The sequence below is a fragment of the Megachile rotundata genome, chromosome 15 (assembly GCF_050947335.1).
Source record: "Megachile rotundata isolate GNS110a chromosome 15, iyMegRotu1, whole genome shotgun sequence".
Taxonomy (NCBI): domain Eukaryota; kingdom Metazoa; phylum Arthropoda; class Insecta; order Hymenoptera; family Megachilidae; genus Megachile; species Megachile rotundata.
Window position 1 is genome coordinate 71,807 of NC_134997.1, and position 288,358 is coordinate 360,164.

Below are 288,358 nucleotides of genomic sequence, written 5' to 3' on the forward strand. Positions count from 1 at the left end.
TTGTGTGATCGTGATTGTGGGATTGTGACTGTGTGATTGTGTGGTTGTGGTTGTGTGATTGTGATTGTGTGATCGCGATTGTGTGATTGTGATTGTGTGATCGTGATTGTGTGACCGTGATTGTGTGATCGTGATTGTGTGATCGTGATAGTGTACTCGTGATTGTGTGATTGTGATTGTGTGATTGTGATTGTGTGATTGTGATTGTGTGATTGTGATTGTGTGGTCGTGATTGTGTGATAGTGGCTGTGTGATTGTGATTGTGTGATTGTGATTGTGTGATGGTGATTGTGTGATCGTGATTGTGTGATCGTGATTGTGTGATCGTGATTGTGTGATCGTGATTGTGTGATCGTGATTGTGTGATCGTGATTGTGTGATCGTGATTGTGTGGTCGTGATTGTGTGACCGTGATTGTGTGATCGTGATAGTGTGATCGTGATTGTGTGATCGTGATTGTGTGGTCGTGATTGTGTGGTCGTGATTGTGTGATTGTGATTGTGTGATCGTGATTGTGGGATCGTGACTGTGGGATCGTGATTGTGTGATTGTGATTGTGGGATTGTGACGGTGTGATTGTGTGATCGTGATTGTGTGATCGTGATTGTGTGATCGTGATTGTGGGATTGTGACTGTGTGATTGTGTGGTTGTGGTTGTGTGATTGTGATTGTGTGACTGTGATTGTGTGATTGTGATTGTGGGATTGTGATTGCTATTGTGTGATTGAGACTGTGTGGTCGTGATTGTGTGATCGTGATTGCGGGATTGTGATTGTGTGATCGTGATTGTGTGATCGTGACAGTGTACTCGTGATTGTGTGATTGTGATTGTGTGATTGTGATTGTGTGGTCGTGATTGTGTGATTGTGAATGTGTGATTGTGATTGTGTGATTGTGATTGTTTGATTGTGATTGTGTGATTGTGATTGTGTGATTGTGATTGCGTGATGGTGATTGTGTGATCGTGATTGTGTGATCGTGATTGTGTGATCGTAATTGTGTGATCGTGATTGTGTGATCGTGATTGTGTGATCGTGATTGTGTGATCGTGATTGTGTGATCGTGATTGTGTGATCGTGATTGTGTGATCGTGATTGTGTGATCGTGATTGGGTCATCGTGATTGGGTGATCGTGATTGGGTGATCGTGATTGGGTGATCGTGATAGTGTGATCGTGATTGTGTGATCGTGATTGTGTGATCGTGATTGTGTGGTCGTGATTGTGTGGTCGTGATTGTGTGGTCGTGATTGTGTGATTGTGATTGTGTGATCGTGATTGTGGGATCGTGACTGTGGGATCGTGATTGTGTGATTGTGATTGTGTGATTGTGATTGTGTGATTGTGATGGTGTGGTTGTGATTGTGTGATTGTGATTGCATGATTGTGATTGTGTGATTGCGATTGTGTGATCGTGACTGTGTGGTCGTGATTGTGTGATTGTGATTGTGGGATTGTGACTGTGGGATTGTGTGGTTGTGGTTGTGCGATTGTAATTGTGTGGCTGTGATTGTGTGATTGTGATTGCGATTGTGTGATTGTGACTGTGTGGTCGTGATTGTGTGATCGTGATTGTGGGATTGTGACTGTGTGATTGTGTGATCGTGATTGTGCGATAGTGATTGTGTGATCGTGATTGTGTGATCGTGATTGTGTGATCGTGATTGTGTCATCGTGATTGGGTCATCGTGATTGGGTGATCGTGATTGGGTGATCGTGATTGGGTGATCGTGATTGTGGGATTGTGACTGTGCGATTGTGTGATTGTGATTGTGTGACTGTGATTGTGTGATTGTGATTGTGTGACTGTGATTGTGTGATCGTGATAGTGTGATCGTGATAGTGTGATCGTGATAGTGTGATCGTGATTGTGTGATCGTGACTGTGTGGTCGTGATTGTGTGATCGTGATTGTGGGATTGTGACTGTGTGATTGTGTGGTTGTGGTTATGTGATTGTGATTGTGTGACTGTGATTGTGTGATTGTGATTGCGATTGTGTGATTGTGACTGTGTGGTCGTGATTGTGTGATCGTGATTGTGGGATTGTGACTGTGTGATTGTGTGATCGTGATTGTGTGATCGCGATTGCGTGATCGCGATTGCGTGATCGCGATTGTGTGATTGTGATTGTGATTGTGATTGTGTGATTGTGTGATCGTGATTGTGTGATCGTGATTGTGTGACCGTGATTGTGTGACCGTGATTAGGTGATCGTGATTGGGCGATCGTGATTGGGTGATCGTGATTGGGTGATCGTTATTGTGGGATTGTGACTGTGCGATTGTGTGATTGTGATTGTGTGATTGTGATCGTGTGATTGTGATCGTGTGATCGTGATTGGGTGATCGTGATTTGGTGATCGTGATTGGGTGATCGTGATTGGGCGATCGTGATTGGATGATCGTGATTGGGTGATCGTGATTGGGTGATCGTGATTGTGGGATTGTGACTGTGTGATTGTGTGATTGTGATTGTGTGACTGTGATTGTGTGATTGTGATTGTGGGATTGTGATTGTGTGATTGTGATTGTGTGATCGTGACTGTGATTGTGTGATTGTGATTGTGATTGTGATTGTGATTGTGATTGTGATTGTGTGACTGTGTGATTGTGATTGTGTGACTGTGATTGTGTGACCGTGATTGTGTGATCGTGATAGTGTGATCGTGATTGTGTGATCGTGATTGTGTGGTCGTGATTGTGTACCCGTGATTGTGTGATTGCGATTGTGTGATCGTGATTGTGGGATCGTGACTGTGGGATCGTGATTGTGTGATTGTGATTGTGGGATTGTGACGGTGTGATTGTGTGATCGTGATTGTGTGATCGTGATTGTGGGATTGTGACTGTGTGATTGTGTGGTTGTGGTTGTGTGATTGTGATTGTGTGACTGTGATTGTGTGATTGTGATTGTGGGATTGTGATTGCTATTGTGTGATTGTGACTGTGTGGTCGTGATTGTGTGATCGTGATTGTGGGATTGTGACTGTGTGATTGTGTGGTTGTGGTTGTGTGATTGTGATTGTGTGATCGCGATTGTGTGATTGTGATTGTGTGATCGTGATTGTGTGACCGTGATTGTGTGATCGTGATTGTGTGATCGTGATAGTGTACTCGTGATTGTGTGATTGTGATTGTGTGATTGTGATTGTGTGATTGTGATTGTGTGATTGTGATTGTGTGATTGTGATTGTGTGATTGTGATTGTGTGGTCGTGATTGTGTGATAGTGGCTGTGTGATTGTGATTGTGTGATTGTGATTGTGTGATCGTGATTGTGTGATCGTGATTGTGTGATCGTGATTGTGTGATCGTGATTGTGTGATCGTGATTGTGTGATCGTGATTGTGTGATCGTGATTGTGTGATCGTGATTGTGTGATCGTGATTGTGTGATCGTGATTGTGTGATCGTGATTGTGTGATCGTGATAGTGTGATCGTGATTGTGTGATCGTGATTGTGTGATCGTGATTGTGTGGTCGTGATTGTGTGGTCGTGATTGTGTGATTGTGATTGTGTGATCGTGATTGTAGGATAGTGACTGTGGGATCGTGATTGTGTGATTGTGATTGTGTGATTGTGATTGTGTGATTGTGATTGTGTGATTGTGATTGTGTGATTGTGATTGTGTGGTTGTGATTGTGTGATTGTGATTGTATGATTGTGATTGTGTGATTGCGATTGTGTGATCGTGACTGTGTGGTCGTGATTGTGTGATCGTGATTGTGGGATTGTGACTGTGTGATTGTGTGGTTGTGGTTGTGTGATTGTGATTGTGTGATCGTGATTGTGTGATCGTGATTGTGTGGTCGTGATTGTGTGGTCGTGATTGTGTGATTGTGATTGTGTGATCGTGATTGTGGGATCGTGACTGTGGGATCGTGATTGTGTGATTGTGATTGTGTGATTGTGATTGTGTGATTGTGTTTGTGTGATTGTGATTGTGTGATTGTGATTGTGTGATTGTGATCGTGTGATTGTGATCGTGTGATCGTGATTGGGTGACCGTGATTGGGTGATCGTGATTGGGTGATCGTGATTTGGTGATCGTGATTGGGTGATCGTGATTGGGTGGTCGTGATTGGGTGATCGTGATTGGGTGATCGTGATTGTGGGATTGTGACTGTGTGATTGTGTGATTGTGATTGTGTGACTGTGATTGTGTGATTGTGATTGTGGGATTGTGATTGTGTGATTGTGATTGTGTGATCGTGACTGTGATCGTGTGATTGTGATTGTGATTGTGATTGTGATTGTGATTGTGATTGTGATTGTGTGACTGTGTGATTGTGATTGTGTAACTGTGATTGTGTGATCGTGATAGTGTGATCGTGATAGTGTGATCGTGATAGTGTGATCGTGATTGTGTGGTCGTGATTGTGTGGTCGTGATTGTGTGGTCGTGATTGTGTGATCGTGATTGTGTGATCGTGATTGTGTGATCGTGATTGTGGGATCGTGACTGTGGGATCGTGATTGTGTGATTGTGATTGTGTGATTGTGATTGTGTGATTGTGATGGTGTGGTTGTGATTGTGTGATTGTGATTGCATGATTGTGATTGTGATTGCGATTGTGTGATTGTGACTGTGTGGTCGTGATTGTGTGATCGTGATTGTGGGATTGTGACTGTGTGATTGTGTGATCGTGATTGTGTGATCGTGATTGTGTGATCGTGATTGTGTGATCGTGATTGTGTGATCGTGATTGGGTGATCGTGTTTGGGTGATCGTGATAGTGTGATCGTGATTGTGTGATCGTGATTGTGTGATCGTGATTGTGTGGTCGTGATTGTGTGGTCGTGATTGTGTGGTCGTGATTGTGTGATTGTGATTGTGTGATCGTGATTGTGGGATCGTGACTGTGGGATCGTGATTGTGTGATTGTGATTGTGTGATTGTGATTGTGTGATTGTGATGGTGTGGTTGTGATTGTGTGATTGTGATTGCATGATTGTGATTGTGTGATTGCGATTGTGTGATCGTGACTGTGTGGTCGTGATTCTGTGATTGTGATTGTGGGATTGTGACTGTGGGATTGTGTGGTTGTGGTTGTGCGATTGTAATTGTGTGACTGTGATTGTGTGATTGTGATTGCGATTGTGTGATTGTGACTGTGTGGTCGTGATTGTGTGATCGTGATTGTGGTATTGTGACTGTGTGATTGTGTGATCGTGATTGTGTGATAGTGATTGTGTGATCGTGATTGTGTGATCGTGATTGTGTGATCGTGATTGTGTGATCGTGATTGGGTGATCGTGATTGGGTGATCGTGATTGGGTGATCGTGATTGGGTGATCGTGATTGGGTGATCGTGATTGTGGGATTGTGACTGTGCGATTGTGTGATTGTGATTGTGTGACTGTGATTGTGTGATTGTGATTGTGTGATTGTGATTGTGTGATTGTGATTGTGTGATTGTGATTGTGTGATTGTGATTGTGTGATTGTGATCGTGCGATTGTGATCGTGTGATTGTGATTGGGTGACCGTGATTGGGTGATCGTGATTGGGTGATCGTGATTTGGTGATCGTGATTGGGTGATCGTGATTGGGTGGTCGTGATTGGGTGATCGTGATTGTGGGATTGTGACTGTGTGATTGTGTGATTGTGATTGTGTGACTGTGATTCTGTGATTGTGATTGTGGGATTGTGATTGTGTGATTGTGATTGTGTGATCGTGACTGTGATCGTGTGATTGTGATTGTGATTGTGATTGTGATTGTGATTGTGATTGTGATTGTGATTGTGTGACTGTGTGATTGTGATTGTGTGACTGTGATTGTGTGATCGTGATAGTGTGATCGTGATAGTGTGATCGTGATAGTGTGATCGTGATAGTGTGATCGTGATTGTGTGATCGTGACTGTGTGGTCGTGATTGTGTGATCGTGATTGTGGGATTGTGACTGTGTGATTGTGTGGTTGTGGTTATGTGATTGTGATTGTGTGACTGTGATTGTGTGATTGTGATTGCGATTGTGTGATTGTGACTGTGTGGTCGTGATTGTGTGATCGTGATTGTGGGATTGTGACTGTGTGATTGTGTGATCGTGATTGTGTGATCGCGATTGCGTGATCGCGATTGCGTGATCGCGATTGCGTGATCGCGATTGTGTGATTGTGATTGTGATTGTGATTGTGTGATTGTGTGATCGTGATTGTGTGATCGTGATTGTGTGACCGTGATTGTGTGACCGTGATTGTGTGACCGTGATTAGGTGATCGTGATTGGGCGATCGTGATTGGATGATCGTGATTGGGTGATCGTGATTGTGGGATTGTGACTGTGTGATTGTGTGATTGTGATTGTGTGACTGTGATTGTGTGATTGTGATTGTGGGACTGTGATTGTGTGATTGTGATCGTGTGATCGTGACTGTGATTGTGTGATTGTGATTGTGATTGTGATTGTGATTGTGATTGTGATTGTGATTGTGATTGTGATTGTGATTGTGTGACTGTGTGATTGTGATTGTGTGACTGTGATTGTGTGACCGTGATTGTGTGATCGTGATAGTGTGATCGTGATTGTGTGATCGTGATTGTGTGGTCGTGATTGTGTGGTCGTGATTGTGTGATTGTGATTGTGTGATCGTGATTGTGGGATCGTGACTGTGGGATCGTGATTGTGTGATTGTGATTGTGGGATTGTGACGGTGTGATTGTGTGATCGTGATGGTGTGATCGTGATTGTGTGATCGTGATTGTGGGATTGTGACTGTGATTGTGTGGTTGTGGTTGTGTGATTGTGATTGTGTGACTGTGATTGTGTGATTGTGATTGTGGGATTGTGATTGCTATTGTGTGATTGTGACTGTGTGGTCGTGATTGTGTGAACGTGATTGTGGGATTGTGACTGTGTGATTGTGTGGTTGTGGTTGTGTGATTGTGATTGTGTGATCGTGATTGTGTGATTGTGATTGTGTGATTGTGATTGTGTGGTTGTGATTGTGTGATTGTAATTGTATGATTGTGATTGTGTGATTGCGATTGTGTGATCGTGACTGTGTGGTCGTGATTGTGTGATCGTGATTGTGGGATTGTGACTGTGTGATTGTGTGGTTGTGGTTGTGTGATTGTGATTGTGTGATCGTGATTGTGTGATCGTGATTGTGTGGTCGTGATTGTGTGGTCGTGATTGTGTGATTGTGATTGTGTGATCGTGATTGTGGGATCGTGACTGTGGGATCGTGATTGTGTGATTGTGATTGTGTGATTGTGATTGTGTGATTGTGTTTGTGTGATTGTGATTGTGTGATTGTGATTGTGTGATTGTGTGATTGTGATTGTGTGATTGTGATTGTGTGATTGTGATCGTGTGATCGTGATTGGGTGACCGTGATTGGGTGATCGTGATTGGGTGATCGTGATTTGGTGATCGTGATTGGTTGATCGTGATTGGGTGGTCGTGATTGGGTGACCGTGATTGGGTGATCGTGATTGTGGGATTGTGACTGTGTGATTGTGTGATTGTGATTGTGTGACTGTGATTGTGTGATTGTGCTTGTGGGATTGTGATTGAGTGATTGTGATTGTGTGATCGTGACTGTGATCGTGTGATTGTGATTGTGATTGTGATTGTGATTGTGATTGTGATTGTGTGACTGTGTGATTGTGATTGTGTGAGTGTGATTGTGTGATCGTGATAGTGTGATCGTGATAGTGTGATCGTGATAGTGTGATCGTGATTGTGTGATCGTGACTGTGTGGTCGTGATTGTGTGATCGTGATTGTGGGATTGTGACTGTGTGATTGTGTGGTTGTGGTTATGTGATTGTGATTGTGTGACTGTGATTGTGTGATTGTGATTGCGATTGTGTGATTGTGACTGTGTGGTCGTGATTGTGTGATCGTGATTGTGGGAATGTGACTGTGTGATTGTGTGATCGTGATTGTGTGATCGTGATTGTGTGGTCGTGATTGTGTGGTCGTGATTGCGATTGTGTGATTGTGACTGTGTGGTCGTGATTGTGTGATCGTGATTGTGGGATTGTGACTGTGTGATTGTGTGATCGTGATTGTGTGATCGCGATTGCGTGATCGCGATTGCGTGATCGCGATTGTGTGATTGTGATTGTGATTGTGATTGTGTGATTGTGTGATCGTGATTGTGTGATCGTGATTGTGTGACCGTGATTGTGTGACCGTGATTAGGTGATCGTGATTGGGCGATCGTGATTGGGTGATCGTGATTGGGTGATCGTTATTGTGGGATTGTGACTGTGCGATTGTGTGATTGTGATTGTGTGATTGTGATCGTGTGATTGTGATCGTGTGATCGTGATTGGGTGATCGTGATTTGGTGATCGTGATTGGGTGATCGTGATTGGGCGATCGTGATTGGATGATCGTGATTGGGTGATCGTGATTGGGTGATCGTGATTGTGGGATTGTGACTGTGTGATTGTGTGATTGTGATTGTGTGACTGTGATTGTGTGATTGTGATTGTGGGATTGTGATTGTGTGATTGTGATTGTGTGATCGTGACTGTGATTGTGTGATTGTGATTGTGATTGTGATTGTGATTGTGATTGTGATTGTGATTGTGATTGTGATTGTGTGACTGTGTGATTGTGATTGTGTGACTGTGATTGTGTGACCGTGATTGTGTGATCGTGATAGTGTGATCGTGATTGTGTGATCGTGATTGTGTGGTCGTGATTGTGTACCCGTGATTGTGTGATTGCGATTGTGTGATCGTGATTGTGGGATCGTGACTGTGGGATCGTGATTGTGTGATTGTGATTGTGGGATTGTGACGGTGTGATTGTGTGATCGTGATTGTGTGATCGTGATTGTGGGATTGTGACTGTGTGATTGTGTGGTTGTGGTTGTGTGATTGTGATTGTGTGACTGTGATTGTGTGATTGTGATTGTGGGATTGTGATTGCTATTGTGTGATTGTGACTGTGTGGTCGTGATTGTGTGATCGTGATTGTGGGATTGTGACTGTGTGATTGTGTGGTTGTGGTTGTGTGATTGTGATTGTGTGATCGCGATTGTGTGATTGTGATTGTGTGATCGTGATTGTGTGACCGTGATTGTGTGATCGTGATTGTGTGATCGTGATAGTGTACTCGTGATTGTGTGATTGTGATTGTGTGATTGTGATTGTGTGATTGTGATTGTGTGATTGTGATTGTGTGATTGTGATTGTGTGGTCGTGATTGTGTGATAGTGGCTGTGTGATTGTGATTGTGTGATTGTGATTGTGTGATCGTGATTGTGTGATCGTGATTGTGTGATCGTGATTGTGTGATCGTGATTGTGTGATCGTGATTGTGTGATCGTGATTGTGTGATCGTGATTGTGTGATCGTGATTGTGTGATCGTGATTGTGTGATCGTGATTGTGTGATCGTGATTGTGTGATCGTGATAGTGTGATCGTGATTGTGTGATCGTGATTGTGTGATCGTGATTGTGTGGTCGTGATTGTGTGGTCGTGATTGTGTGATTGTGATTGTGTGATCGTGATTGTAGGATAGTGACTGTGGGATCGTGATTGTGTGATTGTGATTGTGTGATTGTGATTGTGTGATTGTGATTGTGTGATTGTGATTGTGTGATTGTGATTGTGTGGTTGTGATTGTGTGATTGTGATTGTATGATTGTGATTGTGTGATTGCGATTGTGTGATCGTGACTGTGTGGTCGTGATTGTGTGATCGTGATTGTGGGATTGTGACTGTGTGATTGTGTGGTTGTGGTTGTGTGATTGTGATTGTGTGATCGTGATTGTGTGATCGTGATTGTGTGGTCGTGATTGTGTGGTCGTGATTGTGTGATTGTGATTGTGTGATCGTGATTGTGGGATCGTGACTGTGGGATCGTGATTGTGTGATTGTGATTGTGTGATTGTGATTGTGTGATTGTGTTTGTGTGATTGTGATTGTGTGATTGTGATTGTGTGATTGTGTGATTGTGATTGTGTGATTGTGATTGTGTGATTGTGATCGTGTGATTGTGATCGTGTGATCGTGATTGGGTGACCGTGATTGGGTGATCGTGATTGGGTGATCGTGATTTGGTGATCGTGATTGGGTGATCGTGATTGGGTGGTCGTGATTGGGTGATCGTGATTGGGTGATCGTGATTGTGGGATTGTGACTGTGTGATTGTGTGATTGTGATTGTGTGACTGTGATTGTGTGATTGTGATTGTGGGATTGTGATTGTGTGATTGTGATTGTGTGATCGTGACTGTGATCGTGTGATTGTGATTGTGATTGTGATTGTGATTGTGATTGTGATTGTGATTGTGTGACTGTGTGATTGTGATTGTGTAACTGTGATTGTGTGATCGTGATAGTGTGATCGTGATAGTGTGATCGTGATAGTGTGATCGTGATTGTGTGGTCGTGATTGTGTGGTCGTGATTGTGTGGTCGTGATTGTGTGATCGTGATTGTGTGATCGTGATTGTGTGATCGTGATTGTGGGATCGTGACTGTGGGATCGTGATTGTGTGATTGTGATTGTGTGATTGTGATTGTGTGATTGTGATGGTGTGGTTGTGATTGTGTGATTGTGATTGCATGATTGTGATTGTGATTGCGATTGTGTGATTGTGACTGTGTGGTCGTGATTGTGTGATCGTGATTGTGGGATTGTGACTGTGTGATTGTGTGATCGTGATTGTGTGATCGTGATTGTGTGATCGTGATTGTGTGATCGTGATTGTGTGATCGTGATTGGGTGATCGTGTTTGGGTGATCGTGATAGTGTGATCGTGATTGTGTGATCGTGATTGTGTGATCGTGATTGTGTGGTCGTGATTGTGTGGTCGTGATTGTGTGGTCGTGATTGTGTGATTGTGATTGTGTGATCGTGATTGTGGGATCGTGACTGTGGGATCGTGATTGTGTGATTGTGATTGTGTGATTGTGATTGTGTGATTGTGATGGTGTGGTTGTGATTGTGTGATTGTGATTGCATGATTGTGATTGTGTGATTGCGATTGTGTGATCGTGACTGTGTGGTCGTGATTCTGTGATTGTGATTGTGGGATTGTGACTGTGGGATTGTGTGGTTGTGGTTGTGCGATTGTAATTGTGTGACTGTGATTGTGTGATTGTGATTGCGATTGTGTGATTGTGACTGTGTGGTCGTGATTGTGTGATCGTGATTGTGGTATTGTGACTGTGTGATTGTGTGATCGTGATTGTGTGATAGTGATTGTGTGATCGTGATTGTGTGATCGTGATTGTGTGATCGTGATTGTGTGATCGTGATTGGGTGATCGTGATTGGGTGATCGTGATTGGGTGATCGTGATTGGGTGATCGTGATTGGGTGATCGTGATTGTGGGATTGTGACTGTGCGATTGTGTGATTGTGATTGTGTGACTGTGATTGTGTGATTGTGATTGTGTGATTGTGATTGTGTGATTGTGATTGTGTGATTGTGATTGTGTGATTGTGATTGTGTGATTGTGATCGTGCGATTGTGATCGTGTGATTGTGATTGGGTGACCGTGATTGGGTGATCGTGATTGGGTGATCGTGATTTGGTGATCGTGATTGGGTGATCGTGATTGGGTGGTCGTGATTGGGTGATCGTGATTGGGTGATCGTGATTGTGGGATTGTGACTGTGTGATTGTGTGATTGTGATTGTGTGACTGTGATTCTGTGATTGTGATTGTGGGATTGTGATTGTGTGATTGTGATTGTGTGATCGTGACTGTGATCGTGTGATTGTGATTGTGATTGTGATTGTGATTGTGATTGTGATTGTGATTGTGATTGTGTGACTGTGTGATTGTGATTGTGTGACTGTGATTGTGTGATCGTGATAGTGTGATCGTGATAGTGTGATCGTGATAGTGTGATCGTGATAGTGTGATCGTGATTGTGTGATCGTGACTGTGTGGTCGTGATTGTGTGATCGTGATTGTGGGATTGTGACTGTGTGATTGTGTGGTTGTGGTTATGTGATTGTGATTGTGTGACTGTGATTGTGTGATTGTGATTGCGATTGTGTGATTGTGACTGTGTGGTCGTGATTGTGTGATCGTGATTGTGGGATTGTGACTGTGTGATTGTGTGATCGTGATTGTGTGATCGCGATTGCGTGATCGCGATTGCGTGATCGCGATTGCGTGATCGCGATTGTGTGATTGTGATTGTGATTGTGATTGTGTGATTGTGTGATCGTGATTGTGTGATCGTGATTGTGTGACCGTGATTGTGTGACCGTGATTGTGTGACCGTGATTAGGTGATCGTGATTGGGCGATCGTGATTGGATGATCGTGATTGGGTGATCGTGATTGTGGGATTGTGACTGTGTGATTGTGTGATTGTGATTGTGTGACTGTGATTGTGTGATTGTGATTGTGGGACTGTGATTGTGTGATTGTGATCGTGTGATCGTGACTGTGATTGTGTGATTGTGATTGTGATTGTGATTGTGATTGTGATTGTGATTGTGATTGTGATTGTGATTGTGATTGTGTGACTGTGTGATTGTGATTGTGTGACTGTGATTGTGTGACCGTGATTGTGTGATCGTGATAGTGTGATCGTGATTGTGTGATCGTGATTGTGTGGTCGTGATTGTGTGGTCGTGATTGTGTGATTGTGATTGTGTGATCGTGATTGTGGGATCGTGACTGTGGGATCGTGATTGTGTGATTGTGATTGTGGGATTGTGACGGTGTGATTGTGTGATCGTGATGGTGTGATCGTGATTGTGTGATCGTGATTGTGGGATTGTGACTGTGATTGTGTGGTTGTGGTTGTGTGATTGTGATTGTGTGACTGTGATTGTGTGATTGTGATTGTGGGATTGTGATTGCTATTGTGTGATTGTGACTGTGTGGTCGTGATTGTGTGAACGTGATTGTGGGATTGTGACTGTGTGATTGTGTGGTTGTGGTTGTGTGATTGTGATTGTGTGATCGTGATTGTGTGATAGTGATTGTGTGATTGTGATTGTGTGGTTGTGATTGTGTGATTGTAATTGTATGATTGTGATTGTGTGATTGCGATTGTGTGATCGTGACTGTGTGGTCGTGATTGTGTGATCGTGATTGTGGGATTGTGACTGTGTGATTGTGTGGTTGTGGTTGTGTGATTGTGATTGTGTGATCGTGATTGTGTGATCGTGATTGTGTGGTCGTGATTGTGTGGTCGTGATTGTGTGATTGTGATTGTGTGATCGTGATTGTGGGATCGTGACTGTGGGATCGTGATTGTGTGATTGTGATTGTGTGATTGTGATTGTGTGATTGTGTTTGTGTGATTGTGATTGTGTGATTGTGATTGTGTGATTGTGTGATTGTGTGATTGTGATTGTGTGATTGTGATTGTGTGATTGTGATCGTGTGATCGTGATTGGGTGACCGTGATTGGGTGATCGTGATTGGGTGATCGTGATTTGGTGATCGTGATTGGTTGATCGTGATTGGGTGGTCGTGATTGGGTGACCGTGATTGGGTGATCGTGATTGTGGGATTGTGACTGTGTGATTGTGTGATTGTGATTGTGTGACTGTGATTGTGTGATTGTGCTTGTGGGATTGTGATTGAGTGATTGTGATTGTGTGATCGTGACTGTGATCGTGTGATTGTGATTGTGATTGTGATTGTGATTGTGATTGTGATTGTGTGACTGTGTGATTGTGATTGTGTGAGTGTGATTGTGTGATCGTGATAGTGTGATCGTGATAGTGTGATCGTGATAGTGTGATCGTGATTGTGTGATCGTGACTGTGTGGTCGTGATTGTGTGATCGTGATTGTGGGATTGTGACTGTGTGATTGTGTGGTTGTGGTTATGTGATTGTGATTGTGTGACTGTGATTGTGTGATTGTGATTGCGATTGTGTGATTGTGACTGTGTGGTCGTGATTGTGTGATCGTGATTGTGGGAATGTGACTGTGTGATTGTGTGATCGTGATTGTGTGATCGTGATTGTGTGGTCGTGATTGTGTGGTCGTGATTGTGTGATTGTGATTGTGTGATCGTGATTGTGGGATCGTGACTGTGGGATCGTGATTGTGTGATTGTGATTGTGGGATTGTGACGGTGTGATTGTGTGATCGTGATTGGGTGATCGTGATTGGGTGATCGTTATTGTGGGATTGTGACTGTGCGATTGTGTGATTGTGATTGTGTGATTGTGATCGTGTGATTGTGATCGTGTGATCGTGATTGGGTGATCGTGATTTGGTGATCGTGATTGGGTGATCGTGATTGGGCGATCGTGATTGGATGATCGTGATTGGGTGATCGTGATTGGGTGATCGTGATTGTGGGATTGTGACTGTGTGATTGTGTGATTGTGATTGTGTGACTGTGATTGTGTCATTGTGATTGTGGGATTGTGATTGTGTGATTGTGATTGTGTGATCGTGACTGTGATTGTGTGATTGTGATTGTGATTGTGATTGTGATTGTGATTGTGATTGTGTGACTGTGTGATTGTGATTGTGTGACTGTGATTGTGTGACCGTGATTGTGTGATCGTGATAGTGTGATCGTGATTGTGTGATCGTGATTGTGTGGTCGTGATTGTGTACCCGTGATTGTGTGATTGCGATTGTGTGATCGTGATTGTGGGATCGTGACTGTGGGATCGTGATTGTGTGATTGTGATTGTGGGATTGTGACGGTGTGATTGTGTGATCGTGATTGTGTGATCGTGATTGTGGGATTGTGACTGTGTGATTGTGTGGTTGTGGTTGTGTGATTGTGATTGTGTGACTGTGATTGTGTGATTGTGATTGTGGGATTGTGATTGCTATTGTGTGATTGTGACTGTGTGGTCGTGATTGTGTGATCGTGATTGTGGGATTGTGACTGTGTGATTGTGTGGTTGTGGTTGTGTGATTGTGATTGTGTGATCGCGATTGTGTGATTGTGATTGTGTGATCGTGATTGTGTGACCGTGATTGTGTGATCGTGATTGTGTGATCGTGATAGTGTACTCGTGATTGTGTGATTGTGATTGTGTGATTGTGATTGTGTGATTGTGATTGTGTGATTGTGATTGTGTGATTGTGATTGTGTGGTCGTGATTGTGTGATAGTGGCTGTGTGATTGTGATTGTGTGATTGTGATTGTGTGATTGTGATTGTGTGATCGTGATTGTGTGATCGTGATTGTGTGATCGTGATTGTGTGATCGTGATTGTGTGATCGTGATTGTGTGATCGTGATTGTGTGATCGTGATTGTGTGATCGTGATTGTGTGATCGTGATTGTGTGATCGTGATTGTGTGATCGTGATAGTGTGATCGTGATTGTGTGATCGTGATTGTGTGATCGTGATTGTGTGGTCGTGATTGTGTGGTCGTGATTGTGTGATTGTGATTGTGTGATCGTGATTGTAGGATAGTGACTGTGGGATCGTGATTGTGTGATTGTGATTGTGTGATTGTGATTGTGTGATTGTGATTGTGTGATTGTGATTGTGTGATTGTGATTGTGTGGTTGTGATTGTGTGATTGTGATTGTATGATTGTGATTGTGTGATTGCGATTGTGTGATCGTGACTGTGTGGTCGTGATTGTGTGATCGTGATTGTGGGATTGTGACTGTGTGATTGTGTGGTTGTGGTTGTGTGATTGTGATTGTGTGATCGTGATTGTGTGATCGTGATTGTGTGGTCGTGATTGTGTGGTCGTGATTGTGTGATTGTGATTGTGTGATCGTGATTGTGGGATCGTGACTGTGGGATCGTGATTGTGTGATTGTGATTGTGTGATTGTGATTGTGTGATTGTGTTTGTGTGATTGTGATTGTGTGATTGTGATTGTGTGATTGTGTGATTGTGATTGTGTGATTGTGATTGTGTGATTGTGATCGTGTGATTGTGATCGTGTGATCGTGATTGGGTGACCGTGATTGGGTGATCGTGATTGGGTGATCGTGATTTGGTGATCGTGATTGGGTGATCGTGATTGGGTGGTCGTGATTGGGTGATCGTGATTGGGTGATCGTGATTGTGGGATTGTGACTGTGTGATTGTGTGATTGTGATTGTGTGACTGTGATTGTGTGATTGTGATTGTGGGATTGTGATTGTGTGATTGTGATTGTGTGATCGTGACTGTGATCGTGTGATTGTGATTGTGATTGTGATTGTGATTGTGATTGTGATTGTGATTGTGTGACTGTGTGATTGTGATTGTGTAACTGTGATTGTGTGATCGTGATAGTGTGATCGTGATAGTGTGATCGTGATAGTGTGATCGTGATTGTGTGATCGTGACTGTGTGGTCGTGATTGTGTGATCGTGATTGTGTGATCGTGATTGTGTGATCGTGATTGTGTGGTCGCGATTGTGTGGTCGTGATTGTGTGGTCGTGATTGTGTGATCGTGATTGTGTGGTCGTGATTGTGTGGTCGTGATTGTGTGGTCGTGATTGTGTGATTGTGATTGTGTGATCGTGATTGTGGGATCGTGACTGTGGGATCGTGATTGTGTGATTGTGATTGTGTGATTGTGATTGTGTGATTGTGATTGTGTGACTGTGATTGTGTGATTGTGATTGTGGGATTGTGATTGTGTGATTGTGATCGTGTGATCGTGACTGTGATTGTGTGATTGTGATTGTGATTGTGATTGTGATTGTGATTGTGATTGTGATTGTGATTGTGATTGTGATTGTGATTGTGATTGTGATTGTGTGACTGTGTGATTGTGATTGTGTGACTGTGATTGTGTGACCGTGATTGTGTGATCGTGATAGTGTGATCGTGATTGTGTGATCGTGATTGTGTGGTCGTGATTGTGTGGTCGTGATTGTGTGATTGTGATTGTGTGATCGTGATTGTGGGATCGTGACTGTGGGATCGTGATTGTGTGATTGTGATTGTGGGATTGTGACGGTGTGATTGTGTGATCGTGATGGTGTGATCGTGATTGTGTGATCGTGATTGTGGGATTGTGACTGTGATTGTGTGGTTGTGGTTGTGTGATTGTGATTGTGTGACTGTGATTGTGTGATTGTGATTGTGGGATTGTGATTGCTATTGTGTGATTGTGACTGTGTGGTCGTGATTGTGTGAACGTGATTGTGGGATTGTGACTGTGTGATTGTGTGGTTGTGGTTGTGTGATTGTGATTGTGTGATCGTGATTGTGTGATTGTGATTGTGTGATCGTGATAGTGTGATCGTGATTGTGTGATCGTGATTGTGTGATCGTGATTGTGTGGTCGTGATTGTGTGGTCGTGATTGTGTGATTGTGATTGTGTGATCGTGATTGTGGGATAGTGACTGTGGGATCGTCATTGTGTGATTGTGATTGTGTGATTGTGATTGTGTGATTGTGATTGTGTGATTGTGATTGTGTGATTGTGATTGTGTGATTGTGATTGTGTGGTTGTGATTGTGTGATCGTGATTGTGTGATTGTGATTGTGTGATCGTGATTGTGTGATTGTGATTGTGGGATCGTGATTGTGTGATTGTGATTGTGTGATTGTGATTGTGTGATTGTGTTTGTGTGATTGTGATTGTGTGATTGTGATTGTGTGATTGTGTGATTGTGATTGTGTGATTGTGATCGTGTGATTGTGATCGTGTGATCGTGATTGGGTGACCGTGATTAGGTGATCGTGATTGGGTGATCGTGATTTGGTGATCGTGATTGGGTGATCGTGATTGGGTGGTCGTGATTGGGTGATCGTGATTGGGTGATCGTGATTGTGGGATTGTGACTGTGTGATTGTGTGATTGTGTGATTGTGATTGTGTGACTGTGATTGTGTGATTGTGATTGTGGGATTGTGATTGTGTGATTGTGATTGTGTGATCGTGACTGTGATCGTGTGATTGTGATTGTGATTGTGATTGTGATTGTGATTGTGATTGTGATTGTGATTGTGTGACTGTGTGATTGTGATTGTGTAACTGTGATTGTGTGATCGTGATAGTGTGATCGTGATAGTGTGATCGTGATAGTGTGATCGTGATTGTGTGATCGTGACTGTGTGGTCGTGATTGTGTGATCGTGATTGTGTGATCGTGATTGTGTGATCGTGATTGTGTGGTCGTGATTGTGTGGTCGTGATTGTGTGGTCGTGATTGTGTGATCGTGATTGTGTGGTCGTGATTGTGTGGTCGTGATTGTGTGGTCGTTATTGTGTGATTGTGATTGTGTGATCGTGATTGTGGGATCGTGACTGTGGGATCGTGATTGTGTGATTGTGATTGTGTGATTGTGATTGTGTGATTGTGATGGTGTGGTTGTGATTGTGTGATTGTGATTGCATGATTGTGATTGTGATTGCGATTGTGTGATTGTGACTGTGTGGTCGTGATTGTGTGATCGTGATTGTGGGATTGTGACTGTGTGATTGTGTGATCGTGATTGTGTGATCGTGATTGTGTGATCGTGATTGTGTGATCGTGATTGTGTGATCGTGATTGTGTGATCGTGATTGTGTGGTCGTGATTGTGTGGTCGTGATTGTGTGGTCGTGATTGTGTGATTGTGATTGTGTGATCGTGATTGTGGGATCGTGACTGTGGGATCGTGATTGTGTGATTGTGATTGTGTGATTGTGATCGTGTGATTGTGATCGTGTGATCGTGATTGGGTGACCGTGATTAGGTGATCGTGATTGGGTGATCGTGATTTGGTGATCGTGATTGGGTGATCGTGATTGGGTGGTCGTGATTGGGTGATCGTGATTGGGTGATCGTGATTGTGGGATTGTGACTGTGTGATTGTGTGATTGTGTGATTGTGATTGTGTGACTGTGATTGTGTGATTGTGATTGTGGGATTGTGATTGTGTGATTGTGATTGTGTGATCGTGACTGTGATCGTGTGATTGTGATTGTGATTGTGATTGTGATTGTGATTGTGATTGTGATTGTGTGACTGTGTGATTGTGATTGTGTAACTGTGATTGTGTGATCGTGATAGTGTGATCGTGATAGTGTGATCGTGATAGTGTGATCGTGATTGTGTGATCGTGACTGTGTGGTCGTGATTGTGTGATCGTGATTGTGTGATCGTGATTGTGTGATCGTGATTGTGTGGTCGTGATTGTGTGGTCGTGATTGTGTGGTCGTGATTGTGTGATCGTGATTGTGTGGTCGTGATTGTGTGGTCGTGATTGTGTGGTCGTTATTGTGTGATTGTGATTGTGTGATCGTGATTGTGGGATCGTGACTGTGGGATCGTGATTGTGTGATTGTGATTGTGTGATTGTGATTGTGTGATTGTGATGGTGTGGTTGTGATTGTGTGATTGTGATTGCATGATTGTGATTGTGATTGCGATTGTGTGATTGTGACTGTGTGGTCGTGATTGTGTGATCGTGATTGTGGGATTGTGACTGTGTGATTGTGTGATCGTGATTGTGTGATCGTGATTGTGTGATCGTGATTGTGTGATCGTGATTGTGTGATCGTGATTGTGTGATCGTGATTGTGTGGTCGTGATTGTGTGGTCGTGATTGTGTGGTCGTGATTGTGTGATTGTGATTGTGTGATCGTGATTGTGGGATCGTGACTGTGGGATCGTGATTGTGTGATTGTGATTGTGTGATTGTGATTGTGTGATTGTGATTGTGTGATTGTGATGGTGTGGTTGTGATTGTGTGATTGTGATTGTGTGATTGTGATTGTGTGATTGTGATTGTGTGATTGTGATTGTGTGATTGTGATTGTGTGATTGTGATTGTGTGATTGTGATTGTGTGACTGTGATTGTGTGATTGTGATTGTGTGATTGTGATTGTGTGGTTGTGATTGTGTGATTGTGATTGTATGATTGTGATTGTGTGATTGCGATTGTGTGATCGTGACTGTGTGGTCGTGATTGTGTGATCGTGATTGTGGGATTGTGACTGTGTGATTGTGTGGTTGTGGTTGTGTGATTGTGATTGTGTGATCGTGATTGTGTGATCGTGATTGTGTGGTCGTGATTGTGTGATTGTGATTGTGTGATCGTGATTGTGGGATCGTGACTGTGGGATCGTGATTGTGTGATTGTGATTGTGGGATTGTGACGGTGTGATTGTGCGATCGTGATGGTGTGATCGTGATTGTGTGATCGTGATTGTGTGATCGTGATTGTGGGATCGTGACTGTGGGATCGTGATTGTGTGATTGTGATTGTGTGATTGTGATTGTGTGATTGTGTTTGTGTGATTGTGATTGTGTGATTGTGATTGTGTGATTGTGTGATTGTGATTGTGTGATTGTGATCGTGTGATTGTGATCGTGTGATCGTGATTGGGTGACCGTGATTGGGTGATCGTGATTGGGTGATCGTGATTTGGTGATCGTGATTGGGTGATCGTGATTGGGTGGTCGTGATTGGGTGATCGTGATTGGGTGATCGTGATTGTGGGATTGTGACTGTGTGATTGTGTGATTGTGTGATTGTGATTGTGTGACTGTGATTGTGTGATTGTGATTGTGGGATTGTGATTGTGTGATTGTGATTGTGTGATCGTGACTGTGATCGTGTGATTGTGATTGTGATTGTGATTGTGATTGTGATTGTGATTGTGATTGTGTGACTGTGTGATTGTGATTGTGTAACTGTGATTGTGTGATCGTGATAGTGTGATCGTGATAGTGTGATCGTGATAGTGTGATCGTGATTGTGTGATCGTGACTGTGTGGTCGTGATTGTGTGATCGTGATTGTGTGATCGTGATTGTGTGATCGTGATTGTGTGGTCGTGATTGTGTGGTCGTGATTGTGTGGTCGTGATTGTGTGATCGTGATTGTGTGGTCGTGATTGTGTGGTCGTGATTGTGTGGTCGTGATTGTGTGATTGTGATTGTGTGATCGTGATTGTGGGATCGTGACTGTGGGATCGTGATTGTGTGATTGTGATTGTGTGATTGTGATTGTGTGATTGTGATGGTGTGGTTGTGATTGTGTGATTGTGATTGCATGATTGTGATTGTGATTGCGATTGTGTGATTGTGACTGTGTGGTCGTGATTGTGTGATCGTGATTGTGGGATTGTGACTGTGTGATTGTGTGATCGTGATTGTGTGATCGTGATTGTGTGATCGTGATTGTGTGATCGTGATTGTGTGATCGTGATTGTGTGATCGTGATTGTGTGGTCGTGATTGTGTGGTCGTGATTGTGTGGTCGTGATTGTGTGATTGTGATTGTGTGATCGTGATTGTGGGATCGTGACTGTGGGATCGTGATTGTGTGATTGTGATTGTGTGATTGTGATTGTGTGATTGTGATTGTGTGATTGTGATGGTGTGGTTGTGATTGTGTGATTGTGATTGCATGATTGTGATTGTGTGATTGCGATTGTGTGATCGTGACTGTGTGGTCGTGATTCTGTGATTGTGATTGTGGGATTGTGACTGTGGGATTGTGTGGTTGTGGTTGTGCGATTGTAATTGTGTGACTGTGATTGTGTGATTGTGATTGCGATTGTGTGATTGTGACTGTGTGGTAGTGATTGTGTGATCGTGATTGTGGGATTGTGACTGTGTGATTGTGTGATCGTGATTGTGTGATAGTGATTGTGTGATCGTGATTGTGTGATCGTGATTGTGTGATCGTGATTGTGTGATCGTGATTGGGTGATCGTGATTGGGTGATCGTGATTGGGTGATCGTGATTGGGTGATCGTGATTGTGGGATTGTGACTGTGCGATTGTGTGATTGTGATTGTGTGACTGTGATTGTGTGATTGTGATTGTGTGATTGTGATTGTGTGATTGTGATTGTGTGATTGTGATTGTGTGATTGTGATTGTGTGATTGTGATCGTGTGATTGTGATCGTGTGATCGTGATTGGGTGACCGTGATTGGGTGATCGTGATTGGGTGATCGTGATTTGGTGATCGTGATTGGGTGATCGTGATTGGGTGGTCGTGATTGGGTGATCGTGATTGGGTGATCGTGATTGTGGGATTGTGACTGTGTGATTGTGTGATTGTGATTGTGTGACTGTGATTGTGTGATTGTGATTGTGGGATTGTGATTGTGTGATTGTGATTGTGTGATCGTGACTGTGATCGTGTGATTGTGATTGTGATTGTGATTGTGATTGTGATTGTGATTGTGATTGTGATTGTGTGACTGTGTGATTGTGATTGTGTGACTGTGATTGTGTGATCGTGATAGTGTGATCGTGATAGTGTGATCGTGATAGTGTGATCGTGATTGTGTGATCGTGACTGTGTGGTCGTGATTGTGTGATCGTGATTGTGGGATTGTGACTGTGTGATTGTGTGGTTGTGGTTATGTGATTGTGATTGTGTGACTGTGATTGTGTGATTGTGATTGCGATTGTGTGATTGTGACTGTGTGGTCGTGATTGTGTGATCGTGATTGTGGGATTGTGACTGTGTGATTGTGTGATCGTGATTGTGTGATCGCGATTGCGTGATCGCGATTGCGTGATCGCGATTGCGTGATCGCGATTGCGTGATCGCGATTGTGTGATTGTGATTGTGATTGTGATTGTGTGATTGTGTGATCGTGATTGTGTGATCGTGATTGTGTGACCGTGATTGTGTGACCGTGATTGTGTGACCGTGATTAGGTGATCGTGATTGGGCGATCGTGATTGGATGATCGTGATTGGGTGATCGTGATTGGGTGATCGTGATTGTGGGATTGTGACTGTGTGATTGTGTGATTGTGATTGTGTGACTGTGATTGTGTGATTGTGATTGTGGGATTGTGATTGTGTGATTGTGATCGTGTGATCGTGACTGTGATTGTGTGATTGTGATTGTGATTGTGATTGTGATTGTGATTGTGATTGTGATTGTGATTGTGATTGTGATTGTGTGACTGTGTGATTGTGATTGTGTGACTGTGATTGTGTGACCGTGATTGTGTGATCGTGATAGTGTGATCGTGATTGTGTGATCGTGATTGTGTGGTCGTGATTGTGTGGTCGTGATTGTGTGATTGTGATTGTGTGATCGTGATTGTGGGATCGTGACTGTGGGATCGTGATTGTGTGATTGTGATTGTGGGATTGTGACGGTGTGATTGTGTGATCGTGATGGTGTGATCGTGATTGTGTGATCGTGATTGTGGGATTGTGACTGTGATTGTGTGGTTGTGGTTGTGTGATTGTGATTGTGTGACTGTGATTGTGTGATTGTGATTGTGGGATTGTGATTGCTATTGTGTGATTGTGACTGTGTGGTCGTGATTGTGTGAACGTGATTGTGGGATTGTGACTGTGTGATTGTGTGGTTGTGGTTGTGTGATTGTGATTGTGTGATCGTGATTGTGTGATTGTGATTGTGTGATCGTGATAGTGTGATCGTGATTGTGTGATCGTGATTGTGTGATCGTGATTGTGTGGTCGTGATTGTGTGGTCGTGATTGTGTGATTGTGATTGTGTGATCGTGATTGTGGGATAGTGACTGTGGGATCGTCATTGTGTGATTGTGATTGTGTGATTGTGATTGTGTGATTGTGATTGTGTGGTTGTGATTGTGTGATTGTAATTGTGTGATTGTGATTGTGTGATTGCGATTGTGTGATCGTGACTGTGTGGTCGTGATTGTGTGATCGTGATTGTGGGATTGTGACTGTGTGATTGTGTGGTTGTGGTTGTGTGATTGTGATTGTGTGATCGTGATTGTGTGATCGTGATTGTGTGGTCGTGATTGTGTGGTCGTGATTGTGTGATTGTGATTGTGTGATCGTGATTGTGGGATCGTGACTGTGGGATCGTGATTGTGTGATTGTGATTGTGTGATTGTGATTGTGTGATTGTGTTTGTGTGATTGTGATTGTGTGATTGTGATTGTGTGATTGTGTGATTGTGTGATTGTGTGATTGTGATTGTGTGATTGTGATCGTGTGATTGTGATCGTGTGATCGTGATTGGGTGACCGTGATTGGGTGATCGTGATTGGGTGATCGTGATTTGGTGATCGTGATTGGGTGATCGTGATTGGGTGGTCGTGATTGGGTGATCGTGATTGGGTGATCGTGATTGTGGGATTGTGACTGTGTGATTGTGTGATTGTGATTGTGTGACTGTGATTGTGTGATTGTGCTTGTGGGATTGTGATTGAGTGATTGTGATTGTGTGATCGTGACTGTGATCGTGTGATTGTGATTGTGATTGTGATTGTGATTGTGATTGTGATTGTGATTGTGTGACTGTGTGATTGTGATTGTGTGAGTGTGATTGTGTGATCGTGATAGTGTGATCGTGATAGTGTGATCGTGATAGTGTGATCGTGATTGTGTGATCGTGACTGTGTGGTCGTGATTGTGTGATCGTGATTGTGGGATTGTGACTGTGTGATTGTGTGGTTGTGGTTATGTGATTGTGATTGTGTGACTGTGATTGTGTGATTGTGATTGCGATTGTGTGATTGTGACTGTGTGGTCGTGATTGTGTGATCGTGATTGTGGGAATGTGACTGTGTGATTGTGTGATCGTGATTGTGTGATCGTGATTGTGTGGTCGTGATTGTGTGACCGTGATTGTGTGATCGTGATAGTGTGATCGTGATTGTGTGATCGTGATTGTGTGGTCGTGATTGTGTGGTCGTGATTGTGTGATTGTGATTGTGTGATCGTGATTGTGGGATCGTGACTGTGGGATCGTGATTGTGTGATTGTGATTGTGGGATTGTGACGGTGTGATTGTGTGATCGTGATTGTGTGATCGTGATTGTGTGATCGTGATTGTGGGATTGTGACTGTGTGATTGTGTGGTTGTGGTTGTGTGATTGTGATTGTGTGACTGTGATTGTGTGATTGTGATTGTGTGATTGTGATTGTGGGATTGTGATTGCTATTGCGTGATTGAGACTGTGTGGTCGTGATTGTGTGATCGTGATTGCGGGATTGTTATTGTGTGATCGTGATTGTGTGATCGTGACAGTGTACTCGTGATTGTGTGATTGTGATTGTGTGATTGTGATTGTGTGGTCGTGATTGTGTGATTGTGAATGTGTGATTGTGATTGTGTGATTGTGATTGTTTGATTGTGATTGTGTGATTGTGATTGTGTGATCGTGATTGTGTGATCGTGATTGTGTGATCGTGATTGTGTGATCGTGATTGTGTGATCGTGATAGTGTGATCGTGATTGTGTGATCGTGATTGTGTGATCGTGATTGTGTGGTCGTGATTGTGTGGTCGTGATTGTGTGGTCGTGATTGTGTGGTCGTGATTGTGTGATTGTGATTGTGTGGTCGTGATTGTGTGGTCGTGATTGTGTGGTCGTGATTGTGTGATTGTGATTGTGTGATCGTGATTGTGGGATCGTGACTGTGGGATCGTGATTGTGTGATTGTGATTGTGTGATTGTGATTGTGTGATTGTGATGGTGTGGTTGTGATTGTGTGATTGTGATTGCATGATTGTGATTGTGATTGCGATTGTGTGATTGTGACTGTGTGGTCGTGATTGTGTGATCGTGATTGTGGGATTGTGACTGTGTGATTGTGTGATCGTGATTGTGTGATCGTGATTGTGTGATCGTGATTGTGTGATCGTGATTGTGTGATCGTGATTGGGTGATCGTGATTGGGTGATCGTGATTGGGTGATCGTGATTGGGTGATCGTGATTGTGGGATGGTGACTGTGCGATTGTGTGATTGTGATTGTGTGATTGTGATTGTGTGATTGTGATTGTGTGATTGTGATTGTGTGATTGTGATTGTGTGATTGTGATTGTGTGATTGTGATTGTGTGATTGTGATTGTGTGATTGTGATTGTGTGATTGTGATTGTGTGATTGTGATTGTGTGTTTGTGATTGTGTGATTGTGATTGTGTGATTGTGATTGTGTGATTGTGATTGTGTGATTGTGATTGTGTGATTGTGATTGTGTGATCGTGATTGTGTGATTCTGATTGTGTGATTGTGATTGTGTGATCGTGATTGTGTGATCGTGATTGTGTGATCGTGATAGTGTAGTCGTGATTTTGTGATCGTGATTGTGTGGTCGTGATTGTGTGGTCGTGATTGTGTGATTGTGATTTTGTGATGGTGACTGTGTGATTGTGATTGTGTGATTGTGATTGTGTGGTTGTGATTGTGTGATCGTGATTGTGTGATCGTGATTGTGTGGTCGTGATTGTGTGACCGTGATTGTGTGATCGTGATAGTGTGATCGTGATTGTGTGATCGTGATTGTGTGGTCGTGATTGTGTGGTCGTGATTGTGTGATTGTGATTGTGTCATCGTGATTGTGGGATCGTGACTGTGGGATCGTGATTGTGTGATTGTGATTGTGGGATTGTGACGGTGTGATTTTGTGATCGTGATTGTGTGATCGTGATTGTGTGATCGTGATTGTGGGATTGTGACTGTGTGATTGTGTGGTTGTGGTTGTGTGATTGTGATTGTGTGACTGTGATTGTGTGATTGTGATTGTGTGATTGTGATTGTGTGATTGTGATTGTGTGATCGTGATTGTGTGATTCTGATTGTGTGATTGTGATTGTGTGATCGTGATTGTGGGATCGTGACTGTGGGATCGTGATTGTGTGATTGTGATTGTGGGATTGTGACGGTGTGATTTTGTGATCGTGATTGTGTGATCGTGATTGTGTGATCGTGATTGTGGGATTGTGACTGTGTGATTGTGTGGTTGTGGTTGTGTGATTGTGATTGTGTGACTGTGATTGTGTGATTGTGATTGTGGGATTGTGATTGCTATTGTGTGATTGAGACTGTGTGGTCGTGATTGTGTGATCGTGAATGTGGTATTGTGATTGTGTGATCGTGATTGTGTGATCGTGACAGTGTACTCGTGATTGTGTGATTGTGATTGTGTGATAGTGATTGTGTGGTCGTGATTGTGTGATTGTGATTGTGTGATTGTGATTGTGTGATTGTGATTGTGTGATTGTGATTGTGTGATTGTGATTGTGTGATTGTGATTGCATGATTGTGATTGTGTGATTGCGATTGTGTGATCGTGACTGTGTGGTCGTGATTGTGTGATTGTGATTGTGGGATTGTGACTGTGGGATTGTGTGGTTGTGGTTGTGCGATTGTAATTGTGTGACTGTGATTGTGTGATTGTGATTGCGATTGTGTGATTGTGACTGTGTGGTCGTGATTGTGTGATCGTGATTGTGGGATTGTGACTGTGTGATTGTGTGGTTGTGGTTATGCGATTGTGATTGTGTGACTGTGATTGTGTGATTGTGATTGCGATTGTGTGATTGTGACTGTGTGGTCGTAATTGTGTGATCGTGATTGTGGGATTGTGATTGTGTGATTGTGTGATCGTGATTGTGTGATCGCGATTGCGTGATCGCGATTGCGTGATCGCGATTGCGTGATCGCGATTGTGTGATTGTGATTGTGATTGTGATTGTGTGATTGTGTGATCGTGATTGTGTGATCGTGATTGTGTGATCGTGATTGTGTGACCGTGATTGTGTGACCGTGATTAGGTGATCGTGATTGTGCGATCGTGATTGGGTGATCGTGATTGGGTGATCGTTATTGTGGGATTGTGACTGTGCGATTGTGTGATTGTGATTGTGTGATTGTGATCGTGTGATTGTGATCGTGTGATCGTGATTGGGTGATCGTGATTTGGTGATCGTGATTGGGTGATCGTGATTGGGCGATCGTGATTGGATGATCGTGATTGGGTGATCGTGATTGGGTGATCGTGATTGTGGGATTGTGATTGTGTGATCGTGATTGTGTGATCGTGATTGTGTGATCGTGATTGTGTGATCGTGATTGTGTGATCGTGATTGTGTGATCGTGATTGTGTGATCGTGATAGTGTGATCGTGATTGTGTGATCGTGATTGTGTGATCGTGATTGTGTGGTCGTGATTGTGTGGTCGTGATTGTGTGGTCGTGATTGCGTGATTGTGATTGTGTGATCGTGATTGTGGGATCGTGACTGTGGGATCGTGATTGTGTGATTGTGATTGTGTGATTGTGATTGTGTGATTGTGATGGTGTGGTTGTGATTGTGTGATTGTGATTGCATGATTGTGATTGTGATTGCGATTGTGTGATTGTGACTGTGTGGTCGTGATTGTGTGATCGTGATTGTGGGATTGTGACTGTGTGATTGTGTGATCGTGATTGTGTGATCGTGATTGTGTGATCGTGATTGTGTGATCGTGATTGTGTGATCGTGATTGGGTGATCGTGATTGGGTGATCGTGATTGGGTGATCGTGATTGTGGGATGGTGACTGTGCGATTGTGTGATTGTGATTGTGTGACTGTGATTGTGTGATTGTGATTGTGGGATTGTGATTGTGTGATTGTGATTGTGTGATCGTGACTGTGATTGTGTGATTGTGATTGTGATTGTGATTGTGATTGTGATTGTGATTGTGATTGTGATTGTGATTCTGATTGTGATTGTGATTGTGATTGTGTGACTGTGTGATTGTGATTGTGTGACTGTGATTTTGCGATCGTGATAGTGTGATAGTGATCGTGTGATTGCGATCGTGTGATTGCGATCGTGTGATTGCGATCGTGTGATTGCGATTGTGTGATTGCGTTTGTGTGATTGCGATTGTGTGATTGTGATTGTGCGATTGTGATTGTGGGATTGTGGTTGTGTGATTGTTTGATTGTGTGATTGCGATTGTGTGATTGCGATTGTGTGATTGCGATTGTGTGATTGCGATTGTTTGATTGTGTGATTGCGATTGTGTGATTGCGATTGTGTGATTGCGTTTGTTTGATTGCGATTGTGTGATTGTGTGATTGTGATTGTGTGATTGTGATTGTGTGATTGTGATTGTGTGATTGTGATTGTGATTGTGTGATTGTGATTGTGTGATTGTGATTGTGTGATTGTGATTGTGTGATTGTGATTGTGTGATTGTGATTGTGTGATTGTGATTGTGTGATTGTGATTGTGTGATTGTGATTGTGTGATTGTGATTGTGTGATTGTGTTTGTGTGATTGTGATTGTGTGATTGTGATTGTGTGATTGTGTGATTGTGTGATTGTGTGATTGTGATTGTGTGATTGTGATCGTGTGATTGTGATCGTGTGATCGTGATTGGGTGACCGTGATTGGGTGATCGTGATTGGGTGATCGTGATTTGGTGATCGTGATTGGGTGATCGTGATTGGGTGGTCGTGATTGGGTGATCGTGATTGGGTGATCGTGATTGTGGGATTGTGACAGTGTGATTGTGCGATTGTGATTGTGTGACTGTGATTGTGTGATTGTGATTGTGGGATTGTGATTGTGTGATTGTGATTGTGTAATCGTGACTGTGATCGTGTGATTGTGATTGTGATTGTGATTGTGATTGTGATTGTGATTGTGATTGTGATTGTGATTGTGATTGTGTGACTGTGTGATTGTGGTTGTGTGACTGTGATTGTGTGATCGTGATAGTGTGATCGTGATAGTGTGATCGTGATAGTGTGATCGTGATAGTGTGATCGCGATAGTGTGATCGTGATTGTGTGATCGTGAATGTGTGGTCGTGATTGTGTGATCGTGATTGTGGGATTGTGACTGTGTGATTGTGTGGTTGTGGTTATGTGATTGTGATTGTGTGACTGTGATTGTGTGATTGTGATTGCGATTGTGTGATTGTGACTGTGTGGTCGTGATTGTGTGATCGTGATTGTGGGATTGTGACTGTGTGATTGTGTGATCGTGATTGTGTGATCGTGATTGTGTGATCGCGATTGCGTGATCGCGATTGCGTGATCGCGATTGCGTGATCGCGATTGCGTGATCGCGATTGTGTGATTGTGATTGTGATTGTGATTGTGATTGTTTGATTGTGTGATCGTGATTGTGTGATCGTGATTGTGTGACCGTGATTGTGTGACCGTGATTAGGTGATCGTGATTGGGTGATCGTGATTGGGTGATCGTGATTGGGTGACCGTGATTGGGTGATCGTGATTGGGTGATCGTGATTGGGTGATCGTGATTGGGTGATCGTGATTGTGGGATTGTGACTGTGCGATTGTGTGATTGTGATTGTGTGACTGTGATTGTGTGATTGTGATTGTGGGATTGTGATCGTGTGATTGTGATTGTGTGATCGTGACTGTGATTGTGGGATTGTGATTGTGACTGTGATTGTGATTGTGATTGTGATTGTGATTGTGATTGTGATTGTGATTGTGATTGTGATTGTGATTGTGATTGTGATTGTGATTGTGATTGTGATTGTGATTGTGATTGTGATTGTGTGACTGTGTGATTGTGATTGTGTGACTGTGATTGTGTGATCGTGATAGTGTGATCGTGAAAGTGTGATCGTGATTGTGTGATCGTGACTGTGTGGTCGTGATTGTGTGATCGTGATTGTGGGATTGTGACTGTGTGATTGTGTGGTTGTGGTTGTGTGATTGTGATTGTGTGACTGTGATTGTGTGATTGTGTGATCGTGACTGTGTGATAGTGATTGTGTGATCGTGATTGTGTGATCGTGATTGTGTGATCGTGATTGTGTGATCGTGATTGTGTGATCGTGATTGGGTGATCGTGATTGGGTGATCGTGATTGGGTGATCGTGATTGGGTGATCGTGATTGTGGGATTGTGACTGTGCGATTGTGTGATTGTGATGGTGTGACTGTGATTGTGTGATTGTGATTGTGGGATTGTGATTGTGATTGTGATTGTGATTGTGATTGTGATTGTGTGATTGTGATTGTGTGACTGTGATTGTGCGATCGTGATAGTGCGATCGTGATAGTGTGATTGTGATCGTGTGATTGCGATCGTGTGATTGTGATCGTGTGATAGCGATCGTGTGATTGCGATCGTGTGATTGCGATCGTGTGATTGCGATTGTGTGATTGCGTTTGTGTGATTGCGATTGTGTGATTGTGATTGTGCGATTGTGATTTTGGGATTGTGGTTGTGTGATTGTTTGATTGTGTGATTGCCATTGTGTGATTGCGATTGTGTGATTGCGATTGTGTGATTGCGATTGTGTGATTGCGATTGTGTGATTGCGATTGTGTGATTGCGATTGTGTGATTGCGATTGTGTGATTGCGATTGTGTGATTGCGTTTGTGTGATTGCGATTGTGTGATTGCGATTGTTTGATTGCGATTGTTTGATTGTGTGATTGTGATTGTGTGATTGTGATTGTGTGATTGTGATTGTGTGATTGTGATTGTGTGATCGTGATTGGGTGACCGTGATTGGGTGATCGTGATTGGGTGATCGTGATTTGGTGATCGTGATTGGGTGATCGTGATTGGGTGGTCGTGATTGGGTGATCGTGATTGGGTGATCGTGATTGTAGGATTGTGACTGTGTGATTGTGTGATTGTGATTGTGTGATCGTGATTGTGTGATCGTGATTGGGTGACCGTGATTGGGTGATCGTGATTGGGTGATCGTGATTTGGTGATCGTGATTGGGTGATCGTGATTGGGTGGTCGTGATTGGGTGATCGTGATTGGGTGATCGTGATTGTGGGATTGTGACTGTGTGATTGTGTGATTGTGTGATTGTGATTGTGTGACTGTGATTGTGTGATCGTGATAGTGTGATCGTGATAGTGTGATCGTGATTGTGTGATCGTGACTGTGTGGTCGTGATTGTGTGATCGTGATTGTGGGATTGTGACTGTGTGATTGTGTGGTTGTGGTTATGTGATTGTGATTGTGTGATTCTGATTGCGATTGTGTGATTGTGACTGTGTGGTCGTGATTGTGTGATCGTGATTGTGGGATTGTGACTGTGTGATTGTGTGATCGTGATTGTGTGATCGCGATTGTGTGATCGTGATTGTGTGATCGTGATTGTGTGATCGTCATTGGGTGACCATGATTGGGTGATCGTGATTGGGTGATCGTGATTTGGTGATCGTGATTGGGTGATTGTGATGGTGTGGTTGTGATTGTGTGATTGTGATTGCATGATTGTGATTGTGTGATTGCGATTGTGTGATCGTGACTGTGTGGTCGTGATTGTGTGATTGTGATTGTGGGATTGTGACTGTGGGATTGTGTGGTTGTGGTTGTGCGATTGTAATTGTGTGACTGTGATTGTGTGATTGTGATTGCGATTGTGTAATTGTGACTGTGTGGTCGTGATTGTGTGATCGTGATTGTGTGATCGTGATTGTGTGATCGTGATTGTGTGATCGTGATTGTGTGATCGTCATTGGGTGATCGTGATTGGGTGATCGTGATTGGGTGATCGTGATTGGGTGATCGTGATTGTGGGATTGTGACTGTGCGATTGTGTGATTGTGATTGTGTGACTGTGATTGTGTGATTGTGATTGTGTGATTGTGATTGTGTGATTGTGATTGTGTGATTGTGATTGTGTGATTGTGATTGTGATTGTGATTGTGTGATTGTGATTGTGTGATCGTGATTGTGTGATCGTGATTGTGTGATCGTGATTGTGTGATCGTGATTGTGTGATAGTGATTGTGTGATCGTGATTGTGTGGTCGAGATTGTGTGGTCGTGATTGTGTGGTCGTGATTGCGTGATTGTGATTGTGTGATCGTGATTGTGGGATCGTGACTGTGGGATCGTGATTGTGTGATTGTGATTGTGTGATTGTGATTGTGTGATTGTGATTGTGTGATTGTGATGGTGTGGTTGTGATTGTGTGATTGTGATTGCATGATTGTGATTGTGATTGCGATTGTGTGATTGTGACTGTGTGGTCGTGATTGTGTGATCGTGATTGTGGGATTGTGACTGTGTGATTGTGTGATCGTGATTGTGTGATCGTGATTGTGTGATCGTGATTGTGTGATCGTGATTGTGTGATCGTGATTGGGTGATCGTGATTGGGTGATCGTGATTGGGTGATCGTGATTGTGGGATGGTGACTGTGCGATTGTGTGATTGTGATTGTGTGACTGTGATTGTGTGATTGTGATTGTGGGATTGTGATTGTGTGATTGTGATTGTGTGATCGTGACTGTGATTGTGTGATTGTGATTGTGATTGTGATTGTGATTGTGATTGTGATTGTGATTGTGATTCTGATTGTGATTGTGATTGTGATTGTGTGACTGTGTGATTGTGATTGTGTGACTGTGATTTTGCGATCGTGATAGTGTGAAAGTGATCGTGTGATTGCGATCGTGTGATTGCGATCGTGTGATTGCGATCGTGTGATTGCGATTGTGTGATTGCGTTTGTGTGATTGCGATTGTGTGATTGTGATTGTGCGATTGTGATTGTGGGATTGTGGTTGTGTGATTGTTTGATTGTGTGATTGCGATTGTGTGATTGCGATTGTGTGATTGCGATTGTGTGATTGCGATTGTTTGATTGTGTGATTGCGATTGTGTGATTGCGATTGTGTGATTGCGTTTGTTTGATTGCGATTGTGTGATTGTGTGATTGTGATTGTGTGATTGTGATTGTGTGATTGTGATTGTGTGATTGTGATTGTGATTGTGATTGTGTGATTGTGATTGTGTGATTGTGATTGTGTGATTGTGATTGTGTGATTGTGATTGTGTGATTGTGATTGTGTGATTGTGATTGTGTGATTGTGATTGTGTGATTGTGATTGTGTGATTGTGATTGTGTGATTGTGATTGTGTGATTGTGTTTGTGTGATTGTGATTGTGTGATTGTGATTGTGTGATTGTGTGATTGTGTGATTGTGTGATTGTGTGATTGTGTGATTGTGATTGTGTGATTGTGATCGTGTGATTGTGATCGTGTGATCGTGATTGGGTGACCGTGATTGGGTGATCGTGATTGGGTGATCGTGATTTGGTGATCGTGATTGGGTGATCGTGATTGGGTGGTCGTGATTGGGTGATCGTGATTGGGTGATCGTGATTGTGGGATTGCGACAGTGTGATTGTGCGATTGTGATTGTGTGACTGTGATTGTGTGATTGTGATTGTGGGATTGTGATTGTGTGATTGTGATTGTGTAATCGTGACTGTGATCGTGTGATTGTGATTGTGATTGTGATTGTGATTGTGATTGTGATTGTGATTGTGATTGTGATTGTGATTGTGATTGTGATTGTGTGACTGTGTGATTGTGATTGTGTGACTGTGATTGTGTGATCGTGATAGTGTGATCGTGATAGTGTGATCGTGATAGTGTGATCGTGATAGTGTGATCGTGATTGTGTGATCGTGAATGTGTGGTCGTGATTGTGTGATCGTGATTGTGGGATTGTGACTGTGTGATTGTGTGGTTGTGGTTATGTGATTGTGATTGTGTGACTGTGATTGTGTGATTGTGATTGCGATTGTGTGATTGTGACTGTGTGGTCGTGATTGTGTGATCGTGATTGTGGGATTGTGACTGTGTGATTGTGTGATCGTGATTGTGTGATCGTGATTGTGTGATCGCGATTGCGTGATCGCGATTGCGTGATCGCGATTGCGTGATCGCGATTGCGTGATCGCGATTGTGTGATTGTGATTGTGATTGTGATTGTGATTGTTTGATTGTGTGATCGTGATTGTGTGATCGTGATTGTGTGACCGTGATTGTGTGACCGTGATTAGGTGATCGTGATTGGGTGATCGTGATTGGGTGATCGTGATTGGGTGACCGTGATTGGGTGATCGTGATTGGGTGATCGTGATTGGGTGATCGTGATTGGGTGATCGTGATTGTGGGATTGTGACTGTGCGATTGTGTGATTGTGATTGTGTGACTGTGATTGTGTGATTGTGATTGTGGGATTGTGATCGTGTGATTGTGATTGTGTGATCGTGACTGTGATTGTGGGATTGTGATTGTGATTGTGATTGTGATTGTGATTGTGATTGTGATTGTGATTGTGATTGTGATTGTGATTGTGATTGTGATTGTGATTGTGATTGTGATTGTGATTGTGATTGTGATTGTGATTGTGATTGTGATTGTGATTGTGTGACTGTGTGATTGTGATTGTGTGACTGTGATTGTGTGATCGTGATAGTGTGATCGTGAAAGTGTGATCGTGATTGTGTGATCGTGACTGTGTGGTCGTGATTGTGTGATCGTGATTGTGGGATTGTGACTGTGTGATTGTGTGGTTGTGGTTGTGTGATTGTGATTGTGTGACTGTGATTGTGTGATTGTGTGATCGTGACTGTGTGATAGTGATTGTGTGATCGTGATTGTGTGATCGTGATTGTGTGATCGTGATTGTGTGATCGTGATTGTGTGATCGTGATTGGGTGATCGTGATTGGGTGATCGTGATTGGGTGATCGTGATTGGGTGATCGTGATTGTGGGATTGTGACTGTGCGATTGTGTGATTGTGATGGTGTGACTGTGATTGTGCGATTGTGATTGTGGGATTGTGATTGTGTGATTGTGATTGTGTGATCGTGACTGTGATATTGTGATTGTGATTGTGATTGTGATTGTGATTGTGATTGTGATTGTGTGATTGTGATTGTGTGACTGTGATTGTGCGATCGTGATAGTGCGATCGTGATAGTGTGATTGTGATCGTGTGATTGCGATCGTGTGATTGTGATCGTGTGATAGCGATCGTGTGATTGCGATCGTGTGATTGCGATCGTGTGATTGCGATTGTGTGATTGCGTTTGTGTGATTGCGATTGTGTGATTGTGATTGTGCGATTGTGATTTTGGGATTGTGGTTGTGTGATTGTTTGATTGTGTGATTGCCATTGTGTGATTGCGATTGTGTGATTGCGATTGTGTGATTGCGATTGTGTGATTGCGATTGTGTGATTGCGATTGTGTGATTGCAATTGTGTGATTGCGATTGTGTGATTGCGATTGTGTGATTGCGATTGTGTGATTGCGTTTGTGTGATTGCGATTGTGTGATTGCGATTGTTTGATTGCGATTGTTTGATTGTGTGATTGTGATTGTGTGATTGTGATTGTGTGATTGCGATTGTGTGATTGTGATTGTGTGATTGTGATTGTGTGATCGTGATTGGGTGACCGTGATTGGGTGATCGTGATTGGGTGATCGTGATTTGGTGATCGTGATTGGGTGATCGTGATTGGGTGGTCGTGATTGGGTGATCGTGATTGGGTGATCGTGATTGTGGGATTGTGACTGTGTGATTGTGTGATTGTGATTGTGTGATCGTGATTGTGTGATCGTGATTGGGTGACCGTGATTGGGTGATCGTGATTGGGTGATCGTGATTTGGTGATCGTGATTGGGTGATCGTGATTGGGTGGTCGTGATTGGGTGATCGTGATTGGGTGATCGTGATTGTGGGATTGTGACTGTGTGATTGTGTGATTGTGTGATTGTGATTGTGTGACTGTGATTGTGTGATCGTGATAGTGTGATCGTGATAGTGTGATCGTGATTGTGTGATCGTGACTGTGTGGTCGTGATTGTGTGATCGTGATTGTGGGATTGTGACTGTGTGATTGTGTGGTTGTGGTTATGTGATTGTGATTGTGTGATTCTGATTGCGATTGTGTGATTGTGACTGTGTGGTCGTGATTGTGTGATCGTGATTGTGGGATTGTGACTGTGTGATTGTGTGATCGTGATTGTGTGATCGCGATTGTGTGATCGTGATTGTGTGATCGTGATTGTGTGATCGTCATTGGGTGACCATGATTGGGTGATCGTGATTGGGTGATCGTGATTTGGTGATCGTGATTGGGTGATTGTGATGGTGTGGTTGTGATTGTGTGATTGTGATTGCATGATTGTGATTGTGTGATTGCGATTGTGTGATCGTGACTGTGTGGTCGTGATTGTGTGATTGTGATTGTGGGATTGTGACTGTGGGATTGTGTGGTTGTGGTTGTGCGATTGTAATTGTGTGACTGTGATTGTGTGATTGTGATTGCGATTGTGTAATTGTGACTGTGTGGTCGTGATTGTGTGATCGTGATTGTGTGATCGTGATTGTGTGATCGTGATTGTGTGATCGTGATTGTGTGATCGTCATTGGGTGATCGTGATTGGGTGATCGTGATTGGGTGATCGTGATTGGGTGATCGTGATTGTGGGATTGTGACTGTGCGATTGTGTGATTGTGATTGTGTGACTGTGATTGTGTGATTGTGATTGTGTGATTGTGATTGTGTGATTGTGATTGTGTGATTGTGATTGTGTGATTGTGATTGTGATTGTGATTGTGTGATTGTGATTGTGTGATCGTGATTGTGTGATCGTGATTGTGTGATCGTGATTGTGTGATCGTGATTGTGTGATAGTGATTGTGTGATCGTGATTGTGTGATCGTGATTGTGTGATCGTGATTGTGTGATCGTGATAGTGTGATCGTGATTGTGTGATCGTGATTGTGTGATCGTGATTGTGTGGTCGTGATTGTGTGGTCGTGATTGTGTGGTCGTGATTGTGTGATTGTGATTGTGTGATCGTGATTGTGGGATCGTGACTGTGGGATCGTGAATGTGTGATTGTGATTGTGTGATTGTGATTGTGTGATTGTGATGGTGTGGTCGTGATTGTGTGATTGTGATTGCATGATTGTGATTGTGTGATCGTGACTGTGTGGTCGCGATTGTGTGATTGTGATTGTGGGATTGTGACTGTGGGATTGTGTGGTTGTGGTTGTGCGATTGTAATTGTGTGACTGTGATTGTGTGATTGTGATTGCGATTGTGTGATTGTGACTGTGTGGTCGTGATTGTGTGATTGGGTGATCGTGATTGTGTGATCGTGATTGTGTGATCGTGATTGTGTGATCGTGATTGTGTGATCGTGATTGTGTGATCGTGATTGTGTGATTGTGATTGTGGGATTGTGATTGTGTGATTGTGATTGTGTGATCGTGACTGTGATCGTGTGATTGTGATTGTGATTGTGATTGTGATTGTGATTGTGATTGTGATTGTGATTGTGATTGTGATTGTGATTGTGTGACTGTGATTGTGTGATCGTGATAGTGTGATCGTGATAGTGTGATCGTGATAGTGTGATCGTGATTGTGTGATCGTGACTGTGTGGTCGTGATTGGGTGATCGTGATTGGGTGATCGTGATTGGGTGATCGTGATTGGGTGATCGTGATTGTGGGATTGTGACTGTGCGATTGTGTGATTGTGATTGTGTGACTGTGATTGTGTGATTGTGATTGTGTGATTGTGATTGTGTGATTTTGATTGTGTGATTGTGATTGTGTGATTGTGATCGTGTGATTGTGATCGTGTGATCGTGATTGGGTGACCATGATTGGGTGATCGTGATTGGGTGATCGTGATTTGGTGATCGTGATTGGGTGATCGTGATTGGGTGGTCGTGATTGGGTGATCGTGATTGGGTGATCGTGATTGTGGGATTGTGACTGTGTGATTGTGTGATTGTGATTGTGTGACTGTGATTGTGTGATTGTGATTGTGGGATTGTGATTGTGTGATTGTGATTGTGTGATCGTGACTGTGATCGTGTGATTGTGATTGTGATTGTGATTGTGATTGTGATTGTGATTGTGATTGTGATTGTGATTGTGATTGTGTGACTGTGATTGTGTGATCGTGATAGTGTGATCGTGATAGTGTGATCGTGATAGTGTGATCGTGATTGTGTGATCGTGACTGTGTGGTCGTGATTGTGTGATCGTGATTGTGGGATTGTGACTGTGTGATTGTGTGGTTGTGGTTATGTGATTGTGATTGTGTGACTGTGATTGTGTGATTGTGATTGCGATTGTGTGATTGTGACTGTGTGGTCGTGATTGTGTGATCGTGATTGTGGGATTGTGACTGTGTGATTGTGTGATCGTGATTGTGTGATCGCGATTGCGTGATCGCGATTGCGTGATCGCGATTGCGTGATTGTGATTGTGATTGTGATTGTGTGATTGTGTGATCGTGATTGTGTGATCGTGACTGTATGACCGTGATTGTGTGACCGTGATTAGGTGATCGTGATTGGGCGATCGTGATTGGGTGATCGTGATTGGGTGATCGTTATTGTGGGATTGTGACTGTGCGATTGTGTGATTGTGGTTGTGTGATTGTGATTGTGTGACTGTGATTGTGTGATTGTGATTGTGGGATTGTGATTGCTATTGTGTGATTGTGACTGTGTGGTCGTGATTGTGTGATCGTGATTGTGGGATTGTGACTGTGTGATTGTGTGGTTGTGGTTGTGTGATTGTGATTGTGTGATCGTGATTGTGTGATTGTGATTGTGTGATCGTGATTGTGTGATCGTGATTGTGTGATCGTGATTGTGTGATCGTGATAGTGTACTCGTGATTGTGTGATTGTGATTGTGTGATTGTGATTGTGTGATTGTGATTGTGTGATTGTGATTGTGTGGTCGTGATTGTGTGATAGTGATTGTGTGATTGTGATTGTGTGTTTGTGATTGTGTGATTGTGATTGTGTGATTGTGATTGTGTGATTGTGATTGTGTGATTGTGATTGTGTGATTGTGATTGTGTGATTGTGATTGTGTGATTGTGATTGTGTGATTGTGATTGTGTGATTGTGATTGTGTGATTGTGATTGTGTGATTGTGATTGTGTGATTGTGATTGTGTGATTGTGATTGTGTGATTGTGATTGTGTGATTGTGATTGTGTGATTGTGATTGTGTGATTGTGATTGTGTGATTGTGTTTGTGTGATTGTGATTGTGTGATTGTGATTGTGTGATTGTGTGATTGTGTGATTGTGATTGTGTGATTGTGATCGTGTGATTGTGATCGTGTGACCGTGATTGGGTGACCGTGATTGGGTGATCGTGATTGGGTGATCGTGATTTGGTGATCGTGATTGGGTGATCGTGATTGGGTGGTCGTGATTGGGTGATCGTGATTGGGTGATCGTGATTGTGGGATTGTGACTGTGTGATTGTGTGATTGTGATTGTGTGATCGTGATTGTGTGATCGTGATTGTGTGATCGTGATTGTGTGATCGTGATTGTGTGATCGTGATTGTGTGATCGTGATTGGGTGATCGTGATTGGGTGATCGTGATTGGGTGATCGTGATTGGGTGATCGTGATTGTGGGATTGTGACTGTGCGATTGTGTGATTGTGATTGTGTGACTGTGATTGTGTGATTGTGATTGTGTGATTGTGATTGTGTGATTGTGATTGTGTGATTGTGATTGTGTGATTGTGATCGTGTGATTGTGATCATGTGATCGTGATTGGGTGACCGTGATTGGGTGATCGTGATTGGGTGATCGTGATTTGGTGATCGTGATTGGGTGATCGTGATTGTGGGATTGTGACTGTGTGATTGTGTGATTGTGATTGTGTGACTGTGATTGTGTGATTGTGATTGTGGGATTGTGATTGTGTGTTTGTGATTGTGTGATCGTGACTGTGATCGTGTGATTGTGATTGTGATTGTGATTGTGATTGTGATTGTGATTGTGATTGTGATTGTGATTGTGATTGTGATTGTGTGACTGTGTGATTGTGATTGTGTGACTGTGATTGTGTGATCGTGATTGTGTGATCGTGATAGTGTGATCGTGATAGTGTGATCGTGATTGTGTGATCGTGACTGTGTGGTCGTGATTGTGTGGTCGTGATTGTGGGATTGTGACTGTGTGATTGTGTGGTTGTGGTTATGCGATTGTGATTGTGTGACTGTGATTGTGTGATTGTGATTGCGATTGTGTGATTGTGACTGTGTGGTCGTGATTGTGTGATCGTGATTGTGGGATTGTGATTGTGTGATTGTGTGATCGTGATTGTGTGATCGCGATTGCGTGATCGCGATTGCGTGATCGCGATTGCGTGATCGCGATTGTGTGATTGTGATTGTGATTGTGATTGTGTGATTGTGTGATCGTGATTGTGTGATCGTGATTGTGTGATCGTGATTGTGTGACCGTGATTGTGTGACCGTGATTAGGTGATCGTGATTGTGCGATCGTGATTGGGTGATCGTGATTGGGTGATCGTTATTGTGGGATTGTGACTGTGCGATTGTGTGATTGTGATTGTGTGATTGTGATCGTGTGATTGTGATCGTGTGATCGTGATTGGGTGATCGTGATTTGGTGATCGTGATTGGGTGATCGTGATTGGGCGATCGTGATTGGATGATCGTGATTGGGTGATCGTGATTGGGTGATCGTGATTGTGGGATTGTGATTGTGTGATCGTGATTGTGTGATCGCGATTGTGTGATCGTGATTGTGTGATCGTGATTGTGTGATCGTGATTTTGTGATCGTGATAGTGTGATCGTGATTGTGTGATCGTGATTGTGTGATCGTGATTGTGTGGTCGTGATTGTGTGGTCGTGATTGTGTGGTCGTGATTGCGTGATTGTGATTGTGTGATCGTGATTGTGGGATCGTGACTGTGGGATCGTGATTGTGTGATTGTGATTGTGTGATTGTGATTGTGTGATTGTGATGGTGTGGTTGTGATTGTGTGATTGTGATTGCATGATTGTGATTGTGATTGCGATTGTGTGATTGTGACTGTGTGGTCGTGATTGTGTGATCGTGATTGTGGGATTGTGACTGTGTGATTGTGTGATCGTGATTGTGTGATCGTGATTGTGTGATCGTGATTGTGTGATCGTGATTGTGTGATCGTGATTGTGTGATCGTGACTGTGTGGTCGTGATTGTGTGATCGTGATTGTGGGATTGTGACTGTGTGATTGTGTGATCGTGATTGTGTGATTGTGATTGTGTGACTGTGATTGTGTGATTGTGATTGTGGGATCGTGACTGTGATTGTGTGATTGTGATTGTGATTGTGATTGTGATTGTGATTGTGATTGTGATTGTGATTCTGATTGTGATTGTGATTGTGATTGTGTGACTGTGTGATTGTGATTGTGTGACTGTGATTTTGCGATCGTGATAGTGTGATAGTGATCGTGTGATTGCGATCGTGTGATTGCGATCGTGTGATTGCGATCGTGTGATTGCGATCGTGTGATTGCGTTTGTGTGATTGCGATTGTGTGATTGTGATAGTGCGATTGTGATTGTGGGATTGTGGTTGTGTGATTGTTTGATTGTGTGATTGCGATTGTGTGATTGCGATTGTGTGATTGCGATTGTGTGATTGCGATTGTTTGATTGTGTGATTGCGATTGTGTGATTGCGATTGTGTGATTGCGTTTGTTTGATTGCGATTGTGTGATTGTGTGATTGTGATTGTGTGATTGTGATTGTGTGATTGTGATTGTGATTGTGTGATTGTGATTGTGTGATTGTGATTGTGTGATTGTGATTGTGTGATTGTGATTGTGTGATTGTGATTGTGTGATTGTGATTGTGTGATTGTGATTGTGTGATTGTGTTTGTGTGATTGTGATTGTGTGATTGTGATTGTGTGATTGTGTGATTGTGTGATTGTGATTGTGTGATTGTGATCGTGTGATTGTGATCGTGTGACCGTGATTGGGTGACCGTGATTGGGTGATCGTGATTGGGTGATCGTGATTTGGTGATCGTGATTGGGTGATCGTGATTGGGTGGTCGTGATTGGGTGATCGTGATTGGGTGATCGTGATTGTGGGATTGTGACTGTGTGATTGTGTGATTGTGATTGTGTGATCGTGATTGTGTGATCGTGATTGTGTGATCGTGATTGTGTGATCGTGATTGTGTGATCGTGATTGTGTGATCGTGATTGGGTGATCGTGATTGGGTGATCGTGATTGGGTGATCGTGATTGGGTGATCGTGATTGTGGGATTGTGACTGTGCGATTGTGTGATTGTGATTGTGTGACTGTGGTTGTGTGATTGTGATTGTGTGATTGTGATTGTGTGATTGTGATTGTGTGATTGTGATTGTGTGATTGTGATCGTGTGATTGTGATCATGTGATCGTGATTGGGTGACCGTGATTGGGTGATCGTGATTGGGTGATCGTGATTTGGTGATCGTGATTGGGTGATCGTGATTGTGGGATTGTGACTGTGTGATTGTGTGATTGTGATTGTGTGACTGTGATTGTGTGATTGTGATTGTGGGATTGTGATTGTGTGTTTGTGATTGTGTGATCGTGACTGTGATCGTGTGATTGTGATTGTGATTGTGATTGTGATTGTGATTGTGATTGTGATTGTGATTGTGATTGTGTGACTGTGTGATTGTGATTGTGTGACTGTGATTGTGTGATCGTGATTGTGTGATCGTGATAGTGTGATCGTGATAGTGTGATCGTGATTGTGTGATCGTGACTGTGTGGTCGTGATTGTGTGGTCGTGATTGTGGGATTGTGACTGTGTGATTGTGTGGTTGTGGTTATGCGATTGTGATTGTGTGACTGTGATTGTGTGATTGTGATTGCGATTGTGTGATTGTGACTGTGTGGTCGTGATTGTGTGATCGTGATTGTGGGATTGTGATTGTGTGATTGTGTGATCGTGATTGTGTGATCGTGATTGTGTGACCGTGATTGTGTGACCGTGATTAGGTGATCGTGATTGTGCGATCGTGATTGGGTGATCGTGATTGGGTGATCGTTATTGTGGGATTGTGACTGTGCGATTGTGTGATTGTGATTGTGATTGTGATTGTGATTGTGATTGTGATTGTGATTGTGATTCTGATTGTGATTGTGATTGTGATTGTGTGACTGTGTGATTGTGATTGTGTGACTGTGATTTTGCGATCGTGATAGTGTGATAGTGATCGTGTGATTGCGATCGTGTGATTGCGATCGTGTGATTGCGATCGTGTGATTGCGTTTGTGTGATTGCGATTGTGTGATTGTGATAGTGCGATTGTGATTGTGGGATTGTGGTTGTGTGATTGTTTGATTGTGTGATTGCGATTGTGTGATTGCGATTGTGTGATTGCGATTGTGTGATTGCGATTGTTTGATTGTGTGATTGCGATTGTGTGATTGCGATTGTGTGATTGCGTTTGTTTGATTGCGATTGTGTGATTGTGTGATTGTGATTGTGTGATTGTGATTGTGTGATTGTGATTGTGATTGTGTGATTGTGATTGTGTGATTGTGATTGTGTGATTGTGATTGTGTGATTGTGATTGTGTGATTGTGATTGTGTGATTGTGATTGTGTGATTGCGATTGTGTGTTTGTGATTGTGTGATTGTGATTGTGTGATTGTGATTGTGTGATTGTGATTGTGTGATTGTGATTGTGTGATTGTGATTGTGTGATTGTGATTGTGTGATTGTGATTGTGTGATTGTGATTGTGTGATTGTGATTGTGTGATTGTGATTGTGTGATTGTGATTGTGTGATTGTGATTGTGTGATTGTGATTGTGTGATTGTGATTGTGTGATTGTGATTGTGTGATTGTGATTGTGTGATTGTGTTTGTGTGATTGTGATTGTGTGATTGTGATTGTGTGATTGTGTGATTGTGTGATTGTGTGATTGTGATTGTGTGATTGTGATCGTGTGATTGTGATCGTGTGATCGTGATTGGGTGACCGTGATTGGGTGATCGTGATTGGGTGATCGTGATTTGGTGATCGTGATTGGGTGATCGTGATTGGGTGGTCGTGATTGGGTGATAGTGATTGGGTGATCGTGATTGTGGGATTGTGACAGTGTGATTGTGTGATTGTGATTGTGTGACTGTGATTGTGTGATTGTGATTGTGGTATTGTGATTGTGTGATTGTGATTGTGTAATCGTGACTGTGATCGTGTGATTGTGATTGTGATTGTGATTGTGATTGTGATTGTGATTGTGATTGTGATTGTGATTGTGATTGTGATTGTGTGACTGTGTGATTGTGATTGTGTGACTGTGATTGTGTGATCGTGATAGTGTGATCGTGATAGTGTGATCGTGATAGTGTGATCGTGATAGTGTGATCGTGATTGTGTGATCGTGAATGTGTGGTCGTGATTGTGTGATCGTGATTGTGGGATTGTGACTGTGTGATTGTGTGATTGTGATTGTGATTGTGATTGTGATTGTGATTGTGATTGTGATTGTGATTGTGATTGTGATTGTGATTGTGATTGTGTGACTGTGTGATTGTGATTGTGTGACTGTGATTGTGTGATCGTGATAGTGTGATCGTGAAAGTGTGATCGTGATTGTGTGATCGTGACTGTGTGGTCGTGATTGTGTGATCGTGATTGTGGGATTGTGACTGTGTGATTGTGTGGTTGTGGTTGTGTGATTGTGATTGTGTGACTGTGATTGTGTGATTGTGTGATCGTGACTGTGTGATAGTGATTGTGTGATCGTGATTGTGTGATCGTGATTGTGTGATCGTGATTGTGTGATCGTGATTGGGTGATCGTGATTGGGTGATCGTGATTGGGTGATCGTGATTGGGTGATCGTGATTGTGGGATTGTGACTGTGCGATTGTGTGATTGTGATGGTGTGACTGTGATTGTCTGATTGTGATTGTGGGATTGTGATTGTGTGATTGTGATTGTGTGATCGTGACTGTGATATTGTGATTGTGATTGTGATTGTGATTGTGATTGTGATTGTGATTGTGATTGTGATTGTGTGATTGTGATTGTGTGACTGTGATTGTGCGATCGTGATAGTGCGATCGTGATAGTGTGATTGTGATCGTGTGATTGCGATCGTGTGATTGTGATCGTGTGATTGCGATCGTGTGATTGCGATCGTGTGATTGCGATCGTGTGATTGCGATTGTGTGATTGCGTTTGTGTGATTGCGATTGTGTGATTGTGATTGTGCGATTGTGATTTTGGGATTGTGGTTGTGTGATTGTTTGATTGTGTGATTGCCATTGTGTGATTGCGATTGTGTGATTGCGATTGTGTGATTGCGATTGTGTGATTGCGATTGTGTGATTGCGATTGTGTGATTGCAATTGTGTGATTGCGATTGTGTGATTGCGATTGTGTGATTGCTATTGTGTGATTGCGTTTGTGTGATTGCGATTGTGTGATTGCGATTGTTTGATTGCGATTGTTTGATTGTGTGATTGTGATTGTGTGATTGTGATTGTGTGATTGTGATTGTGTGATTGTGATTGTGTGATCGTGATTGGGTGACCGTGATTGGGTGATCGTGATTGGGTGATCGTGATTTGGTGATCGTGATTGGGTGATCGTGATTGGGTGGTCGTGATTGGGTGATCGTGATTGGGTGATCGTGATTGTGGGATTGTGACTGTGTGATTGTGTGATTGTGATTGTGTGATCGTGATTGTGTGATCGTGATTGGGTGACCGTGATTGGGTGATCGTGATTGGGTGATCGTGATTTGGTGATCGTGATTGGGTGATCGTGATTGGGTGGTCGTGATTGGGTGATCGTGATTGGGTGATCGTGATTGTGGGATTGTGACTGTGTGATTGTGTGATTGTGTGATTGTGATTGTGTGACCGTGATTGTGTGATCGTGATAGTGTGATCGTGATAGTGTGATCGTGATTGTGTGATCGTGACTGTGTGGTCGTGATTGTGTGATCGTGATTGTGGGATTGTGACTGTGTGATTGTGTGGTTGTGGTTATGTGATTGTGATTGTGTGATTCTGATTGCGATTGTGTGATTGTGACTGTGTGGTCGTGATTGTGTGATCGTGATTGTGGGATTGTGACTGTGTGATTGTGTGATCGTGATTGTGTGATCGCGATTGCGTGATCGCGATTGCGTGATCGCGATTGCGTGATCGCGATTGTGTGATTGTGTTTGTGATTGTGATTGTGATTGTGTGATTGTGTGATCGTGATTGTGTGATCGTGATTGTGGGATTGTGACTGTGTGATTGTGTGGTTGTGGTTGTTGTTGTGTGATTGTGATTGTGTGATCGTGATTGTGTGATTGTGATTGTGTGATTGTGATTGTGTGATCGTGATTGTGGGATCGTGACTGTGGGATCGTGATTGTGTGATTGTGATTGTGTGATTGTGATGGTGTGGTTGTGATTGTGTGATTGTGATTGCATGATTGTGATTGTGTGATTGCGATTGTGTGATCGTGACTGTGTGGTCGTGATTGTGTGATTGTGATTGTGGGATTGTGACTGTGGGATTGTGTGGTTGTGGTTGTGCGATTGTAATTGTGTGACTGTGATTGTGTGATTGTGATTGCGATTGTGTAATTGTGACTGTGTGGTCGTGATTGTGTGATCGTGATTGTGTGATCGTGATTGTGTGATCGTGATTGTGTGATCGTGATTGTGTGATCGTCATTGGGTGATCGTGATTGGGTGATCGTGATTGGGTGATCGTGATTGGGTGATCGTGATTGTGGGATTGTGACTGTGCGATTGTGTGATTGTGATTGTGTGACTGTGATTGTGTGATTGTGATTGTGTGATTGTGATTGTGTGATTGTGATTGTGTGATTGTGATTGTGTGATTGTGATTGTGATTGTGATTGTGTGATTGTGATTGTGTGATCGTGATTGTGTGATCGTGATTGTGTGATCGTGATTGTGTGATCGTGATTGTGTGATCGTGATTGTGTGATCGTGATTGTGTGATCGTGATTGTGTGATCGTGATTGTGTGATCGTGATTGTGTGATCGTGATAGTGTGATCGTGATTGTGTGATCGTGATTGTGTGATCGTGATTGTGTGGTCGTGATTGTGTGGTCGTGATTGTGTGGTCGTGATTGTGTGATTGTGATTGTGTGATCGTGATTGTGGGATCGTGACTGTGGGATCGCGATTGTGTGATTGTGATTGTGTGATTGTGATTGTGTGATTGTGATGGTGTGGTCGTGATTGTGTGATTGTGATTGCATGATTGTGATTGTGTGATCGTGACTGTGTGGTCGCGATTGTGTGATTGTGATTGTGGGATTGTGACTGTGGGATTGTGTGGTTGTGGTTGTGCGATTGTAATTGTGTGACTGTGATTGTGTGATTGTGATTGCGATTGTGTGATTGTGACTGTGTGGTCGTGATTGTGTGATTGTGTGATCGTGATTGTGTGATCGTGATTGTGTGATCGTGATTGTGTGATCGTGATTGTGTGATCGTGATTGTGTGATCGTGATTGTGTGATCGTGATTGTGTGATCGTGATTGGGTGATCGTGATTGGGTGATCGTGATTGGGTGATCGTGATTGGGTGATCGTGATTGTGGGATTGTGACTGTGCGATTGTGTGATTGTGATTGTGTGACTGTGATTGTGTGATTGTGATTGTGGGATTGTGATTGTGTGATTGTGATTGTGTGATCGTGACTGTGATCGTGTGATTGTGATTGTGATTGTGATTGTGATTGTGATTGTGATTGTGATTGTGTGACTGTGATTGTGTGATCGTGATAGTGTGATCGTGATAGTGTGATCGTGATAGTGTGATCGTGATTGTGTGATCGTGACTGTGTGGTCGTGATTGTGTGATCGTGATTGTGGGATTGTGACTGTGTGATTGTGTGGTTGTGGTTATGTGATTGTGATTGTGTGACTGTGATTGTGTGATTGTGATTGCGATTGTGTGATTGTGACTGTGTGGTCGTGATTGTGTGATCGTGATTGTGGGATTGTGACTGTGTGATTGTGTGATCGTGATTGTGTGATCGCGATTGCGTGATCGCGATTGCGTGATCGCGATTGTGTGATTGTGATTGTGATTGTGATTGTGTGATTGTGTGATCGTGATTGTGTGATCGTGACTGTATGACCGTGATTGTGTGACCGTGATTAGGTGATCGTGATTGGGCGATCGTGATTGGGTGATCGTGATTGGGTGATCGTTATTGTGGGATTGTGACTGTGCGATTGTGTGATTGTGATTGTGTGATTGTGATCGTGTGATTGTGATCGTGTGATCGTGATTGGGTGATCGTGATTTGGTGATCGTGATTGGGTGATCGTGATTGGGTGATCGTGATTGGATGATCGTGATTGGGTGATCGTGATTGTGGGATCGTGACTGTGGGATCGTGATTGTGTGATTGTGATTGTGGGATTGTGACGGTGTGATTGTGTGATCGTGATTGTGTGATCGTGATTGTGTGATCGTGATTGTGGGATTGTGACTGTGTGATTGTGTGGTTGTGGTTGTGTGATTGTGATTGTGTGACTGTGATTGTGTGATTGTGATTGTGGGATTGTGATTGCTATTGTGTGATTGTGACTGTGTGGTCGTGATTGTGTGATCGTGATTGTGGGATTGTGACTGTGTGATTGTGTGGTTGTGGTTGTGTGATTGTGATTGTGTGATCGTGATTGTGTGATTGTGATTGTGTGATCGTGATTGTGTGATCGTGATTGTGTGATCGTGATTGTGTGATCGTGATAGTGTACTCGTGATTGTGTGATTGTGATTGTGTGATTGTGATTGTGTGATTGTGGTTGTGTGATTGTGATTGTGTGGTCGTGATTGTGTGATAGTGATTGTGTGATTGTGATTGTGTGTTTGTGATTGTGTGATTGTGATTGTGTGATTGTGATTGTGTGATTGTGATTGTGTGATTGTGATTGTGTGATTGTGATTGTGTGATTGTGATTGTGTGATTGTGATTGTGTGATTGTGATTGTGTGATTGTGATTGTGTGATTGTGATTGTGTGATTGTGATTGTGTGATTGTGATTGTGTGATTGTGATTGTGTGATTGTGATTGTGTGATTGTGATTGTGTGATTGTGATTGTGTGATTGTGATTGTGTGATTGTGATTGTGTGATTGTGTTTGTGTGATTGTGATTGTGTGATTGTGATTGTGTGATTGTGTGATTGTGTGATTGTGATTGTGTGATTGTGATCGTGTGATTGTGATCGTGTGACCGTGATTGGGTGACCGTGATTGGGTGATCGTGATTGGGTGATCGTGATTTGGTGATCGTGATTGGGTGATCGTGATTGGGTGGTCGTGATTGGGTGATCGTGATTGGGTGATCGTGATTGTGGGATTGTGACTGTGTGATTGTGTGATTGTGATTGTGTGACTGTGATTGTGTGATTGTGATTGTGGGATTGTGATTGTGTGATTGTGATTGTGTGATCGTGACTGTGATCGTGTGATTGTGATTGTGATTGTGATTGTGATTGTGATTGTGATTGTGATTGTGATTGTGATTGTGATTGTGATTGTGATTGTGATTGTGATTGTGATTGTGATTGTGATTGTGATTGTGATTGTGATTGTGATTGTGTGACTGTGTGATTGTGATTGTGTGACTGTGATTGTGTGATCGTGATAGTGTGATCGTGATAGTGTGATCGTGATAGTGTGATCGTGATAGTGTGATCGTGATTGTGTGATCGTGATTGTGTGGTCGTGATTGTGTGGTCGTGATTGGATGATCGTGATTGGGTGATCGTGATTGGGTGATCGTGATTGTGGGATTGTGACTGTGTGATTGTGTGATTGTGATTGTGTGACTGTGATTGTGGGATTGTGATCGTGTGATTGTGATTGTGTGATCGTGACTGTGATTGTGGGATTGTGATTGTGACTGTGATTGTGATTGTGATTGTGATTGTGATTGTGATTGTGATTGTGATTGTGATTGTGATTGTGATTGTGATTGTGATTGTGATTGTGATTGTGATTGTGATTGTGATTGTGATTGTGATTGTGATTGTGATTGTGATTGTGTGACTGTGTGATTGTGATTGTGTGACTGTGATTGTGTGATCGTGATAGTCTGATCGTGAAAGTGTGATCGTGATTGTGTGATCGTGACTGTGTGGTCGTGATTGTGTGATCGTGATTGTGGGATTGTGACTGTGTGATTGTGTGGTTGTGGTTGTGTGATTGTGATTGTGTGACTGTGATTGTGTGATTGTGTGATCGTGACTGTGTGATAGTGATTGTGTGATCGTGATTGTGTGATCGTGATTGTGTGATCGTGATTGTGTGATCGTGATTGTGTGATCGTGATTGGGTGATCGTGATTGGGTGATCGTGATTGGGTGATCGTGATTGGGTGATCGTGATTGTGGGATTGTGACTGTGCGATTGTGTGATTGTGATGGTGTGACTGTGATTGTGTGATTGTGATTGTGGGATTGTGATTGTGTGATTGTGATTGTGTGATCGTGACTGTGATATTGTGATTGTGATTGTGATTGTGATTGTGATTGTGATTGTGGTTGTGTGATTGTGATTGTGTGACTGTGATTGTGCGATCGTGATAGTGCGATCGTGATAGTGTGATTGTGATCGTGTGATTGCGATCGTGTGATTGTGATCGTGTGATAGCGATCGTGTGATTGCGATCGTGTGATTGCGATCGTGTGATTGCGATTGTGTGATTGCGTTTGTGTGATTGCGATTGTGTGATTGTGATTGTGCGATTGTGATTTTGGGATTGTGGTTGTGTGATTGTTTGATTGTGTGATTGCCATTGTGTGATTGCGATTGTGTGATTGCGATTGTGTGATTGCGATTGTGTGATTGTGATTGTGTGATTGTGATTGTGTGATTGTGTTTGTGTGATTGTGATTGTGTGATTGTGATTGTGTGATTGTGTGATTGTGTGATTGTGTGATTGTGATTGTGTGATTGTGATCGTGTGATTGTGATCGTGTGATCGTGATTGGGTGACCGTGATTGGGTGATCGTGATTGGGTGATCGTGATTTGGTGATCGTGATTGGGTGATCGTGATTGGGTGGTCGTGATTGGGTGATAGTGATTGGGTGATCGTGATTGTGGGATTGTGACAGTGTGATTGTGTGATTGTGATTGTGTGACTGTGATTGTGTGATTGTGATTGTGGTATTGTGATTGTGTGATTGTGATTGTGTAATCGTGACTGTGATCGTGTGATTGTGATTGTGATTGTGATTGTGATTGTGATTGTGATTGTGATTGTGATTGTGATTGTGATTGTGTGACTGTGTGATTGTGATTGTGTGACTGTGATTGTGTGATCGTGATAGTGTGATCGTGATAGTGTGATCGTGATAGTGTGATCGTGATAGTGTGATCGTGATTGTGTGATCGTGAATGTGTGGTCGTGATTGTGTGATCGTGATTGTGGGATTGTGACTGTGTGATTGTGTGATTGTGATTGTGATTGTGATTGTGATTGTGATTGTGATTGTGATTGTGATTGTGATTGTGATTGTGATTGTGATTGTGATTGTGTGACTGTGTGATTGTGATTGTGTGACTGTGATTGTGTGATCGTGATAGTGTGATCGTGAAAGTGTGATCGTGATTGTGTGATCGTGACTGTGTGGTCGTGATTGTGTGATCGTGATTGTGGGATTGTGACTGTGTGATTGTGTGGTTGTGGTTGTGTGATTGTGATTGTGTGACTGTGATTGTGTGATTGTGTGATCGTGACTGTGTGATAGTGATTGTGTGATCGTGATTGTGTGATCGTGATTGTGTGATCGTGATTGTGTGATCGTGATTGGGTGATCGTGATTGGGTGATCGTGATTGGGTGATCGTGATTGGGTGATCGTGATTGTGGGATTGTGACTGTGCGATTGTGTGATTGTGATGGTGTGACTGTGATTGTCTGATTGTGATTGTGGGATTGTGATTGTGTGATTGTGATTGTGTGATCGTGACTGTGATATTGTGATTGTGATTGTGATTGTGATTGTGATTGTGATTGTGATTGTGATTGTGTGATTGTGATTGTGTGACTGTGATTGTGCGATCGTGATAGTGCGATCGTGATAGTGTGATTGTGATCGTGTGATTGCGATCGTGTGATTGTGATCGTGTGATTGCGATCGTGTGATTGCGATCGTGTGATTGCGATCGTGTGATTGCGATTGTGTGATTGCGTTTGTGTGATTGCGATTGTGTGATTGTGATTGTGCGATTGTGATTTTGGGATTGTGGTTGTGTGATTGTTTGATTGTGTGATTGCCATTCTGTGATTGCGATTGTGTGATTGCGATTGTGTGATTGCGATTGTGTGATTGCGATTGTGTGATTGCGATTGTGTGATTGCAATTGTGTGATTGCGATTGTGTGATTGCGATTGTGTGATTGCTATTGTGTGATTGCGTTTGTGTGATTGCGATTGTGTGATTGCGATTGTTTGATTGCGATTGTTTGATTGTGTGATTGTGATTGTGTGATTGTGATTGTGTGATTGTGATTGTGTGATTGTGATTGTGTGATCGTGATTGGGTGACCGTGATTGGGTGATCGTGATTGGGTGATCGTGATTTGGTGATCGTGATTGGGTGATCGTGATTGGGTGGTCGTGATTGGGTGATCGTGATTGGGTGATCGTGATTGTGGGATTGTGACTGTGTGATTGTGTGATTGTGATTGTGTGATCGTGATTGTGTGATCGTGATTGGGTGACCGTGATTGGGTGATCGTGATTGGGTGATCGTGATTTGGTGATCGTGATTGGGTGATCGTGATTGGGTGGTCGTGATTGGGTGATCGTGATTGGGTGATCGTGATTGTGGGATTGTGACTGTGTGATTGTGTGATTGTGTGATTGTGATTGTGTGACCGTGATTGTGTGATCGTGATAGTGTGATCGTGATAGTGTGATCGTGATTGTGTGATCGTGACTGTGTGGTCGTGATTGTGTGATCGTGATTGTGGGATTGTGACTGTGTGATTGTGTGGTTGTGGTTATGTGATTGTGATTGTGTGATTCTGATTGCGATTGTGTGATTGTGACTGTGTGGTCGTGATTGTGTGATCGTGATTGTGGGATTGTGACTGTGTGATTGTGTGATCGTGATTGTGTGATCGCGATTGCGTGATCGCGATTGCGTGATCGCGATTGCGTGATCGCGATTGTGTGATTGTGTTTGTGATTGTGATTGTGATTGTGTGATTGTGTGATCGTGATTGTGTGATCGTGATTGTGGGATTGTGACTGTGTGATTGTGTGGTTGTGGTTGTTGTTGTGTGATTGTGATTGTGTGATCGTGATTGTGTGATTGTGATTGTGTGATTGTGATTGTGTGATCGTGATTGTGGGATCGTGACTGTGGGATCGTGATTGTGTGATTGTGATTGTGTGATTGTGATGGTGTGGTTGTGATTGTGTGATTGTGATTGCATGATTGTGATTGTGTGATTGCGATTGTGTGATCGTGACTGTGTGGTCGTGATTGTGTGATTGTGATTGTGGGATTGTGACTGTGGGATTGTGTGGTTGTGGTTGTGCGATTGTAATTGTGTGACTGTGATTGTGTGATTGTGATTGCGATTGTGTAATTGTGACTGTGTGGTCGTGATTGTGTGATCGTGATTGTGTGATCGTGATTGTGTGATCGTGATTGTGTGATCGTGATTGTGTGATCGTCATTGGGTGATCGTGATTGGGTGATCGTGATTGGGTGATCGTGATTGGGTGATCGTGATTGTGGGATTGTGACTGTGCGATTGTGTGATTGTGATTGTGTGACTGTGATTGTGTGATTGTGATTGTGTGATTGTGATTGTGTGATTGTGATTGTGTGATTGTGATTGTGTGATTGTGATTGTGATTGTGATTGTGTGATTGTGATTGTGTGATCGTGATTGTGTGATCGTGATTGTGTGATCGTGATTGTGTGATCGTGATTGTGTGATCGTGATTGTGTGATCGTGATTGTGTGATCGTGATTGTGTGATCGTGATTGTGTGATCGTGATTGTGTGATCGTGATAGTGTGATCGTGATTGTGTGATCGTGATTGTGTGATCGTGATTGTGTGGTCGTGATTGTGTGGTCGTGATTGTGTGGTCGTGATTGTGTGATTGTGATTGTGTGATCGTGATTGTGGGATCGTGACTGTGGGATCGCGATTGTGTGATTGTGATTGTGTGATTGTGATTGTGTGATTGTGATGGTGTGGTCGTGATTGTGTGATTGTGATTGCATGATTGTGATTGTGTGATCGTGACTGTGTGGTCGCGATTGTGTGATTGTGATTGTGGGATTGTGACTGTGGGATTGTGTGGTTGTGGTTGTGCGATTGTAATTGTGTGACTGTGATTGTGTGATTGTGATTGCGATTGTGTGATTGTGACTGTGTGGTCGTGATTGTGTGATTGTGTGATCGTGATTGTGTGATCGTGATTGTGTGATCGTGATTGTGTGATCGTGATTGTGTGATCGTGATTGTGTGATCGTGATTGTGTGATCGTGATTGTGTGATCGTGATTGGGTGATCGTGATTGGGTGATCGTGATTGGGTGATCGTGATTGGGTGATCGTGATTGTGGGATTGTGACTGTGCGATTGTGTGATTGTGATTGTGTGACTGTGATTGTGTGATTGTGATTGTGTGATTGTGATTGTGTGATTTTGATTGTGTGATTGTGATTGTGTGATTGTGATCGTGTGATTGTGATCGTGTGATCGTGATTGGGTGACCATGATTGGGTGATCGTGATTGGGTGATCGTGATTTGGTGATCGTGATTGGGTGATCGTGATTGGGTGGTCGTGATTGGGTGATCGTGATTGGGTGATCGTGATTGTGGGATTGTGACTGTGTGATTGTGTGATTGTGATTGTGTGACTGTGATTGTGTGATTGTGATTGTGGGATTGTGATTGTGTGATTGTGATTGTGTGATCGTGACTGTGATCGTGTGATTGTGATTGTGATTGTGATTGTGATTGTGATTGTGATTGTGATTGTGTGACTGTGATTGTGTGATCGTGATAGTGTGATCGTGATAGTGTGATCGTGATAGTGTGATCGTGATTGTGTGATCGTGACTGTGTGGTCGTGATTGTGTGATCGTGATTGTGGGATTGTGACTGTGTGATTGTGTGGTTGTGGTTATGTGATTGTGATTGTGTGACTGTGATTGTGTGATTGTGATTGCGATTGTGTGATTGTGACTGTGTGGTCGTGATTGTGTGATCGTGATTGTGGGATTGTGACTGTGTGATTGTGTGATCGTGATTGTGTGATCGCGATTGCGTGATCGCGATTGCGTGATTGCGATTGTGTGATTGTGATTGTGATTGTGATTGTGTGATTGTGTGATCGTGATTGTGTGATCGTGACTGTATGACCGTGATTGTGTGACCGTGATTAGGTGATCGTGATTGGGCGATCGTGATTGGGTGATCGTGATTGGGTGATCGTTATTGTGGGATTGTGACTGTGCGATTGTGTGATTGTGATTGTGTGATTGTGATCGTGTGATTGTGATCGTGTGATCGTGATTGGGTGATCGTGATTTGGTGATCGTGATTGGGTGATCGTGATTGGGTGATCGTGATTGGATGATCGTGATTGGGTGATCGTGATTGTGGGATCGTGACTGTGGGATCGTGATTGTGTGATTGTGATTGTGGGATTGTGACGGTGTGATTGTGTGATCGTGATTGTGTGATCGTGATTGTGTGATCGTGATTGTGGGATTGTGACTGTGTGATTGTGTGGTTGTGGTTGTGTGATTGTGATTGTGTGACTGTGATTGTGTGATTGTGATTGTGGGATTGTGATTGCTATTGTGTGATTGTGACTGTGTGGTCGTGATTGTGTGATCGTGATTGTGGGATTGTGACTGTGTGATTGTGTGGTTGTGGTTGTGTGATTGTGATTGTGTGATCGTGATTGTGTGATTGTGATTGTGTGATCGTGATTGTGTGATCGTGATTGTGTGATCGTGATTGTGTGATCGTGATAGTGTACTCGTGATTGTGTGATTGTGATTGTGTGATTGTGATTGTGTGATTGTGGTTGTGTGATTGTGATTGTGTGGTCGTGATTGTGTGATAGTGATTGTGTGATTGTGATTGTGTGTTTGTGATTGTGTGATTGTGATTGTGTGATTGTGATTGTGTGATTGTGATTGTGTGATTGTGATTGTGTGATTGTGATTGTGTGATTGTGATTGTGTGATTGTGATTGTGTGATTGTGATTGTGTGATTGTGATTGTGTGATTGTGATTGTGTGATTGTGATTGTGTGATTGTGATTGTGTGATTGTGATTGTGTGATTGTGATTGTGTGATTGTGATTGTGTGATTGTGATTGTGTGATTGTGATTGTGTGATTGTGATTGTGTGATTGTGATTGTGTGATTGTGATTGTGTGATTGTGTTTGTGTGATTGTGATTGTGTGATTGTGATTGTGTGATTGTGTGATTGTGTGATTGTGATTGTGTGATTGTGATCGTGTGATTGTGATCGTGTGACCGTGATTGGGTGACCGTGATTGGGTGATCGTGATTGGGTGATCGTGATTTGGAGATCGTGATTGGGTGATCGTGATTGGGTGGTCGTGATTGGGTGATCGTGATTGGGTGATCGTGATTGTGGGATTGTGATTGTGTGATCGTGATTGGGTGGTCGTGATTGTGTGGTCGTGATTGGATGATCGTGATTGGGTGATCGTGATTGTGGGATTGTGACTGTGTGATTGTGTGATTGTGATTGTGTGACTGTGATTGTGGGATTGTGATCGTGTGACTGTGATTGTGGGATTGTGATCGTGTGATTGTGATTGTGTGATCGTGACTGTGATTGTGGGATTGTGATTGTGACTGTGATTGTGATTGTGATTGTGATTGTGATTGTGATTGTGATTGTGATTGTGATTGTGATTGTGATTGTGATTGTGATTGTGATTGTGATTGTGATTGTGATTGTGATTGTGATTGTGATTGTGATTGTGATTGTGATTGTGTGACTGTGTGATTGTGATTGTGTGACTGTGATTGTGTGATCGTGATAGTCTGATCGTGAAAGTGTGATCGTGATTGTGTGATCGTGACTGTGTGGTCGTGATTGTGTGATCGTGATTGTGGGATTGTGACTGTGTGATTGTGTGGTTGTGGTTGTGTGATTGTGATTGTGTGACTGTGATTGTGTGATTGTGTGATCGTGACTGTGTGATAGTGATTGTGTGATCGTGATTGTGTGATCGTGATTGTGTGATCGTGATTGTGTGATCGTGATTGTGTGATCGTGATTGGGTGATCGTGATTGGGTGATCGTGATTGGGTGATCGTGATTGGGTGATCGTGATTGTGGGATTGTGACTGTGCGATTGTGTGATTGTGATGGTGTGACTGTGATTGTGTGATTGTGATTGTGGGATTGTGATTGTGTGATTGTGATTGTGTGATCGTGACTGTGATATTGTGATTGTGATTGTGATTGTGATTGTGATTGTGATTGTGGTTGTGTGATTGTGATTGTGTGACTGTGATTGTGCGATCGTGATAGTGCGATCGTGATAGTGTGATTGTGATCGTGTGATTGCGATCGTGTGATTGTGATCGTGTGATAGCGATCGTGTGATTGCGATCGTGTGATTGCGATCGTGTGATTGCGATTGTGTGATTGCGTTTGTGTGATTGCGATTGTGTGATTGTGATTGTGCGATTGTGATTTTGGGATTGTGGTTGTGTGATTGTTTGATTGTGTGATTGCCATTGTGTGATTGCGATTGTGTGATTGCGATTGTGTGATTGCGATTGTGTGATTGCGATTGTGTGATTGCGATTGTGTGATTGCAATTGTGTGATTGCGATTGTGTGATTGCGATTGTGTGATTGCGATTGTGTGATTGCGTTTGTGTGATTGCGATTGTGTGATTGCGATTGTTTGATTGCGATTGTTTGATTGTGTGATTGTGATTGTGTGATTGTGATTGTGTGATTGTGATTGTGTGATTGTGATTGTGTGATTGTGATTGTGTGATTGTGATTGTGTGATCGTGATTGGGTGACCGTGATTGGGTGATCGTGATTGGGTGATCGTGATTTGGTGATCGTGATTGGGTGATCGTGATTGGGTGGTCGTGATTGGGTGATCGTGATTGGGTGATCGTGATTGTGGGATTGTGACTGTGTGATTGTGTGATTGTGATTGTGTGATCGTGATTGTGTGATCGTGATTGGGTGACCGTGATTGGGTGATCGTGATTGGGTGATCGTGATTTGGTGATCGTGATTGGGTGATCGTGATTGGGTGGTCGTGATTGGGTGATCGTGATTGGGTGATCGTGATTGTGGGATTGTGACTGTGTGATTGTGTGATTGTGTGATTGTGATTGTGTGACTGTGATTGTGTGATCGTGATAGTGTGATCGTGATAGTGTGATCGTGATTGTGTGATCGTGACTGTGTGGTCGTGATTGTGTGATCGTGATTGTGGGATTGTGACTGTGTGATTGTGTGGTTGTGGTTATGTGATTGTGATTGTGTGATTCTGATTGCGATTGTGTGATTGTGACTGTGTGGTCGTGATTGTGTGATCGTGATTGTGGGATTGTGACTGTGTGATTGTGTGATCGTGATTGTGTGATCGCGATTGTGTGATCGTGATTGTGTGATCGTGATTGTGTGATCGTCATTGGGTGACCATGATTGGGTGATCGTGATTGGGTGATCGTGATTTGGTGATCGTGATTGGGTGATTGTGATGGTGTGGTTGTGATTGTGTGATTGTGATTGCATGATTGTGATTGTGTGATTGCGATTGTGTGATCGTGACTGTGTGGTCGTGATTGTGTGATTGTGATTGTGGGATTGTGACTGTGGGATTGTGTGGTTGTGGTTGTGCGATTGTAATTGTGTGACTGTGATTGTGTGATTGTGATTGCGATTGTGTAATTGTGACTGTGTGGTCGTGATTGTGTGATCGTGATTGTGTGATCGTGATTGTGTGATCGTGATTGTGTGATCGTGATTGTGTGATCGTCATTGGGTGATCGTGATTGGGTGATCGTGATTGGGTGATCGTGATTGGGTGATCGTGATTGTGGGATTGTGACTGTGCGATTGTGTGATTGTGATTGTGTGACTGTGATTGTGTGATTGTGATTGTGTGATTGTGATTGTGTGATTGTGATTGTGATTGTGATTGTGTGATTGTGATTGTGTGATCGTGATTGTGTGATCGTGATTGTGTGATCGTGATTGTGTGATCGTGATTGTGTGATAGTGATTGTGTGATCGTGATTGTGTGATCGTGATTGTGTGATCGTGATTGTGTGATCGTGATAGTGTGATCGTGATTGTGTGATCGTGATTGTGTGATCGTGATTGTGTGGTCGTGATTGTGTGGTCGTGATTGTGTGGTCGTGATTGTGTGATTGTGATTGTGTGATCGTGATTGTGGGATCGTGACTGTGGGATCGTGAATGTGTGATTGTGATTGTGTGATTGTGATTGTGTGATTGTGATGGTGTGGTCGTGATTGTGTGATTGTGATTGCATGATTGTGATTGTGTGATCGTGACTGTGTGGTCGCGATTGTGTGATTGTGATTGTGGGATTGTGACTGTGGGATTGTGTGGTTGTGGTTGTGCGATTGTAATTGTGTGACTGTGATTGTGTGATTGTGATTGCGATTGTGTGATTGTGACTGTGTGGTCGTGATTGTGTGATTGTGTGATCGTGATTGTGTGATCGTGATTGTGTGATCGTGATTGTGTGATCGTGATTGTGTGATCGTGATTGTGTGATCGTGATTGTGTGATCGTGATTGTGTGATCGTGATTGGGTGATCGTGATTGGGTGATCGTGATTGGGTGATCGTGATTGGGTGATCGTGATTGTGGGATTGTGACTGTGCGATTGTGTGATTGTGATTGTGTGACTGTGATTGTGTGATTGTGATTGTGTGATTGTGATTGTGTGATTTTGATTGTGTGATTGTGATTGTGTGATTGTGATCGTGTGATTGTGATCGTGTGATCGTGATTGGGTGACCATGATTGGGTGATCGTGATTGGGTGATCGTGATTTGGTGATCGTGATTGGGTGATCGTGATTGGGTGGTCGTGATTGGGTGATCGTGATTGGGTGATCGTGATTGTGGGATTGTGACTGTGTGATTGTGTGATTGTGATTGTGTGACTGTGATTGTGTGATTGTGATTGTGGGATTGTGATTGTGTGATTGTGATTGTGTGATTGCGATTGTTTGATTGCGATTGTTTGATTGTGTGATTGTGATTGTGTGATTGTGATTGTGTGATTGTGATTGTGTGATTGTGATTGTGTGATTGTGATTGTGTGATCGTGATTGGGTGACCGTGATTGGGTGATCGTGATTGGGTGATCGTGATTTGGTGATCGTGATTGGGTGATCGTGATTGGGTGGTCGTGATTGGGTGATCGTGATTGGGTGATCGTGATTGTGGGATTGTGACTGTGTGATTGTGTGATTGTGATTGTGTGATCGTGATTGTGTGATCGTGATTGGGTGACCGTGATTGGGTGATCGTGATTGGGTGATCGTGATTTGGTGATCGTGATTGGGTGATCGTGATTGGGTGGTCGTGATTGGGTGATCGTGATTGGGTGATCGTGATTGTGGGATTGTGACTGTGTGATTGTGTGATTGTGTGATTGTGATTGTGTGACTGTGATTGTGTGATCGTGATAGTGTGATCGTGATAGTGTGATCGTGATTGTGTGATCGTGACTGTGTGGTCGTGATTGTGTGATCGTGATTGTGGGATTGTGACTGTGTGATTGCGTGGTTGTGGTTATGTGATTGTGATTGTGTGATTCTGATTGCGATTGTGTGATTGTGACTGTGTGGTCGTGATTGTGTGATCGTGATTGTGGGATTGTGACTGTGTGATTGTGTGATCGTGATTGTGTGATCGCGATTGTGTGATCGTGATTGTGTGATCGTGATTGTGTGATCGTCATTGGGTGACCATGATTGGGTGATCGTGATTGGGTGATCGTGATTTGGTGATCGTGATTGGGTGATTGTGATGGTGTGGTTGTGATTGTGTGATTGTGATTGCATGATTGTGATTGTGTGATTGCGATTGTGTGATCGTGACTGTGTGGTCGTGATTGTGTGATTGTGATTGTGGGATTGTGACTGTGGGATTGTGTGGTTGTGGTTGTGCGATTGTAATTGTGTGACTGTGATTGTGTGATTGTGATTGCGATTGTGTAATTGTGACTGTGTGGTCGTGATTGTGTGATCGTGATTGTGTGATCGTGATTGTGTGATCGTGATTGTGTGATCGTGATTGTGTGATCGTCATTGGGTGATCGTGATTGGGTGATCGTGATTGGGTGATCGTGATTGGGTGATCGTGATTGTGGGATTTTGACTGTGCGATTGTGTGATTGTGATTGTGTGACTGTGATTGTGTGATTGTGATTGTGTGATTGTGATTGTGTGATTGTGATTGTGTGATTGTGATTGTGTGATTGTGATTGTGATTGTGATTGTGTGATTGTGATTGTGTGATCGTGATTGTGTGATCGTGATTGTGTGATCGTGATTGTGTGATCGTGATTGTGTGATAGTGATTGTGTGATCGTGATTGTGTGATCGTGATTGTGTGATCGTGATTGTGTGATCGTGATAGTGTGATCGTGATTGTGTGATCGTGATTGTGTGATCGTGATTGTGTGGTCGTGATTGTGTGGTCGTGATTGTGTGGTCGTGATTGTGTGATTGTGATTGTGTGATCGTGATTGTGGGATCGTGACTGTGGGATCGTGAATGTGTGATTGTGATTGTGTGATTGTGATTGTGTGATTGTGATGGTGTGGTCGTGATTGTGTGATTGTGATTGCATGATTGTGATTGTGTGATCGTGACTGTGTGGTCGCGATTGTGTGATTGTGATTGTGGGATTGTGACTGTGGGATTGTGTGGTTGTGGTTGTGCGATTGTAATTGTGTGACTGTGATTGTGTGATTGTGATTGCGATTGTGTGATTGTGACTGTGTGGTCGTGATTGTGTGATTGTGTGATCGTGATTGTGTGATCGTGATTGTGTGATCGTGATTGTGTGATCGTGATTGTGTGATCGTGATTGTGTGATCGTGATTGTGTGATCGTGATTGGGTGATCGTGATTGGGTGATCGTGATTGGGTGATCGTGATTGGGTGATCGTGATTGTGGGATTGTGACTGTGCGATTGTGTGATTGTGATTGTGTGACTGTGATTGTGTGATTGTGATTGTGTGATTGTGATTGTGTGATTTTGATTGTGTGATTGTGATTGTGTGATTGTGATCGTGTGATTGTGATCGTGTGATCGTGATTGGGTGACCATGATTGGGTGATCGTGATTGGGTGATCGTGATTTGGTGATCGTGATTGGGTGATCGTGATTGGGTGGTCGTGATTGGGTGATCGTGATTGGGTGATCGTGATTGTGGGATTGTGACTGTGTGATTGTGTGATTGTGATTGTGTGACTGTGATTGTGTGATTGTGATTGTGGGATTGTGATTGTGTGATTGTGATTGTGTGATCGTGACTGTGATCGTGTGATTGTGATTGTGATTGTGATTGTGATTGTGATTGTGATTGTGATTGTGATTGTGATTGTGATTGTGATTGTGTGACTGTGATTGTGTGATCGTGATAGTGTGATCGTGATAGTGTGATCGTGATAGTGTGATCGTGATTGTGTGATCGTGACTGTGTGGTCGTGATTGTGTGATCGTGATTGTGGGATTGTGACTGTGTGATTGTGTGGTTGTGGTTATGTGATTGTGATTGTGTGACTGTGATTGTGTGATTGTGATTGCGATTGTGTGATTGTGACTGTGTGGTCGTGATTGTGTGATCGTGATTGTGGGATTGTGACTGTGTGATTGTGTGATCGTGATTGTGTGATCGCGATTGCGTGATCGCGATTGCGTGATCGCGATTGTGTGATTGTGATTGTGATTGTGATTGTGTGATTGTGTGATCGTGATTGTGTGATCGTGATTGTGTGATCGTGACTGTATGACCGTGATTGTGTGACCGTGATTAGGTGATCGTGATTGGGCGATCGTGATTGGGTGATCGTGATTGGGTGATCGTTATTGTGGGATTGTGACTGTGCGATTGTGTGATTGTGGTTGTGTGATTGTGATTGTGTGACTGTGATTGTGTGATTGTGATTGTGGGATTGTGATTGCTATTGTGTGATTGTGACTGTGTGGTCGTGATTGTGTGATCGTGATTGTGGGATTGTGACTGTGTGATTGTGTGGTTGTGGTTGTGTGATTGTGATTGTGTGATCGTGATTGTGTGATTGTGATTGTGTGATCGTGATTGTGTGATCGTGATTGTGTGATCGTGATTGTGTGATCGTGATAGTGTACTCGTGATTGTGTGATTGTGATTGTGTGATTGTGATTGTGTGATTGTGATTGTGTGATTGTGATTGTGTGGTCGTGATTGTGTGATAGTGATTGTGTGATTGTGATTGTGTGTTTGTGATTGTGTGATTGTGATTGTGTGATTGTGATTGTGTGATTGTGATTGTGTGATTGTGATTGTGTGATTGTGATTGTGTGATTGTGATTGTGTGATTGTGATTGTGTGATTGTGATTGTGTGATTGTGTGATTGTGTGATTGTGATTGTGTGATTGTGATTGTGTGATTGTGATTGTGTGATTGTGTGATTGTGTGATTGTGATTGTGTGATTGTGATCGTGTGATTGTGATCGTGTGACCGTGATTGGGTGACCGTGATTGGGTGATCGTGATTGGGTGATCGTGATTTGGTGATCGTGATTGGGTGATCGTGATTGGGTGGTCGTGATTGGGTGATCGTGATTGGGTGATCGTGATTGTGGGATTGTGACTGTGTGATTGTGTGATTGTGATTGTGTGATCGTGATTGTGTGATCGTGATTGTGTGATCGTGATTGTGTGATCGTGATTGTGTGATCGTGATTGTGTGATCGTGATTGGGTGATCGTGATTGGGTGATCGTGATTGGGTGATCGTGATTGGGTGATCGTGATTGTGGGATTGTGACTGTGCGATTGTGTGATTGTGATTGTGTGACTGTGATTGTGTGATTGTGATTGTGTGATTGTGATTGTGTGATTGTGATTGTGTGATTGTGATTGTGTGATTGTGATCGTGTGATTGTGATCATGTGATCGTGATTGGGTGACCGTGATTGGGTGATCGTGATTGGTTGATCGTGATTTGGTGATCGTGATTGGGTGATCGTGATTGTGGGATTGTGACTGTGTGATTGTGTGATTGTGATTGTGTGACTGTGATTGTGTGATTGTGATTGTGGGATTGTGATTGTGTGTTTGTGATTGTGTGATCGTGACTGTGATCGTGTGATTGTGATTGTGATTGTGATTGTGATTGTGATTGTGATTGTGATTGTGATTGTGATTGTGATTGTGTGACTGTGTGATTGTGATTGTGTGACTGTGATTGTGTGATCGTGATTGTGTGATCGTGATAGTGTGATCGTGATAGTGTGATCGTGATTGTGTGATCGTGACTGTGTGGTCGTGATTGTGTGGTCGTGATTGTGGGATTGTGACTGTGTGATTGTGTGGTTGTGGTTATGCGATTGTGATTGTGTGACTGTGATTGTGTGATTGTGATTGCGATTGTGTGATTGTGACTGTGTGGTCGTGATTGTGTGATCGTGATTGTGGGATTGTGATTGTGTGATTGTGTGATCGTGATTGTGTGATCGCGATTGCGTGATCGCGATTGCGTGATCGCGATTGCGTGATCGCGATTGTGTGATTGTGATTGTGATTGTGATTGTGTGATTGTGTGATCGTGATTGTGTGATCGTGATTGTGTGATCGTGATTGTGTGACCGTGATTGTGTGACCGTGATTAGGTGATCGTGATTGTGCGATCGTGATTGGGTGATCGTGATTGGGTGATCGTTATTGTGGGATTGTGACTGTGCGATTGTGTGATTGTGATTGTGTGATTGTGATCGTGTGATTGTGATCGTGTGATCGTGATTGGGTGATCGTGATTTGGTGATCGTGATTGGGTGATCGTGATTGGGCGATCGTGATTGGATGATCGTGATTGGGTGATCGTGATTGGGTGATCGTGATTGTGGGATTGTGATTGTGTGATCGTGATTGTGTGATCGCGATTGTGTGATCGTGATTGTGTGATCGTGATTGTGTGATCGTGATTTTGTGATCGTGATAGTGTGATCGTGATTGTGTGATCGTGATTGTGTGATCGTGATTGTGTGGTCGTGATTGTGTGGTCGTGATTGTGTGGTCGTGATTGCGTGATTGTGATTGTGTGATCGTGATTGTGGGATCGTGACTGTGGGATCGTGATTGTGTGATTGTGATTGTGTGATTGTGATTGTGTGATTGTGATGGTGTGGTTGTGATTGTGTGATTGTGATTGCATGATTGTGATTGTGATTGCGATTGTGTGATTGTGACTGTGTGGTCGTGATTGTGTGATCGTGATTGTGGGATTGTGACTGTGTGATTGTGTGATCGTGATTGTGTGATCGTGATTGTGTGATCGTGATTGTGTGATCGTGATTGTGTGATCGTGATTGTGTGATCGTGATTGGGTGATCGTGATTGGGTGATCGTGATTGGGTGATCGTGATTGTGGGATGGTGACTGTGCGATTGTGTGATTGTGATTGTGTGACTGTGATTGTGTGATTGTGATTGTGGGATTGTGATTGTGTGATTGTGATTGTGTGATCGTGACTGTGATTGTGTGATTGTGATTGTGATTGTGATTGTGATTGTGATTGTGATTGTGATTGTGATTCTGATTGTGATTGTGATTGTGATTGTGTGACTGTGTGATTGTGATTGTGTGACTGTGATTTTGCGATCGTGATAGTGTGATAGTGATCGTGTGATTGCGATCGTGTGATTGCGATCGTGTGATTGCGATCGTGTGATTGCGATCGTGTGATTGCGTTTGTGTGATTGCGATTGTGTGATTGTGATAGTGCGTTTGTGATTGTGGGATTGTGGTTGTGTGATTGTTTGATTGTGTGACTGCGATTGTGTGATTGCGATTGTGTGATTGCGATTGTGTGATTGCGATTGTTTGATTGTGTGATTGCGATTGTGTGATTGCGATTGTGTGATTGCGTTTGTTTGATTGCGATTGTGTGATTGTGTGATTGTGATTGTGTGATTGTGATTGTGTGATTGTGATTGTGATTGTGTGATTGTGATTGTGTGATTGTGATTGTGTGATTGTGATTGTGTGATTGTGATTGTGTGATTGTGATTGTGTGATTGTGATTGTGTGATTGTGATTGTGTGATTGTGATTGTGTGATTGTGTTTGTGTGATTGTGATTGTGTGATTATGATTGTGTGATTGTGTGATTGTGTGATTGTGATTGTGTGATTGTGATCGTGTGATTGTGATCGTGTGACCGTGATTGGGTGACCGTGATTGGGTGATCGTGATTGGGTGATCGTGATTTGGTGATCGTGATTGGGTGATCGTGATTGGGTGGTCGTGATTGGGTGATCGTGATTGGGTGATCGTGATTGTGGGATTGTGACTGTGTGATTGTGTGATTGTGATTGTGTGATCGTGATTGTGTGATCGTGATTGTGTGATCGTGATTGTGTGATCGTGATTGTGTGATCGTGATTGTGTGATCGTGATTGGGTGATCGTGATTGGGTGATCGTGATTGGGTGATCGTGATTGGGTGATCGTGATTGTGGGATTGTGACTGTGCGATTGTGTGATTGTGATTGTGTGACTGTGATTGTGTGATTGTGATTGTGTGATTGTGATTGTGTGATTGTGATTGTGTGATTGTGATTGTGTGATTGTGATCGTGTGATTGTGATCATGTGATCGTGATTGGGTGACCGTGATTGGGTGATCGTGATTGGGTGATCGTGATTTGGTGATCGTGATTGGGTGATCGTGATTGTGGGATTGTGACTGTGTGATTGTGTGATTGTGATTGTGTGACTGTGATTGTGTGATTGTGATTGTGGGATTGTGATTGTGTGTTTGTGATTGTGTGATCGTGACTGTGATCGTGTGATTGTGATTGTGATTGTGATTGTGATTGTGATTGTGATTGTGATTGTGATTGTGATTGTGTGACTGTGTGATTGTGATTGTGTGACTGTGATTGTGTGATCGTGATTGTGTGATCGTGATAGTGTGATCGTGATAGTGTGATCGTGATTGTGTGATCGTGACTGTGTGGTCGTGATTGTGTGGTCGTGATTGTGGGATTGTGACTGTGTGATTGTGTGGTTGTGGTTATGCGATTGTGATTGTGTGACTGTGATTGTGTGATTGTGATTGCGATTGTGTGATTGTGACTGTGTGGTCGTGATTGTGTGATCGTGATTGTGGGATTGTGATTGTGTGATTGTGTGATCGTGATTGTGTGATCGCGATTGCGTGATCGCGATTGCGTGATCGCGATTGCGTGATCGCGATTGTGTGATTGTGATTGTGATTGTGATTGTGTGATTGTGTGATCGTGATTGTGTGATCGTGATTGTGTGATCGTGATTGTGTGACCGTGATTGTGTGACCGTGATTAGGTGATCGTGATTGTGCGATCGTGATTGGGTGATCGTGATTGGGTGATCGTTATTGTGGGATTGTGACTGTGCGATTGTGTGATTGTGATTGTGTGATTGTGATCGTGTGATTGTGATCGTGTGATCGTGATTGGGTGATCGTGATTTGGTGATCGTGATTGGGTGATCGTGATTGGGCGATCGTGATTGGATGATCGTGATTGGGTGATCGTGATTGGGTGATCGTGATTGTGGGATTGTGATTGTGTGATCGTGATTGTGTGATCGCGATTGTGTGATCGTGATTGTGTGATCGTGATTGTGTGATCGTGATTGTGTGATCGTGATAGTGTGATCGTGATTGTGTGATCGTGATTGTGTGATCGTGATTGTGTGGTCGTGATTGTGTGGTCGTGATTGTGTGGTCGTGATTGCGTGATTGTGATTGTGTGATCGTGATTGTGGGATCGTGACTGTGGGATCGTGATTGTGTGATTGTGATTGTGTGATTGTGATTGTGTGATTGTGATGGTGTGGTTGTGATTGTGTGATTGTGATTGCATGATTGTGATTGTGATTGCGATTGTGTGATTGTGACTGTGTGGTCGTGATTGTGTGATCGTGATTGTGGGATTGTGACTGTGTGATTGTGTGATCGTGATTGTGTGATCGTGATTGTGTGATCGTGATTGTGTGATCGTGATTGTGTGATCGTGATTGTGTGATCGTGATTGGGTGATCGTGATTGGGTGATCGTGATTGGGTGATCGTGATTGTGGGATGGTGACTGTGCGATTGTGTGATTGTGATTGTGTGACTGTGATTGTGTGATTGTGATTGTGGGATTGTGATTGTGTGATTGTGATTGTGTGATCGTGACTGTGATTGTGTGATTGTGATTGTGATTGTGATTGTGATTGTGATTGTGATTGTGATTGTGATTGTGATTGTGATTCTGATTGTGATTGTGATTGTGATTGTGTGACTGTGTGATTGTGATTGTGTGACTGTGATTTTGCGATCGTGATAGTGTGATAGTGATCGTGTGATTGCGATCGTGTGATTGCGATCGTGTGATTGCGATCGTGTGATTGCGTTTGTGTGATTGCGATTGTGTGATTGTGATAGTGCGATTGTGATTGTGGGATTGTGGTTGTGTGATTGTTTGATTGTGTGATTGCGATTGTGTGATTGCGATTGTGTGATTGCGATTGTGTGATTGCGATTGTTTGATTGTGTGATTGCGATTGTGTGATTGCGATTGTGTGATTGCGTTTGTTTGATTGCGATTGTGTGATTGTGTGATTGTGATTGTGTGATTGTGATTGTGTGATTGTGATTGTGATTGTGTGATTGTGATTGTGTGATTGTGATTGTGTGATTGTGATTGTGTGATTGTGATTGTGTGATTGTGATTGTGTGATTGTGATTGTGTGATTGTGATTGTGTGATTGTGATTGTGTGATTGTGATTGTGTGATTGTGATTGTGTGATTGTGATTGTGTGTTTGTGATTGTGTGATTGTGATTGTGTGATTGTGATTGTGTGATTGTGATTGTGTGATTGTGATTGTGTGATTGTGATTGTGTGATTGTGATTGTGTGATTGTGATTGTGTGATTGTGATTGTGTGATTGTGATTGTGTGATTGTGATTGTGTGATTGTGATTGTGTGATTGTGATTGTGTGATTGTGATTGTGTGATTGTGATTGTGTGATTGTGATTGTGTGATTGTGATTGTGTGATTGTGTTTGTGTGATTGTGATTGTGTGATTGTGATTGTGTGATTGTGTGATTGTGTGATTGTGTGATTGTGATTGTGTGATTGTGATCGTGTGATTGTGATCGTGTGATCGTGATTGGGTGACCGTGATTGGGTGATCGTGATTGGGTGACCGTGATTTGGTGATCGTGATTGGGTGATCGTGATTGGGTGGTCGTGATTGGGTGATAGTGATTGGGTGATCGTGATTGTGGGATTGTGACAGTGTGATTGTGTGATTGTGATTGTGTGACTGTGATTGTGTGATTGTGATTGTGGGATTGTGATTGTGTGATTGTGATTGTGTAATCGTGACTGTGATCGTGTGATTGTGATTGTGATTGTGATTGTGATTGTGATTGTGATTGTGATTGTGATTGTGATTGTGATTGTGATTGTGATTGTGATTGTGTGACTGTGTGATTGTGATTTTGTGACTGTGATTGTGTGATCGTGATAGTGTGATCGTGATAGTGTGATCGTGATAGTGTGATCGTGATAGTGTGATCGTGATTGTGTGATCGTGAATGTGTGGTCGTGATTGTGTGATCGTGATTGTGGGATTGTGACTGTGTGATTGTGTGATTGTGATTGTGATTGTGATTGTGATTGTGATTGTGATTGTGATTGTGATTGTGATTGTGATTGTGATTGTGATTGTGTGACTGTGTGATTGTGATTGTGTGACTGTGATTGTGTGATCGTGATAGTGTGATCGTGAAAGTGTGATCGTGATTGTGTGATCGTGACTGTGTGGTCGTGATTGTGTGATCGTGATTGTGGGATTGTGACTGTGTGATTGTGTGGTTGTGGTTGTGTGATTGTGATTGTGTGACTGTGATTGTGTGATTGTGTGATCGTGACTGTGTGATAGTGATTGTGTGATCGTGATTGTGTGATCGTGATTGTGTGATCGTGATTGTGTGATCGTGATTGGGTGATCGTGATTGGGTGATCGTGATTGGGTGATCGTGATTGGGTGATCGTGATTGTGGGATTGTGACTGTGCGATTGTGTGATTGTGATGGTGTGACTGTGATTGTCTGATTGTGATTGTGGGATTGTGATTGTGTGATTGTGATTGTGTGATCGTGACTGTGATATTGTGATTGTGATTGTGATTGTGATTGTGATTGTGATTGTGATTGTGATTGTGATTGTGATTGTGTGATTGTGATTGTGTGACTGTGATTGTGCGATCGTGATAGTGCGATCGTGATAGTGTGATTGTGATCGTGTGATTGCGATCGTGTGATTGTGATCGTGTGATTGCGATCGTGTGATTGCGATCGTGTGATTGCGATCGTGTGATTGCGATTGTGTGATTGCGTTTGTGTGATTGCGATTGTGTGATTGTGATTGTGCGATTGTGATTTTGGGATTGTGGTTGTGTGATTGTTTGATTGTGTGATTGCCATTGTGTGATTGCGCTTGTGTGATTGCGATTGTGTGATTGCGATTGTGTGATTGCGATTGTGTGATTGCGATTGTGTGATTGCAATTGTGTGATTGCGATTGTGTGATTGCGATTGTGTGATTGCTATTGTGTGATTGCGTTTGTGTGATTGCGATTGTGTGATTGCGATTGTTTGATTGCGATTGTTTGATTGTGTGATTGTGATTGTGTGATTGTGATTGTGTGATTGTGATTGTGTGATTGTGATTGTGTGATCGTGATTGGGTGACCGTGATTGGGTGATCGTGATTGGGTGATCGTGATTTGGTGATCGTGATTGGGTGATCGTGATTGGGTGGTCGTGATTGGGTGATCGTGATTGGGTGATCGTGATTGTGGGATTGTGACTGTGTGATTGTGTGATTGTGATTGTGTGATCGTGATTGTGTGATCGTGATTGGGTGACCGTGATTGGGTGATCGTGATTGGGTGATCGTGATTTGGTGATCGTGATTGGGTGATCGTGATTGGGTGGTCGTGATTGGGTGATCGTGATTGTGGGATTGTGACTGTGTGATTGTGTGATTGTGTGATTGTGATTGTGTGACTGTGATTGTGTGATCGTGATAGTGTGATCGTGATAGTGTGATCGTGATTGTGTGATCGTGACTGTGTGGTCGTGATTGTGTGATCGTGATTGTGGGATTGTGACTGTGTGATTGTGTGGTTGTGGTTATGTGATTGTGATTGTGTGATTCTGATTGCGATTGTGTGATTGTGACTGTGTGGTCGTGATTGTGTGATCGTGATTGTGGGATTGTGACTGTGTGATTGTGTGATCGTGATTGTGTGATCGCGATTGCGTGATCGCGATTGCGTGATCGCGATTGCGTGATCGCGATTGTGTGATTGTGTTTGTGATTGTGATTGTGATTGTGTGATTGTGTGATCGTGATTGTGTGATCGTGATTGTGTGACCGTGATTGTGTGACCGTGATTAGGTGATCGTGATTGTGCGATCGTGATTGGGTGATCGTGATTGGGTGATCGTTATTGTGGGATTGTGACTGTGCGATTGTGTGATTGTGATTGTGTGATTGTGATCGTGTGATTGTGATCGTGTGATCGTGATTGGGTGATCGTGATTTGGTGATCGTGATTGGGTGATCGTGATTGGGCGATCGTGATTGGATGATCGTGATTGGGTGATCGTGATTGGGTGATCGTGATTGTGGGATTGTGATTGTGTGATCGTGATTGTGTGATCGCGATTGTGTGATCGTGATTGTGTGATCGTGATTGTGTGATCGTGATTGTGTGATCGTGATAGTGTGATCGTGATTGTGTGATCGTGATTGTGTGATCGTGATTGTGTGGTCGTGATTGTGTGGTCGTGATTGTGTGGTCGTGATTGCGTGATTGTGATTGTGTGATCGTGATTGTGGGATCGTGACTGTGGGATCGTGATTGTGTGATTGTGATTGTGTGATTGTGATTGTGTGATTGTGATGGTGTGGTTGTGATTGTGTGATTGTGATTGCATGATTGTGATTGTGATTGCGATTGTGTGATTGTGACTGTGTGGTCGTGATTGTGTGATCGTGATTGTGGGATTGTGACTGTGTGATTGTGTGATCGTGATTGTGTGATCGTGATTGTGTGATCGTGATTGTGTGATCGTGATTGTGTGATCGTGATTGTGTGATCGTGATTGGGTGATCGTGATTGGGTGATCGTGATTGGGTGATCGTGATTGTGGGATGGTGACTGTGCGATTGTGTGATTGTGATTGTGTGACTGTGATTGTGTGATTGTGATTGTGGGATTGTGATTGTGTGATTGTGATTGTGTGATCGTGACTGTGATTGTGTGATTGTGATTGTGATTGTGATTGTGATTGTGATTGTGATTGTGATTGTGATTGTGATTGTGATTGTGATTCTGATTGTGATTGTGATTGTGATTGTGTGACTGTGTGATTGTGATTGTGTGACTGTGATTTTGCGATCGTGATAGTGTGATAGTGATCGTGTGATTGCGATCGTGTGATTGCGATCGTGTGATTGCGATCGTGTGATTGCGTTTGTGTGATTGCGATTGTGTGATTGTGATAGTGCGATTGTGATTGTGGGATTGTGGTTGTGTGATTGTTTGATTGTGTGATTGCGATTGTGTGATTGCGATTGTGTGATTGCGATTGTGTGATTGCGATTGTTTGATTGTGTGATTGCGATTGTGTGATTGCGATTGTGTGATTGCGTTTGTTTGATTGCGATTGTGTGATTGTGTGATTGTGATTGTGTGATTGTGATTGTGTGATTGTGATTGTGATTGTGTGATTGTGATTGTGTGATTGTGATTGTGTGATTGTGATTGTGTGATTGTGATTGTGTGATTGTGATTGTGTGATTGTGATTGTGTGATTGTGATTGTGTGATTGTGATTGTGTGATTGTGATTGTGTGTTTGTGATTGTGTGATTGTGATTGTGTGATTGTGATTGTGTGATTGTGATTGTGTGATTGTGATTGTGTGATTGTGATTGTGTGATTGTGATTGTGTGATTGTGATTGTGTGATTGTGATTGTGTGATTGTGATTGTGTGATTGTGATTGTGTGATTGTGATTGTGTGATTGTGATTGTGTGATTGTGATTGTGTGATTGTGATTGTGTGATTGTGATTGTGTGATTGTGATTGTGTGATTGTGATTGTGTGATTGTGATTGTGTGATTGTGTTTGTGTGATTGTGATTGTGTGATTGTGATTGTGTGATTGTGTGATTGTGTGATTGTGATTTTGTGACTGTGATTGTGTGATCGTGATAGTGTGATCGTGATAGTGTGATCGTGATAGTGTGATCGTGATAGTGTGATCGTGATTGTGTGATCGTGAATGTGTGGTCGTGATTGTGTGATCGTGATTGTGGGATTGTGACTGTGTGATTGTGTGATTGTGATTGTGATTGTGATTGTGATTGTGATTGTGATTGTGATTGTGATTGTGATTGTGATTGTGATTGTGATTGTGTGACTGTGTGATTGTGATTGTGTGACTGTGATTGTGTGATCGTGATAGTGTGATCGTGAAAGTGTGATCGTGATTGTGTGATCGTGACTGTGTGGTCGTGATTGTGTGATCGTGATTGTGGGATTGTGACTGTGTGATTGTGTGGTTGTGGTTGTGTGATTGTGATTGTGTGACTGTGATTGTGTGATTGTGTGATCGTGACTGTGTGATAGTGATTGTGTGATCGTGATTGTGTGATCGTGATTGTGTGATCGTGATTGTGTGATCGTGATTGGGTGATCGTGATTGGGTGATCGTGATTGGGTGATCGTGATTGGGTGATCGTGATTGTGGGATTGTGACTGTGCGATTGTGTGATTGTGATGGTGTGACTGTGATTGTCTGATTGTGATTGTGGGATTGTGATTGTGTGATTGTGATTGTGTGATCGTGACTGTGATATTGTGATTGTGATTGTGATTGTGATTGTGATTGTGATTGTGATTGTGATTGTGATTGTGATTGTGTGATTGTGATTGTGTGACTGTGATTGTGCGATCGTGATAGTGCGATCGTGATAGTGTGATTGTGATCGTGTGATTGCGATCGTGTGATTGTGATCGTGTGATTGCGATCGTGTGATTGCGATCGTGTGATTGCGATCGTGTGATTGCGATTGTGTGATTGCGTTTGTGTGATTGCGATTGTGTGATTGTGATTGTGCGATTGTGATTTTGGGATTGTGGTTGTGTGATTGTTTGATTGTGTGATTGCCATTGTGTGATTGCGCTTGTGTGATTGCGATTGTGTGATTGCGATTGTGTGATTGCGATTGTGTGATTGCGATTGTGTGATTGCAATTGTGTGATTGCGATTGTGTGATTGCGATTGTGTGATTGCTATTGTGTGATTGCGTTTGTGTGATTGCGATTGTGTGATTGCGATTGTTTGATTGCGATTGTTTGATTGTGTGATTGTGATTGTGTGATTGTGATTGTGTGATTGTGATTGTGTGATTGTGATTGTGTGATCGTGATTGGGTGACCGTGATTGGGTGATCGTGATTGGGTGATCGTGATTTGGTGATCGTGATTGGGTGATCGTGATTGGGTGGTCGTGATTGGGTGATCGTGATTGGGTGATCGTGATTGTGGGATTGTGACTGTGTGATTGTGTGATTGTGATTGTGTGATCGTGATTGTGTGATCGTGATTGGGTGACCGTGATTGGGTGATCGTGATTGGGTGATCGTGATTTGGTGATCGTGATTGGGTGATCGTGATTGGGTGGTCGTGATTGGGTGATCGTGATTGTGGGATTGTGACTGTGTGATTGTGTGATTGTGTGATTGTGATTGTGTGACTGTGATTGTGTGATCGTGATAGTGTGATCGTGATAGTGTGATCGTGATTGTGTGATCGTGACTGTGTGGTCGTGATTGTGTGATCGTGATTGTGGGATTGTGACTGTGTGATTGTGTGGTTGTGGTTATGTGATTGTGATTGTGTGATTCTGATTGCGATTGTGTGATTGTGACTGTGTGGTCGTGATTGTGTGATCGTGATTGTGGGATTGTGACTGTGTGATTGTGTGATCGTGATTGTGTGATCGCGATTGCGTGATCGCGATTGCGTGATCGCGATTGCGTGATCGCGATTGTGTGATTGTGTTTGTGATTGTGATTGTGATTGTGTGATTGTGTGATCGTGATTGTGTGATCGTGATTGTGTGACCGTGATTGTGTGACCGTGATTAGGTGATCGTGATTGTGCGATCGTGATTGGGTGATCGTGATTGGGTGATCGTTATTGTGGGATTGTGACTGTGCGATTGTGTGATTGTGATTGTGTGATTGTGATCGTGTGATTGTGATCGTGTGATCGTGATTGGGTGATCGTGATTTGGTGATCGTGATTGGGTGATCGTGATTGGGCGATCGTGATTGGATGATCGTGATTGGGTGATCGTGATTGGGTGATCGTGATTGTGGGATTGTGATTGTGTGATCGTGATTGTGTGATCGCGATTGTGTGATCGTGATTGTGTGATCGTGATTGTGTGATCGTGATTGTGTGATCGTGATAGTGTGATCGTGATTGTGTGATCGTGATTGTGTGATCGTGATTGTGTGGTCGTGATTGTGTGGTCGTGATTGTGTGGTCGTGATTGCGTGATTGTGATTGTGTGATCGTGATTGTGGGATCGTGACTGTGGGATCGTGATTGTGTGATTGTGATTGTGTGATTGTGATTGTGTGATTGTGATGGTGTGGTTGTGATTGTGTGATTGTGATTGCATGATTGTGATTGTGATTGCGATTGTGTGATTGTGACTGTGTGGTCGTGATTGTGTGATCGTGATTGTGGGATTGTGACTGTGTGATTGTGTGATCGTGATTGTGTGATCGTGATTGTGTGATCGTGATTGTGTGATCGTGATTGTGTGATCGTGATTGTGTGATCGTGATTGGGTGATCGTGATTGGGTGATCGTGATTGGGTGATCGTGATTGTGGGATGGTGACTGTGCGATTGTGTGATTGTGATTGTGTGACTGTGATTGTGTGATTGTGATTGTGGGATTGTGATTGTGTGATTGTGATTGTGTGATCGTGACTGTGATTGTGTGATTGTGATTGTGATTGTGATTGTGATTGTGATTGTGATTGTGATTGTGATTGTGATTGTGATTGTGATTCTGATTGTGATTGTGATTGTGATTGTGTGACTGTGTGATTGTGATTGTGTGACTGTGATTTTGCGATCGTGATAGTGTGATAGTGATCGTGTGATTGCGATCGTGTGATTGCGATCGTGTGATTGCGATCGTGTGATTGCGTTTGTGTGATTGCGATTGTGTGATTGTGATAGTGCGATTGTGATTGTGGGATTGTGGTTGTGTGATTGTTTGATTGTGTGATTGCGATTGTGTGATTGCGATTGTGTGATTGCGATTGTGTGATTGCGATTGTTTGATTGTGTGATTGCGATTGTGTGATTGCGATTGTGTGATTGCGTTTGTTTGATTGCGATTGTGTGATTGTGTGATTGTGATTGTGTGATTGTGATTGTGTGATTGTGATTGTGATTGTGTGATTGTGATTGTGTGATTGTGATTGTGTGATTGTGATTGTGTGATTGTGATTGTGTGATTGTGATTGTGTGATTGTGATTGTGTGATTGTGATTGTGTGATTGTGATTGTGTGATTGTGATTGTGTGATTGTGATTGTGTGATTGTGATTGTGTGTTTGTGATTGTGTGATTGTGATTGTGTGATTGTGATTGTGTGATTGTGATTGTGTGATTGTGATTGTGTGATTGTGATTGTGTGATTGTGATTGTGTGATTGTGATTGTGTGATTGTGATTGTGTGATTGTGATTGTGTGATTGTGATTGTGTGATTGTGATTGTGTGATTGTGATTGTGTGATTGTGATTGTGTGATTGTGATTGTGTGATTGTGATTGTGTGATTGTGATTGTGTGATTGTGATTGTGTGATTGTGATTGTGTGATTGTGTTTGTGTGATTGTGATTGTGTGATTGTGATTGTGTGATTGTGTGATTGTGTGATTGTGTGATTGTGATTGTGTGATTGTGATCGTGTGATTGTGATCGTGTGATCGTGATTGGGTGACCGTGATTGGGTGATCGTGATTGGGTGACCGTGATTTGGTGATCGTGATTGGGTGATCGTGATTGGGTGGTCGTGATTGGGTGATAGTGATTGGGTGATCGTGATTGTGGGATTGTGACAGTGTGATTGTGTGATTGTGATTGTGTGACTGTGATTGTGTGATTGTGATTGTGGGATTGTGATTGTGTGATTGTGATTGTGTAATCGTGACTGTGATCGTGTGATTGTGATTGTGATTGTGATTGTGATTGTGATTGTGATTGTGATTGTGATTGTGATTGTGATTGTGATTGTGATTGTGATTGTGTGACTGTGTGATTGTGATTGTGTGACTGTGATTGTGTGATCGTGATAGTGTGATCGTGATAGTGTGATCGTGATAGTGTGATCGTGATAGTGTGATCGTGATTGTGTGATCGTGAATGTGTGGTCGTGATTGTGTGATCGTGATTGTGGGATTGTGACTGTGTGATTGTGTGATTGTGATTGTGATTGTGATTGTGATTGTGATTGTGATTGTGATTGTGATTGTGATTGTGATTGTGATTGTGATTGTGTGACTGTGTGATTGTGATTGTGTGACTGTGATTGTGTGATCGTGATAGTGTGATCGTGAAAGTGTGATCGTGATTGTGTGATCGTGACTGTGTGGTCGTGATTGTGTGATCGTGATTGTGGGATTGTGACTGTGTGATTGTGTGGTTGTGGTTGTGTGATTGTGATTGTGTGACTGTGATTGTGTGATTGTGTGATCGTGACTGTGTGATAGTGATTGTGTGATCGTGATTGTGTGATCGTGATTGTGTGATCGTGATTGTGTGATCGTGATTGGGTGATCGTGATTGGGTGATCGTGATTGGGTGATCGTGATTGGGTGATCGTGATTGTGGGATTGTGACTGTGCGATTGTGTGATTGTGATGGTGTGACTGTGATTGTCTGATTGTGATTGTGGGATTGTGATTGTGTGATTGTGATTGTGTGATCGTGACTGTGATATTGTGATTGTGATTGTGATTGTGATTGTGATTGTGATTGTGATTGTGATTGTGATTGTGATTGTGTGATTGTGATTGTGTGACTGTGATTGTGCGATCGTGATAGTGCGATCGTGATAGTGTGATTGTGATCGTGTGATTGCGATCGTGTGATTGTGATCGTGTGATTGCGATCGTGTGATTGCGATCGTGTGATTGCGATCGTGTGATTGCGATTGTGTGATTGCGTTTGTGTGATTGCGATTGTGTGATTGTGATTGTGCGATTGTGATTTTGGGATTGTGGTTGTGTGATTGTTTGATTGTGTGATTGCCATTGTGTGATTGCGCTTGTGTGATTGCGATTGTGTGATTGCGATTGTGTGATTGCGATTGTGTGATTGCGATTGTGTGATTGCAATTGTGTGATTGCGATTGTGTGATTGCGATTGTGTGATTGCTATTGTGTGATTGCGTTTGTGTGATTGCGATTGTGTGATTGCGATTGTTTGATTGCGATTGTTTGATTGTGTGATTGTGATTGTGTGATTGTGATTGTGTGATTGTGATTGTGTGATTGTGATTGTGTGATCGTGATTGGGTGACCGTGATTGGGTGATCGTGATTGGGTGATCGTGATTTGGTGATCGTGATTGGGTGATCGTGATTGGGTGGTCGTGATTGGGTGATCGTGATTGGGTGATCGTGATTGTGGGATTGTGACTGTGTGATTGTGTGATTGTGATTGTGTGATCGTGATTGTGTGATCGTGATTGGGTGACCGTGATTGGGTGATCGTGATTGGGTGATCGTGATTTGGTGATCGTGATTGGGTGATCGTGATTGGGTGGTCGTGATTGGGTGATCGTGATTGTGGGATTGTGACTGTGTGATTGTGTGATTGTGTGATTGTGATTGTGTGACTGTGATTGTGTGATCGTGATAGTGTGATCGTGATAGTGTGATCGTGATTGTGTGATCGTGACTGTGTGGTCGTGATTGTGTGATCGTGATTGTGGGATTGTGACTGTGTGATTGTGTGGTTGTGGTTATGTGATTGTGATTGTGTGATTCTGATTGCGATTGTGTGATTGTGACTGTGTGGTCGTGATTGTGTGATCGTGATTGTGGGATTGTGACTGTGTGATTGTGTGATCGTGATTGTGTGATCGCGATTGCGTGATCGCGATTGCGTGATCGCGATTGCGTGATCGCGATTGTGTGATTGTGTTTGTGATTGTGATTGTGATTGTGTGATTGTGTGATCGTGATTGTGTGATCGTGATTGTGGGATTGTGACTGTGTGATTGTGTGGTTGTGGTTGTTGTTGTGTGATTGTGATTGTGTGATCGTGATTGTGTGATTGTGATTGTGTGATTGTGATTGTGTGATCGTGATTGTGGGATCGTGACTGTGGGATCGTGATTGTGTGATTGTGATTGTGTGATTGTGATGGTGTGGTTGTGATTGTGTGATTGTGATTGCATGATTGTGATTGTGTGATTGCGATTGTGTGATCGTGACTGTGTGGTCGTGATTGTGTGATTGTGATTGTGGGATTGTGACTGTGGGATTGTGTGGTTGTGGTTGTGCGATTGTAATTGTGTGACTGTGATTGTGTGATTGTGATTGCGATTGTGTAATTGTGACTGTGTGGTCGTGATTGTGTGATCGTGATTGTGTGATCGTGATTGTGTGATCGTGATTGTGTGATCGTGATTGTGTGATCGTCATTGGGTGATCGTGATTGGGTGATCGTGATTGGGTGATCGTGATTGGGTGATCGTGATTGTGGGATTGTGACTGTGCGATTGTGTGATTGTGATTGTGTGACTGTGATTGTGTGATTGTGATTGTGTGATTGTGATTGTGTGATTGTGATTGTGTGATTGTGATTGTGTGATTGTGATTGTGATTGTGATTGTGTGATTGTGATTGTGTGATCGTGATTGTGTGATCGTGATTGTGTGATCGTGATTGTGTGATCGTGATTGTGTGATCGTGATTGTGTGATCGTGATTGTGTGATCGTGATTGTGTGATCGTGATTGTGTGATCGTGATTGTGTGATCGTGATTGTGTGATCGTGATTGTGTGATCGTGATAGTGTGATCGTGATTGTGTGATCGTGATTGTGTGATCGTGATTGTGTGGTCGTGATTGTGTGGTCGTGATTGTGTGGTCGTGATTGTGTGATTGTGATTGTGTGATCGTGATTGTGGGATCGTGACTGTGGGATCGTGATTGTGTGATTGTGATTGTGTGATTGTGATTGTGTGATTGTGATGGTGTGGTCGTGATTGTGTGATTGTGATTGCATGATTGTGATTGTGTGATCGTGACTGTGTGGTCGCGATTGTGTGATTGTGATTGTGGGATTGTGACTGTGGGATTGTGTGGTTGTGGTTGTGCGATTGTAATTGTGTGACTGTGATTGTGTGATTGTGATTGCGATTGTGTGATTGTGACTGTGTGGTCGTGATTGTGTGATTGTGTGATCGTGATTGTGTGATCGTGATTGTGTGATCGTGATTGTGTGATCGTGATTGTGTGATCGTGATTGTGTGATCGTGATTGTGTGATCGTGATTGTGTGATCGTGATTGTGTGATCGTGATTGTGTGATCGTGATTGGGTGATCGTGATTGGGTGATCGTGATTGGGTGATCGTGATTGGGTGATCGTGATTGTGGGATTGTGACTGTGCGATTGTGTGATTGTGATTGTGTGACTGTGATTGTGTGATTGTGATTGTGTGATTGTGATTGTGTGATTTTGATTGTGTGATTGTGATTGTGTGATTGTGATCGTGTGATTGTGATCGTGTGATCGTGATTGGGTGACCATGATTGGGTGATCGTGATTGGGTGATCGTGATTTGGTGATCGTGATTGGGTGATCGTGATTGGGTGGTCGTGATTGGGTGATCGTGATTGGGTGATCGTGATTGTGGGATTGTGACTGTGTGATTGTGTGATTGTGATTGTGTGACTGTGATTGTGTGATTGTGATTGTGGGATTGTGATTGTGTGATTGTGATTGTGTGATCGTGACTGTGATCGTGTGATTGTGATTGTGATTGTGATTGTGATTGTGATTGTGATTGTGATTGTGTGACTGTGATTGTGTGATCGTGATAGTGTGATCGTGATAGTGTGATCGTGATAGTGTGATCGTGATTGTGTGATCGTGACTGTGTGGTCGTGATTGTGTGATCGTGATTGTGGGATTGTGACTGTGTGATTGTGTGGTTGTGGTTATGTGATTGTGATTGTGTGACTGTGATTGTGTGATTGTGATTGCGATTGTGTGATTGTGACTGTGTGGTCGTGATTGTGTGATCGTGATTGTGGGATTGTGACTGTGTGATTGTGTGATCGTGATTGTGTGATCGCGATTGCGTGATCGCGATTGCGTGATCGCGATTGTGTGATTGTGATTGTGATTGTGATTGTGTGATTGTGTGATCGTGATTGTGTGATCGTGACTGTATGACCGTGATTGTGTGACCGTGATTAGGTGATCGTGATTGGGCGATCGTGATTGGGTGATCGTGATTGGGTGATCGTTATTGTGGGATTGTGACTGTGCGATTGTGTGATTGTGATTGTGTGATTGTGATCGTGTGATTGTGATCGTGTGATCGTGATTGGGTGATCGTGATTTGGTGATCGTGATTGGGTGATCGTGATTGGGTGATCGTGATTGGATGATCGTGATTGGGTGATCGTGATTGTGGGATCGTGACTGTGGGATCGTGATTGTGTGATTGTGATTGTGGGATTGTGACGGTGTGATTGTGTGATCGTGATTGTGTGATCGTGATTGTGTGATCGTGATTGTGGGATTGTGACTGTGTGATTGTGTGGTTGTGGTTGTGTGATTGTGATTGTGTGACTGTGATTGTGTGATTGTGATTGTGGGATTGTGATTGCTATTGTGTGATTGTGACTGTGTGGTCGTGATTGTGTGATCGTGATTGTGGGATTGTGACTGTGTGATTGTGTGGTTGTGGTTGTGTGATTGTGATTGTGTGATCGTGATTGTGTGATTGTGATTGTGTGATCGTGATTGTGTGATCGTGATTGTGTGATTGTGATTGTGTGATTGTGATTGTGTGATTGTGATTGTGTGATTGTGATTGTGTGATTGTGATTGTGTGATTGTGATTGTGTGATTGTGATTGTGTGATTGTGATTGTGTGATTGTGATTGTGTGATTGTGATTGTGTGATTGTGATTGTGTGATTGTGATTGTGTGATTGTGATTGTGTGATTGTGATTGTGTGATTGTGATTGTGTGATTGTGTTTGTGTGATTGTGATTGTGTGATTGTGATTGTGTGATTGTGTGATTGTGTGATTGTGATTGTGTGATTGTGATCGTGTGATTGTGATCGTGTGACCGTGATTGGGTGACCGTGATTGGGTGATCGTGATTGTGGGATTGTGACTGTGTGATTGTGTGATTGTGATTGTGTGACTGTGATTGTGTGATTGTGATTGTGGGATTGTGATTGTGTGATTGTGATTGTGTGATCGTGACTGTGATCGTGTGATTGTGATTGTGATTGTGATTGTGATTGTGATTGTGATTGTGATTGTGATTGTGATTGTGATTGTGATTGTGATTGTGATTGTGATTGTGATTGTGTGACTGTGTGATTGTGATTGTGTGACTGTGATTGTGTGATCGTGATAGTGTGATCGTGATAGTGTGATCGTGATAGTGTGATCGTGATAGTGTGATCGTGATTGTGTGATCGTGATTGTGTGGTCGTGATTGTGTGGTCGTGATTGGATGATCGTGATTGGGTGATCGTGATTGGGTGATCGTGATTGTGGGATTGTGACTGTGTGATTGTGTGATTGTGATTGTGTGACTGTGATTGTGTGATTGTGATTGTGGGATTGTGATTGTGTGATTGTGATCGTGTGATCGTGACTGTGATTGTGTGATTGTGATTGTGATTGTGATTGTGATTGTGATTGTGATTGTGATTGTGATTGTGATTGTGATTGTGATTGTGATTGTGATTGTGATTGTGATTGTGTGACTGTGTGATTGTGATTGTGTGACTGTGATTGTGTGACCGTGATTGTGTGATCGTGATAGTGTGATCGTGATTGTGTGATCGTGATTGTGTGGTCGTGATTGTGTGGTCGTGATTGTGTGATTGTGATTGTGTGATCGTGATTGTGGGATCGTGACTGTGGGATCGTGATTGTGTGATTGTGATTGTGGGATTGTGACGGTGTGATTGTGTGATCGTGATGGTGTGATCGTGATTGTGTGATCGTGATTGTGGGATTGTGACTGTGATTGTGTGGTTGTGGTTGTGTGATTGTGATTGTGTGACTGTGATTGTGTGATTGTGATTGTGGGATTGTGATTGCTATTGTGTGATTGTGACTGTGTGGTCGTGATTGTGTGAACGTGATTGTGGGATTGTGACTGTGTGATTGTGTGGTTGTGGTTGTGTGATTGTGATTGTGTGATCGTGATTGTGTGATTGTGATTGTGTGATCGTGATAGTGTGATCGTGATTGTGTGATCGTGATTGTGTGATCGTGATTGTGTGGTCGTGATTGTGTGGTCGTGATTGTGTGATTGTGATTGTGTGATCGTGATTGTGGGATAGTGACTGTGGGATCGTCATTGTGTGATTGTGATTGTGTGATTGTGATTGTGTGATTGTGATTGTGTGGTTGTGATTGTGTGATTGTAATTGTATGATTGTGATTGTGTGATTGCGATTGTGTGATCGTGACTGTGTGGTCGTGATTGTGTGATCGTGATTGTGGGATTGTGACTGTGTGATTGTGTGGTTGTGGTTGTGTGATTGTGATTGTGTGATCGTGATTGTGTGATCGTGATTGTGTGGTCGTGATTGTGTGGTCGTGATTGTGTGATTGTGATTGTGTGATCGTGATTGTGGGATCGTGACTGTGGGATCGTGATTGTGTGATTGTGATTGTGTGATTGTGATTGTGTGATTGTGTTTGTGTGATTGTGATTGTGTGATTGTGATTGTGTGATTGTGTGATTGTGATTGTGTGATTGTGATCGTGTGATTGTGATCGTGTGATCGTGATTGGGTGACCGTGATTGGGTGATCGTGATTGGGTGATCGTGATTTGGTGATCGTGATTGGGTGATCGTGATTGGGTGGTCGTGATTGGGTGATCGTGATTGGGTGATCGTGATTGTGGGATTGTGACTGTGTGATTGTGTGATTGTGATTGTGTGACTGTGATTGTGTGATTGTGCTTGTGGGATTGTGATTGAGTGATTGTGATTGTGTGATCGTGACTGTGATCGTGTGATTGTGATTGTGATTGTGATTGTGATTGTGATTGTGATTGTGTGACTGTGTGATTGTGATTGTGTGAGTGTGATTGTGTGATCGTGATAGTGTGATCGTGATAGTGTGATCGTGATAGTGTGATCGTGATTGTGTGATCGTGACTGTGTGGTCGTGATTGTGTGATCGTGATTGTGGGATTGTGACTGTGTGATTGTGTGGTTGTGGTTATGTGATTGTGATTGTGTGACTGTGATTGTGTGATTGTGATTGCGATTGTGTGATTGTGACTGTGTGGTCGTGATTGTGTGATCGTGATTGTGGGAATGTGACTGTGTGATTGTGTGATCGTGATTGTGTGATCGTGATTGTGTGGTCGTGATTGTGTGACCGTGATTGTGTGATCGTGATAGTGTGATCGTGATTGTGTGATCGTGATTGTGTGGTCGTGATTGTGTGGTCGTGATTGTGTGATTGTGATTGTGTGATCGTGATTGTGGGATCGTGACTGTGGGATCGTGATTGTGTGATTGTGATTGTGGGATTGTGACGGTGTGATTGTGTGATCGTGATTGTGTGATCGTGATTGTGGGATTGTGACTGTGTGATTGTGTGGTTGTGGTTGTGTGATTGTGATTGTGTGACTGTGATTGTGTGATTGTGATTGTGGGATTGTGATTGCTATTGTGTGATTGAGACTGTGTGGTCGTGATTGTGTGATCGTGATTGCGGGATTGTGATTGTGTGATCGTGATTGTGTGATCGTGACAGTGTACTCGTGATTGTGTGATTGTGATTGTGTGATCGTGATTGTGAGATCGTGACTGTGGGATCGTGATTGTGTGATTGTGATTGTGTGATCGTGATTGTGGGATCGTGACTGTGGGATCGTGATTGTGTGATTGTGATTGTGTGATTGTGATTGTGTGATTGTGATGGTGTGGTCGTGATTGTGTGATTGTGATTGCATGATTGTGATTGTGTGATCGTGACTGTGTGGTCGCGATTGTGTGATTGTGATTGTGGGATTGTGACTGTGGGATTGTGTGGTTGTGGTTGTGCGATTGTAATTGTGTGACTGTGATTGTGTGATTGTGATTGCGATTGTGTGATTGTGACTGTGTGGTCGTGATTGTGTGATTGTGTGATCGTGATTGTGTGATCGTGATTGTGTGATCGTGATTGTGTGATCGTGATTGTGTGATCGTGATTGTGTGATCGTGATTGTGTGATCGTGATTGTGTGATCGTGATTGGGTGATCGTGATTGGGTGATCGTGATTGGGTGATCGTGATTGGGTGATCGTGATTGTGGGATTGTGACTGTGCGATTGTGTGATTGTGATTGTGTGACTGTGATTGTGTGATTGTGATTGTGTGATTGTGATTGTGTGATTTTGATTGTGTGATTGTGATTGTGTGATTGTGATCGTGTGATTGTGATCGTGTGATCGTGATTGGGTGACCATGATTGGGTGATCGTGATTGGGTGATCGTGATTTGGTGATCGTGATTGGGTGATCGTGATTGGGTGGTCGTGATTGGGTGATCGTGATTGGGTGATCGTGATTGTGGGATTGTGACTGTGTGATTGTGTGATTGTGATTGTGTGACTGTGATTGTGTGATTGTGATTGTGGGATTGTGATTGTGTGATTGTGATTGTGTGATCGTGACTGTGATCGTGTGATTGTGATTGTGATTGTGATTGTGATTGTGATTGTGATTGTGATTGTGTGACTGTGATTGTGTGATCGTGATAGTGTGATCGTGATAGTGTGATCGTGATAGTGTGATCGTGATTGTGTGATCGTGACTGTGTGGTCGTGATTGTGTGATCGTGATTGTGGGATTGTGACTGTGTGATTGTGTGGTTGTGGTTATGTGATTGTGATTGTGTGACTGTGATTGTGTGATTGTGATTGCGATTGTGTGATTGTGACTGTGTGGTCGTGATTGTGTGATCGTGATTGTGGGATTGTGACTGTGTGATTGTGTGATCGTGATTGTGTGATCGCGATTGCGTGATCGCGATTGCGTGATCGCGATTGTGTGATTGTGATTGTGATTGTGATTGTGTGATTGTGTGATCGTGATTGTGTGATCGTGACTGTATGACCGTGATTGTGTGACCGTGATTAGGTGATCGTGATTGGGCGATCGTGATTGGGTGATCGTGATTGGGTGATCGTTATTGTGGGATTGTGACTGTGCGATTGTGTGATTGTGATTGTGTGATTGTGATCGTGTGATTGTGATCGTGTGATCGTGATTGGGTGATCGTGATTTGGTGATCGTGATTGGGTGATCGTGATTGGGTGATCGTGATTGGATGATCGTGATTGGGTGATCGTGATTGTGGGATCGTGACTGTGGGATCGTGATTGTGTGATTGTGATTGTGGGATTGTGACGGTGTGATTGTGTGATCGTGATTGTGTGATCGTGATTGTGTGATCGTGATTGTGGGATTGTGACTGTGTGATTGTGTGGTTGTGGTTGTGTGATTGTGATTGTGTGACTGTGATTGTGTGATTGTGATTGTGGGATTGTGATTGCTATTGTGTGATTGTGACTGTGTGGTCGTGATTGTGTGATCGTGATTGTGGGATTGTGACTGTGTGATTGTGTGGTTGTGGTTGTGTGATTGTGATTGTGTGATCGTGATTGTGTGATTGTGATTGTGTGATCGTGATTGTGTGATCGTGATTGTGTGATTGTGATTGTGTGATTGTGATTGTGTGATTGTGATTGTGTGATTGTGATTGTGTGATTGTGATTGTGTGATTGTGATTGTGTGATTGTGATTGTGTGATTGTGATTGTGTGATTGTGATTGTGTGATTGTGATTGTGTGATTGTGATTGTGTGATTGTGATTGTGTGATTGTGATTGTGTGATTGTGATTGTGTGATTGTGATTGTGTGATTGTGTTTGTGTGATTGTGATTGTGTGATTGTGATTGTGTGATTGTGTGATTGTGTGATTGTGATTGTGTGATTGTGATCGTGTGATTGTGATCGTGTGACCGTGATTGGGTGACCGTGATTGGGTGATCGTGATTGTGGGATTGTGACTGTGTGATTGTGTGATTGTGATTGTGTGACTGTGATTGTGTGATTGTGATTGTGGGATTGTGATTGTGTGATTGTGATTGTGTGATCGTGACTGTGATCGTGTGATTGTGATTGTGATTGTGATTGTGATTGTGATTGTGATTGTGATTGTGATTGTGATTGTGATTGTGATTGTGATTGTGATTGTGATTGTGATTGTGTGACTGTGTGATTGTGATTGTGTGACTGTGATTGTGTGATCGTGATAGTGTGATCGTGATAGTGTGATCGTGATAGTGTGATCGTGATAGTGTGATCGTGATTGTGTGATCGTGATTGTGTGGTCGTGATTGTGTGGTCGTGATTGGATGATCGTGATTGGGTGATCGTGATTGGGTGATCGTGATTGTGGGATTGTGACTGTGTGATTGTGTGATTGTGATTGTGTGACTGTGATTGTGTGATTGTGATTGTGGGATTGTGATTGTGTGATTGTGATCGTGTGATCGTGACTGTGATTGTGTGATTGTGATTGTGATTGTGATTGTGATTGTGATTGTGATTGTGATTGTGATTGTGATTGTGATTGTGATTGTGATTGTGATTGTGATTGTGATTGTGTGACTGTGTGATTGTGATTGTGTGACTGTGATTGTGTGACCGTGATTGTGTGATCGTGATAGTGTGATCGTGATTGTGTGATCGTGATTGTGTGGTCGTGATTGTGTGGTCGTGATTGTGTGATTGTGATTGTGTGATCGTGATTGTGGGATCGTGACTGTGGGATCGTGATTGTGTGATTGTGATTGTGGGATTGTGACGGTGTGATTGTGTGATCGTGATGGTGTGATCGTGATTGTGTGATCGTGATTGTGGGATTGTGACTGTGATTGTGTGGTTGTGGTTGTGTGATTGTGATTGTGTGACTGTGATTGTGTGATTGTGATTGTGGGATTGTGATTGCTATTGTGTGATTGTGACTGTGTGGTCGTGATTGTGTGAACGTGATTGTGGGATTGTGACTGTGTGATTGTGTGGTTGTGGTTGTGTGATTGTGATTGTGTGATCGTGATTGTGTGATTGTGATTGTGTGATCGTGATAGTGTGATCGTGATTGTGTGATCGTGATTGTGTGATCGTGATTGTGTGGTCGTGATTGTGTGGTCGTGATTGTGTGATTGTGATTGTGTGATCGTGATTGTGGGATAGTGACTGTGGGATCGTCATTGTGTGATTGTGATTGTGTGATTGTGATTGTGTGATTGTGATTGTGTGGTTGTGATTGTGTGATTGTAATTGTATGATTGTGATTGTGTGATTGCGATTGTGTGATCGTGACTGTGTGGTCGTGATTGTGTGATCGTGATTGTGGGATTGTGACTGTGTGATTGTGTGGTTGTGGTTGTGTGATTGTGATTGTGTGATCGTGATTGTGTGATCGTGATTGTGTGGTCGTGATTGTGTGGTCGTGATTGTGTGATTGTGATTGTGTGATCGTGATTGTGGGATCGTGACTGTGGGATCGTGATTGTGTGATTGTGATTGTGTGATTGTGATTGTGTGATTGTGTTTGTGTGATTGTGATTGTGTGATTGTGATTGTGTGATTGTGTGATTGTGATTGTGTGATTGTGATCGTGTGATTGTGATCGTGTGATCGTGATTGGGTGACCGTGATTGGGTGATCGTGATTGGGTGATCGTGATTTGGTGATCGTGATTGGGTGATCGTGATTGGGTGGTCGTGATTGGGTGATCGTGATTGGGTGATCGTGATTGTGGGATTGTGACTGTGTGATTGTGTGATTGTGATTGTGTGACTGTGATTGTGTGATTGTGCTTGTGGGATTGTGATTGAGTGATTGTGATTGTGTGATCGTGACTGTGATCGTGTGATTGTGATTGTGATTGTGATTGTGATTGTGATTGTGATTGTGTGACTGTGTGATTGTGATTGTGTGAGTGTGATTGTGTGATCGTGATAGTGTGATCGTGATAGTGTGATCGTGATAGTGTGATCGTGATTGTGTGATCGTGACTGTGTGGTCGTGATTGTGTGATCGTGATTGTGGGATTGTGACTGTGTGATTGTGTGGTTGTGGTTATGTGATTGTGATTGTGTGACTGTGATTGTGTGATTGTGATTGCGATTGTGTGATTGTGACTGTGTGGTCGTGATTGTGTGATCGTGATTGTGGGAATGTGACTGTGTGATTGTGTGATCGTGATTGTGTGATCGTGATTGTGTGGTCGTGATTGTGTGACCGTGATTGTGTGATCGTGATAGTGTGATCGTGATTGTGTGATCGTGATTGTGTGGTCGTGATTGTGTGGTCGTGATTGTGTGATTGTGATTGTGTGATCGTGATTGTGGGATCGTGACTGTGGGATCGTGATTGTGTGATTGTGATTGTGGGATTGTGACGGTGTGATTGTGTGATCGTGATTGTGTGATCGTGATTGTGGGATTGTGACTGTGTGATTGTGTGGTTGTGGTTGTGTGATTGTGATTGTGTGACTGTGATTGTGTGATTGTGATTGTGGGATTGTGATTGCTATTGTGTGATTGAGACTGTGTGGTCGTGATTGTGTGATCGTGATTGCGGGATTGTGATTGTGTGATCGTGATTGTGTGATCGTGACAGTGTACTCGTGATTGTGTGATTGTGATTGTGTGATCGTGATTGTGAGATCGTGACTGTGGGATCGTGATTGTGTGATTGTGATTGTGTGATCGTGATTGTGGGATCGTGACTGTGGGATCGTGATTGTGTGATTGTGATTGTGTGATTGTGATTGTGTGATTGTGATGGTGTGGTCGTGATTGTGTGATTGTGATTGCATGATTGTGATTGTGTGATCGTGACTGTGTGGTCGCGATTGTGTGATTGTGATTGTGGGATTGTGACTGTGGGATTGTGTGGTTGTGGTTGTGCGATTGTAATTGTGTGACTGTGATTGTGTGATTGTGATTGCGATTGTGTGATTGTGACTGTGTGGTCGTGATTGTGTGATTGTGTGATCGTGATTGTGTGATCGTGATTGTGTGATCGTGATTGTGTGATCGTGATTGTGTGATCGTGATTGTGTGATCGTGATTGTGTGATCGTGATTGTGTGATCGTGATTGGGTGATCGTGATTGGGTGATCGTGATTGGGTGATCGTGATTGGGTGATCGTGATTGTGGGATTGTGACTGTGCGATTGTGTGATTGTGATTGTGTGACTGTGATTGTGTGATTGTGATTGTGTGATTGTGATTGTGTGATTTTGATTGTGTGATTGTGATTGTGTGATTGTGATCGTGTGATTGTGATCGTGTGATCGTGATTGGGTGACCATGATTGGGTGATCGTGATTGGGTGATCGTGATTTGGTGATCGTGATTGGGTGATCGTGATTGGGTGGTCGTGATTGGGTGATCGTGATTGGGTGATCGTGATTGTGGGATTGTGACTGTGTGATTGTGTGATTGTGATTGTGTGACTGTGATTGTGTGATTGTGATTGTGGGATTGTGATTGTGTGATTGTGATTGTGTGATCGTGACTGTGATCGTGTGATTGTGATTGTGATTGTGATTGTGATTGTGATTGTGATTGTGATTGTGTGACTGTGATTGTGTGATCGTGATAGTGTGATCGTGATAGTGTGATCGTGATAGTGTGATCGTGATTGTGTGATCGTGACTGTGTGGTCGTGATTGTGTGATCGTGATTGTGGGATTGTGACTGTGTGATTGTGTGGTTGTGGTTATGTGATTGTGATTGTGTGACTGTGATTGTGTGATTGTGATTGCGATTGTGTGATTGTGACTGTGTGGTCGTGATTGTGTGATCGTGATTGTGGGATTGTGACTGTGTGATTGTGTGATCGTGATTGTGTGATCGCGATTGCGTGATCGCGATTGCGTGATCGCGATTGTGTGATTGTGATTGTGATTGTGATTGTGTGATTGTGTGATCGTGATTGTGTGATCGTGACTGTATGACCGTGATTGTGTGACCGTGATTAGGTGATCGTGATTGGGCGATCGTGATTGGGTGATCGTGATTGGGTGATCGTTATTGTGGGATTGTGACTGTGCGATTGTGTGATTGTGATTGTGTGATTGTGATCGTGTGATTGTGATCGTGTGATCGTGATTGGGTGATCGTGATTTGGTGATCGTGATTGGGTGATCGTGATTGGGTGATCGTGATTGGATGATCGTGATTGGGTGATCGTGATTGTGGGATCGTGACTGTGGGATCGTGATTGTGTGATTGTGATTGTGGGATTGTGACGGTGTGATTGTGTGATCGTGATTGTGTGATCGTGATTGTGTGATCGTGATTGTGGGATTGTGACTGTGTGATTGTGTGGTTGTGGTTGTGTGATTGTGATTGTGTGACTGTGATTGTGTGATTGTGATTGTGGGATTGTGATTGCTATTGTGTGATTGTGACTGTGTGGTCGTGATTGTGTGATCGTGATTGTGGGATTGTGACTGTGTGATTGTGTGGTTGTGGTTGTGTGATTGTGATTGTGTGATCGTGATTGTGTGATTGTGATTGTGTGATCGTGATTGTGTGATCGTGATTGTGTGATCGTGATTGTGTGATCGTGATAGTGTACTCGTGATTGTGTGATTGTGATTGTGTGATTGTGATTGTGTGATTGTGATTGTGTGATTGTGATTGTGTGGTCGTGATTGTGTGATAGTGATTGTGTGATTGTGATTGTGTGTTTGTGATTGTGTGATTGTGATTGTGTGATTGTGATTGTGTGATTGTGATTGTGTGATTGTGATTGTGTGATTGTGATTGTGTGATTGTGATTGTGTGATTGTGATTGTGTGATTGTGATTGTGTGATTGTGATTGTGTGATTGTGATTGTGTGATTGTGATTGTGTGATTGTGATTGTGTGATTGTGATTGTGTGATTGTGATTGTGTGATTGTGTTTGTGTGATTGTGATTGTGTGATTGTGATTGTGTGATTGTGTGATTGTGTGATTGTGATTGTGTGATTGTGATCGTGTGATTGTGATCGTGTGACCGTGATTGGGTGACCGTGATTGGGTGATCGTGATTGGGTGATCGTGATTTGGTGATCGTGATTGGGTGATCGTGATTGGGTGGTCGTGATTGGGTGATCGTGATTGGGTGATCGTGATTGTGGGATTGTGACTGTGTGATTGTGTGATTGTGATTGTGTGACTGTGATTGTGTGATTGTGATTGTGGGATTGTGATTGTGTGATTGTGATTGTGTGATCGTGACTGTGATCGTGTGATTGTGATTGTGATTGTGATTGTGATTGTGATTGTGATTGTGATTGTGATTGTGATTGTGATTGTGATTGTGATTGTGATTGTGATTGTGATTGTGATTGTGTGACTGTGTGATTGTGATTGTGATTGTGATTGTGATTGTGATTGTGATTGTGATTGTGATTGTGATTGTGATTGTGATTGTGATTGTGTGACTGTGTGATTGTGATTGTGTGACTGTGATTGTGTGATCGTGATAGTGTGATCGTGATAGTGTGATCGTGATAGTGTGATCGTGATAGTGTGATCGTGATTGTGTGATCGTGATTGTGTGGTCGTGATTGTGTGGTCGTGATTGGATGATCGTGATTGGGTGATCGTGATTGGGTGATCGTGATTGTGGGATTGTGACTGTGTGATTGTGTGATTGTGATTGTGTGACTGTGATTGTGTGATTGTGATTGTGGGATTGTGATTGTGTGATTGTGATCGTGTGATCGTGACTGTGATTGTGTGATTGTGATTGTGATTGTGATTGTGATTGTGATTGTGATTGTGATTGTGATTGTGATTGTGATTGTGTGACTGTGTGATTGTGATTGTGTGACTGTGATTGTGTGACCGTGATTGTGTGATCGTGATAGTGTGATCGTGATTGTGTGATCGTGATTGTGTGGTCGTGATTGTGTGGTCGTGATTGTGTGATTGTGATTGTGTGATCGTGATTGTGGGATCGTGACTGTGGGATCGTGATTGTGTGATTGTGATTGTGGGATTGTGACGGTGTGATTGTGTGATCGTGATGGTGTGATCGTGATTGTGTGATCGTGATTGTGGGATTGTGACTGTGATTGTGTGGTTGTGGTTGTGTGATTGTGATTGTGTGACTGTGATTGTGTGATTGTGATTGTGGGATTGTGATTGCTATTGTGTGATTGTGACTGTGTGGTCGTGATTGTGTGAACGTGATTGTGGGATTGTGACTGTGTGATTGTGTGGTTGTGGTTGTGTGATTGTGATTGTGTGATCGTGATTGTGTGATTGTGATTGTGTGATCGTGATAGTGTGATCGTGATTGTGTGATCGTGATTGTGTGATCGTGATTGTGTGGTCGTGATTGTGTGGTCGTGATTGTGTGATTGTGATTGTGTGATCGTGATTGTGGGATAGTGACTGTGGGATCGTCATTGTGTGATTGTGATTGTGTGATTGTGATTGTGTGATTGTGATTGTGTGGTTGTGATTGTGTGATTGTAATTGTATGATTGTGATTGTGTGATTGCGATTGTGTGATCGTGACAGTGTGGTCGTGATTGTGTGATCGTGATTGTGGGATTGTGACTGTGTGATTGTGTGGTTGTGGTTGTGTGATTGTGATTGTGTGATCGTGATTGTGTGATCGTGATTGTGTGGTCGTGATTGTGTGGTCGTGATTGTGTGATTGTGATTGTGTGATCGTGATTGTGGGATCGTGACTGTGGGATCGTGATTGTGTGATTGTGATTGTGTGATTGTGATTGTGTGATTGTGTTTGTGTGATTGTGATTGTGTGATTGTGATTGTGTGATTGTGTGATTGTGATTGTGTGATTGTGATCGTGTGATTGTGATCGTGTGATCGTGATTGGGTGACCGTGATTGGGTGATCGTGATTGGGTGATCGTGATTTGGTGATCGTGATTGGGTGATCGTGATTGGGTGGTCGTGATTGGGTGATCGTGATTGGGTGATCGTGATTGTGGGATTGTGACTGTGTGATTGTGTGATTGTGATTGTGTGACTGTGATTGTGTGATTGTGCTTGTGGGATTGTGATTGAGTGATTGTGATTGTGTGATCGTGACTGTGATCGTGTGATTGTGATTGTGATTGTGATTGTGATTGTGATTGTGATTGTGATTGTGTGACTGTGTGATTGTGATTGTGTGAGTGTGATTGTGTGATCGTGATAGTGCGATCGTGATAGTGTGATCGTGATAGTGTGATCGTGATTGTGTGATCGTGACTGTGTGGTCGTGATTGTGTGATCGTGATTGTGGGATTGTGACTGTGTGATTGTGTGGTTGTGGTTATGTGATTGTGATTGTGTGACTGTGATTGTGTGATTGTGATTGCGATTGTGTGATTGTGACTGTGTGGTCGTGATTGTGTGATCGTGATTGTGGGAATGTGACTGTGTGATTGTGTGATCGTGATTGTGTGATCGTGATTGTGTGGTCGTGATTGTGTGACCGTGATTGTGTGATCGTGATAGTGTGATCGTGATTGTGTGATCGTGATTGTGTGGTCGTGATTGTGTGGTCGTGATTGTGTGATTGTGATTGTGTGATCGTGATTGTGGGATCGTGACTGTGGGATCGTGATTGTGTGATTGTGATTGTGGGATTGTGACGGTGTGATTGTGTGATCGTGATTGTGTGATCGTGATTGTGTGATCGTGATTGTGTGATCGTGATTGTGTGATCGTGATTGTGTGATCGTGATAGTGTGATCGTGATTGTGTGATCGTGATTGTGTGATCGTGATTGTGTGGTCGTGATTGTGTGGTCGTGATTGTGTGGTCGTGATTGTGTGATTGTGATTGTGTGATCGTGATTGTGGGATCGTGACTGTGGGATCGTGATTGTGTGATTGTGATTGTGTGATTGTGATTGTGTGATTGTGATGGTGTGGTTGTGATTGTGTGATTGTGATTGCATGATTGTGATTGTGATTGCGATTGTGTGATTGTGACTGTGTGGTCGTGATTGTGTGATCGTGATTGTGGGATTGTGACTGTGTGATTGTGTGATCGTGATTGTGTGATCGTGATTGTGTGATCGTGATTGTGTGATCGTGATTGTGTGATCGTGATTGTGTGATCGTGATTGGGTGATCGTGATTGGGTGATCGTGATTGGGTGATCGTGATTGGGTGATCGTGATTGTGGGATGGTGACTGTGCGATTGTGTGATTGTGATTGTGTGACTGTGATTGTGTGATTGTGATTGTGGGATTGTGATTGTGTGATTGTGATTGTGTGATCGTGACTGTGATTGTGTGATTGTGATTGTGATTGTGATTGTGATTGTGATTGTGATTGTGATTGTGATTGTGATTGTGATTGTGATTCTGATTGTGATTGTGATTGTGATTGTGTGACTGTGTGATTGTGATTGTGTGACTGTGATTTTGCGATCGTGATAGTGTGATAGCGATCGTGTGATTGCGATCGTGTGATTGCGATCGTGTGATTGCGATCGTGTGATTGCGATTGTGTGATGGCGTTTGTGTGATTGCGATTGTGTGATTGTGATTGTGCGATTGTGATTGTGGGATTGTGGTTGTGTGATTGTTTGATTGTGTGATTGCGATTGTGTGATTGCGATTGTGTGATTGCGATTGTGTGATTGCGATTGTGTCATTGCGATTGTGTGATTGCGATTGTGTGATTGCGATTGTGTGATTGCGATTGTGTGATTGCGATTGTGTGATTGCGATTGTGTGATTGCGTTTGTTTGATTGCGATTGTGTGATTGCGATTGTTTGATTGCGATTGTTTGATTGTGTGATTGTGATTGTGTGATTGTGATTGTGTGATTGTGATTGTGTGATTGTGATTGTGTGATTGTGATTGTGTGATTGTGATTGTGTGATTGTGATTGTGTGATTGTGATTGTGTGATTGTGATTGTGTGATTGTGATTGCGTGATTGTGATTGTGTGTTTGTGATTGTGTGATTGTGATTGTGTGATTGTGATTGTGTGATTGTGATTGTGTGATTGTGATTGTGTGATTGTGATTGTGTGATTGTGATTGTGTGATCGTGATTGTGTGATTCTGATTGTGTGATTGTGATTGTGTGATCGTGACTGTGTGATCGTGATTGTGTGATCGTGATAGTGTAATCGTGATTTTGTGATCGTGATTGTGTGGTCGTGATTGTGTGGTCGTGATTGTGTGATTGTGATTGTGTGATGGTGATTGTGTGATTGTGATTGTGTGATTGTGATTGTGTGGTTGTGATTGTGTGATCGTGATTGTGTGATCGTGATTGTGTGGTCGTGATTGTGTGACCGTGATTGTGTGATCGTGATAGTGTGATCGTGATTGTGTGATCGTGATTGTGTGGTCGTGATTGTGTGGTCGTGATTGTGTGATTGTGATTGTGTGATCGTGATTGTGGGATCGTGACTGTGGGATCGTGATTGTGTGATTGTGATTGTGGGATTGTGACGGTGTGATTTTGTGATCGTGATTGTGTGATCGTGATTGTGTGATCGTGATTGTGGGATTGTGACTGTGTGATTGTGTGGTTGTGGTTGTGTGATTGTGATTGTGTGACTGTGATTGTGTGATTGTGGTTGTGGGATTGTGATTGCTATTGTGTGATTGAGACTGTGTGGTCGTGATTGTGTGATCGTGAATGTGGTATTGTGATTGTGTGATCGTGATTGTGTGATCGTGACAGTGTACTCGTGATTGTGTGATTGTGATTGTGTGATAGTGATTGTGTGGTCGTGATTGTGTGATTGTGATTGTGTGATTGTGATTGTGTGATTGTGATTGTGTGATTGTGATTGTGTGATTGTGATTATGTGATTGTGATTGTGTGATTGTGATTGTGTGATTGTGATTGTGTGATTGTGATTGTGTGATTGTGATTGTGTGATTGTGATTGTGTGATTGTGATTGTGTGATCGTGATTGTGTGATCGTGATTGTGTGATCGTGATTGTGTGATCGTGATTGTGTGATCGTGATTGTGTGATCGTGATTGTGTGATCGTGATTGTGTGATCGTGATTGTGTGATCGTGATAGTGTGATCGTGATTGTGTGATCGTGATTGTGTGATCGTGATTGTGTGGTCGTGATTGTGTGGTCGTGATTGTGTGGTCGTGATTGTGCGATTGTGATTGTGTGATCGTGATTGTGGGATCGTGACTGTGGGATCGTGATTGTGTGATTGTGATTGTGTGATTGTGATTGTGTGATTGTGATGGTGTGGTTGTGATTGTGTGATTGTGATTGCATGATTGTGATTGTGTGATTGCGATTGTGTGATCGTGACTGTGTGGTCGTGATTGTGTGATTGTGATTGTGTGATTGTGTGATCGTGATTGTGTGATCGCGATTGCGTGATCGCGATTGCGTGATCGCGATTGCGTGATCGCGATTGTGTGATTGTGATTGTGATTGTGATTGTGTGATTGTGTGATCGTGACTGTGATCGTGTGATTGTGATTGTGATTGTGATTGTGATTGTGATTGTGATTGTGATTGTGATTGTGATTGTGATTGTGATTGTGATTGTGATTGTGATTGTGTGACTGTGTGATTGTGATTGTGTGACTGTGATTGTGTGATCGTGATTGTGTGATCGTGATAGTGTGATCGTGATAGTGTGATCGTGATTGTGTGATCGTGACTGTGTGGTCGTGATTGTGTGGTCGTGATTGTGGGATTGTGACTGTGTGATTGTGTGGTTGTGGTTATGCGATTGTGATTGTGTGACTGTGATTGTGTGATTGTGATTGCGATTGTGTGATTGTGACTGTGTGGTCGTGATTGTGTGATCGTGATTGTGGGATTGTGATTGTGTGATTGTGTGATCGTGATTGTGTGATCGCGATTGCGTGATCGCGATTGCGTGATCGCGATTGCGTGATCGCGATTGTGTGATTGTGATTGTGATTGTGATTGTGTGATTGTGTGATCGTGATTGTGTGATCGTGATTGTGTGATCGTGATTGTGTGATCGTGATTGTGTGACCGTGATTGTGTGACCGTGATTAGGTGATCGTGATTGTGCGATCGTGATTGGGTGATCGTGATTGGGTGATCGTTATTGTGGGATTGTGACTGTGCGATTGTGTGATTGTGATTGTGTGATTGTGATCGTGTGATTGTGATCGTGTGATCGTGATTGGGTGATCGTGATTTGGTGATCGTGATTGGGTGATCGTGATTGGGCGATCGTGATTGGATGATCGTGATTGGGTGATCGTGATTGGGTGATCGTGATTGTGGGATTGTGATTGTGTGATCGTGATTGTGTGATCGTGATTGTGTGATCGTGATTGTGTGATCGTGATTGTGTGATCGTGATTGTGTGATCGTGATAGTGTGATCGTGATTGTGTGATCGTGATTGTGTGATCGTGATTGTGTGGTCGTGATTGTGTGGTCGTGATTGTGTGGTCGTGATTGCGTGATTGTGATTGTGTGATCGTGATTGTGGGATCGTGACTGTGGGATCGTGATTGTGTGATTGTGATTGTGTGATTGTGATTGTGTGATTGTGATGGTGTGGTTGTGATTGTGTGATTGTGATTGCATGATTGTGATTGTGATTGCGATTGTGTGATTGTGACTGTGTGGTCGTGATTGTGTGATCGTGATTGTGGGATTGTGACTGTGTGATTGTGTGATCGTGATTGTGTGATCGTGATTGTGTGATCGTGATTGTGTGATCGTGATTGTGTGATCGTGATTGGGTGATCGTGATTGGGTGATCGTGATTGGGTGATCGTGATTGTGGGATGGTGACTGTGCGATTGTGTGATTGTGATTGTGTGACTGTGATTGTGTGATTGTGATTGTGGGATTGTGATTGTGTGATTGTGATTGTGTGATCGTGACTGTGATTGTGTGATTGTGATTGTGATTGTGATTGTGATTGTGATTGTGATTGTGATTGTGATTGTGATTGTGATTGTGATTGTGATTCTGATTGTGATTGTGATTGTGATTGTGTGACTGTGTGATTGTGATTGTGTGACTGTGATTTTGCGATCGTGATAGTGTGATAGTGATCGTGTGATTGCGATCGTGTGATTGCGATCGTGTGATTGCGATCGTGTGATTGCGATTGTGTGATTGCGTTTGTGTGATTGCGATTGTTTGATTGTGTGATTGCGATTGTGTGATTGCGATTGTGTGATTGCGTTTGTTTGATTGCGATTGTGTGATTGTGTGATTGTGATTGTGTGATTGTGATTGTGTGATTGTGATTGTGATTGTGTGATTGTGATTGTGTGATTGTGATTGTGTGATTGTGATTGTGTGATTGTGATTGTGTGATTGTGATTGTGTGATTGTGATTGTGTGATTGTGATTGTGTGATTGTGATTGTGTGATTGTGATTGTGTGATTGTGATTGTGTGATTGTGATTGTGTGATTGTGATTGTGTGATTGTGATTGTGTGATTGTGATTGTGTGATTGTGATTGTGTGATTGTGATTGTGTGATTGTGATTGTGTGTTTGTGATTGTGTGATTGTGATTGTGTGATTGTGATTGTGTGATTGTGATTGTGTGATTGTGATTGTGTGATTGTGATTGTGTGATTGTGATTGTGTGATTGTGATTGTGTGATTGTGATTGTGTGATTGTGATTGTGTGATTGTGATTGTGTGATTGTGATTGTGTGATTGTGATTGTGTGATTGTGATTGTGTGATTGTGATTGTGTGATTGTGATTGTGTGATTGTGATTGTGTGATTGTGTTTGTGTGATTGTGATTGTGTGATTGTGATTGTGTGATTGTGTGATTGTGTGATTGTGTGATTGTGATTGTGTGATTGTGACCGTGTGATTGTGATCGTGTGATCGTGATTGGGTGACCGTGATTGGGTGATCGTGATTGGGTGATCGTGATTTGGTGATCGTGATTGGGTGATCGTGATTGGGTGGTCGTGATTGGGTGATCGTGATTGGGTGATCGTGATTGTGGGATTGTGACAGTGTGATTGTGTGATTGTGATTGTGTGACTGTGATTGTGTGATTGTGATTGTGGGATTGTGATTGTGTGATTGTGATTGTGTAATCGTGACTGTGATCGTGTGATTGTGATTGTGATTGTGATTGTGATTGTGATTGTGATTGTGATTGTGATTGTGATTGTGATTGTGATTGTGTGACTGTGTGATTGTGATTGTGTGACTGTGATTGTGTGATCGTGATAGTGTGATCGTGATAGTGTGATCGTGATAGTGTGATCGTGATAGTGTGATCGTGATTGTGTGATCGTGAATGTGTGGTCGTGATTGTGTGATCGTGATTGTGGGATTGTGACTGTGTGATTGTGTGATCGTGATTGTGTGATCGTGATTGTGTGATCGCGATTGCGTGATCGCGATTGCGTGATCGCGATTGCGTGATCGCGATTGTGTGATTGTGATTGTGATTGTGATTGTGATTGTGATTGTGATTGTTTGATTGTGTGATCGTGATTGTGTGATCGTGATTGTGTGACCGTGATTGTGTGACCGTGATTAGGTGATCGTGATTGGGTGATCGTGATTGGGTGATCGTGATTGGGTGACCGTGATTGGGTGATCGTGATTGGGTGATCGTGATTGGGTGATCGTGATTGGGTGATCGTGATTGTGGGATTGTGACTGTGCGATTGTGTGATTGTGATTGTGTGACTGTGATTGTGTGATTGTGATTGTGGGATTGTGATCGTGTGATTGTGATTGTGTGATCGTGACTGTGATTGTGTGATTGTGATTGTGACTGTGATTGTGATTGTGATTGTGATTGTGATTGTGATTGTGATTGTGATTGTGATTGTGATTGTGATTGTGATTGTGATTGTGATTGTGATTGTGATTGTGATTGTGATTGTGATTGTGATTGTGATTGTGATTGTGTGACTGTGTGATTGTGATTGTGTGACTGTGATTGTGTGATCGTGATAGTGTGATCGTGAAAGTGTGATCGTGATTGTGTGATCGTGACTGTGTGGTCGTGATTGTGTGATCGTGATTGTGGGATTGTGACTGTGTGATTGTGTGGTTGTGGTTGTGTGATTGTGATTGTGTGACTGTGATTGTGTGATTGTGTGATCGTGACTGTGTGATAGTGATTGTGTGATCGTGATTGTGTGATCGTGATTGTGTGATCGTGATTGTGTGATCGTGATTGGGTGATCGTGATCGTGTGATCGTGATTGGGTGACCGTGATTGGGTGATCGTGATTGGGTGATCGTGATTTGGTGATCGTGATTGGGTGATCGTGATTGGGTGGTCGTGATTGGGTGATCGTGATTGGGTGATCGTGATTGTGGGATTGTGACAGTGTGATTGTGTGATTGTGATTGTGTGACTGTGATTGTGTGATTGTGATTGTGGGATTGTGATTGTGTGATTGTGATTGTGTAATCGTGACTGTGATCGTGTGATTGTGATTGTGATTGTGATTGTGATTGTGATTGTGATTGTGATTGTGATTGTGTGACTGTGTGATTGTGATTGTGTGACTGTGATTGTGTGATCGTGATAGTGTGATCGTGATAGTGTGATCGTGATAGTGTGATCGTGATAGTGTGATCGTGATAGTGTGATCGTGATTGTGTGATCGTGAATGTGTGGTCGTGATTGTGTGATCGTGATTGTGGGATTGTGACTGTGTGATTGTGTGGTTGTGGTTATGTGATTGTGATTGTGTGACTGTGATTGTGTGATTGTGATTGCGATTGTGTGATTGTGACTGTGTGGTCGTGATTGTGTGATCGTGATTGTGGGATTGTGACTGTGTGATTGTGTGATCGTGATTGTGTGATCGTGATTGTGTGATCGCGATTGCGTGATCGCGATTGCGTGATCGCGATTGCGTGATCGCGATTGCGTGATCGCGATTGTGTGATTGTGATTGTGATTGTGATTGTGATTGTTTGATTGTGTGATCGTGATTGTGTGATCGTGATTGTGTGACCGTGATTGTGTGACCGTGATTAGGTGATCGTGATTGGGTGATCGTGATTGGGTGATCGTGATTGGGTGACCGTGATTGGGTGATCGTGATTGGGTGATCGTGATTGGGTGATCGTGATTGGGTGATCGTGATTGTGGGATTGTGACTGTGCGATTGTGTGATTGTGATTGTGTGACTGTGATTGTGTGATTGTGATTGTGGGATTGTGATCGTGTGATTGTGATTGTGTGATCGTGACTGTGATTGTGTGATTGTGATTGTGACTGTGATTGTGATTGTGATTGTGATTGTGATTGTGATTGTGATTGTGATTGTGATTGTGATTGTGATTGTGATTGTGATTGTGATTGTGATTGTGATTGTGATTGTGATTGTGTGACTGTGTGATTGTGATTGTGTGACTGTGATTGTGTGATCGTGATAGTGTGATCGTGAAAGTGTGATCGTGATTGTGTGATCGTGACTGTGTGGTCGTGATTGTGTGATCGTTATTGTGGGATTGTGACTGTGTGATTGTGTGGTTGTGGTTGTGTGATTGTGATTGTGTGACTGTGATTGTGTGATTGTGTGATCGTGACTGTGTGATAGTGATTGTGTGATCGTGATTGTGTGATCGTGATTGTGTGATCGTGATTGTGTGATCGTGATTGGGTGATCGTGATTGGGTGATCGTGATTGGGTGATCGTGATTGGGTGATCGTGATTGTGGGATTGTGACTGTGCGATTGTGTGATTGTGATGGTGTGACTGTGATTGTGTGATTGTGATTGTGGGATTGTGATTGTGTGATTGTGATTGTGTGATCGTGACTGTGATATTGTGATTGTGATTGTGATTGTGATTGTGATTGTGATTGTGATTGTGTGATTGTGATTGTGTGACTGTGATTGTGCGATCGTGATAGTGCGATCGTGATAGTGTGATTGTGGTCGTGTGATTGCGATCGTGTGATTGTGATCGTGTGATTGCGATCGTGTGATTGCGATCGTGTGATTGCGATCGTGTGATTGCGATTGTGTGATTGCGTTTGTGTGATTGCGATTGTGTGATTGTGATTGTGCGATTGTGATTTTGGGATTGTGGTTGTGTGATTGTTTGATTGTGTGATTGCCATTGTGTGATTGCGATTGTGTGATTGCGATTGTGTGATTGCGATTGTGTGATTGCGATTGTGTGATTGCGATTGTGTGATTGCAATTGTGTGATTGCGATTGTGTGATTGTGATTGTGTGATTGCGATTGTGTGATTGCGTTTGTGTGATTGCGATTGTGTGATTGCGATTGTTTGATTGCGATTGTTTGATTGTGTGATTGTGATTGTGTGATTGTGATTGTGTGATTGTGATTGTGTGATTGTGATTGTGTGATCGTGATTGGGTGACCGTGATTGGGTGATCGTGATTGGGTGATCGTGATTTGGTGATCGTGATTGGGTGATCGTGATTGGGTGGTCGTGATTGGGTGATCGTGATTGGGTGATCGTGATTGTGGGATTGTGACTGTGTGATTGTGTGATTGTGTGATTGTGATTGTGTGACTGTGATTGTGTGATCGTGATAGTGTGATCGTGATAGTGTGATCGTGATTGTGTTATCGTGACTGTGTGGTCGTGATTGTGTGATCGTGATTGTGGGATTGTGACTGTGTGATTGTGTGGTTGTGGTTATGTGATTGTGATTGTGTGATTCTGATTGCGATTGTGTGATTGTGACTGTGTGGTCGTGATTGTGTGATCGTGATTGTGGGATTGTGACTGTGTGATTGTGTGATCGTGATTGTGTGATCGCGATTGCGTGATCGCGATTGCGTGATCGCGATTGCGTGATCGCGATTGTGTGATTGTGTTTGTGATTGTGATTGTGATTGTGTGATTGTGTGATCGTGATTGTGTGATCGTGATTGTGGGATTGTGACTGTGTGATTGTGTGGTTGTGGTTGTGGTTGTGTGATTGTGATTGTGTGATCGTGATTGTGTGATTGTGATTGTGTGATTGTGATTGTGTGATCGTGATTGTGGGATCGTGACTGTGGGATCGTGATTGTGTGATTGTGATTGTGTGATTGTGATTGTGTGATTGTGATGGTGTGGTTGTGATTGTGTGATTGTGATTGCATGATTGTGATTGTGTGATTGCGATTGTGTGATCGTGACTGTGTGGTCGTGATTGTGTGATTGTGATTGTGGGATTGTGACTGTGGCATTGTGTGGTTGTGGTTGTGCGATTGTAATTGTGTGACTGTGATTGTGTGATTGTGATTGCGATTGTGTAATTGTGACTGTGTGGTCGTGATTGTGTGATCGTGATTGTGTGATCGTGATTGTGTGATCGTGATTGTGTGATCGTGATTGTGTGATCGTCATTGGGTGATCGTGATTGGGTGATCGTGATTGGGTGATCGTGATTGGGTGATCGTGATTGTGGGATTGTGACTGTGCGATTGTGTGATTGTGATTGTGTGACTGTGATTGTGTGATTGTGATTGTGTGATTGTGATTGTGTGATTGTGATTGTGTGATTGTGATTGTGTGATTGTGATTGTGATTGTGATTGTGTGATTGTGATTGTGTGATCGTGATTGTGTGATCGTGATTGTGTGATCGTGATTGTGTGATCGTGATTGTGTGATCGTGATTGTGTGATCGTGATTGTGTGATCGTGATTGTGTGATCGTGATTGTGTGATCGTGATTGTGTGATCGTGATAGTGTGATCGTGATTGTGTGATCGTGATTGTGTGATCGTGATTGTGTGGTCGTGATTGTGTGGTCGTGATTGTGTGGTCGTGATTGTGTGATCGTGATTGTGGGATCGTGACTGTGGGATCGTGATTGTGTGATTGTGATTGTGTGATTGTGATTGTGTGATTGTGATGGTGTGGTCGTGATTGTGTGATTGTGATTGCATGATTGTGATTGTGTGATCGTGACTGTGTGGTCGCGATTGTGTGATTGTGATTGTGGGATTGTGACTGTGGGATTGTGTGGTTGTGGTTGTGCGATTGTAATTGTGTGACTGTGATTGTGTGATTGTGATTGCGATTGTGTGATTGTGACTGTGTGGTCGTGATTGTGTGATTGTGTGATCGTGATTGTGTGATCGTGATTGTGTGATCGTGATTGTGTGATCGTGATTGTGTGATCGTGATTGTGTGATCGTGATTGGGTGATCGTGATTGGGTGATCGTGATTGGGTGATCGTGATTGGGTGATCGTGATTGTGGGATTGTGACTGTGCGATTGTGTGATTGTGATTGTGTGACTGTGATTGTGTGATTGTGATTGTGTGTTTGTGATTGTGTGATTTTGATTGTGTGATTGTGATTGTGTGATTGTGATCGTGTGATTGTGATCGTGTGATCGTGATTGGGTGACCATGATTGGGTGATCGTGATTGGGTGATCGTGATTTGGTGATCGTGATTGGGTGATCGTGATTGGGTGGTCGTGATTGGGTGATCGTGATTGGGTGATCGTGATTGTGGGATTGTTACTGTGTGATTGTGTGATTGTGATTGTGTGACTGTGATTGTGTGATTGTGATTGTGGGATTGTGATTGTGTGATTGTGATTGTGTGATCGTGACTGTGATCGTGTGATTGTGATTGTGATTGTGATTGTGATTGTGATTGTGATTGTGATTGTGATTGTGTGACTGTGATTGTGTGATCGTGATAGTGTGATCGTGATAGTGTGATCGTGATAGTGTGATCGTGATTGTGTGATCGTGACTGTGTGGTCGTGATTGTGTGATCGTGATTGTGGGATTGTGACTGTGTGATTGTGTGGTTGTGGTTATGTGATTGTGATTGTGTGACTGTGATTGTGTGATTGTGATTGCGATTGTGTGATTGTGACTGTGTGGTCGTGATTGTGTGATCGTGATTGTGGGATTGTGACTGTGTGATTGTGTGATCGTGATTGTGTGATCGCGATTGCGTGATCGCGATTGCGTGATCGCGATTGTGTGATTGTGATTGTGATTGTGATTGTGTGATTGTGTGATCGTGATTGTGTGATCGTGACTGTATGACCGTGATTGTGTGACCGTGATTAGGTGATCGTGATTGGGCGATCGTGATTGGGTGATCGTGATTGGGTGATCGTTATTGTGGGATTGTGACTGTGCGATTGTGTGATTGTGATTGTGTGATTGTGATCGTGTGATCGTGATTGGGTGATCGTGATTTGGTGATCGTGATTGGGTGATCGTGATTGGGTGATCGTGATTGGATGATCGTGATTGGGTGATCGTGATTGGGTGATCGTGATTGTGGGATTGTGACTGTGTGATTGTGTGATTGTGATTGTGTGACTGTGATTGTGTGATTGTGATTGTGGGATTGTGATTGTGTGATTGTGATTGTGTGATCGTGACTGTGATTGTGTGATTGTGATTGTGATTGTGATTGTGATTGTGATTGTGATTGTGATTGTGATTGTGATTGTGATTGTGATTGTGATTGTGATTGTGATAGTGATTGTGTGACTGTGTGATTGTGATTGTGTGACTGTGATTGTGTGACCGTGATTGTGTGATCGTGATAGTGTGATCGTGATTGTGTGATCGTGATTGTGTGGTCGTGATTGTGTGGTCGTGATTGTGTGATTGTGATTGTGTGATCGTGATTGTGGGATCGTGACTGTGGGATCGTGATTGTGTGATTGTGATTGTGGGATTGTGACGGTGTGATTGTGTGATCGTGATTGTGTGATCGTGATGTGTGATCGTGATTGTGTGATCGTGATTGTGGGATTGTGACTGTGTGATTGTGTGGTTGTGGTTGTGTGATTGTGATTGTGTGACTGTGATTGTGTGATTGTGATTGTGGGATTGTGATTGCTATTGTGTGATTGTGACTGTGTGGTCGTGATTGTGTGATCGTGATTGTGGGATTGTGACTGTGTGATTGTGTGGTTGTGGTTGTGTGATTGTGATTGTGTGATCGTGATTGTGTGATTGTGATTGTGTGATCGTGATTGTGTGATCGTGATTGTGTGATCGTGATTGTGTGATCGTGATAGTGTACTCGTGATTGTGTGATTGTGATTGTGTGATTGTGATTGTGTGATTGTGATTGTGTGATTGTGATTGTGTGGTCGTGATTGTGTGATAGTGATTGTGTGATTGTGATTGTGTGTTTGTGATTGTGTGATTGTGATTGTGTGATTGTGATTGTGTGATTGTGATTGTGTGATTGTGATTGTGTGATTGTGATTGTGTGATTGTGATTGTGTGATTGTGATTGTGTGATTGTGATTGTGTGATTGTGATTGTGTGATTGTGATTGTGTGATTGTGATTGTGTGATTGTGATTGTGTGATTGTGATTGTGTGATTGTGATTGTGTGATTGTGATTGTGTGATTGTGATTGTGTGATTGTGATTGTGTGATTGTGATTGTGTGATTGTGTTTGTGTGATTGTGATTGTGTGATTGTGATTGTGTGATTGTGTGATTGTGTGATTGTGATTGTGTGATTGTGATCGTGTGATTGTGATCGTGTGATCGTGATTGGGTGACCGTGATTGGGTGATCGTGATTGGGTGATCGTGATTTGGTGATCGTGATTGGGTGATCGTGATTGGGTGGTCGTGATTGGGTGATCGTGATTGGGTGATCGTGATTGTGGGATTGTGACTGTGTGATTGTGTGATTGTGATTGTGTGACTGTGATTGTGTGATTGTGATTGTGGGATTGTGATTGTGTGATTGTGATTGTGTGATCGTGACTGTGATCGTGTGATTGTGATTGTGATTGTGATTGTGATTGTGATTGTGATTGTGATTGTGATTGTGATTGTGATTGTGTGACTGTGTGATTGTGATTGTGTGACTGTGATTGTGTGATCGTTATAGTGTGATCGTGATAGTGTGATCGTGATAGTGTGATCGTGATAGTGTGATCGTGATTGTGTGATCGTGAATGTGTGGTCGTGATTGTGTGATCGTGATTGTGGGATTGTGACTGTGTGATTGTGTGGTTGTGGTTATGTGATTGTGGTTGTGTGACTGTGATTGTGTGATTGTGATTGCGATTGTGTGATTGTGACTGTGTGGTCGTGATTGTGTGATCGTGATTGTGGGATTGTGACTGTGTGATTGTGTGATCGTGATTGTGTGATCGTGATTGTGTGATCGCGATTGCGTGATCGCGATTGCGTGATCGCGATTGTGTGATTGTGATTGTGATTGTGATTGTGATTGTGTGATTGTGTGATCGTGATTGTGTGATCGTGATTGTGTGACCGTGATTGTGTGACCGTGATTAGGTGATCGTGATTGGGTGATCGTGATTGGGTGATCGTGATTGGGTGACCGTGATTGGGTGATCGTGATTGGGTGATCGTGATTGGGTGATCGTGATTGGGTGATCGTGATTGTGGGATTGTGACTGTGCGATTGTGTGATTGTGATTGTGTGACTGTGATTGTGTGATTGTGATTGTGGGATTGTGATCGTGTGATTGTGATTGTGTGATCGTGACTGTGATTGTGTGATTGTGATTGTGACTGTGATTGTGATTGTGATTGTGATTGTGATTGTGATTGTGATTGTGATTGTGATTGTGATTGTGATTGTGATTGTGATTGTGATTGTGATTGTGTGACTGTGTGATTGTGATTGTGTGACTGTGATTGTGTGATTGTGTGATCGAGACTGTGAGATAGTGATTGTGTGATCGTGATTGGGTGATCGTGATTGGGTGATCGTGATTGGGTGATCGTGATTGGGTGATCGTGATTGTGGGATTGTGACTGTGCGATTGTGTGATTGTGATGGTGTGACTGTGATTGTGTGATTGTGATTGTGGGATTGTGATTGTGTGATTGTGATTGTGTGATCGTGACTGTGATATTGTGATTGTGATTGTGATTGTGATTGTGATTGTGATTGTGTGATTGTGATTGTGTGACTGTGATTGTGCGATCGTGATAGTGCGATCGTGATAGTGTGATTGTGATCGTGTGATTGCGATCGTGTGATTGTGATCGTGTGATTGCGATCGTGTGATTGCGATCGTGTGATTGCGATCGTGTGATTGCGATTGTGTGATTGCGTTTGTGTGATTGCGATTGTGTGATTGTGATTGTGCGATTGTGATTTTGGGATTGTGGTTGTGTGGTTGTTTGATTGTGTGATTGCCATTGTGTGATTGCGATTGTGTGATTGCGATTGTGTGATTGCGATTGTGTGATTGCGATTGTGTGATTGCGATTGTGTGATTGCAATTGTGTGATTGCGATTGTGTGATTGCGATTGTGTGATTACGATTGTGTGATTGCGTTTGTGTGATTGCGATTGTGTGATAGCGATTGTTTGATTGCGATTGTTTGATTGTGTGATTGTGATTGTGTGATTGTGATTGTGTGATTGTGATTGTGTGATTGTGATTGTGTGATCGTGATTGGGTGACCGTGATTGGGTGATCGTGATTGGGTGATCGTGATTTGGTGATCGTGATTGGGTGATCGTGATTGGGTGGTCGTGATTGGGTGATCGTGATTGGGTGATCGTGATTGTGGGATTGTGACTGTGTGATTGTGTGATTGTGATTGTGTGATCGTGATTGTGTGATCGTGATTGGGTGACCGTGATTGGGTGATCGTGATTGGGTGATCGTGATTTGGTGATCGTGATTGGGTGATCGTGATTGGGTGGTCGTGATTGGGTGATCGTGATTGGGTGATCGTGATTGTGGGATTGTGACTGTGTGATTGTGTGATTGTGTGATTGTGATTGTGTGACTGTGATTGTGTGATCGTGATAGTGTGATCGTGATAGTGTGAGCGTGATTGTGTGATCGTGACTGTGTGGTCGTGATTGTGTGATCGTGATTGTGGGATTGTGACTGTGTGATTGTGTGGTTGTGGTTATGTGATTGTCATTGTGTGATTCTGATTGCGATTGTGTGATTGTGACTGTGTGGTCGTGATTGTGTGATCGTGATTGTGGGATTGTGACTGTGTGATTGTGTGATCGTGATTGTGTGATCGCGATTGCGTGATCGCGATTGCGTGATCGCGATTGCGTGATCGCGATTGTGTGATTGTGTTTGTGATTGTGATTGTGATTGTGTGATTGTGTGATCGTGATTGTGTGATCGTGATTGTGGGATTGTGACTGTGTGATTGTGTGGTTGTGGTTGTGGTTGTGTGATTGTGATTGTGTGATCGTGATTGTGTGACTGTGATTGTGTGATTGTGATTGTGTGATCGTGATTGTGGTATCGTGACTGTGGGATCGTGATTGTGTGATTGTGATTGTGTGATTGTGATTGTGTGATTGTGATGGTGTGGTTGTGATTGTGTGATTGTGATTGCATGATTGTGATTGTGTGATTGCGATTGTGTGATCGTGACTGTGTGGTCGTGATTGTGTGATTGTGATTGTGGGATTGTGACTGTGGGATTGTGTGGTTGTGGTTGTGCGATTGTAATTGTGTGACTGTGATTGTGTGATTGTGATTGCGATTGTGTAATTGTGACTGTGTGGTCGTGATTGTGTGATCGTGATTGTGTGATCGTGATTGTGTGATCGTGATTGTGTGATCGTGATTGTGTGATCGTGATTGTGTGATCGTCATTGGGTGATCGTGATTGGGTGATCGTGATTGGGTGATCGTGATTGGGTGATCGTGATTGTGGGATTGTGACTGTGCGATTGTGTGATTGTGATTGTGTGACTGTGATTGTGTGATTGTGATTGTGTGATTGTGATTGTGTGATTGTGATTGTGTGATTGTGATTGTGTGATTGTGATTGTGTGATTGTGATTGTGTGATTGTGATTGTGTGATTGTGATTGTGTGATTGTGATTGTGATTGTGATTGTGTGATTGTGATTGTGTGATCGTGATTGTGTGATCGTGATTGTGTGATCGTGATTGTGTGATCGTGATTGTGTGATCGTGATTGTGTGATCGTGATTGTGTGATCGTGATTGTGTGATCGTGATTGTGTGATCGTGATTGTGTGATCGTGATTGTGTGATCGTGATTGTGTGATCGTGATAGTGTGATCGTGATTGTGTGATCGTGATTGTGTGATCGTGATTGTGTGGTCGTGATTGTGTGGTCGTGATTGTGTGGTCGTGATTGTGTGATTGTGATTGTGTGATCGTGATTGTGGGATCGTGACTGTGGGATCGTGATTGTGTGATTGTGATTGTGTGATTGTGATTGTGTGATTGTGATGGTGTGGTCGTGATTGTGTGATTGTGATTGCATGATTGTGATTGTGTGATCGTGACTGTGTGGTCGCGATTGTGTGATTGTGATTGTGGGATTGTGACTGTGGGATTGTGTGGTTGTGGTTGTGCGATTGTAATTGTGTGACTGTGATTGTGTGATTGTGATTGCGATTGTGTGATTGTGACTGTGTGGTCGTGATTGTGTGATCGTGATTGTGTGATTGTGTGATTGTGATTGTGTGATTGTGATCGTGTGATTGTGATCGTGTGATCGTGATTGGGGGACCATGATTGGGTGATCGTGATTGGGTGATCGTGATTTGGTGATCGTGATTGGGTGATCGTGATTGGGTGGTCGTGATTGGGTGATCGTGATTGGGTGATCGTGATTGTGGGATTGTGACTGTGTGATTGTGTGATTGTGATTGTGTGACTGTGATTGTGTGATTGTGATTGTGGGATTGTGATTGTGTGATTGTGATTGTGTGATCGTGACTGTGATCGTGTGATTGTGATTGTGATTGTGATTGTGATTGTGATTGTGATTGTGATTGTGTGGTCGTGATAGTGTGATCGTGATAGTGTGATCGTGATAGTGTGATCGTGATAGTGTGATCGTGATTGTGTGATCGTGACTGTGTGGTCGTGATTGTGTGATCGTGATTGTGGGATTGTGACTGTGTGATTGTGTGGTTGTGGTTATGTGATTGTGATTGTGTGACTGTGATTGTGTGATTGTGATTGCGATTGTGTGATTGTGACTGTGTGGTCGTGATTGTGTGATCGTGATTGTGGGATTGTGACTGTGTGATTGTGTGATCGTGATTGTGTGATCGCGATTGCGTGATCGCGATTGCGTGATCGCGATTGTGTGATTGTGATTGTGATTGTGATTGTGTGATTGTGTGATCGTGATTGTGTGATCGTGACTGTATGACCGTGATTGTGTGACCGTGATTAGGTGATCGTGATTGGGCGATCGTGATTGGGTGATCGTGATTGGGTGATCGTTATTGTGGGATTGTGACTGTGCGATTGTGTGATTGTGATTGTGTGATTGTGATCGTGTGATTGTGATCGTGTGATCGTGATTGGGTGATCGTGATTTGGTGATCGTGATTGGGTGATCGTGATTGGGTGATCGTGATTGGATGATCGTGATTGGGTGATCGTGATTGGGTGATCGTGATTGTCGGATTGTGACTGTGTGATTTTGTGATTGTGATTGTGTGACTGTGATTGTGTGATTGTGATTGTGGGATTGTGTTTGTGTGATTGTGATTGTGTGATCGTGACTGTGATTGTGTGATTGTGATTGTGATTGTGATTGTGATTGTGATTGTGATTGTGATTGTGATTGTGATTGTGATTGTGATTGTGATTGTGATTGTGATTGTGATTGTGTGACTGTGTGATTGTGATTGTGTGACTGTGATTGTGTGACCGTGATTGTGTGATCGTGATAGTGTGATCGTGATTGTGTGATCGTGATTGTGTGGTCGTGATTGTGTGGTCGTGATTGTGTGATTGTGATTGTGTGATCGTGATTGTGGGATCGTGACTGTGGGATCGTGATTGTGTGATTGTGATTGTGGGATTGTGACGGTGTGATTGTGTGATCGTGATTGTGTGATCGTGATTGTGTGATCGTGATTGTGGGATTGTGACTGTGTGATTGTGTGGTTGTGGTTGTGTGATTGTGATTGTGTGACTGTGATTGTGTGATTGTGATTGTGGGATTGTGATTGCTATTGTGTGATTGTGACTGTGTGGTCGTGATTGTGTGATCGTGATTGTGGGATTGTGACTGTGTGATTGTGTGGTTGTGGTTGTGTGATTGTGATTGTGTGATCGTGATTGTGTGATTGTGATTGTGTGATCGTGATTGTGTGATCGTGATTGTGTGATCGTGATTGTGTGATCGTGATAGTGTACTCGTGATTGTGTGATTGTGATTGTGTGATTGTGATTGTGTGATTGTGATTGTGTGATTGTGATTGTGTGGTCGTGATTGTGTGATAGTGATTGTGTGATTGTGATTGTGTGATCGTGATTGTGTGATCGTGACTGTGTGATCGTGACTGTGTGATCGTGATTGTGTGATCGTGATTGTGTGATCGTGATAGTGTGATCGTGATTGTGTGATCGTGATTGTGTGGTCGTGATTGTGTGGTCGTGATTGTGTGATTGTGATTGTGTGATCGTGATTGTGGGATAGTGACTGTGGGATAGTGACTGTGGGATCGTGATTGTGTGATTGTGATTGTGTGATTGTGATTGTGTGATTGTGATTGTGTGATTGTGATTGTATGATTGTGATTGTGTGATTGCGATTGTGTGATCGTGACTGTGTGGTCGTGATTGTGTGATCGTGATTGTGGGATTGTGACTGTGTGATTGTGTGATCGTGATTGTGTGATCGCGATTGCGTGATCGCGATTGCGTGATCGCGATTGCGTGATCGCGATTGCGTGATCGCGATTGTGTGATTGTGATTGTGATTGTGATTGTGTGATTGTGTGATCGTGATTGTGTGATCGTGATTGTGTGACCGTGATTGTGTGACGGTGATTGGGTGATCGTGATTGGGTGATCGTGATTGGGTGATCGTGATTGGGTGATCGTGATTGTGGGATTGTGACTGTGCGATTGTGTGATTGTGATTGTGTGATTGTGATTGTGTGATTGTGATCGTGTGATTGTGATCGTGTGATCGTGATTGGGTGATCGTGATTTGGTGATAGTGATTGGGTGATCGTGATTGGGTGATCGTGATTGGATGATCGTGATTGGGTGATCGTGAATGGGTGATCGTGATTGTGGGATTGTGACTGTGTGATTGTGTGATTGTGTTGTGGGACTGTGATTGTGTGATTGTGATTGTGGGATTGTGATTGTGTGATTGTGATTGTGTGATCGTGACTGTGATTGTGTGATTGTGATTGTGATTGTGATTGTGATTGTGATTGTGTGACTGTGTGATTGTGATTGTGTGACTGTGATTGTGTGATCGTGATACTGTGATCGTGATAGTGTGATCGTGATTGTGTGATCGTGACTGTGTGGTCGTGATAGTGTGATCGTGATTGTGGGATTTTGACTGTGTGATTGTGTGGTTGTGGTTGTGTGATTGTGATTGTGTGACTGTGATTGTGTGATTGTGATTGTGGGATTGTGATTGCGATTGTGTGATTGTGACTGTGTGGTCGTGATTGTGTGATCGTGATTGTGGGATTGTGACTGTGTGATTGTGTGGTTGTGGTTGTGTGATCGTGATTGTGTGATCGTGATTGTGTGATCGTGATTGTGTGATCGTGATTGTGTGATTGCGATTGTGTGATTGTGATTGTGTGGTTGTGATTGTGTGTTTGTGGTTGTGTGATTGTGATTGTGTGATTGCGATTGTGTGATCGTGACTGTGTGGTCGTGATTGTGTGATCGTGATTGTTGGATTGTGACTGTGGGATTGTGTGATTGTGATTGTGATTGTGATTGTGATTGTGATTGTGATTGTGTTTGTGATTCTGATTGTGATTGTGATTGTGATTGTGATTGTGATTGTGTGACTGTGTGATTGTGATTGTGTGACTGTGATTGTGCGATCGTGATAGTGTGATTGTGATCGTGTGATTGCGATCGTGTGATTGCGATCGTGTGATTGCGATCGTGTGATTGCGTTTGTGTGATTGCGATTGTGTGATTGTGATTGTGCGATTGGGATTGTGGGATTGTGGTTGTGTGATTGTTTGATTGTGTGATTGCGATTGTGTGATTGCGATTGTGTGATTGCGATTGTGTGATTGCGATTGTGTGATTGCGATTGTGTCATTGCGATTGTGTGATTGCGATTGTGTGATTGCGATTGTGTGATTGCGTTTGTGTGATTGCGATTGTGTGATTGCGATTGTTTGATTGCGATTGTTTGATTGTGTGATTGTGATTGTGTGATTGTGATTGTGTGATTGTGATTGTGTGATTGTGATTGTGTGATTGTGATTGTGTGATTGTGATTGTGTGATTGTGATTGTGTGATTGTGATTGTGTGATTGAGATTGTGTGATTGTGATTGTGTGATTGTGATTGTGTGATTGTGATTGTGCGATTGTGATTGTGCGATTGTGATTGTGCGATTGTGATTGTGCGATTGTGATTGTGCGATTGTGATTGTGCGATTGTGATTGTGTGATTGTGATTGTGTGATTGTGATTGTGTGATTGTGATTGTGTGATTGTGATTGTGTGATTGTGATTGTGTGATTGTGATTGTGTGATTGTGATTGTGTGATTGTGATTGTGTGATTGTGATTGTGTGATTGTGATTGTGTGATTGTGATTGTGTGATTGTGATTGTGTGATTGTGATTGTGTGATTGTGATTGTGTGATTGTGATTGTGTGATTGTGATTGTGTGATTGTGTTTGTGTGATTGTGATTGTGTGATTGTGATTGTGTGATTGTGTGATTGTGATCGTGTGATTGTGATCGTGTGATTGTGACCGTGTGATCGTGATTGGGTGACCGTGATTGGGTGATCGTGATTGGGTGATCGTTATTTGGTGATCGTGATTGGGTGATCGTGATTGGGTGGTCGTGATTGGGTGATCGTGATTGGGTGATCGTGATTGTGGGATTGTGACTGTGTGATTGTGTGATTGTGATTGTGTGACTGTGATTGTGTGATTGTGATTGTGGGATTGTGGTTGTGTGATTGTGATTGTGTGATCGTGACTGTGATCGTGTGATTGTGATTGTGATTGTGATTGTGATTGTGATTGTGATTGTGATTGTGTGACTGTGTGATTGTGATTGTGTGACTGTGATTGTGTGACCGTGATTGTGTGATCGTGATAGTGTGATCGTGATTGTGTGATCGTGATTGTGTGGTCGTGATTGTGTGGTCGTGATTGTGTGATTGTGATTGTGTGATCGTGATTGTGGGATCGTGACTGTGGGATCGTGATTGTGTGATTGTGATTGTGGGATTGTGACGGTGTGATTGTGTGATCGTGATTGTGTGATCGTGATTGTGTGATCGTGATTGTGGGATTGCGACTGTGTGATTGTGTGGTTGTGGTTGTGTGATTGTGATTGTGTGACTGTGATTGTGTGATTGTGATTGTGGGATTGTGATTGCTATTGTGTGATTGTGACTGTGTGGTCGTGATTGTGTGATCGTGATTGTGGGATTGTGACTGTGTAATTGTGTGGTTGTGATTGTGTGATCGTGATTGTGTGATCGTGATTGTGTGATCGTGATTGGGTGATCGTGATTGGGTGATCGTGATTGGGTGATCGTGATTGTGGGATTGTGACTGTGCGATTGTGTGATTGTGATTGTGTGACTGTGATTGTGCGATCGTGATAGTGTGATTGTGATCGTGTGATTGCGATCGTGTGATTGTGATCGTGTGATTGCGATCGTGTGATTGCGATCGTGTGATTGCGATTGTGTGATTGCGTTTGTGTGATTGCGATTGTGTGATTGCGATTGTTTGATTGCGATTGTTTGATTGTGTGATTGTGATTGTGTGATTGTGATTGTGTGATTGTGATTGTGTGATTGTGATTGTGTGATTGTGATTGTGTGATTGTGATTGTGTGATTGTGATTGTGTGATTGTGATTGTGTGATTGTGATTGTGTGATTGTGTTTGTGTGATTGTGATTGTGTGATTGTGTGATTGTGATTGTGTGATTGTGATCGTGTGATTGTGATCGTGTGATCGTGATTGGGTGACCGTGATTGGGTGATGGTGATTGGGTGATCGTGATTTGGTGATCGTGATTGGGTGATCGTGATTGGGTGGTCGTGATTGGGTGATCGTGATTGGGTGATCGTGATTGTGGGATTGTGACTGTGTGATTGTGTGATTGTGATTGTGTGACTGTGATTGTGTGATTGTTATTGTGGGATAGTGATTGTGTGATTGCGATTGTGTGATCGTGACTGTGATTGTGTGATTGTGATTGTGATTGTGATTGTGATTGTGATTGTGATTGTGATTGTGATTGTGATTGTGATTGTGATTGTGATTGTGATTGTGATTGTGATTGTGATTGTGATTGTGATTGTGATTGTGATTGTGATTGTGATTGTGATTGTGATTGTGATTGTGATTGTGATTGTGATTGTGATTGTGATTGTGATTGTGATTGTGATTGTGATTGTGTGACTGTGTGATTGTGATTGTGTGACTGTGATTGTGTGATCGTGGTAGTGTGATCGTGATAGTGAGATCGTGATTGTGTGATCGTGACTGTGTGGTCGTGATTGTGTGATCGTGATTGTGGGATTGTGACAGTGTGATTGTGTTGTTGTAATTATGTGATTGTGATTGTGTGATTGTGATTGCGATTGTGTGATTGTGACTGTGATTGTGATTGTGTGATTGTGTGATCGTGATTGTGTGATCGTGATTGTGTGACCGTGATTGTGTGACCGTGATTGGGTGATCGTGATTGGGTGATCGTGATTGGGTGATCGTGATTGGGTGATCGTGATTGTGGGATTGTGACTGTGCGATTGCGTGATTGTGATTGTGTGATTGTGATTGTGGGATTGTGATTGCGATTGTGTGGTTGTGACTGTGTGGTCGTGATTGTGTGATCGTAATTGTGGGATTGTGACTGTGTGATTGTGTGGTTGTAGTTGTGTGATTGTGATTGTGTGATCGCGATTGTGTGATCGTGACTGTGTGGTCGTGATTGTGTGATCGTGATTGGGTGATCGTGATTGGGTGATCGTGATTGTGGGATTGTGACTGTGTGATCGTGATTGTTTGATCGTGATTGTTTGGTCGTGATTGCGATTGTGCGATCGCGATTGTGTGTTTGTGTGATTGTGATTGTGTGATTGTGATTGTGTGGTTGTGATTGTGTGATTGTGGTTGTGTGATTGTGATTGTGTGATCGTGATTGTGTGATCGCGATTGCGTGATCGCGATTGCGTGATCGCGATTGCGTGATCGCGATTGCGTGATCGTGATTGTGTGATCGTGATTGTGTGATCGTGATTGGGTGATCGTGATTGGGTGATCGTGATTGGGTGATCGTGATTGGGTGATCGTGATTGGGTGATCGTGATTGTGGGATTGTGACTGTGCGATTGTGTGACTGTGATTGTGTGATCGTGATAGTGTGAACGCGATTGTGTGATCGCGATTGTGTGATCGCGATTGTGTGACCGCGATTGTGTGATCGCGATTGTGTGATAGCGATTGTGTGATCGCGATTGTGTGATCGCGATTGTGTGATCGCGATTGTGTGATCGCGATTGTGTGATCGTGACTGTGTGATTGTGTGCTTGTGGTTGTGTGGTTGTGATTGTGTGATCGTGATTGTGTGGTCGTGATTGTGTGATCGTGATTGTGGGATCGTGACTGTGGGATCGTGATTGTGTGATTGTGATTGTGTGATTGTGATTGTGTGATTGTGATGGTGTGGTCGTGATTGTGTGATTGTGATTGCATGATTGTGATTGTGTGATCGTGACTGTGTGGTCGCGATTGTGTGATTGTGATTGTGGGATTGTGACTGTGGGATTGTGTGGTTGTGGTTGTGCGATTGTAATTGTGTGACTGTGATTGTGTGATTGTGATTGCGATTGTGTGATTGTGACTGTGTGGTCGTGATTGTGTGATTGTGTGATCGTGATTGTGTGATCGTGATTGTGTGATCGTGATTGTGTGATCGTGATTGTGTGATCGTGATTGTGTGATCGTGATTGGGTGATCGTGATTGGGTGATCGTGATTGGGTGATCGTGATTGGGTGATCGTGATTGTGGGATTGTGACTGTGCGATTGTGTGATTGTGATTGTGTGACTGTGATTGTGTGATTGTGATTGTGTGTTTGTGATTGTGTGATTTTGATTGTGTGATTGTGATTGTGTGATTGTGATCGTGTGATTGTGATCGTGTGATCGTGATTGGGTGACCATGATTGGGTGATCGTGATTGGGTGATCGTGATTTGGTGATCGTGATTGGGTGATCGTGATTGGGTGGTCGTGATTGGGTGATCGTGATTGGGTGATCGTGATTGTGGGATTGTTACTGTGTGATTGTGTGATTGTGATTGTGTGACTGTGATTGTGTGATTGTGATTGTGGGATTGTGATTGTGTGATTGTGATTGTGTGATCGTGACTGTGATCGTGTGATTGTGATTGTGATTGTGATTGTGATTGTGATTGTGATTGTGATTGTGATTGTGTGACTGTGATTGTGTGATCGTGATAGTGTGATCGTGATAGTGTGATCGTGATAGTGTGATCGTGATTGTGTGATCGTGACTGTGTGGTCGTGATTGTGTGATCGTGATTGTGGGATTGTGACTGTGTGATTGTGTGGTTGTGGTTATGTGATTGTGATTGTGTGACTGTGATTGTGTGATTGTGATTGCGATTGTGTGATTGTGACTGTGTGGTCGTGATTGTGTGATCGTGATTGTGGGATTGTGACTGTGTGATTGTGTGATCGTGATTGTGTGATCGCGATTGCGTGATCGCGATTGCGTGATCGCGATTGTGTGATTGTGATTGTGATTGTGATTGTGTGATTGTGTGATCGTGATTGTGTGATCGTGACTGTATGACCGTGATTGTGTGACCGTGATTAGGTGATCGTGATTGGGCGATCGTGATTGGGTGATCGTGATTGGGTGATCGTTATTGTGGGATTGTGACTGTGCGATTGTGTGATTGTGATTGTGTGATTGTGATCGTGTGATTGTGATCGTGTGATCGTGATTGGGTGATCGTGATTTGGTGATCGTGATTGGGTGATCGTGATTGGGTGATCGTGATTGGATGATCGTGATTGGGTGATCGTGATTGGGTGATCGTGATTGTGGGATTGTGACTGTGTGATTGTGTGATTGTGATTGTGTGACTGTGATTGTGTGATTGTGATTGTGGGATTGTGATTGTGTGATTGTGATTGTGTGATCGTGACTGTGATTGTGTGATTGTGATTGTGATTGTGATTGTGATTGTGATTGTGATTGTGATTGTGATTGTGATTGTGATTGTGATTGTGATTGTGATTGTGATAGTGATTGTGTGACTGTGTGATTGTGATTGTGTGACTGTGATTGTGTGACCGTGATTGTGTGATCGTGATAGTGTGATCGTGATTGTGTGATCGTGATTGTGTGGTCGTGATTGTGTGGTCGTGATTGTGTGATTGTGATTGTGTGATCGTGATTGTGGGATCGTGACTGTGGGATCGTGATTGTGTGATTGTGATTGTGGGATTGTGACGGTGTGATTGTGTGATCGTGATTGTGTGATCGTGATGTGTGATCGTGATTGTGTGATCGTGATTGTGGGATTGTGACTGTGTGATTGTGTGGTTGTGGTTGTGTGATTGTGATTGTGTGACTGTGATTGTGTGATTGTGATTGTGGGATTGTGATTGCTATTGTGTGATTGTGACTGTGTGGTCGTGATTGTGTGATCGTGATTGTGGGATTGTGACTGTGTGATTGTGTGGTTGTGGTTGTGTGATTGTGATTGTGTGATCGTGATTGTGTGATTGTGATTGTGTGATCGTGATTGTGTGATCGTGATTGTGTGATCGTGATTGTGTGATCGTGATAGTGTACTCGTGATTGTGTGATTGTGATTGTGTGATTGTGATTGTGTGATTGTGATTGTGTGATTGTGATTGTGTGGTCGTGATTGTGTGATAGTGATTGTGTGATTGTGATTGTGTGTTTGTGATTGTGTGATTGTGATTGTGTGATTGTGATTGTGTGATTGTGATTGTGTGATTGTGATTGTGTGATTGTGATTGTGTGATTGTGATTGTGTGATTGTGATTGTGTGATTGTGATTGTGTGATTGTGATTGTGTGATTGTGATTGTGTGATTGTGATTGTGTGATTGTGATTGTGTGATTGTGATTGTGTGATTGTGATTGTGTGATTGTGATTGTGTGATTGTGATTGTGTGATTGTGATTGTGTGATTGTGATTGTGTGATTGTGTTTGTGTGATTGTGATTGTGTGATTGTGATTGTGTGATTGTGTGATTGTGTGATTGTGATTGTGTGATTGTGATCGTGTGATTGTGATCGTGTGATCGTGATTGGGTGACCGTGATTGGGTGATCGTGATTGGGTGATCGTGATTTGGTGATCGTGATTGGGTGATCGTGATTGGGTGGTCGTGATTGGGTGATCGTGATTGGGTGATCGTGATTGTGGGATTGTGACTGTGTGATTGTGTGATTGTGATTGTGTGACTGTGATTGTGTGATTGTGATTGTGGGATTGTGATTGTGTGATTGTGATTGTGTGATCGTGACTGTGATCGTGTGATTGTGATTGTGATTGTGATTGTGATTGTGATTGTGATTGTGATTGTGATTGTGATTGTGATTGTGATTGTGTGACTGTGTGATTGTGATTGTGTGACTGTGATTGTGTGATCGTTATAGTGTGATCGTGATAGTGTGATCGTGATAGTGTGATCGTGATAGTGTGATCGTGATTGTGTGATCGTGAATGTGTGGTCGTGATTGTGTGATCGTGATTGTGGGATTGTGACTGTGTGATTGTGTGGTTGTGGTTATGTGATTGTGGTTGTGTGACTGTGATTGTGTGATTGTGATTGCGATTGTGTGATTGTGACTGTGTGGTCGTGATTGTGTGATCGTGATTGTGGGATTGTGACTGTGTGATTGTGTGATCGTGATTGTGTGATCGTGATTGTGTGATCGCGATTGCGTGATCGCGATTGCGTGATCGCGATTGTGTGATTGTGATTGTGATTGTGATTGTGATTGTGTGATTGTGTGATCGTGATTGTGTGATCGTGATTGTGTGACCGTGATTGTGTGACCGTGATTAGGTGATCGTGATTGGGTGATCGTGATTGGGTGATCGTGATTGGGTGACCGTGATTGGGTGATCGTGATTGGGTGATCGTGATTGGGTGATCGTGATTGGGTGATCGTGATTGTGGGATTGTGACTGTGCGATTGTGTGATTGTGATTGTGTGACTGTGATTGTGTGATTGTGATTGTGGGATTGTGATCGTGTGATTGTGATTGTGTGATCGTGACTGTGATTGTGTGATTGTGATTGTGACTGTGATTGTGATTGTGATTGTGATTGTGATTGTGATTGTGATTGTGATTGTGATTGTGATTGTGATTGTGATTGTGATTGTGATTGTGATTGTGTGACTGTGTGATTGTGATTGTGTGACTGTGATTGTGTGATTGTGTGATCGAGACTGTGAGATAGTGATTGTGTGATCGTGATTGGGTGATCGTGATTGGGTGATCGTGATTGGGTGATCGTGATTGGGTGATCGTGATTGTGGGATTGTGACTGTGCGATTGTGTGATTGTGATGGTGTGACTGTGATTGTGTGATTGTGATTGTGGGATTGTGATTGTGTGATTGTGATTGTGTGATCGTGACTGTGATATTGTGATTGTGATTGTGATTGTGATTGTGATTGTGATTGTGTGATTGTGATTGTGTGACTGTGATTGTGCGATCGTGATAGTGCGATCGTGATAGTGTGATTGTGATCGTGTGATTGCGATCGTGTGATTGTGATCGTGTGATTGCGATCGTGTGATTGCGATCGTGTGATTGCGATCGTGTGATTGCGATTGTGTGATTGCGTTTGTGTGATTGCGATTGTGTGATTGTGATTGTGCGATTGTGATTTTGGGATTGTGGTTGTGTGGTTGTTTGATTGTGTGATTGCCATTGTGTGATTGCGATTGTGTGATTGCGATTGTGTGATTGCGATTGTGTGATTGCGATTGTGTGATTGCGATTGTGTGATTGCAATTGTGTGATTGCGATTGTGTGATTGCGATTGTGTGATTACGATTGTGTGATTGCGTTTGTGTGATTGCGATTGTGTGATAGCGATTGTTTGATTGCGATTGTTTGATTGTGTGATTGTGATTGTGTGATTGTGATTGTGTGATTGTGATTGTGTGATTGTGATTGTGTGATCGTGATTGGGTGACCGTGATTGGGTGATCGTGATTGGGTGATCGTGATTTGGTGATCGTGATTGGGTGATCGTGATTGGGTGGTCGTGATTGGGTGATCGTGATTGGGTGATCGTGATTGTGGGATTGTGACTGTGTGATTGTGTGATTGTGATTGTGTGATCGTGATTGTGTGATCGTGATTGGGTGACCGTGATTGGGTGATCGTGATTGGGTGATCGTGATTTGGTGATCGTGATTGGGTGATCGTGATTGGGTGGTCGTGATTGGGTGATCGTGATTGGGTGATCGTGATTGTGGGATTGTGACTGTGTGATTGTGTGATTGTGTGATTGTGATTGTGTGACTGTGATTGTGTGATCGTGATAGTGTGATCGTGATAGTGTGAGCGTGATTGTGTGATCGTGACTGTGTGGTCGTGATTGTGTGATCGTGATTGTGGGATTGTGACTGTGTGATTGTGTGGTTGTGGTTATGTGATTGTGATTGTGTGATTCTGATTGCGATTGTGTGATTGTGACTGTGTGGTCGTGATTGTGTGATCGTGATTGTGGGATTGTGACTGTGTGATTGTGTGATCGTGATTGTGTGATCGCGATTGCGTGATCGCGATTGCGTGATCGCGATTGCGTGATCGCGATTGTGTGATTGTGTTTGTGATTGTGATTGTGATTGTGTGATTGTGTGATCGTGATTGTGTGATCGTGATTGTGGGATTGTGACTGTGTGATTGTGTGGTTGTGGTTGTGGTTGTGTGATTGTGATTGTGTGATCGTGATTGTGTGATTGTGATTGTGTGATTGTGATTGTGTGATCGTGATTGTGGTATCGTGACTGTGGGATCGTGATTGTGTGATTGTGATTGTGTGATTGTGATTGTGTGATTGTGATGGTGTGGTTGTGATTGTGTGATTGTGATTGCATGATTGTGATTGTGTGATTGCGATTGTGTGATCGTGACTGTGTGGTCGTGATTGTGTGATTGTGATTGTGGGATTGTGACTGTGGGATTGTGTGGTTGTGGTTGTGCGATTGTAATTGTGTGACTGTGATTGTGTGATTGTGATTGCGATTGTGTAATTGTGACTGTGTGGTCGTGATTGTGTGATCGTGATTGTGTGATCGTGATTGTGTGATCGTGATTGTGTGATCGTGATTGTGTGATCGTGATTGTGTGATCGTCATTGGGTGATCGTGATTGGGTGATCGTGATTGGGTGATCGTGATTGGGTGATCGTGATTGTGGGATTGTGACTGTGCGATTGTGTGATTGTGATTGTGTGACTGTGATTGTGTGATTGTGATTGTGTGATTGTGATTGTGTGATTGTGATTGTGTGATTGTGATTGTGTGATTGTGATTGTGTGATTGTGATTGTGTGATTGTGATTGTGTGATTGTGATTTTGTGATTGTGATTGTGATTGTGATTGTGTGATTGTGATTGTGTGATCGTGATTGTGTGATCGTGATTGTGTGATCGTGATTGTGTGATCGTGATTGTGTGATCGTGATTGTGTGATCGTGATTGTGTGATCGTGATTGTGTGATCGTGATTGTGTGATCGTGATTGTGTGATCGTGATTGTGTGATCGTGATAGTGTGATCGTGATTGTGTGATCGTGATTGTGTGATCGTGATTGTGTGGTCGTGATTGTGTGGTCGTGATTGTGTGGTCGTGATTGTGTGATTGTGATTGTGTGATCGTGATTGTGGGATCGTGACTGTGGGATCGTGATTGTGTGATTGTGATTGTGTGATTGTGATTGTGTGATTGTGATGGTGTGGTCGTGATTGTGTGATTGTGATTGCATGATTGTGATTGTGTGATCGTGACTGTGTGGTCGCGATTGTGTGATTGTGATTGTGGGATTGTGACTGTGGGATTGTGTGGTTGTGGTTGTGCGATTGTAATTGTGTGACTGTGATTGTGTGATTGTGATTGCGATTGTGTGATTGTGACTGTGTGGTCGTGATTGTGTGATCGTGATTGTGTGATTGTGTGATTGTGATTGTGTGATTGTGATCGTGTGATTGTGATCGTGTGATCGTGATTGGGGGACCATGATTGGGTGATCGTGATTGGGTGATCGTGATTTGGTGATCGTGATTGGGTGATCGTGATTGGGTGGTCGTGATTGGGTGATCGTGATTGGGTGATCGTGATTGTGGGATTGTGACTGTGTGATTGTGTGATTGTGATTGTGTGACTGTGATTGTGTGATTGTGATTGTGGGATTGTGATTGTGTGATTGTGATTGTGTGATCGTGACTGTGATCGTGTGATTGTGATTGTGATTGTGATTGTGATTGTGATTGTGATTGTGATTGTGTGGTCGTGATAGTGTGATCGTGATAGTGTGATCGTGATAGTGTGATCGTGATAGTGTGATCGTGATTGTGTGATCGTGACTGTGTGGTCGTGATTGTGTGATCGTGATTGTGGGATTGTGACTGTGTGATTGTGTGGTTGTGGTTATGTGATTGTGATTGTGTGACTGTGATTGTGTGATTGTGATTGCGATTGTGTGATTGTGACTGTGTGGTCGTGATTGTGTGATCGTGATTGTGGGATTGTGACTGTGTGATTGTGTGATCGTGATTGTGTGATCGCGATTGCGTGATCGCGATTGCGTGATCGCGATTGTGTGATTGTGATTGTGATTGTGATTGTGTGATTGTGTGATCGTGATTGTGTGATCGTGACTGTATGACCGTGATTGTGTGACCGTGATTAGGTGATCGTGATTGGGCGATCGTGATTGGGTGATCGTGATTGGGTGATCGTTATTGTGGGATTGTGACTGTGCGATTGTGTGATTGTGATTGTGTGATTGTGATCGTGTGATTGTGATCGTGTGATCGTGATTGGGTGATCGTGATTTGGTGATCGTGATTGGGTGATCGTGATTGGGTGATCGTGATTGGATGATCGTGATTGGGTGATCGTGATTGGGTGATCGTGATTGTCGGATTGTGACTGTGTGATTTTGTGATTGTGATTGTGTGACTGTGATTGTGTGATTGTGATTGTGGGATTGTGTTTGTGTGATTGTGATTGTGTGATCGTGACTGTGATTGTGTGATTGTGATTGTGATTGTGATTGTGATTGTGATTGTGATTGTGATTGTGATTGTGATTGTGATTGTGATTGTGATTGTGATTGTGATTGTGTGACTGTGTGATTGTGATTGTGTGACTGTGATTGTGTGACCGTGATTGTGTGATCGTGATAGTGTGATCGTGATTGTGTGATCGTGATTGTGTGGTCGTGATTGTGTGGTCGTGATTGTGTGATTGTGATTGTGTGATCGTGATTGTGGGATCGTGACTGTGGGATCGTGATTGTGTGATTGTGATTGTGGGATTGTGACGGTGTGATTGTGTGATCGTGATTGTGTGATCGTGATTGTGTGATCGTGATTGTGGGATTGTGACTGTGTGATTGTGTGGTTGTGGTTGTGTGATTGTGATTGTGTGACTGTGATTGTGTGATTGTGATTGTGGGATTGTGATTGCTATTGTGTGATTGTGACTGTGTGGTCGTGATTGTGTGATCGTGATTGTGGGATTGTGACTGTGTGATTGTGTGGTTGTGGTTGTGTGATTGTGATTGTGTGATCGTGATTGTGTGATTGTGATTGTGTGATCGTGATTGTGTGATCGTGATTGTGTGATCGTGATTGTGTGATCGTGATAGTGTACTCGTGATTGTGTGATTGTGATTGTGTGATTGTGATTGTGTGATTGTGATTGTGTGATTGTGATTGTGTGGTCGTGATTGTGTGATAGTGATTGTGTGATTGTGATTGTGTGATCGTGATTGTGTGATCGTGACTGTGTGATCGTGACTGTGTGATCGTGATTGTGTGATCGTGATTGTGTGATCGTGATAGTGTGATCGTGATTGTGTGATCGTGATTGTGTGGTCGTGATTGTGTGGTCGTGATTGTGTGATTGTGATTGTGTGATCGTGATTGTGGGATAGTGACTGTGGGATAGTGACTGTGGGATCGTGATTGTGTGATTGTGATTGTGTGATTGTGATTGTGTGATTGTGATTGTGTGATTGTGATTGTATGATTGTGATTGTGTGATTGCGATTGTGTGATCGTGACTGTGTGGTCGTGATTGTGTGATCGTGATTGTGGGATTGTGACTGTGTGATTGTGTGATCGTGATTGTGTGATCGCGATTGCGTGATCGCGATTGCGTGATCGCGATTGCGTGATCGCGATTGCGTGATCGCGATTGTGTGATTGTGATTGTGATTGTGATTGTGTGATTGTGTGATCGTGATTGTGTGATCGTGATTGTGTGACCGTGATTGTGTGACGGTGATTGGGTGATCGTGATTGGGTGATCGTGATTGGGTGATCGTGATTGGGTGATCGTGATTGTGGGATTGTGACTGTGCGATTGTGTGATTGTGATTGTGTGATTGTGATTGTGTGATTGTGATCGTGTGATTGTGATCGTGTGATCGTGATTGGGTGATCGTGATTTGGTGATAGTGATTGGGTGATCGTGATTGGGTGATCGTGATTGGATGATCGTGATTGGGTGATCGTGAATGGGTGATCGTGATTGTGGGATTGTGACTGTGTGATTGTGTGATTGTGTTGTGGGACTGTGATTGTGTGATTGTGATTGTGGGATTGTGATTGTGTGATTGTGATTGTGTGATCGTGACTGTGATTGTGTGATTGTGATTGTGATTGTGATTGTGATTGTGATTGTGTGACTGTGTGATTGTGATTGTGTGACTGTGATTGTGTGATCGTGATACTGTGATCGTGATAGTGTGATCGTGATTGTGTGATCGTGACTGTGTGGTCGTGATAGTGTGATCGTGATTGTGGGATTTTGACTGTGTGATTGTGTGGTTGTGGTTGTGTGATTGTGATTGTGTGACTGTGATTGTGTGATTGTGATTGTGGGATTGTGATTGCGATTGTGTGATTGTGACTGTGTGGTCGTGATTGTGTGATCGTGATTGTGGGATTGTGACTGTGTGATTGTGTGGTTGTGGTTGTGTGATCGTGATTGTGTGATCGTGATTGTGTGATCGTGATTGTGTGATCGTGATTGTGTGATTGCGATTGTGTGATTGTGATTGTGTGGTTGTGATTGTGTGTTTGTGGTTGTGTGATTGTGATTGTGTGATTGCGATTGTGTGATCGTGACTGTGTGGTCGTGATTGTGTGATCGTGATTGTTGGATTGTGACTGTGGGATTGTGTGATTGTGATTGTGATTGTGATTGTGATTGTGATTGTGATTGTGTTTGTGATTCTGATTGTGATTGTGATTGTGATTGTGATTGTGATTGTGTGACTGTGTGATTGTGATTGTGTGACTGTGATTGTGCGATCGTGATAGTGTGATTGTGATCGTGTGATTGCGATCGTGTGATTGCGATCGTGTGATTGCGATCGTGTGATTGCGTTTGTGTGATTGCGATTGTGTGATTGTGATTGTGCGATTGGGATTGTGGGATTGTGGTTGTGTGATTGTTTGATTGTGTGATTGCGATTGTGTGATTGCGATTGTGTGATTGCGATTGTGTGATTGCGATTGTGTGATTGCGATTGTGTCATTGCGATTGTGTGATTGCGATTGTGTGATTGCGATTGTGTGATTGCGTTTGTGTGATTGCGATTGTGTGATTGCGATTGTTTGATTGCGATTGTTTGATTGTGTGATTGTGATTGTGTGATTGTGATTGTGCGATTGTGATTGTGTGATTGTGATTGTGTGATTGTGATTGTGTGATTGTGATTGTGTGATTGTGATTGTGTGATTGTGATTGTGTGATTGTGATTGTGTGATTGTGATTGTGTGATTGTGATTGTGTGATTGTGATTGTGTGATTGTGATTGTGTGATTGTGATTGTGTGATTGTGATTGTGTGATTGTGATTGTGTGATTGTGATTGTGTGATTGTGATTGTGTGATTGTGATTGTGTGATTGTGATTGTGTGATTGTGATTGTGTGATTGTGATTGTGTGATTGTGTTTGTGTGATTGTGATTGTGTGATTGTGATTGTGTGATTGTGTGATTGTGATCGTGTGATTGTGATCGTGTGATTGTGACCGTGTGATCGTGATTGGGTGACCGTGATTGGGTGATCGTGATTGGGTGATCGTTATTTGGTGATCGTGATTGGGTGATCGTGATTGGGTGGTCGTGATTGGGTGATCGTGATTGGGTGATCGTGATTGTGGGATTGTGACTGTGTGATTGTGTGATTGTGATTGTGTGACTGTGATTGTGTGATTGTGATTGTGGGATTGTGGTTGTGTGATTGTGATTGTGTGATCGTGACTGTGATCGTGTGATTGTGATTGTGATTGTGATTGTGATTGTGATTGTGATTGTGATTGTGTGACTGTGTGATTGTGATTGTGTGACTGTGATTGTGTGACCGTGATTGTGTGATCGTGATAGTGTGATCGTGATTGTGTGATCGTGATTGTGTGGTCGTGATTGTGTGGTCGTGATTGTGTGATTGTGATTGTGTGATCGTGATTGTGGGATCGTGACTGTGGGATCGTGATTGTGTGATTGTGATTGTGGGATTGTGACGGTGTGATTGTGTGATCGTGATTGTGTGATCGTGATTGTGTGATCGTGATTGTGGGATTGCGACTGTGTGATTGTGTGGTTGTGGTTGTGTGATTGTGATTGTGTGACTGTGATTGTGTGATTGTGATTGTGGGATTGTGATTGCTATTGTGTGATTGTGACTGTGTGGTCGTGATTGTGTGATCGTGATTGTGGGATTGTGACTGTGTAATTGTGTGGTTGTGATTGTGTGATCGTGATTGTGTGATCGTGATTGTGTGATCGTGATTGGGTGATCGTGATTGGGTGATCGTGATTGGGTGATCGTGATTGTGGGATTGTGACTGTGCGATTGTGTGATTGTGATTGTGTGACTGTGATTGTGCGATCGTGATAGTGTGATTGTGATCGTGTGATTGCGATCGTGTGATTGTGATCGTGTGATTGCGATCGTGTGATTGCGATCGTGTGATTGCGATTGTGTGATTGCGTTTGTGTGATTGCGATTGTGTGATTGCGATTGTTTGATTGCGATTGTTTGATTGTGTGATTGTGATTGTGTGATTGTGATTGTGTGATTGTGATTGTGTGATTGTGATTGTGTGATTGTGATTGTGTGATTGTGATTGTGTGATTGTGATTGTGTGATTGTGATTGTGTGATTGTGATTGTGTGATTGTGTTTGTGTGATTGTGATTGTGTGATTGTGTGATTGTGATTGTGTGATTGTGATCGTGTGATTGTGATCGTGTGATCGTGATTGGGTGACCGTGATTGGGTGATGGTGATTGGGTGATCGTGATTTGGTGATCGTGATTGGGTGATCGTGATTGGGTGGTCGTGATTGGGTGATCGTGATTGGGTGATCGTGATTGTGGGATTGTGACTGTGTGATTGTGTGATTGTGATTGTGTGACTGTGATTGTGTGATTGTTATTGTGGGATAGTGATTGTGTGATTGCGATTGTGTGATCGTGACTGTGATTGTGTGATTGTGATTGTGATTGTGATTGTGATTGTGATTGTGATTGTGATTGTGATTGTGATTGTGATTGTGATTGTGATTGTGATTGTGATTGTGATTGTGATTGTGATTGTGATTGTGATTGTGATTGTGATTGTGATTGTGATTGTGATTGTGATTGTGATTGTGATTGTGATTGTGATTGTGATTGTGATTGTGATTGTGATTGTGATTGTGATTGTGATTGTGATTGTGATTGTGTGACTGTGTGATTGTGATTGTGTGACTGTGATTGTGTGATCGTGATAGTGTGATCGTGATAGTGAGATCGTGATTGTGTGATCGTGACTGTGTGGTCGTGATTGTGTGATCGTGATTGTGGGATTGTGACAGTGTGATTGTGTTGTTGTAATTATGTGATTGTGATTGTGTGATTGTGATTGCGATTGTGTGATTGTGACTGTGATTGTGATTGTGTGATTGTGTGATCGTGATTGTGTGATCGTGATTGTGTGACCGTGATTGTGTGACCGTGATTGGGTGATCGTGATTGGGTGATCGTGATTGGGTGATCGTGATTGGGTGATCGTGATTGTGGGATTGTGACTGTGCGATTGCGTGATTGTGATTGTGTGATTGTGATTGTGGGATTGTGATTGCGATTGTGTGGTTGTGACTGTGTGGTCGTGATTGTGTGATCGTAATTGTGGGATTGTGACTGTGTGATTGTGTGGTTGTGGTTGTGTGATTGTGATTGTGTGATCGCGATTGTGTGATCGTGACTGTGTGGTCGTGATTGTGTGATCGTGATTGGGTGATCGTGATTGGGTGATCGTGATTGTGGGATTGTGACTGTGTGATCGTGATTGTTTGATCGTGATTGTTTGGTCGTGATTGCGATTGTGCGATCGCGATTGTGTGTTTGTGTGATTGTGATTGTGTGATTGTGATTGTGTGGTTGTGATTGTGTGATTGTGGTTGTGTGATTGTGATTGTGTGATCGTGATTGTGTGATCGCGATTGCGTGATCGCGATTGCGTGATCGCGATTGCGTGATCGCGATTGCGTGATCGTGATTGTGTGATCGTGATTGTGTGATCGTGATTGGGTGATCGTGATTGGGTGATCGTGATTGGGTGATCGTGATTGGGTGATCGTGATTGGGTGATCGTGATTGTGGGATTGTGACTGTGCGATTGTGTGACTGTGATTGTGTGATCGTGATAGTGTGATCGTGATTGTGTGATCGAGACTGTGTGGTCGTGATTGTGTGATCGTGATTGTGGGATTGTGACTGTGTGATTGTGTGGTTGTGGTTGTGTGATCGTGATAGTGTGATCGTGATTGTGTGATCGTGACTGTGTGGTCGTGATTGTGTGATCGTGATTGTGGGATTGTGACTGTGTGATTGTGTGGTTGTGGTTGTGTGACTGTGATTGTGTGATCGTGATTGTGTGATCGTGATTGTGTGATCGGGATTGTGTGATCGCGATTGTGTGATCGCGATTGTGTGATCGCGATTGTGTGAACGCGATTGTGTGATCGCGATTGTGTGATCGCGATTGTGTGACCGCGATTGTGTGATCGCGATTGTGTGATAGCGATTGTGTGATCGCGATTGTGTGATCGCGATTGTGTGATCGCGATTGTGTGATCGCGATTGTGTGATCGTGACTGTGTGATTGTGTGCTTGTGGTTGTGTGGTTGTGATTGTGTGATCGTGATTGTGTGGTCGTGATTGTGTGATCGTGATTGTGTGATCGTGATTGTTTGATGGTGATTGTGTGATTGTGATTGTGTGATTGTGATTGTGTGATGGTGATTGTGTGATTGTGATTGTGCGATTGTGATTGTGTGATTGTGATTGTGTGATTGTGATTATGTGATTGTGACTGTGATTGTATGATTGTGATTGTGGGACTGTGATTGCGATTGTGTGATTGTGATTGTGTGATCGTGACTGTGATTGTGTGATTGTGATTGTGATTGTGATTGTGATTGTGATTGTGATTGTGATTGTGATTGTGATTGTGATTCTGATTGTGATTGTGATTGTGATTGTGTGACTGTGTGATTGTGATTGTGTGACTGTGATTGTGCGAACGTGATAGTGTGATTGCGATCGTGTGATTGCGATCGTGTGATTGCGATTGTGTGATTGCGTTTGTGTGATTGCGATTGTGTGATTGTGATTGTGCGATTGTGATTGTGGGATTGTGGTTGTGTGATTGATTGATTGTGTGATTGCGATTGTGTGATTGCGATTGTGTGTTTGCGATTGTGTGATTGCGATTGTGTGATTGCGATTGTGTCATTGCGATTGTGTGATTGCGATTGTGTGATTGCGATTGTGTGATTGCGTTTGTGTGATTGCGATTGTGTGATTGCGATTGTTTGTTTGCGATTGTTTGATTGTGTGATTGTGATTGTGTGATTGTGATTGTGTGATTGTGATTGTGTGATTGTGATTGTGTGATTGTGATTGTGTGATTGTGATTGTGTGATTGTGATTGTGTGATTGTGATTATGTGATTGTGATTGTGCGATTGTGATTGTGCGATTGTGATTGTGCGATTGTGATTGTGCGATTGTGATTGTGCGATTGTGATTGTGCGATTGTGATTGTGTGATTGTGATTGTGTGATTATGATTGTGTGATTGTGATTGTGTGATTGTGATTGTGTGATTGTGATTGTGTGATTGTGATTGTGTGATTGTGATTGTGTGATTGTGATTGTGTGATTGTGATTGTGTGATTGTGATTGTGTGATTGTGATTGTGTGATTGTGATTGTGTGATTGTGATTGTGTGATTGTGATTGTGTGATTGTGATTGTGTGATTGTGATTGTGTGATTGTGATTGTGTGATTGTGATTGTGTGATTGTGTGATTGTGATTGTGTGATTGTGATTGTGTGATTGTGATTGTGTGATTGTGATTGTGTGATTGTGATTGTGTGATTGTGATTGTGTGATTGTGATTGTGTGATTGTGATTGTGTGATTGTGATTGTGTGATTGTGATTGTGTGATTGTGATTGTGTGATTGTGATTGTGTGATTGTGATTGTGTGATTGTGATTGTGTGATTGTGATTGTGTGATTGTGATTGTGTGATTGTGATTGTGTGATTGTGATTGTGTGATTGTGTTTGTGTGATTGTGATTGTGTGATTGTGTGATTGTGATTGTGTGATTGTGATCGTGTGATTGTGATCGTGTGATCGTGATTGGGTGACCGTGATTGGGTGATCGTGATTGGGTGATCGTGATTTGGTGATCGTGATTGGGTGGTCGTGATTGGGTGATCGTGATTGGGTGATCGTGATTGTGGGATTGTGACTGTGTGATTGTGTGATTGTGATTGTGTGACTGTGATTGTGTGATTGTGATTGTGTGATTGCGATTGTGTGATTGTGATTGTGCGATTGGGATTGTGGGATTGTGGTTGTGTGATTGTTTGATTGTGTGATTGCGATTGTGTGATTGCGATTGTGTGATTGCCATTGTGTGATTGCGATTGTGTGATTGCGATTGTGTCATTGCGATTGTGTCATTGCGATTGTGTGATTGTGATTGTGTGATTGTGATTGTGTGATTGTGATTGTGCGATTGTGATTGTGTGATTGTGATTGTGTGATTGTGATTGTGTGATTGTGATTGTGTGATTGTGATTGTGTGATTGTGATTGTGTGATTGTGATTGTGTGATTGTGATTGTGTGATTGTGATTGTGTGATTGTGATTGTGTGATTGTGATTGTGTGATTGTGATTGTGTGATTGTGATTGTGTGATTGTGATTGTGTGATTGTGATTGTGTGATTGTGATTGTGTGATTGTGATTGTGTGATTGTGATTGTGTGATTGTGATTGTGTGATTGTGATTGTGTTATTGTGATTGTGTGATTGTGATTGTGTGATTGTGATTGTGTGATTGTGATTGTGTGATTGTGATTGTGTGATTGTGATTGTGTGATTGTGATTGTGTGATTGTGATTGTGTGATTGTGATTGTGTGATTGTGATTGTGTGATTGTGATTGTGTGATTGTGATTGTGTGATTGTGATTGTGTGATTGTGATTGTGTGATTGTGATTGTGTGATTGTGATTGTGTGATTGTGATTGTGTGATTGTGATTGTGTGATTGTGATTGTGTGATTGTGTTTGTGTGATTGTGATTGTGTGATTGTGATTGTGTGATTGTGTGATTGTGATTGTGTGATTGTGATCGTGTGATCGTGATTGGGTGACCGTGATTGGGTGATCGTGATTGGGTGATCGTGATTTGGTGATCGTGATTGGGTGGTCGTGATTGGGTGATCGTGATTGGGTGATCGTGATTGTGGGATTGTGACTGTGTGATTGTGTGATTGTGATTGTGTGACTGTGATTGTGTGATTGTGATTGTGTGATTGCGATTGTGTGATTGTGATTGTGCGATTGGGATTGTGGGATTGTGGTTGTGTGATTGTTTGATTGTGTGATTGCGATTGTGTGATTGCGATTGTGTGATTGCGATTGTGTGATTGCGATTGTGTGATTGCGATTTTGTCATTGCGATTGTGTGATTGCGATTGTGTGATTGCGATTGTGTGATTGCCTTTGTGTGATTGCGATTGTGTGATTGCGATTGTTTGATTGCGATTGTTTGATTGTGTGATTGTGATTGTGTGATTGTGATCGTGTGATTGTGATCGTGTGATCGTGATTGGGTGACCGTGATCGTGTGATCGTGATTGGGTGACCGTGATTGGGTGATCGTGATTGGGTGATCGTGATTTGGTGATCGTGATTGGGTGGTCGTGATTGGCTGATCGTGATTGGGTGATCGTGATTGTGGGATTGTGACTGTGTGATTGTGTGATTGTGATTGTGTGACTGTGATTGTGTGATTGTGATTGTGTGATTGCGATTGTGTGATTGTGATTGTGCGATTGGGATTGTGGGATTGTGGTTGTGTGATTGTTTGATTGTGTGATTGCGATTGTGTGATTGCGATTGTGTGATTGCGATTGTGTGATTGCGATTGTGTGATTGCGATTGTGTCATTGCGATTGTGTGATTGCGATTGTGTGATTGCGATTGTGTGATTGCGTTTGTGTGATTGCGATTGTGTGATTGCGATTGTTTGATTGCGATTGTTTGATTGTGTGATTGTGATTGTGTGATTGTGATCGTGTGATTGTGATCGTGTGATCGTGATTGGGTGACCGTGATCGTGTGATCGTGATTGGGTGACCGTGATTGGGTGATCGTGATTGGGTGATCGTGATTTGGTGATCGTGATTGGGTGATCGTGATTGGGTGGTCGTGATTGGGTGATGGTGATTGGGTGATCGTGATTGTGGGATTGTGACTGTGTGATTGTGTGATTGTGATTGTGTGACTGTGATTGTGTGATTGTGATTGTGGGATTGTGATTGTGTGATTGTGATTGTGTGATCGTGACTGTGATCGTGTGATTGTGATTGTGATTGTGATTGTGATTGTGATTGTGATTGTGATTGTGTGACTGTGTGATTGTGATTGTGTGACTGTGATTGTGTGACCGTGATTGTGTGATCGTGATAGTGTGATCGTGATTGTGTGATCGTGATTGTGTGGTCGTGATTGTGTGGTCGTGATTGTGTGATTGTGATTGTGTGATCGTGATTGTGGGATCGTGACTGTGGGATCGTGATTGTGTGATTGTGATTGTGGGATTGTGACGGTGTGATTGTGTGATCGTGATTGTGTGATCGTGATTGTGTGATCGTGATTGTGTGATCGTGATTGTGGGATTGTGACTGTGTGATTGTGAGGTTGTGGTTGTGTGATTGTGATTGTGTGACTGTGATTGTGTGATTCTGATTGTGGGATTGTGATTGCTATTGTGTGATTGTGACTGTGTGGTCGTGATTGTGTGATCGTGATTGTGGGATTGTGACTGTGTAATTGTGTGGTTGTGATTGTGTGATCGTGATTGTGTGATCGTGATTGTGTGATCGTGATTGGGTGATCGTGATTGGGTGATCGTGATTGGGTGATCGTGATTGTGGGATTGTGACTGTGCGATTGCGTGATTGTGATTGTGTGACTGTGATTGTGTGATTGTGATTGTGGGATTGTGATTGTGTGATTGTGATTGTGTGATCGTGACTGTGATTGTGTGATTGTGATTGTGATTGTGATTGTGATTGTGATTGTGATTGTGATTGTGATTGTGATTGTGATTGTGATTGTGATTGTGATTCTGATTGTGATTGTGATTGTGATTGTGATTGTGTGACTGTGTGATTGTGATTGTGTGACTGTGATTGTGCGATCGTGATAGTGTGATTGTGATCGCGTGATTGCGATCGTGTGATTGTGATCGTGTGATTGCGATCGTGTGATTGCGATCGTGTGATTGCGATTGTGTGATTGCGTTTGTGTGATTGCGATTGTGTGATTGCGATTGTTTGATTGCGATTGTTTGATTGTGTGATTGTGATTGTGTGATTGTTATTGTGTGATTGTGATTGTGTGATTGTGATTGTGTGATTGTGATTGTGTGATTGTGATTGTGTGATTGTGTTTGTGTGATTGTGATTGTGTGATTGTGTGATTGTGATTGTGTGATTGTGATCGTGTGATTGTGATCGTGTGATCGTGATTGGGTGACCGTGATTGGGTGATGGTGATTGGGTGATCGTGATTTGGTGATCGTGATTGGGTGATCGTGATTGGGTGGTCGTGATTGGGTGATCGTGATTGGGTGATCGTGATTGTGGGATTGTGACTGTGTGATTGTGTGATTGTGATTGTGTGACTGTGATTGTGTGATTGTGATTGTGGGATTGTGATTGTGTGATTGTGATTGTGTGATCGTGACTGTGATCGTGTGATTGTGATTGTGATTGTGATTGTGATTGTGATTGTGATTGCGTGACTGTGTGATTGTGATTGTGTGACTGTGATTGTGTGATCGTGATAGTGTGATCGTGATAGTGTGATCGTGATTGTGTGATCGTGACTGCGTGGTCGTGATTTTGTGATCGTGATTGTGGGATTGTGACTGTGTGATTGTGTGGTTGTGGTTATGTGATTGTGATTGTGTGACTGTGATTGTGTGATTGTGATTGCGATTGTGTGATTGTGACTGTGTGGTCGTGATTGTGTGATCGTGATTGTGGGATTGTGACTGTGTGATTGTGTGATCGTGATTGTGTGATCGCGATTGCGTGATCGCGATTGTGTGATTGTGATTGTGATTGTGATTGTGTGATTGTGATTGTGGGATTGTGATTGTGTGATTGTGATTGTGTGATCGTGACTGTGATTGTGTGATTGTGATTGTGATTGTGATTGTGATTGTGATTGTGATTGTGATTGTGATTGTGATTGTGATTCTGATTGTGATTGTGATTGTGATTGTGATTGTGTGACTGTGTGATTGTGATTGTGTGACTGTGATTGTGCGATCGTGATAGTGTGATTGTGATCGTGTGATTGCGATCGTGTGATTGTGATCGTGTGTTTGCGATCGTGTGATTGCGATCGTGTGATTGCGATTGTGTGATTGCGTTTGTGTGATTGCGATTGTGTGATTGTGATTGTGCGATTGTGATTGTGTGATTGTGGTTGTGTGATTGTTTGATTGTGTGATTGCGATTGTGTGATTGCGATTGTGTGATTGCGATTGTGTGATTGCGATTGTGTGATTGCGATTGTGTGATTGCGATTGTGTGATTGCGATTGTGTGATTGCGATTGTGTGATTGCGTTTGTGTGATTGCGATTGTGTGATTGCGATTGTTTGATTGCGATTGTTTGATTGTGTGATTGTGATTGTGTGATTGTGATTGTGTGATTGTGATTGTGTGATTGTAATTGTGTGGTTGTGATTGTGTGATTGTGATTGTGTGATTGTGATTGTGTGATTGTGATTGTGTGATTGTGATTGTGTGATTGTGATTGTGTGATTGTGATTGTGTGATTGTGATTGTGTGATTGTGATTGTGTGATTGTGATTGTGTGATTGTGTTTGTGTGATTGTGATTGTGTGATTGTGATTGTGTGATTGTGTGATTGTGATTGTGTGATTGTGATCGTGTGATTGTGATCGTGTGATCGTGATTGGGTGAGCGTGATTGGGTGATCGTGATTGTGTGATCGTGATAGTGTGATCGTGATTGTGTGATCGTGATTGTGTGATCGTGATTGTGTGATCGTGATGGTGTGATTGTGATTGTGTGATTGTGGTTGTGTGATTGTGGTTGTGTGATTGTGATTGTGTGATTGCGATTGTGTGATCGTGACTGTGTGGTCGTGATTGTGTGATCGTGATTGTGGGATTGTGACTGTGGGATTGTGTGGTTGTGGTTGTGTGACTGTGATTGTGTGATTGTGATTGTGTGATTGTGTGATTGTGATTGTGTGATTGTGATCGTGTGATTGTGATCGTGTGATCGTGATTGGGTGACCGTGATTGGGTGATGGTGATTGGGTGATCGTGATTTGGTGATCGTGATTGGGTGATCGTGATTGGGTGGTCGTGATTGGGTGATCGTGATTGGGTGATCGTGATTGTGGGATTGTGACTGTGTGATTGTGTGATTGTGATTGTGTGACTGTGATTGTGTGATTGTGATTGTGGGATTGTGATTGTGTGATTGTGATTGTGTGATCGTGACTGTGATCGTGTGATTGTGATTGTGATTGTGATTGTGATTGTGATTGTGATTGTGATTGTGTGACTGTGTGATTGTGATTGTGTGACTGTGATTGTGTGATCGTGATAGTGTGATCGTGATAGTGTGATCGTGATTGTGTGATCGTGACTGTGTGGTCGTGATTGTGTGATCGTGATTGTGGGATTGTGACTGTGGGATTGTGTCGCTGTGGTTGTGCGATTGTGATTGTGTGACTGTGATTGTGTGATTGTGATTGCGATTGTGTGATTGTGACTGTGTGGTCGTGATTGTGTGATCGTGATTGTGGGATTGTGACTGTGTGATTGTATGATCGTGATTGTGTGATCGTGGTTGTGTGATCGTGATTGTGTGATCGTGATTGTGTGACCGTGATTGTGTGACCGTGATTAGGTGATCGTGATTGGGTGATCGTGATTGGGTGATCGTTATTGTGGGATTGTGACTGTGCGATTGTGTGATTGTGATTGTGTGATTGTGATCGTGTGATTGTGATCGTGTGATCGTGATTGGGTGATCGTGATTTGGTGATCGTGATTGGGTGATCGTGATTGGGTGATCGTGATTGGATGATCGTGATTGGGTGATCGTGATTGGGTGATCGTGATTGTGGGATTGTGACTGTGTGATTGTGTGATTGTGATTGTGTGACTGTGATTGTGTGATTGTGATTGTGGGATTGTGATTGTGTGATTGTGATTGTGTGATCGTGACTGTGATTGTGTGATTGTGATTGTGATTGTGATTGTGATTGTGATTGTGATTGTGATTGTGATTGTGATTGTGTGACTGTGTGATTGTGATTGTGTGACTGTGATTGTGTGATCGTGATAGTGTGATCGTGATTGTGTGATCGTGACTGTGTGGTCGTGATAGTGTGATCGTGATTGTGGGATTTTGACTGTGTGATTGTGTGGTTGTGGTTGTGTGATTGTGATTGTGTGACTGTGATTGTGTGATTGTGATTGTGGGATTGTGATTGCGATTGTGTGATTGTGACTGTGTGGTCGTGATTGTGTGATCGTGATTGTGGGATTGTGTCTGTGTGATTGTGTGGTTGTGGTTGTGTGATCGTGATTGTGTGATCGTGATTGTGTGATCGTGATTGTGTGATCGTGATTGGGGGATCGTGATTGGGTGATCGTGATTGGGTGATCGTGATTGGGTGATCGTGATTGGGTGATCGTGATTGGGTGATCGTGATTGGGTGATCGTGATTGTGGGATTGTGACTGTGCGATTGTGTGATTGTGATCGTGTGACTGTGATTGTGTGATTGTGATTGTGGGATTGTGATCGTGTGATTGTGATTGTGTGATCGTGACTGTGATTGTGTGATTGTGATTGTGACTGTGATTGTGATTGTGATTGTGATTGTGATAGTGATTGTTATTGTGATTGTGATTGTGATTGTGATTGTGATTGTGATTGTGATTGTGATTGTGATTGTGATTGTGATTGTGATTGTGTGACTGTGTGATTGTGATTGTGTGACTGTGATTGTGTGATCGTGATAGTGTGATCGTGAAAGTGTGATCGTGATTGTGTGATCGTGACTGTGTGGTCGTGATTGTGTGATCGTGATTGTGGGATTGTGACTGTGTGATTGTGTGGTTGTGGTTGTGTGATTGTGATTGTGTGACTGTGATTGTGTGATTGTGTGATCGTGATTGTGTGATAGTGATTGTGTGATCGTGATTGTGTGATCGTGATTGTGTGATCGTGATTGTGTGATCGTGATTGGGTGATCGTGATTGGGTGATCGTGATTGGGTGATCGTGATTGGGTGATCGTGATTGTGGGATTGTGACTGTGCGATTGTGTGATTGTGATGGTGTGACTGTGATTGTGTGATTGTGATTGTGCGATCGTGATAGTGTGATTGTGATCGTGTGATTGTGATCGTGTGATTGTGATCGTGTAATTGCGATCGTGTGATTGCGATCGTGTGATTGCGATTGTGTGATTGCGTTTGTGTGATTGCGATTTTGTGATTGTGATTGTGCGATTGTGATTGTGGGATTGTGGTTGTGTGATTGCGTTTGTGTGATTGCGATTGTGTGATTGCGATTGTTTGATTGCGATTGTTTGATTGTGTGATTGTGATTGTGTGATTGCGATTGTGTGATTGTGATTGTGGGATTGTGATTGTGTGATTGTGATTGTGTGATCGTGACTGTGATTGTGATTGTGATTGTGTGACTGTGTGATTGTGATTGTGTGACTGTGATTGTGCGATCGTGATAGTGTGATTGTGATCGCGTGATTGCGATCGTGTGATTGTGATCGTGTGATTGCGATCGTGTGATTGCGATCGTGTGATTGCGATTGTGTGATTGCGTTTGTGTGATTGCGATTGTGTGATTGCGATTGTTTGATTGCGATTGTTTGATTGTGTGATTGTGATTGTGTGATTGTGATTGTGTGATTGTGATTGTGTGATTGTGATTGTGTGATTGTGATTGTGTGATTGTGATTGTGTGATTGTGATTGTGTGATTGTGATTGTGTGATTGTGTTTGTGTGATTGTGATTGTGTGATTGTGTGATTGTGATTGTGTGATTGTGATTGTGTGATTGTGATCGTGTGATTGTGATCGTGTGATCGTGATTGGGTGACCGTGATTGGGTGATGGTGATTGGGTGATCGTGATTTGGTGATCGTGATTGGGTGATCGTGATTGGGTGGTCGTGATTGGGTGATCGTGATTGGGTGATCGTGATTGTGGGATTGTGACTGTGTGATTGTGTGATTGTGATTGTGTGACTGTGATTGTGTGATTGTGATTGTGGGATTGTGATTGTGTGATTGTGATTGTGTGATCGTGACTGTGATCGTGTGATTGTGATTGTGATTGTGATTGTGATTGTGATTGTGATTGCGTGACTGTGTGATTGTGATTGTGTGACTGTGATTGTGTGATCGTGATAGTGTGATCGTGATAGTGTGATCGTGATTGTGTGATCGTGACTGTGTGGTCGTGATTTTGTGATCGTGATTGTGGGATTGTGACTGTGTGATTGTGTGGTTGTGGTTATGTGATTGTGATTGTGTGACTGTGATTGTGTGATTGTGATTGCGATTGTGTGATTGTGACTGTGTGGTCGTGATTGTGTGATCGTGGTTGTGGGATTGTGACTGTGTGATTGTGTGATCGTGATTGTGTGATCGCGATTGCGTGATCGCGATTGCGTGATCGCGATTGCGTGATCGCGATTGCGTGATCGCGATTGCGTGATCGCGATTGCGTGATCGCGATTGTGTGATTGTGATTGTGATTGTGATTGTGTGATTGTGATTGTGGGATTGTGATTGTGTGATTGTGATTGTGTGATCGTGACTGTGATTGTGTGATTGTGATTGTGATTGTGATTGTGATTGTGATTCTGATTGTGATTGTGATTGTGATTGTGATTGTGTGACTGTGTGATTGTGATTGTGTGACTGTGATTGTGCGATCGTGATAGTGTGATTGTGATCGTGTGATTGCGATCGTGTGATTGTGATCGTGTGTTTGCGATCGTGTGATTGCGATCGTGTGATTGCGATTGTGTGATTGCGTTTGTGTGATTGCGATTGTGTGATTGTGATTGTGCGATTGTGATTGTGTGATTGTGGTTGTGTGATTGTTTGATTGTGTGATTGCGATTGTGTGATTGCGATTGTGTGATTGTGATTGTGTGATTGCAATTGTGTGATTGTGATTGTGTGATTGTGATTGTGTGATTGTGATTGTGTGATTGTGATTGTGTGATTGTGATTGTGTGATTGTGATTGTGTGATTGTGATTGTGTGATTGTGATTGTGTGATTGTGATTGTGTGATTGTGATTGTGTGATTGTGATTGTGTGATTGAGATTGTGTGATTGTGATTGTGTGATTGTGTTTGTGTGATTGTGATTGTGTGATTGTGATTGTGTGATTGTGTGATTGTGATTGTGTGATTGTGATCGTGTGATTGTGATCGTGTGATCGTGATTGGGTGAGCGTGATTGGGTGATCGTGATTGGGTGATCGTGATTGTGGGATTGTGACTGTGCGATTGTGTGATTGTGATTGTGTGACTGTGATTGTGTGATTGTGATTGTGGGATTGTGATTGTGTGATTGTGATTGTGTGATCGTGACTGTGATTGTGATTCTGATTGTGATTGTGATTGTGATTGTGATTGTGATTGTGATTGTGTGACTGTGTGATTGTGATTGTGTGACTGTGATTGTGCGATCGTGATAGTGTGATTGTGATCGTGTGATTGCGATCGTGTGATTGTGATCGTGTGATTGCGATCGTGTGATGGCGATCGTGTGATTGCGATCGTGTGATTGCGATCGTGTGATTGCGATGGTGTGATTGTGATTGTGCGATTGTGATTGTGATTGTGCGATTGCGATTGTGCGATTGCGATTGTGCGATTGCGATTGTGCGATTGCGATTGTGCGATTGTGATTGTGCGATTGTGATTGTGCGATTGTGATTGTGCGATTGTGATTGTGCGGTTGTGATTATGCGATTGTGATTGTGCGATTGTGATTGTGCGATTGTGATTGTGCGATTGTGATTGTGCGATTGTGATTGTGCGATTGTGATTGTGCGATTATGATTGTGATTGTGTGATTGTGATTGTGTGATAGTGATTGTGTGATCGTGATTGTGTGATCGTGATTGTGTGATCGTGATTGTGTGATCGTGATTGGGTGATCGTGATTGGGTGATCGTGATTGGGTGATCGTGATTGGGTGATCGTGATTGTGGGATTGTGACTGTGCGATTGTGTGATTGTGATGGTGTGACTGTGATTGTGTGATTGTGATTGTGCGATCGTGATAGTGTGATTGTGATCGTGTGATTGTGATCGTGTGATTGTGATCGTGTGATTGTGATCGTGTAATTGCGATCGTGTGATTGCGATCGTGTGATTGCGATTGTGTGATTGCGTTTGTGTGATTGCGATTTTGTGATTGTGATTGTGCGATTGTGATTGTGGGATTGTGGTTGTGTGATTGCGTTTGTGTGATTGCGATTGTGTGATTGCGATTGTTTGATTGCGATTGTTTGATTGTGTGATTGTGATTGTGTGATTGCGATTGTGTGATTGTGATTGTGGGATTGTGATTGTGTGATTGTGATTGTGTGATCGTGACTGTGATTGTGATTGTGATTGTGTGACTGTGTGATTGTGATTGTGTGACTGTGATTGTGCGATCGTGATAGTGTGATTGTGATCGCGTGATTGCGATCGTGTGATTGTGATCGTGTGATTGCGATCGTGTGATTGCGATCGTGTGATTGCGATTGTGTGATTGCGTTTGTGTGATTGCGATTGTGTGATTGCGATTGTTTGATTGCGATTGTTTGATTGTGTGATTGTGATTGTGTGATTGTGATTGTGTGATTGTGATTGTGTGATTGTGATTGTGTGATTGTGATTGTGTGATTGTGATTGTGTGATTGTGTTTGTGTGATTGTGATTGTGTGATTGTGTGATTGTGATTGTGTGATTGTGATCGTGTGATTGTGATCGTGTGATCGTGATTGGGTGACCGTGATTGGGTGATGGTGATTGGGTGATCGTGATTTGGTGATCGTGATTGGGTGATCGTGATTGGGTGGTCGTGATTGGGTGATCGTGATTGGGTGATCGTGATTGTGGGATTGTGACTGTGTGATTGTGTGATTGTGATTGTGTGACTGTGATTGTGTGATTGTGATTGTGGGATTGTGATTGTGTGATTGTGATTGTGTGATCGTGACTGTGATCGTGTGATTGTGATTGTGATTGTGATTGTGATTGTGATTGTGATTGCGTGACTGTGTGATTGTGATTGTGTGACTGTGATTGTGTGATCGTGATAGTGTGATCGTGATAGTGTGATCGTGATTGTGTGATCGTGACTGTGTGGTCGTGATTTTGTGATCGTGATTGTGGGATTGTGACTGTGTGATTGTGTGGTTGTGGTTATGTGATTGTGATTGTGTGACTGTGATTGTGTGATTGTGATTGCGATTGTGTGATTGTGACTGTGTGGTCGTGATTGTGTGATCGTGATTGTGGGATTGTGACTGTGTGATTGTGTGATCGTGATTGTGTGATCGCGATTGCGTGATCGCGATTGCGTGATCGCGATTGCGTGATCGCGATTGCGTGATCGCGATTGCGTGATCGCGATTGTGTGATTGTGATTGTGATTGTGATTGTGTGATTGTGATTGTGGGATTGTGATTGTGTGATTGTGATTGTGTGATCGTGACTGTGATTGTGTGATTGTGATTGTGATTGTGATTGTGATTGTGATTGTGATTGTGATTGTGATTGTGATTCTGATTGTGATTGTGATTGTGATTGTGATTGTGTGACTGTGTGATTGTGATTGTGTGACTGTGATTGTGCGATCGTGATAGTGTGATTGTGATCGTGTGATTGCGATCGTGTGATTGTGATCGTGTGTTTGCGATCGTGTGATTGCGATCGTGTGATTGCGATTGTGTGATTGCGTTTGTGTGATTGCGATTGTGTGATTGTGATTGTGCGATTGTGATTGTGTGATTGTGGTTGTGTGATTGTTTGATTGTGTGATTGCGATTGTGTGATTGCGATTGTGTGATTGTGATTGTGTGATTGTAATTGTGTGATTGTGATTGTGTGATTGTGATTGTGTGATTGTGATTGTGTGATTGTGATTGTGTGATTGTGATTGTGTGATTGTGATTGTGTGATTGTGATTGTGTGATTGTGATTGTGTGATTGTGATTGTGTGATTGAGATTGTGTGATTGTGATTGTGTGATTGTGTTTGTGTGATTGTGATTGTGTGATTGTGATTGTGTGATTGTGTGATTGTGATTGTGTGATTGTGATCGTGTGATTGTGATCGTGTGATCGTGATTGGGTGAGCGTGATTGGGTGATCGTGATTGGGTGATCGTGATTGTGGGATTGTGACTGTGCGATTGTGTGATTGTGATTGTGTGACTGTGATTGTGTGATTGTGATTGTGGGATTGTGATTGTGTGATTGTGATTGTGTGATCGTGACTGTGATTGTGATTCTGATTGTGATTGTGATTGTGATTGTGATTGTGATTGTGATTGTGTGACTGTGTGATTGTGATTGTGTGACTGTGATTGTGCGATCGTGATAGTGTGATTGTGATCGTGTGATTGCGATCGTGTGATTGTGATCGTGTGATTGCGATCGTGTGATGGCGATCGTGTGATTGCGATCGTGTGATTGCGATCGTGTGATTGCGATGGTGTGATTGTGATTGTGCGATTGTGATTGTGATTGTGCGATTGCGATTGTGCGATTGCGATTGTGCGATTGCGATTGTGCGATTGCGATTGTGCGATTGTGATTGTGCGATTGTGATTGTGCGATTGTGATTGTGCGATTGTGATTGTGCGATTGTGATTGTGCGGTTGTGATTATGCGATTGTGATTGTGCGATTGTGATTGTGCGATTGTGATTGTGCGATTGTGATTGTGCGATTGTGATTGTGCGATTGTGATTGTGCGATTATGATTGTGATTGTGTGATTGTGATTGTGTGATCGTGATAGTGTGATCGTGATTGTGTGATCGTGATTGTGTGATCGTGATTGTGTGATCGTGATGGTGTGATTGTGATTGTGTGATTGTGGTTGTGTGATTGTGGTTGTGTGATTGTGATTGTGTGATTGCGATTGTGTGATCGTGACTGTGTGGTCGTGATTGTGCGATCGTGATTGTGTGATCGTGATTGTGTGATCGTGATTGTGTGATCGCGATTGTGTGATCGTGATTGTGTGATTGTGATTGTGTGATTGTGATTGTTTGATTGTGATTGTGTGATTGTGATTGTGTGATTGTGTGATCCTGATTGTGTGATCGTGATTGTGTGACCGTGATTGTGTGACCGTGATTATGTGATCGTGATTGTGCGGTCCTGATTGCGTGATTAGGATTCTGTGATCGTGATTGTGTAATCGTGATTGTGTGATCGTGATTGTGATCGTGATTGTGTGATCGTGACTGTGATTGTGTGATTGTGATTGTGATTGTGATTCTGATTGTGATTTTGATTTTGATTGTGATTGTGATTGTGTGACTGTGTGATTGTGATTGTGTGACTGTGATTGTGTGATCGTGATAGTGTGATCGTGATAGTGTGATCGTGATTGTGTGATCGTGACTGTGTGGTCGTGATTATGGGATTGTGATTGTGTGATTGTGATTGTGTGATCGTGACTGTGATCGTGTGATTGTGATTGTGATTGTGATTGTGATTGTGATTGTGATTGTGTGACTGTGTGATTGTGATTGTGTGACTGTGATTGTGTGATCGTGATAGTGTGATCGTGATAGTGTGATCGTGATTGTGTGATCGTGACTGTGTGGTCGTGATTTTGTGATCGTGATTGTGGGATTGTGACTGTGTGATTGTGTGGTTGTGGTTATGTGATTGTGATTGTGTGACTGTGATTGTGTGATTGTGATTGCGATTGTGTGATTGTGACTGTGTGGTCGTGATTGTGTGATCGTGATTGTGGGATTGTGACTGTGTGATTGTGTGATCGTGATTGTGTGATCGCGATTGCGTGATCGCGATTGCGTGATCGCGATTGCGTGATCGCGATTGCGTGATCGCGATTGCGTGATCGCGATTGCGTGATCGCGATTGCGTGATCGCGATTGCGTGATCGTGATTGTGTGACCGTGATTGTGTGACCGTGATTGGGTGATCGTGATTGGGTGATCGTGATTGGGTGATCGTGATTGGGTGATCGTGATTGTGGGATTGTGACTGTGCGATTGTGTGATTGTGATTGTGTGATTGTGATTGTGGGATTGTGATTGCGATTGTGTGGTTGTGACTGTGTGGTCGTGATTGTGTGATCGTGATTGTGGGATTGTGACTGTGGGATTGTGTCGCTGTGGTTGTGCGATTGTGATTGTGTGACTGTGATTGTGTGATTGTGATTGCGATTGTGTGATTGTGACTGTGTGGTCGTGATTGTGTGATCGTGATTGTGGGATTGTGACTGTGTGATTGTGTGATCGTGATTGTGTGATCGTGGTTGTGTGATCGTGATTGTGTGATCGTGATTGTGTGACCGTGATTGTGTGACCGTGATTAGGTGATCGTGATTGGGTGATCGTGATTGGGTGATCGTTATTGTGGGATTGTGACTGTGCGATTGTGTGATTGTGATTGTGTGATTGTGATCGTGTGATTGTGATCGTGTGATCGTGATTGTGTGATCGTGATTGTGTGATCGTGATTGGGGGATCGTGATTGGGTGATCGTGATTGGGTGATCGTGATTGGGTGATCGTGATTGGGTGATCGTGATTGGGTGATCGTGATTGGGTGATCGTGATTGTGGGATTGTGACTGTGCGATTGTGTGATTGTGATCGTGTGACTGTGATTGTGTGATTGTGATTGTGGGATTGTGATCGTGTGATTGTGATTGTGTGATCGTGACTGTGATTGTGTGATTGTGATTGTGACTGTGATTGTGATTGTGATTGTGATTGTGATAGTGATTGTTATTGTGATTGTGATTGTGATTGTGATTGTGATTGTGATTGTGATTGTGATTGTGATTGTGATTGTGATTGTGATTGTGTGACTGTGTGATTGTGATTGTGTGACTGTGATTGTGTGATCGTGATAGTGTGATCGTGAAAGTGTGATCGTGATTGTGTGATCGTGACTGTGTGGTCGTGATTGTGTGATCGTGATTGTGGGATTGTGACTGTGTGATTGTGTGGTTGTGGTTGTGTGATTGTGATTGTGTGACTGTGATTGTGTGATTGTGTGATCGTGATTGTGTGATAGTGATTGTGTGATCGTGATTGTGTGATCGTGATTGTGTGATCGTGATTGTGTGATCGTGATTGGGTGATCGTGATTGGGTGATCGTGATTGGGTGATCGTGATTGGGTGATCGTGATTGTGGGATTGTGACTGTGCGATTGTGTGATTGTGATGGTGTGACTGTGATTGTGTGATTGTGATTGTGCGATCGTGATAGTGTGATTGTGATCGTGTGATTGTGATCGTGTGATTGTGATCGTGTAATTGCGATCGTGTGATTGCGATCGTGTGATTGCGATTGTGTGATTGCGTTTGTGTGATTGCGATTTTGTGATTGTGATTGTGCGATTGTGATTGTGGGATTGTGGTTGTGTGATTGCGTTTGTGTGATTGCGATTGTGTGATTGCGATTGTTTGATTGCGATTGTTTGATTGTGTGATTGTGATTGTGTGATTGCGATTGTGTGATTGTGATTGTGGGATTGTGATTGTGTGATTGTGATTGTGTGATCGTGACTGTGATTGTGATTGTGATTGTGTGACTGTGTGATTGTGATTGTGTGACTGTGATTGTGCGATCGTGATAGTGTGATTGTGATCGCGTGATTGCGATCGTGTGATTGTGATCGTGTGATTGCGATCGTGTGATTGCGATCGTGTGATTGCGATTGTGTGATTGCGTTTGTGTGATTGCGATTGTGTGATTGCGATTGTTTGATTGCGATTGTTTGATTGTGTGATTGTGATTGTGTGATTGTGATTGTGTGATTGTGATTGTGTGATTGTGATTGTGTGATTGTGATTGTGTGATTGTGATTGTGTGATTGTGATTGTGTGATTGTGATTGTGTGATTGTGTTTGTGTGATTGTGATTGTGTGATTGTGTGATTGTGATTGTGTGATTGTGATTGTGTGATTGTGATCGTGTGATTGTGATCGTGTGATCGTGATTGGGTGACCGTGATTGGGTGATGGTGATTGGGTGATCGTGATTTGGTGATCGTGATTGGGTGATCGTGATTGGGTGGTCGTGATTGGGTGATCGTGATTGGGTGATCGTGATTGTGGGATTGTGACTGTGTGATTGTGTGATTGTGATTGTGTGACTGTGATTGTGTGATTGTGATTGTGGGATTGTGATTGTGTGATTGTGATTGTGTGATCGTGACTGTGATCGTGTGATTGTGATTGTGATTGTGATTGTGATTGTGATTGTGATTGCGTGACTGTGTGATTGTGATTGTGTGACTGTGATTGTGTGATCGTGATAGTGTGATCGTGATAGTGTGATCGTGATTGTGTGATCGTGACTGTGTGGTCGTGATTTTGTGATCGTGATTGTGGGATTGTGACTGTGTGATTGTGTGGTTGTGGTTATGTGATTGTGATTGTGTGACTGTGATTGTGTGATTGTGATTGCGATTGTGTGATTGTGACTGTGTGGTCGTGATTGTGTGATCGTGGTTGTGGGATTGTGACTGTGTGATTGTGTGATCGTGATTGTGTGATCGCGATTGCGTGATCGCGATTGCGTGATCGCGATTGCGTGATCGCGATTGCGTGATCGCGATTGCGTGATCGCGATTGCGTGATCGCGATTGTGTGATTGTGATTGTGATTGTGATTGTGTGATTGTGATTGTGGGATTGTGATTGTGTGATTGTGATTGTGTGATCGTGACTGTGATTGTGTGATTGTGATTGTGATTGTGATTGTGATTGTGATTCTGATTGTGATTGTGATTGTGATTGTGATTGTGTGACTGTGTGATTGTGATTGTGTGACTGTGATTGTGCGATCGTGATAGTGTGATTGTGATCGTGTGATTGCGATCGTGTGATTGTGATCGTGTGTTTGCGATCGTGTGATTGCGATCGTGTGATTGCGATTGTGTGATTGCGTTTGTGTGATTGCGATTGTGTGATTGTGATTGTGCGATTGTGATTGTGTGATTGTGGTTGTGTGATTGTTTGATTGTGTGATTGCGATTGTGTGATTGCGATTGTGTGATTGTGATTGTGTGATTGCAATTGTGTGATTGTGATTGTGTGATTGTGATTGTGTGATTGTGATTGTGTGATTGTGATTGTGTGATTGTGATTGTGTGATTGTGATTGTGTGATTGTGATTGTGTGATTGTGATTGTGTGATTGTGATTGTGTGATTGTGATTGTGTGATTGAGATTGTGTGATTGTGATTGTGTGATTGTGTTTGTGTGATTGTGATTGTGTGATTGTGATTGTGTGATTGTGTGATTGTGATTGTGTGATTGTGATCGTGTGATTGTGATCGTGTGATCGTGATTGGGTGAGCGTGATTGGGTGATCGTGATTGGGTGATCGTGATTGTGGGATTGTGACTGTGCGATTGTGTGATTGTGATTGTGTGACTGTGATTGTGTGATTGTGATTGTGGGATTGTGATTGTGTGATTGTGATTGTGTGATCGTGACTGTGATTGTGATTCTGATTGTGATTGTGATTGTGATTGTGATTGTGATTGTGATTGTGTGACTGTGTGATTGTGATTGTGTGACTGTGATTGTGCGATCGTGATAGTGTGATTGTGATCGTGTGATTGCGATCGTGTGATTGTGATCGTGTGATTGCGATCGTGTGATGGCGATCGTGTGATTGCGATCGTGTGATTGCGATCGTGTGATTGCGATGGTGTGATTGTGATTGTGCGATTGTGATTGTGATTGTGCGATTGCGATTGTGCGATTGCGATTGTGCGATTGCGATTGTGCGATTGCGATTGTGCGATTGTGATTGTGCGATTGTGATTGTGCGATTGTGATTGTGCGATTGTGATTGTGCGGTTGTGATTATGCGATTGTGATTGTGCGATTGTGATTGTGCGATTGTGATTGTGCGATTGTGATTGTGCGATTGTGATTGTGCGATTGTGATTGTGCGATTATGATTGTGATTGTGTGATTGTGATTGTGTGATAGTGATTGTGTGATCGTGATTGTGTGATCGTGATTGTGTGATCGTGATTGTGTGATCGTGATTGGGTGATCGTGATTGGGTGATCGTGATTGGGTGATCGTGATTGGGTGATCGTGATTGTGGGATTGTGACTGTGCGATTGTGTGATTGTGATGGTGTGACTGTGATTGTGTGATTGTGATTGTGCGATCGTGATAGTGTGATTGTGATCGTGTGATTGTGATCGTGTGATTGTGATCGTGTGATTGTGATCGTGTAATTGCGATCGTGTGATTGCGATCGTGTGATTGCGATTGTGTGATTGCGTTTGTGTGATTGCGATTTTGTGATTGTGATTGTGCGATTGTGATTGTGGGATTGTGGTTGTGTGATTGCGTTTGTGTGATTGCGATTGTGTGATTGCGATTGTTTGATTGCGATTGTTTGATTGTGTGATTGTGATTGTGTGATTGCGATTGTGTGATTGTGATTGTGGGATTGTGATTGTGTGATTGTGATTGTGTGATCGTGACTGTGATTGTGATTGTGATTGTGTGACTGTGTGATTGTGATTGTGTGACTGTGATTGTGCGATCGTGATAGTGTGATTGTGATCGCGTGATTGCGATCGTGTGATTGTGATCGTGTGATTGCGATCGTGTGATTGCGATCGTGTGATTGCGATTGTGTGATTGCGTTTGTGTGATTGCGATTGTGTGATTGCGATTGTTTGATTGCGATTGTTTGATTGTGTGATTGTGATTGTGTGATTGTGATTGTGTGATTGTGATTGTGTGATTGTGATTGTGTGATTGTGATTGTGTGATTGTGATTGTGTGATTGTGTTTGTGTGATTGTGATTGTGTGATTGTGTGATTGTGATTGTGTGATTGTGATCGTGTGATTGTGATCGTGTGATCGTGATTGGGTGACCGTGATTGGGTGATGGTGATTGGGTGATCGTGATTTGGTGATCGTGATTGGGTGATCGTGATTGGGTGGTCGTGATTGGGTGATCGTGATTGGGTGATCGTGATTGTGGGATTGTGACTGTGTGATTGTGTGATTGTGATTGTGTGACTGTGATTGTGTGATTGTGATTGTGGGATTGTGATTGTGTGATTGTGATTGTGTGATCGTGACTGTGATCGTGTGATTGTGATTGTGATTGTGATTGTGATTGTGATTGTGATTGCGTGACTGTGTGATTGTGATTGTGTGACTGTGATTGTGTGATCGTGATAGTGTGATCGTGATAGTGTGATCGTGATTGTGTGATCGTGACTGTGTGGTCGTGATTTTGTGATCGTGATTGTGGGATTGTGACTGTGTGATTGTGTGGTTGTGGTTATGTGATTGTGATTGTGTGACTGTGATTGTGTGATTGTGATTGCGATTGTGTGATTGTGACTGTGTGGTCGTGATTGTGTGATCGTGATTGTGGGATTGTGACTGTGTGATTGTGTGATCGTGATTGTGTGATCGCGATTGCGTGATCGCGATTGCGTGATCGCGATTGCGTGATCGCGATTGCGTGATCGCGATTGCGTGATCGCGATTGTGTGATTGTGATTGTGATTGTGATTGTGTGATTGTGATTGTGGGATTGTGATTGTGTGATTGTGATTGTGTGATCGTGACTGTGATTGTGTGATTGTGATTGTGATTGTGATTGTGATTGTGATTGTGATTGTGATTGTGATTGTGATTCTGATTGTGATTGTGATTGCGATTGTGTGATCGTGACTGTGTGGTCGTGATTGTGCGATCGTGATTGTGTGATCGTGATTGTGTGATCGTGATTGTGTGATCGCGATTGTGTGATCGTGATTGTGTGATTGTGATTGTGTGATTGTGATTGTTTGATTGTGATTGTGTGATTGTGATTGTGTGATTGTGTGATCCTGATTGTGTGATCGTGATTGTGTGACCGTGATTGTGTGACCGTGATTATGTGATCGTGATTGTGCGGTCCTGATTGCGTGATTAGGATTCTGTGATCGTGATTGTGTAATCGTGATTGTGTGATCGTGATTGTGATCGTGATTGTGTGATCGTGACTGTGATTGTGTGATTGTGATTGTGATTGTGATTCTGATTGTGATTTTGATTTTGATTGTGATTGTGATTGTGTGACTGTGTGATTGTGATTGTGTGACTGTGATTGTGTGATCGTGATAGTGTGATCGTGATAGTGTGATCGTGATTGTGTGATCGTGACTGTGTGGTCGTGATTATGGGATTGTGATTGTGTGATTGTGATTGTGTGATCGTGACTGTGATCGTGTGATTGTGATTGTGATTGTGATTGTGATTGTGATTGTGATTGTGTGACTGTGTGATTGTGATTGTGTGACTGTGATTGTGTGATCGTGATAGTGTGATCGTGATAGTGTGATCGTGATTGTGTGATCGTGACTGTGTGGTCGTGATTTTGTGATCGTGATTGTGGGATTGTGACTGTGTGATTGTGTGGTTGTGGTTATGTGATTGTGATTGTGTGACTGTGATTGTGTGATTGTGATTGCGATTGTGTGATTGTGACTGTGTGGTCGTGATTGTGTGATCGTGATTGTGGGATTGTGACTGTGTGATTGTGTGATCGTGATTGTGTGATCGCGATTGCGTGATCGCGATTGCGTGATCGCGATTGCGTGATCGCGATTGCGTGATCGCGATTGCGTGATCGCGATTGCGTGATCGCGATTGCGTGATCGCGATTGCGTGATCGTGATTGTGTGACCGTGATTGTGTGACCGTGATTGGGTGATCGTGATTGGGTGATCGTGATTGGGTGATCGTGATTGGGTGATCGTGATTGTGGGATTGTGACTGTGCGATTGTGTGATTGTGATTGTGTGATTGTGATTGTGGGATTGTGATTGCGATTGTGTGGTTGTGACTGTGTGGTCGTGATTGTGTGATCGTGATTGTGGGATTGTGACTGTGGGATTGTGTCGCTGTGGTTGTGCGATTGTGATTGTGTGACTGTGATTGTGTGATTGTGATTGCGATTGTGTGATTGTGACTGTGTGGTCGTGATTGTGTGATCGTGATTGTGGGATTGTGACTGTGTGATTGTGTGATCGTGATTGTGTGATCGTGGTTGTGTGATCGTGATTGTGTGATCGTGATTGTGTGACCGTGATTGTGTGACCGTGATTAGGTGATCGTGATTGGGTGATCGTGATTGGGTGATCGTTATTGTGGGATTGTGACTGTGCGATTGTGTGATTGTGATTGTGTGATTGTGATCGTGTGATTGTGATCGTGTGATCGTGATTGGGTGATCGTGATTTGGTGATCGTGATTGGGTGATCGTGATTGGGTGATCGTGATTGGATGATCGTGATTGGGTGATCGTGATTGGGTGATCGTGATTGTGGGATTGTGACTGTGTGATTGTGTGATTGTGATTGTGTGACTGTGATTGTGTGATTGTGATTGTGGGATTGTGATTGTGTGATTGTGATTGTGTGATCGTGACTGTGATTGTGTGATTGTGATTGTGATTGTGATTGTGATTGTGATTGTGATTGTGTGACTGTGTGATTGTGATTGTGTGACTGTGATTGTGTGATCGTGATAGTGTGATCGTGATTGTGTGATCGTGACTGTGTGGTCGTGATAGTGTGATCGTGATTGTGGGATTTTGACTGTGTGATTGTGTGGTTGTGGTTGTGTGATTGTGATTGTGCGACTGTGATTGTGTGATTGTGATTGTGGGATTGTGATTGCGATTGTGTGATTGTGACTGTGTGGTCGTGATTGTGTGATCGTGATTGTGGGATTGTGACTGTGTGATTGTGTGGTTGTGGTTGTGTGATCGTGATTGTGTGATCGTGATTGTGTGATCGTGATTGTGTGATCGTGATTGGGGGATCGTGATTGGGTGATCGTGATTGGGTGATCGTGATTGGGTGATCGTGATTGGGTGATCGTGATTGGGTGATCGTGATTGTGGGATTGTGACTGTGCGATTGTGTGATTGTGATTGTGTGACTGTGATTGTGTGATTGTGATTGTGGGATTGTGATCGTGTGATTGTGATTGTGTGATCGTGACTGTGATTGTGTGATTGTGATTGTGACTGTGATTGTGATTGTGATTGTGATTGTGATAGTGATTGTTATTGTGATTGTGATTGTGATTGTGATTGTGATTGTGATTGTGATTGTGATTGTGATTGTGATTGTGATTGTGTGACTGTGTGATTGTGATTGTGTGACTGTGATTGTGTGATCGTGATAGTGTGATCGTGAAAGTGTGATCGTGATTGTGTGATCGTGACTGTGTGGTCGTGATTGTGTGATCGTGATTGTGGGATTGTGACTGTGTGATTGTGTGGTTGTGGTTGTGTGATTGTGATTGTGTGACTGTGATTGTGTGATTGTGTGATCATGATTGTGTGATAGTGATTGTGTGATCGTGATTGTGTGATCGTGATTGTGTGATCGTGATTGTGTGATCGTGATTGGGTGATCGTGATTGGGTGATCGTGATTGGGTGATCGTGATTGTGGGATTGTGACTGTGCGATTGTGTGATTGTGATGGTGTGACTGTGATTGTGTGATTGTGATTGTGCGATCGTGATAGTGTGATTGTGATCGTGTGATTGTGATCGTGTGATTGTGATCGTGTAATTGCGATCGTGTGATTGCGATCGTGTGATTGCGATTGTGTGATTGCGTTTGTGTGATTGCGATTGTGTGATTGTGATTGTGCGATTGTGATTGTGGGATTGTGGTTGTGTGATTGCGTTTGTGTGATTGCGATTGTGTGATTGCGATTGTTTGATTGCGATTGTTTGATTGTGTGATTGTGATTGTGTGATTGCGATTGTGTGATTGTGATTGTGGGATTGTGATTGTGTGATTGTGATTGTGTGATCGTGACTGTGATTGTGATTGTGATTGTGTGACTGTGTGATTGTGATTGTGTGACTGTGATTGTGCGATCGTGATAGTGTGATTGTGATCGCGTGATTGCGATCGTGTGATTGTGATCGTGTGATTGCGATCGTGTGATTGCGATCGTGTGATTGCGATTGTGTGATTGCGTTTGTGTGATTGCGATTGTGTGATTGCGATTGTTTGATTGCGATTGTTTGATTGTGTGATTGTGATTGTGTGATTGTGATTGTGTGATTGTGATTGTGTGATTGTGATTGTGTGATTGTGATTGTGTGATTGTGATTGTGTGATTGTGTTTGTGTGATTGTGATTGTGTGATTGTGTGATTGTGATTGTGTGATTGTGATCGTGTGATTGTGATCGTGTGATCGTGATTGGGTGACCGTGATTGGGTGATGGTGATTGGGTGATCGTGATTTGGTGATCGTGATTGGGTGATCGTGATTGGGTGGTCGTGATTGGGTGATCGTGATTGGGTGATCGTGATTGTGGGATTGTGACTGTGTGATTGTGTGATTGTGATTGTGTGACTGTGATTGTGTGATTGTGATTGTGGGATTGTGATTGTGTGATTGTGATTGTGTGATCGTGACTGTGATCGTGTGATTGTGATTGTGATTGTGATTGTGATTGTGATTGTGTGATTGTGATTGTGGGATTGTGATTGTGTGATTGTGATTGTGTGATCGTGACTGTGATTGTGTGATTGTGATTGTGATTGTGATTGTGATTGTGATTGTGATTGTGATTGTGATTGTGATTCTGATTGTGATTGTGATTGTGATTGTGATTGTGTGACTGTGTGATTGTGATTGTGTGACTGTGATTGTGCGATCGTGATAGTGTGATTGTGATCGTGTGATTGCGATCGTGTGATTGTGATCGTGTGTTTGCGATCGTGTGATTGCGATCGTGTGATTGCGATTGTGTGATTGCGTTTGTGTGATTGCGATTGTGTGATTGTGATTGTGCGATTGTGATTGTGTGATTGTGGTTGTGTGATTGTTTGATTGTGTGATTGCGATTGTGTGATTGCGATTGTGTGATTGCGATTGTGTGATTGCGATTGTGTGATTGCGATTGTGTGATTGCGATTGTGTGATTGCGATTGTGTGATTGCGTTTGTGTGATTGCGATTGTGTGATTGCGATTGTTTGATTGCGATTGTTTGATTGTGTGATTGTGATTGTGTGATTGTGATTGTGTGATTGTGATTGTGTGATTGTAATTGTGTGATTGTGATTGTGTGATTGTGATTGTGTGATTGTGATTGTGTGATTGTGATTGTGTGATTGTGATTGTGTGATTGTGATTGTGTGATTGTGATTGTGTGATTGTGATTGTGTGATTGTGATTGTGTGATTGAGATTGTGTGATTGTGATTGTGTGATTGTGTTTGTGTGATTGTGATTGTGTGATTGTGATTGTGTGATTGTGTGATTGTGATTGTGTGATTGTGATCGTGTGATTGTGATCGTGTGATCGTGATTGGGTGAGCGTGATTGGGTGATCGTGATTGGGTGATCGTGATTGTGGGATTGTGACTGTGCGATTGTGTGATTGTGATTGTGTGACTGTGATTGTGTGATTGTGATTGTGGGATTGTGATTGTGTGATTGTGATTGTGTGATCGTGACTGTGATTGTGATTCTGATTGTGATTGTGATTGTGATTGTGATTGTGATTGTGATTGTGTGACTGTGTGATTGTGATTGTGTGACTGTGATTGTGCGATCGTGATAGTGTGATTGTGATCGTGTGATTGCGATCGTGTGATTGTGATCGTGTGATTGCGATCGTGTGATGGCGATCGTGTGATTGCGATCGTGTGATTGCGATGGTGTGATTGTGATTGTGCGATTGTGATTGTGATTGTGCGATTGCGATTGTGCGATTGCGATTGTGCGATTGCGATTGTGCGATTGTGATTGTGCGATTGTGATTGTGCGATTGTGATTGTGCGATTGTGATTGTGCGATTGTGATTGTGCGATTGTGATTGTGCGGTTGTGATTATGCGATTGTGATTGTGCGATTGTGATTGTGCGATTGTGATTGTGCGATTGTGATTGTGCGATTGTGATTGTGCGATTGTGATTGTGATTGTGTGATTGTGATTGTGTGATCGTGATAGTGTGATCGTGATTGTGTGATCGTGATTGTGTGATCGTGATTGTGTGATCGTGATGGTGTGATTGTGATTGTGTGATTGTGGTTGTGTGATTGTGGTTGTGTGATTGTGATTGTGTGATTGCGATTGTGTGATCGTGACTGTGTGGTCGTGATTGTGTGATCGTGATTATGGGATTGTGACTGTGTGATTGTGTGGTTGTGGTTGTGCGTTTGTGATTGTGTGATTGTGATTGTTGGACTGTGATTGCGATTGTGTGATTGTGACTGTGTGGTCGTGATTGTGTGATCGTGATTGTGGGATTGAGACTGTGTGGTTGTGTGATTGTTTGATTGTGTGATTGCGATTGTGTGATTGCGATTGAGTGATTGCGATTGTGTGATTGCGATTGTGTGATTGCGATTGTGTGATTGCGATTGTGTGATTGCGATTGTGTGATTGCGATCGTGTGATTGCGTTTGTGTGATTGCGTTTGTGTGATTGCGATTGTGTGATTGGGATTGTGCGATTGTGATTGTGGGATTGTGGTTGTGTGATTGTTTGATTGTGTGATTGCGATTGTGTGATTGCGATTGTGTGATTGCGATTGGGTGATTGCGATTGTGTGATTGCGATTGTGTGACTGTGATTGTGTGATTGAGATTGTGGGATTGTGATTGTGTGATTGTGATTGTGTGATCGTGACTGTGATTGTGTGATTGTGATTGTGATTGTGATTGTGACTGTGATTGTGATTGTGATTCTGATTGTGATTGTGATTGTGATTGTGTGACTGTGTGATTTTGATTGTGTGACTGTGATTGTGCGATCGTGATAGTGTGATCGTGATAGTGTGATCGTGATTGTGTGATCGTGACTGTGTGGTCGTGATAGTGTGATCGTGATTGTGCGATCGTGATTGTGTGATCGTGATTGTGTGATCGTGATTGTGTGATCGCGATTGTGTGATCGTGATTGTGTGATTGTGATTGTGTGATTGTGATTGTTTGATTGTGATTGTGTGATTGTGATTGTGTGATTGTGTGATCCTGATTGTGTGATCGTGATTGTGTGACCGTGATTGTGTGACCGTGATTATGTGATCGTGATTGTGCGGTCCTGATTGCGTGATTAGGATTCTGTGATCGTGATTGTGTAATCGTGATTGTGTGATCGTGATTGTGATCGTGATTGTGTGATCGTGACTGTGATTGTGTGATTGTGATTGTGATTGTGATTCTGATTGTGATTTTGATTTTGATTGTGATTGTGATTGTGTGACTGTGTGATTGTGATTGTGTGACTGTGATTGTGTGATCGTGATAGTGTGATCGTGATAGTGTGATCGTGATTGTGTGATCGTGACTGTGTGGTCGTGATTATGGGATTGTGACTGTGTGATTGTGTGGTTGTGGTTGTGTGACTGTGATTGTGTGATTGTGATTGTGTGATTGTGTGATTGTGATTGTGTGATTGTGATCGTGTGATTGTGATCGTGTGATCGTGATTGGGTGACCGTGATTGGGTGATGGTGATTGGGTGATCGTGATTTGGTGATCGTGATTGGGTGATCGTGATTGGGTGGTCGTGATTGGGTGATCGTGATTGGGTGATCGTGATTGTGGGATTGTGACTGTGTGATTGTGTGATTGTGATTGTGTGACTGTGATTGTGTGATTGTGATTGTGGGATTGTGATTGTGTGATTGTGATTGTGTGATCGTGACTGTGATCGTGTGATTGTGATTGTGATTGTGATTGTGATTGTGATTGTGATTGTGATTGTGTGACTGTGTGATTGTGATTGTGTGACTGTGATTGTGTGATCGTGATAGTGTGATCGTGATAGTGTGATCGTGATTGTGTGATCGTGACTGTGTGGTCGTGATTTTGTGATCGTGATTGTGGGATTGTGACTGTGTGATTGTGTGGTTGTGGTTATGTGATTGTGATTGTGTGACTGTGATTGTGTGATTGTGATTGCGATTGTGTGATTGTGACTGTGTGGTCGTGATTGTGTGATCGTGATTGTGGGATTGTGACTGTGTGATTGTGTGATCGTGATTGTGTGATCGCGATTGCGTGATCGCGATTGCGTGATCGCGATTGCGTGATCGCGATTGCGTGATCGCGATTGCGTGATCGCGATTGCGTGATCGCGATTGCGTGATCGCGATTGCGTGATCGTGATTGTGTGACCGTGATTGTGTGACCGTGATTGGGTGATCGTGATTGGGTGATCGTGATTGGGTGATCGTGATTGGGTGATCGTGATTGGGTGATCGTGATTGTGGGATTGTGACTGTGCGATTGTGTGATTGTGATTGTGTGATTGTGATTGTGGGATTGTGATTGCGATTGTGTGGTTGTGACTGTGTGGTCGTGATTGTGTGATCGTGATTGTGGGATTGTGACTGTGGGATTGTGTCGCTGTGGTTGTGCGATTGTGATTGTGTGACTGTGATTGTGTGATTGTGATTGCGATTGTGTGATTGTGACTGTGTGGTCGTGATTGTGTGATCGTGATTGTGGGATTGTGACTGTGTGATTGTGTGATCGTGATTGTGTGATCGTGGTTGTGTGATCGTGATTGTGTGATCGTGATTGTGTGACCGTGATTGTGTGACCGTGATTAGGTGATCGTGATTGGGTGATCGTGATTGGGTGATCGTTATTGTGGGATTGTGACTGTGCGATTGTGTGATTGTGATTGTGTGATTGTGATCGTGTGATTGTGATCGTGTGATCGTGATTGGGTGATCGTGATTTGGTGATCGTGATTGGGTGATCGTGATTGGGTGATCGTGATTGGATGATCGTGATTGGGTGATCGTGATTGGGTGATCGTGATTGTGGGATTGTGACTGTGTGATTGTGTGATTGTGATTGTGTGACTGTGATTGTGTGATTGTGATTGTGGGATTGTGATTGTGTGATTGTGATTGTGTGATCGTGACTGTGATTGTGTGATTGTGATTGTGATTGTGATTGTGATTGTGATTGTGATTGTGTGACTGTGTGATTGTGATTGTGTGACTGTGATTGTGTGATCGTGATAGTGTGATCGTGATTGTGTGATCGTGACTGTGTGGTCGTGATAGTGTGATCGTGATTGTGGGATTTTGACTGTGTGATTGTGTGGTTGTGGTTGTGTGATTGTGATTGTGCGACTGTGATTGTGTGATTGTGATTGTGGGATTGTGATTGCGATTGTGTGATTGTGACTGTGTGGTCGTGATTGTGTGATCGTGATTGTGGGATTGTGACTGTGTGATTGTGTGGTTGTGGTTGTGTGATCGTGATTGTGTGATCGTGATTGTGTGATCGTGATTGTGTGATCGTGATTGGGGGATCGTGATTGGGTGATCGTGATTGGGTGATCGTGATTGGGTGATCGTGATTGGGTGATCGTGATTGGGTGATCGTGATTGTGGGATTGTGACTGTGCGATTGTGTGATTGTGATTGTGTGACTGTGATTGTGTGATTGTGATTGTGGGATTGTGATCGTGTGATTGTGATTGTGTGATCGTGACTGTGATTGTGTGATTGTGATTGTGACTGTGATTGTGATTGTGATTGTGATTGTGATAGTGATTGTTATTGTGATTGTGATTGTGATTGTGATTGTGATTGTGATTGTGATTGTGATTGTGATTGTGATTGTGATTGTGTGACTGTGTGATTGTGATTGTGTGACTGTGATTGTGTGATCGTGATAGTGTGATCGTGAAAGTGTGATCGTGATTGTGTGATCGTGACTGTGTGGTCGTGATTGTGTGATCGTGATTGTGGGATTGTGACTGTGTGATTGTGTGGTTGTGGTTGTGTGATTGTGATTGTGTGACTGTGATTGTGTGATTGTGTGATCATGATTGTGTGATAGTGATTGTGTGATCGTGATTGTGTGATCGTGATTGTGTGATCGTGATTGTGTGATCGTGATTGGGTGATCGTGATTGGGTGATCGTGATTGGGTGATCGTGATTGTGGGATTGTGACTGTGCGATTGTGTGATTGTGATGGTGTGACTGTGATTGTGTGATTGTGATTGTGCGATCGTGATAGTGTGATTGTGATCGTGTGATTGTGATCGTGTGATTGTGATCGTGTAATTGCGATCGTGTGATTGCGATCGTGTGATTGCGATTGTGTGATTGCGTTTGTGTGATTGCGATTGTGTGATTGTGATTGTGCGATTGTGATTGTGGGATTGTGGTTGTGTGATTGCGTTTGTGTGATTGCGATTGTGTGATTGCGATTGTTTGATTGCGATTGTTTGATTGTGTGATTGTGATTGTGTGATTGCGATTGTGTGATTGTGATTGTGGGATTGTGATTGTGTGATTGTGATTGTGTGATCGTGACTGTGATTGTGATTGTGATTGTGTGACTGTGTGATTGTGATTGTGTGACTGTGATTGTGCGATCGTGATAGTGTGATTGTGATCGCGTGATTGCGATCGTGTGATTGTGATCGTGTGATTGCGATCGTGTGATTGCGATCGTGTGATTGCGATTGTGTGATTGCGTTTGTGTGATTGCGATTGTGTGATTGCGATTGTTTGATTGCGATTGTTTGATTGTGTGATTGTGATTGTGTGATTGTGATTGTGTGATTGTGATTGTGTGATTGTGATTGTGTGATTGTGATTGTGTGATTGTGATTGTGTGATTGTGTTTGTGTGATTGTGATTGTGTGATTGTGTGATTGTGATTGTGTGATTGTGATCGTGTGATTGTGATCGTGTGATCGTGATTGGGTGACCGTGATTGGGTGATGGTGATTGGGTGATCGTGATTTGGTGATCGTGATTGGGTGATCGTGATTGGGTGGTCGTGATTGGGTGATCGTGATTGGGTGATCGTGATTGTGGGATTGTGACTGTGTGATTGTGTGATTGTGATTGTGTGACTGTGATTGTGTGATTGTGATTGTGGGATTGTGATTGTGTGATTGTGATTGTGTGATCGTGACTGTGATCGTGTGATTGTGATTGTGATTGTGATTGTGATTGTGATTGTGTGATTGTGATTGTGGGATTGTGATTGTGTGATTGTGATTGTGTGATCGTGACTGTGATTGTGTGATTGTGATTGTGATTGTGATTGTGATTGTGATTGTGATTGTGATTGTGATTGTGATTGTGATTCTGATTGTGATTGTGATTGTGATTGTGATTGTGTGACTGTGTGATTGTGATTGTGTGACTGTGATTGTGCGATCGTGATAGTGTGATTGTGATCGTGTGATTGCGATCGTGTGATTGTGATCGTGTGTTTGCGATCGTGTGATTGCGATCGTGTGATTGCGATTGTGTGATTGCGTTTGTGTGATTGCGATTGTGTGATTGTGATTGTGCGATTGTGATTGTGTGATTGTGGTTGTGTGATTGTTTGATTTTGTGATTGCGATTGTGTGATTGCGATTGTGTGATTGCGATTGTGTGATTGCGATTGTGTGATTGCGATTGTGTGATTGCGATTGTGTGATTGCGATTGTGTGATTGCGTTTGTGTGATTGCGATTGTGTGATTGCGATTGTTTGATTGCGATTGTTTGATTGTGTGATTGTGATTGTGTGATTGTGATTGTGTGATTGTGATTGTGTGATTGTAATTGTGTGATTGTGATTGTGTGATTGTGATTGTGTGATTGTGATTGTGTGATTGTGATTGTGTGATTGTGATTGTGTGATTGTGATTGTGTGATTGTGATTGTGTGATTGTGATTGTGTGATTGAGATTGTGTGATTGTGATTGTGTGATTGTGTTTGTGTGATTGTGATTGTGTGATTGTGATTGTGTGATTGTGTGATTGTGATTGTGTGATTGTGATCGTGTGATTGTGATCGTGTGATCGTGATTGGGTGAGCGTGATTGGGTGATCGTGATTGGGTGATCGTGATTGTGGGATTGTGACTGTGCGATTGTGTGATTGTGATTGTGTGACTGTGATTGTGTGATTGTGATTGTGGGATTGTGATTGTGTGATTGTGATTGTGTGATCGTGACTGTGATTGTGATTCTGATTGTGATTGTGATTGTGATTGTGATTGTGATTGTGATTGTGTGACTGTGTGATTGTGATTGTGTGACTGTGATTGTGCGATCGTGATAGTGTGATTGTGATCGTGTGATTGCGATCGTGTGATTGTGATCGTGTGATTGCGATCGTGTGATGGCGATCGTGTGATTGCGATCGTGTGATTGCGATGGTGTGATTGTGATTGTGCGATTGTGATTGTGATTGTGCGATTGCGATTGTGCGATTGCGATTGTGCGATTGCGATTGTGCGATTGTGATTGTGCGATTGTGATTGTGCGATTGTGATTGTGCGATTGTGATTGTGCGATTGTGATTGTGCGATTGTGATTGTGCGGTTGTGATTATGCGATTGTGATTGTGCGATTGTGATTGTGCGATTGTGATTGTGCGATTGTGATTGTGCGATTGTGATTGTGCGATTGTGATTGTGATTGTGTGATTGTGATTGTGTGATCGTGATAGTGTGATCGTGATTGTGTGATCGTGATTGTGTGATCGTGATTGTGTGATCGTGATGGTGTGATTGTGATTGTGTGATTGTGGTTGTGTGATTGTGGTTGTGTGATTGTGATTGTGTGATTGCGATTGTGTGATCGTGACTGTGTGGTCGTGATTGTGTGATCGTGATTATGGGATTGTGACTGTGTGATTGTGTGGTTGTGGTTGTGCGTTTGTGATTGTGTGATTGTGATTGTTGGACTGTGATTGCGATTGTGTGATTGTGACTGTGTGGTCGTGATTGTGTGATCGTGATTGTGGGATTGAGACTGTGTGGTTGTGTGATTGTTTGATTGTGTGATTGCGATTGTGTGATTGCGATTGAGTGATTGCGATTGTGTGATTGCGATTGTGTGATTGCGATTGTGTGATTGCGATTGTGTGATTGCGATTGTGTGATTGCGATCGTGTGATTGCGTTTGTGTGATTGCGTTTGTGTGATTGCGATTGTGTGATTGGGATTGTGCGATTGTGATTGTGGGATTGTGGTTGTGTGATTGTTTGATTGTGTGATTGCGATTGTGTGATTGCGATTGTGTGATTGCGATTGGGTGATTGCGATTGTGTGATTGCGATTGTGTGACTGTGATTGTGTGATTGAGATTGTGGGATTGTGATTGTGTGATTGTGATTGTGTGATCGTGACTGTGATTGTGTGATTGTGATTGTGATTGTGATTGTGACTGTGATTGTGATTGTGATTCTGATTGTGATTGTGATTGTGATTGTGTGACTGTGTGATTTTGATTGTGTGACTGTGATTGTGCGATCGTGATAGTGTGATCGTGATAGTGTGATCGTGATTGTGTGATCGTGACTGTGTGGTCGTGATAGTGTGATCGTGATTGTGCGATCGTGATTGTGTGATCGTGATTGTGTGATCGTGATTGTGTGATCGCGATTGTGTGATCGTGATTGTGTGATTGTGATTGTGTGATTGTGATTGTTTGATTGTGATTGTGTGATTGTGATTGTGTGATTGTGTGATCCTGATTGTGTGATCGTGATTGTGTGACCGTGATTGTGTGACCGTGATTATGTGATCGTGATTGTGCGGTCCTGATTGCGTGATTAGGATTCTGTGATCGTGATTGTGTAATCGTGATTGTGTGATCGTGATTGTGATCGTGATTGTGTGATCGTGACTGTGATTGTGTGATTGTGATTGTGATTGTGATTCTGATTGTGATTTTGATTTTGATTGTGATTGTGATTGTGTGACTGTGTGATTGTGATTGTGTGACTGTGATTGTGTGATCGTGATAGTGTGATCGTGATAGTGTGATCGTGATTGTGTGATCGTGACTGTGTGGTCGTGATTATGGGATTGTGACTGTGTGATTGTGTGGTTGTGGTTGTGTGACTGTGATTGTGTGATTGTGATTGTGTGATTGTGTGATTGTGTGATTGTGATTGTGTGATTGTGATCGTGTGATTGTGATCGTGTGATCGTGATTGGGTGACCGTGATTGGGTGATGGTGATTGGGTGATCGTGATTTGGTGATCGTGATTGGGTGATCGTGATTGGGTGGTCGTGATTGGGTGATCGTGATTGGGTGATCGTGATTGTGGGATTGTGACTGTGTGATTGTGTGATTGTGATTGTGTGACTGTGATTGTGTGATTGTGATTGTGGGATTGTGATTGTGTGATTGTGATTGTGTGATCGTGACTGTGATCGTGTGATTGTGATTGTGATTGTGATTGTGATTGTGATTGTGATTGTGATTGTGATTGTGTGACTGTGTGATTGTGATTGTGTGACTGTGATTGTGTGATCGTGATAGTGTGATCGTGATAGTGTGATCGTGATTGTGTGATCGTGACTGTGTGGTCGTGATTTTGTGATCGTGATTGTGGGATTGTGACTGTGTGATTGTGTGGTTGTGGTTATGTGATTGTGATTGTGTGACTGTGATTGTGTGATTGTGATTGCGATTGTGTGATTGTGACTGTGTGGTCGTGATTGTGTGATCGTGATTGTGGGATTGTGACTGTGTGATTGTGTGATCGTGATTGTGTGATCGCGATTGCGTGATCGCGATTGCGTGATCGCGATTGCGTGATCGCGATTGCGTGATCGCGATTGCGTGATCGCGATTGCGTGATCGTGATTGTGTGACCGTGATTGTGTGACCGTGATTGGGTGATCGTGATTGGGTGATCGTGATTGGGTGATCGTGATTGGGTGATCGTGATTGTGGGATTGTGACTGTGCGATTGTGTGATTGTGATTGTGTGATTGTGATTGTGGGATTGTGATTGCGATTGTGTGGTTGTGACTGTGTGGTCGTGATTGTGTGATCGTGATTGTGGGATTGTGACTGTGGGATTGTGTCGCTGTGGTTGTGCGATTGTGATTGTGTGACTGTGATTGTGTGATTGTGATTGCGATTGTGTGATTGTGACTGTGTGGTCGTGATTGTGTGATCGTGATTGTGGGATTGTGACTGTGTGATTGTGTGATCGTGATTGTGTGATCGTGGTTGTGTGATCGTGATTGTGTGATCGTGATTGTGTGACCGTGATTGTGTGACCGTGATTAGGTGATCGTGATTGGGTGATCGTGATTGGGTGATCGTTATTGTGGGATTGTGACTGTGCGATTGTGTGATTGTGATTGTGTGATTGTGATCGTGTGATTGTGATCGTGTGATCGTGATTGGGTGATCGTGATTTGGTGATCGTGATTGGGTGATCGTGATTGGGTGATCGTGATTGGATGATCGTGATTGGGTGATCGTGATTGGGTGATGGTGATTGTGGGATTGTGACTGTGTGATTGTGTGATTGTGATTGTGTGACTGTGATTGTGTGATTGTGATTGTGGGATTGTGATTGTGTGATTGTGATTGTGTGATCGTGACTGTGATTGTGTGATTGTGATTGTGATTGTGATTGTGATTGTGATTGTGATTGTGTGACTGTGTGATTGTGATTGTGTGACTGTGATTGTGTGATCGTGATAGTGTGATCGTGATTGTGTGATCGTGACTGTGTGGTCGTGATAGTGTGATCGTGATTGTGGGATTTTGACTGTGTGATTGTGTGGTTGTGGTTGTGTGATTGTGATTGTGTGACTGTGATTGTGTGATTGTGATTGTGGGATTGTGATTGCGATTGTGTGATTGTGACTGTGTGGTCGTGATTGTGTGATCGTGATTGTGGGATTGTGACTGTGTGATTGTGTGGTTGTGGTTGTGTGATCGTGATTGTATGATCGTGATTGTGTGATCGTGATTGTGTGATCGTGATTGTGTGATCGTGATTGGGGGATCGTGACTGGGTGATCGTGATTGGGTGATCGTGATTGGGTGATCGTGATTGGGTGATCGTGATTGGGTGATCGTGATTGGGTGATCGTGATTGTGGGATTGTGACTGTGCGATTGTGTGACTGTGATTGTGTGATCGTGATAGTGTGATCGTGATTGTGTGATCGAGACTGTGTGGTCGTGATTGTGTGATCGTGATTGTGGGATTGTGACTGTGTGATTGTGTGGTTGTGGTTGTGTGATCGTGATAGTGTGATCGTGATTGTGTGATCGTGACTGTGTGGTCGTGATTGTGTGATCGTGATTGTGGGATTGTGACTGTGTGATTGTGTGGTTGCGGTTGTGTGACTGTGATTGTGTGATCGTGATTGTGTGATCGTGATTGTGTGATCGGGATTGTGTGATCGCGATTGTGTGATCGCGATTGTGTGATCGCGATTGTGTGATCGCGATTGTGTGATCGCGATTGTGTGATCGCGATTGTGTGACCGCGATTGTGTGATCGCGATTGTGTGATAGCGATTGTGTGATCGCGATTGTGTGATCGCGATTGTGTGATCGCGATTGTGTGATCGCGATTGTGTGATCGTGACTGTGTGATTGTGTGCTTGTGGTTGTGTGGTTGTGATTGTGTGATCGTGATTGTGTGATCGTGATTGTGTGATCGTGATTGTGTGATCGTGATTGTTTGATGGTGATTGTGTGATTGTGATTGTGTGATTGTGATTGTGTGATGGTGATTGTGTGATTGTGATTGTGCGATTGTGATTGTGTGATTGTGATTGTGTGATTGTGATTATGTGATTGTGACTGTGATTGTATGATTGTGATTGTGGGACTGTGATTGCGATTGTGTGATTGTGATTGTGTGATCGTGACTGTGATTGTGTGATTGTGATTGTGATTGTGATTGTGATTGTGATTGTGATTGTGATTGTGATTGTGATTGTGATTGTGATTCTGATTGTGATTGTGATTGTGATTGTGTGACAGTGTGATTGTGATTGTGTGACTGTGATTGTGCGAACGTGATAGTGTGATTGCGATCGTGTGATTGCGATCGTGTGATTGCGATTGTGTGATTGCGTTTGTGTGATTGCGATTGTGTGATTGTGATTGTGCGATTGTGATTGTGGGATTGTGGTTGTGTGATTGATTGATTGTGTGATTGCGATTGTGTGATTGCGATTGTGTGTTTGCGATTGTGTGATTGCGATTGTGTGATTGCGATTGTGTCATTGCGATTGTGTGATTGCGATTGTGTGATTGCGATTGTGTGATTGCGTTTGTGTGATTGCGATTGTGTGATTGCGATTGTTTGTTTGCGATTGTTTGATTGTGTGATTGTGATTGTGTGATTGTGATTGTGTGATTGTGATTGTGTGATTGTGATTGTGTGATTGTGATTGTGTGATTGTGATTGTGTGATTGTGATTGTGTGATTGTGATTGTGTGATTGTGATTATGCGATTGTGATTGTGCGATTGTGATTGTGCGATTGTGATTGTGCGATTGTGATTGTGTGATTGTGATTGTGTGATTGTGATTGTGTGATTGTGATTGTGTGATTGTGATTGTGTGATTGTGATTGTGTGATTGTGATTGTGTGATTGTGATTGTGTGATTGTGATTGTGTGATTGTGATTGTGTGATTGTGATTGTGTGATTGTGATTGTGTGATTGTGATTGTGTGATTGTGATTGTGTGATTGTGATTGTGTGATTGTGATTGTGTGATTGTGATTGTGTGATTGTGATTGTGTGATTGTGATTGTGTGATTGTGATTGTGTGATTGTGATTGTGTGATTGTGATTGTGTGATTGTGATTGTGTGATTGTGATTGTGTGATTGTGATTGTGTGATTGTGATTGTGTGATTGTGTGATTGTGATTGTGTGATTGTGATTGTGTGATTGTGATTGTGTGATTGTGATTGTGTGATTGTGATTGTGTGATTGTGATTGTGTGATTGTGATTGTGTGATTGTGATTGTGTGATTGTGATTGTGTGATTGTGATTGTGTGATTGTGATTGTGTGATTGTGATTGTGTGATTGTGATTGTGTGATTGTGATTGTGTGATTGTGATTGTGTGATTGTGATTGTGTGATTGTGATTGTGTGATTGTGATTGTGTGATTGTGATTGTGTGATTGTGTTTGTGTGATTGTGATTGTGTGATTGTGTGATTGTGATTGTGTGATTGTGATCGTGTGATTGTGATCGTGTGATCGTGATTGGGTGACCGTGATTGGGTGATCGTGATTGGGTGATCGTGATTTGGTGATCGTGATTGGGTGGTCGTGATTGGGTGATCGTGATTGGGTGATCGTGATTGTGGGATTGTGACTGTGTGATTGTGTGATTGTGATTGTGTGACTGTGATTGTGTGATTGTGATTGTGTGATTGCGATTGTGTGATTGTGATTGTGCGATTGGGATTGTGGGATTGTGGTTGTGTGATTGTTTGATTGTGTGATTGCGATTGTGTGATTGCGATTGTGTGATTGCGATTGTGTGATTGCGATTGTGTGATTGCGATTTTGTCATTGCGATTGTGTGATTGCGATTGTGTGATTGCGATTGTGTGATTGCCTTTGTGTGATTGCGATTGTGTGATTGCGATTGTTTGATTGCGATTGTTTGATTGTGTGATTGTGATTGTGTGATTGTGATCGTGTGATTGTGATCGTGTGATCGTGTTTGGGTGACCGTGATCGTGTGATCGTGATTGGGTGACCGTGATTGGGTGATCGTGATTGGGTGATCGTGATTTGGTGATCGTGATTGGGTGGTCGTGATTGGGTGATCGTGATTGGGTGATCGTGATTGTGGGATTGTGACTGTGTGATTGTGTGATTGTGATTGTGTGACTGTGATTGTGTGATTGTGATTGTGTGATTGCGATTGTGTGATTGTGATTGTGCGATTGGGATTGTGGGATTGTGGTTGTGTGATTGTTTGATTGTGTGATTGCGATTGTGTGATTGCGATTGTGTGATTGCGATTGTGTGATTGCGATTGTGTGATTGCGATTGTGTCATTGCGATTGTGTGATTGTGATTGTGTGATTGTGATTGTGTGATTGTGATTGTGTGATTGTGATTGTGTGATTGTGATTGTGTGATTGTGATTGTGTGATTGTGATTGTGTGATTGTGATTGTGTGATTGTGATTGTGTGATTGTGATTGTGTGATTGTGATTGTGTGATTGTGATTGTGTGATTGTGATTGTGTGATTGTGATTGTGTGATTGTGATTGTGTGATTGTGATTGTGTGATTGTGATTGTGTGATTGTGATTGTGTGATTGTGATTGTGTGATTGTGATTGTGTGATTGTGATTGTGTGATTGTGATTGTGTGATTGTGATTGTGTTATTGTGATTGTGTGATTGTGATTGTGTGATTGTGATTGTGTGATTGTGATTGTGTGATTGTGATTGTGTGATTGTGATTGTGTGATTGTGATTGTGTGATTGTGATTGTGTGATTGTGATTGTGTGATTGTGATTGTGTGATTGTGATTGTGTGATTGTGATTGTGTGATTGTGATTGTGTGATTGTGATTGTGTGATTGTGATTGTGTGATTGTGATTGTGTGATTGTGATTGTGTGATTGTGATTGTGTGATTGTGATTGTGTGATTGTGATTGTGTGATTGTGATTGTGTGATTGTGATTGTGTGATTGTGTTTGTGTGATTGTGATTGTGTGATTGTGTGATTGTGATTGTGTGATTGTGATCGTGTGATTGTGATCGTGTGATCGTGATTGGGTGACCGTGATTGGGTGATCGTGATTGGGTGATCGTGATTTGGTGATCGTGATTGGGTGGTCGTGATTGGGTGATCGTGATTGGGTGATCGTGATTGTGGGATTGTGACTGTGTGATTGTGTGATTGTGATTGTGTGACTGTGATTGTGTGATTGTGATTGTGTGATTGCGATTGTGTGATTGTGATTGTGCGATTGGGATTGTGGGATTGTGGTTGTGTGATTGTTTGATTGTGTGATTGCGATTGTGTGATTGCGATTGTGTGATTGCGATTGTGTGATTGCGATTGTGTGATTGCGATTTTGTCATTGCGATTGTGTGATTGCGATTGTGTGATTGCGATTGTGTGATTGCCTTTGTGTGATTGCGATTGTGTGATTGCGATTGTTTGATTGCGATTGTTTGATTGTGTGATTGTGATTGTGTGATTGTGATCGTGTGATTGTGATCGTGTGATCGTGATTGGGTGACCGTGATCGTGTGATCGTGATTGGGTGACCGTGATTGGGTGATCGTGATTGGGTGATCGTGATTTGGTGATCGTGATTGGGTGGTCGTGATTGGGTGATCGTGATTGGGTGATCGTGATTGTGGGATTGTGACTGTGTGATTGTGTGATTGTGATTGTGTGACTGTGATTGTGTGATTGTGATTGTGTGATTGCGATTGTGTGATTGTGATTGTGCGATTGGGATTGTGGGATTGTGGTTGTGTGATTGTTTGATTGTGTGATTGCGATTGTGTGATTGCGATTGTGTGATTGCGATTGTGTGATTGCGATTGTGTGATTGCGATTGTGTCATTGCGATTGTGTGATTGCGATTGTGTGATTGCGATTGTGTGATTGCGTTTGTGTGATTGCGATTGTGTGATTGCGATTGTTTGATTGCGATTGTTTGATTGTGTGATTGTGATTGTGTGATTGTGATCGTGTGATTGTGATCGTGTGATCGTGATTGGGTGACCGTGATCGTGTGATCGTGATTGGGTGACCGTGATTGGGTGATCGTGATTGGGTGATCGTGATTTGGTGATCGTGATTGGGTGATCGTGATTGGGTGGTCGTGATTGGGTGATGGTGATTGGGTGATCGTGATTGTGGGATTGTGACTGTGTGATTGTGTGATTGTGATTGTGTGACTGTGATTGTGTGATTGTGATTGTGGGATTGTGATTGTGTGATTGTGATTGTGTGATCGTGACTGTGATCGTGTGATTGTGATTGTGATTGTGATTGTGATTGTGATTGTGATTGTGTGACTGTGTGATTGTGATTGTGTGACTGTGATTGTGTGACCGTGATTGTGTGATCGTGATAGTGTGATCGTGATTGTGTGATCGTGATTGTGTGGTCGTGATTGTGTGGTCGTGATTGTGTGATTGTGATTGTGTGATCGTGATTGTGGGATCGTGACTGTGGGATCGTGATTGTGTGATTGTGATTGTGGGATTGTGACGGTGTGATTGTGTGATCGTGATTGTGTGATCGTGATTGTGTGATCGTGATTGTGTGATCGTGATTGTGGGATTGTGACTGTGTGATTGTGAGGTTGTGGTTGTGTGATTGTGATTGTGTGACTGTGATTGTGTGATTCTGATTGTGGGATTGTGATTGCTATTGTGTGATTGTGACTGTGTGGTCGTGATTGTGTGATCGTGATTGTGGGATTGTGACTGTGTAATTGTGTGGTTGTGATTGTGTGATCGTGATTGTGTGATCGTGATTGTGTGATCGTGATTGGGTGATCGTGATTGGGTGATCGTGATTGGGTGATCGTGATTGTGGGATTGTGACTGTGCGATTGCGTGATTGTGATTGTGTGACTGTGATTGTGTGATTGTGATTGTGGGATTGTGATTGTGTGATTGTGATTGTGTGATCGTGACTGTGATTGTGTGATTGTGATTGTGATTGTGATTGTGATTGTGATTGTGATTGTGATTGTGATTGTGATTGTGATTGTGATTGTGATTGTGATTCTGATTGTGATTGTGATTGTGATTGTGATTGTGTGACTGTGTGATTGTGATTGTGTGACTGTGATTGTGCGATCGTGATAGTGTGATTGTGATCGCGTGATTGCGATCGTGTGATTGTGATCGTGTGATTGCGATCGTGTGATTGCGATCGTGTGATTGCGATTGTGTGATTGCGTTTGTGTGATTGCGATTGTGTGATTGCGATTGTTTGATTGCGATTGTTTGATTGTGTGATTGTGATTGTGTGATTGTGATTGTGTGATTGTGATTGTGTGATTGTGATTGTGTGATTGTGATTGTGTGATTGTGATTGTGTGATTGTGATTGTGTGATTGTGATTGTGTGATTGTGTTTGTGTGATTGTGATTGTGTGATTGTGTGATTGTGATTGTGTGATTGTGATCGTGTGATTGTGATCGTGTGATCGTGATTGGGTGACCGTGATTGGGTGATGGTGATTGGGTGATCGTGATTTGGTGATCGTGATTGGGTGATCGTGATTGGGTGGTCGTGATTGGGTGATCGTGATTGGGTGATCGTGATTGTGGGATTGTGACTGTGTGATTGTGTGATTGTGATTGTGTGACTGTGATTGTGTGATTGTGATTGTGGGATTGTGATTGTGTGATTGTGATTGTGTGATCGTGACTGTGATCGTGTGATTGTGATTGTGATTGTGATTGTGATTGTGATTGTGATTGCGTGACTGTGTGATTGTGATTGTGTGACTGTGATTGTGTGATCGTGATAGTGTGATCGTGATAGTGTGATCGTGATTGTGTGATCGTGACTGCGTGGTCGTGATTTTGTGATCGTGATTGTGGGATTGTGACTGTGTGATTGTGTGGTTGTGGTTATGTGATTGTGATTGTGTGACTGTGATTGTGTGATTGTGATTGCGATTGTGTGATTGTGACTGTGTGGTCGTCATTGTGTGATCGTGATTGTGGGATTGTGACTGTGTGATTGTGTGATCGTGATTGTGTGATCGCGATTGCGTGATCGCGATTGTGTGATTGTGATTGTGATTGTGATTGTGTGATTGTGATTGTGGGATTGTGATTGTGTGATTGTGATTGTGTGATCGTGACTGTGATTGTGTGATTGTGATTGTGATTGTGATTGTGATTGTGATTGTGATTGTGATTGTGATTGTGATTCTGATTGTGATTGTGATTGTGATTGTGATTGTGTGACTGTGTGATTGTGATTGTGTGACTGTGATTGTGCGATCGTGATAGTGTGATTGTGATCGTGTGATTGCGATCGTGTGATTGTGATCGTGTGTTTGCGATCGTGTGATTGCGATCGTGTGATTGCGATTGTGTGATTGCGTTTGTGTGATTGCGATTGTGTGATTGTGATTGTGCGATTGTGATTGTGTGATTGTGGTTGTGTGATTGTTTGATTGTGTGATTGCGATTGTGTGATTGCGATTGTGTGATTGCGATTGTGTGATTGCGATTGTGTGATTGCGATTGTGTGATTGCGATTGTGTGATTGCGATTGTGTGATTGCGATTGTGTGATTGCGATTGTGTGATTGCGTTTGTGTGATTGCGATTGTGTGATTGCGATTGTTTGATTGCGATTGTTTGATTGTGTGATTGTGATTGTGTGATTGTGATTGTGTGATTGTGATTGTGTGATTGTAATTGTGTGGTTGTGATTGTGTGATTGTGATTGTGTGATTGTGATTGTGTGATTGTGATTGTGTGATTGTGATTGTGTGATTGTGATTGTGTGATTGTGATTGTGTGATTGTGATTGTGTGATTGTGATTGTGTGATTGTGATTGTGTGATTGTGTTTGTGTGATTGTGATTGTGTGATTGTGATGGTGTGATTGTGTGATTGTGATTGTGTGATTGTGATCGTGTGATTGTGATCGTGTGATCGTGATTGGGTGAGCGTGATTGGGTGATCGTGATTGGGTGATCGTGATTGTGGGATTGTGACTGTGCGATTGTGTGATTGTGATTGTGCGATTGTGATTGTGCGATTGTGATTGTGCGATTGTGATTGTGCGATTGTGATTGTGCGATTGTGATTGTGCGGTTGTGATTATGCGATTGTGATTGTGCGATTGTGATTGTGCGATTGTGATTGTGCGATTGTGATTGTGCGATTGTGATTGTGCGATTGTGATTGTGATTGTGTGATTGTGATTGTGTGATCGTGATAGTGTGATCGTGATTGTGTGATCGTGATTGTGTGATCGTGATTGTGTGATCGTGATGGTGTGATTGTGATTGTGTGATTGTGATTGTGTGATTGTGTTTGTGTGATTGTGATTGTGTGATTGTGTGATTGTGATTGTGTGATTGTGATCGTGTGATTGTGATCGTGTGATCGTGATTGGGTGACCGTGATTGGGTGATCGTGATTGGGTGATCGTGATTTGGTGATCGTGATTGGGTGGTCGTGATTGGGTGATCGTGATTGGGTGATCGTGATTGTGGGATTGTGACTGTGTGATTGTGTGATTGTGATTGTGTGACTGTGATTGTGTGATTGTGATTGTGTGATTGCGATTGTGTGATTGTGATTGTGCGATTGGGATTGTGGGATTGTGGTTGTGTGATTGTTTGATTGTGTGATTGCGATTGTGTGATTGCGATTGTGTGATTGCGATTGTGTGATTGCGATTGTGTGATTGCGATTTTGTCATTGCGATTGTGTGATTGCGATTGTGTGATTGCGATTGTGTGATTGCCTTTGTGTGATTGCGATTGTGTGATTGCGATTGTTTGATTGCGATTGTTTGATTGTGTGATTGTGATTGTGTGATTGTGATCGTGTGATTGTGATCGTGTGATCGTGATTGGGTGACCGTGATCGTGTGATCGTGATTGGGTGACCGTGATTGGGTGATCGTGATTGGGTGATCGTGATTTGGTGATCGTGATTGGGTGGTCGTGATTGGGTGATCGTGATTGGGTGATCGTGATTGTGGGATTGTGACTGTGTGATTGTGTGATTGTGATTGTGTGACTGTGATTGTGTGATTGTGATTGTGTGATTGCGATTGTGTGATTGTGATTGTGCGATTGGGATTGTGGGATTGTGGTTGTGTGATTGTTTGATTGTGTGATTGCGATTGTGTGATTGCGATTGTGTGATTGCGATTGTGTGATTGCGATTGTGTGATTGCGATTGTGTCATTGCGATTGTGTGATTGCGATTGTGTGATTGCGATTGTGTGATTGCGTTTGTGTGATTGCGATTGTGTGATTGCGATTGTTTGATTGCGATTGTTTGATTGTGTGATTGTGATTGTGTGATTGTGATCGTGTGATTGTGATCGTGTGATCGTGATTGGGTGACCGTGATCGTGTGATCGTGATTGGGTGACCGTGATTGGGTGATCGTGATTGGGTGATCGTGATTTGGTGATCGTGATTGGGTGATCGTGATTGGGTGGTCGTGATTGGGTGATGGTGATTGGGTGATCGTGATTGTGGGATTGTGACTGTGTGATTGTGTGATTGTGATTGTGTGACTGTGATTGTGTGATTGTGATTGTGGGATTGTGATTGTGTGATTGTGATTGTGTGATCGTGACTGTGATCGTGTGATTGTGATTGTGATTGTGATTGTGATTGTGATTGTGATTGTGATTGTGTGACTGTGTGATTGTGATTGTGTGACTGTGATTGTGTGACCGTGATTGTGTGATCGTGATAGTGTGATCGTGATTGTGTGATCGTGATTGTGTGGTCGTGATTGTGTGGTCGTGATTGTGTGATTGTGATTGTGTGATCGTGATTGTGGGATCGTGACTGTGGGATCGTGATTGTGTGATTGTGATTGTGGGATTGTGACGGTGTGATTGTGTGATCGTGATTGTGTGATCGTGATTGTGTGATCGTGATTGTGTGATCGTGATTGTGGGATTGTGACTGTGTGATTGTGAGGTTGTGGTTGTGTGATTGTGATTGTGTGACTGTGATTGTGTGATTCTGATTGTGGGATTGTGATTGCTATTGTGTGATTGTGACTGTGTGGTCGTGATTGTGTGATCGTGATTGTGGGATTGTGACTGTGTAATTGTGTGGTTGTGATTGTGTGATCGTGATTGTGTGATCGTGATTGTGTGATCGTGATTGGGTGATCGTGATTGGGTGATCGTGATTGGGTGATCGTGATTGTGGGATTGTGACTGTGCGATTGCGTGATTGTGATTGTGTGACTGTGATTGTGTGATTGTGATTGTGGGATTGTGATTGTGTGATTGTGATTGTGTGATCGTGACTGTGATTGTGTGATTGTGATTGTGATTGTGATTGTGATTGTGATTGTGATTGTGATTGTGATTGTGATTGTGATTGTGATTGTGATTGTGATTCTGATTGTGATTGTGATTGTGATTGTGATTGTGTGACTGTGTGATTGTGATTGTGTGACTGTGATTGTGCGATCGTGATAGTGTGATTGTGATCGCGTGATTGCGATCGTGTGATTGTGATCGTGTGATTGCGATCGTGTGATTGCGATCGTGTGATTGCGATTGTGTGATTGCGTTTGTGTGATTGCGATTGTGTGATTGCGATTGTTTGATTGCGATTGTTTGATTGTGTGATTGTGATTGTGTGATTGTGATTGTGTGATTGTGATTGTGTGATTGTGATTGTGTGATTGTGATTGTGTGATTGTGATTGTGTGATTGTGATTGTGTGATTGTGTTTGTGTGATTGTGATTGTGTGATTGTGTGATTGTGATTGTGTGATTGTGATCGTGTGATTGTGATCGTGTGATCGTGATTGGGTGACCGTGATTGGGTGATGGTGATTGGGTGATCGTGATTTGGTGATCGTGATTGGGTGATCGTGATTGGGTGGTCGTGATTGGGTGATCGTGATTGGGTGATCGTGATTGTGGGATTGTGACTGTGTGATTGTGTGATTGTGATTGTGTGACTGTGATTGTGTGATTGTGATTGTGGGATTGTGATTGTGTGATTGTGATTGTGTGATCGTGACTGTGATCGTGTGATTGTGATTGTGATTGTGATTGTGATTGTGATTGTGATTGTGATTGCGTGACTGTGTGATTGTGATTGTGTGACTGTGATTGTGTGATCGTGATAGTGTGATCGTGATAGTGTGATCGTGATTGTGTGATCGTGACTGCGTGGTCGTGATTTTGTGATCGTGATTGTGGGATTGTGACTGTGTGATTGTGTGGTTGTGGTTATGTGATTGTGATTGTGTGACTGTGATTGTGTGATTGTGATTGCGATTGTGTGATTGTGACTGTGTGGTCGTCATTGTGTGATCGTGATTGTGGGATTGTGACTGTGTGATTGTGTGATCGTGATTGTGTGATCGCGATTGCGTGATCGCGATTGTGTGATTGTGATTGTGATTGTGATTGTGTGATTGTGATTGTGGGATTGTGATTGTGTGATTGTGATTGTGTGATCGTGACTGTGATTGTGTGATTGTGATTGTGATTGTGATTGTGATTGTGATTGTGATTGTGATTGTGATTGTGATTCTGATTGTGATTGTGATTGTGATTGTGATTGTGTGACTGTGTGATTGTGATTGTGTGACTGTGATTGTGCGATCGTGATAGTGTGATTGTGATCGTGTGATTGCGATCGTGTGATTGTGATCGTGTGTTTGCGATCGTGTGATTGCGATCGTGTGATTGCGATTGTGTGATTGCGTTTGTGTGATTGCGATTGTGTGATTGTGATTGTGCGATTGTGATTGTGTGATTGTGGTTGTGTGATTGTTTGATTGTGTGATTGCGATTGTGTGATTGCGATTGTGTGATTGCGATTGTGTGATTGCGATTGTGTGATTGCGATTGTGTGATTGCGATTGTGTGATTGCGATTGTGTGATTGCGATTGTGTGATTGCGTTTGTGTGATTGCGATTGTGTGATTGCGATTGTTTGATTGCGATTGTTTGATTGTGTGATTGTGATTGTGTGATTGTGATTGTGTGATTGTGATTGTGTGATTGTAATTGTGTGGTTGTGATTGTGTGATTGTGATTGTGTGATTGTGATTGTGTGATTGTGATTGTGTGATTGTGATTGTGTGATTGTGATTGTGTGATTGTGATTGTGTGATTGTGATTGTGTGATTGTGATTGTGTGATTGTGATTGTGTGATTGTGTTTGTGTGATTGTGATTGTGTGATTGTGATGGTGTGATTGTGTGATTGTGATTGTGTGATTGTGATCGTGTGATTGTGATCGTGTGATCGTGATTGGGTGAGCGTGATTGGGTGATCGTGATTGGGTGATCGTGATTGTGGGATTGTGACTGTGCGATTGTGTGATTGTGATTGTGCGATTGTGATTGTGCGATTGTGATTGTGCGATTGTGATTGTGCGATTGTGATTGTGCGATTGTGATTGTGCGGTTGTGATTATGCGATTGTGATTGTGCGATTGTGATTGTGCGATTGTGATTGTGCGATTGTGATTGTGCGATTGTGATTGTGCGATTGTGATTGTGATTGTGTGATTGTGATTGTGTGATCGTGATAGTGTGATCGTGATTGTGTGATCGTGATTGTGTGATCGTGATTGTGTGATCGTGATGGTGTGATTGTGATTGTGTGATTGTGGTTGTGTGATTGTGGTTGTGTGATTGTGATTGTGTGATTGCGATTGTGTGATCGTGACTGTGTGGTCGTGATTGTGTGATCGTGATTATGGGATTGTGACTGTGTGATTGTGTGGTTGTGGTTGTGCGTTTGTGATTGTGTGATTGTGATTGTTGGACTGTGATTGCGATTGTGTGATTGTGACTGTGTGGTCGTGATTGTGTGATCGTGATTGTGGGATTGAGACTGTGTGGTTGTGTGATTGTTTGATTGTGTGATTGCGATTGTGTGATTGCGATTGTGTGATTGCGATTGTGTGATTGCGATTGTGTGATTGCGATTGTGTGATTGCGATTGTGTGATTGCGATCGTGTGATTGCGTTTGTGTGATTGCGTTTGTGTGATTGCGATTGTGTGATTGGGATTGTGCGATTGTGATTGTGGGATTGTGGTTGTGTGATTGTTTGATTGTGTGATTGCGATTGTGTGATTGCGATTGTGTGATTGCGATTGGGTGATTGCGATTGTGTGATTGCGATTGTGTGACTGTGATTGTGTGATTGTGATTGTGGGATTGTGATTGTGTGATTGTGATTGTGTGATCGTGACTGTGATTGTGTGATTGTGATTGTGATTGTGATTGTGACTGTGATTGTGATTGTGATTCTGATTGTGATTGTGATTGTGATTGTGTGACTGTGTGATTTTGATTGTGTGACTGTGATTGTGCGATCGTGATAGTGTGATCGTGATAGTGTGATCGTGATAGTGTGATCGTGATTGTGTGATCGTGACTGTGTGGTCGTGATAGTGTAATCGTGATTGTGTGATCGTGATTGTGATCGTGATTGTGTGATCGTGACTGTGATTGTGTGATTGTGATTGTGATTGTGATTCTGATTGTGATTTTGATTTTGATTGTGATTGTGATTGTGTGACTGTGTGATTGTGATTGTGTGACTGTGATTGTGTGATCGTGATAGTGTGATCGTGATAGTGTGATCGTGATTGTGTGATCGTGACTGTGTGGTCGTGATTATGGGATTGTGACTGTGTGATTGTGTGGTTGTGGTTGTGTGACTGTGATTGTGTGATTGTGATTGTGTGATTGTGTGATTGTGATTGTGTGATTGTGATCGTGTGATTGTGATCGTGTGATCGTGATTGGGTGACCGTGATTGGGTGATGGTGATTGGGTGATCGTGATTTGGTGATCGTGATTGGGTGATCGTGATTGGGTGGTCGTGATTGGGTGATCGTGATTGGGTGATCGTGATTGTGGGATTGTGACTGTGTGATTGTGTGATTGTGATTGTGTGACTGTGATTGTGTGATTGTGATTGTGGGATTGTGATTGTGTGATTGTGATTGTGTGATCGTGACTGTGATCGTGTGATTGTGATTGTGATTGTGATTGTGATTGTGATTGTGATTGTGATTGTGATTGTGATTGTGTGACTGTGTGATTGTGATTGTGTGACTGTGATTGTGTGATCGTGATAGTGTGATCGTGATAGTGTGATCGTGATTGTGTGATCGTGACTGTGTGGTCGTGATTGTGTGATCGTGATTGTGGGATTGTGACTGTGGGATTGTGTCGCTGTGGTTGTGCGATTGTGATTGTGTGACTGTGATTGTGTGATTGTGATTGCGATTGTGTGATTGTGACTGTGTGGTCGTGATTGTGTGATCGTGATTGTGGGATTGTGACTGTGTGATTGTGTGATCGTGATTGTGTGATCGTGGTTGTGTGATCGTGATTGTGTGATCGTGATTGTGTGACCGTGATTGTGTGACCGTGATTAGGTGATCGTGATTGGGTGATCGTGATTGGGTGATCGTTATTGTGGGATTGTGACTGTGCGATTGTGTGATTGTGATTGTGTGATTGTGATCGTGTGATTGTGATCGTGTGATCGTGATTGGGTGATCGTGATTTGGTGATCGTGATTGGGTGATCGTGATTGGGTGATCGTGATTGGATGATCGTGATTGGGTGATCGTGATTGGGTGATCGTGATTGTGGGATTGTGACTGTGTGATTGTGTGATTGTGATTGTGTGACTGTGATTGTGTGATTGTGATTGTGGGATTGTGATTGTGTGATTGTGATTGTGTGATCGTGACTGTGATTGTGTGATTGTGATTGTGATTGTGATTGTGATTGTGATTGTGATTGTGATTGTGATTGTGTGACTGTGTGATTGTGATTGTGTGACTGTGATTGTGTGATCGTGATAGTGTGATCGTGATTGTGTGATCGTGACTGTGTGGTCGTGATAGTGTGATCGTGATTGTGGGATTTTGACTGTTTGATTGTGTGGTTGTGGTTGTGTGATTGTGATTGTGTGACTGTGATTGTGTGATTGTGATTGTGGGATTGTGATTGCGATTGTGTGATTGTGACTGTGTGGTCGTGATTGTGTGATCGTGATTGTGGGATTGTGTCTGTGTGATTGTGTGGTTGTGGTTGTGTGATCGTGATTGTGTGATCGTGATTGTGTGATCGTGATTGTGTGATCGTGATTGGGGGATCGTGATTGGGTGATCGTGATTGGGTGATCGTGATTGGGTGATCGTGATTGGGTGATCGTGATTGGGTGATCGTGATTGGGTGATCGTGATTGTGGGATTGTGACTGTGCGATTGTGTGATTGTGATCGTGTGACTGTGATTGTGTGATTGTGATTGTGGGATTGTGATCGTGTGATTGTGATTGTGTGATCGTGACTGTGATTGTGTGATTGTGATTGTGACTGTGATTGTGATTGTGATTGTGATTGTGATAGTGATTGTTATTGTGATTGTGATTGTGATTGTGATTGTGATTGTGATTGTGATTGTGATTGTGATTGTGATTGTGATTGTGATTGTGATTGTGTGACTGTGTGATTGTGATTGTGTGACTGTGATTGTGTGATCGTGATAGTGTGATCGTGAAAGTGTGATCGTGATTGTGTGATCGTGACTGTGTGGTCGTGATTGTGTGATCGTGATTGTGGGATTGTGACTGTGTGATTGTGTGGTTGTGGTTGTGTGATTGTGATTGTGTGACTGTGATTGTGTGATTGTGTGATCGTGATTGTGTGATAGTGATTGTGTGATCGTGATTGTGTGATCGTGATTGTGTGATCGTGATTGTGTGATCGTGATTGGGTGATCGTGATTGGGTGATCGTGATTGGGTGATCGTGATTGTGGGATTGTGACTGTGCGATTGTGTGATTGTGATGGTGTGACTGTGATTGTGTGATTGTGATTGTGCGATCGTGATAGTGTGATTGTGATCGTGTGATTGTGATCGTGTGATTGTGATCGTGTAATTGCGATCGTGTGATTGCGATCGTGTGATTGCGATTGTGTGATTGCGTTTGTGTGATTGCGATTTTGTGATTGTGATTGTGCGATTGTGATTGTGGGATTGTGGTTGTGTGATTGCGTTTGTGTGATTGCGATTGTGTGATTGCGATTGTTTGATTGCGATTGTTTGATTGTGTGATTGTGATTGTGTGATTGCGATTGTGTGATTGTGATTGTGGGATTGTGATTGTGTGATTGTGATTGTGTGATCGTGACTGTGATTGTGATTGTGATTGTGTGACTGTGTGATTGTGATTGTGTGACTGTGATTGTGCGATCGTGATAGTGTGATTGTGATCGCGTGATTGCGATCGTGTGATTGTGATCGTGTGATTGCGATCGTGTGATTGCGATCGTGTGATTGCGATTGTGTGATTGCGTTTGTGTGATTGCGATTGTGTGATTGCGATTGTTTGATTGCGATTGTTTGATTGTGTGATTGTGATTGTGTGATTGTGATTGTGTGATTGTGATTGTGTGATTGTGATTGTGTGATTGTGATTGTGTGATTGTGATTGTGTGATTGTGATTGTGTGATTGTGTTTGTGTGATTGTGATTGTGTGATTGTGTGATTGTGATTGTGTGATTGTGATCGTGTGATTGTGATCGTGTGATTGTGATCGTGTGATCGTGATTGGGTGACCGTGATTGGGTGATGGTGATTGGGTGATCGTGATTTGGTGATCGTGATTGGGTGATCGTGATTGGGTGGTCGTGATTGGGTGATCGTGATTGGGTGATCGTGATTGTGGGATTGTGACTGTGTGATTGTGTGATTGTGATTGTGTGACTGTGATTGTGTGATTGTGATTGTGGGATTGTGATTGTGTGATTGTGATTGTGTGATCGTGACTGTGATCGTGTGATTGTGATTGTGATTGTGATTGTGATTGTGATTGTGATTGCGTGACTGTGTGATTGTGATTGTGTGACTGTGATTGTGTGATCGTGATAGTGTGATCGTGATAGTGTGATCGTGATTGTGTGATCGTGACTGTGTGGTCGTGATTTTGTGATCGTGATTGTGGGATTGTGACTGTGTGATTGTGTGGTTGTGGTTATGTGATTGTGATTGTGTGACTGTGATTGTGTGATTGTGATTGCGATTGTGTGATTGTGACTGTGTGGTCGTGATTGTGTGATCGTGATTGTGGGATTGTGACTGTGTGATTGTGTGATCGTGATTGTGTGATCGCGATTGCGTGATCGCGATTGCGTGATCGCGATTGCGTGATCGCGATTGCGTGATCGCGATTGCGTGATCGCGATTGTGTGATTGTGATTGTGATTGTGATTGTGTGATTGTGATTGTGGGATTGTGATTGTGTGATTGTGATTGTGTGATCGTGACTGTGATTGTGTGATTGTGATTGTGATTGTGATTGTGATTGTGATTGTGATTGTGATTGTGATTGTGATTCTGATTGTGATTGTGATTGTGATTGTGATTGTGTGACTGTGTGATTGTGATTGTGTGACTGTGATTGTGCGATCGTGATAGTGTGATTGTGATCGTGTGATTGCGATCGTGTGATTGTGATCGTGTGTTTGCGATCGTGTGATTGCGATCGTGTGATTGCGATTGTGTGATTGCGTTTGTGTGATTGCGATTGTGTGATTGTGATTGTGCGATTGTGATTGTGTGATTGTGGTTGTGTGATTGTTTGATTGTGTGATTGCGATTGTGTGATTGCGATTGTGTGATTGTGATTGTGTGATTGTAATTGTGTGATTGTGATTGTGTGATTGTGATTGTGTGATTGTGATTGTGTGATTGTGATTGTGTGATTGTGATTGTGTGATTGTGATTGTGTGATTGTGATTGTGTGATTGTGATTGTGTGATTGTGATTGTGTGATTGAGATTGTGTGATTGTGATTGTGTGATTGTGTTTGTGTGATTGTGATTGTGTGATTGTGATTGTGTGATTGTGTGATTGTGATTGTGTGATTGTGATCGTGTGATTGTGATCGTGTGATCGTGATTGGGTGAGCGTGATTGGGTGATCGTGATTGGGTGATCGTGATTGTGGGATTGTGACTGTGCGATTGTGTGATTGTGATTGTGTGACTGTGATTGTGTGATTGTGATTGTGGGATTGTGATTGTGTGATTGTGATTGTGTGATCGTGACTGTGATTGTGATTCTGATTGTGATTGTGATTGTGATTGTGATTGTGATTGTGATTGTGATTGTGTGACTGTGTGATTGTGATTGTGTGACTGTGATTGTGCGATCGTGATAGTGTGATTGTGATCGTGTGATTGCGATCGTGTGATTGTGATCGTGTGATTGCGATCGTGTGATGGCGATCGTGTGATTGCGATCGTGTGATTGCGATCGTGTGATTGCGATGGTGTGATTGTGATTGTGCGATTGTGATTGTGATTGTGCGATTGCGATTGTGCGATTGCGATTGTGCGATTGCGATTGTGCGATTGCGATTGTGCGATTGCGATTGTGCGATTGCGATTGTGCGATTGTGATTGTGCGATTGTGATTGTGCGATTGTGATTGTGCGATTGTGATTGTGCGGTTGTGATTATGCGATTGTGATTGTGCGATTGTGATTGTGCGATTGTGATTGTGCGATTGTGATTGTGCGATTGTGATTGTGCGATTGTGATTGTGCGATTATGATTGTGATTGTGTGATTGTGATTGTGTGATCGTGATAGTGTGATCGTGATTGTGTGATCGTGATTGTGTGATCGTGATTGTGTGATCGTGATGGTGTGATTGTGATTGTGTGATTGTGGTTGTGTGATTGTGGTTGTGTGATTGTGATTGTGTGATTGCGATTGTGTGATCGTGACTGTGTGGTCGTGATTGTGCGATCGTGATTGTGTGATCGTGATTGTGTGATCGTGATTGTGTGATCGCGATTGTGTGATCGTGATTGTGTGATTGTGATTGTGTGATTGTGATTGTTTGATTGTGATTGTGTGATTGTGATTGTGTGATTGTGTGATCCTGATTGTGTGATCGTGATTGTGTGACCGTGATTGTGTGACCGTGATTATGTGATCGTGATTGTGCGGTCCTGATTGCGTGATTAGGATTCTGTGATCGTGATTGTGTAATCGTGATTGTGTGATCGTGATTGTGATCGTGATTGTGTGATCGTGACTGTGATTGTGTGATTGTGATTGTGATTGTGATTCTGATTGTGATTTTGATTTTGATTGTGATTGTGATTGTGTGACTGTGTGATTGTGATTGTGTGACTGTGATTGTGTGATCGTGATAGTGTGATCGTGATAGTGTGATCGTGATTGTGTGATCGTGACTGTGTGGTCGTGATTATGGGATTGTGATTGTGTGATTGTGATTGTGTGATCGTGACTGTGATCGTGTGATTGTGATTGTGATTGTGATTGTGATTGTGATTGTGATTGTGATTGTGTGACTGTGTGATTGTGATTGTGTGACTGTGATTGTGTGATCGTGATAGTGTGATCGTGATAGTGTGATCGTGATTGTGTGATCGTGACTGTGTGGTCGTGATTTTGTGATCGTGATTGTGGGATTGTGACTGTGTGATTGTGTGGTTGTGGTTATGTGATTGTGATTGTGTGACTGTGATTGTGTGATTGTGATTGCGATTGTGTGATTGTGACTGTGTGGTCGTGATTGTGTGATCGTGATTGTGGGATTGTGACTGTGTGATTGTGTGATCGTGATTGTGTGATCGCGATTGCGTGATCGCGATAGCGTGATCGCGATTGCGTGATCGCGATTGCGTGATCGCGATTGCGTGATCGCGATTGCGTGATCGCGATTGCGTGATCGTGATTGTGTGACCGTGATTGTGTGACCGTGATTGGGTGATCGTGATTGGGTGATCGTGATTGGGTGATCGTGATTGGGTGATCGTGATTGTGGGATTGTGACTGTGCGATTGTGTGATTGTGATTGTGTGATTGTGATTGTGGGATTGTGATTGCGATTGTGTGGTTGTGACTGTGTGGTCGTGATTGTGTGATCGTGATTGTGGGATTGTGACTGTGGGATTGTGTCGCTGTGGTTGTGCGATTGTGATTGTGTGACTGTGATTGTGTGATTGTGATTGCGATTGTGTGATTGTGACTGTGTGGTCGTGATTGTGTGATCGTGATTGTGGGATTGTGACTGTGTGATTGTGTGATCGTGATTGTGTGATCGTGGTTGTGTGATCGTGATTGTGTGATCGTGATTGTGTGACCGTGATTGTGTGACTGTGATTAGGTGATCGTGATTGGGTGATCGTGATTGGGTGATCGTTATTGTGGGATTGTGACTGTGCGATTGTGTGATTGTGATTGTGTGATTGTGATCGTGTGATTGTGATCGTGTGATCGTGATTGGGTGATCGTGATTTGGTGATCGTGATTGGGTGATCGTGATTGGGTGATCGTGATTGGATGATCGTGATTGGGTGATCGTGATTGGGTGATCGTGATTGTGGGATTGTGACTGTGTGATTGTGTGATTGTGATTGTGTGACTGTGATTGTGTGATTGTGATTGTGGGATTGTGATTGTGTGATTGTGATTGTGTGATCGTGACTGTGATTGTGTGATTGTGATTGTGATTGTGATTGTGATTGTGATTGTGATTGTGTGACTGTGTGATTGTGATTGTGTGACTGTGATTGTGTGATCGTGATAGTGTGATCGTGATTGTGTGATCGTGACTGTGTGGTCGTGATAGTGTGATCGTGATTGTGGGATTTTGACTGTGTGATTGTGTGGTTGTGGTTGTGTGATTGTGATTGTGCGACTGTGATTGTGTGATTGTGATTGTGGGATTGTGATTGCGATTGTGTGATTGTGACTGTGTGGTCGTGATTGTGTGATCGTGATTGTGGGATTGTGACTGTGTGATTGTGTGGTTGTGGTTGTGTGATCGTGATTGTGTGATCGTGATTGTGTGATCGTGGTTGTGTGATCGTGATTGGGGGATCGTGATTGGGTGATCGTGATTGGGTGATCGTGATTGGGTGATCGTGATTGGGTGATCGTGATTGGGTGATCGTGATTGTGGGATTGTGACTGTGCGATTGTGTGATTGTGATTGTGTGACTGTGATTGTGTGATTGTGATTGTGGGATTGTGATCGTGTGATTGTGATTGTGTGATCGTGACTGTGATTGTGTGATTGTGATTGTGACTGTGATTGTGATTGTGATTGTGATTGTGATTGTGATAGTGATTGTTATTGTGATTGTGATTGTGATTGTGATTGTGATTGTGATTGTGATTGTGATTGTGATTGTGATTGTGATTGTGATTGTGATTGTGTGACTGTGTGATTGTGATTGTGTGACTGTGATTGTGTGATCGTGATAGTGTGATCGTGAAAGTGTGATCGTGATTGTGTGATCGTGACTGTGTGGTCGTGATTGTGTGATCGTGATTGTGGGATTGTGACTGTGTGATTGTGTGGTTGTGGTTGTGTGATTGTGATTGTGTGACTGTGATTGTGTGATTGTGTGATCATGATTGTGTGATAGTGATTGTGTGATCGTGATTGTGTGATCGTGATTGTGTGATCGTGATTGTGTGATCGTGATTGGGTGATCGTGATTGGGTGATCGTGATTGGGTGATCGTGATTGTGGGATTGTGACTGTGCGATTGTGTGATTGTGATGGTGTGACTGTGATTGTGTGATTGTGATTGTGCGATCGTGATAGTGTGATTGTGATCGTGTGATTGTGATCGTGTGATTGTGATCGTGTAATTGCGATCGTGTGATTGCGATCGTGTGATTGCGATTGTGTGATTGCGTTTGTGTGATTGCGATTGTGTGATTGTGATTGTGCGATTGTGATTGTGGGATTGTGGTTGTGTGATTGCGTTTGTGTGATTGCGATTGTGTGATTGCGATTGTTTGATTGCGATTGTTTGATTGTGTGATTGTGATTGTGTGATTGCGATTGTGTGATTGTGATTGTGGGATTGTGATTGTGTGATTGTGATTGTGTGATCGTGACTGTGATTGTGATTGTGATTGTGTGACTGTGTGATTGTGATTGTGTGACTGTGATTGTGCGATCGTGATAGTGTGATTGTGATCGCGTGATTGCGATCGTGTGATTGTGATCGTGTGATTGCGATCGTGTGATTGCGATCGTGTGATTGCGATTGTGTGATTGCGTTTGTGTGATTGCGATTGTGTGATTGCGATTGTTTGATTGCGATTGTTTGATTGTGGGATTGTGATTGTGTGATTGTGATTGTGTGATTGTGATTGTGTGATTGTGATTGTGTGATTGTGATTGTGTGATTGTGATTGTGTGATTGTGATTGTGTGATTGTGTTTGTGTGATTGTGATTGTGTGATTGTGTGATTGTGATTGTGTGATTGTGATCGTGTGATTGTGATCGTGTGATCGTGATTGGGTGACCGTGATTGGGTGATGGTGATTGGGTGATCGTGATTTGGTGATCGTGATTGGGTGATCGTGATTGGGTGGTCGTGATTGGGTGATCGTGATTGGGTGATCGTGATTGTGGGATTGTGACTGTGTGATTGTGTGATTGTGATTGTGTGACTGTGATTGTGTGATTGTGATTGTGGGATTGTGATTGTGTGATTGTGATTGTGTGATCGTGACTGTGATCGTGTGATTGTGATTGTGATTGTGATTGTGATTGTGATTGTGTGATTGTGATTGTGGGATTGTGATTGTGTGATTGTGATTGTGTGATCGTGACTGTGATTGTGTGATTGTGATTGTGATTGTGATTGTGATTGTGATTGTGATTGTGATTGTGATTGTGATTCTGATTGTGATTGTGATTGTGATTGTGATTGTGTGACTGTGTGATTGTGATTGTGTGACTGTGATTGTGCGATCGTGATAGTGTGATTGTGATCGTGTGATTGCGATCGTGTGATTGTGATCGTGTGTTTGCGATCGTGTGATTGCGATCGTGTGATTGCGATTGTGTGATTGCGTTTGTGTGATTGCGATTGTGTGATTGTGATTGTGCGATTGTGATTGTGTGATTGTGGTTGTGTGATTGTTTGATTGTGTGATTGCGATTGTGTGATTGCGATTGTGTGATTGCGATTGTGTGATTGCGATTGTGTGATTGCGATTGTGTGATTGCGATTGTGTGATTGCGATTGTGTGATTGCGATTGTGTGATTGCGTTTGTGTGATTGCGATTGTGTGATTGCGATTGTTTGATTGCGATTGTTTGATTGTGTGATTGTGATTGTGTGATTGTGATTGTGTGATTGTGATTGTGTGATTGTAATTGTGTGATTGTGATTGTGTGATTGTGATTGTGTGATTGTGATTGTGTGATTGTGATTGTGTGATTGTGATTGTGTGATTGTGATTGTGTGATTGTGATTGTGTGATTGTGATTGTGTGATTGAGATTGTGTGATTGTGATTGTGTGATTGTGTTTGTGTGATTGTGATTGTGTGATTGTGATTGTGTGATTGTGTGATTGTGATTGTGTGATTGTGATCGTGTGATTGTGATCGTGTGATCGTGATTGGGTGAGCGTGATTGGGTGATCGTGATTGGGTGATCGTGATTGTGGGATTGTGACTGTGCGATTGTGTGATTGTGATTGTGTGACTGTGATTGTGTGATTGTGATTGTGGGATTGTGATTGTGTGATTGTGATTGTGTGATCGTGACTGTGATTGTGATTCTGATTGTGATTGTGATTGTGATTGTGATTGTGATTGTGATTGTGTGACTGTGTGATTGTGATTGTGTGACTGTGATTGTGCGATCGTGATAGTGTGATTGTGATCGTGTGATTGCGATCGTGTGATTGTGATCGTGTGATTGCGATCGTGTGATGGCGATCGTGTGATTGCGATCGTGTGATTGCGATGGTGTGATTGTGATTGTGCGATTGTGATTGTGATTGTGCGATTGTGATTGTGATTATGCGATTGCGATTGTGCGATTGCGATTGTGCGATTGCGATTGTGCGATTGTGATTGTGCGATTGTGATTGTGCGATTGTGATTGTGCGATTGTGATTGTGCGATTGTGATTGTGCGATTGTGATTGTGCGGTTGTGATTATGCGATTGTGATTGTGCGATTGTGATTGTGCGATTGTGATTGTGCGATTGTGATTGTGCGATTGTGATTGTGCGATTGTGATTGTGATTGTGTGATTGTGATTGTGTGATCGTGATAGTGTGATCGTGATTGTGTGATCGTGATTGTGTGATCGTGATTGTGTGATCGTGATTGTGTGATCGTGATGGTGTGATTGTGATTGTGTGATTGTGGTTGTGTGATTGTGGTTGTGTGATAGTGATTGTGTGATTGCGATTGTGTGATCGTGACTGTGTGGTCGTGATTGTGTGATCGTGATTATGGGATTGTGACTGTGTGATTGTGTGGTTGTGGTTGTGCGTTTGTGATTGTGTGATTGTGATTGTTGGACTGTGATTGCGATTGTGTGATTGTGACTGTGTGGTCGTGATTGTGTGATCGTGATTGTGGGATTGAGACTGTGTGGTTGTGTGATTGTTTGATTGTGTGATTGCGATTGTGTGATTGCGATTGTGTGATTGCGATTGTGTGATTGCGATTGTGTGATTGCGATTGTGTGATTGCGATTGTGTGATTGCGATTGTGTGATTGCGATCGTGTGATTGCGTTTGTGTGATTGCGTTTGTGTGATTGCGATTGTGTGATTGGGATTGTGCGATTGTGATTGTGGGATTGTGGTTGTGTGATTGTGATTGTGTGATCGTGACTGTGATTGTGTGATTGTGATTGTGATTGTGATTGTGACTGTGATTGTGATTGTGATTCTGATTGTGATTGTGATTGTGATTGTGTGACTGTGTGATTTTGATTGTGTGACTGTGATTGTGCGATCGTGATAGTGTGATCGTGATAGTGTGATCGTGATTGTGTGATCGTGACTGTGTGGTCGTGATAGTGTGATCGTGATTGTGCGATCGTGATTGTGTGATCGTGATTGTGTGATCGTGATTGTGTGATCGCGATTGTGTGATCGTGATTGTGTGATTGTGATTGTGTGATTGTGATTGTTTGATTGTGATTGTGTGATTGTGATTGTGTGATTGTGTGATCCTGATTGTGTGATCGTGATTGTGTGACCGTGATTGTGTGACCGTGATTATGTGATCGTGATTGTGCGGTCCTGATTGCGTGATTAGGATTCTGTGATCGTGATTGTGTAATCGTGATTGTGTGATCGTGATTGTGATCGTGATTGTGTGATCGTGACTGTGATTGTGTGATTGTGATTGTGATTGTGATTCTGATTGTGATTTTGATTTTGATTGTGATTGTGATTGTGTGACTGTGTGATTGTGATTGTGTGACTGTGATTGTGTGATCGTGATAGTGTGATCGTGATAGTGTGATCGTGATTGTGTGATCGTGACTGTGTGGTCGTGATTATGGGATTGTGACTGTGTGATTGTGTGGTTGTGGTTGTGTGACTGTGATTGTGTGATTGTGATTGTGTGATTGTGTGATTGTGATTGTGTGATTGTGATCGTGTGATTGTGATCGTGTGATCGTGATTGGGTGACCGTGATTGGGTGATGGTGATTGGGTGATCGTGATTTGGTGATCGTGATTGGGTGATCGTGATTGGGTGGTCGTGATTGGGTGATCGTGATTGGGTGATCGTGATTGTGGGATTGTGACTGTGTGATTGTGTGATTGTGATTGTGTGACTGTGATTGTGTGATTGTGATTGTGGGATTGTGATTGTGTGATTGTGATTGTGTGATCGTGACTGTGATCGTGTGATTGTGATTGTGATTGTGATTGTGATTGTGATTGTGATTGTGATTGTGATTGTGATTGTGTGACTGTGTGATTGTGATTGTGTGACTGTGATTGTGTGATCGTGATAGTGTGATCGTGATAGTGTGATCGTGATTGTGTGATCGTGACTGTGTGGTCGTGATTTTGTGATCGTGATTGTGGGATTGTGACTGTGTGATTGTGTGGTTGTGGTTATGTGATTGTGATTGTGTGACTGTGATTGTGTGATTGTGATTGCGATTGTGTGATTGTGACTGTGTGGTCGTGATTGTGTGATCGTGATTGTGGGATTGTGACTGTGTGATTGTGTGATCGTGATTGTGTGATCGCGATTGCGTGATCGCGATTGCGTGATCGCGATTGCGTGATCGCGATTGCGTGATCGCGATTGCGTGATCGTGATTGTGTGACCGTGATTGTGTGACCGTGATTGGGTGATCGTGATTGGGTGATCGTGATTGGGTGATCGTGATTGGGTGATCGTGATTGTGGGATTGTGACTGTGCGATTGTGTGATTGTGATTGTGTGATTGTGATTGTGGGATTGTGATTGCGATTGTGTGGTTGTGACTGTGTGGTCGTGATTGTGTGATCGTGATTGTGGGATTGTGACTGTGGGATTGTGTCGCTGTGGTTGTGCGATTGTGATTGTGTGACTGTGATTGTGTGATTGTGATTGCGATTGTGTGATTGTGACTGTGTGGTCGTGATTGTGTGATCGTGATTGTGGGATTGTGACTGTGTGATTGTGTGATCGTGATTGTGTGATCGTGGTTGTGTGATCGTGATTGTGTGATCGTGATTGTGTGACCGTGATTGTGTAACCGTGATTAGGTGATCGTGATTGGGTGATCGTGATTGGGTGATCGTTATTGTGGGATTGTGACTGTGCGATTGTGTGATTGTGATTGTGTGATTGTGATCGTGTGATTGTGATCGTGTGATCGTGATTGGGTGATCGTGATTTGGTGATCGTGATTGGGTGATCGTGATTGGGTGATCGTGATTGGATGATCGTGATTGGGTGATCGTGATTGGGTGATGGTGATTGTGGGATTGTGACTGTGTGATTGTGTGATTGTGATTGTGTGACTGTGATTGTGTGATTGTGATTGTGGGATTGTGATTGTGTGATTGTGATTGTGTGATCGTGACTGTGATTGTGTGATTGTGATTGTGATTGTGATTGTGATTGTGATTGTGATTGTGTGACTGTGTGATTGTGATTGTGTGACTGTGATTGTGTGATCGTGATAGTGTGATCGTGATTGTGTGATCGTGACTGTGTGGTCGTGATAGTGTGATCGTGATTGTGGGATTTTGACTGTGTGATTGTGTGGTTGTGGTTGTGTGATTGTGATTGTGTGACTGTGATTGTGTGATTGTGATTGTGGGATTGTGATTGCGATTGTGTGATTGTGACTGTGTGGTCGTGATTGTGCGATCGTGATTGTGGGATTGTGACTGTGTGATTGTGTGGTTGTGGTTGTGTGATCGTGATTGTATGATCGTGATTGTGTGATCGTGATTGTGTGATCGTGATTGTGTGATCGTGATTGGGGGATCGTGACTGGGTGATCGTGATTGGGTGATCGTGATTGGGTGATCGTGATTGGGTGATCGTGATTGGGTGATCGTGATTGGGTGATCGTGATTGTGGGATTGTGACTGTGCGATTGTGTGATTGTGATTGTGTGACTGTGATTGTGTGATTGTGATTGTGGGATTGTGATCGTGTGATTGTGATTGTGTGATCGTGACTGTGATTGTGTGATTGTGATTGTGACTGTGATTGTGATTGTGATTGTGATTGTGATAGTGATTGTTATTGTGATTGTGATTGTGATTGTGATTGTGATTGTGATTGTGATTGTGATTGTGATTGTGATTGTGATTGAGATTGTGTGACTGTGTGATTGTGATTGTGTGACTGTGATTGTGTGATCGTGATAGTGTGATCGTGAAAGTGTGATCGTGATTGTGTGATCGTGACTGTGTGGTCGTGATTGTGTGATCGTGATTGTGGGATTGTGACTGTGTGATTGTGTGGTTGTGGTTGTGTGATTGTGATTGTGTGACTGTGATTGTGTGATTGTGTGATCGTGATTGTGTGATAGTGATTGTGTGATCGTGATTGTGTGATCGTGATTGTGTGATCGTGATTGTGTGATCGTGATTGGGTGATCGTGATTGGGTGATCGTGATTGGGTGATCGTGATTGTGGGATTGTGACTGTGCGATTGTGTGATTGTGATGGTGTGACTGTGATTGTGTGATTGTGATTGTGCGATCGTGATAGTGTGATTGTGATCGTGTGATTGTGATCGTGTGATTGTGATCGTGTAATTGCGATCGTGTGATTGCGATCGTGTGATTGCGATTGTGTGATTGCGTTTGTGTGATTGCGATTGTGTGATTGTGATTGTGCGATTGTGATTGTGGGATTGTGGTTGTGTGATTGCGTTTGTGTGATTGCGATTGTGTGATTGCGATTGTTTGATTGCGATTGTTTGATTGTGTGATTGTGATTGTGTGATTGCGATTGTGTGATTGTGATTGTGGGATTGTGATTGTGTGATTGTGATTGTGTGATCGTGACTGTGATTGTGATTGTGATTGTGTGACTGTGTGATTGTGATTGTGTGACTGTGATTGTGCGATCGTGATAGTGTGATTGTGATCGCGTGATTGCGATCGTGTGATTGTGATCGTGTGATTGCGATCGTGTGATTGCGATCGTGTGATTGCGATTGTGTGATTGCGTTTGTGTGATTGCGATTGTGTGATTGCGATTGTTTGATTGCGATTGTTTGATTGTGTGATTGTGATTGTGTGATTGTGATTGTGTGATTGTGATTGTGTGATTGTGATTGTGTGATTGTGATTGTGTGATTGTGTTTGTGTGATTGTGATTGTGTGATTGTGTGATTGTGATTGTGTGATTGTGATCGTGTGATTGTGATCGTGTGATCGTGATTGGGTGACCGTGATTGGGTGATGGTGATTGGGTGATCGTGATTTGGTGATCGTGATTGGGTGATCGTGATTGGGTGGTCGTGATTGGGTGATCGTGATTGGGTGATCGTGATTGTGGGATTGTGACTGTGTGATTGTGTGATTGTGATTGTGTGACTGTGATTGTGTGATTGTGATTGTGGGATTGTGATTGTGTGATTGTGATTGTGTGATCGTGACTGTGATCGTGTGATTGTGATTGGGATTGTGATTGTGATTGTGATTGTGATTGCGTGACTGTGTGATTGTGATTGTGTGACTGTGATTGTGTGATCGTGATAGTGTGATCGTGATAGTGTGATCGTGATTGTGTGATCGTGACTGTGTGGTCGTGATTTTGTGATCGTGATTGTGGGATTGTGACTGTGTGATTGTGTGGTTGTGGTTATGTGATTGTGATTGTGTGACTGTGATTGTGTGATTGTGATTGCGATTGTGTGATTGTGACTGTGTGGTCGTGATTGTGTGATCGTGATTGTGGGATTGTGACTGTGTGATTGTGTGATCGTGATTGTGTGATCGCGATTGCGTGATCGCGATTGCGTGATCGCGATTGCGTGATCGCGATTGCGTGATCGCGATTGTGTGATTGTGATTGTGATTGTGATTGTGTGATTGTGATTGTGGGATTGTGATTGTGTGATTGTGATTGTGTGATCGTGACTGTGATTGTGTGATTGTGATTGTGATTGTGATTGTGATTGTGATTGTGATTGTGATTGTGATTGTGATTGTGATTCTGATTCTGATTGTGATTGTGATTGTGATTGTGATTGTGTGACTGTGTGATTGTGATTGTGTGACTGTGATTGTGCGATCGTGATAGTGTGATTGTGATCGTGTGATTGCGATCGTGTGATTGTGATCGTGTGTTTGCGATCGTGTGATTGCGATCGTGTGATTGCGATTGTGTGATTGCGTTTGTGTGATTGCGATTGTGTGATTGTGATTGTGCGATTGTGATTGTGTGATTGTGGTTGTGTGATTGTTTGATTGTGTGATTGCGATTGTGTGATTGCGATTGTGTGATTGCGATTGTGTGATTGCGATTGTGTGATTGCGATTGTGTGATTGCGATTGTGTGATTGCGTTTGTGTGATTGCGATTGTGTGATTGCGATTGTTTGATTGCGATTGATTGATTGTGTGATTGTGATTGTGTGATTGTGATTGTGTGATTGTGATTGTGTGATTGTAATTGTGTGATTGTGATTGTGTGATTGTGATTGTGTGATTGTGATTGTGTGATTGTGATTGTGTGATTGTGATTGTGTGATTGTGATTGTGTGATTGTGATTGTGTGATTGAGATTGTGTGATTGTGATTGTGTGATTGTGTTTGTGTGATTGTGATTGTGTGATTGTGATTGTGTGATTGTGTGATTGTGATTGTGTGATTGTGATCGTGTGATTGTGATCGTGTGATCGTGATTGGGTGAGCGTGATTGGGTGATCGTGATTGGGTGATCGTGATTGTGGGATTGTGACTGTGCGATTGTGTGATTGTGATTGTGTGACTGTGATTGTGTGATTGTGATTGTGGGATTGTGATTGTGTGATTGTGATTGTGTGATCGTGACTGTGATTGTGATTCTGATTGTGATTGTGATTGTGATTGTGATTGTGATTGTGATTGTGATTGTGTGACTGTGTGATTGTGATTGTGTGACTGTGATTGTGCGATCGTGATAGTGTGATTGTGATCGTGTGATTGCGATCGTGTGATTGTGATCGTGTGATTGCGATCGTGTGATGGCGATCGTGTGATTGCGATCGTGTGATTGCGATCGTGTGATTGCGATGGTGTGATTGTGATTGTGTGATTGTGATTGTGATTGTGCGATTGCGATTGTGCGATTGCGATTGTGCGATTGCGATTGTGCGATTGGGATTGTGCGATTGTGATTGTGCGATTGTGATTGTGCGATTGTGATTGTGCGATTGTGATTGTGCGATTGTGATTGTGCGGTTGTGATTATGCGATTGTGATTGTGCGATTGTGATTGTGCGATTGTGATTGTGCGATTGTGATTGTGCGATTGTGATTGTGCGATTGTGATTGTGCGATTGTGATTGTGATTGTGTGATTGTGATTGTGTGATCGTGATAGTGTGATCGTGATTGTGTGATCGTGATTGTGTGATCGTGATTGTGTGATCGTGATGGTGTGATTGTGATTGTGTGATTGTGGTTGTGTGATTGTGGTTGTGTGATTGTGATTGTGTGATTGCGATTGTGTGATCGTGACTGTGTGGTCGTGATTGTGTGATCGTGATTATGGGATTGTGACTGTGTGATTGTGTGGTTGTGGTTGTGCGTTTGTGATTGTGTGATTGTGATTGTTGGACTGTGATTGCGATTGTGTGATTTTGACTGTGTGGTCGTGATTGTGTGATCGTGATTGTGGGATTGAGACTGTGTGGTTGTGTGATTGTTTGATTGTGTGATTGTGATTGTGTGATTGCGATTGTGTGATTGCGATTGTGTGATTGCGATTGTGTGATTGCGATTGTGTGATTGCGATTGTGTGATTGCGATCGTGTGATTGCGTTTGTGTGATTGCGTTTGTGTGATTGCGATTGTGTGATTGGGATTGTGCGATTGTGATTGTGGGATTGTGGTTGTGTGATTGTTTGATTGTGTGATTGCGATTGTGTGATTGCGATTGTGTGATTGCGATTGGGTGATTGCGATTGTGTGATTGCGATTGTGTGACTGTGATTGTGTGATTGTGATTGTGGGATTGTGATTGTGTGATTGTGATTGTGTGATCGTGACTGTGATTGTGTGATTGTGATTGTGATTGTGATTGTGACTGTGATTGTGATTGTGATTCTGATTGTGATTGTGATTGTGATTGTGTGACTGTGTGATTTTGATTGTGTGACTGTGATTGTGCGATCGTGATAGTGTGATCGTGATAGTGTGATCGTGATTGTGTGATCGTGACTGTGTGGTCGTGATAGTGTGATCGTGATTGTGCGATCGTGATTGTGTGATCGTGATTGTGTGATCGTGATTGTGTGATCGCGATTGTGTGATCGTGATTGTGTGATTGTGATTGTGTGATTGTGATTGTTTGATTGTGATTGTGTGATTGTGATTGTGTGATTGTGTGATCCTGATTGTGTGATCGTGATTGTGTGACCGTGATTGTGTGACCGTGATTATGTGATCGTGATTGTGCGGTCCTGATTGCGTGATTAGGATTCTGTGATCGTGATTGTGTAATCGTGATTGTGTGATCGTGATTGTGATCGTGATTGTGTGATCGTGACTGTGATTGTGTGATTGTGATTGTGATTGTGATTCTGATTGTGATTTTGATTTTGATTGTGATTGTGATTGTGTGACTGTGTGATTGTGATTGTGTGACTGTGATTGTGTGATCGTGATAGTGTGATCGTGATAGTGTGATCGTGACTGTGTGGTCGTGATTATGGGATTGTGACTGTGTGATTGTGTGGTTGTGGTTGTGTGACTGGGATTGTGTGATTGTGATTGTGTGATTGTGATCGTGTGATTGTGATCGTGTGATCGTGATTGGGTGACCGTGATTGGGTGATGGTGATTGGGTGATCGTGATTTGGTGATCGTGATTGGGTGATCGTGATTGGGTGGTCGTGATTGGGTGATCGTGATTGGGTGATCGTGATTGTGGGATTGTGACTGTGTGATTGTGCGATTGTGATTGTGTGACTGTGATTGTGTGATTGTGATTGTGGGATTGTGATTGTGTGATTGTGATTGTGTGATCGTGACTGTGATCGTGTGATTGTGATTGTGATTGTGATTGTGATTGTGATTGTGATTGTGATTGTGTGACTGTGTGATTGTGATTGTGTGACTGTGATTGTGTGATCGTGATAGTGTGATCGTGATAGTGTGATCGTGATTGTGTGATCGTGACTGTGTGGTCGTGATTTTGTGATCGTGATTGTGGGATTGTGACTGTGTGATTGTGTGGTTGTGGTTATGTGATTGTGATTGTGTGACTGTGATTGTGTGATTGTGATTGCGATTGTGTGATTGTGACTGTGTGGTCGTGATTGTGTGATCGTGATTGTGGGATTGTGACTGTGTGATTGTGTGATCGTGATTGTGTGATCGCGATTGCGTGATCGCGATTGCGTGATCGCGATTGCGTGATCGTGATTGTGTGACCGTGATTGTGTGACCGTGATTGGGTGATCGTGATTGGGTGATCGTGATTGGGTGATCGTGATTGGGTGATCGTGATTGTGGGATTGTGACTGTGCGATTGTGTGATTGTGATTGTGTGATTGTGATTGTGGGATTGTGATTGCGATTGTGTGGTTGTGACTGTGTGGTCGTGATTGTGTGATCGTGATTGTGGGATTGTGACAGTGTGATTGTGTGGTTGTAATTATGTGATTGTGATTGTGTGATTGTGATTGCGATTGTGTGATTGTGACTGTGATTGTGATTGTGTGATTGTGTGATCGTGATTGTGTGATCGTGATTGTGTGACCGTGATTGTGTGACCGTGATTGGGTGATCGTGATTGGGTGATCGTGATTGGGTGATCGTGATTGGGTGATCGTGATTATGGGATTGTGACTGTGCGATTGCGTGATTGTGATTGTGTGATTGTGATTGTGGGATTGTGATTGCGATTGTGTGGTTGTGACTGTGTGGTCGTGATTGTGTGATCGTAATTGTGGGATTGTGACTGTGTGATTGTGTGGTTGTGGTTGTGTGATTGTGATTGTGTGATCGCGATTGTGTGATCGTGACTGTGTGGTCGTGATTGTGTGATCGTGATTGGGTGATCGTGATTGGGTGATCGTGATTGGGTGATCGTGATTGGGTGATCGTGATTGGGTGATCGTGATTGTGGGATTGTGACTGTGCGATTGTGTGATTGTGATTGTGTGACTGTGATTGTGTGATTGTGATTGTGGGATTGTGATTGTGTGGTTGTGATTGTGTGATCGTGACTGTGATTGTGTGATTGTGATTGTGATTGTGATTGTGATTGTGATTGTGATTGTGATTGTGATTGTGATTGTGATTGTGATTGTGATTGTGATTGTGATTGTGATTGTGTGACTGTGTGATTGTGATTGTGTGACTGTGATTGTGTGATCGTGATAGTGTGATCGTGATTGTGTGATCGAGACTGTGTGGTCGTGATTGTGTGATCGTGATTGTGGGATTGTGACTGTGTGATTGTGTGGTTGTGGTTGTGTGATCGTGATAGTGTGATCGTGATTGTGTGATCGTGACTGTGTGGTCGTGATTGTGTGATCGTGATTGTGGGATTGTGACTGTGTGATTGTGTGGTTGTGGTTGTGTGACTGTGATTGTGTGATCGTGATTGTGTGATCGTGATTGTGTGATCGGGATTGTGTGATCGCGATTGTGTGATCGCGATTGTGTGATCGCGATTGTGTGATCGCGATTGTGTGATCGCGATTGTGTGATCGCGATTGTGTGACCGCGATTGTGTGATCGCGATTGTGTGATAGCGATTGTGTGATCGCGATTGTGTGATCGCGATTGTGTGATCGCGATTGTGTGATCATGATTGTGTGATCGTGACTGTGTGATTGTGTGCTTGTGGTTGTGTGGTTGTGATTGTGTGATCGTGATTGTGTGATCGTGATTGTTTGATGGTGATTGTGTGATTGTGATTGTGTGATTGTGATTGTGTGATGGTGATTGTGTGATTGTGATTGTGCGATTGTGATTGTGTGATTGTGATTGTGTGATTGTGATTATGTGATAGTGACTGTGATTGTATGATTGTGATTGTGGGACTGTGATTGCGATTGTGTGATTGTGATTGTGTGATCGTGACTGTGATTGTGTGATTGTGATTGTGATTGTGATTGTGATTGTGATTCTGATTGTGATTGTGATTGTGATTGTGTGACTTTGTGATTGTGATTGTGTGACTGTGATTGTGCGAACGTGATAGTGTGATTGCGATCGTGTGATTGCGATCGTGTGATTGCGATTGTGTGATTGCGTTTGTGTGATTGCGATTGTGTGATTGTGATTGTGCGATTGTGATTGTGGGATTGTGGTTGTGTGATTGTTTGATTGTGTGATTGCGATTGTGTGATTGCGATTGTGTGTTTGCGATTGTGTGATTGCGATTGTGTCATTGCGATTGTGTGATTGCGATTGTGTGATTGCGATTGTGTGATTGCGTTTGTGTGATTGCGATTGTGTGATTGCGATTGTTTGATTGCGATTGTTTGATTGTGTGATTGTGATTGTGTGATTGTGATTGTGTGATTGTGATTGTGTGATTGTGATTGTGTGATTGTGATTGTGTGATTGTGATTGTGTGATTGTGATTGTGTGATTGTGATTGTGTGATTGTGATTGTGTGATTGTGATTGTGTGATTGTGATTGTGTGATTGTGATTGTGTGATTGTGATTGTGTGATTGTGATTGTGTGATTGTGATTGTGTGATTGTGATTGTGTGATTGTGATTGTGTGATTGTGATTGTGTGATTGTGATTGTGTGATTGTGATTGTGTGATTGTGATTGTGTGATTGTGATTGTGTGATTGTGATTGTGTGATTGTGATTGTGTGATTGTGATTGTGTGATTGTGATTGTGTGATTGTGATTGTGTGATTGTGATTGTGTGATTGTGATTGTGTGATTGTGATTGTGTGATTGTGATTGTGTGATTGTGATTGTGTGATTGTGATTGTGTGATTGTGATTGTGTGATTGTGATTGTGTGATTGTGATTGTGTGATTGTGATTGTGTGATTGTGATTGTGTGATTGTGATTGTGTGATTGTGATTGTGTGATTGTGATTGTGTGATTGTGATTGTGTGATTGTGATTGTGTGATTGTGATTGTGTGATTGTGATTGTGTGATTGTGATTGTGTGATTGTGATTGTGTGATTGTGATTGTGTGATTGTGATTGTGTGATTGTGATTGTGTGATTGTGATTGTGTGATTGTGATTGTGTGATTGTGATTGTGTGATTGTGATTGTGTGATTGTGATTGTGTGATTGTGATTGTGTGATTGCGATTGTGTGATTGCGATTGTGTGATTGCGTTTGTGTGATTGCGATTGTGTGATTGCGATTGTTTGATTGCGATTGTTTGATTGTGTGATTGTGATTGTGTGATTGTGATTGTGTGATTGTGATTGTGTGATTGTAATTGTGTGATTGTGATTGTGTGATTGTGATTGTGTGATTGTGATTGTGTGATTGTGATTGTGTGATTGTGATTGTGTGATTGTGATTGTGTGATTGTGATTGTGTGATTGTGATTGTGTGATTGAGATTGTGTGATTGTGATTGTGTGATTGTGTTTGTGTGATTGTGATTGTGTGATTGTGATTGTGTGATTGTGTGATTGTGATTGTGTGATTGTGATCGTGTGATTGTGATCGTGTGATCGTGATTGGGTGAGCGTGATTGGGTGATCGTGATTGGGTGATCGTGATTGTGGGATTGTGACTGTGCGATTGTGTGATTGTGATTGTGTGACTGTGATTGTGTGATTGTGATTGTGGGATTGTGATTGTGTGATTGTGATTGTGTGATCGTGACTGTGATTGTGATTCTGATTGTGATTGTGATTGTGATTGTGATTGTGATTGTGATTGTGTGACTGTGTGATTGTGATTGTGTGACTGTGATTGTGCGATCGTGATAGTGTGATTATGATCGTGTGATTGCGATCGTGTGATTGTGATCGTGTGATTGCGATCGTGTGATGGCGATCGTGTGATTGCGATCGTGTGATTGCGATGGTGTGATTGTGATTGTGCGATTGTGATTGTGATTGTGCGATTGCGATTGTGCGATTGCGATTGTGCGATTGCGATTGTGCGATTGTGATTGTGCGATTGTGATTGTGCGATTGTGATTGTGCGATTGTGATTGTGCGATTGTGATTGTGCGATTGTGATTGTGCGGTTGTGATTATGCGATTGTGATTGTGCGATTGTGATTGTGCGATTGTGATTGTGCGATTGTGATTGTGCGATTGTGATTGTGCGATTGTGATTGTGATTGTGTGATTGTGATTGTGTGATCGTGATAGTGTGATCGTGATTGTGTGATCGTGATTGTGTGATCGTGATTGTGTGATCGTGATGGTGTGATTGTGATTGTGTGATTGTGGTTGTGTGATTGTGGTTGTGTGATTGTGATTGTGTGATTGCGATTGTGTGATCGTGACTGTGTGGTCGTGATTGTGTGATCGTGATTATGGGATTGTGACTGTGTGATTGTGTGGTTGTGGTTGTGCGTTTGTGATTGTGTGATTGTGATTGTTGGACTGTGATTGCGATTGTGTGATTGTGACTGTGTGGTCGTGATTGTGTGATCGTGATTGTGGGATTGAGACTGTGTGGTTGTGTGATTGTTTGATTGTGTGATTGCGATTGTGTGATTGCGATTGTGTGATTGCGATTGTGTGATTGCGATTGTGTGATTGCGATTGTGTGATTGCGATTGTGTGATTGCGATTGTGTGATTGCGATTGTGTGATTGCGATCGTGTGATTGCGTTTGTGTGATTGCGTTTGTGTGATTGCGATTGTGTGATTGGGATTGTGCGATTGTGATTGTGGGATTGTGGTTGTGTGATTGTTTGATTGTGTGATTGCGATTGTGTGATTGCGATTGTGTGATTGCGATTGGGTGATTGCGATTGTGTGATTGCGATTGTGTGACTGTGATTGTGTGATTGAGATTGTGGGATTGTGATTGTGTGATTGTGATTGTGTGATCGTGACTGTGATTGTGTGATTGTGATTGTGATTGTGATTGTGACTGTGATTGTGATTGTGATTCTGATTGTGATTGTGATTGTGATTGTGTGACTGTGTGATTTTGATTGTGTGACTGTGATTGTGCGATCGTGATAGTGTGATCGTGATAGTGTGATCGTGATTGTGTGATCGTGACTGTGTGGTCGTGATAGTGTGATCGTGATTGTGCGATCGTGATTGTGTGATCGTGATTGTGTGATCGTGATTGTGTGATCGCGATTGTGTGATCGTGATTGTGTGATTGTGATTGTGTGATTGTGATTGTTTGATTGTGATTGTGTGATTGTGATTGTGTGATTGTGTGATCCTGATTGTGTGATCGTGATTGTGTGACCGTGATTGTGTGACCGTGATTATGTGATCGTGATTGTGCGGTCCTGATTGCGTGATTAGGGTTCTGTGATCGTGATTGTGTAATCGTGATTGTGTGATCGTGATTGTGATCGTGATTGTGTGATCGTGACTGTGATTGTGTGATTGTGATTGTGATTGTGATTCTGATTGTGATTTTGATTTTGATTGTGATTGTGATTGTGTGACTGTGTGATTGTGATTGTGTGACTGTGATTGTGTGATCGTGATAGTGTGATCGTGATAGTGTGATCGTGATTGTGTGATCGTGACTGTGTGGTCGTGATTATGGGATTGTGACTGTGTGATTGTGTGGTTGTGGTTGTGTGACTGTGATTGTGTGATTGTGATTGTGTGATTGTGTGATTGTGATTGTGTGATTGTGATCGTGTGATTGTGATCGTGTGATCGTGATTGGGTGACCGTGATTGGGTGATGGTGATTGGGTGATCGTGATTTGGTGATCGTGATTGGGTGATCGTGATTGGGTGGTCGTGATTGGGTGATCGTGATTGGGTGATCGTGATTGTGGGATTGTGACTGTGTGATTGTGTGATTGTGATTGTGTGACTGTGATTGTGTGATTGTGATTGTGGGATTGTGATTGTGTGATTGTGATTGTGTGATCGTGACTGTGATCGTGTGATTGTGATTGTGATTGTGATTGTGATTGTGATTGTGATTGTGATTGTGATTGTGATTGTGATTGTGTGACTGTGTGATTGTGATTGTGTGACTGTGATTGTGTGATCGTGATAGTGTGATCGTGATAGTGTGATCGTGATTGTGTGATCGTGACTGTGTGGTCGTGATTTTGTGATCGTGATTGTGGGATTGTGACTGTGTGATTGTGTGGTTGTGGTTATGTGATTGTGATTGTGTGACTGTGATTGTGTGATTGTGATTGCGATTGTGTGATTGTGACTGTGTGGTCGTGATTGTGTGATCGTGATTGTGGGATTGTGACTGTGTGATTGTGTGATCGTGATTGTGTGATCGCGATTGCGTGATCGCGATTGCGTGATCGCGATTGCGTGATCGCGATTGCGTGATCGCGATTGCGTGATCGCGATTGCGTGATCGTGATTGTGTGACCGTGATTGTGTGACCGTGATTGGGTGATCGTGATTGGGTGATCGTGATTGGGTGATCGTGATTGGGTGATCGTGATTGTGGGATTGTGACTGTGCGATTGTGTGATTGTGATTGTGTGATTGTGATTGTGGGATTGTGATTGCGATTGTGTGGTTGTGACTGTGTGGTCGTGATTGTGTGATCGTGATTGTGGGATTGTGACTGTGGGATTGTGTCGCTGTGGTTGTGCGATTGTGATTGTGTGACTGTGATTGTGTGATTGTGATTGCGATTGTGTGATTGTGACTGTGTGGTCGTGATTGTGTGATCGTGATTGTGGGATTGTGACTGTGTGATTGTGTGATCGTGATTGTGTGATCGTGGTTGTGTGATCGTGATTGTGTGATCGTGATTGTGTGACCGTGATTGTGTGACCGTGATTAGGTGATCGTGATTGGGTGATCGTGATTGGGTGATCGTTATTGTGGGATTGTGACTGTGCGATTGTGTGATTGTGATTGTGTGATTGTGATCGTGTGATTGTGATCGTGTGATCGTGATTGGGTGATCGTGATTTGGTGATCGTGATTGGGTGATCGTGATTGGGTGATCGTGATTGGATGATCGTGATTGGGTGATCGTGATTGGGTGATGGTGATTGTGGGATTGTGACTGTGTGATTGTGTGATTGTGATTGTGTGACTGTGATTGTGTGATTGTGATTGTGGGATTGTGATTGTGTGATTGTGATTGTGTGATCGTGACTGTGATTGTGTGATTGTGATTGTGATTGTGATTGTGATTGTGATTGTGATTGTGTGACTGTGTGATTGTGATTGTGTGACTGTGATTGTGTGATCGTGATAGTGTGATCGTGATTGTGTGATCGTGACTGTGTGGTCGTGATAGTGTGATCGTGATTGTGGGATTTTGACTGTGTGATTGTGTGGTTGTGGTTGTGTGATTGTGATTGTGTGACTGTGATTGTGTGATTGTGATTGTGGGATTGTGATTGCGATTGTGTGATTGTGACTGTGTGGTCGTGATTGTGTGATCGTGATTGTGGGATTGTGACTGTGTGATTGTGTGGTTGTGGTTGTGTGATCGTGATTGTATGATCGTGATTGTGTGATCGTGATTGTGTGATCGTGATTGTGTGATCGTGATTGGGGGATCGTGACTGGGTGATCGTGATTGGGTGATCGTGATTGGGTGATCGTGATTGGGTGATCGTGATTGGGTGATCGTGATTGTGGGATTGTGACTGTGCGATTGTGTGATTGTGATTGTGTGACTGTGATTGTGTGATTGTGATTGTGGGATTGTGATCGTGTGATTGTGATTGTGTGATCGTGACTGTGATTGTGTGATTGTGATTGTGACTGTGATTGTGATTGTGATTGTGATTGTGATAGTGATTGTTATTGTGATTGTGATTGTGATTGTGATTGTGATTGTGATTGTGATTGTGATTGTGATTGTGATTGTGATTGTGATTGTGTGACTGTGTGATTGTGATTGTGTGACTGTGATTGTGTGATCGTGATAGTGTGATCGTGAAAGTGTGATCGTGATTGTGTGATCGTGACTGTGTGGTCGTGATTGTGTGATCGTGATTGTGGGATTGTGACTGTGTGATTGTGTGGTTGTGGTTGTGTGATTGTGATTGTGTGACTGTGATTGTGTGATTGTGTGATCGTGATTGTGTGATAGTGATTGTGTGATCGTGATTGTGTGATCGTGATTGTGTGATCGTGATTGTGTGATCGTGATTGGGTGATCGTGATTGGGTGATCGTGATTGGGTGATCGTGATTGTGGGATTGTGACTGTGCGATTGTGTGATTGTGATGGTGTGACTGTGATTGTGTGATTGTGATTGTGCGATCGTGATAGTGTGATTGTGATCGTGTGATTGTGATCGTGTGATTGTGATCGTGTAATTGCGATCGTGTGATTGCGATCGTGTGATTGCGATTGTGTGATTGCGTTTGTGTGGTCGTGATTGTGTGATCGTGATTGTGGGATTGTGACTGTGGGATTGTGTCGCTGTGGTTGTGCGATTGTGATTGTGTGACTGTGATTGTGTGATTGTGATTGCGATTGTGTGATTGTGACTGTGTGGTCGTGATTGTGTGATCGTGATTGTGGGATTGTGACTGTGTGATTGTGTGATCGTGATTGTGTGATCGTGGTTGTGTGATCGTGATTGTGTGATCGTGATTGTGTGACCGTGATTGTGTGACCGTGATTAGGTGATCGTGATTGGGTGATCGTGATTGGGTGATCGTTATTGTGGGATTGTGACTGTGCGATTGTGTGATTGTGATTGTGTGATTGTGATCGTGTGATTGTGATCGTGTGATCGTGATTGGGTGATCGTGATTTGGTGATCGTGATTGGGTGATCGTGATTGGGTGATCGTGATTGGATGATCGTGATTGGGTGATCGTGATTGGGTGATGGTGATTGTGGGATTGTGACTGTGTGATTGTGTGATTGTGATTGTGTGACTGTGATTGTGTGATTGTGATTGTGGGATTGTGATTGTGTGATTGTGATTGTGTGATCGTGACTGTGATTGTGTGATTGTGATTGTGATTGTGATTGTGATTGTGATTGTGATTGTGTGACTGTGTGATTGTGATTGTGTGACTGTGATTGTGTGATCGTGATAGTGTGATCGTGATTGTGTGATCGTGACTGTGTGGTCGTGATAGTGTGATCGTGATTGTGGGATTTTGACTGTGTGATTGTGTGGTTGTGGTTGTGTGATTGTGATTGTGTGACTGTGATTGTGTGATTGTGATTGTGGGATTGTGATTGCGATTGTGTGATTGTGACTGTGTGGTCGTGATTGTGTGATCGTGATTGTGGGATTGTGACTGTGTGATTGTGTGGTTGTGGTTGTGTGATCGTGATTGTATGATCGTGATTGTGTGATCGTGATTGTGTGATCGTGATTGTGTGATCGTGATTGGGGGATCGTGACTGGGTGATCGTGATTGGGTGATCGTGATTGGGTGATCGTGATTGGGTGATCGTGATTGGGTGATCGTGATTGTGGGATTGTGACTGTGCGATTGTGTGATTGTGATTGTGTGACTGTGATTGTGTGATTGTGATTGTGGGATTGTGATCGTGTGATTGTGATTGTGTGATCGTGACTGTGATTGTGTGATTGTGATTGTGACTGTGATTGTGATTGTGATTGTGATTGTGATAGTGATTGTTATTGTGATTGTGATTGTGATTGTGATTGTGATTGTGATTGTGATTGTGATTGTGATTGTGATTGTGATTGTGATTGTGTGACTGTGTGATTGTGATTGTGTGACTGTGATTGTGTGATCGTGATAGTGTGATCGTGAAAGTGTGATCGTGATTGTGTGATCGTGACTGTGTGGTCGTGATTGTGTGATCGTGATTGTGGGATTGTGACTGTGTGATTGTGTGGTTGTGGTTGTGTGATTGTGATTGTGTGACTGTGATTGTGTGATTGTGTGATCGTGATTGTGTGATAGTGATTGTGTGATCGTGATTGTGTGATCGTGATTGTGTGATCGTGATTGTGTGATCGTGATTGGGTGATCGTGATTGGGTGATCGTGATTGGGTGATCGTGATTGTGGGATTGTGACTGTGCGATTGTGTGATTGTGATGGTGTGACTGTGATTGTGTGATTGTGATTGTGCGATCGTGATAGTGTGATTGTGATCGTGTGATTGTGATCGTGTGATTGTGATCGTGTAATTGCGATCGTGTGATTGCGATCGTGTGATTGCGATTGTGTGATTGCGTTTGTGTGATTGCGATTGTGTGATTGTGATTGTGCGATTGTGATTGTGGGATTGTGGTTGTGTGATTGCGTTTGTGTGATTGCGATTGTGTGATTGCGATTGTTTGATTGCGATTGTTTGATTGTGTGATTGTGATTGTGTGATTGCGATTGTGTGATTGTGATTGTGGGATTGTGATTGTGTGATTGTGATTGTGTGATCGTGACTGTGATTGTGATTGTGATTGTGTGACTGTGTGATTGTGATTGTGTGACTGTGATTGTGCGATCGTGATAGTGTGATTGTGATCGCGTGATTGCGATCGTGTGATTGTGATCGTGTGATTGCGATCGTGTGATTGCGATCGTGTGATTGCGATTGTGTGATTGCGTTTGTGTGATTGCGATTGTGTGATTGCGATTGTTTGATTGCGATTGTTTGATTGTGTGATTGTGATTGTGTGATTGTGATTGTGTGATTGTGATTGTGTGATTGTGATTGTGTGATTGTGATTGTGTGATTGTGTTTGTGTGATTGTGATTGTGTGATTGTGTGATTGTGATTGTGTGATTGTGATCGTGTGATTGTGATCGTGTGATCGTGATTGGGTGACCGTGATTGGGTGATGGTGATTGGGTGATCGTGATTTGGTGATCGTGATTGGGTGATCGTGATTGGGTGGTCGTGATTGGGTGATCGTGATTGGGTGATCGTGATTGTGGGATTGTGACTGTGTGATTGTGTGATTGTGATTGTGTGACTGTGATTGTGTGATTGTGATTGTGGGATTGTGATTGTGTGATTGTGATTGTGTGATCGTGACTGTGATCGTGTGATTGTGATTGGGATTGTGATTGTGATTGTGATTGTGATTGCGTGACTGTGTGATTGTGATTGTGTGACTGTGATTGTGTGATCGTGATAGTGTGATCGTGATAGTGTGATCGTGATTGTGTGATCGTGACTGTGTGGTCGTGATTTTGTGATCGTGATTGTGGGATTGTGACTGTGTGATTGTGTGGTTGTGGTTATGTGATTGTGATTGTGTGACTGTGATTGTGTGATTGTGATTGCGATTGTGTGATTGTGACTGTGTGGTCGTGATTGTGTGATCGTGATTGTGGGATTGTGACTGTGTGATTGTGTGATCGTGATTGTGTGATCGCGATTGCGTGATCGCGATTGCGTGATCGCGATTGCGTGATCGCGATTGCGTGATCGCGATTGCGTGATCGCGATTGTGTGATTGTGATTGTGATTGTGATTGTGTGATTGTGATTGTGGGATTGTGATTGTGTGATTGTGATTGTGTGATCGTGACTGTGATTGTGTGATTGTGATTGTGATTGTGATTGTGATTGTGATTGTGATTGTGATTGTGATTGTGATTGTGATTGTGATTCTGATTCTGATTGTGATTGTGATTGTGATTGTGATTGTGTGACTGTGTGATTGTGATTGTGTGACTGTGATTGTGCGATCGTGATAGTGTGATTGTGATCGTGTGATTGCGATCGTGTGATTGTGATCGTGTGTTTGCGATCGTGTGATTGCGATCGTGTGATTGCGATTGTGTGATTGCGTTTGTGTGATTGCGATTGTGTGATTGTGATTGTGCGATTGTGATTGTGTGATTGTGGTTGTGTGATTGTTTGATTGTGTGATTGCGATTGTGTGATTGCGATTGTGTGATTGCGATTGTGTGATTGCGATTGTGTGATTGCGATTGTGTGATTGCGATTGTGTGATTGCGTTTGTGTGATTGCGATTGTGTGATTGCGATTGTTTGATTGCGATTGATTGATTGTGTGATTGTGATTGTGTGATTGTGATTGTGTGATTGTGATTGTGTGATTGTAATTGTGTGATTGTGATTGTGTGATTGTGATTGTGTGATTGTGATTGTGTGATTGTGATTGTGTGATTGTGATTGTGTGATTGTGATTGTGTGATTGTGATTGTGTGATTGAGATTGTGTGATTGTGATTGTGTGATTGTGTTTGTGTGATTGTGATTGTGTGATTGTGATTGTGTGATTGTGTGATTGTGATTGTGTGATTGTGATCGTGTGATTGTGATCGTGTGATCGTGATTGGGTGAGCGTGATTGGGTGATCGTGATTGGGTGATCGTGATTGTGGGATTGTGACTGTGCGATTGTGTGATTGTGATTGTGTGACTGTGATTGTGTGATTGTGATTGTGGGATTGTGATTGTGTGATTGTGATTGTGTGATCGTGACTGTGATTGTGATTCTGATTGTGATTGTGATTGTGATTGTGATTGTGATTGTGATTGTGTGACTGTGTGATTGTGATTGTGTGACTGTGATTGTGCGATCGTGATAGTGTGATTGTGATCGTGTGATTGCGATCGTGTGATTGTGATCGTGTGATTGCGATCGTGTGATGGCGATCGTGTGATTGCGATCGTGTGATTGCGATCGTGTGATTGCGATGGTGTGATTGTGATTGTGTGATTGTGATTGTGATTGTGCGATTGCGATTGTGCGATTGCGATTGTGCGATTGCGATTGTGCGATTGGGATTGTGCGATTGTGATTGTGCGATTGTGATTGTGCGATTGTGATTGTGCGATTGTGATTGTGCGATTGTGATTGTGCGGTTGTGATTATGCGATTGTGATTGTGCGATTGTGATTGTGCGATTGTGATTGTGCGATTGTGATTGTGCGATTGTGATTGTGCGATTGTGATTGTGCGATTGTGATTGTGATTGTGTGATTGTGATTGTGTGATCGTGATAGTGTGATCGTGATTGTGTGATCGTGATTGTGTGATCGTGATTGTGTGATCGTGATGGTGTGATTGTGATTGTGTGATTGTGGTTGTGTGATTGTGGTTGTGTGATTGTGATTGTGTGATTGCGATTGTGTGATCGTGACTGTGTGGTCGTGATTGTGTGATCGTGATTATGGGATTGTGACTGTGTGATTGTGTGGTTGTGGTTGTGCGTTTGTGATTGTGTGATTGTGATTGTTGGACTGTGATTGCGATTGTGTGATTTTGACTGTGTGGTCGTGATTGTGTGATCGTGATTGTGGGATTGAGACTGTGTGGTTGTGTGATTGTTTGATTGTGTGATTGTGATTGTGTGATTGCGATTGTGTGATTGCGATTGTGTGATTGCGATTGTGTGATTGCGATTGTGTGATTGCGATTGTGTGATTGCGATCGTGTGATTGCGTTTGTGTGATTGCGTTTGTGTGATTGCGATTGTGTGATTGGGATTGTGCGATTGTGATTGTGGGATTGTGGTTGTGTGATTGTTTGATTGTGTGATTGCGATTGTGTGATTGCGATTGTGTGATTGCGATTGGGTGATTGCGATTGTGTGATTGCGATTGTGTGACTGTGATTGTGTGATTGTGATTGTGGGATTGTGATTGTGTGATTGTGATTGTGTGATCGTGACTGTGATTGTGTGATTGTGATTGTGATTGTGATTGTGACTGTGATTGTGATTGTGATTCTGATTGTGATTGTGATTGTGATTGTGTGACTGTGTGATTTTGATTGTGTGACTGTGATTGTGCGATCGTGATAGTGTGATCGTGATAGTGTGATCGTGATTGTGTGATCGTGACTGTGTGGTCGTGATAGTGTGATCGTGATTGTGCGATCGTGATTGTGTGATCGTGATTGTGTGATCGTGATTGTGTGATCGCGATTGTGTGATCGTGATTGTGTGATTGTGATTGTGTGATTGTGATTGTTTGATTGTGATTGTGTGATTGTGATTGTGTGATTGTGTGATCCTGATTGTGTGATCGTGATTGTGTGACCGTGATTGTGTGACCGTGATTATGTGATCGTGATTGTGCGGTCCTGATTGCGTGATTAGGATTCTGTGATCGTGATTGTGTAATCGTGATTGTGTGATCGTGATTGTGATCGTGATTGTGTGATCGTGACTGTGATTGTGTGATTGTGATTGTGATTGTGATTCTGATTGTGATTTTGATTTTGATTGTGATTGTGATTGTGTGACTGTGTGATTGTGATTGTGTGACTGTGATTGTGTGATCGTGATAGTGTGATCGTGATAGTGTGATCGTGATTGTGTGATCGTGACTGTGTGGTCGTGATTATGGGATTGTGACTGTGTGATTGTGTGGTTGTGGTTGTGTGACTGGGATTGTGTGATTGTGATTGTGTGATTGTGTGATTGTGATTGTGTGATTGTGATCGTGTGATTGTGATCGTGTGATCGTGATTGGGTGACCGTGATTGGGTGATGGTGATTGGGTGATCGTGATTTGGTGATCGTGATTGGGTGATCGTGATTGGGTGGTCGTGATTGGGTGATCGTGATTGGGTGATCGTGATTGTGGGATTGTGACTGTGTGATTGTGCGATTGTGATTGTGTGACTGTGATTGTGTGATTGTGATTGTGGGATTGTGATTGTGTGATTGTGATTGTGTGATCGTGACTGTGATCGTGTGATTGTGATTGTGATTGTGATTGTGATTGTGATTGTGATTGTGATTGTGATTGTGATTGTGTGACTGTGTGATTGTGATTGTGTGACTGTGATTGTGTGATCGTGATAGTGTGATCGTGATAGTGTGATCGTGATTGTGTGATCGTGACTGTGTGGTCGTGATTTTGTGATCGTGATTGTGGGATTGTGACTGTGTGATTGTGTGGTTGTGGTTATGTGATTGTGATTGTGTGACTGTGATTGTGTGATTGTGATTGCGATTGTGTGATTGTGACTGTGTGGTCGTGATTGTGTGATCGTGATTGTGGGATTGTGACTGTGTGATTGTGTGATCGTGATTGTGTGATCGCGATTGCGTGATCGCGATTGCGTGATCGCGATTGCGTGATCGTGATTGTGTGACCGTGATTGTGTGACCGTGATTGGGTGATCGTGATTGGGTGATCGTGATTGGGTGATCGTGATTGGGTGATCGTGATTGTGGGATTGTGACTGTGCGATTGTGTGATTGTGATTGTGTGATTGTGATTGTGGGATTGTGATTGCGATTGTGTGGTTGTGACTGTGTGGTCGTGATTGTGTGATCGTGATTGTGGGATTGTGACAGTGTGATTGTGTGGTTGTAATTATGTGATTGTGATTGTGTGATTGTGATTGCGATTGTGTGATTGTGACTGTGATTGTGATTGTGTGATTGTGTGATCGTGATTGTGTGATCGTGATTGTGTGACCGTGATTGTGTGACCGTGATTGGGTGATCGTGATTGGGTGATCGTGATTGGGTGATCGTGATTGGGTGATCGTGATTATGGGATTGTGACTGTGCGATTGCGTGATTGTGATTGTGTGATTGTGATTGTGGGATTGTGATTGCGATTGTGTGGTTGTGACTGTGTGGTCGTGATTGTGTGATCGTAATTGTGGGATTGTGACTGTGTGATTGTGTGGTTGTGGTTGTGTGATTGTGATTGTGTGATCGCGATTGTGTGATCGTGACTGTGTGGTCGTGATTGTGTGATCGTGATTGGGTGATCGTGATTGGGTGATCGTGATTGTGGGATTGTGACTGTGTGATCGTGATTGTTTGGTCGTGATTGCGATTGTGCGATCGCGATTGTGTGATTGTGTGATTGTGATTGTGTGATTGTGATTGTGTGATTGTGATTGTGTGGTTGTGATTGTGTGATTGTGGTTGTGTGATTGTGATTGTGTGATTGCGATTGTGTGATCGTGACTGCGTGGTCGTGATTGTGTGATCGTGATTGTGGGATTGTGACTGTGGGATTGTGTGGTTGTGGTTGTGTGATTGTAATTGTGTGACTGTGATTGTGTGATTGTGATTGCGATTGTGTGATTGTGACTGTGTGGTCGTGATTGTGTGATCGTGATTGTGGGATTGTGACTGTGTGATTGTGTGATCGTGATTGTGTGATCGTGATTGTGCGATCGTGATTGTGTGATCGTGATTGTGTGATCGTGATTGGGTGATCGTGATTGGGTGATCGTGATTGGGTGATCGTGATTGGGTGGTCGTGATTGGGTGATCGTGATTGTGGGATCGTGATTGTGTGATTGTGATTGTGTGATTGTGATTGTTTGATTGTGATTGTGTGATTGTGATTGTGTGATTGTGTGATCCTGATTGTGTGATCGTGATTGTGTGACCGTGATTGTGTGACCGTGATTATGTGATCGTGATTGTGCGGTCCTGATTGCGTGATTAGGATTCTGTGATCGTGATTGTGTAATCGTGATTGTGTGATCGTGATTGTGTGATTGTGATTGTGTGATTGTGATTGTTTGATTGTGATTGTGTGATTGTGATTGTGTGATTGTGTGATCCTGATTGTGTGATCGTGATTGTGTGACCGTGATTGTGTGACCGTGATTATGTGATCGTGATTGTGCGGTCCTGATTGCGTGATTAGGATTCTGTGATCGTGATTGTGTAATCGTGATTGTGTGATCGTGATTGTGATCGTGATTGTGTGATCGTGACTGTGATTGTGTGATTGTGATTGTGATTGTGATTCTGATTGTGATTTTGATTTTGATTGTGATTGTGATTGTGTGACTGTGTGATTGTGATTGTGTGACTGTGATTGTGTGATCGTGATAGTGTGATCGTGATAGTGTGATCGTGATTGTGTGATCGTGACTGTGTGGTCGTGATTATGGGATTGTGACTGTGTGATTGTGTGGTTGTGGTTGTGTGACTGGGATTGTGTGATTGTGATTGTGTGATTGTGTGATTGTGATTGTGTGATTGTGACCGTGTGATTGTGATCGTGTGATCGTGATTGGGTGACCGTGATTGGGTGATGGTGATTGGGTGATCGTGATTTGGTGATCGTGATTGGGTGATCGTGATTGGGTGGTCGTGATTGGGTGATCGTGATTGGGTGATCGTGATTGTGGGATTGTGACTGTGTGATTGTGCGATTGTGATTGTGTGACTGTGATTGTGTGATTGTGATTGTGGGATTGTGATTGTGTGATTGTGATTGTGTGATCGTGACTGTGATCGTGTGATTGTGATTGTGATTGTGATTGTGATTGTGATTGTGATTGTGATTGTGATTGTGTGACTGTGTGATTGTGATTGTGTGACTGTGATTGTGTGATCGTGATAGTGTGATCGTGATAGTGTGATCGTGATTGTGTGATCGTGACTGTGTGGTCGTGATTTTGTGATCGTGATTGTGGGATTGTGACTGTGTGATTGTGTGGTTGTGGTTATGTGATTGTGATTGTGTGACTGTGATTGTGTGATTGTGATTGCGATTGTGTGATTGTGACTGTGTGGTCGTGATTGTGTGATCGTGATTGTGGGATTGTGACTGTGTGATTGTGTGATCGTGATTGTGTGATCGCGATTGCGTGATCGCGATTGCGTGATCGCGATTGCGTGATCGTGATTGTGTGACCGTGATTGTGTGACCGTGATTGGGTGATCGTGATTGGGTGATCGTGATTGGGTGATCGTGATTGGGTGATCGTGATTGTGGGATTGTGACTGTGCGATTGTGTGATTGTGATTGTGTGATTGTGATTGTGGGATTGTGATTGCGATTGTGTGGTTGTGACTGTGTGGTCGTGATTGTGTGATCGTGATTGTGGGATTGTGACAGTGTGATTGTGTGGTTGTAATTATGTGATTGTGATTGTGTGATTGTGATTGCGATTGTGTGATTGTGACTGTGATTGTGATTGTGTGATTGTGTGATCGTGATTGTGTGATCGTGATTGTGTGACCGTGATTGTGTGACCGTGATTGGGTGATCGTGATTGGGTGATCGTGATTGGGTGATCGTGATTGGGTGATCGTGATTATGGGATTGTGACTGTGCGATTGCGTGATTGTGATTGTGTGATTGTGATTGTGGGATTGTGATTGCGATTGTGTGGTTGTGACTGTGTGGTCGTGATTGTGTGATCGTAATTGTGGGATTGTGACTGTGTGATTGTGTGGTTGTGGTTGTGTGATTGTGATTGTGTGATCGCGATTGTGTGATCGTGACTGTGTGGTCGTGATTGTGTGATCGTGATTGGGTGATCGTGATTGGGTGATCGTGATTGTGGGATTGTGACTGTGTGATCGTGATTGTTTGATCGTGATTGTTTGGTCGTGATTGCGATTGTGCGATCGCGATTGTGTGATTGTGTGATTGTGATTGTGTGATTGTGATTGTGTGATTGTGATTGTGTGGTTGTGATTGTGTGATTGTGGTTGTGTGATTGTGATTGTGTGATTGCGATTGTGTGATCGTGACTGCGTGGTCGTGATTGTGTGATCGTGATTGTGGGATTGTGACTGTGGGATTGTGTGGTTGTGGTTGTGTGATTGTAATTGTGTGACTGTGATTGTGTGATTGTGATTGCGATTGTGTGATTGTGACTGTGTGGTCGTGATTGTGTGATCGTGATTGTGGGATTGTGACTGTGTGATTGTGTGATCGTGATTGTGTGATCGTGATTGTGCGATCGTGATTGTGCGATCGTGATTGTGTGATCGTGATTGGGTGATCGTGATTGGGTGATCGTGATTGGGTGATCGTGATTGGGTGATCGTGATTGGGTGATCGTGATTGTGGGATTGTGACTGTGCGATTGTGTGATTGTGATTGTGTGACTGTGATTGTGTGATTGTGATTGTGGGATTGTGATTGTGTGGTTGTGATTGTGTGATCGTGACTGTGATTGTGTGATTGTGATTGTGATTGTGATTGTGATTGTGATTGTGATTGTGATTGTGATTGTGATTGTGATTGTGATTGTGATTGTGATTGTGATTGTGATTGTGATTGTGTGACTGTGTGATTGTGATTGTGTGACTGTGATTGTGTGATCGTGATAGTGTGATCGTGATTGTGTGATCGAGACTGTGTGGTCGTGATTGTGTGATCGTGATTGTGGGATTGTGACTGTGTGATTGTGTGGTTGTGGTTGTGTGATCGTGATAGTGTGATCGTGATTGTGTGATCGTGACTGTGTGGTCGTGATTGTGTGATCGTGATTGTGGGATTGTGACTGTGTGATTGTGTGGTTGTGGTTGTGTGACTGTGATTGTGTGATCGTGATTGTGTGATCGTGATTGTGTGATCGGGATTGTGTGATCGCGATTGTGTGATCGCGATTGTGTGATCGCGATTGTGTGATCGCGATTGTGTGATCGCGATTGTGTGATCGCGATTGTGTGACCGCGATTGTGTGATCGCGATTGTGTGATAGCGATTGTGTGATCGCGATTGTGTGATCGCGATTGTGTGATCGCGATTGTGTGATCATGATTGTGTGATCGTGACTGTGTGATTGTGTGCTTGTGGTTGTGTGGTTGTGATTGTGTGATCGTGATTGTGTGATCGTGATTGTTTGATGGTGATTGTGTGATTGTGATTGTGTGATTGTGATTGTGTGATGGTGATTGTGTGATTGTGATTGTGCGATTGTGATTGTGTGATTGTGATTGTGTGATTGTGATTATGTGATAGTGACTGTGATTGTATGATTGTGATTGTGGGACTGTGATTGCGATTGTGTGATTGTGATTGTGTGATCGTGACTGTGATTGTGTGATTGTGATTGTGATTGTGATTGTGATTGTGATTCTGATTGTGATTGTGATTGTGATTGTGTGACTTTGTGATTGTGATTGTGTGACTGTGATTGTGCGAACGTGATAGTGTGATTGCGATCGTGTGATTGCGATCGTGTGATTGCGATTGTGTGATTGCGTTTGTGTGATTGCGATTGTGTGATTGTGATTGTGCGATTGTGATTGTGGGATTGTGGTTGTGTGATTGTTTGATTGTGTGATTGCGATTGTGTGATTGCGATTGTGTGTTTGCGATTGTGTGATTGCGATTGTGTGATTGCGATTGTGTCATTGCGATTGTGTGATTGCGATTGTGTGATTGCGATTGTGTGATTGCGTTTGTGTGATTGCGATTGTGTGATTGCGATTGTTTGATTGCGATTGTTTGATTGTGTGATTGTGATTGTGTGATTGTGATTGTGTGATTGTGATTGTGTGATTGTGATTGTGTGATTGTGATTGTGTGATTGTGATTGTGTGATTGTGATTGTGTGATTGTGATTGTGTGATTGTGATTGTGTGATTGTGATTGTGTGATTGTGATTGTGTGATTGTGATTGTGTGATTGTGATTGTGTGATTGTGATTGTGTGATTGTGATTGTGTGATTGTGATTGTGTGATTGTGATTGTGTGATTGTGATTGTGTGATTGTGATTGTGTGATTGTGATTGTGTGATTGTGATTGTGTGATTGTGATTGTGTGATTGTGATTGTGTGATTGTGATTGTGTGATTGTGATTGTGTGATTGTGATTGTGTGATTGTGATAGTGTGATTGTGATTGTGTGATTGTGATTGTGTGATTGTGATTGTGTGATTGTGATTGTGTGATTGTGATTGTGTGATTGTGATTGTGTGATTGTGATTGTGTGATTGTGATTGTGTGATTGTGATTGTGTGATTGTGATTGTGTGATTGTGATTGTGTGATTGTGATTGTGTGATTGTGATTGTGTGATTGTGATTGTGTGATTGTGATTGTGTGATTGTGATTGTGTGATTGTGATTGTGTGATTGTGATTGTGTGATTGTGATTGTGTGATTGTGATTGTGTGATTGTGATTGTGTGATTGTGATTGTGTGATTGTGATTGTGTGATTGTGATTGTGTGATTGTGATTGTGTGATTGTGATTGTGTGATTGTGATTGTGTGATTGTGATTGTGTGATTGTGATTGTGTGATTGTGATTGTGTGATTGTGATTGTGTGATTGTGATTGTGTGATTGTGATTGTGTGATTGTGATTGTGTGATTGTGATTGTGTGATTGTGATTGTGTGATTGTGATTGTGTGATTGTGATTGTGTGATTGTGATTGTGTGATTGTGATTGTGTGATTGTGATTGTGTGATTGTGATTGTGTGATTGTGATTGTGTGATTGTGATTGTGTGATTGTGATTGTGTGATTGTGATTGTGTGATTGTGATTGTGTGATTGTGATTGTGTGATTGTGATTGTGTGATTGTGATTGTGTGATTGTGATTGTGTGATTGTGATTGTGTGATTGTGATTGTGTGATTGTGATTGTGTGATTGTGATTGTGTGATTGTGATTGTGTGATTGTGATTGTGTGATTGTGATTGTGTGATTGTGATTGTGTGATTGTGATTGTGTGATTGTGATTGTGTGATTGTGATTGTGTTATTGTGATTGTGTGATTGTGATTGTGTTATTGTGATTGTGTGATTGTGATTGTGTGATTGTGATTGTGTGATTGTGATTGTGTGATTGTGATTGTGTGATTGTGATTGTGTGATTGTGATTGTGTGATTGTGATTGTGTGATTGTGTTTGTGTGATTGTGATTGTGTGATTGTGTGATTGTGATTGTGTGATTGTGATCGTGTGATTGTGATCGTGTGATCGTGATAGGGTGACCGTGATTGGGTGATCGTGATTGGGTGATCGTGATTGGGTGATCGTGATTGGATGATCGTGATTGGGTGATCGTGATTGGGTGATCGTGATTGTGGGATTGTGACTGTGTGATTGTGTGATTGTGATTGTGTGACTGTGATTGTGTGATTGTGATTGTGGGATTGTGATTGTGTGATTGTGATTGTGTGATCGTGACTGTGATTGTGTGATTGTGATTGTGATTGTGATTGTGATTGTGATTGTGTGACTGTGTGATTGTGATTGTGTGACTGTGATTGTGTGATCGTGATAGTGTGATCGTGATTGTGTGATCGTGACTGTGTGGTCGTGATTGTGTGATCGTGATTGTGGGATTGTGACTGTGTGATTGTGTGGTTGTGGTTGTGTGATCGTGATTGTGTGATCGTGATTGTGTGATCGTGATTGTGTGATCGTGATTGTGTGATCGTGATTGTGTGATCGTGATTGTGTGATCGTGATTGTGTGATCGTGATTGGGGGATCGTGATTGGGTGATCGTGATTGGGTGATCGTGATTCGGTGATCGTGATTGGGTGATCGTGATTGGGTGATCGTGATTGTGGGATTGTGACTGTGCGATTGTGTGGTTGTGATTGTGTGACTGTGATTGTGTGATTGTGATTGTGGGATTGTGATCGTGTGATTGTGATTGTGTGATCGTGACTGTGATTGTGTGATTGTGATTGTGACTGTGATTGTGATTGTGATTGTGATTGTGATTGTGATTGTGATTGTGATTGTGATTGTGATTGTGATTGTGATTGTGATTGTGATTGTGATTGTGATTGTGATTGTGATTGTGATTGTGATTGTGATTGTGATTGTGATTGTGATTGTGATTGTGATTGTGATTGTGTGACTGTGTGATTGTGATTGTGTGACTGTGATTGTGTGATCGTGATAGTGTGATCGTGAAAGTGTGATCGTGATTGTGTGATCGTGACTGTGTGGTCGTGATTGTGTGATCGTGATTGTGGGATTGTGACTGTGTGATTCTGTGGTTGTGGTTGTGTGATTGTGATTGTGTGACTGTGATTGTGTGATTGTGTGATCGTGATTGTGTGATAGTGATTGTGTGATCGTGATTGTGTGATCGTGATTGTGTGATCGTGATTGTGTGATCGTGATTGGGTGATCGTGATTGGGTGATCGTGATTGGGTGATCGTGATTGTGGGATTGTGACTGTGCGATTGTGTGATTGTGATGGTGTGACTGTGATTGTGTGATTGTGATTGTGGGATTGTGATTGTGTGATTGTGATTGTGTGATCGTGACTGTGATTGTGTGATTGTGATTGTGATTGTGATTGTGATTGTGATTGTGATTGTGATTGTGATTCTGATTGTGATTGTGATTGTGATTGTGATTGTGATTGTGTGACTGTGTGATTGTGATTGTGTGACTGTGATTGTGCGATCGTGATAGTGTGATTGTGATCGTGTGATTGTGATCGTGTGATTGTGATCGTGTAATTGCGATCGTGTGATTGCGATCGTGTGATTGCGATTGTGTGATTGCGTTTGTGTGATTGCGATTGTGTGATTGTGATTGTGCGATTGTGATTGTGGGTTTGTGGTTGTGTGATTGCGTTTGTGTGATTGCGATTGTGTGATTGCGATTGTTTGATTGCGATTGTTTGATTGTGTGATTGTGATTGTGTGATTGCGATTGCGTGATTGTGATTGTGTGATTGTGATTGTGTGATTGCGATTGTGTGATTGTGATTGTGTGATCGTGATTGGGTGACCGTGATTGGGTGATCGTGATTGGGTGATCGTGATTTGGTGATCGTGATTGGGTGATCGTGATTGGGTGGTCGTGATTGGGTGATCGTGATTGGGTGATCGTGATTGTGGGATTGTGACTGTGTGATTGTGTGATTGTGGTTGTGTGACTGTGATTGTGTGATTGTGATTGTGGGATTGTGATTGTGGGATTGTGATTGTGTGATCGTGACTGTGATTGTGTGATTGTGATTGTGATTGTGATTGTGATTGTGATTGTGATTGTGATTGTGATTGTGATTGTGATTGTGATTGTGATTGTGATTGTGTGACTGTGTGATTGTGATTGTGTGACTGTGATTGTGTGATCGTGATAGTGTGATCGTGATAGTGTGATCGTGATTGTGTTATCGTGACTGTGTGGTCGTGATTGTGTGATCGTGATTGTGGGATTGTGACAGTGTGATTGTGTGGTTGTAATTATGTGATTGTGATTGTGTGATTGTGATTGCGATTGTGTGATTGTGACTGTGATTGTGATTGTGTGATTGTGTGATCGTGATTGTGTGATCGTGATTGTGTGACCGTGATTGTGTGACCGTGATTGGGTGATCGTGATTGGGTGATCGTGATTGGGTGATCGTGATTGTGGGATTGTGACTGTGCGATTGCGTGATTGTGATTGTGTGATTGTGATTGTGGGATTGTGATTGCGATTGTGTGGTTGTGACTGTGTGGTCGTGATTGTGTGATCGTAATTGTGGGATTGTGACTGTGTGATTGTGTGGTTGTGGTTGTGTGATTGTGATTGTGTGATCGCGATTGTGTGATCGTGACTGTGTGGTCGTGATTGTGTGATCGTGATTGGGTGATCGTGATTGGGTGATCGTGATTGTGGGATTGTGACTGTGTGATCGTGATTGTTTGATCGTGATTGTTTGGTCGTGATTGCGATTGTGCGATCGCGATTGTGTGATTGTGTGATTGTGATTGTGTGATTGTGATTGTGTGATTGTGATTGTGTGATTGTGATTGTGTTATTGTGATTGTGTGATTGTGATTGTGTGATTGTGATTGTGTGATTGTGATTGTGTGATTGTGATTGTGTGATTGTGATTGTGTGATTGTGATTGTGTGATTGTGATTGTGTGATTGTGATTGTGTGATTGTGTTTGTGTGATTGTGATTGTGTGATTGTGTGATTGTGATCGTGTGATCGTGATTGGGTGACCGTGATTGGGTGATCGTGATTGGGTGATCGTGATTTGGTGATCGTGATTGGGTGGTCGTGATTGGGTGATCGTGATTGGGTGATCGTGATTGTGGGATTGTGACTGTGTGATTGTGTGATTGTGATTGTGTGACTGTGATTGTGTGATTGTGATTGTGTGATTGCGATTGTGTGATTGTGATTGTGTGATTGGTATTGTGGGATTGTGGTTGGGTGATTGTTTGATTGTGTGATTGCGATTGTGTGATTGTGATTGTGTGATTGTGATTGTGTGATTGTGATTGTGTGATTGTGATTGTGTGATTGTGATTGTGTGATTGTGATTGTGTGATTGTGATTGTGTGATTGTGATTGTGTGATTGTGATTGTGTGATTGTGATCGTGTGATTGTGATTGTGTGATTGTGATTGTGTGATTGTGATTGGGTGATCGTGATTGGGTGATCGTGATTTGGTGATCGTGATTGGGTGATCGTGATTGGGTGGTCGTGATTGGGTGATGGTGATTGGGTGATCGTGATTGTGGGATTGTGACTGTGTGATTGTGTGATTGTGATTGTGTGACTGTGATTGTGTGATTGTGATTGTGGGATTGTGATTGTGTGATTGTGATTGTGTGATCGTGACTGTGATCGTGTGATTGTGATTGTGATTGTGATTGTGATTGTGATTGTGATCGTGATTGTGATTGTGTGACTGTGTGATTGTGATTGTGTGACTGTGATTGTGTGACCGTGATTGTGTGATCGTGATAGTGTGATCGTGATTGTGTGATCGTGATTGTGTGGTCGTGATTGTGTGGTCGTGATTGTGTGATTGTGATTGTGTGATCGTGATTGTGGGATCGTGACTGTGGGATCGTGATTGTGTGATTGTGATTGTGGGATTGTGACGGCGTGATTGTGTCATCGTGATTTTGTGATCGTGATTGTGTGATCGTGATTGTGTGATCGTGATTGTGGGATTGTGACTGTGTGATTGTGTGGTTGTGGTTGTGTGATTGTGATTGTGTGACTGTGATTGTGTGATTGTGATTGTGGGATTGTGATTGCTATTGTGTGATTGTGACTGTGTGGTCGTGATTGTGTGATCGTGGTTGTGGGATTGTGACTGTGTAATTGTGTGGTTGAGATTGTATGATCGTGATTGTGTGATCGTGATTGTGTGATCGTGATTGGGTGATCGTGATTGGGTGATCGTGATTGGGTGATCGTGATTGTGGGATTGTGACTGTGCGATTGTGTGATTGTGATTGTGTGACTGTGATTGTGTGATTGTGATTGTGGGATTGTGATTGTGTGATTGTGATTGTGTGATCGTGACTGTGATTGTGTGATTGTGATTGTGATTGTGATTGTGATTGTGATTGTGATTGTGATTGTGATTGTGATTGTGATTGTGATTGTGATTGTGATTGTGATTGTGATTGTGATTGTGATTGTGATTGTGATTCTGATTGTGATTGTGATTGTGATTGTGATTGTGTGACTGTGTGATTGTGATTGTGTGACTGTGATTGTGCGATCGTGATAGTGTGATTGTGATCGTGTGATTGCGATCGTGTGATTGTGATCGTGTGATTGCGATCGTGTGATTGCGATCGTGTGATTGCGATTGTGTGATTGCGTTTGTGTGATTGCGATTGTGTGATTGCGATTGTTTGATTGCGATTGTTTGATTGTGTGATTGTGATTGTGTGATTGTGATTGTGTGATTGTGATTGTGTGATTGTGATTGTGTGATTGTGATTGTGTGATTGTGATTGTGTGATTGTGATTGTGTGGTTGTGTTTGTGTGATTGTGATTGTGTGATTGTGTGATTGTGATTGTGTGATTGTGATCGTGTGATTGTGATCGTGTGATCGTGATTGGGTGACCGTGATTGGGTGATGGTGATTGGGTGATCGTGATTTGGTGATCGTGATTGGGTGATCGTGATTGGGTGGTCGTGATTGGGTGATCGTGATTGGGTGATCGTGATTGTGGGATTGTGACTGTGTGATTGTGTGATTGTGATTGTGTGACTGTGATTGTGTGATTGTGATTGTGGGATTGTGATTGTGTGATTGTGATTGTGTGATCGTGACTGTGATCGTGACTGTGATCGTGTGATTGTGATTGTGATTGTGATTGTGATTGTGATTGTGATTGTGATTGTGATTGTGTGACTGTGTGATTGTGATTGTGTGACTGTGATTGTGTGATAGTGATAGTGTGATCGTGATAGTGTGATCGTGATTGTGTGATCGTGACTGTGTGGTCGTGATTTTGTGATCGTGATTGTGGGATTGTGACTGTGTGATTGTGTGGTTGTGGTTATGTGATTGTGATTGTGTGACTGTGATTGTTTGATTGTGATTGCGATTGTGTGATTGTGACTGTGTGGTCGTGATTGTGTGATCGTGATTGTGGGATTGTGACTGTGTGATTGTGTGATCGTGATTGTGTGATCGCGATTGCGTGATCGCGATTGCGTGATCGCGATTGCGTGATCGCGATTGCGTGATCGCGATTGCGTGATCGCAATTGTGTGATTGTGATTGTGATTGTGATTGTGTGATTGTGATTGTGGGATTGTGATTGTGTGATTGTGATTGTGTGATCGTGACTGTGATTGTGTGATTGTGATTGTGATTGTGATTGTGATTGTGATTGTGATTGTGATTGTGATTGTGATTCTGATTGTGATTGTGATTGTGATTGTGATTGTGTGACTGTGTGATTGTGATTGTGTGACTGTGATTGTGCGATCGTGATAGTGTGATTGTGATCGTGTGATTGCGATCGTGTGATTGTGATCGTGTGTTTGCGATCGTGTGATTGCGATCGTGTGATTGCGATTGTGTGGTTGCGTTTGTGTGATTGCGATTGTGTGATTGTGATTGTGCGATTGTGATTGTGGGATTGTGGTTGTGTGATTGTTTGATTGTGTGATTGCGATTGTGTGATTGCGATTGTGTGATTGCGATTGTGTGATTGCGATTGTGTGATTGCGATTGTGTGATTGCGATTGTGTGATTGCGATTGTGTGATTGCGATTGTGTGATTGCGTTTGTGTGATTGCGATTGTGTGATTGCGATTGTTTGATTGCGATTGTTTGATTGTGTGATTGTGATTGTGTGATTGTGATTGTGTGATTGTGATTGTGTGATTGTAATTGTGTGATTGTGATTGTGTGATTGTGATTGTGTGATTGTGATTGTGTGATTGTGATTGTGTGATTGTGATTGTGTGACTGTGATTGTGTGATTGTGATTGTGGGATTGTGATTGTGTGATTGTGATTGTGTGATCGTGACTGTGATTGTGATTCTGATTGTGATTGTGATTGTGATTGTGATTGTGATTGTGATTGTGATTGTGTGACTGTGTGATTGTGATTGTGTGACTCTGATTGTGCGATCGTGATAGTGTGATTGTGATCGTGTGATTGCGATCGTGTGATTGTGATCGTGTGATTGCGATCGTGTGATGGCGATCGTGTGATTGCGATCGTGTGATTGCGATGGTGTGATTGTGATTGTGCGATTGTGATTGTGATTGTGCGATTGCGATTGTGCGATTGCGATTGTGCGATTGCGATTGTGCGATTGTGATTGTGCGATTGTGATTGTGCGATTGTGATTGTGCGATTGTGATTGTGCGATTGTGATTGTGCGATTGTGATTGTGCGATTGTGATTGTGCGATTGTGATTGTGCGATTGTGATTGTGCGATTGTGATTGTGCGATTGTGATTGTGCGATTGTGATTGTGCGATTGTGATTGTGCGATTGTGATTGTGCGATTGTGATTGTGATTGTGTGATTGTGATTGTGTGATCGTGATAGTGTGATCGTGATTGTGTGATCGTGATTGTGTGATCGTGATTGTGTGATCGTGATGGTGTGATTGTGATTGTGTGATTGTGGTTGTGTGATTGTGGTTGTGTGATTGTGATTGTGTGATTGCGATTGTGTGATCGTGACTGTGTGGTCGTGATTGTGTGATCGTGATTATGGGATTGTGACTGTGTGATTGTGTGGTTGTGGTTGTGCGTTTGTGATTGTGTGATTGTGATTGTGGGACTGTGATTGCGATTGTGTGATTGTGACTGTGTGGTCGTGATTGTGTGATCGTGATTGTGGGATTGAGACTGTGTGGTTGTGTGATTGTTTGATTGTGTGATTGCGATAGTGTGATTGCGATCGTGTGATTGCGTTTGTGTGATTGCGTTTGTGTGATTGCGATTGTGTGATTGGGATTGTGCGATTGTGATTGTGGGATTGTGGTTGTGTGATTGTTTGATTGTGTGATTGCGATTGTCTGATTGCGATTGTGTGATTGCGATTGGGTGATTGCGATTGTGTGATTGCGATTGTGTGACTGTGATTGTGTGATTGTGATTGTGGGATTGTGATTGTGTGATTGTGATTGTGTGATCGTGACTGTGATTGTGTGATTGTGATTGTGATTGTGATTGTGACTGTGATTGTGATTGTGATTGTGATTCTGATTGTGATTGTGATTGTGATTGTGTGACTGTGTGATTGTGATTGTGTGACTGTGATTGTGCGATCGTGATAGTGTGATTGTGATCGTGTGATTGCGATCGTGTGATTGCGATCGTGTGATGGCCATCGTGTGATTGCGATCGTGTGATTGCGATCGTGTGATTGCGATGGTGTGATTGCGATTGTGCGATTGTGATTGTGGGATTGTGGTTGTGTGATTGTGATTGTGCGAATGCGATTGTGCGATTGTGATTGTGCGATTGTGATTGTGCGATTGTGATTGTGCGATTGTGATTGTGCGATTGTGATTGTGCGATTGTGATTGTGCGATTGTGATTGTGCGATTGTGATTGTGCGATTGTGATTATGCGATTGTGATTGTGATTGTGTGACTGTGTGATTGTGATTGTGTGATCGTGATAGTGTGATCGTGATTGTGTGATCGTGATTGTGTGATCGTGATTGTGTGATCGTGATTGTGTGATCGTGATGGTGTGATTGTGATTGTGTGATTGTGGTTGTGTGATTGTGGTTGTGTGATTGTGATTGTGTGATTGCGATTGTGTGATCGTGACTGTGTGGTCGTGATTGTGTGATCGTGATTATGGGATTGTGACTGTGTGATTGTGTGGTTGTGGTTGTGCGTTTGTGATTGTGTGATTGTGATTGTGGGACTGTGATTGCGATTGTGTGATTGTGACTGTGTGGTCGTGATTGTGTGATCGTGATTGTGGGATTGAGACTGTGTGGCTGTGTGATTGTTTGATTGTGTGATTGCGATTGTGTGATTGCGATTGTGTGATTGCGATTGTGTGATTGCGATTGTGTGATTGCGATTGTGTGATTGCGATTGTGTGATTGCGATTGTGTGATTGCGATTGTGTGATTGCGTTTGTGTGATTGCGATTGTGTGATTGCGATTGTGTGATTGCGATTGTGTGATTGCGATTGTTTGATTGCGATTGTTTGATTGCGATTGTGTGATTGTGATTGTGTGATTGTGATTGTGTGATTGTGATTGTGTGATTGTGATTGTGTGATTGTGATTGTGTGATTGTGATTGTGTGATTGTGATTGTGTGATCGTGATTGTGTGATCGTGATCGTGTGATCGTGATAGGGCGACCGTGATTGGGTGATCGTGATTGGGTGATCGTGATTTGGTGATCGTGATTGTGTGATCGTGATTGGGTGATCGTGATTGGGTGATCGTGATTGTGGGATTGTGACTGTGTGATTGTGTGATTGTGATTGTGTGACTGTGGTTGTGTGATTGTGATTGTGGGATTGTGATTGTGTGATTGTGATTGTGTGATCGTGACTGTGATTGTGTGACTGTGATTGTGATTGTGATTCTGATTGTGATTGTGTGACTGTGTGATTGTGATTGTGTGACTGTGACTGTGTGATCGTGATAGTGTGATCGTGATAGTGTGATCGTGATTGTGTGATCGTGACTGTGTGGTCGTGATAGTGTGATCGTGATTGTGCGATCGTGATTGTGTGATCGTGATTGTGTGATCGTGATTGTGTGATCGCGATTGTGTGATCGTGATTGTGTGATTGTGATTGTGTGATTGTGATTGTTTGATTGTGATTGTGTGATTGTGATTGTGTGATTGTGTGATCCTGATTGTGTGATCGTGATTGTGTGACCGTGATTGTGTGACCGTGATTATGTGATCGTGATTGTGCGGTCCTGATTGCGTGATTAGGATTCTGTGATCGTGATTGTGTAATCGTGATTGTGTGATCGTGATTGTGATCGTGATTGTGTGATCGTGACTGTGATTGTGTGATTGTGATTGTGATTGTGATTGTGATTGTGTGATTGTGATTGTGTGATTGTGATTGTGTGATTGTGATTGTGTGATTGTGATTGTGTGATTGTGATTGTGTGATTGTGATTGTGTGATTGTGATTGTGTGATCGTGATTGTGTGATCGTGATCGTGTGATCGTGATAGGGCGACCGTGATTGGGTGATCGTGATTGGGTGATCGTGATTTGGTGATCGTGATTGTGTGATCGTGATTGGGTGATCGTGATTGGGTGATCGTGATTGTGGGATTGTGACTGTGTGATTGTGTGATTGTGATTGTGTGACTGTGGTTGTGTGATTGTGATTGTGGGATTGTGATTGTGTGATTGTGATTGTGTGATCGTGACTGTGATTGTGTGACTGTGATTGTGATTGTGATTCTGATTGTGATTGTGTGACTGTGTGATTGTGATTGTGTGACTGTGACTGTGTGATCGTGATAGTGTGATCGTGATAGTGTGATCGTGATTGTGTGATCGTGACTGTGTGGTCGTGATAGTGTGATCGTGATTGTGCGATCGTGATTGTGTGATCGTGATTGTGTGATCGTGATTGTGTGATCGCGATTGTGTGATCGTGATTGTGTGATTGTGATTGTGTGATTGTGATTGTTTGATTGTGATTGTGTGATTGTGATTGTGTGATTGTGTGATCCTGATTGTGTGATCGTGATTGTGTGACCGTGATTGTGTGACCGTGATTATGTGATCGTGATTGTGCGGTCCTGATTGCGTGATTAGGATTCTGTGATCGTGATTGTGTAATCGTGATTGTGTGATCGTGATTGTGATCGTGATTGTGTGATCGTGACTGTGATTGTGTGATTGTGATTGTGATTGTGATTGTGATTGTGATTGTGATTTTGATTTTGATTGTGATTGTGATTGTGTGACTGTGTGATTGTGATTGTGTGACTGTGATTGTGTGATCGTGATAGTGTGATCGTGATAGTGTGATCGTGATTGTGTGATCGTGACTGTGTGGTCGTGATTATGGGATTGTGACTGTGTGATTGTGTGGTTGTGGTTGTGTGACTGTGATTGTGTGATTGTGATTGTGGGATTGCGATTGTGTGATTGCGATTGTGTGATTGCGATTGTGTGATTGCGATTGTGTGATTGCGATTGTGTGATTGCGATTGTGTGATTGCGATTGTGTGATTGCGATTGTGTGATTTTGATTGTGTGGTCGTGATTGTGTGATCGTGATTGTGTGATCGTGACTGTGTGATCGTGGTTGTGGTTGTGTGATCGTGATTGTGTGATCGTGATAGTGTGATCGTGATTGTGTGATCGTGATTGTGTGATCGTGATTGTGTGATCGTGATTGTTTGATCGTGATTGTTTGATCGTGATTGCGATTGTGTGATCGCGATTGTGCGATCGCGATTGTGCGATCGCGATTGTGTGATTGTGTGATTGTGATTGTGTGATTGTGATTGTGTGATTGTGATTGTGTGATTGTGATTGTGTGATTGTGATTGTGTGATTGTGATTGTGTGATTGTGATTGTGTGATTGTGATTGTGTGATTGTGATTGTGTGATTGTGATTGTGTGATTGTGATTGTGTGATTGTGATTGTGTGATTGTGATTGTGTGATTGTGATTGTGTGATTGTGATTGTGTGATTGTGATTGTGTGATTGTGATTGTGTGATTGTGATTGTGTGATTGTGATTGTGTGATTGTGATTGTGTGATTGTGATTGTGTGATTGTGATTGTGTGATTGTGATTGTGTGATTGTGATTGTGTGATTGTGATTGTGTGATTGTGATTGTGTGATTGTGATTGTGTGATTGTGTGATTGTGATTGTGTGATTGTGATTGTGATTGTGTGATCGTGATAGTGTGATCGTGATATTGTGATCGTGATTGTGTGATCGTGATTGTGTGATCGTGATGGTGTGATTGTGATTGTGTGATTGTGGTTGTGTGATGGTGGTTGTGTGATTGTGATTGTGTGATTGCGATTGTGTGATTGCGATTCTGTGATTGTGTTTGTGTGATTGCGATTGTGTGATTGCGATTGTGTGATTGCGATTGTGTGATTATGATTGTTTGATTGCGATTGTTTGATTGTGTGATTGTGATTGTGTGATTGTGATTGTGTGATTGTGATTGAGTGATTGTGATTGTGTGATTGTGATTGTGAGATTGTGATTGTGTGATTGTGATTGTGTGATTGTGATTGTGTGATTGTGATTGTGTGATTGTGATTGTGTGATTGTGATTGTGTGATTGTGATTGTGTGATTGTGATTGTGTGATTGTGATTGTGTGATTGTGATTGTGTGATTGTGATTGTGTGATTGTGATTGTGTGATTGTGATTGTGTGATTGTGATTGTGTGATTGTGATTGTGTGATTGTGATTGTGTGATTGTGATTGTGTGATTGTGATCGTGTGATTGTGATCGTGTGATTGTGATTGTGTGATTGTGATTGTGTGATTGTGATTGAGTGATTGTGATTGTGTGATTGTGATTGTGAGATTGTGATTGTGTGATTGTGATTGTGTGATTGTGATTGTGTGATTGTGATTGTGTGATTGTGATTGTGTGATTGTGATTGTGTGATTGTGATTGTGTGATTGTGATTGTGTGATTGTGATTGTGTGATTGTGATTGTGTGATTGTGATTGTGTGATTGTGATTGTGTGATTGTGATTGTGTGATTGTGATTGTGTGATTGTGATTGTGTGATTGTGATTGTGTGATTGTGATTGTGTGATTGTGATTGTGTGATTGTGATCGTGTGATTGTGATTGTGTGATTGTGATTGTGTGATTGTGATTGTATCATTGTGATTGTGTGAACGTGATCGTGTGATCGTGATTGGGTGACCGTGATTGGGTGATCGTGATTGGGTGATCGTGATTTGGTGATCATGATTGTGTGATCGTGATTGGGTGATCGTGATTGAGTGATCGTGATTGTGGGATTGTGACTGTGTGATTGTGTGATCGTGACTGTGTGGTCGTGATTGTGTGATCGTGATTGTGGGATTGTGACTGTGTGATTGTGTGGTTGTGGTTGTGTGACTGTGATTGTGTGATTGCGATTGTGTGATCGCGATTGTGTGATCGCGATTGTGTGATCGCGATTGTGTGATCGCGATTGTGTGATCGCGATTGCGTGATCGCGATTGCGTGATCGCGATTGTGCGATTGTGTGGTTGCGATTGTGTGACTGTGATTGTGTGATTGTGATTGTGGGATTGTGATTGTGTGATTGTGATTGTGTGATTGTGATTGTGTGATCGTGACTGTGATTGTGTGATTGTGATTGCGATTGTGATTGTGATTGTGATTGTGATTGTGATTGTGATTGTGGTTGTGATTGTGATTGTGATTGTGATTGTGATTGTGATTGTGATTGTGATTGTGATTGTGATTGTGATTGTGATTGTGATTGTGATTGTGATTGTGATTGTGATTGTGTGACTGTGTGATTGTGATTGTGTGACTGTGATTGTGTGATCGTGATAGTGTGATCGTGATAGTGTGATCGTGATTGTGTGATCGTGACTGTGTGGTCGTGATTGTGGGATTGTGACTGTGCGATTGTGTGATTGTGATTGTGTGACTGTGATTGTGTGATTGTGATTGTGGGATTGTGATTGTGTGATTGTGATTGTGTGATCGTGACTGTGATTGTGTGATCGTGATTGTGATTGTGATTGTGATTGTGATTGTGATTGTGATTGTGATTGTGATTGTGATTGTGATTGTGATTGTGATTGTGATTGTGATTGTGATTGTGATTGTGATTGTGTGACTGTGTGATTGTGATTGTGTGACTGTGATTGTGTGATCGTGATAGTGTGATCGTGATTGTGTGATCGTGACTGTGTGGTCGTGATTGTGTGATCGTGATTGTGGGATTGTGACTGTGTCATGGTGTGGTTGTGGTTGTGTGACTGTGATTGTGTGATTGTGATTGTGTGATTGCGATTGTGTGATTGCGATTGTGTGATTGCGATTGTGTGATTGTGATCGTGTGATTGCGATCGTGTGATTGTGATCGTGTGATTGCGATCGTGTGATGGCGACCGTGTGATTGAGATCGTGTGATTGCGATCGTGTGATTGCGATGGTGTGATTGTGATTGTGCGATTGTGATTGTGATTGTGCGATTGCGATTGTGCGATTGTGATTGTGCGATTGTGATTGTGCGATTGTGATTGTGCGATTGTGATTGTGCGATTGTGATTGTGCGATTGTGTTTGTGCGATTGTGATTGTGCGATTGTGATTGTGCGATTGTGATTATGCGATTGTGATTGTGCGATTGCGATTGTGCGATTGTGATTGTGCGATTGTGATTGTGATTGTGTGATTGTGATTGTGTGATCGTGATAGTGTGATCGTGATTGTGTGATCGTGATTGTGTGATCGTGATTGTGTGATCGTGATGGTGTGATTGTGATTGTGTGATTGTGGTTGTGTGATTGTGGTTGTGTGATTGTGATTGTGTGATTGCGATTGTGTGATCGTGACTGTGTGGTCGTGATTGTGTGATCGTGATTATGGGATTGTGACTGTGTGATTGTGTGGTTGTGGTTGTGCGTTTGTGATTGTGTGATTGTGATTGTGGGACTGTGATTGCGATTGTGTGATTGTGACTGTGTGGTCGTGATTGTGTGATCGTGATTGTGGGATTGAGACTGTGTGGTTGTGTGATTGTTTGATTGTGTGATTGCGATTGTGTGATTGCGATTGTGTGATTGCGATTGTGTGATTGCGATTGTGTGATTGCGATCGTGTGATTGCGTTTGTGTGATTGCGTATGTGTGATTGCGATTGTGTGATTGGGATTGTGCGATTGTGATTGTGGGATTGTGGTTGTGTGATTGTTTGATTGTGTGATTGCGATTGTGTGATTGCGATTGTGTGATAGCGATTGGGTGATTGCGATTGTGTGATTGCGATTGTGTGACTGTGATTGTGTGATTGTGATTGTGGGATTGTGATTGTGTGATTGTGATTGTGTGATCGTGACTGTGATTGTGTGATTGTGATTGTGATTGTGATTGTGACTGTGATTGTGATTGTGATTCTGATTGTGATTGTGATTGTGATTGTGTGACTGTGTGATTGTGATTGTGTGACTGTGATTGTGCGATCGTGATAGTGTGATTGTGATCGTGTGATTGCGATCGTGTGATTGCGATCGTGTGATGGCCATCGTGTGATTGCGATCGTGTGATTGCGATCGTGTGATTGCGATGGTGTGATTGCGATTGTGCGATTGTGATTGTGGGATTGTGGTTGTGTGATTGTGATTGTGCGATTGCGATTGTGCGATTGTGATTGTGCGATTGTGATTGTGCGATTGTGATTGTGCGATTGTGATTGTGCGATTGTGATTGTGCGATTGTGATTGTGCGATTGTGATTGTGCGATTGTGATTGTGCGATTGTGATTGTGCGATTGTGATTATGCGATTGTGATTGTGATTGTGTGACTGTGTGATTGTGATTGTGTGATCGTGATAGTGTGATCGTGATTGTGTGATCGTGATTGTGTGATCGTGATTGTGTGATCGTGATGGTGTGATTGTGATTGTGTGATTGTGGTTGTGTGATTGTGGTTGTGTGATTGTGATTGTGTGATTGCGATTGTGTGATCGTGACTGTGTGGTCGTGATTGTGTGATCGTGATTATTGGATTGTGACTGTGTGATTGTGTGGTTGTGGTTGTGCGTTTGTGATTGTGTGATTGTGATTGTGGGACTGTGATTGCGATTGTGTGATTGTGACTGTGTGGTCGTGATTGTGTGATCGTGATTGTGGGATTGAGACTGTGTGGTTGTGTGATTGTTTGATTGTGTGATTGCGATTGTGTGATTGCGATTGTGTGATTGCGATTGTGTGATTGCGATTGTGTGATTGCGATTGTGTGATTGCGATTGTGTGATTGCGTTTGTGTGATTGCGATTGTGTGATTGCGATTGTGTGATTGCGATTGTGTGATTGCGATTGTTTGATTGCGATTGTGTGATTGCGATTGTGTGATTGTGATTGTGTGATTGTGATTGTGTGATTGTGATTGTGTGATTGTGATTGTGGGACTGTGATTGCGATTGTGTGATTGTGACTGTGTGGTCGTGATTGTGTGATCGTGATTGTGGGATTGAGACTGTGTGGTTGTGTGATTGTTTGATTGTGTGATTGCGATAGTGTGATTGCGATCGTGTGATTGCGTTTGTGTGATTGCGTTTGTGTGATTGCGATTGTGTGATTGGGATTGTGCGATTGTGATTGTGGGATTGTGGTTGTGTGATTGTTTGATTGTGTGATTGCGATTGTCTGATTGCGATTGTGTGATTGCGATTGGGTGATTGCGATTGTGTGATTGCGATTGTGTGACTGTGATTGTGTGATTGTGATTGTGGGATTGTGATTGTGTGATTGTGATTGTGTGATCGTGACTGTGATTGTGTGATTGTGATTGTGATTGTGATTGTGACTGTGATTGTGATTGTGATTGTGATTCTGATTGTGATTGTGATTGTGATTGTGTGACTGTGTGATTGTGATTGTGTGACTGTGATTGTGCGATCGTGATAGTGTGATTGTGATCGTGTGATTGCGATCGTGTGATTGCGATCGTGTGATGGCCATCGTGTGATTGCGATCGTGTGATTGCGATCGTGTGATTGCGATGGTGTGATTGCGATTGTGCGATTGTGATTGTGGGATTGTGGTTGTGTGATTGTGATTGTGCGAATGCGATTGTGCGATTGTGATTGTGCGATTGTGATTGTGCGATTGTGATTGTGCGATTGTGATTGTGCGATTGTGATTGTGCGATTGTGATTGTGCGATTGTGATTGTGCGATTGTGATTGTGCGATTGTGATTATGCGATTGTGATTGTGATTGTGTGACTGTGTGATTGTGATTGTGTGATCGTGATAGTGTGATCGTGATTGTGTGATCGTGATTGTGTGATCGTGATTGTGTGATCGTGATTGTGTGATCGTGATGGTGTGATTGTGATTGTGTGATTGTGGTTGTGTGATTGTGGTTGTGTGATTGTGATTGTGTGATTGCGATTGTGTGATCGTGACTGTGTGGTCGTGATTGTGTGATCGTGATTATGGGATTGTGACTGTGTGATTGTGTGGTTGTGGTTGTGCGTTTGTGATTGTGTGATTGTGATTGTGGGACTGTGATTGCGATTGTGTGATTGTGACTGTGTGGTCGTGATTGTGTGATCGTGATTGTGGGATTGAGACTGTGTGGCTGTGTGATTGTTTGATTGTGTGATTGCGATTGTGTGATTGCGATTGTGTGATTGCGATTGTGTGATTGCGATTGTGTGATTGCGATTGTGTGATTGCGATTGTGTGATTGCGATTGTGTGATTGCGATTGTGTGATTGCGTTTGTGTGATTGCGATTGTGTGATTGCGATTGTGTGATTGCGATTGTGTGATTGCGATTGTTTGATTGCGATTGTTTGATTGCGATTGTGTGATTGTGATTGTGTGATTGTGATTGTGTGATTGTGATTGTGTGATTGTGATTGTGTGATTGTGATTGTGTGATTGTGATTGTGTGATTGTGATTGTGTGATCGTGATTGTGTGATCGTGATCGTGTGATCGTGATAGGGCGACCGTGATTGGGTGATCGTGATTGGGTGATCGTGATTTGGTGATCGTGATTGTGTGATCGTGATTGGGTGATCGTGATTGGGTGATCGTGATTGTGGGATTGTGACTGTGTGATTGTGTGATTGTGATTGTGTGACTGTGGTTGTGTGATTGTGATTGTGGGATTGTGATTGTGTGATTGTGATTGTGTGATCGTGACTGTGATTGTGTGACTGTGATTGTGATTGTGATTCTGATTGTGATTGTGTGACTGTGTGATTGTGATTGTGTGACTGTGACTGTGTGATCGTGATAGTGTGATCGTGATAGTGTGATCGTGATTGTGTGATCGTGACTGTGTGGTCGTGATAGTGTGATCGTGATTGTGCGATCGTGATTGTGTGATCGTGATTGTGTGATCGTGATTGTGTGATCGCGATTGTGTGATCGTGATTGTGTGATTGTGATTGTGTGATTGTGATTGTTTGATTGTGATTGTGTGATTGTGATTGTGTGATTGTGTGATCCTGATTGTGTGATCGTGATTGTGTGACCGTGATTGTGTGACCGTGATTATGTGATCGTGATTGTGCGGTCCTGATTGCGTGATTAGGATTCTGTGATCGTGATTGTGTAATCGTGATTGTGTGATCGTGATTGTGATCGTGATTGTGTGATCGTGACTGTGATTGTGTGATTGTGATTGTGATTGTGATTGTGATTGTGATTGTGATTTTGATTTTGATTGTGATTGTGATTGTGTGACTGTGTGATTGTGATTGTGTGACTGTGATTGTGTGATCGTGATAGTGTGATCGTGATAGTGTGATCGTGATTGTGTGATCGTGACTGTGTGGTCGTGATTATGGGATTGTGACTGTGTGATTGTGTGGTTGTGGTTGTGTGACTGTGATTGTGTGATTGTGATTGTGGGATTGCGATTGTGTGATTGCGATTGTGTGATTGCGATTGTGTGATTGCGATTGTGTGATTGCGATTGTGTGATTGCGATTGTGTGATTGCGATTGTGTGATTGCGATTGTGTGATTGCGATTGTGTGGTCGTGATTGTGTGATCGTGATTGTGTGATCGTGACTGTGTGATCGTGGTTGTGGTTGTGTGATCGTGATTGTGTGATCGTGATAGTGTGATCGTGATTGTGTGATCGTGATTGTGTGATCGTGATTGTGTGATCGTGATTGTTTGATCGTGATTGTTTGATCGTGATTGCGATTGTGTGATCGCGATTGTGCGATCGCGATTGTGCGATCGCGATTGTGTGATTGTGTGATTGTGATTGTGTGATTGTGATTGTGTGATTGTGATTGTGTGATTGTGATTGTGTGATTGTGATTGTGTGATTGTGATTGTGTGATTGTGATTGTGTGATTGTGATTGTGTGATTGTGATTGTGTGATTGTGATTGTGTGATTGTGATTGTGTGATTGTGATTGTGTGATTGTGATTGTGTGATTGTGATTGTGTGATTGTGATTGTGTGATTGTGATTGTGTGATTGTGATTGTGTGATTGTGATTGTGTGATTGTGATTGTGTGATTGTGATTGTGTGATTGTGATTGTGTGATTGTGATTGTGTGATTGTGATTGTGTGATTGTGATTGTGTGATTGTGATTGTGTGATTGTGTGATTGTGATTGTGTGATTGTGATTGTGATTGTGTGATCGTGATAGTGTGATCGTGATATTGTGATCGTGATTGTGTGATCGTGATTGTGTGATCGTGATGGTGTGATTGTGATTGTGTGATTGTGGTTGTGTGATGGTGGTTGTGTGATTGTGATTGTGTGATTGCGATTGTGTGATTGCGATTCTGTGATTGTGTTTGTGTGATTGCGATTGTGTGATTGCGATTGTGTGATTGCGATTGTGTGATTATGATTGTTTGATTGCGATTGTTTGATTGTGTGATTGTGATTGTGTGATTGTGATTGTGTGATTGTGATTGAGTGATTGTGATTGTGTGATTGTGATTGTGAGATTGTGATTGTGTGATTGTGATTGTGTGATTGTGATTGTGTGATTGTGATTGTGTGATTGTGATTGTGTGATTGTGATTGTGTGATTGTGATTGTGTGATTGTGATTGTGTGATTGTGATTGTGTGATTGTGATTGTGTGATTGTGATTGTGTGATTGTGATTGTGTGATTGTGATTGTGTGATTGTGATTGTGTGATTGTGATTGTGTGATTGTGATTGTGTGATTGTGATTGTGTGATTGTGATCGTGTGATTGTGATCGTGTGATTGTGATTGTGTGATTGTGATTGTGTGATTGTGATTGAGTGATTGTGATTGTGTGATTGTGATTGTGAGATTGTGATTGTGTGATTGTGATTGTGTGATTGTGATTGTGTGATTGTGATTGTGTGATTGTGATTGTGTGATTGTGATTGTGTGATTGTGATTGTGTGATTGTGATTGTGTGATTGTGATTGTGTGATTGTGATTGTGTGATTGTGATTGTGTGATTGTGATTGTGTGATTGTGATTGTGTGATTGTGATTGTGTGATTGTGATTGTGTGATTGTGATTGTGTGATTGTGATTGTGTGATTGTGATTGTGTGATTGTGATTGTGTGATTGTGATCGTGTGATTGTGATTGTGTGATTGTGATTGTGTGATTGTGATTGTATCATTGTGATTGTGTGAACGTGATCGTGTGATCGTGATTGGGTGACCGTGATTGGGTGATCGTGATTGGGTGATCGTGATTTGGTGATCATGATTGTGTGATCGTGATTGGGTGATCGTGATTGAGTGATCGTGATTGTGGGATTGTGACTGTGTGATTGTGTGATCGTGACTGTGTGGTCGTGATTGTGTGATCGTGATTGTGGGATTGTGACTGTGTGATTGTGTGGTTGTGGTTGTGTGACTGTGATTGTGTGATTGCGATTGTGTGATCGCGATTGTGTGATCGCGATTGTGTGATCGCGATTGTGTGATCGCGATTGTGTGATCGCGATTGCGTGATCGCGATTGCGTGATCGCGATTGTGCGATTGTGTGGTTGCGATTGTGTGACTGTGATTGTGTGATTGTGATTGTGGGATTGTGATTGTGTGATTGTGATTGTGTGATTGTGATTGTGTGATCGTGACTGTGATTGTGTGATTGTGATTGCGATTGTGATTGTGATTGTGATTGTGATTGTGATTGTGATTGTGATTGTGGTTGTGATTGTGATTGTGATTGTGATTGTGATTGTGATTGTGATTGTGATTGTGATTGTGATTGTGATTGTGATTGTGATTGTGATTGTGATTGTGATTGTGATTGTGATTGTGTGACTGTGTGATTGTGATTGTGTGACTGTGATTGTGTGATCGTGATAGTGTGATCGTGATAGTGTGATCGTGATTGTGTGATCGTGACTGTGTGGTCGTGATTGTGGGATTGTGACTGTGCGATTGTGTGATTGTGATTGTGTGACTGTGATTGTGTGATTGTGATTGTGGGATTGTGATTGTGTGATTGTGATTGTGTGATCGTGACTGTGATTGTGTGATCGTGATTGTGATTGTGATTGTGATTGTGATTGTGATTGTGATTGTGATTGTGATTGTGATTGTGATTGTGATTGTGATTGTGATTGTGATTGTGATTGTGATTGTGATTGTGATTGTGTGACTGTGTGATTGTGATTGTGTGACTGTGATTGTGTGATCGTGATAGTGTGATCGTGATTGTGTGATCGTGACTGTGTGGTCGTGATTGTGTGATCGTGATTGTGGGATTGTGACTGTGTCATGGTGTGGTTGTGGTTGTGTGACTGTGATTGTGTGATTGTGATTGTGTGATTGCGATTGTGTGATTGCGATTGTGTGATTGCGATTGTGTGATTGTGATCGTGTGATTGCGATCGTGTGATTGTGATCGTGTGATTGCGATCGTGTGATGGCGACCGTGTGATTGAGATCGTGTGATTGCGATCGTGTGATTGCGATGGTGTGATTGTGATTGTGCGATTGTGATTGTGATTGTGCGATTGCGATTGTGCGATTGTGATTGTGCGATTGTGATTGTGCGATTGTGATTGTGCGATTGTGATTGTGCGATTGTGATTGTGCGATTGTGTTTGTGCGATTGTGATTGTGCGATTGTGATTGTGCGATTGTGATTATGCGATTGTGATTGTGCGATTGCGATTGTGCGATTGTGATTGTGCGATTGTGATTGTGATTGTGTGATTGTGATTGTGTGATCGTGATAGTGTGATCGTGATTGTGTGATCGTGATTGTGTGATCGTGATTGTGTGATCGTGATTGTGTGATCGTGATGGTGTGATTGTGATTGTGTGATTGTGGTTGTGTGATTGTGGTTGTGTGATTGTGATTGTGTGATTGCGATTGTGTGATCGTGACTGTGTGGTCGTGATTGTGTGATCGTGATTATGGGATTGTGACTGTGTGATTGTGTGGTTGTGGTTGTGCGTTTGTGATTGTGTGATTGTGATTGTGGGACTGTGATTGCGATTGTGTGATTGTGACTGTGTGGTCGTGATTGTGTGATCGTGATTGTGGGATTGAGACTGTGTGGTTGTGTGATTGTTTGATTGTGTGATTGCGATTGTGTGATTGCGATTGTGTGATTGCGATTGTGTGATTGCGATTGTGTGATTGCGATCGTGTGATTGCGTTTGTGTGATTGCGTATGTGTGATTGCGATTGTGTGATTGGGATTGTGCGATTGTGATTGTGGGATTGTGGTTGTGTGATTGTTTGATTGTGTGATTGCGATTGTGTGATTGCGATTGTGTGATAGCGATTGGGTGATTGCGATTGTGTGATTGCGATTGTGTGACTGTGATTGTGTGATTGTGATTGTGGGATTGTGATTGTGTGATTGTGATTGTGTGATCGTGACTGTGATTGTGTGATTGTGATTGTGATTGTGATTGTGACTGTGATTGTGATTGTGATTCTGATTGTGATTGTGATTGTGATTGTGTGACTGTGTGATTGTGATTGTGTGACTGTGATTGTGCGATCGTGATAGTGTGATTGTGATCGTGTGATTGCGATCGTGTGATTGCGATCGTGTGATGGCCATCGTGTGATTGCGATCGTGTGATTGCGATCGTGTGATTGCGATGGTGTGATTGCGATTGTGCGATTGTGATTGTGGGATTGTGGTTGTGTGATTGTGATTGTGCGATTGCGATTGTGCGATTGTGATTGTGCGATTGTGATTGTGCGATTGTGATTGTGCGATTGTGATTGTGCGATTGTGATTGTGCGATTGTGATTGTGCGATTGTGATTGTGCGATTGTGATTGTGCGATTGTGATTGTGCGATTGTGATTATGCGATTGTGATTGTGATTGTGTGACTGTGTGATTGTGATTGTGTGATCGTGATAGTGTGATCGTGATTGTGTGATCGTGATTGTGTGATCGTGATTGTGTGATCGTGATGGTGTGATTGTGATTGTGTGATTGTGGTTGTGTGATTGTGGTTGTGTGATTGTGATTGTGTGATTGCGATTGTGTGATCGTGACTGTGTGGTCGTGATTGTGTGATCGTGATTATTGGATTGTGACTGTGTGATTGTGTGGTTGTGGTTGTGCGTTTGTGATTGTGTGATTGTGATTGTGGGACTGTGATTGCGATTGTGTGATTGTGACTGTGTGGTCGTGATTGTGTGATCGTGATTGTGGGATTGAGACTGTGTGGTTGTGTGATTGTTTGATTGTGTGATTGCGATTGTGTGATTGCGATTGTGTGATTGCGATTGTGTGATTGCGATTGTGTGATTGCGATTGTGTGATTGCGATTGTGTGATTGCGTTTGTGTGATTGCGATTGTGTGATTGCGATTGTGTGATTGCGATTGTGTGATTGCGATTGTTTGATTGCGATTGTGTGATTGCGATTGTGTGATTGTGATTGTGTGATTGTGATTGTGTGATTGTGATTGTGTGATTGTGATTGTGTGATTGTGATTGTGTGATTGTGATTGTGTGATTGTGATTGTGTGATTGTGATTGTGTGATTGTGATTGTGTGATTGTGATTGTGTGATTGTGATTGTGTGATTGTGATTGTGTGATTGTGTGATTGTGATTGTGTGATTGTGATTGTGTGATTGTGATTGTGTGATCGTGATTGTGTGATCGTGATCGTGTGATCGTGATAGGGTGACCGTGATTGGGTGATCGTGATTGGGTGATCGTGATTTGGTGATTGTGATTGTGTGATCGTGATTGGGTGATCGTGATTGGGTGATCGTGATTGTGGGATTGTGACTGTGTGATTGTGTGATTGTGATTGTGTGACTGTGGTTGTGTGATTGTGATTGTGGGATCGTGATCGTGTGATCGTGATTGGGTGACCGTGATTGGGTGATCGTGATTGGGTGATCGTGATTTGGTGATCGTGATTGTGTGATCGTGATTGGGTGATCGTGATTGGGTGGTCGTGATTGTGGGATTGTGACTGTGTGATTGTGTGATTGTCATTGTGTGACTGTGATTGTGTGATTGTGATTCTGGGATTGTGATTGTGTGATTGTGATTGTGTGATTGTGATTGTGTGATTGTGATTGTGCGATTGTGATTGTGCGATTGTGATTGTGCGATTGTGATTATGCGATTGTGATTGCGATTGTGTGACTGTGTGATTGTGATTGTGTGATCGTGATAGTGTGATCGTGATATTGTGATCGTGATTGTGTGATCGTGATTGTGTGATCGTGATGGTGTGATTGTGATTGTGTGATTGTGGTTGTGTGATGGTGGTTGTGTGATTGTGATTGTGTGATTGCGATTGTGTGATTGCGATTCTGTGATTGCGTTTGTGTGATTGCGATTGTGTGATTGCGATTGTGTGATTGCGATTGTGTGATTATGATTGTTTGATTGCGATTGTTTGATTGTGTGATTGTGATTGTGTGATTGTGATTGTGTGATTGTGATTGAGTGATTGTGATTGTGTGATTGTGATTGTGTGATTGTGATTGTGTGATTGTGATTGTGTGATTGTGATTGTGTGATTGTGATTGTGTGATCGCGATTGCGTGATCGCGATTGCGTGCTCGCGATTGTGTGATCGCGATTGTGTGATCGCGATTGTGTGATCGCGATTGTGCGATTGTGTGATTGCGATTTTGTGACTGTGATTGTGTGATTGTGATTGTGGGATTGTGATTGTGTGATTGTGATTGTATCATTGTGATTGTGTGAACGTGGTTGTGGGATTGTGACTGTGTGATTGTGTGGTTGTGGTTGTGTGACTGTGATTGTGTGATTGCGATTGTGTGATCGCGATTGTGTGATCGCGATTGTGTGATCGCGATTGTGTGATCGCGATTGTGTGATCGCGATTGCGTGATCGCGATTGCGTGCTCGCGATTGTGTGATCGCGATTGTGTGATCGCGATTGTGTGATCGCGATTGTGCGATTGTGTGATTGCGATTTTGTGACTGTGATTGTGTGATTGTGATTGTGGGATTGTGATTGTGTGATTGTGATTGTGTGATCGTGACTGTGATTGTGTGATTGTGATTGCGATTGTGATTGTGATTGTGATTGTGATTGTGATTGTGATTGTGGTTGTGATTGTGATTGTGATTGTGATTGTGATTGTGATTGTGATTGTGATTGTGATTGTGATTGTGATTGTGATTGTGATTGTGATTGTGATTGTGATTGTGATTGTGTGACTGTGTGATTGTGATTGTGTGACTGTGATTGTGTGATCGTGATAGTGTGATCGTGATAGTGTGATCGTGATTGTGTGATCGTGACTGTGTGGTCGTGATTGTGGGATTGTGACTGTGCGATTGTGTGATTGTGATTGTGTGACTGTGATTGTGTGATTGGGATTGTGGGATTGTGATTGTGTGATTGTGATTGTGTGATCGTGACTGTGATTGTGTGATCGTGATTGTGATTGTGATTGTGATTGTGATTGTGATTGTGATTGTGATTGTGATTGTGATTGTGATTGTGATTGTGATTGTGATTGTGATTGTGATTGTGACTGTGATGGTGATTGTGATTGTGATTGTGATTGTGTGACTGTGTGATTGTGATTGTGTGATCGTGATAGTGTGATCGTGATAGTGTGATCGTGATTGTGTGATCGTGATTGTGTGATCGTGATTGTGTGATCGTGATTGCGATTGTGTGATCGCGATTGTGCGATCGCGATTGTGCGATCGTGATTGTGTGATTGTGTGATTGTGATTGTGTGATTGTGATTGTGTGACTGTGATTGTGTGATTGTGATTGTGTGATTGTGATTGTATGATCGTGACTGTGATTGTGTGATCGTGATTGTGATTGTGATTGTGATTGTGATTGTGATTGTGATTGTGATTGTGATTGTGATTGTGATTGTGATTGTGATTGTGATTGTGATTGTGATTGTGATTGTGATTGTGATTGTGATTGTGATTGTGATTGTGATTGTGATTGTGATTGTGATTGTGATTGTGATTGTGATTGTGATTGTGATTGTGATTGTGATTGTGATTGTGATTGTGATAGTGATTGTGTGACTGTGTGATTGTGATTGTGTGACTGTGATTGTGTGATCGTGATAGTGTGATCGTGATTGTGTGATCGTGACTGTGTGGTCGTGATTGTGTGATCGTGATTGTGGGATTGTGACTGTGTCATGGTGTGGTTGTGGTTGTGTGACTGTGATTGTGTGATTGCGATTGTGTGATTGCGATTGTGTGATTGCGATTGTGTGATTGCGATTGTGTGATTGCGATTGTGTGATTGCGACTGTGTGGTCGTGATTGTGTGATCGTGATTGTGGGATTGTGACTGTGTGATTGTGTGGTTGTGGTTGTGTGATCGTGACTGTGTGATCACAATTGTGTGACCGTGATTGTGTGACCGTGATTATGTGATCGTGATTGTGTGATCCTGATTGTGTGATTAGGATTCTGTGATCGTGATTGTGTAATCGTGATTGTGTGATCGTGATTGCGATCGTGATTTTGTGATCGTGATTGTGTGATGGTGATTGTGTGATCGTGATTGTGTGATCGTGATTGTGTGATTGTGATTGTGTGATTGTGATTGTGTGGTTGTGATTGTGTGATTGTGGTTGTGTGATTGTGATTGTGTGATTGCGATTGTGTGATCGTGACTGTGTGGTCGTGATTGTGTGATCGTGATTGTGGAATTGTGATTGTGGGATTGTGTGGTTGTGGGTGTGTGATTGTGATTGTGTGAATGTGATTGTGTGATTGTGATTGTGGGATTGTGATTGCGATTGTGTGATTGTGACTGTGTGGTCGTGATTGTGTGATCGTGATTGTGGGATTGTGACTGTGTGATTGTGTGATCGTGATTGTGTGATCGTGGTTGTGTGATCGTGATTGGGTGATCGTGATTGTGTGATCGTGATTGTGTGATCGTGATTGTGTGATCGTGATTGGGTGATCGTGATTGGGTGATCGTGATTGGGTGATCGTGATTGTGGGATTGTGACTGTGCGATTGTGTGACTGTGATTGTGTGACTGTGATTGTGTGATTGAGATTGTGGGATTGTGATTGTGTGATTGTGATTGTGTGATCGTGACTGTGATTGTGTGATTGTGATTGTGACTGTGATTGTGATTGTGATTGTGATTCTGATTGTGATTGTGACTGTGATTGTGATTGTGTGACTGTGTGATTGTGATTGTGTGACTGTGATTGTGTGATTGTGATTGCGATTGTGTGATTGTGACTGTGTGGTCGTGATTGTGTGATCGTGATTGTGGGATTGTGACTGTGTGATTGTGTGATCGTGATTGTGTGATCGTGGTTGTGTGATCGTGATTGTGTGATCGTGATTGTGTGACCGTGATTGTGTGACCGTGATTAGGTGATCGTGATTGGGTGATCGTGATTGGGTGATCGTTATTGTGGGATTGTGACTGTGCGATTGTGTGATTGTGATTGTGTGATTGTGATTGTGTGATTGTGATCGTGTGATCGTGATTGGGTGATCGTGATTTGGTGATCGTGATTGGGTGATCGTGATTGGGTGATCGTGATTGGATGATCGTGATTGGGTGATCGTGATTGGGTGATCGTGATTGTGGGATTGTGACTGTGTGATTGTGTGATTGTGATTGTGTGACTGTGATTGTGTGATTGTGATTGTGGGATTGTGATTGTGTGATTGTGATTGTGTGATCGTGACTGTGATTGTGTGATTGTGATTGTGATTGTGATTGTGATTGTGATTGTGTGACTGTGTGATTGTGATTGTGTGACTGTGATTGTGTGATCGTGATAGTGTGATCGTGATAGTGTGATCGTGATTGTGTGATCGTGACTGTGTGGTCGTGATAGTGTGATCGTGATTGTGGGATTTTGACTGTGTGATTGTGTGGTTGTGGTTGTGTGATTGTGATTGTGTGACTGTGATTGTGTGATTGTGATTGTGGGATTGTGATTGCGATTGTGTGATTGTGACTGTGTGGTCGTGATTGTGTGATCGTGATTGTGGGATTGTGACTGTGTGATTGTGTGGTTGTGGTTGTGTGATCGTGATTGTGTGATCGTGATTGTGTGATCGTGATTGTGTGATCGTGATTGTGTGATCGTGATTGTGTGATCGTGATTGGGTGATCGTGATTGGGTGATCGTGATTGGGTGATCGTGATTGGGTGATCGTGATTGGGTGATCGTGATTGGGTGATCGTGATTGTGGGATTGTGGCTGTGCGATTGTGTGATTGTGATGGTGTGACTGTGATTGTGTGATTGTGATTGTGGGATTGTGATTGTGTGATTGTGATTGTGTGATCGTGACTGTGATTGTGTGATTGTGATTGTGATTGTGATTGTGATTGTGATTGTGATTGTGATCCTGATTGTGATTGTGATTGTGATTGTGATTGTGTGACTGTGTGATTGTGATTGTGTGACTGTGATTGTGTGATCGTGATAGTGTGATCGTGAAAGTGTGATCGTGATTGTGTGATCGTGACTGTGTGGTCGTGATTGTGTGATCGTGATTGTGGGATTGTGACTGTGTGATTGTGTGATTGTGATTGTGTGATTGCGATTGTGTGATTGTGATTGTGTGATTGTGATTGTGTGATTGCGATCGTGTGATTGTGATTCTGTGATCGTGATTGGGTGACCGTGATTGGGTGATCGTGATTGGGTGATCGTGATTGGGTGATCGTGATTGGGTGATCGTGATTGTGGGATTGTGACTGTGCGATTGTGTGATTGTGATTGTGTGACTGTGATTGTGTGATTGTGATTGTGGGATTGTGATTGTGTGGTTGTGATTGTGTGATCGTGACTGTGATTGTGTGATTGTGATTGTGATTGTGATTGTGATTGTGATTGTGATTGTGATTGTGATTGTGATTGTGATTGTGATTGTGATTGTGATTGTGATTGTGATTGTGATTGTGATTGTGATTGTGATTGTGATTGTGATTGTGATTGTGATTGTGATTGTGATTGTGATTGTGATTGTGATTGTGGTTGTGGTTGTGTGATCGTGATAGTGTGATCGTGATTGTGTGATCGTGACTGTGTGGTCGTGATGGTGTGATCGTGATTGTGGGATTGTGACTGTGTGATTGTGTGGTTGTGGTTGTGTGACTGTGATTGTGTGATCGTGATTGTGTGATCGTGATTGTGTGATCGTGATTGTGTGATCGCGATTGTGTGATCGCGATTGTGTGATCGCGATTGTGTGATCGCGATTGTGTGATCGCGATTGTGTGATCGCGATTGTGTGACCGCGATTGTGTGATCGCGATTGTGTGATAGCGATTGTGTGATCGCGATTGTGTGATCGCGATTGTGTGATCGCGATTGTGTGATCGTGACTGTGTGATTGTGTGCTTGTGGTTGTGTGGTTGTGATTGTGTGATCGTGATTGTGTGATCGTGATTGTGTGATCGTGATTGTGTGATCGTGATTGTTTGATGGTGATTGTGTGATTGTGATTGTGTGATTGTGATTGTGTGATGGTGATTGTGTGATTGTGATTGTGCGATTGTGATTGTGTGATTGTGATTGTGTGATTGTGATTATGTGATTGTGACTGTGATTGTATGATTGTGATTGTGGGACTGTGATTGCGATTGTGTGATTGTGATTGTGTGATCGTGACTGTGATTGTGTGATTGTGATTGTGATTGTGATTGTGATTGTGATTGTGATTGTGATTCTGATTGTGATTGTGATTGTGATTGTGTGACTGTGTGATTGTGATTGTGTGACTGTGATTGTGCGAACGTGATAGTGTGATTGTGATCGTGTGATTGCGATCGTGTGATTGCGATCGTGTGACTGCGATCGTGTGATTGCGATGGTGTGATTGCGTTTGTGTGATTGCGATTGTGTGATTGCGATTGTTTGATTGCGATTGTTTGATTGTGTGATTGTGATTGTGTGATTGTGATTGTGTGATTGTGATTGTGTGATTGTGATTGTGTGATTGTGATTGTGTGATTGTGATTGTGTGATTGTGATTGTGTGATTGTGATTGTGTGATTGTGATTGTGTGATTGTGATTGTGTGATTGTGATTGTGTGATTGTGATTGTGTGATTGTGATTGTGCGATTGTGATTGTGCGATTGTGATTGTGCGATTGTGATTGTGCGATTGTGATTGTGTGATTGTGATTGTGCGATTGTGATTGTGCGATTGTGATTGTGTGATTGTGATTGTGTGATTGTGATTGTGTGATTGTGATTGTGTGATTGTGATTGTGTGATTGTGATTGTGTGATTGTGATTGTGTGATTGTGATTGTGTGATTGTGATTGTGTGATTGTGATTGTGTGATTGTGATTGTGTGATTGTGATTGTGTGATTGTGATTGTGTGATTGTGATTGTGTGATTGTGATTGTGTGATTGTGATTGTGTGATTGTGATTGTGTGATTGTGATTGTGTGATTGTGATTGTGTGATTGTGATTGTGTGATTGTGATTGTGTGATTGTGATTGTGTGATTGTGATTGTGTGATTGTGATTGTGTGATTGTGATTGTGTGATTGTGATTGTGTGATTGTGATTGTGTGATTGTGATTGTGTGATTGTGATTGTGTGATTGTGATTGTGTGATTGTGATTGTGTGATTGTGATTGTGTGATTGTGATTGTGTGATTGTGATTGTGTGATTGTGATTGTGTGATTGTGATTGTGTGATTGTGATTGTGTGATTGTGATTGTGTGATTGTGATTGTGTGATTGTGATTGTGTGATTGTGATTGTGTGATTGTGATTGTGTGATTGTGATTGTGTGATTGTGATTGTGTGATTGTGATTGTGTGATTGTGATTGTGTGATTGTGATTGTGTGATTGTGATTGTGTGATTGTGATTGTGTGATTGTGATTGTGTGATTGTGATTGTGTGATTGTGATTGTGTGATTGTGATTGTGTGATTGTGATTGTGTGATTGTGATTGTGTGATTGTGATTGTGTGATTGTGATTGTGTGATTGTGATTGTGTGATTGTGATTGTGTGATTGTGATTGTGTGATTGTGATTGTGTGATTGTGATTGTGTGATTGTGATTGTGTGATTGTGATTGTGTGATTGTGATTGTGTGATTGTGATTGTGTGATTGTGATTGTGTGATTGTGATTGTGTGATTGTGATTGTGTGATTGTGATTGTGTGATTGTGATTGTGTGATTGTGATTGTGTGATTGTGATTGTGTGATTGTGATTGTGTGATTGTGATTGTGTGATTGTGATTGTGTGATTGTGATTGTGTGATTGTGATTGTGTGATTGTGATTGTGTGATTGTGATTGTGTGATTGTGATTGTGTGATTGTGATTGTGTGATTGTGATTGTGTGATTGTGATTGTGTGATTGTGATTGTGTGATTGTGATTGTGTGATTGTGATTGTGTGATTGTGATTGTGTGATTGTGATTGTGTGATTGTGATTGTGTGATTGTGATTGTGTGATTGTGATTGTGTGATTGTGATTGTGTGATTGTGATTGTGTGATTGTGATTGTGTGATTGTGATTGTGTGATTGTGATTGTGTGATTGTGATTGTGTGATTGTGATTGTGTGATTGTGATTGTGTGATTGTGATTGTGTGATTGTGATTGTGTGATTGTGATTGTGTGATTGTGATTGTGTGATTGTGATTGTGTGATTGTGATTGTGTGATTGTGATTGTGTGATTGTGATTGTGTGATTGTGATTGTGTGATTGTGATTGTGATTGTGTGATTGTGATTGTGATTGTGTGATTGTGATTGTGTGATTGTGATTGTGTGATTGTGATTGTGTGATTGTGATTGTGTGATTGTGATTGTGTGATTGTGATTGTGTGATTGTGATTGTGTGATTGTGATTGTGTGATTGTGATTGTGTGATTGTGATTGTGTGATTGTGATTGTGTGATTGTGATTGTGTGATTGTGATTGTGTGATTGTGATTGTGTGATTGTGATTGTGTGATTGTGATTGTGTGATTGTGATTGTGTGATTGTGATTGTGTGATTGTGATTGTGTGATTGTGATTGTGTGATTGTGATCGTGTGATTGTGATTGTGTGATTGTGATTGTGTGATTGTGATTGTATCATTGTGATTGTGTGAACGTGATCGTGTGATCGTGATTGGGTGACCGTGATTGGGTGATCGTGATTGGGTGATCGTGATTTGGTGATCATGATTGTGTGATCGTGATTGGGTGATCGTGATTGAGTGATCGTGATTGTGGGATTGTGACTGTGTGATTGTGTGATCGTGACTGTGTGGTCGTGATTGTGTGATCGTGATTGTGGGATTGTGACTGTGTGATTGTGTGGTTGTGGTTGTGTGACTGTGATTGTGTGATTGCGATTGTGTGATCGCGATTGTGTGATCGCGATTGTGTGATCGCGATTGTGTGATCGCGATTGTGTGATCGCGATTGCGTGATCGCGATTGCGTGATCGCGATTGTGCGATTGTGTGGTTGCGATTGTGTGACTGTGATTGTGTGATTGTGATTGTGGGATTGTGATTGTGTGATTGTGATTGTGTGATTGTGATTGTGTGATCGTGACTGTGATTGTGTGATTGTGATTGCGATTGTGATTGTGATTGTGATTGTGATTGTGATTGTGATTGTGATTGTGGTTGTGATTGTGATTGTGATTGTGATTGTGATTGTGATTGTGATTGTGATTGTGATTGTGATTGTGATTGTGATTGTGATTGTGATTGTGATTGTGATTGTGATTGTGTGACTGTGTGATTGTGATTGTGTGACTGTGATTGTGTGATCGTGATAGTGTGATCGTGATAGTGTGATCGTGATTGTGTGATCGTGACTGTGTGGTCGTGATTGTGGGATTGTGACTGTGCGATTGTGTGATTGTGATTGTGTGACTGTGATTGTGTGATTGTGATTGTGGGATTGTGATTGTGTGATTGTGATTGTGTGATCGTGACTGTGATTGTGTGATCGTGATTGTGATTGTGATTGTGATTGTGATTGTGATTGTGATTGTGATTGTGATTGTGATTGTGATTGTGATTGTGATTGTGATTGTGATTGTGATTGTGATTGTGATTGTGTGACTGTGTGATTGTGATTGTGTGACTGTGATTGTGTGATCGTGATAGTGTGATCGTGATTGTGTGATCGTGACTGTGTGGTCGTGATTGTGTGATCGTGATTGTGGGATTGTGACTGTGTCATGGTGTGGTTGTGGTTGTGTGACTGTGATTGTGTGATTGTGATTGTGTGATTGCGATTGTGTGATTGCGATTGTGTGATTGCGATTGTGTGATTGTGATCGTGTGATTGCGATCGTGTGATTGTGATCGTGTGATTGCGATCGTGTGATGGCGACCGTGTGATTGAGATCGTGTGATTGCGATCGTGTGATTGCGATGGTGTGATTGTGATTGTGCGATTGTGATTGTGATTGTGCGATTGCGATTGTGCGATTGTGATTGTGCGATTGTGATTGTGCGATTGTGATTGTGCGATTGTGATTGTGCGATTGTGATTGTGCGATTGTGTTTGTGCGATTGTGATTGTGCGATTGTGATTGTGCGATTGTGATTATGCGATTGTGATTGTGCGATTGCGATTGTGCGATTGTGATTGTGCGATTGTGATTGTGATTGTGTGATTGTGATTGTGTGATCGTGATAGTGTGATCGTGATTGTGTGATCGTGATTGTGTGATCGTGATTGTGTGATCGTGATGGTGTGATTGTGATTGTGTGATTGTGGTTGTGTGATTGTGGTTGTGTGATTGTGATTGTGTGATTGCGATTGTGTGATCGTGACTGTGTGGTCGTGATTGTGTGATCGTGATTATGGGATTGTGACTGTGTGATTGTGTGGTTGTGGTTGTGCGTTTGTGATTGTGTGATTGTGATTGTGGGACTGTGATTGCGATTGTGTGATTGTGACTGTGTGGTCGTGATTGTGTGATCGTGATTGTGGGATTGAGACTGTGTGGTTGTGTGATTGTTTGATTGTGTGATTGCGATTGTGTGATTGCGATTGTGTGATTGCGATTGTGTGATTGCGATTGTGTGATTGCGATCGTGTGATTGCGTTTGTGTGATTGCGTATGTGTGATTGCGATTGTGTGATTGGGATTGTGCGATTGTGATTGTGGGATTGTGGTTGTGTGATTGTTTGATTGTGTGATTGCGATTGTGTGATTGCGATTGTGTGATAGCGATTGGGTGATTGCGATTGTGTGATTGCGATTGTGTGACTGTGATTGTGTGATTGTGATTGTGGGATTGTGATTGTGTGATTGTGATTGTGTGATCGTGACTGTGATTGTGTGATTGTGATTGTGATTGTGATTGTGACTGTGATTGTGATTGTGATTCTGATTGTGATTGTGATTGTGATTGTGTGACTGTGTGATTGTGATTGTGTGACTGTGATTGTGCGATCGTGATAGTGTGATTGTGATCGTGTGATTGCGATCGTGTGATTGCGATCGTGTGATGGCCATCGTGTGATTGCGATCGTGTGATTGCGATCGTGTGATTGCGATGGTGTGATTGCGATTGTGCGATTGTGATTGTGGGATTGTGGTTGTGTGATTGTGATTGTGCGATTGCGATTGTGCGATTGTGATTGTGCGATTGTGATTGTGCGATTGTGATTGTGCGATTGTGATTGTGCGATTGTGATTGTGCGATTGTGATTGTGCGATTGTGATTGTGCGATTGTGATTGTGCGATTGTGATTGTGCGATTGTGATTATGCGATTGTGATTGTGATTGTGTGACTGTGTGATTGTGATTGTGTGATCGTGATAGTGTGATCGTGATTGTGTGATCGTGATTGTGTGATCGTGATTGTGTGATCGTGATGGTGTGATTGTGATTGTGTGATTGTGGTTGTGTGATTGTGGTTGTGTGATTGTGATTGTGTGATTGCGATTGTGTGATCGTGACTGTGTGGTCGTGATTGTGTGATCGTGATTATTGGATTGTGACTGTGTGATTGTGTGGTTGTGGTTGTGCGTTTGTGATTGTGTGATTGTGATTGTGGGACTGTGATTGCGATTGTGTGATTGTGACTGTGTGGTCGTGATTGTGTGATCGTGATTGTGGGATTGAGACTGTGTGGTTGTGTGATTGTTTGATTGTGTGATTGCGATTGTGTGATTGCGATTGTGTGATTGCGATTGTGTGATTGCGATTGTGTGATTGCGATTGTGTGATTGCGATTGTGTGATTGCGTTTGTGTGATTGCGATTGTGTGATTGCGATTGTGTGATTGCGATTGTGTGATTGCGATTGTTTGATTGCGATTGTGTGATTGCGATTGTGTGATTGCGATTGTGTGATTGTGATTGTGTGATTGTGATTGTGTGATTGTGATTGTGTGATTGTGATTGTGTGATTGTGATTGTGTGATTGTGATTGTGTGATTGTGATTGTGTGATTGTGATTGGGTGATCGTGATTGGGTGATCGTGATTGTGGGATTGTGACTGTGTGATTGTGTGATTGTGATTGTGTGACTGTGGTTGTGTGATTGTGATTGTGGGATCGTGATCGTGTGATCGTGATTGGGTGACCGTGATTGGGTGATCGTGATTGGGTGATCGTGATTTGGTGATCGTGATTGTGTGATCGTGATTGGGTGATCGTGATTGGGTGGTCGTGATTGTGGGATTGTGACTGTGTGATTGTGTGATTGTCATTGTGTGACTGTGATTGTGTGATTGTGATTCTGGGATTGTGATTGTGTGATTGTGATTGTGTGATTGTGATTGTGTGATTGTGATTGTGCGATTGTGATTGTGCGATTGTGATTGTGCGATTGTGATTATGCGATTGTGATTGCGATTGTGTGACTGTGTGATTGTGATTGTGTGATCGTGATAGTGTGATCGTGATATTGTGATCGTGATTGTGTGATCGTGATTGTGTGATCGTGATGGTGTGATTGTGATTGTGTGATTGTGGTTGTGTGATGGTGGTTGTGTGATTGTGATTGTGTGATTGCGATTGTGTGATTGCGATTCTGTGATTGCGTTTGTGTGATTGCGATTGTGTGATTGCGATTGTGTGATTGCGATTGTGTGATTATGATTGTTTGATTGCGATTGTTTGATTGTGTGATTGTGATTGTGTGATTGTGATTGTGTGATTGTGATTGAGTGATTGTGATTGTGTGATTGTGATTGTGTGATTGTGATTGTGTGATTGTGATTGTGTGATTGTGATTGTGTGATTGTGATTGTGTGATCGCGATTGCGTGATCGCGATTGCGTGCTCGCGATTGTGTGATCGCGATTGTGTGATCGCGATTGTGTGATCGCGATTGTGCGATTGTGTGATTGCGATTTTGTGACTGTGATTGTGTGATTGTGATTGTGGGATTGTGATTGTGTGATTGTGATTGTATCATTGTGATTGTGTGAACGTGGTTGTGGGATTGTGACTGTGTGATTGTGTGGTTGTGGTTGTGTGACTGTGATTGTGTGATTGCGATTGTGTGATCGCGATTGTGTGATCGCGATTGTGTGATCGCGATTGTGTGATCGCGATTGTGTGATCGCGATTGCGTGATCGCGATTGCGTGCTCGCGATTGTGTGATCGCGATTGTGTGATCGCGATTGTGTGATCGCGATTGTGCGATTGTGTGATTGCGATTTTGTGACTGTGATTGTGTGATTGTGATTGTGGGATTGTGATTGTGTGATTGTGATTGTGTGATCGTGACTGTGATTGTGTGATTGTGATTGCGATTGTGATTGTGATTGTGATTGTGATTGTGATTGTGATTGTGGTTGTGATTGTGATTGTGATTGTGATTGTGATTGTGATTGTGATTGTGATTGTGATTGTGATTGTGATTGTGATTGTGATTGTGATTGTGATTGTGATTGTGATTGTGTGACTGTGTGATTGTGATTGTGTGACTGTGATTGTGTGATCGTGATAGTGTGATCGTGATAGTGTGATCGTGATTGTGTGATCGTGACTGTGTGGTCGTGATTGTGGGATTGTGACTGTGCGATTGTGTGATTGTGATTGTGTGACTGTGATTGTGTGATTGGGATTGTGGGATTGTGATTGTGTGATTGTGATTGTGTGATCGTGACTGTGATTGTGTGATCGTGATTGTGATTGTGATTGTGATTGTGATTGTGATTGTGATTGTGATTGTGATTGTGATTGTGATTGTGATTGTGATTGTGATTGTGATTGTGATTGTGACTGTGATGGTGATTGTGATTGTGATTGTGATTGTGTGACTGTGTGATTGTGATTGTGTGATCGTGATAGTGTGATCGTGATAGTGTGATCGTGATTGTGTGATCGTGATTGTGTGATCGTGATTGTGTGATCGTGATTGCGATTGTGTGATCGCGATTGTGCGATCGCGATTGTGCGATCGTGATTGTGTGATTGTGTGATTGTGATTGTGTGATTGTGATTGTGTGACTGTGATTGTGTGATTGTGATTGTGTGATTGTGATTGTATGATCGTGACTGTGATTGTGTGATCGTGATTGTGATTGTGATTGTGATTGTGATTGTGATTGTGATTGTGATTGTGATTGTGATTGTGATTGTGATTGTGATTGTGATTGTGATTGTGATTGTGATTGTGATTGTGATTGTGATTGTGATTGTGATTGTGATTGTGATTGTGATTGTGATTGTGATTGTGATTGTGATTGTGATTGTGATTGTGATTGTGATTGTGATTGTGATAGTGATTGTGTGACTGTGTGATTGTGATTGTGTGACTGTGATTGTGTGATCGTGATAGTGTGATCGTGATTGTGTGATCGTGACTGTGTGGTCGTGATTGTGTGATCGTGATTGTGGGATTGTGACTGTGTCATGGTGTGGTTGTGGTTGTGTGACTGTGATTGTGTGATTGCGATTGTGTGATTGCGATTGTGTGATTGCGATTGTGTGATTGCGATTGTGTGATTGCGATTGTGTGATTGCGACTGTGTGGTCGTGATTGTGTGATCGTGATTGTGGGATTGTGACTGTGTGATTGTGTGGTTGTGGTTGTGTGATCGTGACTGTGTGATCACAATTGTGTGACCGTGATTGTGTGACCGTGATTATGTGATCGTGATTGTGTGATCCTGATTGTGTGATTAGGATTCTGTGATCGTGATTGTGTAATCGTGATTGTGTGATCGTGATTGCGATCGTGATTTTGTGATCGTGATTGTGTGATGGTGATTGTGTGATCGTGATTGTGTGATCGTGATTGTGTGATTGTGATTGTGTGATTGTGATTGTGTGGTTGTGATTGTGTGATTGTGGTTGTGTGATTGTGATTGTGTGATTGCGATTGTGTGATCGTGACTGTGTGGTCGTGATTGTGTGATCGTGATTGTGGAATTGTGATTGTGGGATTGTGTGGTTGTGGGTGTGTGATTGTGATTGTGTGAATGTGATTGTGTGATTGTGATTGTGGGATTGTGATTGCGATTGTGTGATTGTGACTGTGTGGTCGTGATTGTGTGATCGTGATTGTGGGATTGTGACTGTGTGATTGTGTGATCGTGATTGTGTGATCGTGGTTGTGTGATCGTGATTGGGTGATCGTGATTGTGTGATCGTGATTGTGTGATCGTGATTGTGTGATCGTGATTGGGTGATCGTGATTGGGTGATCGTGATTGGGTGATCGTGATTGTGGGATTGTGACTGTGCGATTGTGTGACTGTGATTGTGTGACTGTGATTGTGTGATTGAGATTGTGGGATTGTGATTGTGTGATTGTGATTGTGTGATCGTGACTGTGATTGTGTGATTGTGATTGTGACTGTGATTGTGATTGTGATTGTGATTCTGATTGTGATTGTGACTGTGATTGTGATTGTGTGACTGTGTGATTGTGATTGTGTGACTGTGATTGTGTGATTGTGATTGCGATTGTGTGATTGTGACTGTGTGGTCGTGATTGTGTGATCGTGATTGTGGGATTGTGACTGTGTGATTGTGTGATCGTGATTGTGTGATCGTGGTTGTGTGATCGTGATTGTGTGATCGTGATTGTGTGACCGTGATTGTGTGACCGTGATTAGGTGATCGTGATTGGGTGATCGTGATTGGGTGATCGTTATTGTGGGATTGTGACTGTGCGATTGTGTGATTGTGATTGTGTGATTGTGATTGTGTGATTGTGATCGTGTGATCGTGATTGGGTGATCGTGATTTGGTGATCGTGATTGGGTGATCGTGATTGGGTGATCGTGATTGGATGATCGTGATTGGGTGATCGTGATTGGGTGATCGTGATTGTGGGATTGTGACTGTGTGATTGTGTGATTGTGATTGTGTGACTGTGATTGTGTGATTGTGATTGTGGGATTGTGATTGTGTGATTGTGATTGTGTGATCGTGACTGTGATTGTGTGATTGTGATTGTGATTGTGATTGTGATTGTGATTGTGTGACTGTGTGATTGTGATTGTGTGACTGTGATTGTGTGATCGTGATAGTGTGATCGTGATAGTGTGATCGTGATTGTGTGATCGTGACTGTGTGGTCGTGATAGTGTGATCGTGATTGTGGGATTTTGACTGTGTGATTATGTGGTTGTGGTTGTGTGATTGTGATTGTGTGACTGTGATTGTGTGATTGTGATTGTGGGATTGTGATTGCGATTGTGTGATTGTGACTGTGTGGTCGTGATTGTGTGATCGTGATTGTGGGATTGTGACTGTGTGATTGTGTGGTTGTGGTTGTGTGATCGTGATTGTGTGATCGTGATTGTGTGATCGTGATTGTGTGATCGTGATTGTGTGATCGTGATTGTGTGATCGTGATTGGGTGATCGTGATTGGGTGATCGTGATTGGGTGATCGTGATTGGGTGATCGTGATTGGGTGATCGTGATTGGGTGATCGTGATTGTGGGATTGTGGCTGTGCGATTGTGTGATTGTGATGGTGTGACTGTGATTGTGTGATTGTGATTGTGGGATTGTGATTGTGTGATTGTGATTGTGTGATCGTGACTGTGATTGTGTGATTGTGATTGTGATTGTGATTGTGATTGTGATTGTGATTGTGATCCTGATTGTGATTGTGATTGTGATTGTGATTGTGTGACTGTGTGATTGTGATTGTGTGACTGTGATTGTGTGATCGTGATAGTGTGATCGTGAAAGTGTGATCGTGATTGTGTGATCGTGACTGTGTGGTCGTGATTGTGTGATCGTGATTGTGGGATTGTGACTGTGTGATTGTGTGATTGTGATTGTGTGATTGCGATTGTGTGATTGTGATTGTGTGATTGTGATTGTGTGATTGCGATCGTGTGATTGTGATTCTGTGATCGTGATTGGGTGACCGTGATTGGGTGATCGTGATTGGGTGATCGTGATTGGGTGATCGTGATTGGGTGATCGTGATTGTGGGATTGTGACTGTGCGATTGTGTGATTGTGATTGTGTGACTGTGATTGTGTGATTGTGATTGTGGGATTGTGATTGTGTGGTTGTGATTGTGTGATCGTGACTGTGATTGTGTGATTGTGATTGTGATTGTGATTGTGATTGTGATTGTGATTGTGATTGTGATTGTGATTGTGATTGTGATTGTGATTGTGATTGTGATTGTGATTGTGATTGTGATTGTGATTGTGATTGTGATTGTGATTGTGATTGTGATTGTGATTGTGATTGTGATTGTGATTGTGATTGTGATTGTGATTGTGATTGTGGTTGTGGTTGTGTGATCGTGATAGTGTGATCGTGATTGTGTGATCGTGACTGTGTGGTCGTGATGGTGTGATCGTGATTGTGGGATTGTGACTGTGTGATTGTGTGGTTGTGGTTGTGTGACTGTGATTGTGTGATCGTGATTGTGTGATCGTGATTGTGTGATCGTGATTGTGTGATCGCGATTGTGTGATCGCGATTGTGTGATCGCGATTGTGTGATCGCGATTGTGTGATCGCGATTGTGTGATCGCGATTGTGTGACCGCGATTGTGTGATCGCGATTGTGTGATAGCGATTGTGTGATCGCGATTGTGTGATCGCGATTGTGTGATCGCGATTGTGTGATCGTGACTGTGTGATTGTGTGCTTGTGGTTGTGTGGTTGTGATTGTGTGATCGTGATTGTGTGATCGTGATTGTGTGATCGTGATTGTGTGATCGTGATTGTTTGATGGTGATTGTGTGATTGTGATTGTGTGATTGTGATTGTGTGATGGTGATTGTGTGATTGTGATTGTGCGATTGTGATTGTGTGATTGTGATTGTGTGATTGTGATTATGTGATTGTGACTGTGATTGTATGATTGTGATTGTGGGACTGTGATTGCGATTGTGTGATTGTGATTGTGTGATCGTGACTGTGATTGTGTGATTGTGATTGTGATTGTGATTGTGATTGTGATTGTGATTGTGATTCTGATTGTGATTGTGATTGTGATTGTGTGACTGTGTGATTGTGATTGTGTGACTGTGATTGTGCGAACGTGATAGTGTGATTGTGATCGTGTGATTGCGATCGTGTGATTGCGATCGTGTGACTGCGATCGTGTGATTGCGATGGTGTGATTGCGTTTGTGTGATTGCGATTGTGTGATTGCGATTGTTTGATTGCGATTGTTTGATTGTGTGATTGTGATTGTGTGATTGTGATTGTGTGATTGTGATTGTGTGATTGTGATTGTGTGATTGTGATTGTGTGATTGTGATTGTGTGATTGTGATTGTGTGATTGTGATTGTGTGATTGTGATTGTGTGATTGTGATTGTGTGATTGTGATTGTGTGATTGTAATTGTGTGATTGTGATTGTGTGATTGTGATTGTGTGATTGTGATTGTGTGATTGTGATTGTGCGATTGTGATTGTGCGATTGTGATTGTGTGATTGTGATTGTGTGATTGTGATTGTGCGATTGTGATTGTGTGATTGTGATTGTGTGATTGTGATTGTGTGATTGTGATTGTGTGATTGTGATTGTGTGATTGTGATTGTGTGATTGTGATTGTGTGATTGTGATTGTGTGATTGTGATTGTGTGATTGTGATTGTGTGATTGTGATTGTGTGATTGTGATTGTGTGATTGTGATTGTGTGATTGTGATTGTGTGATTGTGATTGTGTGATTGTGATTGTGTGATTGTGATTGTGTGATTGTGATTGTGTGATTGTGATTGTGTGATTGTGATTGTGTGATTGTGATTGTGTGATTGTGATTGTGTGATTGTGATTGTGTGATTGTGATTGTGTGATTGTGATTGTGTGATTGTGATTGTGTGATTGTGATTGTGTGATTGTGATTGTGTGATTGTGATTGTGTGATTGTGATTGTGTGATTGTGATTGTGTGATTGTGATTGTGTGATTGTGATTGTGTGATTGTGATTGTGTGATTGTGATTGTGTGATTGTGATTGTGTGATTGTGATTGTGTGATTGTGATTGTGTGATTGTGATTGTGTGATTGTGATTGTGTGATTGTGATTGTGTGATTGTGATTGTGTGATTGTGATTGTGTGATTGTGATTGTGTGATTGTGATTGTGTGATTGTGATTGTGTGATTGTGATTGTGTGATTGTGATTGTGTGATTGTGATTGTGTGATTGTGATTGTGTGATTGTGATTGTGTGATTGTGATTGTGTGATTGTGATTGTGTGATTGTGATTGTGTGATTGTGATTGTGTGATTGTGATTGTGTGATTGTGATTGTGTGATTGTGATTGTGTGATTGTGATTGTGTGATTGTGATTGTGTGATTGTGATTGTGTGATTGTGATTGTGTGATTGTGATTGTGTGATTGTGATTGTGTGATTGTGATTGTGTGATTGTGATTGTGTGATTGTGATTGTGTGATTGTGATTGTGTGATTGTGATTGTGTGATTGTGATTGTGTGATTGTGATTGTGTGATTGTGATTGTGTGATTGTGATTGTGTGATTGTGATTGTGTGATTGTGATTGTGTGATTGTGATTGTGTGATTGTGATTGTGTGATTGTGATTGTGTGATTGTGATTGTGTGATTGTGATTGTGTGATTGTGATTGTGTGATTGTGATTGTGTGATTGTGATTGTGTGATTGTGATTGTGTGATTGTGATTGTGTGATTGTGATTGTGTGATTGTGATTGTGTGATTGTGATTGTGTGATTGTGATTGTGTGATTGTGATTGTGTGATTGTGATTGTGTGATTGTGATTGTGTGATTGTGATTGTGTGATTGTGATTGTGTGATTGTGATTGTGTGATTGTGATTGTGTGATTGTGATTGTGTGATTGTGATTGTGATTGTGTGATTGTGATTGTGATTGTGTGATTGTGATTGTGATTGTGTGATTGTGATTGTGTGATTGTGATTGTGTGATTGTGATTGTGTGATTGTGATTGTGTGATTGTGATTGTGTGATTGTGATTGTGTGATTGTGATTGTGTGATTGTGATTGTGTGATTGTGATTGTGTGATTGTGATTGTGTGATTGTGATTGTGTGATTGTGATTGTGTGATTGTGATTGTGTGATTGTGATTGTGTGATTGTGATTGTGTGATTGTGATTGTGTGATTGTGATTGTGTGATTGTGATTGTGTGATTGTGATTGTGTGATTGTGATTGTGTGATTGTGATTGTGTGATTGTGATTGTGTGATTGTGATTGTGTGATTGTGATTGTGTGATTGTGATTGTGTGATTGTGATTGTGTGATTGTGATTGTGTGATTGTGATTGTGTGATTGTGATTGTGTGATTGTGATTGTGTGATTGTGATTGTGTGATTGTGATTGTGTGATTGTGATTGTGTGATTGTGATTGTGTGATTGTGATTGTGTGATTGTGATTGTGTGATTGTGATTGTGTGATTGTGATTGTGTGATTGTGATTGTGTGATTGTGATTGTGTGATTGTGATTGTGTGATTGTGATTGTGTGATTGTGATTGTGTGATTGTGATTGTGTGATTGTGATTGTGTGATTGTGATTGTGTGATTGTGATTGTGTGATTGTGATTGTGTGATTGTGATTGTGTGATTGTGATTGTGTGATTGTGATTGTGTGATTGTGATTGTGTGATTGTGATTGTGTGATTGTGATTGTGTGATTGTGATTGTGTGATTGTGATTGTGTGATTGTGATTGTGTGATTGTGATTGTGTGATTGTGATTGTGTGATTGTGATTGTGTGATTGTGATTGTGTGATTGTGATTGTGTGATTGTGATTGTGTGATTGTGATTGTGTGATTGTGATTGTGTGATTGTGATTGTGTGATTGTGATTGTGTGATTGTGATTGTGTGATTGTGATTGTGTGATTGTGATTGTGTGATTGTGATTGTGTGATTGTGATTGTGTGATTGTGATTGTGTGATTGTGATTGTGTGATTGTGATTGTGTGATTGTGATTGTGTGATTGTGATTGTGTGATTGTGATTGTGTGATTGTGATTGTGTGATTGTGATTGTGTGATTGTGATTGTGTGATTGTGATTGTGTGATTGTGATTGTGTGATTGTGATTGTGTGATTGTGATTGTGTGATTGTGATTGTGTGATTGTGATTGTGTGATTGTGATTGTGTGATTGTGATTGTGTGATTGTGATTGTGTGATTGTGATTGTGTGATTGTGATTGTGTGATTGTGATTGTGTGATTGTGATTGTGTGATTGTGATTGTGTGATTGTGATTGTGATTGTGTGATTGTGATTGTGTGATTGTGATTGTGTGATTGTGATTGTGTGATTGTGATTGTGTGATTGTGATTGTGTGATTGTGATTGTGTGATTGTGATTGTGTGATTGTGATTGTGTGATTGTGATTGTGTGATTGTGATTGTGTGATTGTGATTGTGTGATTGTGATTGTGTGATTGTGATTGTGTGATTGTGATTGTGTGATTGTGATTGTGTGATTGTGATTGTGTGATTGTGATTGTGTGATTGTGATTGTGTGATTGTGATTGTGTGATTGTGATTGTGTGATTGTGATTGTGTGATTGTGATTGTGTGATTGTGATTGTGTGATTGTGATTGTGTGATTGTGATTGTGTGATTGTGATTGTGTGATTGTGATTGTGTGATTGTGATTGTGTGATTGTGATTGTGTGATTGTGATTGTGTGATTGTGATTGTGTGATTGTGATTGTGTGATTGTGATTGTGTGATTGTGATTGTGTGATTGTGATTGTGTGATTGTGATTGTGTGATTGTGATTGTGTGATTGTGATTGTGTGATTGTGATTGTGTGATTGTGATTGTGTGATTGTGATTGTGTGATTGTGATTGTGTGATTGTGATTGTGTGATTGTGATTGTGTGATTGTGATTGTGTGATTGTGATTGTGTGATTGTGATTGTGTGATTGTGATTGTGTGATTGTGATTGTGTGATTGTGATTGTGTGATTGTGATTGTGTGATTGTGATTGTGTGATTGTGATTGTGTGATTGTGATTGTGTGATTGTGATTGTGTGATTGTGATTGTGTGATTGTGATTGTGTGATTGTGATTGTGTGATTGTGATTGTGTGATTGTGATTGTGTGATTGTGATTGTGTGATTGTGATTGTGTGATTGTGATTGTGTGATTGTGATTGTGTGATTGTGATTGTGTGATTGTGATTGTGTGATTGTGATTGTGTGATTGTGATTGTGTGATTGTGATTGTGTGATTGTGATTGTGTGATTGTGATTGTGTGATTGTGATTGTGTGATTGTGATTGTGTGATTGTGATTGTGTGATTGTGATTGTGTGATTGTGATTGTGTGATTGTGATTGTGTGATTGTGATTGTGTGATTGTGATTGTGTGATTGTGATTGTGTGATTGTGATTGTGTGATTGTGATTGTGTGATTGTGATTGTGTGATTGTGATTGTGTGATTGTGATTGTGTGATTGTGATTGTGTGATTGTGATTGTGTGATTGTGATTGTGTGATTGTGATTGTGTGATTGTGATTGTGTGATTGTGATTGTGTGATTGTGATTGTGTGATTGTGATTGTGTGATTGTGATTGTGTGATTGTGATTGTGTGATTGTGATTGTGTGATTGTGATTGTGTGATTGTGATTGTGTGATTGTGATTGTGTGATTGTGATTGTGTGATTGTGATTGTGTGATTGTGATTGTGTGATTGTGATTGTGTGATTGTGATTGTGTGATTGTGATTGTGTGATTGTGATTGTGTGATTGTGATTGTGTGATTGTGATTGTGTGATTGTGATTGTGTGATTGTGATTGTGTGATTGTGATTGTGTGATTGTGATTGTGTGATTGTGATTGTGTGATTGTGATTGTGTGATTGTGATTGTGTGATTGTGATTGTGTGATTGTGATTGTGTGATTGTGATTGTGTGATTGTGATTGTGTGATTGTGATTGTGTGATTGTGATTGTGTGATTGTGATTGTGTGATTGTGATTGTGTGATTGTGATTGTGTGATTGTGATTGTGTGATTGTGATTGTGTGATTGTGATTGTGTGATTGTGATTGTGTGATTGTGATTGTGTGATTGTGATTGTGTGATTGTGATTGTGTGATTGTGATTGTGTGATTGTGATTGTGTGATTGTGATTGTGTGATTGTGATTGTGTGATTGTGATTGTGTGATTGTGATTGTGTGATTGTGATTGCGTGATTGTGATTGCGTGATTGTGATTGCGTGATTGTGATTGCGTGATTGTGATTGCGTGATTGTGATTGCGTGATTGTGATTGCGTGATTGTGATTGTGTGATTGTGATTGTGTGATTGTGATTGTGTGATTGTGATTGTGTGATTGTGATTGTGTGATTGTGATTGTGTGATTGTGATTGTGTGATTGTGATTGTGTGATTGTGATTGTGTGATTGTGATTGTGTGATTGTGATTGTGTGATTGTGATTGTGTGATTGTGATTGTGTGATTGTGATTGTGTGATTGTGATTGTGTGATTGTGATTGTGTGATTGTGATTGTGTGATTGTGATTGTGTGATTGTGATTGTGTGATTGTGATTGTGTGATTGTGATTGTGTGATTGTGATTGTGTGATTGTGATTGTGTGATTGTGATTGTGTGATTGTGATTGTGTGATTGTGATTGTGTGATTGTGATTGTGTGATTGTGATTGTGTGATTGTGATTGTGTGATTGTGATTGTGTGATTGTGATTGTGTGATTGTGATTGTGTGATTGTGATTGTGTGATTGTGATTGTGTGATTGTGATTGTGTGATTGTGATTGTGTGATTGTGATTGTGTGATTGTGATTGTGTGATTGTGATTGTGTGATTGTGATTGTGTGATTGTGATTGTGTGATTGTGATTGTGTGATTGTGATTGTGTGATTGTGATTGTGTGATTGTGATTGTGTGATTGTGATTGTGTGATTGTGATTGTGTGATTGTGATTGTGTGATTGTGATTGTGTGATTGTGATTGTGTGATTGTGATTGTGTGATTGTGATTGTGTGATTGTGATTGTGTGATTGTGATTGTGTGATTGTGATTGTGTGATTGTGATTGTGTGATTGTGATTGTGATTGTGTGATTGTGATTGTGATTGTGTGATTGTGATTGTGTGATTGTGATTGTGTGATTGTGATTGTGTGATTGTGATTGTGTGATTGTGATTGTGTGATTGTGATTGTGTGATTGTGATTGTGTGATTGTGATTGTGTGATTGTGATTGTGTGATTGTGATTGTGTGATTGTGATTGTGTGATTGTGATTGTGTGATTGTGATTGTGTGATTGTGATTGTGTGATTGTGATTGTGTGATTGTGATTGTGTGATTGTGATTGTGTGATTGTGATTGTGTGATTGTGATTGTGTGATTGTGATTGTGTGATTGTGATTGTGTGATTGTGATTGTGTGATTGTGATTGTGTGATTGTGATTGTGTGATTGTGATTGTGTGATTGTGATTGTGTGATTGTGATTGTGTGATTGTGATTGTGTGATTGTGATTGTGTGATTGTGATTGTGTGATTGTGATTGTGTGATTGTGATTGTGTGATTGTGATTGTGTGATTGTGATTGTGTGATTGTGATTGTGTGATTGTGATTGTGTGATTGTGATTGTGTGATTGTGATTGTGTGATTGTGATTGTGTGATTGTGATTGTGTGATTGTGATTGTGTGATTGTGATTGTGTGATTGTGATTGTGTGATTGTGATTGTGTGATTGTGATTGTGTGATTGTGATTGTGTGATTGTGATTGTGTGATTGTGATTGTGTGATTGTGATTGTGTGATTGTGATTGTGTGATTGTGATTGTGTGATTGTGATTGTGTGATTGTGATTGTGTGATTGTGATTGTGTGATTGTGATTGTGTGATTGTGATTGTGTGATTGTGATTGTGTGATTGTGATTGTGTGATTGTGATTGTGTGATTGTGATTGTGTGATTGTGATTGTGTGATTGTGATTGTGTGATTGTGATTGTGTGATTGTGATTGTGTGATTGTGATTGTGTGATTGTGATTGTGTGATTGTGATTGTGTGATTGTGATTGTGTGATTGTGATTGTGTGATTGTGATTGTGTGATTGTGATTGTGTGATTGTGATTGTGTGATTGTGATTGTGTGATTGTGATTGTGTGATTGTGATTGTGTGATTGTGATTGTGTGATTGTGATTGTGTGATTGTGATTGTGTGATTGTGATTGTGTGATTGTGATTGTGTGATTGTGATTGTGTGATTGTGATTGTGTGATTGTGATTGTGTGATTGTGATTGTGTGATTGTGATTGTGTGATTGTGATTGTGTGATTGTGATTGTGTGATTGTGATTGTGTGATTGTGATTGTGTGATTGTGATTGTGTGATTGTGATTGTGTGATTGTGATTGTGTGATTGTGATTGTGTGATTGTGATTGTGTGATTGTGATTGTGTGATTGTGATTGTGTGATTGTGATTGTGTGATTGTGATTGTGTGATTGTGATTGTGTGATTGTGATTGTGTGATTGTGATTGTGTGATTGTGATTGTGTGATTGTGATTGTGTGATTGTGATTGTGTGATTGTGATTGTGTGATTGTGATTGTGTGATTGTGATTGTGTGATTGTGATTGTGTGATTGTGATTGTGTGATTGTGATTGTGTGATTGTGATTGTGTGATTGTGATTGTGTGATTGTGATTGTGTGATTGTGATTGTGTGATTGTGATTGTGTGATTGTGATTGTGTGATTGTGATTGTGTGATTGTGATTGTGTGATTGTGATTGTGTGATTGTGATTGTGTGATTGTGATTGTGTGATTGTGATTGTGTGATTGTGATTGTGTGATTGTGATTGTGTGATTGTGATTGTGTGATTGTGATTGTGTGATTGTGATTGTGTGATTGTGATTGTGTGATTGTGATTGTGTGATTGTGATTGTGTGATTGTGATTGTGTGATTGTGATTGTGTGATTGTGATTGTGTGATTGTGATTGTGTGATTGTGATTGTGTGATTGTGATTGTGTGATTGTGATTGTGTGATTGTGATTGTGTGATTGTGATTGTGTGATTGTGATTGTGTGATTGTGATTGTGTGATTGTGATTGTGTGATTGTGATTGTGTGATTGTGATTGTGTGATTGTGATTGTGTGATTGTGATTGTGTGATTGTGATTGTGTGATTGTGATTGTGTGATTGTGATTGTGTGATTGTGATTGTGTGATTGTGATTGTGTGATTGTGATTGTGTGATTGTGATTGTGTGATTGTGATTGTGTGATTGTGATTGTGTGATTGTGATTGTGTGATTGTGATTGTGTGATTGTGATTGTGTGATTGTGATTGTGTGATTGTGATTGTGTGATTGTGATTGTGTGATTGTGATTGTGTGATTGTGATTGTGTGATTGTGATTGTGTGATTGTGATTGTGTGATTGTGATTGTGTGATTGTGATTGTGTGATTGTGATTGTGTGATTGTGATTGTGTGATTGTGATTGTGTGATTGTGATTGTGTGATTGTGATTGTGTGATTGTGATTGTGTGATTGTGATTGTGTGATTGTGATTGTGTGATTGTGATTGTGTGATTGTGATTGTGTGATTGTGATTGTGTGATTGTGATTGTGTGATTGTGATTGTGTGATTGTGATTGTGTGATTGTGATTGTGTGATTGTGATTGTGTGATTGTGATTGTGTGATTGTGATTGTGTGATTGTGATTGTGTGATTGTGATTGTGTGATTGTGATTGTGTGATTGTGATTGTGTGATTGTGATTGTGTGATTGTGATTGTGTGATTGTGATTGTGTGATTGTGATTGTGTGATTGTGATTGTGTGATTGTGATTGTGTGATTGTGATTGTGTGATTGTGATTGTGTGATTGTGATTGTGTGATTGTGATTGTGTGATTGTGATTGTGTGATTGTGATTGTGTGATTGTGATTGTGTGATTGTGATTGTGTGATTGTGATTGTGTGATTGTGATTGTGTGATTGTGATTGTGTGATTGTGATTGTGTGATTGTGATTGTGTGATTGTGATTGTGTGATTGTGATTGTGTGATTGTGATTGTGTGATTGTGATTGTGTGATTGTGATTGTGTGATTGTGATTGTGTGATTGTGATTGTGTGATTGTGATTGTGTGATTGTGATTGTGTGATTGTGATTGTGTGATTGTGATTGTGTGATTGTGATTGTGTGATTGTGATTGTGTGATTGTGATTGTGTGATTGTGATTGTGTGATTGTGATTGTGTGATTGTGATTGTGTGATTGTGATTGTGTGATTGTGATTGTGTGATTGTGATTGTGTGATTGTGATTGTGTGATTGTGATTGTGTGATTGTGATTGTGTGATTGTGATTGTGTGATTGTGATTGTGTGATTGTGATTGTGTGATTGTGATTGTGTGATTGTGATTGTGTGATTGTGATTGTGTGATTGTGATTGTGTGATTGTGATTGTGTGATTGTGATTGTGTGATTGTGATTGTGTGATTGTGATTGTGTGATTGTGATTGTGTGATTGTGATTGTGTGATTGTGATTGTGTGATTGTGATTGTGTGATTGTGATTGTGTGATTGTGATTGTGTGATTGTGATTGTGTGATTGTGATTGTGTGATTGTGATTGTGTGATTGTGATTGTGTGATTGTGATTGTGATTGTGATTGTGTGATTGTGATTGTGTGATTGTGATTGTGTGATTGTGATTGTGTGATTGTGATTGTGTGATTGTGATTGTGTGATTGTGATTGTGTGATTGTGATTGTGTGATTGTGATTGTGTGATTGTGATTGTGTGATTGTGATTGTGTGATTGTGATTGTGTGATTGTGATTGTGTGATTGTGATTGTGTGATTGTGATTGTGTGATTGTGATTGTGTGATTGTGATTGTGTGATTGTGATTGTGTGATTGTGATTGTGTGATTGTGATTGTGTGATTGTGATTGTGTGATTGTGATTGTGTGATTGTGATTGTGTGATTGTGATTGTGTGATTGTGATTGTGTGATTGTGATTGTGTGATTGTGATTGTGTGATTGTGATTGTGTGATTGTGATTGTGTGATTGTGATTGTGTGATTGTGATTGTGTGATTGTGATTGTGTGATTGTGATTGTGTGATTGTGATTGTGTGATTGTGATTGTGTGATTGTGATTGTGTGATTGTGATTGTGTGATTGTGATTGTGTGATTGTGATTGTGTGATTGTGATTGTGTGATTGTGATTGTGTGATTGTGATTGTGTGATTGTGATTGTGTGATTGTGATTGTGTGATTGTGATTGTGTGATTGTGATTGTGTGATTGTGATTGTGTGATTGTGATTGTGTGATTGTGATTGTGTGATTGTGATTGTGTGATTGTGATTGTGTGATTGTGATTGTGTGATTGTGATTGTGTGATTGTGATTGTGTGATTGTGATTGTGTGATTGTGATTGTGTGATTGTGATTGTGTGATTGTGATTGTGTGATTGTGATTGTGTGATTGTGATTGTGTGATTGTGATTGTGTGATTGTGATTGTGTGATTGTGATTGTGTGATTGTGATTGTGTGATTGTGATTGTGTGATTGTGATTGTGTGATTGTGATTGTGTGATTGTGATTGTGTGATTGTGATTGTGTGATTGTGATTGTGTGATTGTGATTGTGTGATTGTGATTGTGTGATTGTGATTGTGTGATTGTGATTGTGTGATTGTGATTGTGTGATTGTGATTGTGTGATTGTGATTGTGTGATTGTGATTGTGTGATTGTGATTGTGTGATTGTGATTGTGTGATTGTGATTGTGTGATTGTGATTGTGTGATTGTGATTGTGTGATTGTGATTGTGTGATTGTGATTGTGTGATTGTGATTGTGTGATTGTGATTGTGTGATTGTGATTGTGTGATTGTGATTGTGTGATTGTGATTGTGTGATTGTGATTGTGTGATTGTGATTGTGTGATTGTGATTGTGTGATTGTGATTGTGTGATTGTGATTGTGTGATTGTGATTGTGTGATTGTGATTGTGTGATTGTGATTGTGTGATTGTGATTGTGTGATTGTGATTGTGTGATTGTGATTGTGTGATTGTGATTGTGTGATTGTGATTGTGTGATTGTGTTTGTGTGATTGTGTTTGTGTGATTGTGTGATTGTGATTGTGTGATTGTGATCGTGTGATTGTGATCGTGTGATCGTGATTGGGTGACCGTGATTGGGTGATCGTGATTGGGTGATCGTGATTTGGTGATCGTGATTGGGTGGTCGAGATTGGGTGATCGTGATTGGGTGATCGTGATTGTGGGATTGTGACTGTGTGATTGTGTGATTGTGATTGTGTGACTGTGATTGTGTGATTGTGATTGTGGGATTGTGATTGTGTGATTGTGATTGTGTGATTGTGATTGTGTGATCGTGACTGTGATCGTGTGATTGTGATTGTGATTGTGATTGTGATTGTGATTGTGTGACTGTGTGATTGTGATTGTGTGACTGTGATTGTGTGATCGTGATAGTGTGATCGTGATAGTGTGATCGTGATTGTGTGATCGTGACTGTGTGGTCGTAATTTTGTGATCGTGATTGTGGTATTGTGACTGTGTGATTGTGTGGTTGTGGTTATGTGATTGTGATTGTGTGACTGTGATTGTGTGATTGTGATTGCGATTGTGTGATTGTGACTGTGTGGTCGTGATTGTGTGTTCGTGATTGTGGGATTGTGACTGTGTGATTGTGTGATCGTGATTGTGTGATCGCGATTGCGTGATCGCGATTGCGTGATCGCGATTGCGTGATCGCGATTGCGTGATCGCGATTGCGTGATCGCGATTGCGTGATCGCGATTGTGTGATTGTGGTTGTGACTGTGATTGTGTGATTGTGTGATCGTGATTGTGTGATCGTGACTGTGATTGTGTGATTGTGATTGTGATTGTGATTGTGATTGTGATTGTGTGACTGTGTGATTGTGATTGTGTGATTGCGATTGTGTGATCGTGACTGTGTGGTCGTGATTGTGTGATCGTGATTGTTGGATTGTGACTGTGGGATTGTGTGATTGTGATTGTGATTGTGATTGTGATTGTGATTGTGATTGTGATTGTGTTTCTGATTCTGATTCTGATTCTGATTCTGATTCTGATTGTGATTGTGATTGTGATTGTGATTGTGATTGTGTGACTGTGTGATTGTGATTGTGTGACTGTGATTGTGCGATCGTGATAGTGTGATTGCGATCGTGTGATTGCGATCGTGTGATTGCGATCGTGTGATTGCGTTTGTGTGATTGCGATTGTGCGATTGTGATTGTGCGATTGTGATTGTGGGATTGTGGTTGTGTGATTGTTTGATTGTGTGATTGCGATTGTGTGATTGCGATTGTGTGATTGCGATTGTGTGATTGCGATTGTGTGATTGCGATTGTGTGATTGCGATTGTGTCATTGCGATTGTGTGATTGCGATTGTGTGATTGCGATTGTGTGATTGCGTTTGTGTGATTGCGATTGTGTGATTGCGATTGTTTGATTGCGATTGTTTGATTGTGTGATTGTGATTGTGTGATTGTGATTGTGTGATTGTGATTGTGTGATTGTGATTGTGTGATTGTGATTGTGTGATTGTGATTGTGTGATTGTGATTGTGTGATTGTGATTGTGTGATTGTGATTGTGTGATTGTGATTGTGTGATTGTGATTGTGTGATTGTGATTGTGTGATTGTGATTGTGTGATTGTGTGATTGTGTGATTGTGATTGTGTGATTGTGATCGTGTGATTGTGATCGTGTGATCGTGATTGGGTGACCGTGATTGGGTGATCGTGATTGGGTGGTCGTGATTGGGTGATCGTGATTGGGTGATCGTGATTGTGGGATTGTGACTGTGTGATTGTGTGATTGTGATTGTGTGACTGTGATTGTGTGATTGTGATTGTGGGATTGTGATTGTGTGATTGTGATTGTGTGATCGTGACTGTGATCGTGTGATTGTGATTGTGATTGTGATTGTGATTGTGATTGTGATTGTGATTGTGATTGTGATTGTGTGACTGTGTGATTGTGATTGTGTGACTGTGATTGTGTGACCGTGATTGTGTGATCGTGATAGTGTGATCGTGATTGTGTGATCGTGATTGTGTGGTCGTGATTGTGTGGTCGTGATTGTGCGATTGTGATTGTGTGATCGTGATTGTGGGATCGTGACTGTGGGATCGTGATTGTGTGATTGTGATTGTGGGATTGTGACGGTGTGATTGTGTGATCGTGATTGTGTGATCGTGATTGTGGGATTGTGACTGTGTGATTGTGTGGTTGTGGTTGTGTGATTGTGATTGTGTGACTGTGATTGTGTGATTGTGATAGTGGGATTGTGATTGCTATTGTGTGATTGTGACTGTGTGGTCGTGATTGTGTGATCGTGATTGTGGGATTGTGACTGTGTAATTGTGTGGTTGTGATTGTGTGATCGTGATTGTGTGATCGTGATTGTGTGATCGTGATTGGGTGATCGTGATTGGGTGATCGTGATTGGGTGATCGTGATTGTGGGATTGTGACTGTGCGATTGTGTGATTGTGATTGTGTGACTGTGATTGTGTGATTGTGATTGTGGGATTGTGATTGTGTGATTGTGATTGTGTGATCGTGACTGTGATTGTGTGATTGTGATTGTGATTGTGATTGTGATTGTGATTGTGATTGTGATTGTGATTGTGATTGTGATTGTGATTGTGATTGTGATTCTGATTGTGATTGTGATTGTGATTGTGATTGTGTGACTGTGTGATTGTGATTGTGTGACTGTGATTGTGCGATCGTGATAGTGTGATTGTGATCGTGTGATTGCGATCGTGTGATTGCGATCGTGTGATTGCGATTGTGTGATTGCGTTTGTGTGATTGCGATTGTGTGATTGTGATTGTGCGATTGTGATTGTGGGATTGTGGTTGTGTGATTGTTTGATTGTGTGATTGCGATTGTGTGATTGCGATTGTGTGATTGCGATTGTGTGATTGCGATTGTGTGATTGCGTTTGTGTGATTGCGATTGTGTGATTGCGATTGTTTGATTGCGATTGTTTGATTGTGTGATTGTGATTGTGTGATTGTGATTGTGTGATTGTGATTGTGTGATTGTGATTGTGTGATTGTGATTGTGTGATTGTGATTGTGTGATTGTGATTGTGTGATTGTGATTGTGTGATTGTGATTGTGTGATTGTGATTGTGTGATTGTGATTGTGTGATTGTGATTGTGTGATTGTGATTGTGTGATTGTGATTGTGTGATTGTGATTGTGTGATTGTGATTGTGTGATTGTGATTGTGTGATTGTGATTGTGTGATTGTGATTGTGTGATTGTGATTGTGTGATTGTGATTGTGTGATTGTGATTGTGTGATTGTGATTGTGTGATTGTGATTGTGTGATTGTGATTGTGTGATTGTGATTGTGTGATTGTGATTGTGTGATTGTGATTGTGTGATTGTGATTGTGTGATTGTGATTGTGTGATTGTGATTGTGTGATTGTGATTGTGTGATTGTGATTGTGTGATTGTGATTGTGTGATTGTGATTGTGTGATTGTGATTGTGTGATTGTGATTGTGTGATTGTGATTGTGTGATTGTGATTGTGTGATTGTGATTGTGTGATTGTGATTGTGTGATTGTGATTGTGTGATTGTGATTGTGTGATTGTGATTGTGTGATTGTGATTGTGTGATTGTGATTGTGTGATTGTGATTGTGTGATTGTGATTGTGTGATTGTGATTGTGTGATTGTGATTGTGTGATTGTGATTGTGTGATTGTGATTGTGTGATTGTGATTGTGTGATTGTGATTGTGTGATTGTGATTGTGTGATTGTGATTGTGTGATTGTGATTGTGTGATTGTGATTGTGTGATTGTGATTGTGTGATTGTGATTGTGTGATTGTGATTGTGTGATTGTGATTGTGTGATTGTGATTGTGTGATTGTGATTGTGTGATTGTGATTGTGTGATTGTGATTGTGTGATTGTGATTGTGTGATTGTGATTGTGTGATTGTGATTGTGTGATCGTGACTGTGATCGTGTGATTGTGATTGTGATTGTGATTGTGATTGTGATTGTGATTGTGATTGTGATTGTGATTGTGTGACTGTGTGATTGTGATTGTGTGACTGTGATTGTGTGATCGTGATAGTGTGATCGTGATAGTGTGATCGTGATTGTGTGATCGTGACTGTGTGGTCGTGATTTTGTGATCGTGATTGTGGGATTGTGACTGTGTGATTGTGTGGTTGTGGTTATGTGATTGTGATTGTGTGACTGTGATTGTGTGATTGTGATTGCGATTGTGTGATTGTGACTGTGTGGTCGTGATTGTGTGATCGTGATTGTGGGATTGTGACTGTGTGATTGTGTGATCGTGATTGTGTGATCGCGATTGCGTGATCGCGATTGCGTGATCGCGATTGCGTGATCGCGATTGCGTGATCGCGATTGTGTGATTGTGATTGTGATTGTGATTGTGTGATTGTGTGATCGTGATTGTGTGATCGTGATTGTGTGACCGTGATTGTGTGACGGTGATTGGGTGATCGTGATTGGGTGATCGTGATTGGGTGATCGTGATTGTGGGATTGTGACTGTGCGATTGTGTGATTGTGATTGTGTGATGGTGATCGTGTGATTGTGATCGTGTGATCGTGATTGGGTGATCGTGATTTGGTGATAGTGATTAGGTGATCGTGATTGGGTGATCGTGATTGGATGATCGTGATTGGGTGATCGTGAATGGGTGATCGTGATTGTGGGATTGTGACTGTGTGATTGTGTGATTGTGATTGTGGGACTGTGATTGTGTGATTGTGATTGTGTGATTGTGATTGTGTGATTGTGATTGTGTGATTGTGATTGTGTGATTGTGATTGTGTGATTGTGATTGTGTGATTGTGATTGTGTGATTGTGATTGTGTGATTGTGATTGTGTGATTGTGATTGTGTGATTGTGATTGTGTGATTGTGATTGTGTGATTGTGATTGTGTGATTGTGATTGTGTGATTGTGATTGTGTGATTGTGATTGTGTGATTGTGATTGTGTGATTGTGATTGTGTGATTGTGATTGTGTGATTGTGATTGTGTGATTGTGATTGTGTGATTGTGATTGTGTGATTGTGATTGTGTGATTGTGATTGTGTGATTGCGTTTGTGTGATTGCGATTGTGTGATTGCGATTGTTTGATTGCGATTGTTTGATTGTGTGATTGTGATTGTGTGATTGTGATTGTGTGATTGTGATTGTGTGATTGTGATTGTGTGATTGTGATTGTGTGATTGTGATTGTGTGATTGTGATTGTGTGATTGTGATTGTGTGATTGTGATTGTGTGATTGTGATTGTGTGATTGTGATTGTGTGATTGTGATTGTGTGATTGTGATTGTGTGATTGTGATTGTGTGATTGTGATTGTGTGATTGTGATTGTGTGATTGTGATTGTGTGATTGTGATTGTGTGATTGTGATTGTGTGATTGTGATTGTGTGATTGTGATTGTGTGATTGTGATTGTGTGATTGTGATTGTGTGATTGTGATTGTGTGATTGTGATTGTGTGATTGTGATTGTGTGATTGTGATTGTGTGATTGTGATTGTGTGATTGTGATTGTGTGATTGTGATTGTGTGATTGTGATTGTGTGATTGTGATTGTGTGATTGTGATTGTGTGATTGTGATTGTGTGATTGTGATTGTGTGATTGTGATTGTGTGATTGTGATTGTGTGATTGTGATTGTGTGATTGTGATTGTGTGATTGTGATTGTGTGATTGTGATTGTGTGATTGTGATTGTGTGATTGTGATTGTGTGATTGTGATTGTGTGATTGTGATTGTGTGATTGTGATTGTGTGATTGTGATTGTGTGATTGTGATTGTGTGATTGTGATTGTGTGATTGTGATTGTGTGATTGTGATTGTGTGATTGTGATTGTGTGATTGTGATTGTGTGATTGTGATTGTGTGATTGTGATTGTGTGATTGTGATTGTGTGATTGTGATTGTGTGATTGTGATTGTGTGATTGTGATTGTGTGATTGTGATTGTGTGATTGTGATTGTGTGATTGTGATTGTGTGATTGTGATTGTGTGATTGTGATTGTGTGATTGTGATTGTGTGATTGTGATTGTGTGATTGTGATTGTGTGATTGTGATTGTGTGATTGTGATTGTGTGATTGTGATTGTGTGATTGTGATTGTGTGATTGTGATTGTGTGATCGTGACTGTGATCGTGTGATTGTGATTGTGATTGTGATTGTGATTGTGATTGTGATTGTGATTGTGATTGTGATTGTGTGACTGTGTGATTGTGATTGTGTGACTGTGATTGTGTGATCGTGATAGTGTGATCGTGATAGTGTGATCGTGATTGTGTGATCGTGACTGTGTGGTCGTGATTTTGTGATCGTGATTGTGGGATTGTGACTGTGTGATTGTGTGGTTGTGGTTATGTGATTGTGATTGTGTGACTGTGATTGTGTGATTGTGATTGCGATTGTGTGATTGTGACTGTGTGGTCGTGATTGTGTGATCGTGATTGTGGGATTGTGACTGTGTGATTGTGTGATCGTGATTGTGTGATCGCGATTGCGTGATCGCGATTGCGTGATCGCGATTGCGTGATCGCGATTGCGTGATCGCGATTGTGTGATTGTGATTGTGATTGTGATTGTGTGATTGTGTGATCGTGATTGTGTGATCGTGATTGTGTGACCGTGATTGTGTGACGGTGATTGGGTGATCGTGATTGGGTGATCGTGATTGGGTGATCGTGATTGTGGGATTGTGACTGTGCGATTGTGTGATTGTGATTGTGTGATGGTGATCGTGTGATTGTGATCGTGTGATCGTGATTGGGTGATCGTGATTTGGTGATAGTGATTAGGTGATCGTGATTGGGTGATCGTGATTGGATGATCGTGATTGGGTGATCGTGAATGGGTGATCGTGATTGTGGGATTGTGACTGTGTGATTGTGTGATTGTGATTGTGGGACTGTGATTGTGTGATTGTGATTGTGTGATGTGATTGTGTGATTGTGATTGTGTGATTGTGATTGTGTGATTGTGATTGTGTGATTGTGATTGTGTGATTGTGATTGTGTGATTGTGATTGTGTGATTGTGATTGTGTGATTGTGATTGTGTGATTGTGATTGTGTGATTGTGATTGTGTGATTGTGATTGTGTGATTGTGATTGTGTGATTGTGATTGTGTGATTGTGATTGTGTGATTGTGATTATGTGATTGTGTTTGTGTTTGTGTGATTGTGATTGTGTGATTGTGATTGTGTGATTGTGTGATTGTGATTGTGTGATTGTGATCGTGTGATTGTGATCGTGTGATCGTGATTGGGTGACCGTGATTGGGTGATCGTGATTGGGTGATCTTGATTTGGTGATCGTGATTGGGTGATCGTGATTGGGTGGTCGTGATTGGGTGATCGTGATTGGGTGATCGTGATTGTGGGATTGTGACTGTGTGATTGTGTGATTGTGATTGTGTGACTGTGATTGTGTGATTGTGATTGTGGGATTGTGATTGTGTGATTGTGATTGTGTGATCGTTACTGTGATTGTGTGATTGTGATTGTGATTGTGATTGTGATTGTGATTGTGATTGTGATTGTGATTGTGTGATTGTGATTGTGTGATTGTGATTGTGTGATTGTGATTGTGTGATTGTGATTGTGTGATTGTGATTGTGTGATTGTGTTTGTGTGATTGTGATTGTGTGATTGTGATTGTGTGATTGTGTGATTGTGATTGTGTGATTGTGATCGTGTGATTGTGATCCTGTGACCGTGATTGGGTGATCGTGATTGGGTGATCGTGATTTGGTGATCGTGATTGGGTGATCGTGATTGGGTGGTCGTGATTGGGTGATCGTGATTGGGTGATCGTGATTGTGGGATTGTGACTGTGTGATTGTGTGATTGTGATTGTGTGACTGTGATTGTGTGATTGTGATTGTGGGATTGTGATTGTGTGATTGTGATTGTGTGATCGTGACTGTGATTGTGTGATTGTGATTGTGATTGCGATTGTGATTGTGATTGTGATTGTGATTGTGTGACTGTGTGATTGTGATTGTGTGACTGTGATTGTGTGACCGTGATTGTGTGATCGTGATAGTGTGATCGTGATTGTGTGATCGTGATTGTGTGGTCGTGATTGTGTGGTCGTGATTGTGTGATTGTGATTGTGTGATCGTGATTGTGGGATCGTGACTGTGGGATCGTGATTGTGTGATTGTGATTGTGGGATTGTGACGGTGTGATTGTGTGATCGTGATTGTGTGATCGTGATTGTGTGATCGTGATTGTGGGATTGTGACTGTGTGATTGTGTGGTTGTGGTTGTGTGATTGTGATTGTGTGACTGTGATTGTGTGATTGTGATTGTGGGATTGTGATTGCTATTGTGTGATTGTGACTGTGTGGTCGTGATTGTGTGATCGTGATTGTGGGATTGTGACTGTGTAATTGTGTGGTTGTGATTGTGTGATCGTGATTGTGTGATCGTGATTGGGTGATCGTGATTGGGTGATCGTGATTGGGTGATCGTGATTGGGTGATCGTGATTGTGGGATTGTGACTGTGCGATTGTGTGATTGTGATTGTGTGACTGTGATTGTGTGATTGTGATTGTGGGATTGTGATTGTGTGATTGTGATTGTGTGATCGTGACTGTGATTGTGTGATTGTGATTGTGATTGTGATTGTGATTGTGATTGTGATTGTGATTGTGATTGTGATTGTGATTGTGATTCTGATTGTGATTGTGATTGTGATTGTGATTGTGTGACTGTGTGATTGTGATTGTGTGACTGTGATTGTGCGATCGTGATAGTGTGATTGTGATCGTGTGATTGCGATCGTGTGATTGCGATCGTGTGATTGCGATTGTGTGATTGCGTTTGTGTGATTGCGATTGTGTGATTGTGATTGTGCGATTGTGATTGTGGGATTGTGGTTGTGTGATTGTTTGATTGTGTGATTGCGATTGTGTGATTGCGATTGTGTGATTGCGATTGTGTGATTGCGATTGTGTGATTGCGATTGTGTGATTGCGTTTGTGTGATTGCGATTGTGTGATTGCGATTGTTTGATTGCGATTGTTTGATTGTGTGATTGTGATTGTGTGATTGTGATTGTGTGATTGTGATTGTGTGATTGTGATTGTGTGATTGTGATTGTGTGATTGTGATTGTGTGATTGTGATTGTGTGATTGTGATTGTGTGATTGTGATTGTGTGATTGTGATTGTGTGATTGTGATTGTGTGATTGTGATTGTGTGATTGTGATTGTGTGATTGTGATTGTGTGATTGTGATTGTGTGATTGTGATTGTGTGATTGTGATTGTGTGATTGTGATTGTGTGATTGTGATTGTGTGATTGTGATTGTGTGATTGTGATTGTGTGATTGTGATTGTGTGATTGTGATTGTGTGATTGTGATTGTGTGATTGTGATTGTGTGATTGTGATTGTGTGATTGTGATTGTGTGATTGTGATTGTGTGATTGTGATTGTGTGATTGTGATTGTGTGATTGTGATTGTGTGATTGTGATTGTGTGATTGTGATTGTGTGATTGTGATTGTGTGATTGTGATTGTGTGATTGTGATTGTGATTGTGTGATTGTGATTGTGTGATTGTGATTGTGTGATTGTGATTGTGTGATTGTGATTGTGTGATTGTGATTGTGTGATTGTGATTGTGTGATTGTGATTGTGTGATTGTGATTGTGTGATTGTGATTGTGTGATTGTGATTGTGTGATTGTGATTGTGTGATTGTGATTGTGTGATTGTGATTGTGTGATTGTGATTGTGTGATTGTGATTGTGTGATTGTGATTGTGTGATTGTGATTGTGTGATTGTGATTGTGTGATTGTGATTGTGTGATTGTGATTGTGTGATTGTGATTGTGTGATCGTGACTGTGATCGTGTGATTGTGATTGTGATTGTGATTGTGATTGTGATTGTGATTGTGATTGTGATTGTGTGACTGTGTGATTGTGATTGTGTGACTGTGATTGTGTGATCGTGATAGTGTGATCGTGATAGTGTGATCGTGATTGTGTGATCGTGACTGTGTGGTCGTGATTTTGTGATCGTGATTGTGGGATTGTGACTGTGTGATTGTGTGGTTGTGGTTATGTGATTGTGATTGTGTGACTGTGATTGTGTGATTGTGATTGCGATTGTGTGATTGTGACTGTGTGGTCGTGATTGTGTGATCGTGATTGTGGGATTGTGACTGTGTGATTGTGTGATCGTGATTGTGTGATCGCGATTGCGTGATCGCGATTGCGTGATCGCGATTGCGTGATCGCGATTGCGTGATCGCGATTGTGTGATTGTGATTGTGATTGTGATTGTGTGATTGTGTGATCGTGATTGTGTGATCGTGATTGTGTGACCGTGATTGTGTGACGGTGATTGGGTGATCGTGATTGGGTGATCGTGATTGGGTGATCGTGATTGTGGGATTGTGACTGTGCGATTGTGTGATTGTGATTGTGTGATGGTGATCGTGTGATTGTGATCGTGTGATCGTGATTGGGTGATCGTGATTTGGTGATAGTGATTAGGTGATCGTGATTGGGTGATCGTGATTGGATGATCGTGATTGGGTGATCGTGAATGGGTGATCGTGATTGTGGGATTGTGACTGTGTGATTGTGTGATTGTGATTGTGGGACTGTGATTGTGTGATTGTGATTGTGTGATGTGATTGTGTGATTGTGATTGTGTGATTGTGATTGTGTGATTGTGATTGTGTGATTGTGATTGTGTGATTGTGATTGTGTGATTGTGATTGTCTGATTGTGATTGTGTGATTGTGATTGTGTGATTGTGATTGTGTGATTGTGATTGTGTGATTGTGATTGTGTGATTGTGATTGTGTGATTGTGATTATGTGATTGTGTTTGTGTTTGTGTGATTGTGATTGTGTGATTGTGATTGTGTGATTGTGTGATTGTGATTGTGTGATTGTGATCGTGTGATTGTGATCGTGTGATCGTGATTGGGTGACCGTGATTGGGTGATCGTGATTGGGTGATCTTGATTTGGTGATCGTGATTGGGTGATCGTGATTGGGTGGTCGTGATTGGGTGATCGTGATTGGGTGATCGTGATTGTGGGATTGTGACTGTGTGATTGTGTGATTGTGATTGTGTGACTGTGATTGTGTGATTGTGATTGTGGGATTGTGATTGTGTGATTGTGATTGTGTGATCGTTACTGTGATTGTGTGATTGTGATTGTGATTGTGATTGTGATTGTGATTGTGATTGTGATTGTGATTGTGATTGTGATTGTGTGATTGTGATTGTGTGATTGTGATTGTGTGATTGTGATTGTGTGATTGTGATTGTGTGATTGTGATTGTGTGATTGTGATTGTGTGATTGTGTTTGTGTGATTGTGATTGTGTGATTGTGATTGTGTGATTGTGTGATTGTGATTGTGTGATTGTGATCGTGTGATTGTGATCCTGTGATCGTGATTGGGTGATCGTGATTGGGTGATCGTGATTTGGTGATCGTGATTGGGTGATCGTGATTGGGTGGTCGTGATTGGGTGATCGTGATTGGGTGATCGTGATTGTGGGATTGTGACTGTGTGATTGTGTGATTGTGATTGTGTGACTGTGATTGTGTGATTGTGATTGTGGGATTGTGATTGTGTGATTGTGATTGTGTGATCGTGACTGTGATTGTGTGATTGTGATTGTGATTGCGATTGTGATTGTGATTGTGATTGTGTGACTGTGTGATTGTGATTGTGTGACTGTGATTGTGTGACCGTGATTGTGTGATCGTGATAGTGTGATCGTGATTGTGTGATCGTGATTGTGTGGTCGTGATTGTGTGGTCGTGATTGTGTGATTGTGATTGTGTGATCGTGATTGTGGGATCGTGACTGTGGGATCGTGATTGTGTGATTGTGATTGTGGGATTGTGACGGTGTGATTGTGTGATCGTGATTGTGTGATCGTGATTATGTGATCGTGATTGTGTGATCGTGATTGTGGGATTGTGACTGTGTGATTGTGTGGTTGTGGTTGTGTGATTGTGATTGTGTGACTGTGATTGTGTGATTGTGATTGTGGGATTGTGATTGCTATTGTGTGATTGTGACTGTGTGGTCGTGATTGTGTGATCGTGATTGTGGGATTGTGACTGTGTAATTGTGTGGTTGTGAATGTGTGATCGTGACTGTGTGATCGTGATTGGGTGATCGTGATTGGGTGATCGTGATTGGGTGATCGTGATTGGGTGATCGTGATTGTGGGATTGTGACTGTGCGATTGTGTGATTGTGATTGTGTGACTGTGATTGTGTGACTGTGATTGTGTGATTGTGATTGTGGGATTGTGATTGTGTGATTGTGATTGTGTGATCGTGACTGTGATTGTGTGATTGTGATTGTGATTGTGATTGTGATTGTGATTGTGATTGTGATTGTGATTGTGATTGTGATTGTGATTGTGATTCTGATTGTGATTGTGATTGTGATTGTGATTGTGTGACTGTGTGATTGTGATTGTGTGACTGTGATTGTGCGATCGTGATAGTGTGATTGTGATCGTGTGATTGCGATCGTGTGATTGTGATCGTGTGATTGCGATCGTGTGATTGCGATCGTGTGATTGCGATTGTGTGATTGCGTTTGTGTGATTGCGATTGTGTGATTGTGATTGTGCGATTGTGATTGTGGGATTGTGGTTGTGTGATTGTTTGATTGTGTGATTGCGATTGTGTGATTGCGATTGTGTGATTGCGATTGTGTGATTGCGATTGTGTGATTGCGATTGTGTGATTGCGATTGTGTGATTGCGATTGTGTGATTGCGATTGTGTGATTGCGTTTGTGTGATTGCGATTGTGTGATTGCGATTGTTTGATTGCGATTGTTTGATTGTGTGATTGTGATT